General features: G+C 43.1%; 4 protein-coding genes and 1 long non-coding RNA gene across 12 annotated transcripts; 2 read left to right on the top strand and 3 right to left on the bottom strand.

The window, feature by feature from the left end:
• Nucleotides 1–46,023: 46,023 nt before the first annotated feature.
• On the bottom strand, nucleotides 46,024–52,547 carry LOC120758368 (uncharacterized). Its single transcript, XR_005702871.2, has 4 exons — nucleotides 52,418–52,547; nucleotides 51,502–51,609; nucleotides 46,366–46,463; nucleotides 46,024–46,158 (listed from the first exon to the last, which is right to left on the bottom strand). It is a non-coding gene; the product is annotated as an uncharacterized LOC120758368 (long non-coding RNA).
• A 4,602-nt stretch (nucleotides 52,548–57,149) lies between these two features.
• MDFIC2 (MyoD family inhibitor domain containing 2) lies at nucleotides 57,150–70,190 on the top strand. The gene is made up of 4 exons (XM_040076555.1): nucleotides 57,150–57,207; nucleotides 61,151–61,219; nucleotides 66,146–66,367; nucleotides 69,931–70,190. The coding sequence occupies exons 1-4, from the start codon at nucleotides 57,150–57,152 to the stop codon at nucleotides 70,188–70,190; spliced, it is 609 nt and encodes a 202-aa protein (XP_039932489.1).
• Nucleotides 70,191–117,303: 47,113 nt separating this feature from the next.
• Nucleotides 117,304–144,294, bottom strand: LOC120758375 (D-threitol dehydrogenase-like). Its single transcript, XM_040076554.1, has 9 exons — nucleotides 144,288–144,294; nucleotides 143,665–143,804; nucleotides 136,408–136,644; nucleotides 135,708–135,789; nucleotides 134,277–134,486; nucleotides 129,346–129,554; nucleotides 128,746–128,818; nucleotides 123,544–123,661; nucleotides 117,304–117,499 (listed from the first exon to the last, which is right to left on the bottom strand). Exons 1-9 carry the CDS (start codon nucleotides 144,292–144,294, stop codon nucleotides 117,304–117,306), a joined length of 1,272 nt encoding a protein of 423 aa, XP_039932488.1.
• Nucleotides 144,295–153,033: 8,739 nt separating this feature from the next.
• On the top strand, nucleotides 153,034–159,623 carry LOC120758374 (2-epi-5-epi-valiolone synthase-like). The gene is made up of 5 exons (XM_040076552.2): nucleotides 153,034–153,206; nucleotides 155,492–156,125; nucleotides 157,763–157,996; nucleotides 158,641–158,893; nucleotides 159,526–159,623. Exons 1-5 carry the CDS (start codon nucleotides 153,034–153,036, stop codon nucleotides 159,621–159,623), a joined length of 1,392 nt encoding a protein of 463 aa, XP_039932486.2.
• Nucleotides 159,624–165,579: 5,956 nt separating this feature from the next.
• MITF (melanocyte inducing transcription factor) lies at nucleotides 165,580–288,014 on the bottom strand. Of its 8 annotated transcripts, XM_040075888.1 has the most exons (12): nucleotides 287,872–288,014; nucleotides 284,293–284,369; nucleotides 266,657–266,774; nucleotides 211,624–211,870; nucleotides 185,383–185,610; nucleotides 184,171–184,254; nucleotides 182,768–182,863; nucleotides 177,146–177,263; nucleotides 174,581–174,637; nucleotides 173,503–173,578; nucleotides 172,291–172,438; nucleotides 165,580–170,236 (listed from the first exon to the last, which is right to left on the bottom strand). In XM_040075888.1, exons 3-12 carry the CDS (start codon nucleotides 266,758–266,760, stop codon nucleotides 169,835–169,837), a joined length of 1,560 nt encoding a protein of 519 aa, XP_039931822.1. In that variant the 5' UTR covers nucleotides 266,761–266,774; nucleotides 284,293–284,369; nucleotides 287,872–288,014; the 3' UTR covers nucleotides 165,580–169,834. The 8 variants fall into 8 exon arrangements, with proteins under 8 accessions (XP_039931822.1, XP_039931827.1, XP_039931821.1 ...); XM_040075893.2 differs by lacking the exons at nucleotides 266,657–266,774; nucleotides 284,293–284,369; nucleotides 287,872–288,014 and adding an exon at nucleotides 259,032–259,149; XM_040075887.2 differs by lacking the exons at nucleotides 266,657–266,774; nucleotides 284,293–284,369; nucleotides 287,872–288,014 and adding an exon at nucleotides 223,731–224,266.
• Between the last annotated feature and the right edge of the window lie 344 nt (nucleotides 288,015–288,358).

The raw sequence follows: 288,358 nt of genomic DNA, 5'->3' as shown, positions 1-288,358 counted from the left end.
TGCTTTGATGGTGATGCTCTGCAACAATAAACAGGCCTGTTATTTCTATATTAGCATATGGGTTCTTTCTTTGATGATACAACACCTGTGGTTACAGTGTATGTTGAACCGGAGAAAATACCTCCTGCAAACATCTCCACAGACTTAAGATTTCAAATTTAGAACAACAAAAGCTCTGCTTGAGTCCCCTGTTGTTAGAAGGAACAGCAATTAATTATCAAAAAAGGAACCAAAACGTTGCCATCAATCCTGCTGACAAGAGGTGCTGGTGGTTGCAGTGGACAGGGACAATTATGCACATATCACAGGGCTACAGACAACTTCTGAATTGCAATTACAACAGGAAACTCACTACAAATATCACAGATGAATACCACTGAAAAACACTATCAGGACTGGCTCGAAACCTATGCTGCACTGGTACTGGGAGGAAAATAAAACCTACACCAACTTTAGAAGAGACACAGAGGTTTAGAGGTTATATTTTGAAACTGAGCACCCAAAAGTTTTTCAAATTTTCATGACTAAAACTATATTCCATTACTTAGCTGCATTCACAAGCAACACAGATGTTTAAAAATTCCACATTTCTGCAGCCTGTGAAAAGAAAACACACCAAGGAAAAAAAAAACCAAAAAACCCTTGTGCTTCAATATTTACTTATTGAAGATATTTCATATCAAATGTTACTAATATTAATACTTAGTAAGAAAAAAGTGCCCAGTTAGAAATTTTTTGAGTGCAAGTAGAAGAAACGCACCCTTGAAGGTTGTTTTGATGGAGGTAGTCATGGCCATGCTGACGAATTCATCAAAAGAGGATGATCAAAGGGTCTTTTTGCGAGATGTGCTGCAACTTGAGCAGCCAACAGTGGGGCAGATGGGCAGGCCAAGACAGCTCCTCATCTGCATCATTCTCAGACTCTCACTGGCACTGCCAATTGCACAGGATTCCCTTCATGTAAGTCCGTTGTGAAAAATGGAGATAGAGGAATAAGGAAAATAAAATTAAAGCAGAGAAATGATAAACTGACTGGGAAAAAACCTGTTCCTTTGAGGTGGAGTCTGAAATAGGAGACTGTGTGCTATTTTCATATCAATATTTTAATATCAAACAGGATACATGTCCTGGGTGTTTGCTATAATGGGTTAAATTGTATTTAGAAAGAGGTAGAGGAGGGAGCAAACTCCAACTGAGACCACCTATTAAAAAAAAAAAAACCCACCTTGGGTGAACAGAAAAATGGCTAAAGAACAATCTGTAAACAGAAGATGGGGAAGAAATAAAGAGGAATAAAACTGGAAGGTGATAATTAAAGAGATGTTAAGAAATCCTATAAATATATATTCAAATATGGGAAATTCAGCAAACAAACTTCAGTAGCTGGCGTTTCTTATTCTCAGTCTAGGTTTCCTTCCATCAGTGGATCTCAAAGTAGTTTACAAATATTAACTGATGAAATTTGTTCTTCTGCCAAGTTCCCATTGACAAAAATCACATCTGTTAATGCAACTAAGTAATGGAATACAGTTTTAGTCATGAAAATTTGAAAAGCTTTTGGATGCTCAGTTTCAAAATATAACCTCTAAAGTTTTCTAAAGTAGCTGGCCTGGGAAAGGAAAGTTTGCAGGCTGCTCTTAACACATTCAATTTCCATCAGCAGGGAGATTTTATCAATCCTCCTGTGTCCCAGTAAAAGAAAGTACTGATCAGTGAGAATAACTATGTGACACAGACCTAATGGCCCTTTAATTCAGTTCTTATTTGTTAGATACGAAATAGCTGAGCTTGGAATTACAGAATGCTTTAAGATCTTTGGTCACATCCTCCTCTGCTCTAAATTGGTGTCCTCACTGATTTCAACAGGGTTCTAATACTTTATTCCAGTTGAAAAAAAGAACAAATATCACGTATGAACACCCCCACTGTGGTCACATAACTTGCAAAATTTAAAAGTCACTCTATTTTAGATAGCCACTGTTAAAACAACAACAAAAAAGACACAATATAGCCTAGACTGGCGTAAGAGTATTCTGTGATTATGCTACCTTGACATCATTTACCACTTCTGCTACAACCTCCTTTTTTTTTTTTTGCCATGTTCCCATTCTTCCAGAAAATAAAATCTATAATATGTAATAATTTAGAATTAATATCTTGATTCCCTAGATCCTTTAATGAATTCAAATGCACCTAGGGAATCCAACCAAAGACATCTGTTCATGAATAGTGAGAACTATTACCAAGTCCTGGTGGAGACGGCAAGATGCCATCTCTTCCTGAAGTACCTCCCAGCTGAGAAATCAACTGTCTCCTGGCTGAATTTCCTTGTGTCAAGGTTTTACCCTGTTATGTCTCTTGGGATTACTTACTAACAAGAACTCCCTCCCAAACTTTTACAACCCCCAGAAATAAGGAAGACGAGCCTGGCATTCTTTTTGTTGTCCAACTACAGGTTCATGCTACCTTTACCATATAAAATAATGAAGGCCTCAATTAATACTAATTACTACTCCAAACTTTCACAAATCCCTTTTTAATCATCTTTGGGTTTAACTGATTTACCCTAAACCCCTCTGACTGCCAAAAAATTAACATTTCATTAGACAAATCATAACCTACTCCCTATTCTCCAAAATCCAACCCATCTGGAAATATTCTACCTCATCAAATGTCAGACTTACACAGTATAATGGAAAACTATTTTTGTTTAAAAACCACACCTACATACACACAGCAAGTGTGATGCATCTATACTTATAGATGCAGATCCAGAAATATCACCACACCCACATCCTACCCACCGCTCACTACGTTCCAGAAGATGTCCACTGCCTTTACCAGTTACCATCTTACTTCTTCCTCACTCTTTGCAAATCTTCTCTCCCCCTTCCAAACATCCATCAGAGATTAATTTACCTCTACTGTCATATATGTAAACCATCAGCAGCTTGTTACATTGAAGAGGTTAAGTGAAACTTTTGACATAACTTGTGTTTAAAATCCATCTTTAGCTGATGGCATGTCATCAGCTAGAAAATGTGTAATCAGGAGAGCAGACCTGAAAGTCTGAAAAGTCAGAGAATTCAAAGTTCTGCTGGAGGCTTTTCTTTCCTCTTTTTTTTTTTTTTTTTTTTTTTTTTTTTTTTTTTTTTTTTTTTTTTTCTTTTCCTTTAATTTAACAAGTTCTAAAATATATTTTCTATTTTTGGCTTCAAGTGTGGCTATGGTCTGAACAGTGACTGTGTAAAAATGGCACCTTCCTACTCAAAAGATCTGCTCCTTCTATGCATTTTGAGGAGGGAAAAAAAAAAAAAAAATCTGCTCCAGAAAAACTATCGACCCAATCTCCAGATGGATAATCAAGGTATGGGAAGCAACATCTGTTCAAGGATAGTTTTCCTTCTTTGTAATTTATTAGGTCTATATAAATAATAGACAGATGCATATGCTTTAACCTTTCTCTAGATTGTAATGTTTTTTTTGTTGGTTTGGGTTTGCCTTTTTGCAAGTTCCTGTTCACAACTGTCAGCAGCATGTCTGATGGTACAGGAAGGATGGGACAATAACAACGTTTTGTTCACACCCATCCAACACTAAATATCAGCCTAAAGGAGCATCTCTTGTGCCTTCCAGCACCCAAAGTGCTCAGACTCACATGGGGATTTTACCCAAATTCTACTTGAAATTTTATCACCTGACCATGCATCTTGGCTGGACCTTTATGTCCCAAACACCAGACTCAAACCAGTCTTATGGACAAAAGCGTTGAGGAACAAATTGCAGTGAGCTTCTCTACCTTCAGGTCGTGGTCCAGGCAGTACAGCACGTGCAGCCACTCTCTGAGCATCAACCCGCCTCTGCATCCCCCACACTGATAAGATCATGCATGAAGGAAGAAGATCATGCAGGAGGGCACAGAACCCAGGCAATCTGCTTTGCCCCCAGAACTCAAACCCACTTATTTTAGCTCAGTCCACAGTGGTTCTCATGAAGACACTGAGGGCTTTGTTTCACAGCCAGTGGTACGAGTCTCTGGGCTCACACTTACAGGACACCAACTCCTCCCATCTCCCCACTCCAGAAGCTCTCCCTGCACGATTTCTAATGAACCAGCAAGGTACATCAACTGCAGAATCCCCAAAGACCAATTCCCATTAAAACTCAGACTACAGCCACCATTTAATTCCTGCACCAGCTCCTCTTTGACCCCACTGGCTCACAGCCAAATCACCTCCAATTCATCCCCTGACCTGTGAAGCACAGATTTGGGATGTTCAACCTCTGTTTGATATTATACCTGTTCTGATCTGTTCAGTGTTTTTTTGGGTTTTTTTTTTCCATGCTTTCTGACTCACTTTTATCCATAGTACTTTCATTCCTCGCTAAATTATCCCAATGCATTTCATTAAAATATCTCATCATCAGAGGTATTATCCTCCACTTTCTACCTCTTTTTCATCGTGTGGATTGATTAAATCAGCATGATGGTAGCTGAGTAGTGTTTAGGACTCAGTGTGACCACATCTGATTTCTTCATAAAGGATTTTCCTTTCTCTGGATGCCAGGGGGGTGCAACTTGATGTTCACTTATTAGTGCCTTTTATATTTAGAAAATCAGGTACCAAAATTGTTCCAGGTTAGTTTGTTTAATCAAAAGCACTAGATAAAATTGATACAATATTGACAGAAAAAGAACTTTAAACTCTGCAACAGTGCCAGTATTAGCTGCTCCAAGATAATTCTTGCAGTCTTGTTCCAACTTGCAGCAAACTTGGGATAATAATACCTTAATATTAATGATACCTTAAATTCCTATAGCAGTTGTTCTCCAGAACTATCCAAGGGCACTTCAGTGACTATATATAGTCATTACTTCACCTACCACCAAACTGTGGCTACCTTAGGATGGAACAAAGCACTCGCTTTAAGCTCCCTGCCTCTTTTAAGATGGGATTGGAAAAGAAACATAAATTCTCCATTGTTTCAGGTAAACAGTTAAGTACACAGGGGGCTGATCTCCAGGAGAACACTCACAGGGCAGCTCACGCCAGTCCTAGGCAGTGTTTCCATACTTGGTTAGATGTCCCAAGTGCCTGGGATATTTGTATTTTCTATGTACATAAAATACCTGTTTGTCTCTCTTAGTGGGGATGTTTCAACCTGCCACAAACCCACGAAGTAAAGGTAGCGCCCAGAAGACTAAATTACACCTCGAAGCCCTTAGAATGAATGTCTTTTCTGTCTTGTCAGTCCACAAAGCCATGGCTTCCCGATATTTGCAATTCCAAATTTTCAGTGTGTTCAGTTATTTTCATGGTAATTTGCACCAAAATTTGAGCCTTTCACCATGCGCTTGTCACTAACTGCCTTGCTGATAAAAGTGGGAAGATTTCATCTTGTTCCTAAGTCCCTGCTTGCAAAAATACCTCTTTTTTTTGCATGCAAACAGCAGAATTTGTTGAGTGAGAAGCCTTATTTCTACATGTGCTCTTCTCTCTCTCCCGCCCGCCACAGTTCCTACATGGCTACTCGGTTTCTTGGCTACAGCAGCCACCAGCAAGTTAACAACATGTCCCCCTACATGCTTGGCGAGGCTCCACGACGTATCTGCTGGCCCATTCTCTTGCTTGAGAAATGCTAAAAAGCATTGCTGGCATTTACATGTCTCATTGCTGCACTGCCATCGGCCCAAACACTCCTCCTTCCCTTTCCCTCCCTTCCCACTGGGTACTCAAGCAGCAGGAGCGCACAAGGAGCATCCTGCCCCAGCCTCACGTGGGAATTCCAGGCTCGGGGTTGAATGGCCAGGCTTGCTGGAAGCCTGCTTCTGGTCACAGGGATTTGCAGAGTAGAAGGGTGGCCTGCAGCGGAGAGAGCCGTGGCAAAAATATGGGATGCACCATGATTTACAGCACTGGCAACTGGTGATCTGCCACGAGAAACTGCTTCAGCCATATGGTCTCGCTCCAGAAATAAACTCATTACACCAGATAAATACTGTTTCTGGGCATAGTGGAAGCATTTATCCTCTCTGAAAAGATGCAACATGCCTCGGGACATGGCAGGAAGCCTAGGATCAGATGACCCAGCTGTTCCCACCAAGTGGTATCACCCTGAGCTGGTTGGTCCTTGTAAAATCCCCAGTTCCTATTGTCTCCCCACAACCAGAAGGTCTTGCTGCCTAAGCCTTAATCCCATACGGATGTGGGCAACCAATGGCTCTGGAGCAAGGCTGTATTTAGCCTTTTATGGTCAGACTGAACCAGAGAACAGCCTACTTAAGGCATCTTTCCCCACAACTGAGGCACATGCAATTAGATGACGGCAACAGCATAACAGCATTACAGCATTGGGAAAATGCTTGATCAGAGCTCTCATACCTGTTGGAGCAAAGTCCCCATGGGTTGTTTACAATTGGTTTGTCAAAGCCCAGCCCTGAGCATGCACATGGCACACTTTGGAGACGCTGCCAGCACCAGTTAAGGCCATGGCTGCAGGTGTAATACGCTATTTTCACACTCTGTGTTCTGTGGGGTGTGTGAGGTGGCACCAGACTCTGACGGCATTCGGTGCCACAAACGTGTCGGGGCACCTGACGCTGGCAGCGAGCTGTGAGTGTCACTGCAGGGCCAGCACTGCCTCCGAACAGAGCGGGACCTGGATGATTAACTCTTAAAGGAAGGCTGCATTGTGCTCCAAGGTAATTTTACTCTGGCATTGATTTGAGGTGCAATTTGAAATTCATGACAATCTATGTAAATGTGCTTGTGACACTGAAGAGACACACAGTGCGGATTATGCGTGACATCTTAAGAGCACACAGATTTTTTCATAAATACTTATACAGTGTCTGCATTTTAGACATCCTGGACGTTCTCTGCTCTTGGGTTACATCCATCACATTTAAAATAACCCCCATGATTATATCAATACAAAAGAATTTAGTTTGGCTTCTAATTCCATCTGCAGATTTAATAATCTTCTCTGTGTAAATGTAGCAGGGAATAAGATATTTAAGGGTCACAGGTACTGATCGTCCATCTTTTAAAGTGGGAAATAGAAGAGGAAATGGGAACAGTGAGGAGAGGAAAGGAAACATTGGAGAAAGAGGAGAAAGCAGCTCTCCCTCCCTCGTTTTATTTTTCCTCTGCATTGATAAGGCTGCTTGACCACAAAGAGGACAGTGATGATATTCTGCTGTTTCTTAACACAGGATGCCTCTCAAATGTCAATAAAACACCCATGAAGAATTAAGACAGACAGTGATGTCCTAAAGCAGACAGTGTGCTGACACTGTATGTAACCCTAAAAGGGTTAAATCCAAAATGAGTTACAGAAAGAGGCTCTTTCATGAGCGAGATAAATATGACTGAAGCATTTTTACTAGAGACAGTTAAAAATAAAACCTTACAGAAGAAAAACCTGTATTCATTTTACCCGACAGACACTATTATTTCTAGATATTTCAGATTCATTTGCAAGTTAGGGAAAATTGCAGCTGGGGGAAAAAAAAAAAAGAAAAAAAAAAAAAAAAGAAAAGAAAAGTTAGCAATCCCATTTACAAGCAGAAATTCTACTGTGTTGAGTCATAAACTGCCCCCTTGCCTCAGCTGTATTCGGCTCCGGAGTTAAATCTGTCCTTGCGCTCTTTCCTCACCTCATTTAGCAGTGGGGATATCTTTTGGATTAATTACAGCAACCCCCTCACTCAATTAAAAAAACCCAGTTGTTTTCTGGTCAGCCATCCCGGGTAATTGTTGTCTTTGACCCGCAGAGGCTCGGGCTGTTTCGGATGCGCGGTTCCCGCCGCCGGCCCCGGGGCGCTGCGCGGGGCGCGGAGCCGCTTCCCGGCTTTGCACCGTTCGGCGATGCCGGCAGAGGGCAGCCAAGCAGGAATAATCCCAGCCGAGCAGGGATACTGGCTCCAGCTATTCCTCAGATCAAGCACGCGGCCTCAAAACCCTTTTTTTTTTTTTTCCCCACACCCTCTCCAGTTTTTCCCTCCCTTCCCGACGCGCGCATCCCCGGCGAGGCAGCTCGCTGCTTCCTCACCCAGCTCTCTCCTCCTGAAGAAGAGGCACTGCACTGCCCAGACAACGGTGAGATTTTTACAAGACAAGTTTACTACAGAAAAACAAAACAAAACAAAACGAACAAACCCGTCCTGCAAAAGTGACCACCAGAGCGGTAACTGATGCTTGCACAAGCTTCCAGCCTTACCGCATGACCCAGTTCTGACGAACAGCACCAATAAAGTCGTGCTTTTTATCTTCGATTTGTGACAGCGAACAAAGGGGAATGTGTTTTTGCAGTGGAAGAACTGGTAGCTAATCCCTCGCAGGAGGGCTAAGACCTAGGGCTCAGTCTTGAAAACATTCATCCGTGGGAAGCTTGAGGCTTGTATGGCTATCCTTCATGGGCTTACACACGGATGTCTTCTACAGATATTTATCAATTCCAACATTATATATAACATATATGTAAGCACTAAATTCCTCAGTCTTTCTTACTAAATGAAAACTTCCGATTCCTTAAGATTTGTGTGTGCATATATATATATATTTATAATTGCTTGGATCCTTTTAAGGAAATGCTTCTTTTTTTTAAAAAAAAAAGGAAAAATCATATTTGAAATAGAATTTCAGCCATCAGAAAAGAATGTGACATACACAACAGCAAAACAACACTAAAACATCATCTGTGTTAGGGAAAAGTATTCAGACTACTCCTAGGAAGTTACAGGGATCAAGGTGAAAGTCTCTAAACTACAGGGAATTTTCAACATAGTTAGAAGTCAATGTGTATTCCAACACATTTCACTTTAATAGGATAATTGTTTATGAAAATTCCTTACCCTTTGCTACAGCCTGAAAATAAATAAAAAAGTTTTTTTTAAAAAAAATCTTGGTTTGAGCAACCAGTTACTTAAGAGTGCAAACATGACCAAGAGCTCACATTAAGTTGGACACTTTACTCTCTCATGACCACAATTTCCTCCTGCTGTGAAATTTTAAGAGCATGGGAGTGACAACAGGGATGCTGCTGGATCTCCAAATCCTGCTCCCCTTCCTCACCCCAGGAGGCAAAGCAGGGCCAGGATTTGTCCTGTGATGAGCTGTCCTGTCTTGGGTACAACCTCAGCAAAAAACTTCCACCTCTTCCCAAGCTTTCTCCTCCCCAGGTTTCTGGCCCTGTGGTTCTGTTACATCATTTTTTCCTTTAATCAACCAAACCCAGTCCTTGCTTCTGCTTGGGCTGTGTTTGAAGGCACTAAAGGTTTTTGGGAACAACAACAGGACGTCACCTCTCACCCTGCTTTAAAGTATCACCTATGGGGATGGGTAAATTGAGGTATTCACAACCTGTCTGGGATCCAGAGCCACAGGGAGGGAACTCCCACACCCCTCCTGCACCTGCAGAAGCAGAGATGAGCCATCACCACCCCTCAAATACCGGCCATGGATGTGGCCCTGGTCTTGCAACACCACAAGCTTATTCCAAATTTTGGCTAATTTTGGAGAGAGTTTGTATTAGTTTTAGGTTATTTTACAGCTTCATCACAGGGTGCATCCCTCTATCAGCTAGCAAAGGACAGTGATTGTTTTCTTCTCTCCTTTTTACAAGCAGCAGGCAAAGCTACTGTCAAAAGAATGTTTTTACAGCAGTGGAAATAATCAGTGCAAGGCTAGTTTTTAAAACCTGCTCCTAAAGTGTTTGGAACATTAAACAATTATTTATGAACACTTGAAACATTAGCTGTTCCACTTGAAACCATTGGCAGGGCTTTAATAACAGCCCAAGCAATGCTCTGGAAGCAACACCAAGGATTCTTGTTAGTCACAAACCCTTTATTTCATTTTTAAAGCTGCTGTTACTGCGCACCAAAATTAAAAGGTTTATCACTATGATTAAAACAAAATCTCACCACCAGCATGAGCATCTATTCCCTTCAGTGCTCCACTGAGACATTCCCTTAATTTCTTGACTGTTTGGCATGCCTTTGCTTTCCTTTGCTTCTTCCTAAAACTAGTTATTCCTGAGGAAATCTTGACTGGGGCACTGCCTACCCCCTCCCCAAGGATTTGGGTGTATTTTCACATCAAGAAGGCCAATTGACACCAGGTTAAATAGATTTTCTAATCAGGATTGCAAGCTCTTTGATAATGCAAGTACCCTAAACTTTTACTAAAACAAAACTCTCTCTGGTAAGAGAGGGAAAGGGGAATTCAATGACAGATTTCTCAATGACAGCAAAGACCACATTTACTCAAGTTTGCAGGTGTGCTTGCCCCTGCAGCTCGTGTTGCCCAGGGAAACAAAAGCCTTCAACCTTCTTAACTTAATTTATTAACATCAAGATGTCCCAACCCAAAGCAGAATCCCGTTACATGGGGTGCAGGGCAAGCACGTGGCCCCAGCCTTAGGATGCCACCTTTGAAAGGAAAGAAAAGGGTTTTCCCATTTTGCAGTGAGGAAATCGAGGTGTAAAGAGACGGAGACCCAGGTAGAGAGGTGGGTGCCTGTCCCCATGAAGGGAAACCCAATCCTTCATCAACCTACTTGTGCTCCTGGGTCTGGTCCTTCCAAGCAAAAAAATAACACACCCCAAAATTAACCCTTTCCGTATACAGCAACCTTAACCTGACCTACACAAAGACCCAAGGAGGAGGGCATTTCACAATCTCCTTTTAAATTTAAACACAGACTGTTTCAGTTCAACAGTTCTTGTCCAGAATGTGAAAAAGCTCTGGCCATGCTCCTGGGAGAGCACAGCAGACATTGGTCCTGGGCAGGCAGGAACCCAACGAGGCTCCTTTGTCCTTCCTCATCTTGTGATTATAGTGCTGCTCACGATTAGATTTATTAAATAATATTTGCACAGAGAAGGATGGATGCAAGCAGGGAGCAGAAAGGTGTATCCCACCTTGACAAAAAGTTGTGGCCGTCCGGTGAAGGAATCAAGCAGTGGTCACTTGACCACGTGTGATAAACCCGAGCCTTACCAGAAAGGCCACATTCTACTGGATCGAAGGGAAAGCAAGCAGCATGGTGTTAAGAAATAACTGAGGCAGAAAAAGCAGCATAAAGAATCTGAAAGACATGAATGCCTGAGGAAATGCAGATTTTGGGGAATCTGTGAGTAAACAGGCATATGACTGACTGAGCCAAAATATATACAGGATTTCACAATATTTAAATCATGGATCTTTGTGTTCTTAAAAATAAATTAAAACTATACCAATGCTTACACTTGGGGATCTGACGGAGGCTGGGTGCTACCAAACCTGCAGCCAAGGGCCTCATCCTGCAGCGTCCACAGGAGCAGGGCTGGGAGCTGTGCACAGCCCTGGGGAGCTCACACCAACACCAGTGGGAGCAGAGGCAAACCAGTGGTGAGTGGCTTTAATCTCCCACACGAAGAGCCCTAACAGCATTTGAGAATCACACAACAGAACGTGCATTATCTACCATGGCCCCTGTGCCCTCTTTTTAAGGTGGCTGTTAACTTGGGGAAGGTACGGTGCCAAAGGAGCGGAAAAACGATTTGATCACATTCAGTGATATTGCTGAGAGCAACAGGGAAAGACATTTGAAAAAGTGGCTTGCAGTCATTTATATACCTCTTTCCACATGTTAACCATTTTTACTTTCAATAACCATGCACCAGCGCTCTTGCTGCATTACCTTATAACTCCTTTCCTTCTTTATGGTCCTTTGTGGACACATTTTCACCTGTTTAAATCTCTACATATCTACTAGGAAAAAAAATGAGAGGCATACATACAGGTACTCTGTCCTAAGTTATAAATATATTAGGGACATACAAATGTCATCAGAGCTCTCAAATGCAGCTACACTGGCTCCCACTGCAGAGACACATCGTTACTTGCTGGAAATGCACCAGGCAAAACCTGGGAACCTTCCTAGGACCGGCGCTTCTCTCTCACACAGGTAATTTCTCACTCAGTGTGTTTTGATCTTATTAAAAGAGCTATTCCTCCTTTTGCAACTCTTTGCTGCTCTGCTAGTTTTCCCCAAAGAGATATAAAGCCTGCTTTGCTCATATTGACACAGCGAGAGTAATTATCTGGTTGCAATTCTGGAGTGGAAATCTTGGACTTACAGGGCTGCCAACAACTTCTGAAAATTTACCAGAAGTTTGGCCACCTAGATCAAGGGCAACATTTTCATAAACCATGAATTTGCAGACAAAAGACAGACAGCTACCCATGTTTCCTCTCTTCCTACTTTAGGTCTACTCCCCCCTCCTCTCTAAACTCCTCTGTCATCTCCTGGAGGTGTTGGACGCAGCTCATCTTGCTCATCCCTGACACAATTATATAAATAACAGAAGTATCTGCAGAACCTCTCGGACTCTTACCACCTGCCATTATTCTCGCTGACTTGGAAGAGATTTTGGATCCTCCCTGAATTATATTTTCAGAAAGACGTTGACCCTTCTCTAAACCCCTGTGATCACCATATGTTCAGGGGGGCTCAGCATCTGGAAATGTTGGCTCTTTGGGAGTGTGGCTGAAGCTGCCACTCCTGGAGATGCTGACTCTTGTGATGACCTCTACCCCAGCTTTAGACATGGAAAAGGAAACTGTTACACCTGGAATAAGTTCAGATTGAAAAGACAGCTTACAACTTGTGTAGGACTCTTCCCAATTGCCTCTGAGATCCCTGGTACACACACCTTACACAAGGTACTTCTGAGTTTCAAGATACTCCTTTTAACATTGCAAACTGCACCACACTCCATTTTCATGGTGTTTCTCTAGTCACACTCTCAATATTGGGGAGAGGCACTGTTTCAGATTTCAGCAGGATTTTGGGAAAATGCCCTGTAAAAAGGGGATAGATTGTTTACCATTTTTGTACCCTTTCTGATGCAATTCCTGCAAGCAGATAAATCTGGGAAATCCTTGCACTTATAAGCACTCCAGTAAGAAGAGCTGAGATCTATGCAGACATTGAAAGCATTGGGTAAACCTTTGGTAAATCATCTACACAGCAGCCAGAACCACCCTCTTTCTACTCAAATTCCATGTCCTTAGCACTGCCTTCAGTAGAAGGTTTTCCTAAAGGGATGGACTGAAAATGCAAACAGGCGGCTTTGCAGCAAATAGCTTTATCAATGACTTCATTTGCAGTCCAGAAATACCAAAGAACTTTGCAATTCAAAATGTTAACGCGCAGTCTCAGACTCAGGGAACTTGCCACTTAGAACTGAAAGTATATGACAAAGAAAAGGAATTAATAAGATGCTCAGGGTGAAGATGTAGAGAATAAATTTAAATTAATCTATATATTAGGACTCTGAGTGCTAGCTATGGTTCATCTCTTTCCCAGTTATTGATCAAGTTGTAACTTACTAGTTCTTTATGAAGGAGACAAGACCATTATACTACTACGTATGTTTGAGAAATCAAAATATCAGCAGCATATGAAGTAGTTGGATTTCCAGTTATGAAACACACGTTTGACTCCTAAGAATGCTGGAGGCTGAATAAAGGTTAAAAACTCAGAAATAATATTGTTCCTGCAACTTTTGCAAAAATCTTTGAGAGATGAATTTAGCAATATGTGGCTTTTAATGGTGTTACATTAAACAGCAGGATTTCCATATGGCGTGAATCTGCTGAATTGTATCGAAGATGGGGATTTTGTTCCAAATTTCTATGGCATTCTGTGATTGTGTCATTAGATACCCGCAAGCCTTTGCTACAATGAAGAGTACAGAATGTGCCAAGTAAAACAATCTTGAGTGTGCCTTCCAAGGGAAAATACTGAGACTAACGTTTAAAATTCCCCAGCCCCATTTTCTTTGAAACGCAGCGAGTTCTTTTTGCCAGAAAAGGGTTAAATGGAAATGTGTCATTTTCATAATAATAATGTGTTTTATATTGAAATTTGTTCTTTGCGTCTTTTCTTTTCAGTGTAAGTGTTGGTGTGTATGAGTGATATGAGGATAAGTTTGTGAGGGCAATTACCCATTATTGTTGAGTAGCTGAGTAGTCCCCTGAGCAAACTCATGCATAATTTGTTTGTTCATAAGATACTGTAGAGCTGAGGCTGCAGTATCTTCTACGCCCCAGCTTATGGGAAAATGGAAGCTTTTTCCCACTACTCTGCATTTCTTACCCTATTGTTTGAACTCTGATCATCCTTCTTGCCCCTCTATTATGGGCACCTTCACTGAATAGGAATCGCATATCAAGCGGGTGAAGGTCGGAAATACATCATATAAAAGGGGAAACAGTAAATTCCTTTTACAAGATTCATTATGATAATCATGTCCAAATACATTATTAGAAGCATTAAAGAAATCCTTTTCTAATTTATTTCTGTGCCCCTTACTATCTGCATATCCCCGTTATCTAGGAGAAACAGTGTGGTCTGCAAAGTTGAGGTTACAAACGTGCAGTGGTCTTGGGATAGACAGGACTGGCTGGAGATACAACTTCAATGTTAAACAATTTTCCACATTTTAAAAAATTCTAATCTTTCCCTACATGGTTTTCTCCTCTTACAGTTCTCTCCTCCTTTATCTGTGAGAGGACTTGCCCTTTTCCTCAGGTAGCAGCATCCCTATTACCTCCTTCCCCTGCACACACTGCAGCAGTGATTTCTTGCTTTACTGATCAGCTCTTGTGCAGCTTCACCCTGGAGAAGCCCCACAATTTAAATGTTGCTGTCTGCAGCCCTTCTTCTCTAAAGAGCTGCACACATTTAACATCAGGCTGTCTGGGCAATGTGTTTTGTTATTAAAATTGCTGTAATAGGAATGTGAGCTTTTCAAAGTGATTCATAAGTGCACTAAGACAACAGTGTGCCTTCATTTGCAAGGGTTTTCCACCCACTTTTTTTGTTTTTAAGCCAAGGCAGTTCTATCCTGTACCACAGGGAGGGAGGCAGGCTGATAAACAAGACATCTTAATAGAAGATGCAGGTATTTCTGTTGAGGCATCAGTTTCTTACAGGATTTAACACTTTCTGTTACCCAAACCCCACTTATTTTTGCACAGGGGTCACAATTTTTTTTTATCAGTAGCTGCTCAGAATTTGAAGGCAGCCACAGAAACAGAAACAGGGATGCAACAAACTATTTGACACTGCTGCCATGCCATATTTTGGAATACTTTGGTTTAGAACATTTCAAGGGTTTCTACCAATGCTGCTAAGAAATTACTTTTAAGAACCACACCTACTATTCTTTGAGTACATTTCACTAATTGTGTAACTGATTTGGGGTGAGATTTTCACAAGAGATTAATTAGCCTTACTAAACCAGAAGAAAATTTTGACACTAGGTTTATCCTCCTTTCGGAGTATTACTAGACCAACACAAAGCACTGGACAATCCCAGTGTTACATTTTCCTGTTTGGACAAAGCATTATCATCTACAGTGAATTATATTTATATTCCACCTCTACTTAACACTTTTTTATCATGACAAAATGTTTTGTTCTGAAAATAATAGTACAAACAGGAGAATGAAGCATCGACATCAACAGATGTCAAAAGTATATTTTCAAATTGTTTTAAATAAGACAACTGATTGGACAAGATCCTCATTTCTTCATTAGATGTTTTATGTGCATTCCCTCCTGTTGGTAAAGTATAGCAGAATCTAGTTGAAGTGAGATCATAGTGTCTCTAATATCATTTGCATCAAGCCCTGATGCTTCAGTTTGGAAGAACTGCTGGACCAACAATGTTTCACCTGTCCCTTTGCAGCTCTCCCCAGGGAATTCCAGCATAAGGCATTTGTCAAAGCAGCTCCCGAACTCACTCACACCTGCTGTGTGTGTTCAGAATCAGCTGAAAATTGAACAACATGATTCCATATAAGAAAGAGAAAAAAACTCCAGGAAGTGCCTGAATTCAGTTATCAGCTTATAACTGCTTGTAACTTATAACTGCTGTAAGATACACTAAGAATCCTCATTCTAGCTCCAGAGAAATTAAATACTCCAAGAAGTTCCAGTGTAGGGCTCTCAGACTTACTTTTGCCTGATGAAATTTCCCAATAAATGCATTGGGGTTCCAGAGTGATTTAAATGACAAAGCCAGTCATTAGTTTTGGTACAAACTTTGGATGAGCCCTCCAAGACTTTATGACACCTTCCTTCACACATGGAACACTGCCACCAGAGCTTTTATCCCCTCTTTTCCTCTGGCTGGTGTTATTAGTACCAGAAATGCTGTTCGGATGGAAAGAGGAAATGGAGGTATAGCTAATTTCTTAAATGGTGGGGCCATTAATCCTTTCAGAGGAATATTTGGAACTCAAGAATGTAGATCCTCTCAAGCTGGTGGCTCTGTTATAGATGAGTCTGAGCACACAGTCTCTGAAGCCAGTTCCATCGCCGCACAGCCCTCAGATGCAAGGACAGATTTTTTGAAAAGAATTTAAAAAAGATAAAATAGATTAAAAAAAAAAAAAAAATCCTGGGAACACATGGCACACCCAATACTGCTGTAAGAACAGTCTTTACCGGACAGGATTTACCACCATAAATAGGGAGGGAAGTGGTTAAGAAAATAGCAGATTGTAGAACTTGATATATTTGAAAAGAGGTTTCAGGGTCTTATTTTTGGGGTCAGGGCAGCCTGTCTGTGGGCCAGAAAGAACTGCCCCTCCTCAAGGTTTGCATCAGCCAACCATGAGCTGCCAATATCAAATGTCAGTGTAGCTGTGGGTAGGAAAATAGTTATAAAACACATTGGTTGTGGATAACCAACTGCTGTGTGCCAAGAACTGAGACATCCATTGAGATCATGGGCAAGGAACAGGAAAGTGGTGGGACAAAAAGGCCTTAAACAGATAATTAACTCCTGAGAAAATGTACTTTTTTTTCCCCACCATCCTCTGGTGACCCTAAAAATTATTCTGCAAAAGAACCTGATCTTTTCTTAAAAAGAGAGTCAGTCAAAGAGCTGTCTTCACTCTGTGTTTCCCATTTCCATGGATCTCTAAGGGTTAGTATTAGTTGGGACAGCAAATTTACTGACAGAATAAGAGACCCTGAAAGTCATAAGACCTTCCCTGTTCACTGTCCTGTCAGCTTTTCTTTTCATTCTCATAGAGTTTTAATTTAAACAAATTAAATACTCAACAGCCTGAAAACATACATGGTGCTAATTATGATAACCCTAAGGCATTTATGGGTGATTTACACAGATCCCTCAGCATGAAAATGGTTAAACAAGGGAGTGACTATCTTTTCAAGGTCCTTAGCTGGTAGCTGGGACTTGCAATACCACAACTTAGCTCTAAACCATTATTAGTTACTTGAATTTTTAGTGTATTTTATTGTAATTTTTATCATCACAAGTCTCAAAACAGTGAAAGGAACATGCTCCAAAAGAGATGCTATGAGGAACTGCTACTGGGGAGAAGAAAAACGTTTAGATCACATCACCCAAAGCCATATCTAAGGACTAGAAATTTCTGTGCAATGGCTCCAGGGACTAAACAGCAACAGGAGCAGCCTGACGTAAAAGATGTAGCATCTGAAAACTTGAAAGTAGCTCTTGGTGTCCAAGACAGTTCTATTCCTCAGCAAGAACTCACAAGAGCTGAGAAGACACTGGGGAATCACTTGGAAAATATGACTTGCAGTTAAGCCCTTGATCAATCAGTGTTGTGAAAGGAGCAGTATCACTCTTCGGAAGTTAATTAGACACTAAGAGTAATACTCTAGAAAGCTTTGAGAGCAGATTGTGTAAAGACAGCTCCCCATATAAATCATTACTATACCTCAAGTCTGAATTTCCATTAATTATTAAAGCTTTCTAGGCAAGCGAAGCAGATATTTCAAGACGCATATTTCAGAAATTTCCACATGTTAAAAATTAAGTACTGTCAAACAAGTTGGGCCAGGCCATGAGAGCCCCTGGAGCTCCCCACCCCAAGGTACTCACGTCACTCATCCCACCTCTGAGGGATGTGTCAGGCTCCACTGGCCACTGCTACCTCCAACCAATGCTTTTTGGGCTCTTTTCCCTGTATTTGGGCATATTTGAGGATATTCAGAAGTTCTCCCTTGTTCTTCAGAGTGCTTTGGGTCAGCAGGGTTTTATATCGTGCACAAACTAAAGGAAAAGGGATGTGAAATAAAGGATAAGCAGAGGGGGACTATGGAGAGCAGCCTGTGTGAAGAAACAAAGCCTGGCTAGATGCTAGGAATGAGACTCTTCCTCTCATTCTTCAAATTTCTCTGTGGTAGTTTCCTTACTTTTGTGATCACACGTGGAAAGAAACAGATCTGGACCAAAGACTTAATTTGAACAAACCCTCCTGGCAAACACAAATGTCAAGAGAATTCAGACTAAGCTGATCCATGGATTTTTTTTTTTTTTTTTTGAGTTTAAGTAGGAGCAAAAGTCAACTAAAGTGTTCTCATTTGGGGTGACAGCATTAAGTCCTCTTTAAATCCAGCTTCCCACTAAAATATTGGAGCAGGGGTCTTGTTGCAATTTTAACTTAGATTTCCAGTATTTCCAGCTAAGACTAAGAGAAATACAGCTTAACATATTCTAAAATACACCTGCATCATGTGTATGTATCTCTTGTGCTTCTGCAATTAAATACAAGAAGAAAATCGAGGGATTTTTAGTAATTACGAATATGTGGGAATACAATCCTCCTATTCTATACGGCGGGTCATTTTTTTTGCATTAAATACAAATTAACTTTATTTGTAAATAAAAGGTAATTCTGTTCTTTTCAAAAACCTTTTTTTTTGGTCTCTTTTTTTTTTTTTTTTTTTTTTTTTCCTTTGAACCAACAAAATAGAAAAAGATTGGCAATGAAAATATTCCAAGGATTTGGAGGGAATAACAGGGTTTGGATTTGCATGCAAAGCTTTCAATGTGATGAAATGTACCCAAATAGAGTGTCGCAATTTTCGATTATTCAAATCAAGATACTGCAATATTTTTGGACACTCAAGGCTTTGAGCTGTTTATTTATTAATTTTCTTTCTTTACTGCCTTTTTCCCCTGAGAATCCTAACAACTGAAATAACAGCAACAGCGCAGAATATTTATCGGTGAATACAGGCACTTAACAGGATTGCAAAATTCCAGGTTCTCAAGAAGGAAAAGCAGTAGGTATTAAAACAAAAGCTGCTGATACTGTACAAATTTTCACTTCTACAGATAAGACACATCTTTTGCTTACAAGAAGAAGACTAAGCATAGCTGAATAAGTGTTAGAGTGCTTGTCATCCAAACTGCAAAGGAGACCTTTGCAAAAATGTCTAAATCCTGTTTTGCCACCCAGGTAATAGTTGAAAATAAAGTCACTGTTGGTTTAGCTAAGGACAAATGACTACCGAGGTGGCAAAGCAGTTGTGAAAATAGAACAGCCATGGCGAGGGGTTTGAAACACTGCAGGCAGTGACATCAACAGTATTTTCAATTACAGTTCTGGCAAGGATAGGTGGTGCTTTACAGGAGATGAAGATAAAGAGCTGCCTGGTCCCCAGAAGTCCGTGGATATCCGGACAGAAAGATGCTGCCTAATGTGAGAGCCGCAGCTAAGAGGAATGTGGATACAGAGGCTGGGCTACCTGTGCTACCCCTGGTGAGAGAACAGAGGGTGAAGTGCTGTTCCCAAAGAGGCAAGAGGGTCTCCATGCCAGCACCTCACAGAAGCACAGATCTCCTCAAAGATTTTATTCACACTTGACAGATTTTTCAGAACGGCCACAGACCTCCTGCTTGTTCCTCACACTTCCAGCAAAGCAGGTGAAGTATTTGAAAAACCCTGAGACCCTGTCCTCAGACTTTCCATGGCAGGAAAAGTTGTCTTGCATGAGTCCTTGTCTGAACCCAAGATACAGCATGAAATAAGAATTAGCAGCTTCAATCACATGATCTCCTCGTATGTTAATGAATGAGGGAGTAGAAATAAGGTTGCCTGAGCAACCTCAGTTCTGGCATTGCTTAATATCAGAGTATTTGGCTAAGCAACAGGAATAATTTCTTTTTACTACCGAGGGGGTTTCTTGGGCAAGTCTAGAGATCACATTGCCTGCTCACACTGCTGGGAGTGAGAATACAAACATGCACATCTCATTTCAATACCTCATCCCAGTTTAGGGTCTGAGGCTGTCCACAGGGCAAAGCAGCACATCCAAGTGCTGCCTGGACTCATACCCAGGCAAGATGTTCCCCAAAATAAATCACAGTTCTCTGCTCTGCCCTAACATGGTTTCTCTCACCAGGAACCAACCGAACCTTCAACAATTTTAAAAAATTGTTTTCAAGTTCAGGATGGAAAGTAAAGCCATCCTCAAAAGAAAAGTGCGGGGAAAAGAGAGCCTGTTTCAAATACAAACATGAATTGGATACTATTTCACCTGTGGCACACCTTCCTCCACCTCATTTCAACCTGCTACATGTTGGAAAGATTTTGATACTTAAAAATACAATGCAATAAATACAATACAGTAGAACAAATAACCAATGTAATGATTGTGTTTCAAGTATCGTAGTACATAGAATCAGACAATTCTCCCCTTTTATCTACGGTCCATAGAATGGCACTTTTTTTCTGAAATTCTGTAGGATTTGAAAAGAAACAGTTCCAGTTTAGAATGACAGTGCTCCAAAGAGTTCTTGTGTTTTCCATTAATTTTCGGTTGTATTGGTATTCTGTTCCAATTAGCCTCCAATTAGCCTGTTAGTGCTTCAAAGCTCTATCTTATCTGCAGATAACATCAAAGATGAGAGCTTCCAGCTTTAAATTTGGTTTGCAGTTATTTAAAAAATACAAAGACATCATTTGTGAATAGCTGATCAAATAGAATAAATACTTCCTTGTTTTGGCTCCAAAAGGGCCAGAAAACTACTTTTCTTTTTGAAGTTCAATTTCATTTAGACATCAGGCCCTATTTTCAGGGTTCTGAACTCCTGGAGCTCACGTTTTCTTTTGTTACAGTTACATGTGTTCAGGAAGGAAACATATTTCCTCTTAAACAAAATTTGAGGCTTCACGATTTTCACCATTCCATAAAATCATAGGATGGTTTGGGTCAGAAATTTTGGGTGGGAATCTTAAAGATTGTCTTGTTCCAACCCCTCTTCCATGGCCAGGGAAAACTCCCCTGAGATCAGGTTGCTCAGAACCCCAGCCAGCCAGCCTTTAACACTTCCAGGCCGACTTTTTATTAATCTGAAACACAGATCTTTGCAAGGAATCTCACAGAAGCATTAACAAGAAAGATTGTAACCCCCTGGATCAACAACCTATTCTCTCCTTTAGGACAATCTCCTAATCTCTCCTGCCAGACCTGTTTCCCTCTAGCTGGATGGAAATATAATCATGCAGAAGGAGTTTGACCTGAGGTTTCTTATACCCAGGGGAAGCCTACCTAAGAGTTCACCAAGCTGCTGATTTGTCACTACTGCTGCCTTCTATCTGACCTGATCAGGATTTAAACAAGCCAAACAAACTTAGCAAAAACACAAAAAACCCCCTCATTTCAGTAGCGGCTGGCTGAGAAATAATAGTGCTGACTTCAAGACAACTACAAATTCCTTTGACACTTTCCCAAAATAATGTAGAGATCTAATTTTGTCTTTTTCTTATAAGAGTAATTTAGACAAAACCCCTCCTTCTCAGCTCTACTCAGCACCTCCGAGAAGCGACCACATTTCAACCGCTGTTGGGAAGCAGCTTATCTAAAAGCATGAGGGGAAAACACTCAAGTCAGTTTTCTCTCTGTTTAAAAAGCACAGTGATTTCACTGACATCTTTTCTGGGATAGTGCTGTTTAGGGAGCTGCTGTCAAGCTTTGCCAGTCAGCAAAGGAGCCCGTAAGTGCTCAGGTTCCTCTTCATTAGAAAATACTTGCCACCAGCTTTTTACATTTGATGGAAGAGGTAACAAATCACTCTTGTGCCTACCTGGCTCACAAATAATGTTAAAGGCAGTGTGATCTGCCTGTCAGTGCTCCCAGTATACACTGGCTGAACACAAGAGGCATTTTTCTCTGTGCCCCAACATGGGTCAGAGTGATGTTCACATAGATGCCTCTGCAGTTTGTCAGAACATGAAGAGTCAGAAATGAAAGATATTCATGGATTCCTGAAAGGGAATAAACTGTGGGGGCACATGTGTATTTTGGGAAGCACAGAGCTTCATTTCTGACCTGCTCCGAGCACCTGTATTGCAGACGCAAGGGACTTCTACAGAAACTGCAAATGTTCACCAGATGATGATGGGACCACAACAGGTCAGGGCTAACAAGCACTTTAGAGGACAGGATGAGAGCTCAAAATGACCTTCACAAGCCAAGAAAACAGTGTGAAGAAGATCAGGGTGAAATTCTAGAAGCACTGCTGCACAATCCTATGCTTAGGTGGGAGAAAACAGTAGCATTAAAAAAGAAAACAACTGGTTACATTACTGTGCTGCAGAACAGAATCTGGGGAACAGCATGGATTATAAATCATCCTCTCACTCATCCTCAAATTTATTTCACATTGGAGCTTCATCTTCTTTTCCTAGTGTGTCTTATTGTCACTTTTTCACACAGACACTGACAATGAAAGATGCGCAGTCTCTCTCTTTTCCTTACTGCTCAGTGGAAATATGGACCATTCTTAATTTCACTTGTTTGGGCTTTCTCCATGGTGCAACCCTTTTCAAGGTTTATTCCATCCTCCAGCCTAAACACGTTCCCAGACTTTCACTGACCTACAGTGGCACTGAGTAGAAAAGTGAAATAAATCCCTGCATCTCCTCTTGCAGGACACAGAATCATTGAAAAATTATCTGGAGTGTCTACAGGGCAGAGCGATGAGGAGTAAAATCCTGTCTTTGTACTGCTCTGGGTCTCTGCAGCATATAGATCATTTGTCAGTGCCAGTTTGAGGTAGTCTCTCTAAACAGCCTGTTTTGCATTTGAAGCACTCACAGGACATGATGGTTCGGCTAAAAAACCATGCATTTTACATGAAATCACCAGGATAATTTGGCTGTATCTCGTGTTCCCACGACTTAATATTCTACCTACAGATGCATGATCAAGAAGAGATTCCTTAACTTTGACAGGGCACATCACATTATACTCTCTTTATTATTGGAAATGATCACCCCAGGGTGCAAAAGGGAGCAAAGACATAGTTTCATCATACCTTTTTTTTTTTTTTTTTTTTTTTTTTTTTTAATAAACCACATTTACTGCAGTGTGGGGTATTCCGAAGCTACAGAGCGCCACTTGCCAGTGGACAAGTGGCTATATTTTACCTGGATTATTTAAGAAAGAAGCAACTCCTTAAATTAATGCTGAGCAGTGTAAAATTCACACTGGAAAATTCAACTTTTAGACACACAGTTCATATCCTCCAGTAAAAAGTAATTTTAGGCAGTGAAATTAAATATCTTAAATGCTGTACTCATAACCAAAACCTCCCCACACTATGGATGCACAACCTCCCTTGTACTCAGGACAGGATCCAGTACTGGACCCCTGACCTTAACATTAAGAAAACTTTAACAGTTTTGATGGACCAACAATGAGATTTTTACTCTGCTTTGATGGTTATTACAACCAATTGAAGTTTCCTATTCTCCAACTCTGCAAAGATTTGACTGCAGTCCCGGTTGAGCAGACCAGAAAAAATATACTCTTGAATCTCAACAAGCACTCGATACAGTACATTTATCTGGGAACTGATTGATACCACATCTATTTTGGCATTATGATTTTTATTTTTAATCCTCCATTTAAATACCCTATTTCACAACCTGGAAGGAAAATGAACATGGGATGGCCCATAGATATTTAGTAGCTATAAAATAAAACCTATAAAATGAAAGTGAAATGAATTATCAAACCATAAACTAAAGTTCGGTGTTTAAAATGGGCCAGGGCTTTAAAAATTCAATTACAGCTTTAACAGAAACAAGTTTACTCAATATTTTAATAACCTTCTCTCTTAATGTTTTTTTCTTCCTTTGCAAAGCCAGGCATTACTGAGGATGTACGGCAAGGTTGCTTCTCCTCTAACTACTTTAAGATTGATTAGGAAACAGAGATATTGATGCATTTATCCAAAATAACTTAATTAAATGAAGCAAAAAATAGTGCACAGGAAAATGCCTTGCTAGAAAACTGGAGCTGGTGAAGATTATGAAAGGTTACATTTAATATTCCTGGACTGAAAATGTTAGGGCCACTAATTGAATATCAGTAATGGAGAATACAAAGGGTAAAAAAGTTATTTAATGTTTTCTTAACTCACTGGTGGGTTATTTCACGTTCAGGAGCTTCTGTAGGTTTACAAGCTACCAGCACTCAGGGGTCCTGCAGGACAGCAGGTGAAGAGAACCTCTCAGGGCACTAATCTGCATCACCTTTGTTGCAGCTCAAATACAAAGGTATAAAACCCGACAAAAAGTCAGGTCTGCGTTTGCTTAGTGTTGTCAAATTGGTCTTGCCATGGTTTGGGGGATGCATTCAGCAAAGGGCTGTCCTTCAAGCACCACTGGCTGCTCACATTCCTGGAGGCTGAGTCCAGGCTCAATCCTGGCTCCTGCTGGCTTCAAAGAGAGTTTAAGTGACAAAACCCCTGGAGGAGGACAAAGCTTCAGGGGCTGTTTTCCCAACCCACAGCAGTTTTCAGGTCTGTGGTTTTAGAAGGGCCTTCTCCTCCTCTGTTTTACTTTCTTTGGGAAAGGCATTAGGATTTTGATGAAAAGGGAGGATGTGCCAGATGAACTAGAGAACTTTCACTCCAGTTTAGTTTGGAAAGCACCCAGATCTTCATTTTAAACAGCGGCTTCTGAAACGCAGAGTAGCGCCAGATCCAAGTTACAATCAGAGAGGTTCAGAGTGCTCTGCGTGGAGCCCAGATGATTTTATTAGGACCCACCAGGAGCTCCACAGATTGACAAATCCAGCTGGAGAACCAGCATCACTGATAAATTTAAAACACTGCAGATGCAACAACATTGGGAAAATTGGTGTTTCTGGGAGAACAAAGAACTGCAATTGTAAAGACATGATTCTCAAAGCTGCATCCAAGGAGAATCCAAAAAGACCTTAAAATACTACCACTAGAGTTTCCCCCCCTGTGGCTGCAATTGTTTCTGAAGTACCTTGCTTAAAATAGGTTTTTAAACCATGCAAGACTAATCATTGCAATTTGGAGAGGTAAGTAGGCACTTAGCATGCAGTTCACAATTAGCTAAAGATGGTAGAAGAATCTCAGTCAGGTTGGCACAGGAGATTTAAAAAAAAAAAAAAAAAAAAGAAACGAAACATTTTTTTTCTAGCAAGAATGACATGTGATGGGAGAATAGAGGAAGATAATTGTCATAACAAAGGGAATATGTTATTATTTATTGGCCACACTTAAGTACTGGAATCTTGGATTATAGTATCTGGTGACAAATGCTGCTTGAAATTTTGTAAATATCACTTAAAAAGTGCGATAAATGAGTAATTCTGCACCTACTCCACAAACAACCCATTCAAAATTCAGCTCTGGGAAGCCGAGTGACTTTTTTTGTCCTATATGAAAAGAGGAAATGCCTGAGCACCCTAAAATTATGTTCTCTTTAGGCTTCACCCTTATCCTACTACCATTGAAGCAATATTGCTGGTAACTACGGCAAGAGAATTTTTAAAACCAGCGAACAAATTGAACTTCGTAGTGCCTCCAAGGCATGGCATAGCCCACCCAGGTGGTGCCCTACCCCCTTGTGCTGCTGTCAAGCCCACCCAGCCTGGTGCTGTCCCCAGCAGGGACCACTCAGCCCGGTGGCCCTGGAGGGAAGGGCTGAGCTGCCCTTCACCTTCCTGAGCTGGGGAGGGTCACAGCACTCAGCTCCCCACGGGCTGAGACCATTTCTTTGCCAAAGTGACAGCTGTAAATAGATATTTAGTGTCTAGTTTCTATATCCTTCAGTGTCTTAACTTATATTTAGCCAAAACCATGACACATCTATCTGATTTGTTGCTATTAATTTCCTGGTTCCCTTTCTATTTTCTTCCTCCTCTCACAGATTCACTGGGTTATGAACTGCAGTAATAACATTTCCAAACCTTTATTTATTTATTTATTTATTTTTTATTTTTTATTTGAAAAGCTTCTGATATGTTTTTTTGGTTTTTTTTTTTTGTTTTTGTTTTAATCACCAATGCTGGGATGCTGATTACCCTCCTCCTTCCCTACCCTCCCCTGCTCTAGAAGTGCATGCAAACAACGTGGTGGGGAGGGAAAAAAAAAAAAAAAAAAATCCCCAAACCCTCAGCAGTAAGTTGGCTGATGCTGGCAGCAAGACAAATCTGGCACCACACAGCAGGCAGGCAGAGAGTGCACTGCTCATCCTTTCGGTTTGCCGTGTGTGGGAATGCTGGACACCAACACCCAGCGAGGGATTCGGCCAAAAGCTCCTCTCCTCGGCGCCTGAACCCTGCTGCTCTCTGCCCCGGGTGGGAGATACAGGTAAAAATAGAGAAATGCTTGAGCTGACTGCTTACAGTGGCAATAGAGAGCAGTTAGGAGAAGCCCAGACTGCCTAATCTGATTCCTAGCAGTAAACCACAGTGCAGGGGCTGTGCACGTAATGCCCTCAGGTACCGGGACTTGCTCTGGGATTCTCCGCGTTACAGAAAATAAATTGGTGCAAGTGGCAGTAAAGATTTTTTTTTTTTTTCTTTTTTTGGAGGGGGTACACTTTGTTCAAGTTGCCTTTATAAATGTTCATTACTATTTATATAATTATAGCTCTCTGGCAGCAGGCTTTGCAGCAACTTTGAGCCACAATATGCAGGCAGCCTGGATGCTTCCTCCCCAGCCTGACCATGCCTATTCTGTGTGTTATATGTTTATCTGTTACCACCCTGCTTTGAGCTTATAATTTATTTCAAAATGTAATTTATAGTTACATTAAAAAAGCATCCCTCTACAAACAGCAGCCATGTAATATTGATAAAGCATTTAGGGACATAAATTCAACGGCTCAGATATTATGTAGTATCAATAATCTGCAGGGAAAAAAAGTGTCTGTGTAAGTATGCACAATTTATTATGGCAGGAACCTAAACAGAGAACATCTTTCTCTGTCAAACTTTCTTTAAGAGAACTTGACATCCTTGAATTCTTTTCCCTCCTACAGATGTCAGAGGACAAGACAGACAAGGCAAAAATCAAAGCAGCTGAAAGTTTTGAACATGACAAGCAAAATATTTCTTGGCTGAAAAAAGGTAAGTTACTTTGAGTTATTAGTTGCTGGTTTGCATTCAGACATTTGTCTTTTTCTTAAAAAAAAAAAAAAAAAAAAAAGGATTGAATATGGCCTGAAATTTCTACCATAAAAATTCCATCACTTGACTTCTGTGTAATATGCACATAAAATTTATTTTGGTACAGAAGGGTCTAAATTATCAAATTTTAAAGTAACCTGAAAGCTCACTTATCTAATGTCTTTGTATTCCTGGGAAAGTTTTGTTGGACCTGAACTATTAGTATGGATGATCATCTTACTTCTGATGAAAAACTTTCAATAACCAAAACTGTTACTGAATTGGATTAATACTATTAATTAATATTAATAATTATTTTCTCAAACATGAGTAAAGATTAAGCCTGAATCTTTGGATTTAGCAGTATTTTATCTTATAATAAAATAATGTCAGTTGTCAGCGTTTTGGATGTAGAGAAACATTGACTCTCAACTGTAGAGGAGCCATAAAAGTCATATGGGGACCTCTCAGGTATAAAAGTCTTAAAAGGAAAGGGCATTCAGTAACTAAGTTGCAATGAGTACCAGTATTTCAAATATCACATTCTATTTGTTAAGATACTTTTTTTTTTTAAAAAAAGAACAAATTGGAAAGATTTCCTTATTGTTTATACACAAAGAAAGAAGGTTCTTAGGATATATTTCTTGCTGAAAAAATTTGATTTGCCAAGTTAGAACACAGCTTATTAGATCTTTATGCAAATTTGTTGGCCATAGCAGAATCCCTTTATTGTTTTTATTACAGACAAGTAGGGTTTGAATTAAATAGAAGTTCTAAGAGTAGGCTTTCATGATGCACAAGATAGAAATTAAATGTCCTTGGCTGGGCGCAAATTATGGTTTTTAATGAGAACGTTTGTATTCTAATCCCCAAAAATTTATTTTGGGAAGACTCAAGAACTGACCTCACATTTTGAAAACACCAACTATTGGGGGTATTGGGCAAAAGGCACAATTATAGCCACTGTTACGTCATCTGTAAGATGTGCATCACTATTTAAAACTCATGCCATTATTTGTATGTCAGATCTTTTAGCTGCAAAGGAGTTTGCAGCAAAGCAGGTCGGAATTAATGTCCCTGCCTTGCATCCCTTCCATGTTTAAGCAGCATTTGCACAGAATGAAAAGCTCCCACTGGAGCAGGGCTCTCTGACCACCAGGGCTCACTGACTGACACGCAGACCTGGCCTGACTGGACACCCAAAGTCCTCTGCTTGCAAGGGGTCTGTTCACTTCAACAAGAACTCAGCGAGCAGAAACTTTGTAGATTGAGCACCCCAGGGAGGGATAAAGCTGAATGAGCAAACAGCAAACATGCAACTGGATTGAGCATTCCATCACTAGAGAGTAGAACACAAGAGATTTACAACTTTACAAAGGGATGTAAAAGTCCAGAGGACTTTAGCACGTCTCTGAACAGGGTAAGGGGGCTGGCAGAGCTCTCGGAGTCCCATAGTGTTATTTAGCACCTGGTCCAGACCTCCTCCAGGAGCCAGGTACATCCCTCACAGCTGCAGGCTACCTGGGCTCATTTCCCTTAGTGATGCTACTTCACAAGGTTTTATTTCTCCAGTTCCAAAGGAGAGACCCCATGCAGAGTTTCAGGATCATTAGCAATGTTTTCATTGTTCTGTGCTTGGAGAAGCTACAATCCCTCAGAGAGAGCCAAGTGTTGACTACTGGCACTTCTTTCCAGAGTGCCACGGAGCAGAATTGGGCCTTGAAGATCTTCTACAGCAGCTGAGTCAATAATTGAATGCATCTCATGAGGGAAGCAAAATTTCCTTGAAATAAGAATATGGAAATTATTTTATCTTAAATTGAAGTTTGTTTTTTAAAGAAAAAAATTGTTGTTGTTTCTTTGCTTTAAGCACTTCTGTGGTATGCACTGGGATTTTAGAATATGGTGAAACAAATTGTCTGGAGCAGAAGCTTAACTTCTATGTTTAAATGTTTTAAAAATACCTCATGTATAGATTTCAGGCATTCCAATAAACAAAGAATTGTGGAGAACAGACTTGTACTGTTTCCATCAGGCACAGTAAGAAGACTATATGTTCTTTTAGCATCCAGTGTTAAAGAAAAGTTATTTTTATTCATGGTTTTGTATTGATTATTTGTTCCTTCTAAAAGAAACAATCATGAACCACATAGTATCAGAAATAAACAACTAGGCTGTGGTTTTAGTGTCTTTCCTAGACTTCAGTTTTTCCTAATACTTTGCAAAGTAAAAGCTCATGGACTAGTTGTACAGTGGGTCAACAGCAAAATAAGATATCTATAAATTTTTGTTTTCTTTCAGGATTAGAAAATTTAATCAGGGCAGGGAGGGTTTGATCTGGCTGCCAGTTATTTATCTTCTACTCTTTTCTTGGAAGACAATAATTTAGTTCTGTCTTGAACCCTCTAAGAGCAGAAATCGAAGCCTCATTCTGAGGGAGAACTTCCTCAAAGCAAAACAGAAACCAAACCAGTCTAGTCAAAAGTATTACAGAAAAACAGTAGCCTGGGCACCTCGGGCTGTATCTTATCAGCAGAAAGAGTATAAACAGTTCAGCTCGTGTCTCTGTCTCTAAATAAGTCATTTTTACTCACTGATGTGCCCTTGCACCCCTGCCACGGGTGCACCAGGAAACTGATGGCAGTTAATGATGACACAGGGACAAAAATGTTGCACAAGTCAGCACAGTCTGGGACAGAAACATGTACGCAATCATGGCCTTGGTCTGTATTTTTTTAAAAAGAGAATGACAAATTTATCCATTCCTTTTCTTTTTGGCTTGTACTACAAGACTTTTTCTGGTGAAGGGTCCCCTACAGCACCTGCAGAATGCAGAACCATAACGAAATAGTACTCAAAATGTAAAGGGGGAAGAAGAGCGTTAAATGTGTTCTCTAGGTCAGCTTTAAAAAGTCCCCAAACATCTCTGTCTCTTGAGGCATTTAGCACTGAAGTCTAGATGTGGATAACATGAAAGTCTCCCAGGGCTGAAAGTGAGAACGAGGATGGGGAGATGTTTACAGTCCTATTCCAAGATGTCTCAGGGTAAGGAATACCTACATCAGCAATGTTTCCTTATAGTATGGAATATTCCTTGGGACTATTTATTTCTAAAGATCACACAACAGACAAGAAACCCTGCATCTAGAGAGTATGCATCAGACCATCACATGCAAATCAACCAGACTCTGTATGAATGAGCATGGAGAAAAGGCAGTTCTGCTCTTCTCACCTGAACACTGATGTGAACCAACCCAAGGAAGGCCTGGGATATAGCAGCAAAACCAGACAGTGACTCCTATTTTGTGTTGGAGTGGGGACAGTTATTGGTGCTTTCTTCCTCCCAAGGGAAGAAGATGGGGGCTGCTGGAGATGGGAGTTGGTTTTGGATGGCGATGTAGAGATCTGAGATATGGAGATCCCCATGTCAGCGCTTAAAAAACACCAGGGCAGCGTGACATGAGTTCATTAGGAAAGTAATACTTCAGAAGTTATTTGCCATGAAAAACTGGAGCAGGAATCCTCAGTGCACGTGCGATCCCCACCTCTGCAGGTTTTGCCCTGACACGCACAAAATAACATAAATGACATAAGTGCCTAGAATATGACATGTATAAATAAAGAACAGCCAACATAACTTGAAGATAATATTTGAGGAATGTCCCTTGCAAGGCCTTGCATCCCCACCTGCTTTATGCACTCATGAGATTCCATGGGGAGAGAGTGACAGGAAAACTGAGACATGTTCAAAAATAAAAATAAAAATAAAAATAAAAATAAAAATAAAAATAAAAATAAAAATAAAAATAAAAATAATAAAGAAGTTATGCAAATTACATGGTAGGAAGAAATTCTTCCCTGTGAGGGCGGGGAGGCCATGGCACAGATTAACCAGAACAGCTGTGGCTATCCAGTCCCTGGAAGTGTCCAAGGCCAGGTTGGATGGGGCTTGGAGCAGCCTAGGATAGTGAAACATGTCACTGCCCACGGCAGAGGACGGAACTGGATGACCTTAGAGGTCCCTTCCAACCCAAACCATTCTACAAATCTGTGATCCGATGAGCAATGATCAGATCATCACACCCCAAACACAAAGAATCTCTGGGCCCCTAACCCAGCATGGCCATGGGAGGGTCCTGTAAAATCTGGAAGATACACAAGACATGCCTTCAGAAAGGCAGTCTCAAGGACGAGCAGCACTCCCAGGAACTGCCTCTGGGATGGTCCCACCTTGCCCAGCACAGCCACGGCCCTGCCTCTTCCACATGGGCCAGCAGCTCCTTCCACCATGGCAGTGATTTAGTGCCAGATTAGCAGCCATCTGGTGGGAAAGGAGGGAGGTCAAAGCAGAGCTAAATTCACACCAGTCTCAGCATGTGGCTTTTGGAGTTCCTTACAAACAAATCTCATGGTATCCCTCGATGATTACAGCCATATGGGTACGTGGGAGCAGGCGGGAGCTTATCTGACGGACATAAAGCTATAAAAGGTGACACTGATTTTGCACAGGGGCCACAGTGGTCTGTTCACTATTTCTGCATCCATTGCAAACGCAAGGGAAAAAAAAAAACCGTTTGAGGGCCTCACACTGCCCTCCCATGGTTTCATCCCAAACTGGCCACGGCAGCCCAGGAACGCAGATCCAAGTCACACAGAAATGAAATTTCATTTCAGGATATTTTCACACAAAGCCCTCCTGTTTTATGCTGCCCAGCTGTGTACACAAATGCCCTCCATATATAACTTCCAGTGAAAAGTTAATGAAATGGCTTCCTTGCTCTCTTGCCAAAAATATAACTGGAAGTCTAATCTCAAGACTTTCTCCAAAATAGCTCCTTTTTGCACTAAAATTCTCATAAATCAGAAACATTTTTTTGTCTAAAATAAGCCTGTTTTCATTGTGTTGCAAATAGTAAAAAGTCTAGCCCCAATTTCTTTAATCCACTCCTCCAGCCAGCAGATTTTCACTGTAGGGTAAAAATTCAGTCCAGTACTGAGGGTCAGTGCAAGGTCAGCACTTAAACCATAAAATAGGGCTTAAGTGGTAAATAGAGCCTCTGTTCAGGACTATATTTCACCCCTTAAAAGGACTACATTTCATATGAAAAGAGAGATTTACTTATATCATAGACCTGGCTGTAGTGACATTATTCAAATAATAACTTATTCCAGTACTAATCCCGTTGGGTGAGACTGGGCCACATTTCTTCGTGGTCCATCGCAGCACAGGAGCAGACTGTCCCTGACTTCACCAAAACTTCCCACAGCCTGGTCCTGGGATAAGAGGAAAACCTTTCTATCTGGCAGCACTCAAATGTACCTTTTTCCAAGAACACTCCGCTGCCATTTACCCAGGGGCTTGAAGAGACTTTTACAAGCATTAATAAAGTGGGAAGGACACAATGCCACGAGACTGGTATTGCAGAAGGAGAATTGTCCTGGAGAAACTCAGGGAATTTCCCAGTTTTTACAACCTTACAGTTTTTATCCCTGGTTTGGGAGGATTGGAGCAAAAGTACAAGGCTTGTACTTTTGTTGAGACTATTCTCAGCAGAGTGTTTTGATCTGACTTGCATCCCTTCATTTAGGGAGTTAAATGACATTTTTAGAATTTCTTCCTAAAATTTCACAAGTCAGTGAATGCAATTTTATATACAAGCTTGGACACTTGTTTCCTGAATTTTGCTGACTTGGGTCCAGAAGCTTTTTTCACTCTCTCCTTTCAGCCTGAATTAAGTTATTGCATTGAAATGCTTTACAGAAGACTGATAGGAAAGAAAGACTTCTCAGTTTCACGTAACAGAAAATGCCAAATGTTTCTCAGATGAATGTTCTAATCCATGCAGACTGTTTCCAGATAAGAACACCACACACACACAAAAAAAAAGAGTGCATTTAAAAACTGATGACAAGGATCCCAGGGGGCTCAAATTCCTGGAAGATGCCTTGTCAGCTTCAGGACTATGACCAAATGAATTAATGAAGACAACCCTTCCTTTGAGTTGTAAAACAGCAGATTTAAAGACTCTTCCAATGGAGAGGGAGTATATGAAATCTGCAATGGTCCCAGATCACCACTCCTAATTACAGTGTTATAAACTGAGGGGTCCTTGACCTTTGAGCTGGAAGATCCCTGAAGATGTAAGACTTTGGATGTACAGTAAAGACAGGAATACTTCTCTGGGTGACAGTGCTAAAGTTTTAAAGCTTTAAATTCACACTCCTCTGTGTGGATATCCTGGGTATCTATTATAAAAAAAATATACATGAACATTTACTTAGGTTTGATTGCCTGAAGTAAATTTGCTCTGCAAAGGAAAAGTTTGTTTCATTCAACTGCCAGTGCTGGGGAAGACCTGAGTGTATTATTTCATTCACTACTGGGAGTTTTCCAGACCAATCCTCTTCTTTGCTGTACTTGGGCAAAATATTCAGAATTTTGCCCATCATTGTGTCAGTAGAATAAAACATGAAATAACACTACAGACACTCTTTAGTTGTCAAGTATCTCAGCAACATAAACATTAAAGCAGAACCCACATGTCCAAGGGGCTCCATAGCACTTCCTACTTAAGATGGCAAAGTGGTGCATGGAAAATCTTAGCCTAAGGGTCAGCGTCAAAGAGATGAATAATTCCATTAAAGCAACAGAGCTGCACTGGCTTGCAAAAAATCTGATTTGTCCCAATATGTTTAAGAATAGATACCACTAATCATCTCATGGCATCACTGCAGCAGGAGGAACAAAGCCGTGGCTCATTTTACCACCTTGGTTCATAGAGGGAAGGGTCAAATGCCAAACCAGTCTGCTAGATCTGAGGCAGTGCAAGCCCATCACAACAAGAACTATGCAGGCCTGATTTACTTTGAGTTAGAAGGCAGAATAATCATGGATTATTCAGAGCCAGTTTTCAGGATGTGTTTTATAGGCCTGGGAAATTACACTGCCTGGTATGTCGAGCCAAACTGACAGTCACAGTCATACAGAGGTGTGGCAAAATCCTTGTTATTGGAGCAGTTAAATGAAATATCCAGATTAAATAAAATTAGGTTATGAAAAAACAAACAAAAAAATAGACCTCCCCTCATCTGACTGGGGATTTCCAATCAGTCTATAAAATACAACTGTCTCCAAGTGCTGAAGACACAGTGCTGTGTGGATGAGCTGAACACTGAGCAGGCTGGTGGTCTATTGCTTTTGAAAGATATTACAGGAAAAAAGACCAGAAGTGAAATTAGTTTAAGCATTTCTTGTTAGCTGAGATTCAACAGAATTATTTTCCATCTATTTTTTAAATAAGTCTTCAGAACTAAGTCCAAAATGGAAACAGACATTAAAAGTGACTGCTCTAAATGACCAGTAATAAAATCCTGGACGCAAAAGCTCTTCTCAGAACAGCTTGGTGATTAGATCTGGGACTTCACATCTGGGCTCAGAGGACATGAACACGTGAGAGTACTCAGTTTCACTCCTTCCAGAAGAAGACTCTCACCCCCATAAGATACTCTGTGTAATATCATGGTTTGAAGCTCATTGCTCCAGAGAGACAGAGGGGAGGACACCTGAGGGAAGGGCAGGAGATGAGCTCCAACTCCTATCAGGGAGAGTATTCAACTACCAATAAAAACCGGAAAATCTTTGAGATTCAACACCCCATCCAACTTTAATTGCTTGTTTCCTCACCTATCCCCTCAGCCCACTGGTCCCAGTCCCCCGACCCTCTGTGGGCACTGTATAGAAAATTGAACCTGGGAGTCTGCTGCCTGCTGGACAGAAGGGCAAATGCAAAAACTGAAGACCCCAGTGTCAGCTGAGCTCCTTAATAACTCCTACTACTCCTGAGATTCATCTCTTTGAAGAGAATTGCACAAGGCCTCTTTACCTCCTAGGTGATATTTCAGTGTTGCAGAGATCTTTGCTATCCTCTTAAACTAAATTAATTTTTATTTTATAAGAGTCAAACAGTCTCTTAGGGTCTCTTGATTATATAGTCTCGTTCTAATTTCAGTCTTTAATCTGAATAAACACATTAGAAAAACACAGACACAATTAACTTAATCATAAATTCAGATGGATTGTTTATTATCTGTCTACTTAATGTGCTTATGATTGCAGCAGTTAAACATGATAATGTTGCCTTCTCTCACATATAAATGAATACACACAGCACAGAAATATGCCCAGGAAGAAAAAGTTCTCCCTGAATACATCAGTGGGCTCCAGACAGAGAGAAGTAGATGCACCATTCACTGCTGTGCCCTACAGAAGAACAACATTGCCATTATATTGTTGAGACATGAGAGAACTGATTACTGACAGATTATGTTCTTCTTGCTGAAATATGTCTACAAACAGCTTCAAACTGAAGATGCTACTGCAGCAGAGATGCAACACTCTTTGCTTATATCACTGCACCTGCAACTTAAAGGAAGTGCAGATCTTGGGAAAATAAGACCACTTGAGTTCTTCAGAGTAAGATACAGGTCAGATCAGTATCTTCCAAGTGAAGAAAACTCAGACATCAGATTTAGAGAACTTTCTGCTTCGTGATCTTTGCAAATATAATTGTCTTACATTAAAGTTAAACCCTCTTAGCACCAAAAATTGTGTTTAGCTACATGCCCATGGCAACTAAAACTTGTTCCAAAATGCTTTCATGTATCCCCAAATGCTTGGATGCCAGAATTTAAATTGAAATATGATTCTTCCTGTTCCTACAGCATATTGAATATGAATAATTATTTCAAGCATGCATCCAAGTTAAGTTGGTGATTATTACTCAGACTTCTCTGTCACTAGACTAGTTTTTTAATAACCACACAGTATACCTTGATGAAGTTTTATTTGCCTTCAGAATATTCAAGTTTTAACTAAATTTAAGATCACTACACTTTTCTCCCCCAAACGAGAACCACTGAAAAGTATCCACTATGAATGTTCATGGGCAAAGGGAAAGAAAAGGGGAAATAAAAGAATAGAAACTCAAAAGTCAATTCAAGTCTCTTCAGTTTCATTTTCTCAACCATTTCTCTAATCTATAAATACTAACAACAACAAAAAAAATTTAAAAAATCCTTATTAAACGAAAAAGAAGTTGTAGGTTAATTTTGAAACTCTGAAGCCCATGTTTATATTCCAGGAGCAGGTAAAACAGTGTAAGAGATGATGAGATTAGGGGAAGAAAGCCAAGAGAATCATAGGAAAAAGCAATTACGGCACCTGGCTCTGGCTTGATGACGTGGTGACCAAATTTATTGTCAACAGATATTTAAAGTGCTTACTATTAAAAAAAAAAAAAATACTATTGCTATTATAAAACAAAGCATATAAAGTCTGTCACAATGTATTTGAACTATATCCAATTCAGTTTCCAGCTAAGCAATCTTTTTTCTTTTCCTAGTTTATTTATGATTTAAGTAAATAAATAGCCCACGAGCTTGAGTGAAGTGAATCTCTTCCTAACACTCTCAGTCACCAACTTTATGATCAGCCCTGCTCCATCAGAACTGGTAACCACTGAGGAAAGAAATTCCAAAGAGCAGTGGAAGCTTCCCCAGCTCTGGCTTGGAGGGATTCACCAATACTTGTAGAAAGACAGTACAGTCCCCATGGCTTGAAATTTTTTCATGAAAAATAAATAAAATATAAAAACTCAGCAGTGGTTTTTACAGTATGACACAGCAGTATTACTTGCATTAGGCCAATTTACCACTTATGATAGCAGTAATAGCACTAAAAGCCAATAAATGCGGTCTGTTCGTTCAGAGATTGGCTTTTATGGCTTATTCTAAATATTATCAAGTGAATCAAAAGCTGTCATTATAGTGTCTAAAAAGCCTTCGTACCTTGTAAGCAAACAGTGTGACTTTGACAAATAATCATTAATATGCCTGTGTGAGACCAGGGCTAAAAGAGAAAGGAAAAGGAAAACCTAATATTTCACTTTACATAAATCATTAAGATCATTACAGTTAAATTTCACAGAGAATAAAACAGATTTGTATGTAAAATGCCATAGTTTTCCCAAGTTGGGTTTTTTTATCTCTACATTTTCATTGAAACAAGAATTTGTCAGAACACTGAGCAGTGGATGATTGGGCTACAATGATGCATCCTCATCAGCTCTGGGAAAACAAATGGTGCAGGTGTCTAGGCAGTGTCTTTTTGTCATCTAACCTAATCTTCCCTTGACTCTCATCCTGCCTGCCAAAAATTTCTTCTCCATATTCTCCTGCTGATGAACCTTACAGGGGTGATCCCTCAAGGTCACACCTCCCATGGCCAGATATTCCTGCTGGCTGGCTCTGTAATGCCCTCATTTCTTATTAGGTCCCCTTGGGCAGGCACTGCCTGGGCTGACTAGAGACAGGGAGGAAGATGGATGAGGGGGAAACACAGCAGGAGCTTCAGGACACCACATGGGACAGGACATCACACGCGGGAAGGGTGGGGACAGCGCCACAGGAGAGAGTAGGTGTTGGAAAAGGTGGACATGGATCCTACAAGAGCTTGACTATGCACTCCAGACTTTTCTCAACTAAAGAAAAACTCTTAATACACAAAGTAATTAAACTAATAACTATTGTTAATAAAACAACAGTAAAATCTTAGCTGTGCACACACCACGTGCCCCTTCTGCCCACAGAACTGATTTTTCAGGTCAGTGGCAGCAAGAGCATCTTTGGGAGTCCCAGTCATGCTGATCACTTTATGAAGAGCCTGCCCTTAGATCTGCAGGGCACAGCACTTCCTCAGCCTCCCCTGGGGCCCCAAGCTACCCTCAGTGACCTCTTAAACACACGAGACCCTGGACAAGAGCCTGGGACAAACCAAGGGCCCTGGGCCAGGCATGGCCACCTGTCAAGTGTCCTTGACTACAAGGCTTGGGCAGCTGGCTCAAACATTCCTGCTCCCACAGGTAGTGCTGTGCCTCTGGGAGGTATTTTTTTGCCCACTCTATTTACAGTTTTGGGGGCCCCCAGGGGTGACCACCTGGCATTGATTGCGTTATGTGATCCACTGTCCAGCTGCACAAAGCACACGGACAAGAAGGAACATGTGGTGCTGCTCTGCCAGGGGAATTATCCCCCCAACACAGCCCTTCAACAGCCACGTGTGTTTTTCAGGAAATTTATGAGAGCAGAAAACCAACAGACCTCCCATTCCAAGCTTCTAATTTCATTGATTGTTTTTTTGGTTGTGGTTTTTTTTTTTTTTTTCCCCATGAAGAACTTTCCAGAAACACTACATTAAGAGTGAGTTAGAAAGATCCCAGGTAAGAACTAGTACTCCAGCTTTTGCCTAAGGAATCCTAAACCATGGTAGGAAACCTGTTAGGATTTACTACCTGCTTGTGTTTATCCAAGAAGTGGTGCATTATACCCTTTCAATCTCCAGCAGGCAGAGCTGCTTCCCTAAAAACCTACCCAATGAATTATGGGTTGGATTGTTTCAACCCAAAAAGTAAAAAGAAAAAAAAAAAGCAGGTAAGATCTGCTTATATACTTAGAATCATAGAATATTTTGGGATGGAAGCGACTTTAACAAGACTGTCTTGTTGCCACCCCCCCACCATGGGCACAACCTTACAGGGAAAAAAAAAGACTTTGGTCCAAATGAACCTCATCTTTCATGCAGAGTCCAGCAACTACCAAGGTCCTTCCCAGACCCAAAACACAAATTAAACATCTGCTTTCCTATGCCCAGGCTTAGGTGATTTAACAGAGGGTCAGCCATGAAGACCCAGAGAACAGAAGCTGCTCACTGAAATTAATAATGTCAGTGTTCCTCTCTCAGTGTTTTGCAGTGCTGATTTCAGTCTCCAGCATTTCCTATAAAACTGGAGAAAAAGATTTTGCCACTCAAAGATTTGAGTGGCTTGGTCTGTTTGGTTTTCAGGCCACGGGTCTGCAACTCATGTGTTCATCACACAGAGTTCTCCTGTATTATTTTTCCCAAGGCTTCAATCCCCCCATACTTTAGCCCCACCTTTATTTCTGTCACACTCAAGTTCTCTATTAATGCTGAAGAAAATCAGAGCACAGGACACTGCAGGTTGCTGTGCAACCAGAAACAGCCCATGCACATGCTGACAAAATTAAAACATCAGATACGATTCTTTAGGCCAAGATCTCAAGAGCAAAGTCACCAGAATTACTCATGTGCCTGAAGTTAGGCTTGTGCTTAGACCTGTTGCTGAATCTGCTTCTGATAGAAGATGAAGAATGTCTTGGTTTTGATTAGAGGCCACATCTTGGCTATAGTGTTGCCCTGTTTCTAATTGTTGGGTTAGTCAAGAAACTCTATCCTTCCACTTGAGACCACCTGGAGAAATGCATTCCCCACCCCACCCCCCTAAATTTCTCCCAGGAGCCCAAAACTTGGCATTAATATAATACATATTTTCCATTTTCCCCCCGCTAATGAGATGCATTGATATTTTTACCTGCTTGTACTGTATTTTGTTAATGGGAAATGTTTCAAACACCGTGGGGTAATGGGATATGAGATTATATATTTATTAATCTCAAGAGCTCTGTGTAGACCATACCAATAAGTTACAAGCAAACTGGCAGCTCAGGGTTTGGGTTGTGGCAAGGAAACTCTTCCAAGCCTTGCCTGTTAGGCTGCATTTGGCTCTGCTTTAAAACTTTATGCTGAGCTAGAGCTGCTTGTGTCGACTGAGATGCAAAGAAGTTGCACTGACCCCTCTGCTGTGGGACAGTGGTGTCACAGCCACGGTGTGACAAGGAGATGCACTTTGAGCAGCTGATCATCATCGGTTGTGGCATAATATAGAAATACCTTGCTATATATGCAGAGGAAACAGGAAGAAAAAGTTAGCCGTGGTGTGTTTCCACTGACAGAGTAAAAAGCTCTTCCCACGCTTGGAGGCTGTGCTAATATGCAGTGATGTCTAAATCTCTCTGTATGTGAGTTTACACCGGGTGCTGCAGGCAAATACATCCTCCAGCCTCTCTCCTGCCCCTGTAGGTCAGCCCAGAGTTCTCAGTTTGGTGGCTTTTACAGAGTTAAAGACCTTTTTTGCACAACTGAAAGACTGTCACTTGAAGATGAAGCCTGATTCACCTCCCAACAGAAAATTAAGGAAAGTTTGATGGATCTGTCTGCTGTATTATTCAAGTTTATGTGCAGCAAGAAAAGGAAATAAAAACTAATGGAAAGAGATATTTCCTCTAGGATCAAGGCTGAATTCTTCCAAGAATGCATTCCCAGACTTTACTCAGAAGAAACAGTTGTGAGGTCAAATGATTCACAAAGTCCAGCTCTGCTCAGGCACCTTGATTTCCCTTGTGAGGTAAAAAACCTGACAATGTTTTACTTTTCGTTCGAGGGTCTCAAATCCTTTTCAGCACTTAACCACTAAAGGAGCCTATTTGCTCCGTGAAGGTGATTAATAGGAGTGGTGGTGAAGCAATTACTTGGAAGTCTGATTGCTTTAGGTATATGTAATACTTAGATATTCTGAATATCCAGCTTTATGGGTAGCTGAGACCCTTGACTGCAGTTTCCAGTGCCCAGCACCCCTTAATAAAGATGAGCTCTGAAGATGAACTCTGCATATGGCCAAGAAATAAACAGAAATAATTTTAGCACCCAAAATTAATAGTTGGAGATGAGGTAAAAATCACAAAGGACTGACATTGACTTTAATGAGAGAAATGAGCCCTTAATAAAAATGCCAGTACTGAATTGTTAGAATCTGGCACTCCCTCATCCTCAGTCTCATTTTCTGGTTTTTGTTTTATCACTCTTGGGGGAAAAAAAATTAAAAGGTGTCAACACCTACTTTTCTGGTCTGTGATAACTTCATTTTTTGCAATACCAGCCTGTTCAAAATACTGCATTTCATTTTATTGGCTCTGAACCTAGAATTGGTTTTAAAGCTAAACTTTTACTCCAGAAAATAAACATTTTTGAGGCAGATGCTCACAGCTTTCTACATAAATTTTAAGAGGACTGGTCACTCTGATCTCCTTCTCCCATCAGTGTCCCCACTGGAATGCAGGTTTTGTTAAAAATTAGATGTGAATCCTGTGAGTACCTCCAAATCCTGGATTCCCTTGGACTGCCAGGGAAGAGACAGCAGTCACCATTAGCCAGGTACAACACTGGAGTTGTCGGCCTGGCTCTTGCCTTAGAATATATGTAAATTTATACTACAGTTATATAAGCAGATGACTTTAAGCTGCTTTCTTCATCTACATTGCCCATTACATACATTATAAAATCCTTGTTTTCACTATGGGGAAAACTGCCTAAACTCCAGCTGGATAAAGACCCTGTTTGCTTTGTCTAAACAGTGCAAGCTCTCCCATATTCAATGACTACTGGAATTATTGTGTGATCTTTTCAGCTTCTAATGCATATTAATTTGTAATATACAAAACCCTTCAATAAATAATTGTGCAGACTGAATAAAAAAGCAATTTAAACTTTTCCCCCCCCTAACCGGAGACACTTTTTACAAATAGTTCTTTTAAGTAGTCTTAATAGTATCTCTTTAATATTGCCATTAAAATTCACCAGAGTTCAAGAGCAGAGCAAATTTACATCTGTTAAAATAATGGAATTGACACTGATATTACATCATTGCTATTTTAAATAATCATTCTTCATAATTCTAACCTACTTGCTTTAAGTTGCAAATAAAGGGCTTGTTCCTACTTTCATCAAAGTCGATGGCAAAACTCCCTTTGGCTTCCAGGGAGCAGCACCTAGATTAAGAGACAGGACTCTCTGCTGATGTGTTGGGGTTTGACTGCGTTCACTAATGCAGCAAGGAATAAGCCCCTCTGAAAGAAAAATTACTGAGGCGGGTTCTGTGAGCTCCAGATGGAGAGCATAATTGTACTGGGCTAGTCCTGTTCCCAAAAAATCACCGAGCTCCATGGACTACTCTGATTTCCAGGGTAGTTACAGTACTTTTGCTTATTTTCACAAGAAAGCAACATTTTATATAGGTGGCTTTTGCCATTTTAGTGCAATTTTGTGGTTTTCCTTCCTTAAAATTTTGGGAGAGATTGTTTGAAAAGAAGCATAATGACAACCCTCACAAATTCACCTTCTCTTGAGAGAACATTAGAACTTTCACTGAAATTACGTAAGTGTTCTATGAACAATCCAAACTGAACCTAAAGGAATTAAAAATACACACCATACACAGCTGGAAGGCCACCTAGAAGGTGAATCAACGTAGTTCTTTCCCTGATGACAGCAGAAAATGAAGCAAGGTTTTTTAAGAAATACAGAGGATAAAGACTATAGCTGACACTATTTAAAACTGGAGAAAAAAAATAGACTTTTCATTATCCATTTAGCACACAAATGAGCACAGTTTTGTACCTGACTTTACCTGAGCTGCTTTTGTGTTCTTCAGAAAAAATAAATCTGTGTCCACATCGCAGCTTATCATCTGTAAAATCACCATAATTCAGCTGTCTGTGTAGACCTCAAGTTTTCAGGGACAGAAACGTTTCACCTGTATCTGCACTGAGCACTAAGTGTGACAGATTTCTGGCCATGGCAGAAATCACCAGTCACTCCAGCAACTTTGTGCTAATGCACCACTGAAATATGCTGAACATTTACAGGACAATAACCACCAGCTGAATCTTAACCATAATTTTGCGCTGCAGTAACGGGGCTGTTACACATTATCTGGGAAACAGAGAACTTTATTAGCACTGTCATAAAAGCTAAGGCAAAAATCAACCCCTTGTCCTAGCACCACTGACACTGCCTATTATAAATAAGATATCCATCAAGAATGCTTAGGTCCTAACTGAAATGGCAATTGCCTTGGGTGTCTTTAAGGGTAATTTGATTTAAAAGAAAACCACATGAGAGAACAAAATGTGACCCTTTACTGTGACGAAAAGCATAAGTAAGCAGCACCACCAAGACCAGGAGGAAACAAATTATTCCAGAAATATCAAGTTTTGAAGGATCTGCAGTGCTGACTTCTTTACTCCACTTGGAATTACTTACCCATTATATAACTTTCCACTTTCACAGCGGGACACCTGCCCTTATGCTTATTTGGGAAAAAGAATGAAACACAGCTTGAATGTTAGGGAAATATTTTCCAAGCAAGGATGATTAGGCAATGCTCTGCCCTAGGAACTGTTTCAGGCACTGCCACTTAATGATGTTGAAGGAGAAATGAGAGGGAAAATACCTAAGGGTTTAGCCTGCAGAGATTTTCATGTCGTGAAGACTGGGTCTAGCTGAACTGAGATCCTTTGCATCTGCACGGCTTGTAATTCTTTTTGGCACCATTCCTCAGCTCTAAAATATTTCATCCTTGCCCCATACCAGTGGCCCTAACACTAGTTGACGTCTAGTGCAACCCAGTCTTCAGGACAGTCCTGAATCACACAGCAAACCAGGGAAGGGCAAATTAATATGTTAAAAAACATGGCTTTCGGAAGAAACTTACTAATTTTGTGGCTCTCCAACCATATTTATAGAAGGAAACCTGACATGGAAGACAAGCTGTTGCCACAATTCTTCACCACTGGAAGGAGGAATACTTAAATATGCCTATCCCTCTCTAATGAAGCCTATATTATACAGACTATTTTCATATTATAAACGTACATTCTAGATTCTTCATTCCAACACTATTCTCTTCCAATGCTAAAACCTGCTTATCTGAGGAATTCACGCAGCTGAAAAAAATTTCATTGCAAGAAATATGTTCTCATGTCATCTATTTTTGGCTTTCCATGCTGTGACAACAGAGGCTGGCCTGGTGTTTCTATATCTGAACATTTCTCAGGTAGCAGAAGAGCTGCCGCAGATTGCCTGGCACCTGCTCGAGGATGAGGTGAACAGAAAGCAAAGAAAAAGTATTTTTATTTCATCAAGAACGTTTCGGCCAAGCCATATTTGTAACAGATAAAAAACTGAGGAAAGTGTAAACCGATGGGGAATGTAATCTTTTAATATTTTGGGAGCATGAAACGGTGAAATCAGAGTTCAGAACTAGAGCAGGTTTAAGATGCAGTGGAAGAAAAGTGGCAGGTGTTGGGGAGAAATATCATTTTCAGGAAAAGTGTTTTCAAGAACTGGTAGTTGCATTTTCGTAGTTCTAATCTCCTTTCAATAAAATAATTTCTGAGAAGGCACTATAGAAAATACGGAACACAAATGCCAATAAAAACCTACTGCAAATATGGAACATCAACAACAAGCCTATGGCTGCTGAGTTAGGAAAAAACCCCCAATGTACTTAGATACATTGTCTTTTGCTAATATATTTTTTGAAGATCTGACTTTTTTTTTTTTTTTTTTTTAAATAGAACTGTTATTAAGAGAAACTAATTATGATTTTATATTTAAGGGCCTGGATTTACTCTTACATGTATCATTCCAACTCAGGAGAAAGGCCATTCAAGCAAATGAGATGAGGTTGGTGTGAACGAGTTTAAACGATCACACAAAGGCCTCAGGATATTTATGGATCGCATGACTCATTCCTGTTCTGGTTGGATGATTGCATCAGTGGAGAATTAGTCTATCATCATCCAGGGCCTGAGCCTCTTTTCTCTTACATCACCATCCATCAGGAAACACTGTGTGAAGTTAGTCAGTGTTTCAGTAGACTAAAACCTACAAGTTGGTAGAACTGAGCCCACAGCCCCAGTTCCACATGGTAGTTGTGTACTGACTCTAAAGAAGCTGCCCCATCTAAATCTGGAGATGGTCTGGCCTTTCTTCTTTAGTCTATTTACCTAAAGTAACTCAAAGTTTAGTAAGACCTGTTCCTCATTAGAAATGTGGAATAACTGTGGTCAAAGAACATTATTTTTCTAGCAACATATTCCAAAATGCAGTTTTTCTACCATCAGTCTCCAGCAACGTGTCTACAAAGTAGACATTAAATAGATAACACAAGCTGAACTACTCAAGACTCCTTTTCACACTAAATGCAGACCTGTGAGACGTCTTCAGCAATCCAAGTCCTGGAGTACTTTGGAGTGATTTCGGGGTAAAAGTAAAACAACTATGCCAGAACCAATAGGATTTTTGCCATTTTAGGAACACACCAGGTTTGGTGCTGCTAGAACAACATGTGATCCATCCATCTTACCTCTAAGAACAAGCAACGCCAGCTATTCAAGAAGCTAGCTCACAAAGTGTTGTGGTGGGCTGCTGTGACTCTCTAGAATAGATGATGAGAGAAAGAAATGGCTGGAACATCTCCAGCAACTGTTGGAGCTCCCAAGAGTTTTTTTTTCCTCACAGTAATGACTTTAAGGCTAATTAGAGGCAGAAAACCAAAACGGCAAATTCCCCAGACACCAGGTGTTTTTACGGGAAAAATCTCTTCCCCAGCCAGACTCCATCCCTGTTCTCGACGGTTTCCACGAGCCTCTCCCCGACCAGACAGGAGGTGTTTTATCTCCCCAGTATGTCTGTGCACTTCTCACTTTGGAGAATTGGAAGGCTCAAAATCACCTTCAGGGTGGAGAAGAACCAAGTGTGGATGTTGCTTGGATCCATCTCAGCAACCTCGGGAACTGGCTGGGAACGAGAGTGAGGGGTTTTATCCTCTAGGCAACCAGAGCATCATGTCTCGCTGTTCTCCTGTCCCTGCCCAGCCAGAATTCCACCACAAACATGAACCCGGATTTAAATAATTACCAGTGCAGTTTTATTTCCCACCATTCTGCCTTTTTCTCAAGATATTTAAGTACCAAGCATTGCGTGTATCATGGTTTCACATTCATGTTGTATTTTGCTAGTACCCAGTAGTGCTTGTCTGCATTAAGTGATGTTTTTTCTCTTTCCCCACAAATAAGAGATGTCTGCACCACAACATAACCTTTGGGCAGCTCTATTCATATCTAAGCCCGTGGATTTTTGGGAGGGAAAGAAAAAAAAAAAAAAAAAAAAAAAGAAAAGATTATGTATTTATTCAGAAATTAAATGAGATTAATAATTTTGAAAGCAATTTACAAATAGCAATCAGCCACTGCAATGAAGGTCAAAAGAAAAAGGACACATTAGCAATTGAATCTCTTCCCTTCCTTTAAAGTTTTAATGCTGCATACCTGTTAATAATGGGAAATATTCTTCTTCAAGAGTAGCATTTTCAAAAATTGGTAAGATCCTTTTGCTAATTCTAATCTTCTTTTAATAAAATAATTTGCTAAAAAGGATTATAAAAAAGCATGAAAATGAAATGTCAATGGAAACGCACTGCCCATACAATAAATAGTTAATGTATTTTCTAAATGAATGATTTAAAATAGCTATTAAAGTAAAGAGAATGAGCTTATGTTTCTAGTAATGACTTCTCTGCTTCAGAATGAAATCTGTAAATCCCTGATTGCAATTTCACATCCCAAAAGAACAAGCAGTCCTGGGACCAATGCTCATTGCCTTTATCATTAATACTAGCACATTACATATGTGATTTTTATATCACTGGTTTGAATATTTAGATTTATACTTGTGTATGCTTTATATTTTAAATCCCACACAACCATTCTGTCACAAAACTAAAGCTCTCCTTCAACAAGGCTTTTTTGTACGTACGTGCATACATGTATACACAGACTTTCAGTATAACTACAATTTTATTCATAAGAGTGCATAATGATTCAGGCTGTGATTGTTAATAAAAATGCATTTCTAACCATCAAATTTGAGTCTATTATTCTAAGTTAATTGCATTTGCCCTAAAGAGACTTGCGACTGGCTGTCAGCCTATTTGTGTCAGTTCCATTTTATTCATCAGTCAATCTTGTCTCCTCTTTTTTCACATCCCATATATTGATCAAATAGATTTGTTAGCATGCCTCTGCAGCTTTAAAAAAGTTTTCGTTATTTGTCAGGTTTATTTGATTACTATATTAGTGGAGTGTTATCTTAATTGTTATTTCAATAGAAAATAAATGCCCTTTGATAGTCCCACAAGATTCCCATTAAATATAATCCATATAACAAGTTAGTGGATGAAGTGAATGTGGTAAGAAAATAAACAAGTTAAGCTTATTTTAAAAGGTGGTATATTAATCTGCAGCTGTATTGTACTTGATCCAAAAGACAGGAATAGAAATAAGTACAGTGTAAACCAATTTTGATAAACATCAGTGCCGTATCATTGCATATTATGCTGTGTATAAAATACCTTAACAAAAAGATGTGACATAAAATAAACTGAGGTCATATCTGGAAGAATGGGGTTTGTGGTTATGTGTGAAATTGAACTGTATTAAATATGGCTTTTGACACTAAAAATTAGGCTAGAGAAGCAGTAGGCAAAGGGAGGTGGAAATGCTGTTATATGGGACAAATTTTTGGTAGGGAGAGAAAAAAGGGAAATCAGCTTTCAGGAAAGTATTTATTGCAGCAAACAGTAAGCATGTATGCAGATAGCTTCTTTCTCCACAAATGTATGATACACTGCTTAGTGAAATAAATAAGAGTTTAGCTAGATTAATATTTTGAAACAGCATCTTGTGCACATAAGTCACACAGTTTTGGTATTGAAGTCACAATCCCAAAATTTTTACCTCAATCTTATCAAAGGGGAAGGTGATGCAATCCGTTTTCCCTTATGAATGTCTCAGAAACCTGTCCCTCGTATCTTCATTATCAGCAAGGTTACATAAACCTGGCTCCTTGCCTAACCTTAAATCTGGGATCTGCCCAGCTGGTACCTGAGCTTACATACTGTCAGAAATACCATCTCATTTTGCAAGATATGAGAAGTCCATATGTTTTAAGATAGCTACTCGAGATTAGAACTGTTGATCTAATAAAATTTTTAGGAAACAAAATCTACTGCTTTACCTGTGTTGAAGCACATTGACTGAACCCATTACTTCCTGAAACTGAGATGAACACCCTTATGAAAAACTCATAAGGTCTCATTTCTCTCATTTCTTTGGCCAGGATTAGTCAATCATCTGACTTCAGAGAAGTTTGGGTTCTGGTCTGGATAATTATCTGTAGCCAGCTGCAGGGAGAAGGGATGAGAGTAGGGACAAAACCAGACTTTCAAAAAAGCAATTTTTCCTGGCTTAATCTCTTCAGTCAAGATGAGATGACTTATAGCAGGATGGCCTTGTCTTTCATTGATTTCTGTAGGAGTTTAGGGAAGACTGAAAAGCTACCCTACCTATCAGGTAGAGATGGAATGATGAACACCACCCTAAGGGGGACCTCTCTCATTAGAGCAGGAGCATTTTGAAGTGCCTATACCTGGCCGAGGATGCTTGAAAAATACAATTCCCAGACTGATTTTCATCTGGAACCCCTTTATCAGTATTTCATACTAAACTACCAAGCTAAATCCTCAGATGCCCTAAAAAAACCCTCAAATTTGCAGTCGTCCTAGAGCTGTTAGCAACACTCCTGTGATTCAGAAGCACACGGTGTGATGATAGTTTCAAGCTAAACTGTTATGACCAGCTAGTATGGAATATAAACAGGAACAGATGAGAAGAATACAGCCTCAACGTTTGAGACACCAAAGAAAGAGTGAAATGATTGCTACATAAAAGACATTTCAAAGACCTCCCAGAAAAGCAGGCATAAAAATCCCCAATAAAAAGGCTCAGCAAGAAAACTGTCACACCCCCTAATCCTCAGCAGACTCTAACAAGATGTTCGCATGAGCCAGAGATTGTCTCCTTCCCCAGAAGACAAAAGGCACGGAAATCAATACTGTCTAGCATAGGATTAGGAGGCAAGAGATAGATAAAAAGGATTCCTTAACCTTACAATTAGAAACCCCAACTCTCCAGCCAAAAAGATAATCAGAAACAGACTGCAAACCTGTGTCACAATAATTGCTGCATCTTTTGCTCTTTGAAAGCTGATATTTTCAGAAGATTTTTTTTATAATTTATTGCCACCCCAAGAAAGGTTTTGATGGCCACTTAGCTACAGACAACTGCTGCGACCAAACCACAATTCAGCACACATGGCAATAGAATTATTTCCCAGTCTTTATGTTTTAACCACCTCCAACCAAGCAAAAATTGTATTACCAATGCTTGTACCAACCTCCCAGTAAATTGTACCACTAAAAGCAAAATGAAATGTAATGCACTGCTTCTAACAAATGATCAGCTCACTGTGCCCTGAACCAAACACTTACACAGATTCTTCATGCCAAACCTGGCATAAGCATGTGCTCTGATTAAAAAGGAAACAACTTAGTTGTTACAGCAAGCGTCTTTAGCTTTATTTGGTATTACTAATGCTTTTAAACAGAAGGCAGGGTACTGGCAAGAGTAAAAAACAGACTTGAAGGGGGAGGAAACCTGCAGGCTGGAAAGAAGCTGCAGTCTCCAAAGTCCGACCCTCCTGCTGTAGATAACGAGTGACCATAAGCTGTGAGAGCTGGAGAAGTTTGCTGCACAGAAATTTCAGACCCTTCCTGAAGCTCAGCAGGGCAACCACAAAACATTGACAATGACACTTACAAAGCCTATATCAGCTTACAGCAAAGACTTTGGCACCAAATCATGTATGCTGAGGCACTGTATGTTCCCACTTTACAGGGGGTTAAATAGCACAAGCTCTTATTGATGGACAGTCAGAATTTAAGCAGTGAGTACATCCAAAGTTACAAGTCTTTCCTGGTCTTCCTGGTGCCATCAGGAGAGGAAAAATCAAAAAAATATCTTTTTTCTCCAAGTGCAAAACACTTGCAAACCTTCACTCCATGCTCCTGTGATCCTACTGTCTACTGAATCTTAAATTTCCTGCCTTAAGCTAACTTTACATAGTCTTGTTCAGTGCAAGTTAGACACTACCTCAGAGCTGCCTCATGTTCTGTGGCAGATGAAATAACCCCTGTAAGTAAACTACTTGAAACCACTTAGAAAGAAGTTGGCAGAGATGCAACTTAAACCATTGTCATTTGTCATGGAAAGACAAACAAATCACCCTTCCCAGAAGAATCATGACTCAAAGTAAACACATGGAAAAAGGCAGGAATTTCTGTTCCCTTTTTAGCAAGCTTAAAGACAGCATAAAGCTTGTCTTACACATTCTTGGAGAATAAAAGGGAGAAACGGTATCTACAGATATCTAAGTAAATTTTCTGGACCTCAGTCCAGATGGGAATAAATAACTCCTTAGTCTATCCCCAAAGGCTGCAGCCAGCAGTGTACCAGACAGAACAACCCAGGCTGTGAATGAAACAGGGTGGGAGCAGAGGACAGTGTGGTCTGCACAGTGGCACAAGGAAATTAATCCCTTCTCAGACACACAGCTCCCCAGGGACCCCATGTCCTGCTTGTGGCAAAGCGTCAGAGACTCACAAGCCTTTGACTACAAGCACACTTGTCCCCAAGCCACAAGAAGCTTCGCTGCTGAAAGGCCAGCTATGCTGGAATTGAGGCTGGGAATAGGACCATGGCACCCTGCCTGTTATCTGGAAGTTATTTCCAGGTAAATTTTTCCTCACTTTATAACAGAGCAAGCTACTGGTTAGCACCACTAGAAGCACAATTTGTATTCAGATCAGGATTTACCAAAGAAACTGCAAAACGTTACTTTAGTGACCTCTGTGTGGCACAAAATCCCACATCCACTGGGAACACAGTGCCACCCAAGTATTCAGTAATTTAGATAAGAATTACATCTTCCCCTCCAAACAGAGGAGAAAGACACAGTGCGTCAAATATCACCAAGACTTCAGCTTTGCCAGTTAGATATTTTGAGATTCTCAGAGGCCATGGTGGTGAACAGCAGTGCAAAAGACTAAAATACCTAAAAAGGTAGGAAGCATTACTAAGCAGAAACCAAGAAATAAAGATAGGTGAGCTAAACTTGAACTTTCAAAAAATCCTAAACCCATGGTTCTGAAAACTAGACTGGGGTTATGTTTCATAACTTATTCCTCTACCTTCGAAAGTCCAGCATCTTTATCTGTACCATCAGTAGTAGCAGGGACATGACAAAGCACACAGTTCATTAATGGTGGTTGCCTCAGTTGTGAACATTTTAATGAAGGTTTTGCACAATTAAGATTTTAATTTTGGTGTAGGAATCAGATACAACACTTGATATGGTTTGCCCTGCAGCCAAACACTTCCATCACCTTCAATGAGCATTAGGATGGCCCCTCATGGATAGAGGCAGACTCATTTCACTGGTCAGGTACATAGAGAAAACTCAGACAACGGGATACCAAAAAAAGACAGCAAAAGACAAACTTTACTCACTCAGAAACCCAGGGTTCAACGCTGCATCAGTGAATCAGGATCCTCAAGCAGTCTCTGCCCTTTTGGGTAAGAAAAGTTGTGTCGACTGCATGAAAATTGTTGTGCTCCCTGGGGAAAACATAGAATTATGGAATCACTTTGGTTGGAAAACACCTCCAGGATCATCTCAGTGAGAGACCACAGGACATTAACTAAAGGGAAGGGGTATCTCCCAACTTGTATTAGGACTTCTTTTTAACATACTTGCGAAGTCAGTTAGGGAATATAGCTTTACTTTTCTCTTTCCTCTAAAAACAATACAGCTTTGAGGTGCTCACAAAACACCATGTGGGATAACATGGGCACATCACCAGTGTAGGAACTTTTCCTGCTTATTGAAACTTTCTTTTGCCATTGTTTTCCCAAACTGGCCAGTTCCTTAGAACTCAAGTAAACCCTTCACCTTCTCAGCTCCTCCTCCCTACAGTACATAGGGCATGGCACACATAATTTCAGGTACTGAGGTAACACCTTCCATGCAAAAAAAATAGCTCAATAAGTCTAATTCCATTGGGGAATGGAAGCAACACCTTTTCCCCTAATATTTTTCATCTGTTTCAGCCTTCAGCCCATCTTTACACTGAGATTATTTTTTGTGCTAATGATGCTAAAGAAACATTTTGAAGTTTACTCAAAACAGCAGAGCAAGCACAAAAGTGCTGTGCAGGGGGCTAGGCCTAGAAGCTTTAGAGCATGAAAACAAGCTCTTAACCTCACCATCATTTTCTTACAAAAACTGAGTAAGAACCCCAAAAGTGTTAGCTTAGGAGCCACAAAAATGCTGCTTATTCCCATTTGAATGACCTCATTCTATTACTTTGGTATCAGGAAACCCTTAAGCTGCTTTCTTTCCAGAGCTACTAATTCTGCACCTTACCTGGAGAACTGCCACGATGCTATGTGCCCTCTTTCCTCTGTTTGCCTACTAAAGGAGAAGCAAAGCCTGTGGCCCTCTCCCCTCCCAGCTGAGGATATTTTCCTTTCTGAGGCATCCCATACCAATTAACACCACCTGAAAGCCTTTAGGATGGGGAGCTATGCCAATTTATCTGCTTTCTACCCAACCACTCCAGAATTGGGTAATGCTTATCTGCTCCAATTACTCCTGAACATGGCCTTTGGAGTGTCCCAGCTGGAGCCAACCCAAGAGACCTTTCAGATTTTGGCAGTGGCCCTCAGCAGTGCTCACCATGACCATTAATTGGGGTGTTGTGATTAAAGGATGAGTACACCAGGCTGGGCAGCACCCACAGGCTGGGCTCTTCCAGTAGCAATGAGCTGGCTGTGTTAAGAAATCACATCATCCAAAAATTTTAGAAAACACCATGGCCCCATTAGGAATGGGCACCCAAGGCCCCATTGTTGCAGTCAAAAAGCCTGCACCCAACAGATTCAGTACCTCATGAGGAACTACAAGAGAGCTGGGAGGGGGCTTTTGGGAAAGGCATGAAGTGACAGATAAGGGGGGATGGCTTAAGTCTGAAGAAGAGTAGGTTTAGACTCAATATTAGGAAGAAATATTTTACTGTGAAGACAGCAAGATGCTGGCACTGGTTACCCAGAGAAATTGTGGATGCCCCATCCCTGGAAGTGTTCAGGATCAGGCTGGATGGAGCTCTGAGAAACCTCATCTGGTGGAAGGTGTCCCTGCCCATGGCTGGGGGCTTGGGATAGTATGATCTTGAAGGTCCCCTCCAACCCACACCACTCTATGATTCCAGTTGCGCAGGAAACACGCATGATGCAAACTTTTCCTGCTGCTTAGAGGACACTGGTGAGGCTTTGGTAGGCAAGGTCAAGATGGTCATCTGCTCTGATAAAGCATGAGGATGTAAATCATCCTGTGCAACTCAAGCCATTCAGATGGTACTTTTGGCATTTCCCCCCCACCCCCTCCTGCTTTTGTTCTGTCAGTCTGAAGAGAACAGCTCGTGTGATGTAATTTAGAATGGAGTTTTTTTAAAGCTTTCACTCAGGAAAAGCTTCAGGAGCTCTGGGGGTATAGCTTAGCTCAGAGAAATAGGAAGAAAGCAAGTTTGCATTGACAGCTTGATCCCAGAGAGAGGTGGCTGCCTGCTTGTCTAACAGGTCCTCTGGGTCTGGATGAGGCAGAGACAGAGGAGCAGTCATATTAAGTGAACGCGCGCTGCCAATGTTAAAGGAACAATTACCATTATTCTGCATAGTTCACTGTTTGCTACTGCTATTTCCTTCAATAAAACCTCTTTTCACTTGCCAATTGGAGATTGTCATGTAACAATATTTCTTATGCACAATACACATACTAAAATGCCCCTGTGTTTTTAATACATTTATAGTTGTTAACAATAGCAGTATAGCGACAGAAAAACCTGTACTTGCTTTGAATACAGAACAGGTTGAAAAAAGAACAAACCAGTGGCCTTGCTCTGAGGGATTAATGGGGGTTAGATTTTGCCTAATCTGTGTTAAAATAGTGATACTTCTTCCATTTCTTTGACACCCACTTCTTCCCCTCAGGGCCTGGGCTGTGAGCTCCTTGCTTGGAAGGGGTTTTACACCTGAGCCTCGTGCAAAACTTCAGCGGTGATTTTGATGTCAGGGAGCATTGAGGAGAGCATTGGGCTCTCACCTGCCCCTGGGTCTCGGCAGCCCTGAGGGAGGTGGACAAGGGGTGCCACTCCTGTGGCCTTGGCAAGCCCAGCCTGCTGAAGGTTGCCCAACAACCCTTCAATCCTCGTGTGTGGGGCACAGAGAGGTGGGAGCTGTGCTGCCGTGGAACTCTGGTGTCCACTGCCCACATCAGACTAACAGAACCCCTTGCGAATGCAGCTCCTGGTGAAGCAGGACAAATAGGCAGCTTTGGGGAGACTGGCATTTCCCCGAGGCTGTGGAGCGCTACAGCTCTCCTCCAAGAGTTCACACAATGGAGACATTGTGCTGCTACTGCACTTGCCAGCATCACAAAGCCAGGTGGAAATGACCGCAGTGAAGGTGCCACGGTGAGAAGAAATTACGTGTTTGCACTTCTGAGCAGGCTGAACCTCATATTTCATGCACCCAAAGGAACAAGCAGCTGTTCGGAAACCTTTGTAGCACAATCGTGAAGGAAACTTTCTTCTGCCATTAGATTCGTGTTTTCTAAGAACACTATTTCCTTCAGAACAAGTTAATATACACAGGAAAAGACATCTTGAGTGTTCCTGACTCTCCTACACTATCCAGGAATAGTGATAGACTGTGAGTTTAAACACATTCTTCCACTGCACAGTGAGAGAAGTGTGTTTAATGCTGGGAGCAGAACACTTACCATGTTTGTCTTTGCCAGAGCCGGCAAGAACTACACCATTTTAAGAGTACTTATTACATACATAAGTAACAGGGGATGTCATCTGTCTGCCCCCAGAATAGATGTTCTGCATCTTCCGTGCAGGGGGGGAAAAAAGGAGCTTGTGAAAAGATGCACAGCGTGATACATCTTCTGCTTCAGATATTGCTGATTGCTTTGTCTGTGGCTTTTTCTGAGGAAGAGAGTTAAGAGAGTGAAGAGAGTGAAAGAGAGAAGGCCACCGTGTTGGTGGCTGATTTGGAGCCTGATCTGAGCTCCCTGGAATTGTTTTCTTTGACATCTGGTGATACAGGATCAAGCCCTTGCAAAGATAAATAAGTTGTTCTCCAGCATGGTCCAAGACAGCCTGTTCTGCAACACCTGGGGAGGTGCTCAGATGGCAATAAGATTTATAATGTTTATTACAGTGTGCAAGTCCAGATCCCAGTTGTGTTCCAGCATGGCATGCAGGCAAGAGAGAAACAAATGGAAGTGTTTGCTGGGAAAGTCTCACAGAAGGCATAAGACTCTCACAGATTGCCACTCACCGTTGGGTTAAAATCAAAGAAAAGCTTTTATATCTTATTAGAAGACATGGAGGGTTGTAGTCGTATATGATCATGTGTCAATTTACCACCAGCAGAACTCTAAGAACTATCTGTGAGAAATGCTGCATCTTCTGTGATTTGCAGCTCTATTTCACAGTGTTTAAAATGTTTGGATTTATTTTAAGAATATATATGTGTTTGATGGTGTTAATATATGTGGGTTTGTTGGTGTTTCCCCCCACCAAATGAAGATGCTGACAGCCTCGGAGCTGCTCTGGCATTAATGCTGTGCAAGGATATCTGTGTGGCCATAACCGTGTGTAATGCCTGCTTTGGGAATAAACTCCTGGCACATAACTTCGGTGTAATTCAGAAAGCAGCACTGTTGTCAAGGACCGTGGGACACGAAAGGAAGACACTTTGCTGTCTTTTCATTGGAAAGTTCACAAATTCTGCCTAGAGATCCCTTTGATATTTTCAGTTTTCAATACATAGTTCTTACCAAAAATAAAACTGAGAATTTTAAGTGCTTTCCAAATTTAATGACACAGAGTTTTACACAGAAAAAAATGCTTTTGTAATTAACTCAGCATTTTCTGGTTTATATTACCTATAAATTTCTCCAGCTAAAGACTGAGCAATTACACAAGGATGTTCATGGGTGAGACCTACCTTTAGTTACTGTGCCAACTGTATTAAATAAAGCCCTGTTTACTCCTAGTTACTCAGGTCAGGTTAGGATTTTATTTCTGAAACTTTATCATATTGGCATACAATATGATCTTATTAACCTCATTGTGGGGTAAGTCATTAACCATTAGAGGAAGGAAGAGTGAATTAATGCAGCGGTGACATCAAGGCAACAACAACAACAACAACAATTGCAAAGTTTGTTTTTTCTGTGCTTTGAAACCAACAAGGACAATTCAGATGAGACAATACATTAAACCTTCCAGTTTCACTCTCTGAAGTGAGGAAAAAAGAGAATTTGAGAGGTTTGGGTTAACCCTGCAAAACAACAAGAAGCTGTCCATGAGCACTGGGATGGGTCTGCCCCAGCACCCACTGAGGCATGTGCAGGCAGAGGGTGGCCTCAGGAGCTCTGTGTGGTGCTGTGCATCCCAAATCCCAGCCTGGGGAAGAGGACAGGGACTGGCATAGCCATATGGTGACTGGGGTGACCTACAGACATAAATAAAAACAAAGATTGCTAAGCCCTCCACTTGGAGGGGGTAGGACAGGTCTGTGTGTTTTCAGTTCAAGTTCAGTTTGTGACTGACTTGTTCTAAGTTTTTAAATCATCCCTTTTAGCAAACATCAACAGAGTGCAGTTTTAAACAAAAACAAAGAAACAAAATAATTTGGAAAGCAAATTCATTCACAACACATCTTAAGGCTGTTTTTTATAATAGGGCCACTCATACCTGCAAGGTCCTCCTCATTCCTGGAGAGTTCAAGGCCAGGTTCCACAGAGATTGGAGCAACCTGATCTAGTGGAAAGTGTCCCTGCCCATGATGGGTGGCTGGAACTAGATGGTCTTTCATTCCTTTCCAACTCAAACCACTCCGTAATTCAATAAGACAAAAAAAAGTCCAGTCTGGGGCTTAAAAGCAACTTCAGGTATAGCCACTCCATCTCAGTGACTCCCATAGAGTCCCTTTCAAGATCTGCTGGAATAACAACAGGGTGCCAGGATGCTCTGATCATGAAATTCAAAAGAAGGAAAGATTAAACAAAAAAATTACCTGACAACATGAAGCATGCGAAATACCACGAGATCCTGCTGCTCCCTGGAGTAAACACAAATTCCTGTAATAGATTAATCTCATGGAAGCCATTTCAAAAAGTCATGATCACCAGGACAGAAATACTGACCTAAAAAAAAGTGATAGTGAAAGAAAACAGTGTCTGAAGGGGAATTTGGGAGAGCAAATCTACAAGCAAGTCCTGAGGGCTCCGATAAGTCTCTCCTGAAGTGTGCACAACTGTATCCCACAACCAGCCGCAGGGGTTTCAGGGATTGCCTTGCCTGTTGACCAGCTGATGTTGTGTTTCTGCTGCAGTTAACACTGGATAGCAAAGCTGTGAGGTTCCTGTGAAAATTCAGTGATTTATCTTGGTGCTTATCAGCCAAGGGCTCCTGAGGAACCCCCAGCAGGCTGTGACAGGGAGCGAGGGACAGGAAGGGCTCTGGGCAGGCCCTGCAAACCAGACAGTGAACACGCTGTGAATTTTGCTGTCATGGTCATTTAGGATATGAATTATGTCCAGCCTTTAACATGGATGATGATATCTGATGCAACAGGGACTTTGGACCTAGCACATAAAAACCTTTTCATAAATTGCCCGGTCCCCCTCCTCGCAAAGTGGTTACAACTCCAAGGTGTAAGAGAACAGCATAAAATTCACACTGATCCCTTCAATTCTTTTTTAAGCATCCTTAAATCCAGCCTTTTTTTTGTTTTTTTTTTTTTTTTTTTTTTTTCCCCTGCTATACATCTTACTTTTTATAGTTAAAAGTAATTTTAAAGCAAAAAAGAACATAAACAATATACACTGACTCTTGACACTCCATTGCTTTTTTAAACTAGAATAATAAAAATTTGCAAATGAACAAAAGAGTGGGAGGAAGATATCTGATTTACAATGTTTTTGAGATAAAGAACACTATAAAAAAAGATCAATGTGAATAATAAAGCATTGTTAACTGAGTCATGACATTTCTATTCTCAGTGAAGATTTGAACAGTAGAGCTCTGCAAATGAGCACCTTGTGCCATTTTCAAAGTGGGAGGAAGACATATAATTATAATTTTTAAAGTGAAGAGAATTAAAAAAAAAAAAAAAACCTGTGAAAAAGTTTATTGAAAAACATATCGACATATCAATATGACATAAATTACTTTAATTTTATTAAGCTGGGAGGGGGGAAAACCTCTTTTTGAAGACTGGCTGCAGAAAACATTCCTTGAAAAGAATTTTCTTTATTAAAAACTCTTTGCTAAGATGAAACAGCACTGAATGTCAGCACTACCGTATATTTATTCTGTAACTCTTCCAACAGCCGAGATCTATAAAAGAAACATATTTTCAAAACAGTTTTAACCTCCATTGTCTTGATCATTCATATTAACATTTTTCATGTCACCTATTGAAATCCCTTAAAGGAACCTTTTATTCAGTCAAAATTAATGAAGCCGTTTTCTTAAACACCCTCCAAAAAGTAAGAACGACGTAATGTTGTACGTTTTATTTGACATACGTTTTCTGCCATTTCACTTATTTGTGTGATGAGAGCAATACTTCATATTTATGCTATCAAATCTGCAGAGAAAAGTGATTTTGAGAGAGAAGAAAACCAACTCTGCTCTTGCTGTGTGTGCAATTTAAATCCACAGTGAAAATACAGCATTGATCAGATTACTCCAATTGAGTCATTTAGTGTTTTGGCATTCCTGAAGTTAGGGCCCAGCTGTGAAATCATAGTTGGGGCCAAACATTGCTGTTAGGTGAGTGCACATGGCTCCCATTTTCTTCAAAGGGAATGACACACATGGCCAATATTTAGCTTTCACCTCTTCCATTCTTTAGTTAGCAAAGCCAGAACCAGTGGAGTATATGCAGGCAATTTAACAGAATTAAGAATACAATCAAGATTTTCCAGGACTTACTGGTGATTTGGGATATATAATTCAATACACATCAAAACGCAGATGCTCAGCATATTCTGAAAATCAGGCCATCTCGAATGTCTTGCTATAAGCAGGTAAAATCATAAATTACTCTGACTATTTTGGCCATTGGATCCTAACAAACTGGGTGTAGTACACTTTTTCAAAATTATAAACTCCAATTTCTGGCTTGGCTGGGATGCCTGGGAGAATTATGACATCCCAGGCCATTTTTGTTCCTGTGTTGGCACAGAATTCTCCCCTGCCATTAACACTACGGGCCTTGAACGCAGTGCAGGTGCCCTTCTGCAGCAGGTGACTTCTAGGGAAAAACCAGGTCCTGGTTCTGCAGGTCCCCTGGGATGCACCGAGATGCTGGGATGGGCCATAAGTCCTTAGAGGATAAGTGTCATGGAGAGAAAAAAGGATGTATCCCAAAAATCTAGCTGCCCCATGCTGCATGCAGATCTTCATTTCAACTCAAGGTCAAGTGGAAAACTTTTCTACCATCCTTGCTGACTCTCCTCTTCACTTTCTCCTGACTCCATCTGTTCCTCACCCGTCTCCTTCGTTCCGCACTCGCCTCCCTCTTCTTCCTGTGTCCATCTGTTCCCTCCTTCCTCGACACAAGTTGGGGAAGGGAAGTAAATTCAGTCATTCACTGAACAGATTTCAAGATGAACCCCCTCCCTCTCCAGTTCTAACTTCATTCATCATGGTAAAAATTATAATGAATAGAAATGTTGAAGGTGAAAATTTATTAGGGATTGTGTTGCTTTCTTATATGAAAAGCAGTTAAAGCGGCATATAAACATTGGCTTCATTCATTTTTTCTTAATATATGGTATAATTAGTGAGAAATATTAGTGGAAGTGCTTGCTATGCAGTCCATCAACACATGCCTGTCAGAGCTTAGGATCCAGGCCAAAATTTTTTGCCAGTCCTGTGATAGATTTACAATAAGCCTATAGAAGGCTTTACAGTTAGCTGGGTCACTAATTCATGAAGTTAAAATGTATGCAATGAGGTCAAAAATTCACTATTGATAAAATGCCCCCTCCCGGGATTGCACCATTAGCTTTGTTACTGCAACAGCAAAATAAAGGAAACCCAAAGCTCCTGTGAATTACCAGCCCATCATCGTAAATCAGTAGTGAAGCACTTGCATGAGTTCATGATGTCAACTGAAGCCTGGGATATATTTATAGCCTTGTGTACTATTTCCTGTTTCCTTACGACAAAAATAAACAGTCTCCAAATCCCCTGCATCCTCCTGCCTGAGCTCGGCAAAATGCAATGGGCACGAATCTCTGAAAGCCCCGTGATGTATCGGTCCAGAGCAGCTCCCTTCTGATGGGCCACGGCGCCCGCGCTCCCTCCGGCCTCTCCCGTGTGGGCAGCAGCAGTTCCCACAGAGTTTTTTTCCATCTGCTGCACTCACTGCTGGGACAGTCCCACACGCCCTCCTACTTTGCCTCCCTGACACTTGGAGAGAGAAGGGAAGAAGATTTAAGCCTCCACACCTTAGGCATGGAGTGAACAGCCCGGCAGGTGCATCCCAGGTGGAGGAGCTCGGCATTGCTCCGCGTGGGGACCTGGGCTTGCCACCACGGGGACCTTGGACTTCTTGTCCACCAAGACTGCCAAGCCATGGAAGTTGGAGTTTGGGGTTAAATTTCCTCTCTCCTCTTTGCTGATGATCTCATCTAAAGTTTCTGGGGTGTTCGGGCATAGATGATACCCACATTTCATCTCAGGCCTCTCAGCTCTCAAATTTCCTGTACCTACTTGAACTGCTGTGTTTGTCGGTGATCCTCTTCACCTCTTCTTGGGTGAAACTTTCTCTCTTGGCAGTTTGTTTTAATTTTTGCTTCCTTTCCTGAAACGAGACAGAGAGGAACACAAACAGCACACCAAGCCATGTAACCTCCCTCTGCTAGGAACTTACTTGCTTCTGTTCGAACTCAGAGAAACAACTCCTGATGTCAATGACTGTCACTAAGTGGCTGAGTGGGATAGCTGTGCCAAAACACATTAATTTGACATTCATCCCTCTTCAATCTTGTTTTCTTCTCTCCAACAAGACCGTCGCACCAGCTCCCTGCCTCTACTGGCCCTTCCTGGGGTGACACCGAGCAGTGAGGACCATCCAGGTAAGCTGCTGGCCCCATGCATGCAGAGATACTCCCTCCCTGGCAGACTACTATATCCCTTAATCTATCAAAAAAAAAAGTGTTTTGTTTCTCTCTGGCTTTTCCTTTTTTGAAGCACTTCCTCTAAACCCTGAGGTCTGAGTTTCATTGTTCTAGGAGTTCTTTCAAACCAAGTGAGTTCAGATCAAGCCTTCATACGTACCAGTTTTCATCCATCAGGTGTGATGTAGCTCTCTGCCTGTGCCCCCTCAGGGCAGGATGGGGCACTCAGCTCTTTCGGTGATGAGCATGTGATACATTTAACAGACAGGTAGAGGCAGCAGGGCACGGGATAAGGACTGGCCGGGAGAGCACCCCAGCGGGTGTTCCCTTGGTGCTTTCCCAGCACTGATACACCAACATGCCTCAGGGGAAAATTAAAGAGTTACAGGTCCTAAACTGCTACAGTTTTCCACACACACAGTTTAGCATTAACCCTTGGGACTCCTTGCTAAAGGGATGTGATGCAAAGGGCCCCTGCCAGGGTGGGTTTGGAACAAATGCCAGCATTGAGTAGAGCCACGGGCTCCCTCATCCTTGGCTTGTAAGATGTGCCTGAGCCCAAGAAGGGTCAGATTCTCCTTCTCCTTCAGTGGAGTCTTCTCCTAAACAGTTGCTCCAAGAGCTGCTTTGGATTACCTACATCACTGCAGCCCCTGTTTAGCAGAACACCTCTTAAACCTCCTGTCCCTTATCAAAAATAAACTTAGAGCCCTTGTATGCCTCTATACTAAATCTAATTTCAGAACATGCAGGGAAATTGCAGACTCCTCTTCTCCAGGACTGCAAGATCCTGGTTTGTTCCTAAAGCCAATAAAGAGAAATAGAGGTCAGGGGACTGCAAATGCCAGTCTTGGTATCACTGCTCCTCCCTATTAACCAGAGGGATCTGGAGCTGGCATCAGTGGAAAGTAAGTGATTTACTTTGTGCTTTCATGAATTTAGATACTGTAGTCAGCCATCTGAATCGCCCAACTCCAAAAAGAAAAAGAAAAAAGAAATTCCATGTGAGTATTGAGACTATCTTTAATACAAACATGGGTGAACAATCCCAGTCTGCTACTGCAACAGCCAAGGCAAGTCCCAGCTTCCCCGTGTGAGGAAGAAAGTTGCTACTTCATACTATTTAAATATGGCACATTGTGGGGGTGTACCTTTAGCAGCCTCTGCCTAACAGTCTAACACTGAATAATCTGAGATTCCTTCATCATGATACACTTATTTTTTCCTTTAAGTTCACTTCAGTGGTTGATTTCTATAAGTTAAAAACACAGAGGTATGTGGGCATTTGAAGCTGAACACAGGCTCTTAAAAGAGAGTCACAAAGTTTGACCATCTTCCCATCTCTAATTGAAATTTAGGATTTTTTTATATTCTCATTTAACAGTTATCAAAATGGTATCAGTGGTATGTAATATATTTTTAAAGCCTATTTGGCTACATACATTTGTTCTAAACTCCCAACCTACTACTGCTCCATCCAGCAACAAACTATAATACGAAAAAAAAGTGCTAACCACCTTTTTTTTCTGCTGGTCTAGCACAATCTTTATTTCTTCAGACACTTTGTGCAAATGTTAAATTGATAAAAGACATAATGTAGATGGACCCACAGCTGAACTGAAGGTAATTGCATGAAAATGTAATGGAGACCTATAATTGTACACTGCTTTAGCCTCTCCCGCAGTGTTTTCTGGAAGCAAGGATCTCACTTGTCATAGCAAGTTGCTTGTTACAGTGATTGCATGAAGACTTGATCTAGCTGTACAAGACAAGTATAACATTACTGAAAGGGAGCTTTTCAAACTAAGAGTCTGACACTAAAATGTACTGTATTTTCCAAGATGTAGTATGCTTTAACAAACAGAAGAGTCCCTGAGTGACAGCTTTTGTTACCCTTTTGTTTGATGGTGCTGTATTGAAAAAATCAGGTTATGTCTATGACTTTCTATTTCTGGTTTTGATTTCTCTTCAACAGCACTTCAAGAATAAAAATTGACTCAAAGTATGAATAGTAGAAGTCGGTGGATACAGTAAATGTTAGTCTGGCATTTACTGATTACTTCTGTCAGACTTTTTTTTAGTCTCACGTCTTGAATACTTAAATGCATTCCGTGGGCCATTGTATTGTTGCAGATTGGGGAACTCAACAGATATATAATGGATTAAAACATATCTAGTTCTGATTTTTTGGGCAGATTTTAAAAGTGGAAAATAATAGTTATTCTTGCCTAAGCCTTTTGATCTGATCCATGTGTATCCAAAGGCTCGGCCTGGGTGTAGCTCTCAGTGTGAACAAACAGGACCCATTTGTAATATTGGCATCTGAATATTAGGTAGGACTTGTGTCTTTTGGACTCACAAAACCATTGTTATCCAATAAATCCAGTGCATAAGCAGGACATCGCTTCCTCCGGAGCTCTGCTGCTTTAATCAGCACAACCTCTCCTGGAGATGGTTTGTTACTGAAAAAAAGTACAGGCCAACATTTGGAATGTCATTGATTCATAAACACTGGAAAATAGTCATGATTGTACATGTAAGAACATCCAAAATAAGTGAGTTTTCACATTCTGGACTGAAGAGGCTGGCCAAGAAGTCAGAGGGAAAAGAAAAAAGGTCTGTATTTGTTTATTCTGAAGGGAAAACCACCACCAAATCATCACAGATGGGCAAACCCCAACATGCATAGCCCTGGATGTTGATTTCCTGTGACTAAGCAGTTCTCAGGGGAGAACTGCTGTGCTTTGCACTGCTGGGTCACACCCAGCAGAACCATTGCCTCTCCTGCCCTTCCCATCTCACCTGTGGCTTTCCTTCACCATAACGCTCACAAAACCTGACAGTTATAAGTTTCTGAGACTCCTCTCTGTGCCACTGCTCTCTTACTGCCTCCACCCCATCGTTTGCTCCCTGCCCCAGGCCTGTAAATTCTCCATTACACGGAAATTCACATTCCCATCACAGTAGACTTTGTTGCCATTACAACTTCAAAATTAAGGAAATACCTCTGCCAACAAACAGTTTTAAAGCAGTGATTTAAAATGAAAATGGTAGCCTAGTTTTTATGCTTATCTTTTCCCAAGATCTTACTCTACTAAACTCTACCCAGCTTTTCTGCTTCTACATACTTCACTAGGTAAAAGTGGTCTAAAGTGACATGAAACCTGACTATGAGCAGAAATTTAAATGAATTGTTCCCCCATTCTGTAAGTAAACAGAGTCATAGAAATTATAGAAAAATTATCTTGGAAGGGTCTCTAGAACCACTTTGTTTGGCCTCTGTCAGACGCTCACAGTAAGAGCAGGTCGCTGGGGTCCGTGCCCAGCTGAGCCCTTCACACAACCACAGCCTTGCTGCGGTCTGTTCTGGTGCTTTACACATCCCATGGCAAGGAACTCATTCCCACTGCAGCTCCAGTTGCCTTTGCTGCAGCTTCCAACGGTGACCTCTCCTCATTTTCTGTCTGTGCCCTGCTGGGAGGGGTTGGGGTCTGGCTTCTCCGTTACCCTGGCTCTAGAGGGGAACAAAGCACTGTTCTCTGCCATCTCCTCCAGGCCAGCCAAAGCAGCTCCCCCAGCCTCTGCTCACACAGAAGGTCCTGCAGACCCCTCACTGCTTCAGGGGCCTTCACTGGACTTGAACTAGATGCCACTTATTTCCTAAATCCTTGCTTCCCCCCTCTCCAAGCCTTATGGTTCCACTGGTTTTTCACTTACCCTGCAATCCACCCATCCCGTCCACATTTCCTCCTCTCGGCTGCAAGGTGGAACAGCTGCAGTGTCATCAAGGTTTCACTCTCTGTCAGCCTTTCCTTGGCTTTTCCTTAACATGTGTCAGAAGTCAAAGGTACCTAAAAACCAAGAGATGTGCAGGGCCTCTCTTCAAGCTCCTTGCAGCCAAGTGCAGACAAACCACTTTAGAGCACTTGCAGTTCCTCTCAGAAAGTAACATTTGCAAAACTGAGGTGTTTGTGAAGATTGATTTTCTGTATATAGCTCAAGAGCAAGCATATCACAAGATTTAAGTGAGATAAAAAGTGAGGCTGTGCTTGATGTGAGGTGCAGGAGTTAATCAGCTGTAGATAAGAACTGATGAGGTCTTATCATCCCCGCCAAGGAAAGAACGACTGTGTTTCTTGGCCACTTGATCACTTCAGAGAGTGAGCGAAACTATAGATCAACCCCTGTTTATCTCTGCCTGAGAAGTTCTTCAAAAATAAATTGAACTCAGCACTCTTCTTAACCTTTCCCCTAGTTGGGGCTTAAAATTAAGCTCTCCCTCTGGTTTTTGAGCTGCCTCTCTGGCACGCTGACAGCATGTGAAGTATCCCATCTCCTAGCTGACTTCCAGGCCAACAACGCAAGTGGGGATGAAGTTATGAAATGAGGAATCTGGATGCTAAACAGAGACCATCTGGCTGTCTTTGCTACAAGATTATGAGCCACGGTGAGCTGGCACATCTGCATCCAGGTGCCACCTACCTGCACATTGTTGGCCGTTAATTTGGGGAAAAAATATTGCAGCTGAAAAAAAACAAGGTTAATTTTTTTCCCTTCTTTTGTGTCACAAATTGAAGTTGGGATATCAAACTCGAAATAGATGTCAACTGAGGCAATAGTTCTGTTTTCTTTCCAAACCTGATCCCACCCACTGGAAGTTAATTATCACTTAGCCTCTAAGTCCTCTGGCTTTAAGAGAAAACCTTAAAAGGCAAGTTCACAAATACCTCTGCTATGAATAAACCTCTGTAAAGAGACAGAAATCATTAGGTAAGTAGGGTTAGGCCTTGGAAGTAAACAACTGTAGGTTTGAAAATTCTGCATATGTTATTCTTTCAGATCTCTGCCTTGGTATCACAGTCTTTTTTTTCCTAATCCCACCAGATAACCAGCTTACAAATGAAAAACACACAGATGAAAAGCCTATGAAAGGTATTGTTATGAGTTCTGTGGCAGAATTCAGCATCACAGACGCTTCATCAAAGGGTACCAAAAATGAGAAGAAATTGTCAGATGCAAGCAGATCATCCATTGCTTCCCTGGAGAAATGCAGAGAATTCACTTACATTGAAGATGATGCCTCAGTACATCAGAGAGACAGTGACGGTATGTTTTGTAAAACAGATCACATTTGAGCTGATTTCTAAATAATGCCCACTGCAAAAGAGCTATGTATAACCAGCTCAAAATTAAATGTTGAACAGGAGGTTCAAGAACATCGCCAAAAGCAATGTTAAGTTGCCCTGCAGACATTTGTGTGATAGATGAGAATTTCTAGAAGATGATCTTAAATTGTCAGTGATACTAAAGTCATAGAAGAGGAGCTTAGAGCCTATTGTGCCACAGAGCATTTGTACTTTAGTAATGAGTGTTTGCACAGAGGCACCAGTGTCAGTATTAGATAAATCTATTCCTGGTTATACCAGTGGATGTTAAAAAAAGGCTCTGTGAAGTATTTTAGAAGTTTCTTTTGAGTGCCTTTCGCAATAATGGATTAGCATGTTACATCCAATGGAGCAGGGATCTGTCACGCATATAATTTAATTCCTAAATTAAGCATTTCTAAATACAGATCAATAAAGTGCCCTGTTCTGCAGGAATCATTAACATCTCTATTGTGTCAGAGATCCTTACAAAAGGGATGTCTCTGCTACATCTATTGGAATACACTTAATTTCAAGGAAAGATCTGATTTATTTTATTTAGGTGACTTGTCCTGTTGTCCAGACACTTCCTATTTTTGAATCTAAGGACTATCTCAACAATTACTGGCACACAGGTGTGTACCATGTGATGCAAATAACAGATTTCACTCTCCTTAAAAAAGCTAAACTTGAAGGAAATTAACAACAACAACAACAAAAAAATCCCAATCTGTGCTTAATTAATAATGTTAAGGGCTGGATGGAAGCCAAGAAAACCAAAGGAAGACAGATTTCTGGTTGTCACTGCATACTCAGCTCACTCCACTCTGACAACTTATTGCTTATTCCACATACACAAGGCCAAGTCTTATTTGCTGGTGCTTGGAGAACATCTGAAGGCAGAGCAATAGATGAGGAAATTGGTGATTATTTCACTCCCTGTGCTCAGACAAGAGCAAATACAACACTTAGAGGTCTCACCAAGGATGACCAGAAAGGCTTCAGCAAGCTTTGGACCAGGGTTGTTCAGAGCATCATCTGTGTGAGCAGATGCCACCAAACAAGAGCAGGAAAACTTAGAGATGAGGCATGCTAGAAAAATTATTATAAATTCTTCTTTTGTGCTAATTAATCTACTAATGTAGAGATCGAGAGCTGAGGTCATTGTTCTCACTGAGATAAACGCATCAATGCCGTTTGGCAAACAGCAGGGAAAACAGAGGGGAAAACAAGAGATTGCATCTTCTTTTATGCAGTTTGTGGCTAATTTATTTTCAAATATATAAATGAATGCATAGGAATGGATGTCTAATTGCTAATATCTATTATTTATATACATTACCCCACTTAAAACGGGACCAAAAAGCCTCACACATGCAGATTTTTTGAAATGTGTTACATCCATTATCACAGTTCATGGTGTGTGCTCTGATGGGAATTTAAAAGCATCTTTACTGCACATCACAGAGTCTGTGCTGAAACATTACTTTATTATTAAAATCTTGTGCTTTTTGTGTGCTCTCTTTCCTGGATGAAGCCCTAAGAATCATATCTATTCTCTCCAGATTACATAAGCACCATTATGGTTAACACATTCAGGGGGAAAAAAACCACAAAAAAAGCTGTTATTAAAAAATGGATCTTTGGAGAGGGAGGAAAAAATTGCCAAATCCTTAATTAAAACATAATTTTGAATTCTGTCTCTCACAGTAATGTATAGGAAAGAAATTTCATAAACATAAGTGATCTGAAAAAATAGTCTTAATTACACCAAGGACTATTGGATAAAATGATTACATTTTCTACAGTGTAAATTTCATACAATTAAATGCAGTGGTGTCACCTTATTAAATATTTCAATTTTATAATTATTTCAGTTCATTTAGCTAGAAAAAAATATAAGCATGAATTTACTAAGTATCACCAAAATCTAGTCATTCTTATTTGACAGAACTGACTTCGAAGTTAGTTGTGCTTGTCTGAGCCTAAATAGATCTTGACATATTTAAATAAGTATTAAAATTGATAACATTGGTGATGATATGCCACTTAGAAAGAAGTTCAGTCATATGCTATTTGCTCTTGCTACCTGCTTTAACTGCCTTTTTAATAAAGAAGCTGGAATTTTTTTTTTAAATTTTGTTTTTCATCAAGAAAGCTTTCTTTAAAAAAAAAAAAAAAAAAAAAAAAAAAAAAAAAAAGAAGAAGCCTAATTCTGGAAACTTCCTGGCAGTGAACTTAATGTTACGTGAGCTAGAAAATGCCACAACAAAACCAATGCAGTTGAATGAGTTCACGGTTAGTCATCCTAGGGCAAGAAATGTGGTTATAACCATATGCTTTCTTGAAAGAACCAATGAAAAGGCATTCATATTGTTGAAGGTATCTTTCCTTTCCAAAAACAAGAAGGGAAAAAAAAAAAAAAAAAAAAAGGTCTGGGTCTGTGCTCCAACTGGATTCACACAGTTGGAATCTCACACCTGCTGCACCCGAGCAGCCTCCCCAGATGCTGGGGGCTGAGGGGTGCAGAGTTAATGAGTTGATATTTTTGGGAAGGCCACAAACAGCACAGAGTTCTAGTCATGGTGACCAAGTTCTCAGGAATATTCACTGGCTCCAGATACACAACCTACATAATCTATGTCCCAAACTTTTGTCTCCTTTGAAAAACTGACATTTGTGGATGAAAAGTTGGGAACCCCGTTTGGTGTGGAGCTGGCAGGACCCTGAGCTGAGACTCAGCCAGCACACTGCCCTCTCTGAGTGCTCTTCTCCACACCTGCTCTCCCTCCCTGTCCCTGGTAGTCTTTAAACATTTTTAGTGCAAACTCTTGTGAAAATTAAAATAAACTCCAGTGCCACCTGTGCCGGTGTTGTGGTTTAATCCCAGACAGCAACTCAGCCTCACACAACCCCTCACTCACTGACCCACTGAAGAATGGGGGTAACAGAAAGGTAAAAGGAAGAAAACTCATGGGATGAGGTAGAGTTTAAGAGGACAGAATAACAATAATAATAATAATAATAATAATAATAATAATAATAATAATAATGATAATAATATACAAAACAAGAGGTATATATTGCAATTGCTCACCACTCACCAACTGATGCCCAGTCAGTCATCTGAGCAGAAACCTCTGCTCGTTTTCTCCCTAATTTATATTGATGCCCTATGGTCTGGCATATCTTTCTAGCCAGCTGGGATCAGCTGTCCTGGTTGTGTCCCCTCCCAGCTTCTTGTGCCTCTCCAGCCTCCTTGCTGTCCGGGCATGAGAAGATAAAATTTGGTTTAAAGGGCTTGTTCTTCTGGATTTCATTGCCACCGAATATTTCCATTCAAGTTTTTTTTTGTACAGCTGTTGTTTTTCCAGAGCAAATAAAATAGAAAAGAAAATTTTCACTTGTCTCTATGGAAGTAGTTACCATCAATGTATTTTTAGACCACCCCTCTCACTTCTGTGCTATCTGGGTAATCCCAGCTCACACTTGTTCTTACATCTCCCTGCTTTTCCTTTCTCTTAGATGAATGTGCAACGCTTATCCTGGCCTGCTTGTTCTGCCAGTTTTGGGACTTTCTAATAATGCTGCCTGATACCTGTGAACATTGGCTGACAGATACCTGTTGTCCATCCAATAGATATTACCAGACCTCCGACGAAGACCACGGCAACAACGACTGCAACTGTGACTGTGACATTGATTGCAGCCTCTTTGAGTCCTGCCACGAGACTGGGGAGTGCCTGGAACTCGCCATGGAGATTTCAGAAGTCTGTTACCGTTAATAGGAATATAATGGACAAAATTCCTCAGAACTACCTGACAGATCACAAAGCAAAGGAGTTTTTTTGTTGTTGTTTTTTTTTTTTTTTTTAATATTAATCATAACCAAAGGTTTTGCTAATGAGGACTATGTGCATCTTGCTGCTCCCTCCCTGGAGGTCTATATATCTGTACCGTTCAGGTGGCATGATATCACAAACTGCTGAAACCAATAAAGGACAAAAAAAGGCTCTTCTCTGCCGTAGATGACAACAGAATTCCTAAGTGCCAAGCATGCTCGCTGCTTTATCCACTGTCAATCCAAGCTTTTATAAACCTTTAACTGCTTTAAGCACTGATTTCCCCATTCATAAACACAGAAGAAATTAGGACATTATTTTAAGACTGATATATATATATATATTAGTTGATCTTCTTAATGGATTCATACCTAAACATGTATTTTAAACATTCATACCTAAACATTGTTGGTTATTATAAATAATTTATGATATAACATCATTTTATAATTAAAAATTTATTTATTCAATCTCTTAAAACACTTATATGCCCAGTATAGGTAGAAAAAAAAAGTTAAATGAATTAGAAACCACGCTACTGGTAATTACAGCCAATGTCACTAAAATTCTCCAGTGAATTTTGTGGAGGAAGCATTTTCACAGAGCAGCACAATTTGACAGTGTATTAATGTGCTGGCCCATGGTTATGTAATAACAGGTTATGCCTATTGTTCATTAGTTATAGGAAAGGGCTCCTTTCCTCAAGTGTAATTAGCCTAAATGGGAACTGATTGCACACTTCCAGAGGAGAATTACCCTGTGGATAGCCAGGAGCTCCTTTGCTTGATTTTCGCTTGTAAGACTTCTGCAAGAAATCAAATATTGCCACCTATTCCAGTGCATCTCCACCTGTGCACAAAAGATTACAAAATGACAGTATCTATCCTGGTTGTGCTTTCAAGCTCCCTCTATCTCTTCTCTGATGGCAGGTCTGATTAATAAAAGGAAAATACACGTGGCACATTACACATATGACAACAAAAGCATGTAAATTCAGCTGCCTGAAGGTGCAGAACACAGGTAATAAGCGCAGAGGAAAATACAGAGTTGTTTGCTCACATTAGGTATTTATAGACTAACACTAAAGTCAGTGTTTGCTTTGTATAAGCACTAAAATTTCTCCCAAAACCCCCACTAATCTCAGTGCAGAAGTGCCTGTAGAAACAAGGAACCTGGGCAAGATACTGGAATATTAAGCATTCCTAAAATAATTGAAGCCACTTGTTTATTGATCAGAATAGTCCTGGTGCACAAATATTTAATGGAAGAAAAAAAAAAAATTCATGTGTATTTCCTTTCCTTGCCCCCCTTCTGGAAAACTCACGTTTTCAAAAAATCAGAAAGCAAGAAATGGAGCCACTAACAACCATTATCCAGGTGTCATACAAAGCCTAGTGACCAGAAGACAACAAACTTCAGCAATGCAGTGAGTGGCCCAGAACACCTCATTTCTCTGCTCCTTCCAGGATATTGGTGTGGAATAGGAGAGACTTGTTTATCTTACATTGTCCCATTGTGAGCTGTAGTCCCCTAAAGGAAATAAATAATTAGTCCTTCATCACCGTCCCTGTTCCAACCTGCTGGTTGGGTCTAGACCCAAACCCCACAGCACCCAAAACCCACTGCCATCCGCTGGTTTGGGTCACCCACCCCAGGGCGGACAATGCTGAGTTTTAGTGCTTCAGTTTGCATTTTCCCACAGAATTTTGATCTTAAATCTTCCAAAGCTGAGCTAAACTCTCACTGCTACACACCAGGCCACAGAGGCTTGGATCATTCTATCTTTTCTATCACAGGTTGTCCTTGACAAAGTGGCATGTGGGTATTTATGAATAAAAACTCTGAGCAGAGGCATTTGGGAGTCAGAAAAGGGGGAAGCTTGTTCCACATACCATTTCCTAGAGAAGCACAATAAAGACGTACATTGGCGGTCCTTGCTCCTGATGCCAGTCTCCAAAAGGGGAGATCTCCTGTGCAATGGCTGGACAGAGCCCAAGAGGGGAAACCAGAGAGTGGCACACCCCAAAATGTTGTCAGTGAGGGAGTCAGAGATGAGGAACTGGCCTTTGAAGCCAGGATGTCCTGTTCCAGTTCTGAGTCCGCAAGAAGAACGCATTGACCACACCAATAAACTCAGGGTAAGCAAAGTCTCATTCAGCTGTAGAGCTGGACTGGGAGATTTGGCATAAATGTGGAATTTTTTTCCAACTCTTTTCTTAGGAATCATTATTCAAAAGATCTTTTTGTGTGTGTTGTAATCCACAGGTTGGCATACTGAGGTCATGTCTGCTACAGAGCACAGGTAAGTTCAGAAACAAAATTACTACAGCCATGGTAAGACAGGATGTCCCAGCCGTATGAATGGAATCATGCTGGGATATATTGAGAGCTGCTGTTGTAGTGAATGGTGGTGTTTTAAATAATGCAGCAGTATCTCCTTGCCTAAAGTGTACAAGGACACTTTGCTCAGTTTCCTGCCCTAGGAATTAGATTTTTTGAGAACTTTTTGAACAACAAAACCTTGAAAAACACATTATTTCATACAACACAGTAGAATCAGCAGCTTATGATAACTTTGTTTTCTGTCATGAAGTTGTTAATTGCAACATTTTATTTTCATGACACATAGGAACGCTTAAACTTATTGACACCAGAGAAAGTCAGTCAGACTTTTCCACTAACTATTCCAGAAACTCTTTGAAAAGCCATCCTATTCCCACACTAAACTGACTTCCTAGGGCAGAAAAATACCCATTTATCAGATCTGAACACGAGTAGACATTCCAGTGAAACCGAAGCATTCGGAACAATTTGAGGCTGTCTCTGTATTTTTTATTTTATTTACTGGGAAGGAAGGTCTGGGTGCTTGAGTGGGAGGCGTTTGGGTGGATGGCTGTTGGGAACATGTTGGACTCAGCTGTGCTCCCGGGGAGATGTCAGTGTGTGAAACCAGCTCCTGAGAACAACAAATAGAAGTTCCCACTTTGCAAACGGGAACAGCACTCCAACACGACGCCTCTCCCCGGCACCAGAAATGAACTGACAGATTGCCTGGGGGAAGAGAGAGACGGAGAGAATAACGGAGAGCTGCATTGCTACCTTCCACAGGAAAGGACCATGGGATGCTCTCTAAGGATCTCCTCTTGGAAATGACCCAGCAGTCTCATCCTTGAGACAAAAACGTCATTTCACCTCCTTTTGCTCTGTTCTTAGAACACAATATGGAGTAGGGTGTAAACTTTAGGGGAACTGATGTTTGCTAAATATTGGAAAAGCCTCTGAGGGCTTCCAGAGGTTTAAAGATCAGTTATATCAAAGAATATTAAGTCCTCTGACTGACCACGAGCCCTTCCATAATGTTGTTCTGGTGCCTTACTCTCCATACACAATGAGCCCCTTAGGTGTGGGGCAGGTAAAAATTATCCCAAGTACATCCCCAGGTATAGGGATGGAATATATTATATTACCTCATTTGACTTTACTCTGCCTCCTAAAGCACTTTGATAATTCGTATTCTCTTGAGCAACCATCAAGTAGAGCAACCGACATTCTTCTAAATGTCCAGACAACGCACAACTCTGCCTTAACTCCAGTGCTGCTTAGGGACTCAGGCTGAGTGCTACAGATGAGCTCTAGAGGACTTTGGTTCTCAGGAGGAAAGCAAAATACAGGAACAATTAAGAGGCTTGCAGTTGTATTTCTCCTATTATTCTTGTACAGTATCAAAAAAAGTGCAATAGTGTCAGACTAAGAATGTATGTTTCTATAAATTTTTTCTTTTAATTACATGAAATGGGTGGGTCTATTGTTTTCATCTGTTTGGGTTCTCTTAAATACAAGGTAAGTTTCCTATTATGCAAGAAAATGAGTTTACCGAGCAGACTGGGATTTCCAGGCACTGTTCCACAATAATTCACTGTAACTGAGCATTAATCATGATTAATAATCTATCATTCCTGTGGTTTAGGAAAATAAAAAGGAGGACTTTATTGAGAAACTGCCCTTTCTCTTAGCGTACTTCATATAATTACACAATGGAACAATTCTAGGGAATTCATTATTCTGCAGGTAATGATCTAGATTTCCTTGACATTGCACATGAATGGGAATCGTTGCCATCTGATGGATGTTCCATGGCCTGTACAAAATGAGTCGGTGGGTGCAAGCCAATTCATAATGGATGTGTGCCCATATCACAAAAAATACCATTATAATTGGTACCCTTAGGAAAAATGCCAAGGTCTGAGTGTAAACAGAGCACTCTCTGTCCCAAGAGCTCGGGCTTCTGTGGTCAGAGTTGAAGCACAAGAGAATGAGCAATGTTGAACTTGTAGAGGGCTTTGCTCTCCTGGGGTAGCACTTGGCATCTTGAGCCCTCTGTAAAATAAGAAGAAAGCTCCCTCTGAAGGGCCACGAGGCCGCTTGTGCCTCTTCCCCCACCATCACTAAAGTTATTGTGGGGGCTGTGCAAGTATAAAATGGAGCAGAGGCAGTCATTGCTGCAGTCCATAATTTGTTCTCTATCTAAGCGTATCCAGAAAAATTACATTGTCACTAAATGAGGAGAGTCTGTTCACTAATCCTCATTTGAAATCTGAGAAATCTTCCTATCAGAAAATGCTGAAAGTCACTGACTTACCACCTCCTAGTGCTTTCCAGTGGGAGACACCCCTTCCCTTTTATCAAAGAGGGACCAGGGACTTCCAACAGAGAAGTTCACAGGCCATTGGAGCGCATTGCTTACAAAATAAAGAGAGAAGAATGAAGATATCTCATGGACATTCTATTGATGGCCTGCATGAACAGGGCAGTTTAAGCAGCAAAGTAATATTGGAAAAGTCCTCTTCCTTATTAAAGAATCCTTCAAATCAATCAGTCATTCATGTGTCCACAGTATATTGAAATGACCACAGTGAAAAGAGAGGAAAAAAAAAAAAACTTACCAAAATGCACAGAAAAATCACCATCAATGTCATTAAAATGCAGACTCAATCTATATTGCCAGCTTTGCCATGCTTCCTACAAAGTAAAAAATAATGCCAGAGAGCAGTGAGGAAAATATTATTAGATCAACTGTATAAAAAGCATGAATGATTCCATTAGCAAGCACAGCTGAGAAAATACAGGATTTAAATCAAATCTAAATATGATAAGATTATACAGCCAAAGTGACATGTCCATTATAGAAAACATACAGAAGAAGCAAAACAAAAGCAGAATTTTGGGTTTATGCTGTAAAACGTTCCATCTCACACAGCATTTAAAAACCTGATGGAAGTGTCCTGTCAGCTCTGCAATTTTATACTGCACTTGTTCTAGGTGAGTCACAAATGTGCAGATAATTTAGAAGAACACCCTTTGTTCATTTCTCTTGCAGTATATTTGCATCATTCTTCCCTTCAGAGAGTCACTGTGCTGTATCACTTGACACAGTCATCACACAAACCTTTCTAATGGAACAGCAAAGCTGCCCACAGAACCACAATTCCACTACAATTCCACTTCCTAAAATCTTTTGGGGTATTTTTGGGGTGTTGCTCCATGTGGAAGGTGAAACAGAATGTACCAAATTTTGGTGTTAAATGGGACAGCCATTAATAAATCCTTAAAATAAAAGGATCAGGTTTTTTAATGTGTTTGTTCTCTTTTGGAACAGGAGAGTTCAGCCTCCACTTCATGAGGCTTTTCATCAAAAATCCAGATGGAGAAAATCTTTCTCCAAAAATAATTTTTTTGGGTACTACTTTGTCAAACAAATTCTCCTGTACATGTATATGGAGAGAGAGAGAGACAGAGACAGACACAGAGAGAGGTAAAGGATGAAGATGCAGGAAGAGATGGGGTATCTTTGAGTAATGTAATTGAGAGCAGTTGCTCCTCAAGTGTGATCTCCAAATGCTCTGAGGAGTTTTCTCTTGCTGGGGTAATCCTTGTGATTTCTACTGCACCAGAGGCAAATGAGCCATGGGATGAGAGCAGGATGAGCTTTTGCCCCAGGTCTCAAAGATTTCTGCTTCCTCATGTGCTGGCCATTCCTGTCCTTGTTTACATCTAGGTGGTCTCTGATATAAGTTTTATTTGTAAGGGATTTCACTACAGTTCAAAATCAGGAGTGTGGAAGGACACACATCAGTATTCATCTTCTCAAAGATATAATCAAATATTAATCCCCTTTAAACCCCTCGATTTTACTATGCATTTCAATTTTTCCTGTAATCTATAACCCGTACATACCATAAAGTCATCACCGAGGGGAGAAGCTGGAAAAATCCAGCTACCTTTCCAAATGGAAATCAGAATATATATTTTTAGCTACATTAAGCCAACTGCATGCAGCTCTGCACACTTATGTAATTCCCACATAAAAATAATCCATAATATTCCAGAGGAACAAATCCAATTCTTAGTCATATAAATTTTCATATAAGTCCATCAAAACCTATTCCAAAAATGTCTCAGTCTTTTTGAGTGCTAGAGTTGGAACAAAAGAGCGAGTCCTTTAAAATGCCTTTGGAGCTTCCAGGGATGTTAAATCTAATTGCCCTTAGCATAGCACCGATCCACAAAGGTTTAAGTCATGGAAAATGTATTTTACCTTTATACAAGGTATACTATGCAAAGTTTATTGTGGCACAGTAAAGTCATGTCTAACTTGCTTCGTGCAAATTTCAGACAGAAAGAAATTAACCTTTGATGCTTTACTTTGACTAACCAGGACAGAAAAATGTGGGTTCTCACTGCAGACACAGAATATTTTATTAAATTATATGATGCAGCATGGTATGATATGATAAAATGTCCATTTGTGCACTTGGGTCTATATGTGCACATAGAAATCCATATTTAAACTCACAGATATTTATAGCAACGTCTTTATGTTCCAAGAAATAAGAAAGGATGGAGAGTAGGCAAAGATTAATTGTGATAGAAACCTTCTTAAGGCAAAGCCAGAACCAACACTATTTATTAATACCCCTAGAAGCTGTATAATCATCCCAGCTGAGGTTGAGGATAAATTGCCCAGTGAAAGGGTTGTTCATGGCAGAGGGATCATTTGCTAAAGCAGACCTTGCAGCACCATGGGTGTTGGGAAATGCTCATTTCCCTGGAGAGTCCCAAAGAGCTTTGCCAGCCCCTAGAAAGAGAAACGACCCCAGGCCCTTGCCTGGCAGCCTGGAAAGTCCTGGAGACTTAGATCAACCCTCTGTTCCATTTAATGAAAATATTAAATAATAACTAGAAGAAGAACTTTCCTTTTTTATTCCAGAAAAAAGTTCTCTTTGACACTCCTCCTGCTTAAGGCCTTCAATTTTCCAAAACCTCTCTGAACAAATATTTTTCCCCAGACTCCAGAATCTCTGGTGGAATAAACCACTCTGGTTTTGCCCATAATGGCTCTGTCACAACCCCTGTTTACAGTAACTAAGTCTGAGCCAGAGAGCTCCCAACTTTACAGACAGAAGAGGGAACAGTACAAGTCTGCACGGTCCACCACAGGAAAGCAGAACAAAGGGACCAAGGACAGATTTTTTTTCCCCTCAGAGAACTTTATTTCTCAGCTAGAAACCTGATCTGCAGCGAGGGGAGCCAAGGGACAAGCCGTGTTTATGACACAGCCAAGGATGCCGTTCCCTCAGTTCAGTCCCTCAACACTCTTAAGCTACATCTGCTCTATAAAGGCCCAAGAAAACTTAGGCAGCCTTAAAAAAAAAAAAAAAAAAATTTGCAATGGCACGTCTTCTTAACCAGCATCATGGAAAAGTCATGCTGCTCTGCATATAGCCTTCAGGATTGTGTCTGTAACACTTGAAATCCTGCCCAAGTCTGGCTCCGCTCGCGCTAACAGGTACTCTGTGTGCTTCTGCATCTTTTCCTACAAGCAAATGTTGCAACTTTCCCATTGCGACAGCTGTAAGAGGCATTCACTTTACTCTGTTTTTCCTTAACACTCCCGATTCCTTTTTTATCTAGTTGGGAATACACTCAAGCGCTAATGGCACTCGTTCAGCCATCCAGGGAAGGCGCAGTGTCGCCTTCCTAGCTATTTGTATTTCTTCATTTTGGCAATCTGAACTTCGCCGAGATCCAAGAGCCTGATATTTAACTTAGATTCCTCCCTCTGAAGGTCAGGAGGCACCAGTAATATTATCTGGCAACACAAAATTGGCACCTACTTGGAGAAAAGAGGTTTTAAATCAATCATTCCTCCCTCTTACTCGTGTAAGTAAGAGGATTCCAGGTGCCAGGTAATTGAGTCACCACTGACAGATGAGACAGGTGACAGACCTGCATTCCCATGCTCTCACTGCTGGTTTGGTAACCTCAAGGGACGTGGCTCCTGCTGCACGATGGGGATCTACAGCTGCTGGCGTTTGCTAATTGCTCAGCACAGGCTCCTTCTGCCACTGCCTGGTGGAAAAGTCACGAGGGGACGAGCAGAAACGTAGCTCTTAAGGTTCCAAAGACATCTTCTCATGGAAAAGGACCTGCTCTGGGGTTTCAGACCGTTAACACTTCCAGCTGTCAGCCCTGTGGGGTGGCTCAAAGCGTAGGGAACAGCATCAGCGCAGCCCTGCGCAGTGGAAAATGGCCCCAACCACCCTGCGAGCCACTTCCAAATCTTGGAATCCATGCGGAGAAAGTGGCTTGAGCTGTATAAGAGGAAATGGCATTAAAAGCCCTATGAAAGCCATTGGTAAGGCAAAGCCAGCAGAGCTGCAGGGGAGCTAAAGGAGCATGGCGACAGCCAAGAAATTCAGAAACTCCTTCAGCAACCAGGAGAGAGACAAACCACCACCCAGGCGGGTCTGACATCAGGGTTTTGAACAGGAGCCTTCAAAGTTGTGGGGTTTTTGTTGGTTTTTGTTTTTTGTTTTTTTTTAATGAAGCTCCTTTTCGTGAGGCAGGGCACTGCAAATACTCCATTTAAGGCTTCCGTGGAGTAGAATCAGAAATATCCAGCCTTGCAAATATCCTCCCCAGCCAAGCGCGGAGCCGAGACATGCAAAATGAGCGCCCGTCAGCTCTGTGCCAGCGCAACAGAAGGCAGAAGTGCTTCAAGGAACTTGTGACAGGTTCTCTGGATGCACCAATTCGAGATGGGCCAATCCCTGCTTGAAATGTGCAAACTCTCACACTCCTTGGCATGACCGCACAGCCAAAATGCACTTTTTTTTTCTTTTTTTTTTTTTTTAAGGATTTAAAGAAAACACGACCAAAGGGACAGGAACGTGGAAGAATTTGGCAACGGGGAGCAGATTCTTCCTAGGGAGGAGACAGGACTTAGTTCGAAAAAGGTTTGAGGGAAACTTTATATATAGAAGTTGAATGAAGTTGCTGAAATTTGTTTTATGGGAGAATGTCTAACTTGCAGGGAGGACTGTATCCTAAACAGTCACACCTAGGAGAGTAGCTCTGTGGAGATTCACTGGGGGAATGAGGCAGCTTAAATGGTATAAATATCAGGGGTTTGGCTTACCTACAGCAGCTGCTGCTGGCAGCCACTGCCACCAGCCATCAGAACCCAGGTTAGCCAGGTTTTGTCATCACTGCTCTTTAACAAGCCCTCTGGAACCTCAGGGGAGATGCACCTGGCATGGCTGCAGCCAGAGAGCGAGCTGGAGTGTGGGGCTGGAGTGGGAGACAGAGAAAGAAGGGATTGAAATGCATTTGAGGCACAAAAAAAAGCACAGAGACTCAAGACAAACTCCAAAGTCGCTGGCAAGGAAGAGAAGAAACATGACCAGCAGTCATGAGGAGGGAGGTGGTACGGTCCAGGCTTGTTCCCGGCTAGTGGGATACAGATTTTTGTTGAAATTTGCCTGAGAACTATAACAGTGCCAAGGACAAAATGGAAAGAAAAGGAAGGATGGGCTGACTTGGGAGGGATGGATTTTTCTACCTGACACAAATAGCAGGTTGAGGAAAAAATTCCAAGAATAGAATAGAAAGTCCTACAAGAGAAAGAAGAGAAAAAAACATCACTATTCTCCTTTTTTGCACTAAAAAAAGGGTTTGCAACCATAGGCAAGTCTGAAATAGTTTATTCCAAACAGACTTCAGTTATACCTTGAGCTGAGCCTACATCCTTCCATTAAAAAAAAAAAAAAAACCAACCAACATTTGAGGTTGTCTGGGATTCAGCCCTTTTCATACTGGCGTTAATTTTATTTTTCAGGCTGAACAAGATCACTCCTCGTTCACAGTTTAGGGCCTCCTTATAAAATTAGCCTGGGAAAGCAAGACAATTGGATTGAAATTTTGGACTTGCCTCGGCTTTGGGACACTGTAAAAAAACTTAGGTTTCCTTGGAAATACTTCCAATTTGACCAAACTAAACCTGCTCTATTTCCACTAAGTGTCACAAGACCGCACCTCCTTCCAGTGGGACCAGAAAATTTCCTTCCTATAAAGCTGGTTTTAAAGACCAGCTGCACTCTTGAGGCTCCAGCACAGCCTGCAGCCTCCAGCACACCCCATGCCAGAAACCAGCCCCTCTAAACACTCACAATGGCTGTAAAATATCTTGTGCAGCACTGAGCAAAAAAAAACCCAAAAAACCAAAAAAACCCTTAAAAATGCTAAGGAGCTTTGCCAAACACTTTTTGCTTCCTCAAATCTATGCCAAATTCTTCGCAGCCTTTTGGGGAGGACCTTAGACCCTCATGGGTCAGCTCAGATCTGTTCTTTGCAGAGAACAGCTGATTTTGAGTTAGCTGTTACCTTCAGCTCCTTCAAACTGGCTGGAGTGAGGGTTCCTGCTAGTGACTGCCTCATCAGCAGGTGATGCAGAGGATGGACAAGCTTCCTGATGGATGGTCCCAGCCATCCCACAGCCAAAGGGTTATCCCGTCCCTGGTCCTGCCCTCGTCCCTCACCTCATGCAGGTATCAGCGCAGGATCTGCCCTGATCAGGAGATCCAGAACAATCACTTCTGGCTTGGGCCTGACTTTTGTCAAAACCTGTCATTCCAGCTCCGTTTCCAGTTCACTGTTTTGAACTTTCCTACCTACAACACCGAAGCCTCAGATTTGTCAAAACACGCAAAGGTGCTGCCAGAGGCTGAGCAACTCATTTTAGTCCCTTTACAAAGCCATTTTAAGGAAAGAAACAACGTGTCAGGGCAATGCCAACAACTGACTGTACCAACGAGGAGAGATTTGACGTACCTTCCTCTGCTGCAGTGACTGTTATTATAAAAGACAGCAGAGCATTAGTGAAAGATTTATGCTTGTGTTTCAACAATGGAAAACATGAGCTTTGCTGTACTCTCATTCACACCCAGACAGGCAGCGAGGGCATGTCATGTAACGCTATTTCCAGGAAAGATGTTACAATTGAAGAAATGCTGATTTGCTGGTGCAGTAAGACAATTCCTGGAAGCAGGACAGGCTCTTACCGTCGCAGAGGGAGAATTTGACTGTACAGCCTCTTCTCCTGAGCTGTTTAGGAGGGGAGGCTCTCCTGCTCCTGGAGGGTAGGGAGAAAAGGTGAGCCAGGAGGGCTGGGAGAGCTGCCGTGGCCCCCTCTGCTCAGCACCAGCCTCCCTGGCACCCTCAGAGCCCTCCATGCCAGCAGGCACGAGTGCCAGCTAATTGAATTTGCTAATGATACACTCTCTCGAAATCCTTCCTTCGCACTGATCCCACCATTTTGCGCTCGCAATTAAATTACAGGCACCAAAAAAAAAAAAAAAAAAAAAGGGAAAAAAGAAAAAGAAAAAATGCCATGTGGTGTCATTTGACATTTAGATGTCAAAGTAACTGATTGACAGGGAAAAAAAATCAACAGCAAAAGGCCTGTTCCTGCCAAAGCTGGGGGGAAGTTGCCAGAGGCGTCGGGAAGAGCAGGATTGGGGCCCTTGGAGGCCAAAAGGATGAGGCAAAGCACGGGGTGAGCAGGCAAACCATGTTCCAGGGTATCCTGGCCCTGAGAAATGCAAGAGGAAGCAACCAGCCACCTCCTGGAGCATCCTTCCCCATCCCCTGCCCTATAGCACAGGGGTTTGGGACCCTCTGGAGGAGCAGAGCCCGACACCTTCACAGGAAGGTGGCTCTGGGCAGAGCCTGGGATGCTGGGGCTCTCCCACCTTGTCAGAGGTTTTGACCTCACAGTGTATTTTTCTCTGTCCCTGTTCAGGATGAAGAAAGATGGGATTGTTTAAAAAAAAAAAAAAAAAAAATTCTGAGCTGACCACTGGGAATAAAAGCAGAGTTAAGCAAATCACTAATTTTGGTGATTTTGAAACCTTTTCTTTTTTTTTTTTTATCTTAAACATTTTTTTTTTTTACTGGTTTTAACCTAAAGAAAAAAGGAAAGACCCTTTCAAAGCAAAATAAAAATTTTAACAGTCAAAACATGGACAGGTTCCATATTTTTAACAACCTTTTCTCAACACAAACCTTTTCGAACTGAAGAAATCCATCAAAATAAGCCCCATCCTGCAAAAAGTCTCAGCAATGTTAAATACAACATTTTTGCAATGTGATTAAAGGTTTAGACACTCATAACTGGTGAAGGTGGGAGACCTGCCTTAGGGACAGTGAGGTGGGAAAAGGATTTCATCCATAACCCAACAGCCTTCATCAGCATCTGGGCATGGTGCAGGGGTGAAAAGGAGCATTTGAGTTGGGAAAGGGAAAAAGAAGGAGGGAAAAAAAAGAGGAATTGCAGGTGCACCTTTCCTCGTTGGCAGCTCTCACATGGATGCCGGGTAAGTAAATGAGATTTTGGGTCACCTCTACAGGCAGCCACAGCTCCACCCACACGGTGCTCTGCTCCTGGAGGGGCGCAAGTTCCTGAAAGAGGAGAAGAAAACACAAAATTAATCAGACAAAAATAGAAGCTCTCCCCTTCTCAGGCTCCCTTACACAGTGTCCATAGCAAACACAGCACATCAGCGATCCTCCCTGCCTGCAGCAGTGATGTCCCACAGCAGAGATCCCTTGGAATGTGACTTTTGGTGGGCTCCAACCCCTCCCCCCAGACCAGCACTGGGCAGGCAGAGGGTGCTGACATTTGGGTGTTTTAATGGAATGGACAAGGTATGTACACGGAGTTAAAAATAAAGCTTTGGGGCTTTTTTTCCTGCTTTAGATGCAGGTGGGGCTATAAAACCCTGTTAGCATGAGTCAGAGAGCCAGACTTGGCAAAGCTTGGCTTGCCACTTTAAAAACAGAGCACTAATTAAATCAAGTAACAACAAGGAAAAAAAAAAAACCCTCTTTTTTTTCCAATAACTAATCCAGCCTGAAATGAATTAAAAATATTTTACCTGGACGCTATTCATGTACAGAATAAAGCAAAAAAACATGCCTGAAAAAAGAAAATTGCTTGGCAAAAACCTAATGCAAATTGATCTAGCATGAAGTGCAGACTCTTTTTAAAGCAGTTTAGATAGATTTAATCATGAATCTGAAAGCCTCCTCCTTCTCCAAGGAGAGGCCAGATGAATAGCCCTCGCCTGGGTGTTCTTTGTCGGGCAGAGAGGACGGGACTGTCAGAGTAATTCCAAATATCCCATTACAATCCGACACTAACAGGCAAAAATGTATCCTTTATCTTCCAGTGGATAGTTTACACTGCTGCGAGTGGGTTCATTAAGGTGAGGTTATGGCAGAAGTTTAGAATTTGGGCTGGTTCTGTATGTCCTGTGTAGAGGTCAGCTTTCACTGGGCGATGCTCTTCTGGCTCAAAATTGTCCCTGAACTGAGACAGGCACAGGGAGATGCTCAGCTGGTCCTTGCAGTACATGGTAGAGGCACTACCAACCTGGAAGGTTTTAATAACCATTACAGTGATCTCTTTCACCAAGTGCTCCAGATTCACACAAACTTCAGGAAAATTAGATCGGTTTTGAACCCGCATCAATGCAGAAAAACATTAACTCTTCCAGTACTTCCCAGTTCCTTGGCACTATCCTTACAGACTTCTTTTTTTTCCTCCAGAGTTGTTGTTGTTTTTTTCCCCTAATAGTATGCTGTTTATTTAAAAAAAAAAAAAAAAAAAAAGAAAAGAAAAAAAAGAAAAGAAACTTTCAGAAATATCAGTATCAGTGAGACACAGAAAATTAGTGCGAAAAACACTCAGTAAAAATACTGGGTTGTGACAGGAAGCAATCTATTTTTAAAACCAGCTAATTCCTCCTGAGCGCACCGCGCTTGCAGAATCAGTTAGCAACAGCCAGGCTTCACACAGGAGTCATGGGCCAAAGCTGTACACTTGTGCAGGACATCTGATCAGCCCGTCGTGGGATGCACTTGCCTGTAAAATTACTCGGGGCAAAACCCTGTGCAAATCCAGCTCAGGTACGCGACAGCCGTGCCATTAACTCCAATAGAAACCTGCTCACCTGAATAAAACAAGCAAGACTTGCAGGGGAATTTCTCCCAGCGCAGTGAGCAGTAATAGGTACAAAGCACACAGCCTGCAGTTATTCACTCTGGAAATTTACTTTTATTGGGAGGTGTTTACAGCTGTACATTTGTGGGTGCTCGGGCCAGCTTGGACTACAGAGTGTGATCCTGAGGGCCACCAAGTCACATTGGCGCCTCTCCCTGGGGTTTGCTGCTGCAGGCTGTGGTCTTGTGCTCTGTGTGGGCTTATACTTGCACCCAAATCTGCCAGCAACCTCAGGGATAAATCTGGCTGCCAGTGGAAGTCCACTCATCTGGGTGGAGGGCACACCACGGACCGCATCACCCACGAAGCCCAAGCATCAATCCCATTAATGGCCATTAAAATTCCCAGCTGGCTGGAAGGAAAACAGACTTTGGCTGGCATGCAAGGGAGGCAAGGGGAGGGAGGAGGCACCACTCCCACGTTTCTGCAGGTCAAACCTGGTCTGGGTATGGGTCACCAAAGCATGGGGACCCACAACCACAGCAGCTCGGTGCTGAGCCCCCTCACAACTTGTGCCCTCGTTGTCCCAAGCACCTCACGTGACCCTGGCTCCCCAATATTTCTGCAAGGAAAAGAAAACCCAAGGACCATACCTGAAATTACATAAGAAAAGGAATGTCACCTGAGACATTCCAAGCCCCATCCTTGACTCTTTTCACTGAAGACTTCTTTGGTTTTTTTTTTTTTCCAAGTGCTCATTTAACTTACATTTAATAAGATAGACATGTCGCATTTTGTTTATAGAAGTTTACTCTTCAAGTCAGTAGGGAAAATAAAAATCTATCAACTGTGGGTTTTAAACAATAAGAACACAGATTTTTTTTTTTCTTTATTAGCACTTCATTTCAGTGCAGACAGAAACATCTCTGACTATCACTTTTGTTTACTGTTAAAGGCACAGTTCCTACCGCCTTTCCACACATAGAATATTCCCATGGCAATCAATGGAAGTTTAGCATAAAGAGCAAAATATACTCCATCATGTTATCTCTCTATATAGTAAATGCCAATTTCTTGCCAACTACAAACTTGAAAATTTCTTGCAGTGCATTGCAACATAAACCTATTCTCAGCGTGTAATTTAGATTTCCAGGATGTGTACATTCCCAGAGGAGAGTCATTTGTGTGTGAGTGTATATGTGTGTGTGAGTGTATATGTGTGTGTGAGTGTATATGTGTGTGTGAGCACTTGTACAGAGGAAATGAAATGTTAATGATTTCTCCATCTCCGTTTCTTTACTTTTTAGCTTTTCCTACGAGTTTTCTTCTGCCCTTCAGAGTGCTAATTGTGCCAGTAAAAGTCCAGGAAATTTGTGTCATAAATAGTTTCTGCTTATTATAGCCAATGAAACACATACTGAGACAAATATATGGGACTGAATCACAAATTATTTCACTAAAGTCAGTGGGGTTACTCTGCATTTTGATTTCGATTTGGCAAAGCATGTGGTCTAAAGTTGGTCTTGGAGACGGGAATAAAATTAAGCACAAGCATACATTCTTGTCTGGGGCTCTTTTTAAAAATTGATTCCATACAGGGAGCAGGATTTAGCTAAATATATTGAATATAGCTTCCTTCTGATTTTCGTCTCTACAGATAATAGCTTGTATTAGGAAAAGTGTGTCGTAAATATCACACTTTTGCCAGAGAGTGGGCAAATAGGAAATGGAGATGATGCTTTTGAATCAGTAGCAGTGCTGATTTTGATGGCCAGGTTACTGCCATCTGGCCATTAGTTTTTCTGGTATGACTGGAAAATAATTTGCTTTTCTGTGTTAACTAATTAATTTTTTATTCAGGAACAACAACAAATTCTTTGGATTCTCAGGAATTCAGAAGTACTACTGTTTCTTTGCCTGTTCCCTGGTTTTCAGGGTGTGTCTCTCTCTGGTGGGTCTATTCAGCTCTTAAAAGCAAGTTGCTTTTTTTCATGTGGCACAGAGCTGTGTGCATGTGTGTTTTTAAACAAGGGCACCTGCATGAAAAATGTCTATCCTCATTAGATCCATTTTCTCAATTAAATTCAAGTTTCTATGTCCAAAAGGCATAAATCTGGGTATCGATTTAGCCATAAAATAATGAAACTCCCAGCAGTCTTCTAAAACCATTTTACTTGGATGAGCGTATAAGCTTTTAAAATATCGAGTTATTCCAGTATTTAATACACATAACTGCTTCCAGAGGTCTGGAGGCAATAAGGCATATCTTCCCCACTCCATTTGAAGTGCTGCAGTGAGAGCCAGCCAGTCCTTCACTACTGGTTTTAAGGCTTTTGACAATTTTACTCAGTGTGAGTTTGATACTTTCTCAACGGGGGCTGTATCCCCCGAAGCCAAAATCAATAACCTATCAAATCAAATCTCTATAAAATACCAATGGGCTCTTGGTGGTTTGCTCCCATAAATACAATTCAGCTTTACCCTACACTTTCAAAACAGGCCGATTCTACTTTTTCTGGCCTCTTCCAAGAAGTTAACTGCATCAGCAACAGGCATTTCCAAAAATCTCTTTCTAGGCAACAAATAATGATCTGTTCCTTGTAAAGTAAAGAATTAAAACCGATTCCACTCACTTGTTTTCAGGGATAGCTCTGTGTCTGGTTTTCCTTTTTATCCAAATGGGGCAGAACTTTGCTCCTCCAGTGCCTCCTTTACCCGTTTCAAAGGACATCCACAGCTGAGCAAGTGTAACCTCTGTGGGGATAGCAGGAGCCTGGCAAAGCATTTATATTCTTTGTAGTCCCATTTCAGGTTAAACTGGATTTCACAGTGCATGGATAAATGTTGCTAAACAAGCTGTAAAGGTACATTGGCCTCTTGCTCAGCCCTATCTATGCTCAGGGCAGTTTGAAAATTTAGAAGGAATAGTAGACTGAAGCAAATCTTTTTAAATGTGGCTTTGTTTCATTTGAATCTTTTCCACTCCTCACACACATGTCGAGGTTGCTGCTTGATAAAGCAAAATCTCACAGATAGGAGCATTTTATGAGCAAAGAAACCTTCTCTTCTACTGCAAAGTGTAACAGTGCGAGGAGTAACTTACCTTGCTAGATGAAAGCAAATTCCTATGCAGTGTTTTTTCCCCATCTGACAGAGTTCAACAAACAAACCTGCCCTGCATAATATAACAAATATTCTTCCAATAACTAGGAGCAGCATTTCAAATTCACTGGGGTTGGAAGGTGCTTGCTCTGTTGATGCAAGTTGTGATTCCTTTGCTTTCCTCACCTTTAGCACCACAAGCTCGGTTCCCTGCCATATTATTCCAGGATTTGCACTGGTACACAACGGGGACAAAGCACCTGTGTTGGAGATTTTCAAGTTATTTGAAAAGCATTGAATTCTCAAGTCTCACTGAAATTGCACGCACCAAAACTGAAGTAACATAGTGATGAATTAACCTACAAATACAAGTGTTTTGATTATTAATGGACATGAAATTCACTTATTCCTAGAAGTTCCTTGTATGCTACCTTGGGTCCTGCTCCGCAGTAAGATTGGCTTCTAAATATAGCCTTGAGGTCAGCATGTAAAAACTGCAAAGTGTGGCCACATTTCAAATGTGGTTGTATATCATAAATCAAAATTAATGCCAACAACTTTCATTCAAATTAGTGTCTTTTGGCTCTGCCTCTCTTCTCTCTGATGAATGCTGTTCACATAAATATAGCAAAGTAGTTGCTATTTTTTTTTTTTTCTCTCTGAATGACATAGTTCCCTTACAGCAAACATCACAGGAACTTATTTATGTGTTGATCTCTTGTGTCCTCCAAAAAACCAGTTCCCTAATGCAGCATTATTCCAAGCGTGTTCTTATATTCTCATCTCTGTTCTGCAGAATTAATAAGCACATTTTCTTCTGTGTTAACAATAAAAAAAGTCAGAGCCGCTGTTCAGGTCGACCGATATTATCTGGAATATTTCCTTCCACTATTAATTCCTTCTCTGCGGCTAGCAAGGACGATGGCCAGATTTGGAGGGCTGAACAGCTGCCGAGCAGGACCACAACCTTTGTTTGACGCCACCTCTTGTTTCGACCCCTGCTTTCTGGTCACTGGAGAGATGATTGACTAAGCGCACAGCTAAGTCCATTTTTAGTGCGGTGGACTGGAGCACGGCATGACAAACTGTGATGTCTGAGTTCTGTGTTACACCATCTGGCCTGCCACTTCCAGAGCCTCACATCAGAGTCCTGATGATGTATGTTTAAGCCTGGCACTATCATTTATCTCGTATCTTGTGTTTAAACAGATGCAAGCTGAATATAACAGGAAAGGAGACCTTGGTGCAGGAGCCGCTGAAGAAAGCGATGCTGTTGAGCTGTCTGCAGACTCCAAGATTAAGTGTAAAATCTGACAGGGAAGATATGTATTAAAAAATATGTGTTGACAGAATGATTTAGCTAATATTTTAAAGGCAAAACATCAACTGAATTTCCATATCACTTATAATGTTAGTGAACAAGGTACTACAAAGCAGGCTATCCCCTTCTGTCACCAGCATCTTATTCGCAACTTTATTTTACAGATCAAGAATGTTTTAATAAAGGGAAGCTCTGAGGCCTGATTTTCAGCTGTTGTACATCAACCCAGCTACACTGATAGCCCCAGAGTAGCCACATTAATGCAGCGACACAATTTACAGCAGCTGAGAATCTGTTCCCTACTTCTGATACAAGTTTTTACACACAGCCATAATCTGCTGCATTACCAGGAGTAGAAGACCTCAGTGATCAAAATGAGCCCTTAAAATGCTGTGGGTGGGAAGGCATGGACTGACCCAGATGTGCTCATCAGTCCAGGAAGAGAAGACAAAAGGAGAGAGGTCTGCCCTGTGCCATGAGGCCACGTGGTGATGCTGGGTGTAGGGTTCCTCCTGTCCCAATTGGACTCAGCCCTTTTTTAACTTCATCCTGCATTAAAACTACAGAAACACAGGAGGTTTTGGGCTGGAAGAGACCATGAGCAGGGACAGCTTTCACTATCCCAGGTTGCTCCAAGCCCCCATCCAACCTGGCAGCCACAGCTTCTCTGGGCACCCTGTACCAGAGCCTCACCACAAAACACTTCTCCTGGATCTACTTTAAATGAATCAGCAAATCCAGTGGAGGAAAGACATTTCACACCAGCCTTGTGTTCAGCCTCTGGAGCCTACACAAAGTTCAACAAGCTGTAGAAATTCAGCTAATGGTATCACTTAAATTAGCAGCCCAGGTCTGCACTCCTAATCTACAGAATGAGGAAGGCACAACCAGGTGGGGGTGCAGCTCATTTTAAGATATGAAACATTAATTGAGGGATGAAAACCTCAATTCTCTGACAGCAAGAAAAAGTGCTGAGCTGCTGTGTTGGACAACCATGTCCCAACATCTGAAAGAGAAAATATCTCAGGGCAATGAAGTTAACTGATGCAGGCAGACTGGAACTCTGGGGGAGAAACTGGAAGCTGGAATGGGAAGAAAAGGTGATGAACTGAATAAAAGAAGTAGGTAATTGAGATGTGAACAGTTTGAGAAGACTGTGCGAAATCTGGATATTCCTCTTATTCCCCCTGACACTGCTGTAAGTGACAACAGCACTTCCATGATGTCCATGGCACGTCCTGGTGCTGAAACTGGACAAGGAGCAGCCCTGGTGCCAGGGGAAGGAGGTAGCAGCCCCTGAGTGACATAACAACCTGCAGCTGCTCCTGAGCAGACAATTTTCAGCCCTTATTAAAACGTTAACACTTTATTTTGTGAATGGAGCAGTACTTTCATTGCATGCACAATTAGCCTTTTCGTATTAGCAACTTCCTAGCAACTCTGTTTCTTAAAATAGGGACTTTACAGTGCAAGCTTTTATCTTATATAATCCCTTAGAAAAAGATAGCTCAGACACCTTTTGGGGGTTTTATACATCAAACCTTCAGCTTGAGACCTGTCTTTATCAAAGGAACTAGCAGCTCTATCTAGGGTTTATGTTCTTTAGAGGAATTCCAAATTGCCTGTTTTTTATAGACTACCTACATAACAACCTCCTACAGTATTTAAATTTTTGTAATTTTCTACTCCTAATGTGATCTTCACATTTAAATGCACACAGATTATTTAACATTTATCTATTTAATATCATAGTTATGCCTTTCTTTAAATGCCTGTTATTCAACAACTTATTAATAGCGAGATGGGGTTTTTTTTGAACAGAAGCCATTTAAATTTAGTTAGTTTATGGTGATTTCTTGTATCTTTTCATCCAGGAGAAAAGCCTTAAAAGCCTAGAAGACTATATTTATAAAACATATTTGTCTATTTAACCTCATATATATCATCATTATGGGAGGACTAAAGAATTTTTCCTGAGTTTTCTCTAAACAGATATTACATGGTGGTGCATTAATAAATGTGTCTCCTCTGAAACAGACTTGCTGGCTATCACCAATCCATACAGAGCATTAAAAAAGTCCGTCACAGAGTGTTTAAGCTGTCCTCAGAGACAAAGGTCACAGCCAGAGACAAGAAAAATCACAGTGAAACAGTGCTTACCTTGGCTGTCACATTATGGGGTGCAAGTGAAACACTCCCTCAGCCATCAGCTGCCAGATGTGACCCCAGCCACGGTGGAACAGAGCACCCCATGGGGCTGGGCAGGCTGGATGTGGCTCAAAGAAACATCACCTTGTCTGGGAAGGATATCTGCCATCTCCTGGGCAGCAAAAGATAAGAGAGGAGAAGTGGTGTGGGGTCATTGAGCACCACACTCACCCCTGCAACCTTCTGACTCACGTGGACTTCATCTGGATGCACAGGTGGGTTGTGGTCTGGAGCACAGCCTTGGATGGGCTGCTTGTGATGAGCAGAAAAGCTCGCAGGGTTTCAAAGATGCCCTTGGCTATGGCTCAGCATGAGTGGAATGTCCTGGTTCTGCAGCACATGGAGAGGAGGGGAGGAGGGCTGGGGGGAAGTGGTATCAGCTGAAGTGGTGTTTGTAAGGACCTGCACAGGACCATCAGTGGTAGCTCCAGCTGACAGTGTCACTGCCTCCACCCACACTGTGGACCCCAGAGCATCTCCCAGGCAGGAGGAAGGTGACCCCCACACTTGTCATGGCTGTCTGAACATTTTTCCTCTGGAACAGGCTGAACAAGGAGGAAATCAAGGGTTTCACAAGGATGGGAACAGCCCAGCTCCCTGCATTCCCACCAGATGATTGCGAGACAGGTTTGGCTGTAGAGGTGGCTGTGAGTGTGGGCAGGGCCTTGGATCAGGAGCATCTCCTCACCCTTTGGGTTATCCTCCTCCCTGCAGGACCTGATCTGCTTGCAGGTCGTGCAGCTCCTGGCTTCTTCCCTGCCGTGGGTACCTAACAGAGAACTTCAAGGAGTCCTTTTTCTCCTTTTTATTTATCCACTGAGCATACTTCGCAAGGGCTAATTTATATTTGAGCAGCGGTGTGTATGAAGGTCCACACAAGGCAGCTCAGCCACCAGAAAAGTTAATATGTGCTTTGCATTTGCTGTCTCTAATTACAGAAGGGAAGCAGTGGAGGTACAGCCGTGGCTCTGCACGAGCCCCTTTGCCTATTCGAGAGCTAATTAAATATGTCTCCTGTATATAAAATATATCATCTCCAGATAACAGCGTACTGTTAAATTCTTCATCTTATTAAAAGCTTGCATTAATGCTTTTCCAACATAAATTTTAACTGTGGACAGGTACTATTTGAGGAGCCTGACAATAGGGCTGACCTAGATTAGGCTGACAGTGCCAAAAGATATATCACCTCTAGCTGTCTGGGGGAGAAGAAGGATGAGGAATACATTCCCCATTATTGCCTAATGCTGATGTGCCAGCATTATCTCCTGAAACTCAGTGCTGCTTCTCCTTCTGCTCCCTTGGTGGGTTAGGAGGCTGTACCACATTGAGGAACGATATTCTCTGCTTGCTGTCTCTTATTTCCCATCCTATAATTCAGCTGGGAAAGTTAATGGGGCATTGGGAAATGATTTTAAAGCCATTGATAAGTCCCTCTATAGTTTACAGAATTATGGGAGAAGTCAATTCCAGGTGGTTGGGTTTGTGCAGTGAGTTCTTGCAGGCATTTGGGTCAGGGCTGTCTGTAGAGGGGCAGAAAGAAGACTTCCTGTACCAACACTCAAGGCTTCACTAAAAAATTCTTCTCTAAGGTTGCTTGGGCTCTAGTCAAGGGGCAGTGATGGCAGGTTTAGAGACCTCAGGGTGTTTTACCACATAGGGAACTTTTTTTTTTTCTTTTAGCATATGTGCACAGGGCTGAGCAGAGATCTTTTCAAGGCATCCTTGTAAAAAAAGGAGACAGCAAGTGGGCTTATAAAAAACCCTTTACTGTCACACAACTTCTAATGCAGAAAACAAGACTGCTGAAGAGCAGCAATATTTCTCACATGCATTACTGAATATTCAAGAGATGTGAAAATAGCTTTAAGAGTCTAAGAAAATAGAAATTCCAAATATTAATAGGAACTCTGCCATTGATTTTAGCACAGAGCTTGCACTGACACTGTGAGATAGCTCTGTGTTAGACACTTGATTGACACAGTGATGGCTCATTCAAAGTGTATGCAAAGTCAGTGCAACTGTATTAGGCTTTTCTCTTGACTTTGGGTTTTTTAACTTTTACCACTGACATCCCAAGGGCCATTGTATTGACAGAATAATACTTCTTTCGCAATGCTGCTGTATGAGGCACTTTCCATTTTGGGAAGGGGGAGGGGAAGAGTTTTCACTGCTGTCCTCCTGTATGGAGAGCTCAAGACACAATGAGGTGCAGCTGCAGAATCTTCAGCCCATGAAATTATTTTTGGAATAATTGGCACATTGCACATGCAAAAATTCAGTGAAACCCAGTGTGAGCTCCCTCTAGGAGTCAGCACCTCTGAATGTGAGAGTTTACACCTGTGTGCTGTGCGGACAGTAAGGACAGGGATCAGTTTGGGATCACCTCTTCAAGAGCTGCCTGGGCTGTTTCCTGGAGCTGGCTCAAACCTCCTCAGCAGGACAGAAGAAAACCAACATTGTCACTTTCCAAAAGAGGACAAAACTGCTTCCCAGGACAGGATTGTCATTTGGCATGTCCCTTCCCTGTGTACCCACCAAATCATCTGCTGAGAGGGACCCATCATTTCCCCAGACAGTGAGCACAGGACCCCTCAGTCACTGATCACACCAGTGCAGGCAAAAGTGACCTGCTCAGAGGGGAAAAAAGTCCCATTGCCTCTGCTTGTGCTGTACAAATGAGTGATACATAAAAGGAAGGAAGAAAAAATGGTGGAAGGAAAGCCTCTCTGGGGGAAAAGTTATTCCTTGAGCACAAGAACAATAAAGTAAAACTTACTGTGTCTGTGGAGTCTGTCTGATAAAACGAAAATTCAGTGCAAAGGAAAGCTGAGGAATGGAAATTCAAGAAGTGGTGGGTCTTGGGATCACTTCCTCAGAAGCAGTAAATGGCTATAAATGCACTGGATTTGATACCAAACAAGAAAATTTCAGGGATCTATCAAAAATGTCCTGTAGAAACAGATGTTTCCACCTACTCAGAGATATGGACAAGAGTCTCAGCTACCCTAAATCGCTCTCATGCTCTTCTAAATATACACCCATCATATGCCCCTTAAAGTGTGAGAATGATGCAAGACTGACTTCACATGTATGAAAATTTTATCCTGGATTTTTACAGGGGAAAACATAATTTATCATTAAACTTTTTCCTAACAGTTCCAGTGGCTGTGGAAATTCACCTCTTCATTTTGGAAGGCAAACACAAAAATCTGCCTAACTTGAGGCAGGAAAATGAAAAGTAACAATGAACCATTATAATCTGCTTGATCAGCTGGAGCACAGAAATAAAAAACGCTACCTCTTAAAAGAGTAGCTGGAATTATCTTGATTTTTACATAGAAATAAGTGACAACAACCTCCAGATAACACCACTTCCCACCCGCACATTTAACTTGGAAGTCAAGGTTGAGTGAAAAAAATATTGCTGCCTTGAAAGATAAATATATTACTTATATTAGCTATATCAGGAATATGTGCTAGAGTATAAATATTTAAATTCAGATTTGGAAACCATATATTTTGAAGAAACCTAGGCCAATAAATATTGGATTACAAATTCATATTCACAATTTTCTTAAAAAAAAAAAAGCCTTATGATTTCTGTTTCAGTAAAATGGGGTGATAATAATTTGTCTGTGTTGCACAAATGCTTTATTTGCACTCTGTTCTCCAAGCTAACATTTCTTATTGCCTCTTAACTACCAGAAAAAGTGGAAAAAATTGCCCTAAAATATTTCCATTCAAATTTCCTTGATTAAATCATATGCTTTTAAAGCTCACTCTGTGATCAGGAGTGCTCCTGCAGCACTCCAACCCTGCTAGTTGAGAGGCATGTGAAGCAATAGAGTTGTTTTAATAGTGCAGTGCTAGTTTGGAATAGATAAAACAGGAAGGTTTCACAGTCAGCAGCTTACAGAGCCCATTGCCAACAGAAAGATTCTCTGGAAAGGAGGATCTCTGCAAATTTTTAAAAATAAAGAGGTGGGAGGAAGAGACCATTGTACATAATTGGAACAGAAAGGACTTGAAATGTCTTAAAATATAAGACAAGCGCCAGCCAGTAAAGAACATAAGCAAGGAGGAGGCATTTCCTTTGGCCCGCTCTTTCATTCTGACCTGCTGTAAAGATTACTGCATTTAGCTCCAGGGCAGCTCTTATGGGTCGTTTTTACCTACAAAATTACGCCTCCATGGCCTGGGGTCTCATCTGATCTGATGGTTCCTGCATTAATTACTGAAGAGCAGGTTCTTCCCCTCTTGCTGGGATAAGGGGCTGATGGTCTCTGATGGTGCAGGCTTTGCATCAGAGGATTTGTGGCACTGTCATGGCAGGTGCTGGGAAATGATACACCTGGAGAAACAGAGAAAAGACTGAAAAATTACTTTTCCGAAAGCAGTAGAAGTTTGAAGTAGGCAAAGGATGTTTTTTATAAAGTTTAGGAAGAATGTAGACTGCAGTCACATGTATTGCATGGAATGAAATGCTTGAGTGGTGCTAACAATGAAACAGTGAAGGAAGAAAATTGTCTGCTTGTATCGTCCTGCAGATCAACAACTGCAATTGTTCATGCTGGGTGAGATCCCAGGGGCTGAAACATCGTGTCATTGAGCTTAGACTCCTGTCCCCTGGTGCTGGACCCCCATTTCAGCTCAGGAGGGAAGACAGCACCTCCAGTCAGGCATCCCAGGAATGCTGAAATCCTCCCCAGCACAGCTGATGGTACAAAGAACAGCACATCACTCTGGATTTCAGAAGGAGATTGCTGGGTTTAGTTGCTCTTTTTGGGTGGCTGCCCAAGAGAATTGATTGCCAGAGAACAAAGGCTTGGGCTGACTGTGAATCAGGAGCTAATAAAATGTCCCAAGGGACAGGTGAAGGCATGCCAATTGTTTTTGAAAGTGTAGGCTTTTAAACATGACATGACTACCAAAAAAAAAAAAAAAAAAACCAAAAAAAAACAAACAAACAAAAAAAAAACCACAAAGAACAACTCAGAAGAAAAGAGAAACTAGTTTTTGTCATAACTAGAACATTAAAACATCTGATTTCAAGGGAAAAAAAGAAAATAAGGGGTTTTTTTTTTTTCTGCAAAATCTGACTGGAAAACCATCTAGTATTTGAGCATCCACAATGCTAACTCAGGTAAGACTTTTTTTTTTTTCCTCTGGGAAAACATCATTATCTTTTATATTCCCTTCCTTTTCTTTCTAGAACTGATTGTTGTGACAATGCAGTGTAACTCTCATCCATTGTTGGACCAATGACTGCACCAAAGAAAATGCTGTGTACACTTAGTGCCTTGATCCAAAGGGAAACTCTCATGACAGAGTTTAAAGAAGCCTTGGGATAAATTCAGTTTCACTAAGTTACATTACCACGCTTTCCACCAAGTTTACCTCAGCACTGATCACCCACCACATGGAGTGTGGCCATCAAGTAAAATGAATTTTAACAATTCATATCTCTCTCTGGGACACAGCAGCCCATGTTTCCCAATCCTCCCCTTCTTGGGAAGTTTTGACACTTCTTCATTAATGATACTTGGCTTAAAGGGCAATTTGCAGTCCACTACTGTAGGGCTAGCATTTTAAATATATAATGTATTTTGTGTAATGAGGACAATAGAGGCCAAGGTAAAAAAATGCAAAACATTTTTATGGGATGCCTTGACAAAATCTTCTCATCACCTTCTCTCAATACCTTATTAATGATCTTCTAGCTTGGGGAGATTTTGTTTTCCTTAGGAAAATTTCATAATGTACTAATAGTACACTGTTAATTGTTGAAGTAGCAAAGTTCAGATGTGTTATTCCAGCTTTTCTCATGGAGTAAATGTGTTTGTGGCACACACCAAAAGGTTCAGGAAGGTGTAAGAGTTACATGTCTGGGATCCTCTGCAGCTCTGCACTGTCTGGGACGGCTTCAGCCTCTCAGCACCAGGGTGGATTCCAGTTTTCAGCGGTGGAATATGGAATAATGAAGTGAAATAATAGCATTAACCAATACCTAATTAACACACCATCTATTTAATTTCTAGCTCCACCATTAGGTTACTATTAAAGTATATTTAGTTGGCCTGTGTAAAACCACATTATGGCAGCTTCTCAGAGTCAGGCTATTCACAGGCCATTTGCAATGTTCATTTCTCTTCCCTTTAATGTCATAGATTTAACTTCATGAAGGTCTAGTGCAGGTTAGTGCAGAAGATGGACGATTACAGCCTAATAGGTTTTTTCTCGGCCCTTCCAGAGGGTGTATTAGAAACCTGCACTGATTCAGGGCAGAAATGTGTCTGTCTCCTCCTGGCCTTCCAAGCTGAGGGGAAGATGTATTTTTAGGCAAGAGGAACTGGGATTTTGGACAGAGTTGTGTGTTTCTCTGCTGGGCACCAAAGTACTTCATATTTTTGCAGGTAAACACGGCCAGTGCCTGAAAGAAGACTCTACATCCAATGAAATGCTCGATCTGCACATTCACAGTTAACCTATTCCATCTGCCCCAAGCCTGACTGTGGTCACAGGTATTATGGTCAGCAGCTGAGACCTTGGGGAGTCACAGTCCCATGTTCTTGCCTGCCAAGACACCCTGAAGTGATGGTCCACATCCTCAGCTGGTAACTTCAGTAAATCATCCAAATACTGCCTAGCTCACAACATAAAGGACAGCTGTGATTTAGTAAGGCTGCAGAGCAAAGCTGTCTGTGTTACCTCAACCTAGAAAAAGATGAGTTTTCAACAGACCTCCTCAGGATATTTTAATTTGTGTAAGTGCATTCAAAGCATGAAAGCAGACGGACAATATGTGAATTATGAACTAATTGGGGGAAGATGGAAATGAGAAGGTAAATTTCATTTACATTATCTCCCTTTTTATGCTTGCTAAGGTCTAAGGTAAAGGCTCGGTCTCTTTCTGGTCCATAAAATATGGATTGCTATTTTCAAACTACATCAACACTGCTAATAGCCATTCCCATTAGTCAGCCGTATAATAGCATTATGATGCTATGAAATATTGACATGATAAAACAGTATAGCCAGAGGTTACTGACAGTGCACACTCTGATATTGACAAATAAATGCTGATTTTTAATGCACTCCTTTTGCCACCTTTCTACCTGGCTGACAGTGTATAAAAAAACATTTTTCCAGATCCTTCACTCACTAGTGTTAATAACGCCAGCTGATGGCAGAGGACCACTGAAATTAATGAGGCTATTCCCACTGAAGTTTTTCAGGGTGGGAAAAGGATTCAGGAGTTTGCTTAAAATGTGGCCAGCACTGCAGATTTTATATCCCAGCCAATGTAGTGAGAAAAAAAATCCTGTTTGTGGAGGCAAAATGGAGGTGGAGGTTCAAAGAACCAACAAAGGAGTTGCAAACATGGTGGACAACTCCCAGCTTCTGGGATATGTAAACACAGAGAAACGATGAAGGGAGGGCAAAGTGACAGACCTGGTTGCCCCAGCACCTCTTCCTTGCATCCACATGTCTTCTCTGGAAGGCAGCTGCCCTGTACTCTGTCTCCTTCAGCCACTCCTTGGATATCTCCTTCAGCTACCTGCAGTCACCTTTGTGGAAAACAAACATATTTAAACACATATCCAGCTACCCCAAAGGAGTTTTCTTTTGGGCATTTTTGAATATCAAAATCAATTATATAATCTGTTCTGTGCCTAATTTTATACCCTAAATCATATCTGGAGTAATATTTATTTTGTTGGGTTAAGGCAAATATCATGTAATATTTGCTAATACAGTAGAGATGAGAGGAAGAAGCCTGGTTTCCAGAAATAATGATTACTAGTCACATACTAGAATATGCTCCAGAAACACTGAGCCTGAAATTACATTTTTGATTTAAAACACATGCTCTGTACCAGAAGCTCTGTACCATTCATTAGTGTTCTCTCCACCTCTTGTTTTTAATTATACCCAGTTTCATTGTGTCAACTCTTCCTTTGTAACCAAAACGTGTCCACATAAAATTTCAGATGTGGTCATCTTTATCTTTCAGTCATTTAAGCATTATCTCCTCATTAACCACTTGCTGTCTCATCAGAATTTGGAATAAAGACTTTTGCTAGGCCATGGTGCTTCACTCATTGATGTTTGCAGGGCAATTGGAATTACCCAGGATCTAAGTTCCAGAGGACATCTTTGCATATATTTCTGCTTCCTTTGTACCCAAGAGGAGCCCAGAACAGTTTTTTGTGTCCCCTGGAGGATGTGTCTGCTGGACTCTCTCCCCTCCTCCCAGGACTCCACCCTCTCATTCCTCCAACCCATCTGGTTTAATGACGACTAATTTCCACAGCACATAAATCACCAGCTCCCCCTTGTTTTCCTGGAAGGATCCTTACTCTGTGGTACATACCTCCTTATCTGTTCCTGTAACCAGCTGTCCTTCCTTTGATGGTTTCTTCCAGAACTGCTACACAAATCCCCAGACTATATAAATCCCATCCTGTGGAAATGTGGTGGTTTTGCCACCGGGGTGTCCAGCCCACTCCTGAGATGACAGGACTCGAGGAAGGGTCTGTAACAAGCACTGGCTTTGATGTTGCCTTCCCACACACTCTGTCGCCCTGTGTCTGAGGCTGTTTGTCCCGCAGGAGGGTACAACAAGGGCAGCCTGAGGAGAGCTTGTCTGGTGGGGCTCATTCCAGGAAGATCCGTGTTTCTGGTCTCCATTATCTGCAGGAGTCAAACAGAGGACATGTCAGAGCAAGCTGCTGGGGAGTGCTGAGCTAGGGAGAACACAGCTGCCTCCGAACAAACACGGCTCCTGTGTGCCTTTTACAGCTTACACTTCACAGGCAAGGTCTGGCTAAGACAGGAAATTTCCCCACCAGATGCTGTCACCACTACCTGCATCACAGACCACACAGGGGAGAGGAGCAGCGCCGGGTGAAGAGCAGAGGGAGGGAAGGATGGGGTCACTGCTCACCTCCTGTGGGACAGTGACATCTCCTCTTCCTTCCCACCAACGTGTGGCACATCCTCTTGCTTAAGATAACAAAGAGTAGGTTTTGGGTACAGAGGCACAAGGATGCTCCGAACTGCTGTACAGTAAAAATAAGGATGAACAAGAGAAATAGGAGCAAGTAAGAGTTTGCAACTGTGGCTATTGTGGTGCCACAGAGCTGATAGAAACCCTGGAGGAAGCTTACATCCCTGCTAACCCCAGCTTCTTTCCCTGGTCTTGTTCAGGAGACAGCTCATGAGAACAGACACTTGGAACCAGACCTTCCTGTAAGATTCACCATTACCAGATTTTAGCACGTTTGAAACCTTGCTCGGACTAGGACAGCATGCCTGGAATAGGGTCTCCTGAGTTAGCACTTTCTCTGCTGATCTGGCTCCTTACCTGAGCAATGCTTAATAGCCATGAAGTAGCCTAGAGCATCGCAAGTTCTGTGCTACATTGTTGAACTGGTGGGTGAAGTGTGAGCAATTAAAAATGCAGTCAGAAATAAGTTTTCCGTCACAATAGATAAGATAAAGTATATGCAGAGCAGTTGCTTGTCCTTACTCTTTACCTTGGTTTAGAAGCTGATGGCAACTCTCCAAAGAAATAAGTTTAAACTGAACACTGAACTCAGTTTAATTAGTTTTAAGGTATTGACACCACAGCAAGAACCACCAGACAAAAAACTTCAGTGCTGGATCAAACATATGGCTTTATCTCTGTCCAATGTGAGGCTTTTGCTGCCTAAACCTGAAAACTTCTTATCACTTAATGGCTTGGCTCAAAAGAAAGCTGATTTGGGATGGTAAGTGGATTGACTGACCAGTTTGTGTTTTAAGACTAATCCACATGTGCTGTACTTCACAGTGCTCCTCGGTGAACTACTCACCTTGTTCTGAAGCTTTCAGTATAAGCTATCTTCTGTGACAAGTGCAGGGAGATGCAGTGAAGAGTTAAAAGTGAATCTCCTGCCTCTTTGAACTGTTTTCTCAGTACTTCATGTACACAGATACACTTTTGATGTGTTAACTAGAAAATCTGACTGAAAAAGAACAAAGCAGCTGTCACTGAAAGGAAGACACTGACGAAGAACCACACAGCCTTTTATTGAAGAACTGTCAAGATTGATCCTGCAGCACTCAGTTTGTCTGTAGTATTTATCAAAGACCTAGATCAGATGAAGGAAATTAAAAAAAAAATAATAAAACTCTATCCACTGGACATTTATAAATGGTATCTGAAAATGCATTACATTTAAAACACCTATGAGAATGGTTTTTTAACAGTTCAGGGACTGGGATATAAGCACACAGGCATTTTTCACTAGTGCTGGAAAATAATAATTTGCCATTGTTGAACAAACCCCCTTATAACTGCTCGCAAAGTTCTAAGCAGAAAACTTAATTAAAAATCGTTCTGTGCTAGGAAATAAATGAGCACATATAAAGTTCAAAATCTTTTAAAAAGAGAAGCAAAGAAAGCAATGCACTCTTCTAAGTACTGATATTCACATCATAGTCCCACTGTGGGAGCTGAAAACAGGACCAAGGCACAAGAGCGCCAGAACCTCCCCAAACATCTGGGCAGGGGGCAGATGTCCACATCAGCAGAGGGATTAAGGTGTTTGCCCAAGGTCACACAAGGAGGCCTTTGGACAGGCAAACCTGCATCCCTGAGGGCTCCAATCCAATATTCCACCACCAGGCCAGCTGCTAATTGAACACCCGTGCTGGCCTAGGGATGAAGCAAGTGATGCATTTCTCACAGCACTGTCAATGAATGGCATTGAAAGGATATTGAAAGCCAAAACCCTCCCTGGATCAATACCACAAGTCCTGATCCTGAGCTGCTGGAGAAGCCAGCACTCCACGGAGGGTAGCACAGCAAAACCTGCGGTTACTGCGTGGTGTCTCTTGGCAAATGCTGACAGTTTAATGTTGTCAGCTCTGGAGTTATCTCCAACACAGAGACAGTAAGAGCTCTACTTAAAAGTAATAAAAAATACCTTATTTTCTTCCAATAAACAGCAGTTGCTACACAAGGTGCTCTGAAGTATTATTCAAATGTGAATTAAGACTCAGATTCTACACACACACACTTCAGGAGAGTAGGACAGATTAGGGTTTCTGTCAGCCATGGACAGAAATTGCGCTAAATGAAAGTTTCACTAAAGAGAGATGGAAAACTGCATTAAAAGAAAGAGTGCTTTCTGACATTGCCCTTTGTGAATATGTAGTACCGGTAACTCCTGGAAATTCAGGTGTGGAATTCTGCCTCCTGAGCTTTCTCTGGCACTGCTTCTCAAGGACTACAAGAGGGGTTGCTGGCCTTTCCTTAGCTAAGGCTCACCTGAGGAAGTCAGAAGACATCTGCACCTCATTGAGTCCAGGTCTCTACACCACCCCCACAGACCTTCACTCATGATGGTTAGCACCTCCTGGGCGCCAAAATTCCCACCTCTCCTCCAGAACAGTAAACCTATGTCCCTGAGCAGGGCAGGGCATACGACCAAGAGAGGCAGATCTATGGTACATCACAGAGCTGCCCGTAGGGGGTCAGGCACTCTCCTTGCACTGCCAAGAGGGATGTTTGCTAATCAGGCAGTCAGGCCTTCATCATTAATTGGTGTGCCTACGGATGAGCGCAGCTCTGGCCTGCCTCTCCCTGAGAAACGGCCCTGGGAGACGCGGCGGTGGGTTAGGCAAAGCAGGGGTTAAGGAGTTGGATTGGGAATAGACGTGTGTCTCAGTTTGACAGTCATACGCTAACTGGGGATGGGTGAACAGATGCTCTCCGAATGCTAATGTCACTCATGGTGTTCTACTTTGGGCAGACTTTCTCCACCAGCACAAGTCACTTGGGAAGCGGCTGAGCTTGGAGGAGCTGGTGGCCATTCTCCTGGGGCGCTGGGGCTCTGCCCAGCCAGAGCTCACCCCTGCGCTCCTGGACAGCCTGAAACACTTCGCTCAGACATTGCTTAAGTGCCTTAAGCCAGCATCGTCCCTTTTTGCCAGCCCTTAGCAAGGAGGGGGGTAATTTCTCTAAATCATCCGCGAATGGGGCCTTAGCCATTCAGATACTCCTGGAGGAATTAAAAAAAAGTGCACTGGACTTGCCATGTACATTGTAAAAGACATTTACAAGTCCTTAGCCAGCATATCTTCATTGATTTAGACACCAGTTCTGTATTCAAGCCGGCTCCTACTCAGACTCCTCTTCTGAAACACCTTTTGAAGCTGAAGTGTCTGTGCTATCAAAGCCAGAGCACGGTCAAGACCTCGAATAACAGGCTGCTTAGATCCAGGTTGTACCACGGGGACCTGTGACATTGGACAGTGATCATTAACGAGGCTGGTTTAAACTGCACCGGGAGAAAATAGATATTTATATAAACTTCGGGCAGAAGACCCCGAAATTTTAAAAGCACAGTGGAGCTGTCCATAATAAACAAAATAGCAGAGGTCTTCCCCTAGCTCTACCCATGTAGGAAGCAGGCAGAGGCTTGCTCACATATGATGCTGTCAGAGAAGTAACACTGATTTACACCACTGAGAATCTGTCCCAGAGATTTGACTTTTTCTGAAAAACACTTCCCGCTGTGGCAGACATAACGCCGTATCAAAGGCATGTGCTGTAATACACAATAAAGATATAGCTTTCATAATTTTCAATTACACTTCCTCTGCAATGATGTTAGTGAATCTCACCCAAAAGTAAATTATTCAGTGCAGATGATATAGAAATCGTTTGATGAGTGTCACTTTTCCATTTAAAGTTTTACCATGATCTTCTTGGATAAAGGGTCTCTTTTTTTTTTTTTTTTTTCACATGACATATTTTATATTTTGTTTCTCTCCCTCACCTTCATTCAGCAGGCTTTTTCAACTTTTTAATATACTTTTCTTACAAAACATTGAGTAGCCATTCAAATAGGTCTATTCAGGAGAAGTGCTCTTTCATTCTGCCAGAAATACTAATATATATATATGTTTTATTTAGTTTTAAGAATACTATTTTTTTTCATTTTGAGAACTTTGAAAGCCGGAGCCAAATATGAAAAGGCAACCCTCTTTCAAGGCAGGCTTGGAGGGAGAAGGCTTGTGGAAATCCTTTTCTTTCATGTAAATAAATAGTTCATTTACAAGAGCTTTTTAAATGGAAAAAACATATCCACTACACTAATACATTTAAACTCAATCATATAGTAAAATATAGCAAACTGAAAAGCTGAATTCCAGAATGTTTTTATCTTTCCTTTCATGAAGCTCCAGATACACTGATACCTAATTCCAAAAAAATTCAATGTCCCTTCAACTTCACAGGGTTTTTTTTTTTCCTACTTGCTGTGCTTCAGAGATGTACAACAATTAATCATTTCATTTTTTCAATAATTTCATTTTTCAACATGGTCTTTCTCTTCTACCAAGCTATTCAGAATCCTGCCTATGTGACATGGACAGTAAAGAATGTCCAGGTAAACTTTTTATATAATGCAAACTCCCACTTTTATGTCTGGATGACCGATACATTCCTTATTACCTCCACTATACTGGTCAAGGAACAGCAGGTACCAGTCCTGCAAGAGTTCTCGCAATTATTCCTGGCTGGAAATGGGTGGGTAACCCTTAATTCCAGCCATAATTATTTTTTCAAGCATGGAAGCAAGGGAAGGAGCTGGAGGAAGAAAAGGAGGCTTGTACATGATTACAGCCTGTAACCAACAAAGAAGGAAGCCTTTGTATCATTATATTAAGTGAGCAGAAAAGGCCCCATCCCTATCTACTGGTGGAATGGTGGAATTCCACCGATGAACACGTAGGTCGAAAGAGACCAATAAGAGCCTTGAGCAGGAAAAGCAGCAGCTTGTGTCCAGCACTAAAAAGGGTAACAACAAAGGAGATGAAAGGTGATGGAAGTCTGGACAAGAGAGATTTAGCTTGTCTTGATGTACAGAAAAGGCTGCATCAGCCATAAGGGGAAGAGAGATGACTTTCTTCACTGTTTTCCTCCTTCTGCCTTGATCACTGCGCCTGCCTGCATTTCCCTGACTCTAAAAAGGGCCTGGATCTCTCTGCAACTCATGACAGGTGACACATACCCATGAAAACCTCCAGGCTGCAGCATCTGTCACTGAACACATCCAAAGCTTAGCAAAGTGTACCTGTTCATCCTGGCATTTATCCTGCACTTGCCTTATTTTCGCACTGCTCAGGCAGTGCAGTGCGAGTCTGGTTCCAGCTTCTTGTAAATAGCCCACAAGCAAAGGTCAAAGGCAGACTTCAATCTTCTTCCTTATGTTAATGGTGTTTTTCTTGATGCTCTAGAAAATCTTCCTGAAGATTAAGAATTCTCACTAGTGCACAGATACATCCAAAATTTTGTCCTCTACAGCACTAATCTGGCAACAGAGACATGCAACACCTTTTGAAAAAAAAAAAAAAAAAAAATCAGGGAGATTTTCAGGAGGAAAATCTAGCATTAACTTCTGTAAGTCCAGCTGAAGCTTTTCATATGCAAATGATGCACACTTTGCCATAAGAAATCACAAAATTTGATTAATTGTTCCACTGTACTGATGAGAACCTGTGCTGTGAGCTAACACATCGGTATAACTCCAAAGTAATTTATAGGAGAGTGATAGAATCATCAAACCTGAGCAAAAATCTTTATGGGAAGAGCTGAAAATGAGTTGGATTGCTTACCTTAAAGCAAATGACATACAAGAGAAGCAGGTAATAGAGACCAGCCAGGACTTTTTGTCTCCCTGAGTCAAAATATAAAAGGAACATTAAAAATTGGAAACTAAAAACTGATGGTTACTTGTATGTTCTCAGATTCTTCAAGTGCAACAGAAAGCCCTTGAAGCCTACAACACTGAGAAGAGACTGGACATCTGGACAAACTTCACTATCCAGGGAAGTTTCATCTCTGCTCAGCAGCTCTCTGGTAAACACAACTCATCATCATTTTAGCCATTCTTAGATTTTAAATGGCAGATCAGTGTGAAAATTGTAAATGGCAGACCGGTCTCCCTATTGCTAGGCTTTACAATGCAAATGTGAGAGTCCCCAGACTTCTGGGGCTCATGGGCCACCAGAAAACCACCGATGTCCCTAGGGATTGCCACCCTAGCAGTGGAGAACTGATAGACTTGCCCGTCGTGCTGTCCAACACGGATCCATACATCAGCTACAGCTCACATCCCCTTGCCACGCAACCAGATTGACAGCCCATGCTGGGAAACCTGGTGCAAACTTTGACTACTCTTGGCGTGCTCCTTGTGCAGACTTTGATTCAAATGTGCACAGTACTCCAAGAAACGAGGCCACAGCCCAAAAGACAACGGGACACCCCTTTCGGCAAGCCGGCTTATCTCCCCAAGCCAGTGATCTATCAGGAAGATGATTCCTCTCTACCACAGCCCCTCATCTCTGAAAGAGGATTTGTAATTCCCATTCTTGATTTCCTTTCAACCTGTTTCTCTAAGACAATCTTCCCCTCAGGCAACGTGAGTCTCCAGCCTTTGTTTGGCTGAAGATGTAAATATTTGGGCACTCACTGATTTGATATATATACATATTTGTTGGAACATTTACCACCTGCTATTCAAAGTTAAATCCATAGATTACTGAAAACAAGTTCTTTATCACTTTTTGTCTAATGTAAAATTAAAGACAGCTGAAAGCCTACAAGCTTTCTCTTGCTTGTGAATCACTTGTAGCATAATTACCCCTCCAAGGCTTGAATAGCAGTGAAGAGCCAGATCTCTGCAAAGACCCATCATCCCAGCAAGAGCTCCAGGAATTTCTCTGCTCCTGAGGACATAAAATCAGAGGTCACAGACTAATGAAAACTCCTTGGCTGTACCCTGTGTGAGCTCTCATCTGCCAGTGCTAAAAGCTCCCTCATCTCCTGAGGCAGGGAGACCCAGGATCTCCATAAGCATCATGTGCCTCCTTCTGAGACCAGTGCTGATGCCACTGTAATGTTGCTTTGCACGGGGTTTTCTCAAAGCAGAAGGGGATTTAAAGAGGTCTTTAAATTAGATCTTTTCACAGATAAACCCTGCCTACATGTGAGGTCAGGTCTACCAAACGTGCATTGCTTTCCAAGGGTTGTTTTTCTTCCATGATACACTGAAGCAGTTCTAGGAACAAATCCACCCCTTACTACGGGAAGGTTTCTCCTCTCCAGTGTTTTTGGAAACTTCCTCTAACTCAAAATTAGCTGAAGCATCTGGAAACATTGCAGCAAGGTTCTGCCGATGCCCAAAATCAAACTAACAAAATAACACCAACCAAAAATTCAAGGAGGTGTGTTTTCCAGGAAAAGTGTCCTGTGTTACCGTGCTTATTGTTTACAGTAGGTTTTCAGATGGTGATCTGGGGTGGTGTGAGCAGAGAAGAGCAAACTACATGGGATCAGCACGTGTGTGGACTGTAGGATAAACTGGTACAAACTGCAGCAATTCCATGACCTCCAGCATCAAACCTGGCTTGATGGTCAGTGCTACACACAGGCCTCTTTAGGCTTATTTCACTCTGGAAGGTATCAAACCACGCTTGAATAAAAAAATTACATCCCTAAAAGACACCAGGCTCACTTCGGGCATCTCAGGATTTCCCAGTCCCTCGTGACTCCTCCCAGCAAACAGACAGCAGTTCTGTTTCAGTACCCACATTCATCCAGACTCCAAGCACAAAACCAACCTGGTCACCTGTTAACTGCTGTTTTGCAGTTAATTGTATGTGTGCCAGTATTTTGGAGTACCCAGCTCTGTGTATGGCACTGACACAACACACGCCTAACAGGACACACAACAGCACAACCAACATCCTTCAACCTTCCAGGCTTAGAAATCTGAGAAGCAGAAGAGCTGATGGCTGGTCATTAAACTGACTGTTATAGGAGAGGAAGGGTATGTCTCTGCTCCCTAATGAAAAGGATAGACAGATATTGAAGTGGAGTAAGTTGGACTTTAATTACTGGTTTTGATGTCTGATCTATAACTCCCTAAAACTTTTGTACAGGAGTAATAGGGAAGCATCAGAAAATTCCACAGGGATAGAGATGAGGTCCAGTTTGCAAAAATACCCTCTTCATAAAGAAGCTCAATGCCCTCTTTTACTTGGCAAACCATCATGAATTTATGATGCATTGCATTTGGAAGGCAACACGGCGCACAGCTGAGGCAAGTAACTGAAACGCCGGGAGAGTAAAAGCAAAATGTTCTGAGAGTGAGGGTGCATATGGGGATGTATTTGAAAAAAAAATTATATCTATATAAATATACACACACATTTGCTAGAGAAAATGTATATGTATTTATAAAAAAATCTAAACTTCTCACCAGTCAAAAGTTAGAAATGATGCAAAACGCATCTGCTTTGATAAGTCTGTTATAAATCTCTTAGCTTGAAGCTTTTAACTGACCCTTTCCAGTTCATGAATATTTTAAGGGAACCCAGTTTAATTTAAAACAGCCCTGGATCAATATATGCATTTTTTCTGGCACTGTCCAAATTCCAGATCTTTGCATTATCAAAAATTTTATCATACATCTCAAGTTTGACTCCAAATATAAGGCTCATTCAAGGCTGGATCTCAAATTAGGGGTAAACCTAATTGGACCAAAACCTAAAAATGTCTGTATGGAACCTGGACAAGGAAGACAATTTGACAAACTATATTTAGAGCAATCCCGTGGCATAAAGTCTCCCCTATTGCCTGATGCTGACGTTCAGAGAAGAACAAAAATGTCCTGGGGAATGGGTGGTCCCCATGATCACTTTGGGATGGCGTTCAGCATTTCTGCATGCAGAAGAAGGCTACGCTCCCCAGCTTCAGACACTTGCATGCTTGTTCCCCAGAGCACTAATGGGCAGAAGAGACACCTGTCCCATCAAGAACTGGCACCTCCAACCTCACTGGGAGCACCTCCCATGTGAAAATAATTTCAACAGCCCAAGACTGCAACTGCCCTGAACACCCCCTGGAAGAAGTCCTCCTGCCTGACATCAAGAACTGCAAGAAAAAGGCTGAGAACTGCAAGGTTGACAAATAATTCTTTGAAGATCTTTAGGCTCTTGGAGCACTGGCATGACTTTGCAAAGCTTGCAAAAAGCAGCTATTTATAAGAAGCCCAAACGTATTGTCCACTTTAAACATTAATGACATTAACAACTCTTCACTGTCCCACAGATGAGTGTTCTCCGCCTCTCATCTTCACATAAGTAAGGAACGTTTCTTAATAACTCCAGTGAAAATTAAATCCTGCCTTCCTCTGAAAGTCAATGAGTTTTGCTCTGAGTCATGATTTATTGTGTACTTATGTTTTTCCTTCCTAGCACTGTTCATTTTTTTTTTTTAAAGTTCTCTTGAAAGACACTAGCATATATCCTACTGCAATAAATATGTTTTTCATTTTAGAACCTCTCTTTCCATACATCTCCATCCACTGCAAAATTCATTTGGTGCCACTAATACAACACAGATCCTGTATTAATCCAAGCAGGATACTTCTGCCACCATTAGGTTTTGTAACACTGATGGCTGCCTGGCAATCATCCTCTCACCTGGTGACAGCTCCTGCACTGGGACACCCTTCTGGGCACAGCACCCTTCAGGGTCTTCCCAAAAGCATGGACACAGATTTACAGGTGTCTCTGAGAAGGGTTGCGGTGTTCCTTTTTCTTCTCAGGCATCACTTTGATGCCTGAAAAACATCCATTTCCCTAGGAAGGGGCACCTGAATCAGCTTCCAGATGCCTTGGTAAAAGGAAAAGCAATTGGTCATTTTAAATGCAATGAATAACAGATATTAAGTCAAGACTGCATCACAACACCGACATCTCCACCTAATCACACATGCTACCGGTGATAAAAAAGGCAGAAACATGAACTGATTTTGTGTTTGCAGTGTATCTGTGGGGGTTTATTCTGTGCACAGATTGTGCAACCAACCTCTAAGGAAATACCTACATAAACATCCAGCCTGTGACTTCATTAAGCTGCTCCCTGACTCCATGGGAAGTCCGGAATAATCTCTATAGAAAGAACACGATCAATATGTTATCGAGAAGATAAGTCAGTGTCAACGCTAATGTTTAAATATTCATCTACTTGTACCAACATCTTGTCTGTTACTGAAACAACAGGAATATTCAAAGATTAACTCTACATAAAAGACTCGGTAATTTTTTTCTCCAATTCCTTGTTTTTCTCTCGTCAGTTCTACGAACAGTTGTTAAGTAGAACAGGTTGGCATTTTTTCATCAAAACGTTACTTATTTGAAAAATGGGTCTTGGAACAAACCAAGACTTTTGCAGGAAATTTTCATTTGGGGAAATTTTTCAGCTTGTTGTCAAGAAAAGTGAAAACTGAAAAGAATTCCTTTTCCAGGATACACAATAGTTCTGAATATATAATCAAAAGAGCTAAAAGAACCAGACGGTATTTGTTTTAATCCAAAGAATTTGAAGGGAGAGAATATAAAAGGACTCATATTAACTGCAAGCACATTTATGAGGAGCTTCGGAAGAGAGAAGATTTACTTCTTCATTCAGGACTACTTAGACTAACTCCAGAAAGTACCAGAGGAGAGAAGGAGGGAGGATGGTTCCCGAGCATCTGCGACCCACTCAAGCCATTTCCAGCACTGAAAAGAGACATTCCAACATTTCTGCAGTGAAAGATCTATTTAAAATTAGATTTTTTTTTTTTTATTTTTTTTTTTTTAATCTATGTAGACGATTCAGGAGCATGTGAAATGCTTGGACAGAAAGATGCTGAAGTTCATTGAAGCTTGTGTTCCGTGTGGTGATGCTTGGAGGATCTAAATATAACCAGCGTTTCTGCCGCCAGAGGCAACAGTCCCCTGCAAAGGAGGAGAAAATGTGGTCTCCCAGATGATCATCACACTGCCCTGAGAATTCTGCTGAAAGGCATTGACGTAGTTTCATGCAAGATGCTGAGTACATCTACCTGGGGTCTGGAAAATGTAACATAGAGTGGTGAACCAAGCCCCACATCTAATTCCTGTTACAGCATAGGCAGCATGTCAGAAGTAAACCAACACTTCCAACACCTTATTCACAGGTAAGCATTAAAGTAGAGCCTCTTAGCATTTCTTAGGTGGGATTTGAACATCAGAATTGGATGAGTGAAATTACAATAAGAGGAGTAACAGAGACAAACCACACTGCCATCAAGAGAAGCTTGTAATGGAACAGTGTAGTCTTTCCATTCTGCTATTTACCAAAAGCCTTGTTTCAATCAGAGCTGTAATTAAAGCCCTTAATCATTCTGAACAGTTTTAAGTGAATGGCTTCTCTCATGCATTAACATATCATTTATGCAGCAACTGTACATGTAAGGTAGTGTCAGAAGTCTCTCTGGACATAGGAAGTAGCCTTTGGAAACATAAATCTATTTCTCAGTATTCCAATACAAATCTGAAAAAGCCAGTTTACACGTTTAAGAAGCTGTTACAAAGGCTGAGAAAAAATAATATGTATCTTGTGAACTAATGAGGCTTCCTAAAGACACAAAGTGTGTCTGTACACAGCCTGCTACCCTGGAGAGAGGGGAGCACACAGAGCATGGCAGAGAGCACTTGCAGCTGCAGTGGAGTTGTGTCTCAAAGGACATCTCCCAGGGGAAGGAATGTTGTCCCCACACCCAGCAAATATTCAAGAACACCTTTGTGTTTTCAAATAGGAAGGAACTGAGGTGGGAGTTACTTGTACTCACCCACCGACGAGAGCCTTCCTGCTTTTGCTACCACTGAAGTAGTCCTGGTGCCAGAAGCGACATGGATTATGATGAAGTGGTTTGGGGAGCCAGTAAATGAAGGCTAAGCCCAGGTCTTGGCATTGAGAGGTTTTCTGGGCAACCTGCACTCTGCTTGGTCCCTCTCCAGAGGGAACTCTCCAGAGTTCTTTTGCCTGGTGGGGCGGCAGCAGCAGCACTGACAGCAGAGCAGGGGAAAGAGGTCAGGTAGGACAAGTGGGGAAAGGAGAGCTCTAGAGAGCAAGGAAAGAGTTGTGAGTGAAGAAAAGACACCAGGCAGGTGAGAATCTAGCAGCAAACACTTGCTGTTATTCAGGGATTCTGAAGAATTCAATCTATTGTGGTGAGAAGGCTTATGTTGTAAGACTGCATCAATGTTCTCCAAGGAAGAGCGTGTACTTTCCTTCCCTGCTTCAAAGAATTGAAACAGTGTCAAAATTAATATATAATCAGATTTATAATTACAGTGTAAAACACTTATGATATTAGGCAAGGCTGGGAAAGTTATCTGGTTTTCAGTCCTCAGCTCCTTGTGTTTCTCCTTCCAACAACTGTTTAACTCCCTTGAAGTTCATAACTTTCTTGTAACTGGGTGCTACTGCTCCATCTTGATCCTCTGAAAAGTTTCTGGAAAGACAGCAAGAGCCTCCTAGATCTTCCTGCTCCCTAAAGCAGTGGGAAGGGCAATCCCTTTCTAACTTGCTAGTCAAAGGTGTGGGAATTTGCCAAAAACCCTTTGTCCAAATAAGTGCACTGCTGATTTCTTTAAGAAAGTGTTCCAAAATAGGTTTTGCTGGACTTCCAGTAAAACACTGATGTGTTTTTGAGGAAGAACCAGTAGACTCAAAGAGGACTTGACAGGGAAGTGCTGGCAGTGGCATGGACTCCGCTAGGTGGGCATATCAGAGCCTGGTCCTCCCAAAAGCAGCAAACTGTGAGGGTTTGTGCCCTCACAGCACCTGGTAGGTCCAGTCTCCTTCACACACAGCAGCGAGCCCTGAGAGCCACACCTCACAGTGCAGTGTCTCCTCTCCTGCTTCACACTGGAAATTTGAATGGTTCGCACCACGTGTGCTTCCAGCACCTGCTGGAGCAGAAGTTTGAAATGCACCTGGATGGAGCACTTTACTGACCTGCTGCCCTTGGCCTTCCACACCCACATCCTCGAGACATCCGTCTCCCAGATGTCATCCATAAACTTTGTGTTGCACTCCAGGGCTGCAGCGGGCGGTACGATCAGCAGGTACTGCAGGTCACTGTCCTTGGGTCACCAGATGTCACTCACAGCACCTCTGCCTTCGGAGGTACAACCTTAAAACATTTCTTTTAGGGTGAGCAATGATGGACGGATGAGCTAAAGGTATAAAATCCCCCCTTTTTCTCTCAGAGACCACAGTAACATTTGGCCCCACTTCCACATCAAGCTCAGGTTTGCATTTCAATGTATACATGGAGGAGACTGTGTTAAAAAAAAAAAAAAAAAAAAAAAAAAAAATCTAATATTATGCTTTTGAATAGAGAATTTACCTAAGTAAATAATTATTTTTAAACCCAAGATTTAAGCAGCTTTAGTATTCCACATTATGCTAATGTTTGACAATTACTAAGTGTGGGTATCAGCCAGCATTTTTTTTTTTTTTTTTAAGTTTAATTTAAAGCAATTTGACATGGAAAGGTTATTACTTTAGTTGCCAATAAAAGCTGTACTTTTAACATAAGTGTACACCAAGCCCTAGGGTATGTGACTATTATCTTTTCTGCAATTATGTGGTGTTCTACATAAATGTTTAAAAAAAAAAAAAAAACTTAGAAATATCAAAAGTACTAACTTAGCTGCGATATAAAAGTTGAATAGCAGAGCCGGGAAGCCCGGCTCCCGCAGACACAACACAGGTTGAGGTTTCCTCCTAGAGGTACCGCCGGGAACGGCGCCTCCGCCTGCGCAGCATCGCATCCCCCGCACCGCATCCCCCCTGCGCCACATCCCCCGGACCGCTTCCCCCTGCTCTGCATCCCGCACACCGCATCCCCTGCACCGCAGGTCTTCCCCTGCTAGGAGGGGGAAAGGCTTTTTTCACGTCCTTCACAGAGTCACAGAATGGCTCTGGCTGGAAGGGACCGAAGTGTGTCTCCTGGTCACCTCTGTGCTCAGGGAGGGTTATCCTAGGATTTATAACAGCTAGGTAGTTCTGGAATAACCCCAGTGAGGAAGACTCCACACCCTCTCAGGGCAATCTGTTCCCGTGGTCCGCCACTGCACAACAATGTTCTTCCTCATGTTCAGGTGGAACTTCCTGGGAATCATTTTGTGCTCTTGCCTCCTGTCCTCTGACTTGGCATCACCACCATCCTCTTGACACCTTCCTTCTGGATACTTCTAGACGCTGATATAAACCTCTTGAACTTTGTTTTTCCCTCTAAAGTGGAAATTGGTGCTTCCACTTGGCTTTAGGGCTGACTCTCCAGAAGAGACCCCGTGGCTGTAGCTAAGAGCCTCCCCCCTACAGCACAAGGCAGAGTGTGGGGAGCCCCATGCCCAAGGGGCAGCCACCTCACAGCTCCCAACCCAAATGCCAGGTTTGGTGCTGCCAGACAGAAGCAGCTCTGCATGGTCACAGCCCTGCCTTTGAGTGGAAATCAGCCATTTCCCTCAGGAACCACAGTGACACTGCCAGGGCTCCCAAATGAATGAAGCCCTGGGTTCAAGGCCAGGTTGGATCGGGTTTTGAGCAACCTGGTCTAGGGCAAGGTGTCCCTGTCCATAGCAGAAGGGTTGGAACTAGAAGATCTTTAAGGTCTCTTCCAACCCAAACCATTTGATGACTCAACAGGCCTGTGGAGGAGAGAGATGAAATTGTTCTATTAGGAAGAGACAGGCCAGCTCATACATACAGGCAGAAAGAGACTTCCTTTCTGACACATGATCTCCTCCAGGATGTTTCTTTGGCCAAAATGAGGAAGCCATGAAAACAGAAGTGCTGTGAGGGTATTTGCCAATTAGCTTGGGGACTTGGCACCAAGTGCTCTGCTTCCTTGGGCTGCTTAGTCCTGAGCCTCTCCTGTGTCATGGAGTGAGAGACAGCCCCTTCCACCAGCCTCTCTGGGCCAACACTGGGCTGGGCCAGGACCCACGTGGGCACACAGAGATGTCCCCAGACAGGAGCCAAGTCCCACATCATAAGCTCATTCCTCTGCTCTGCCCACTCAGCCCTTCAAAGGCAAAGCCTGGGGGCAAACAGAGCCAGCGAGACAAACTCTAGTCCAAACCCTGGAGGCTGCTTAGTTAAAAGATCTTTTTGATTTTTTTTTTTTTTAATCTCTACCTGATATTTTTTTATGTCTGGGTTTTGTTTTTGACTTGAAACCAGTGAAAATCACAGCATGACCTTTGCTGGCTGAAAGTCTTCCCGAAACCAGCCAGCACCAGGGCAGTGAAGTTCAGCTACCTGCAGTGCCCTGCCAGTGCCTTTTGGTGCTGAACTGCAACCATTTCCAGACAAGGAATGGGAGTTCAACCTCAACAGTCCATTCAGTCGTCTGTCTTTGTGCTGAGAAAGTGAAAACACTGCTCATAGCTCCAAGGCCAACTGCAGCTCATATTTCAAATTAACTAAAGTTCATTATTTTACGCTTTAGGTAGAAGCTACAACAAACTGTTCACCAACAGTCCAAGCAATAGTATACAAGCCCCTCTAGGATCCCTTGGAAGGGCTCCTGATGAGTTCACCAATGTTTGCACATAAACCTCTGGGTGAAAAGCCAGCCAGAGGGATGTGAGAACTCTGCCGAGCCCTCCAGAGCATGACACAAAATGATGCAAGTGTGGGAGCTGGGAGAGAAAAGGTTTTGTGAGCCCAGAAAAATAATAAAACATTTAAATACTTAATTGTTTTTCTTGAAGATTTATCCAAAATCAAGCTCTACTTAAGCCTGTGAGTTTGCAGAGCATTGTCAGTAAATTAGATCATGCACACAAGGCAAGGATTTCAAGCCAAAAATCTCCAGCCCTGCATCGCTTAACAGCAACACTCCCCAGAAAAACGGCTCAAGATGAAACATGAGATATGTATTAATTATCAATGGTCTAATAGAAAATTTAATGAAGACAAGTATCTTCTTGCACTTTATCCACGATAACGATGATAGTACGTCAGCGTGGCGCATACCTTACAACGTAGCAGTGAATGTCAAGTCTGAAGCCATTACAGCAATTCCCCACAATAATGGCCAGCCAATGCATGGGCTTGTAGCACTTAATCAAAGTAATGACATCCATCCACAATTATTTATGTTATGGTAACAAAGAGCTGCCAAATGCAAAACAAATGACATGAGGATTTGCGAGTGAATTTCTTCCCGTAAATTCTCCTCAGGTTATGCTTAAGGGCCCTCAGGATGGAAGTCTGTCTTTATCCAGAGGGATATCAGAACTGTGGGGTTATTGTGCCACGTTTTATTGCCTATAAGCAATGAACCCAATGCTATCACCAAAACGAGCTCTTCAGCCAACAGAACTGTATCGATATCACTTGAGCTGACCTTGGTGTACACCCAGGAGTTGTCTTCAGAATTTTACATGAGGAAAAAAAAAATATCTAGAAGACGACCTTTGCTTACTTCTGTCTGTCATGGAAAACAAAGACCCAGTTGTAGCAACACTTAAACACGTGTTTAACTTAAAGTATATGAGCAGTCCCTACTTACCTCAATGGGTTTGGATTAGGGCCATTATAATTACCAACCATGAATCTCTATTAAGTGCAGCACTGTTCTTTCAGGGGCATTTATGTGGGTGTTTGTATAAAAACACTGTCAAAAACTAAAGAACACCAGTAAATATAAAATGGCAACATTTAGGTTCAAGTGTAATGAACTAATTTATTTTTTTAACACTACATCCAACTGTTTTTCACCACTCACAGATGTCACTGGAACAACTTGAATACAAAAAAAAATTGCCTACGAACAATAAACTACACAGACCAGCTAATATTGATTGCTTTAAAAATGCCCCCTGTTAAATAATAGCCAAATCTCACTGCAGTAAATGTACTTTTATATCATTAAATACTAATTTAACAGAAAAATGAATGAGCAGTGAAAAACACAAAAATGCTGGAAAACTGAAAGATTGCCCCCCCTTTTTTTTTTTTGCCTTATTTTTCCTGTGCATTATACCAGCCTCCAAATTAACACCTGAAAGAAGAAAACAATAATTTCATATAAGCTGGCCACGTAGCCGCACAGGCCAAAGCTGGGGCTAAGCTGAACTCTAATACGCACTTTCCAAAGCCCGTTAGAGGGGAGAGTGCAGGACACCTCTCACCACAGGCTCTGGCCACCCTCGATGACCAGGTTATGGCCTGTCATGTAGTCCGAGGCTTCGGAGGCCAGGTAGACGACGGCAGCCTGCAGGTCCGTGGGATGGGCGAGTCTCCCGGCGGGAATGTTGGCCAGCCAGCTCCGCACCAGCGGCTGCAGCTCCCGCGAGCGGATCAGCGGCGTGTCAACGATGCCCCTGCAGCGAGCACACGGACCAAGGGTTTAGTAACAAAAAAAAAAAAAAAAAGCAGCACCTAGAGGTGTTTGAGGTGTTAATTCAGAAGGAAGGCAGTGTAATTGCATAAAGGAGATGAGCATATCCAGTCTGATCTGCCCTTGCTGAAAGTCACGGTGCAAACTTCCATAGCGCTCCTTTCCTTATCATCACCTTTCTCTGCTGATGGGCAGCTCAGAGGTTTCCTTTCAAGTACACATATACTCAAACGATCTTCTGAGCTAACAGCACAACCCCCTTACTTTTAGGTTATCCATAGTCATCAGTTTAAATTTTTTTCTAGACAATTTAAGCACAGCATTGGAAGTGAAAGTGCCTTGAGTTGGGTCTGTGGCAGCTCCTGGGAAGTGTTGTCCTTCCACCAATTTCACATCACTCTGCAAATAACGTCTCACAGCGTGCTTGTGTACAGCCGAGAAACTGAAAACAGACCAACTCCCCATAAGTCAAACAAGGGGAGCAAAAGCCAGCACCCTTCTGGGCACCAGACCCTTTCCACACAAAAAAAGGAGAGGCAGAGATAAGCACAGCACATGCAGTGTGATCCCCCTTAAACCAACACCCGACAAATCACACTGATTTACTACCTTTTATATAGATGGCTGACTCCACTGTTTACTAAAACTCTGCTAAGTTTGTTTTTTTTCAGGTGCCCTAAAAATGATGCTGCAGGAAGCACAATGCAGGGCAAAGATTTGGCTGGCTTTTGTGACTTTAACTGCAACTGATTTGTCATACTCCTCCTTAACAACATATTTGTATTTTGTGAAATGTATAATTTTTTTCAGCCCCTGAACAAATATATTTACATAACTGTGTCTAACGAGAAATTACATTTAACTTCTCAGAAATGACAATAACTAAAACCTGAACTGCCAATTCCACTTCATTAGTGTGGTAGAAATGCATTCCAAATGTTAATAAAAATTCCAACATGCTGATAAATTAGCGCTTCTAAGGAGCATGTGACACCTTGGTTAACATATTCAACCTCAATTATATTTCTCTTCAGCACCCTGTTATCTGGAACCTTTGCTGGCAATCAGAGGTGCTGTTTTTCAGCAGCCAATTTTCTAGATAATGTAGCTTATCAACACTGTGGGTAAACTTGCCAATGAAATCAGGCTGCACTGAACCACACACACGCTAATTGCATCTCTTTTTTATGCATATTTACAGACTGTCACTTCAAAGAAATCAGTGGCCCATTGAGGCAGCCAGTTAGCTGGAAGAATTGCCTCTTGCAAATGAAAATTAGCAAACAAGCTAGTGATAAATATGAAATGAACAAAGTATAAAAATACCCGTTTTGTTCTGAAACTTCGTCGGCATCCCAATTTAGACTTCCAAGGAAATAATTTTTTTGAGACAGACTGGATTCTGGGCATGAGATTTACCTTTTGTTTTAAATGAAGGCTGAAATCCACTATTTACTCTGTTATGAAGTGGAACTAATTCAGATTTTCCCCCAAACATTTCTGTTCGCACTAATCAGGCAGGATTTAAATATCGGCTTTATATTTTATTGTAATTGTCAATAAAGAGCAGAGCAGTTCAGAAACACTGAGCGATGCAGATCACTTAAGTTCTGGCATTGCAACAAAATCAAGCACATTCCAGTATATGACTGAATATGGTTTACTTATTTCCTTCAAGCACAGCCCCCTGGTCTCCCTCCTCGCTTTCCCAAACTCCTCAAGAGCTGGTTTTCTTCAGAGAGAAATGTGCTTTGAGCAGCAGACATGAAATATATTGAACTCGTTTCCCTTACGTGCCTCTCGCTGTGCTTACAAAACCATCAGCTCATCATCATCATTCTGGCTTTACACTATCAGAGACCAGAATAAGATCCATATGATTTTCTTTTTTTCTTTTTTTTTTCTTTTTTTTTTTTTTTCATTTACAGATATATTTTAACCCCAAGGGAATGCAGATTAGGGAATTAAACACACAGTCCTCCATCACAACAGATTTTGCTAAAAAGAGGACGTTTTTCAATCTGTTCAGAAAAATGATCTTTGGTCTGATCACGGCAGTCTGTGAATCACCGCACTGTGCCTCTTGCTGGACCTTTCTTTAGGTTCACTCCACGTAGCAAAAATTTAGATGTGTAACTAAACTTTACCACAAATTTTTGTTATAGAAATGGGAAAAAAATATAGCGCAAAACTTAAAAGTTGCAAACACACATACTGATGGCACTATAAATATTAGGCATGTCATTGATACTACACATCTTCTGGGAAAGCTTTGGTGCCAAGTTGGGCAATTTAACGTTGTCGAACCCTTTTAGGCAGATTTTAGTTGGCTCCTAACCAGTTCCAGCAAAGACAACTGCCAATGCATTAATTCCCTACCTCATCTAGTATGCAGTGCTGAGCCTATCAGTACTTTCTGTTGCATGTCAATGTAATATCAAACTGCTGGTTCCTTAATGATAGATATGAGCATCAATATTTCATTATCGATACACAGGACAATTTGAGATATGAGGGGGAAAAAAAAAAAAAGACCACAAAAAAAAGGGAAAAAAAAAAAAAAACAATTGCCTGAAACATTTCCACTTGGAGAGACACATTAGGAAAAATATCACTTACCAGATACTTAACTGGAATTGTTACGTGCACTCAATCCCCAAATGAGAGCAAAAAAAGATTCCATCTGTGTGTAACTTGATTTCTTTCAGATGAGTTATTAATTTGAATGAGTTAAGTACACTCCACTTAATCAGGAAGTGTTTAATCACAAGATCCACTTAATTGGGACATCTCCCAAGGAATTAAGATTTAAGTCCAAAGATACTTACCAGCAACGACTGCTGCTTAATGGGGATAGTAATGCTGCTTAATTGGGATGACTTCAGGTGATGCTGGGGTGCTCCTTCTCCTGCCAGCTCTGCCTCTCCTTCCCCCTTATGGGATGTTCCCCAAACCTGCAGTGATACTGCCCTGCCTGCTTTCTGGGGCTACAAGCCTGGTGCAGCACTGTGTGTCTGCCTTCAGAGGAGCAGGGCAGGATGCAGGGCACACAAAGGCTCTTTGCCCTTCAGCCCAGACACAAATCCCTGCTGCCCATCAGTGGAGAATGTGGTTCATCCCCCCGGGCTGCTGGCCTGGCTGCAAGTTGACCTTGATATCAACTTCCAGCTGCCCATCCCAAAGGTCATCACGCAATGGTGTTTCCTGTCTTGCTAATCAAGAAGGCAGTAATTAGCCAAAGACATGGACACAGATTGAGTGCAACGGATATAAAAATGATGCGTTCCTATGCAGCACATGCCAAAAAACAGACACCTTCCAGAACTCCCTCTTCCATCACCCAATGCACTTCCATGTCCTGGGACCAACAAGGAGACTAAACCCAGTGGGCAGCTGGGTACCAGCCACCAGGCAATGCTGTGTAAAGATCCCTGTTTACACCCAGGTACTCTCTGCAGTCCAACTCCCAGATCCATTTCAGGAGGGCTCCAGGACCATTTTTTTGGTATCAGCTGTGCAGCAGGTTATGAGGTGATGGCACTGGAGGGTGGCTCAAGGACTGAGCACAGATTCCACAACAGCAACAGCAAAAGTCAGCCAAAGCACCCAGGGAATCTCAGCCACCTTCTCTCCCCCTGGGCATCAGGTTTGCCTGGCCAGCAAGAGAAGCCTGCTTGTTCAATTTTATAAATGCAATAAATCATCCTAAGGACTCTGTCATAACATTTTATGCATTGCTAACTTTTATGCATTGCTCTGCATAAGTTTTATGCACTCATTAAGAAATTAAGTTGATAAAAAGTGACCAGATAGGAAGAGGGGGAAAAGGCCAAAAGGTTTGCATGGTGAAATAATGTTTAAGGCCAGACTGGAGCATTTGGAGCTTCAGACAGAGGCACACTGAGAGTGCCTTGAAGCTTTAATGCAATCACGACTGAGAGAGGCAAAGTACTTAAGGACACAGATATTTTACTTATCCAGAGCTGATCTTGGGTACCATCATGTCCTATATCTACATCTGTTCTCACAGACTCCCTAAAATCCCATCCTGCTATGAGATGACACTGAGGCTCCTGCTGGAGCTGGGTACTCATATCAAGTGAGTTGAAGGTGTCCCAGGTCCTTGGTGAGTCACATGAAGAGATAGTGCCACTGTGTGGTCCACAGTTCTGGGGATGGGTCCAAACGTGCACTGAAATGCAGGTTCACATCTCACACAGACAGAAATACAAATGTGAACAGTTATTCAATCAGAAGCAGATAAGGCTTTTGCTCATGTGATGAGGGATCTGAGCTCCATGAGCTACTACAGGTTCCTTCCTCCTGCCCAGAGGTCCCTGGGCAATGCCACCACGAGGGGCTAAGCCAGAGCCTGGAGTCTCTGTGAGGGAAGTTCTGCTGGTCTCCAAAGCAGCTCAGTCCAGGTTCCCACCTGCATTAGGAAAAACTGCTCTGTTCATAACAGGGACCTCAAAGACAGAAAAAATATTTCTTCTCCCTGCGCCCTTCCTGGCTGTTCCTCCATAAGTGCAACACATTACCCCTTCCTGTCATAGGATTTTGAGCTCAGAGCTAGAGTTTAAGACAGGTAAAGAAGATCAAAATGCAACCTTGTGTTGCCTTGAAAAGTAGAAAGAGAAGCTATTTTTTCTCCATTCTCTGGCAACTGTCTCCAGAAACAACTTCTCTAGAAGTGAGTGCATGCTTCCAAGTTGTACGCAACAATGAGTTTTGCTCTTTTGGTGCCTATTTTTTAAATTTATGTAACCCCCTAAGGAAAGGGTATTTCCTCCTGTAAGAGCCTTCTCATCCATAATTGCAGTGAATGTGGCACAACTATCCCACCTCTGTTGGTGCAGATTACCCATATGTTTTCAGACACAACTCCTGCCAGGTCCTGCTGAGCTTCCCTAATTCCCTTCATCTCCCAGCTCCTGAAAGCCAGCGCAAATTCACTAGTGCTAGTTGTGGGAACACCATTACAATGCTGCTAGCATGGGCATGGGGAAAATCCCATTAGGAAGTAAGATGCTGTTCAAAGAATCTGTGGATCACATGGAGTGACGGCTGGAGTCACCGGTATAATTAGTAATAAATAATCATAAGGAAGACAGCTAGCACAAGCAAGGGGAGAGCAGTCCGGCAGTAAAAACAGAGGCACTTGCCATTAAGCTCTGTGATTTTTTTTTTTTTTCCTCCTCCACTTTGTGGATTAAAATATGTAATTTGTTTTCCCTAATTTGATCTACATTATTATCTTCATTATTACAATTTAACTCCTGGGTTAAAATCCTGCCCTTCTTAGTTACTCTGATTGACTTCAATGGTCTACAGAATTTGACCGCTTCCAATTAACGCTATCCACTTGGGTTTCTGCTCAGCACTATCATGCAATGCTAATTGTTTAATAAAACGACTGCTTGGGCATGTGTGTGAGAAACAGGGAGAGACAAAGTGGATCTGGTAAGAAAATTTTTCTTTGTGAATAAATACCCCAAAACACAGAGCTTGGAGTCTCCAGAAAATAAGGAAAGTGTAGTTTGAAATAAATATATATCTATATATATTTACGAAACTACACCTGGCCTCCTGTGACTGTCAGAGCTGAACAGTAGCTCAATAACAGCAATAAAATGTAGCTTTTAAAGTGCCTATATATTTGCCTCAAGTAAAAAGGGAAAAGAAGTATTGTCTGTTAAGTGTCAAAACCCCTTTCTTTAACCACAGAAGGCTTGGACAGACTGAGGAAATATTTCATCTGGAAGGGAAATGCTAAAAACTACCCTTCACATTATTGGAAAACCTATTATCAAATGCTAAAACCTCTCCTTAAATCCCTGAGTATACACAGCAACAGAGCAGGCTTGGTTCTAAGTATTTAAACCTTTGTTAAGGAAAAGACAACATAAAAAGGGATGCAATCCACCTGCTAATTAGAAACTTTATTTGCTGAGATAGTGTTCATTTGAGCTTTGTGGAACATTTCGTTCCCTTTGTAGTTTCAAAATGAGACTACATTTTACTTACGGGGAAATGCAGTTGACTTTTACTCCTCTGTCAATCCACTCGGTTCCCAATGTCTGTGTTAATTTTACGACCCCGGCTTTGGAGGCGTTGTATGCCAACTGCTTCTGTGGGTGAGGGACTACAAGGGATTCAGAAGGAGAAAATTATTTATCCTTCCCAAATTAAAATAGCTCAGGCACTACACAGACAACTCCCTGCATCAAGATGAGCTATTTGCCCTTTTCCCTGGTACCAAGCAGGGAGCAGCAAGAATTCAGCCACCTACAACACAAACCCCTAAATATGTATTTTGCCATCTAACAATTTTGTCTCAGCCGATAGGCTACTGGAAAACAATGGTGAAAATAAAAATAAAGGCATTTAAAAGATCCCATATTTGGGCAAAGACAAAAGCAATGTATTAGACATATATATGCAATACAGGACTGCTCTGAGGAAAGATAAATAATCACATACACACATGCATATTCATATATAATACACATATGTACGTTAATGTACTTGTACACTGTAACACAAGTAAAATACATTATCATATAATTATAAAATATTATATAATTAGTAATATAATATCTAACATATATTATGCATTCTATATTATGTAATATATTAATACTATTTATAATATTATATGCGATAGACAATATATGATGCGATAGCTGAATGTAACAGTAAATTTTTTTATATGACATTATATGCTAGAATATGATATAAGTGCATAGCAGATTTTATATAACATATTATATACAGCTTCTTGGAACAAATTATTCTCCCTAATTTTTAAATTTTCCATAGTCTGAGGTAAACACATCTTATTATCTAACTAATGTTTTTGTGGATGTGAACACAGGTGCATCCCAAAAATTCAGAACACCCACTACTTTCAAAATCTGAAGCTTTTGAAAACGTTTCAGAGATGTCACATGTCAGTCAGAGACAGAAAATGATCAGCTTGCTAATTACAATGTTCAAGCATGTTAGTGCCGTGTGCTCGGGTGGCTCTGCCCCTCTCCAGCTCAGTGAAAGCTACTTAAGGACAAATCCCTAGTGGGTGTAAAGTGCTTTAAACCCTTGGGAGACAATCCAAGACAGTCCAGGTGTTGGGATTTACACCCACAAAATATCTCTCCTTAGACTTTTCTGGCTGCCATTAGGACTTCATTAAACAAATCCAGTGCAAAGCATCCATCCATAATTAGCTTTGTATCAGCACAGAGCTTCACTGAGCTGCTGACTTTGATGCAGGGAGAGAGGGGAAAATCAGGGCAAATATCAGTAGTCACAAAGACAGGCAATTCCAGCCCGTGGGGTTGGATATGAACCCTGGAACAAAGGGAATCACTGGGTTTGCACAGGTTTCAGCAGCCAAACCCCAACTCCCAGCATTTTAATAAAAGCACATAAGCAGCGCTGCTAGCTGGCATTAAAATGGTCTCAATAAATTAAGTTGATGCACCAGTTCTATATCACTCCCACCCATGGCATCCCAACACGCCCACTACTGATTTTACCGACTTAAACTCTTGGGTTTGAATATGTCAATGTAAAGGGTGGAAAGAAGCTGAGAACTGAGTTACCCAAACTCCGAAAGGGCCAAAAAGCCCTGCTGCAAATTAGTGAGCATGTGAACAAGGACCTTCGCCTTGAACAGAGATGTTTATGAATAGATTTAAAGCACACATATGATGGGAGCAACAATTAGAGGGTTTTTTTCCCCTGCATATGCTGCAGGTTTGCTCAGAATTCAGAGGCCTTTTCCTTGCTAAAAAGAATGTTTCATACCATGGCTTTCCTCTGTCAGCATTTATTCTGTGCTCTTTTTTGTTCAATATGAAATAATTTGCATTTTGACCAGCAGAACTGCTTTGCCCTCAGTGTGTGCCTGTTGCCCCCTGACGCAGCACGCCGTGGGGGCTCTCGAAAAAGATGTGGAAGGTAATTTCTTGATTAATTGCCACGCATCAGCTCCAAGTTACATACAACTTCGGTAGTTAACCTTGTAACCTCCCAAAAGCAGTTCTTTGCTAAACTTTCCAAACATGTCTGTCTGTGATAAATCATTTTGGTGCTCACTTGCTAAGAGGAGAGGAGTTCTGGCACTGGCTTTGCACTTACAGTGCATGTGGGTGAGAACAAGTTGCTGCAAGCCACTGCAAGAATCAGCTTCTGACTTAGGGTGGGTGATGAGAGAGCTATCAAAAGTCCTTCTATGGACATTTGTCTTTATAGGAATATCTAAAGAAAGTAATTAGGAGCATGAAATTTTCCCCTGTTCAGACACCTGGCCCCTCTCAACTGGAAGAACTCAAGGAGAAGCCAACAGATGCTGTGAATCTCTGGGGCTGGGTGGGATTTCTGCAGATGAGCACCCCATGCCACCTCCTCTTCCCTTACCTAAGGTGGTCTTTTATGGAGAGAAGAGCAAATCTGTAACCCTCCAAACTCAAACAAAATGGGGTTTGTGAATAAAGCTATGCCTCCAGCAGCGTCACCAAAATATCCGTATTGCTAAGGGAAGCAAGGACAGTCACTCCTATTCAAGACAGATGATAGGAGAAAGCTGATAAAAATTCTGCCAACATTAGCTGCATTATGTTTTAAACACCTTTGTTCTGACTTTGGCTGGGATAGTTGCTCAGGGTTTTTTTCCCAGTAACTGTTACAGTGCTGCCTTTTGGATTTAGGACAGGAATAATGTTAACACACTGATGGTTTAGTTGTTGCTGAGTGGGTTGTACTCTAAATCAAGGACTTTTCAGGGCCTTGTGCTGCCTTGCTAGTGAGGAAGCTGGAAGCAGAAGAATTTGGGAAGGGACATATCCAGGACAGCTGACTCTAACTGGCCAGGGGGATATTTCAGATCACGTGGCATCATGCTGAAAAACAAAACTGGGCTGAGCTGGCTGGGTAAACTGACAGGGCATTGGTCAGTGGGTGGTGAGAAACTGCACTGTGCACCACTTGTTTGTTAGGTTCCTTTTTTTTCCTTATTATTACTTGCCTCTCCTTTTCTGTCCCAATAAACTGCCTTTGTCTCAACCCTTTTTTCAAGAAGTTTTACCTTTTTTCCTAGATTTTCTCTCCCATCCCCGGGGGGAGGGAGGGGAGGGCTGTGGGAGTGTTTGCTGCTGCTGGGTTCTACCACCACAACCTGACCCTCTGCTGGTGCACCCTTGTTTGGGGCATCAGGCTCCCAGCCACACACTGCTAATGAGAGGCGCACCCAGAGAGAGCAGACCAGAGCAGAGCAGACCTCTTCCCACTGAAGACATTCACTGTAAAAATTACAGCTCTGAGCCACCCTTGTGTGAGCCGCCGCTGCCGGAGCGTACGCCTGGAATAATTCCATTGGAATACCAGAATCAAAATGCACATATGCAAAATGTATGCAGCTTATCTTCGATTAATTAAAGCTGATTCTGAGCAGTGTATCTGGAAAAATCACAAACAAAAACCTCCCTATCCTGCTAAGTGTCTCCTCATTTTCCTCTATCTCTGAGGAAGGACTCAACCTACAACAACAACAAAAAAATATCCCCTAACTATTTCTAGAAACATTTCATACTATGCCAGTTGGCCAACGTACTTAAATAACCAACCAACCAACATATTTATTTAACATTCAGCAGATGGACATGATATGAACATCGTGGTTTTCAGTCGTAGTTTCATAACTACTAGATTTTTTCAATGCCAAGATTCAAACAGGTTCAGAAGGTAAACACATCTCTCCACCTCTTAACTTCTGGCCTAGCATGCATTAACTTTCACTGACATTTAAATGCATCTTGGGATGATCCTTCCAGGCTGCTCTCAGAGCTGCTTTCCAATGTTCCTTCCTGTTACAGGACAGGTATTGCCCTCAAATGTGATCCCCAGCTCTGGAGCTGGCTCAGCAGCCAAGGAGGTGCAGCTTGGAGATGGGACTGGGATGGATGCTGTGCTGGAACGGCAGAGCTGTGCCAAGCCCCGCTGGAAAAGTTGGAAAATGCCTCTCCTTAAGCAGAGCAGACCACTGCTGGGCTGCAACAAGGCTGGGAGCTGTGTGCCAAACCAGCAGATCCCAAGTTTGTGCCAATTCCCAGAGATCCCTAACTTTCTCCAGGATGGACTGCATCTCAGGAAATTCTGCTTTGTGGCAATGATGTGGATGGTGACAGCACAAGAACAGACCAGAGCAGGAAAGACTGAGGTATTTGAAATTTAAAGCCTCACAGTCTTTTCAGAACTACTTTTCCTGGGGAGTTTTTGTAAGTTTACAGAGCTGGGGTAGAGGGATGGTGCCTGTGTTTAAGCATACGTAAAACAGCTGGTAAAAACACTTGAAAAAATATTAACAAAAACATTATAAATGGGTTTTTTAAGAACCATTTAAAGTTACTGTGCAATAAACTGAGTAGAATGACATAGAATGTCAAACTGGGCACAGTAAAAATAAACGTTATTCCGAAGGAAAATAAAAAGACTGCATATTTATGTAACATTCAGCAGATGGACATGATATTAATACAGGGGTTTTCAGTTGTACTTTTATAGCTACTAGATTTTCTTGTCTAACTTGGCAACCCAAGGCACCATTTGATTTTTGGATTTGGACAATACTGCAACAGATGTCCAGACCAATAAAATAAATTCCTAAAGGGCTATGCTTAATTTGTGTAATTGATCAATTTTTGTTACATGGGCTTCAGCTCAGCAGCCTTCCAGATTAGCTCAGCAGTAGGGATTTCATTCCATATGTTACAATGGTTTATTGGTGCTTTTGATGGCACTGCTGATTCAGCAGCGTTGGTGCAGGCACCTGTTGGCAAGGAGAATTTTGTAAAACCCAGGGGTACCAGGGCAAATATCGGCACAAAATCCTTTGGGGTGGCTTGTAAGCGTCTTGTGGGCTCAGCTTCCCACAAGCCAAGGAGTTTTCCTGGAGCAGCACGGAGGGAGCAGCACCTCTCCTGCGGTACCCGTGCACCAGAGTCAGAGAAGGTGACTCCACCTTTTCTATAAAAAGTAATAAGTGCTCTAAAACATTGAGGACAGATAAATGTTGAAAAATGATATCAATAAAAATTTTGTAGTACATTTCCTCTAATACGAAATGTCAGTGATTTACTCCTTCCCAATACAGGTTTAATTGATTCAAATAGCATCGGTAGTAATTAAAATATGGATTCTGAAGCACAACTGTTAGCTCTCATCACTCACCTATTAAACTTGCCATAGATGCTGTGTTAATTATCTTCCCATATCCTTGATTCAGCATAATGCGGCCTGCAGCCTGTGACAGAAATTAAAGGAAAGACCAGTGACCCTTTCTGTGATTGTGCTAATAATGACATGATAATAAATTAGTCTTTTCAGAAGAGTTGATGTGCTAACACTTTTTTTTTTTTTTTTAAGCACCTGATATAAAAACTTGGTATAAAAATGGCTGATGCAGGAAAAAATCCCGCTGCCATTTCACACCTCTCCACTGTTGGCAATATTTTTTTTAAAAAAATCACTAATGTTAGGGAATTCCTCCCTCCAAGACTTCAGGTTTGCAAATAACCACCCTTCAAAAAAATTTTGGCCCTTTTCTTTAATGCCTGGGCTTGGGTAGCCAGCAGGTACTACTTGCTTTTGAATGTATTGACCAAAATCTGTAATTGATATAGAGCAAATCTCTCTTAAACCCCACCAAAACTAGGGCAAATTTTATTGTTATAATTATTAATAAAGGGTTATTATATCTTGAGATAAAGTAAGCACTTATAGTATTAATACTTATTTGCAAAACTAACCAGTGCAGCATTTCACACTTACTTGGCAGCACAAAAATAATCCCCGTAAATTGACATTAAAAGTTTTGTCCCATTCCTCCAGGGAAGTCTCTTCACTTGCAGAGTTCAGATTGATTCCTGCATTGTTGCATGCGATGTGGACTGTGCCCCAGCGAGCCACGATTGCATCCACCATCCTTTGCACATCCTCAGGCTTGCTCACATCTGCTGCCAGGGCAAGGCTTTTAATGCCTGCATTGAGATAAGAGTGAAGGAGTCAGCACAGGAATTCACAGGGGGGGGAAAAAAAAAGTACTTTATGATTATTTATAATTTATATATAGAGAAAATTTATATATGGCTGTATTTTATACATACATACATACATACATACATACATACATATATATATATATTTTTTTCCACCTTAATTTATTACTCCACAAATAGTAGCAAAAACGTGTGTTTGTTGCTGCAACACCATTATAAAGTTGCTGGGTTTTCTCGCTGGAGGCCGACCTGGAGCCCAGGTGTGGGAGCCAAGGCTGCCACTCGGGCAGGACGAAGCTTGGAACACTGCACCATCTTCTGTCCAAACCCTCAACTGCAGCTTCCCCAGCTCCCCGCAGCTCTACATATCCTTTTCTTATGCCAGGTCCTCCCTTAAGATGCTACAGAAATCAAATGAATTTGTCCCAAACTGCTCTCCGGATGAACTACAGCATCCGGAGCCTCAGACAAAACCGAACGAGTTTTAGGTGGGAGTCAAGCGGGAATGCCTGCAGGAGCACAGGTATGGCAGTCAGAGTGCCTTATTTATTGCAAATCACCCTGCCAGAATAATGCAAATGTTTGGAAGTGATTTACCAAATCTGAAACCTGCAGAAATTCTGCTTTTTTTTTTTTTTTTTTTTTTTTTTTTTTTTTTTTTTTTTTTTTTTTTTTTCCTAAAATAATCCAGCCATTGACTTTTGCACCAGCTCTGATCTGTAAATAACTTCATTGAATTTATTATAAAAATCAGCTTTGAATACCCTTATTGTTAAACAAAGTAAGAAAATCCTGCTGAGGCACCTGATGTTACTGGGATTATTCCCATCCTCAAAGCCAAACAAGGCAACACCAGTAAGGGCTGGGGTGAAATGCGTCTTGATTAAGGATGGAGGGAGGCAGCCACTGGGCTTGGACCATGATCATCAGTCTGCGTAAGAATCCAGGTGCGAATTTAATGTTGCATCTGTTAAAGCAAGATATTTTTCTTCTATACAAATAACAGATTTGTTCCACATTGATCACTCTTTTAGATCACTCTGGTGAAACATTTAAGGGAAGGGATAAGCCTGTTTCAGGAGGAGACTCTCCCAAAATGAAGCTGAGATGGAGGCTTGAAGGAAAGCAAGGCAAAGCAGGAATTGCCCAGTGGTGCATGTGAAGAAAACGGAGGGAAGGAGGCTTTTGCATGGAAAAACTCCTCATCTCCAGTGCCTTCAGGAGCCTGTCAGAGTGCACAGCCCGAGGTGATGCTGCTCTGGGCTGCTGGGGTGTGGGAGCTCCTGCCCCCCTCAGTGATGACACCGTTCTCTTGATTTCCATGGCAGAGAAAAAAAATACAGGCAACTAAAAAATGAATGCATGCTCTGCCATGAAACAAGACCTCTTATCTTATCACAGGTTTTATGCTAAATATGCTGAAAGAATAAGAATAGCCAGACGGCCCCTGTTGCTCCTCCTAATTGTTATCAAGACGTAACACGCAGGGAGTTACTGCAATCTTTCAATTTACAGACAAAATGGGTGCAAGCGTGTTACTAATGGTAACAGAAAGACTCCTCACCTGCCCTCCAACTCTCACCCCATTTAGAGCTTCATCTTATAGGTCAGTTTATAAAAATGAGACAAAAGGTGCCACATGTGAGTGTCTAGCGAAGAAGCAGCGAAGCCACGCTCACTTCAAACCAGAGTCTCACACTCGCCCTTAATCAATTCAGCTGATATCCCTGCACTCTGAGAGAGGGGAGGAAACCACTTTCTGTCTCTCCACTCTGTTTCCCCCACCCTAAACCACCTGTTATAAATAATAAATAAAACAAACTATGGAAAAAACAGCTTCAAATCTACAGACACAACCTGAGGTAAAACACCCAGCGCAGGACGGTGCCGGTGCATCTCCACAGACCTCAGCTCAGTTTTGTGGGGCTCATGGAGGAAGGATTGTGATGAGAGGGGCAGGAGAGGAGCCCAGGGGCTGTGTGCTGGAGACAATCACCGTGCTGGATGTGCCTGAGGTGTCCTTCTGCAGGGACACACACACATCCCCCTGCCACGGGCTTCATCTCTGGTCTCTGGGTATAAATGGAAGTAACATGTTGCATATAGACAAGAAGATCAGGAGTGACATTGCACAAGGCATTTGCATAGTTTACAGTGAAAATGTACATTTTAAAAATCCCGTCAGACGAATTCTTCCCTTAGGGTACAGGCAGCGATTCCCCCCGAAGACAGAGGTGTGTGTAGTGGAAGGTAACCCTTAGGATTTTTTGGTTACGTTTCATCATTTTTGGTTCTTCTGTCAGGATCCATTAGTAACTGTTGAAAAAGGTATTCACACAGGATCTAAAAACAAAGAGCCCTTCAGTCAAGGGACCTACACCCGAGCTGTCTAACAAAGCTAAAACTGAGATCACAGGCATTCTGATGTTTAAAACTCATCATGAAATGATGGCACCATCCCAAAAGGCAGGAAAGGGCTCCTTGATAGAAGAAGCAGAGCAGCTCTAAGCAAGCTAAGCAAAATGTTTTGAAAAAGTATCAGTATGGGAATGACTTGGGGCACTGAGATTCCAACTTTGAGTTAGAGATCCACAGTCATAGAGGAGGAAAAAAAAAAAAATCACAGCCCCTTTGTCCTTATTACAGCAGGAAAAATACGTATTAATGTTATGATTGCTTCAATTTACTCATGTGAATATTTTTGAGAGTAAAGCTGGCTGAACCTTTTTGTCAAAATTTATTTCCAACAGAGCATGATACTTCTTTGAAGCCAAAATGTTTCATGGAAACATTGATTTCAACAAAAAGTTTTCAAGGGAAAGCTTCTGAGGTCCAGGCTAGAATCTCTAGTTACCTCTGGAGAGAAAGAGATTGAAAACCTGACCTTTTCATATCCTTTCCGAAAACGGGCATTTGGATATAATTCCCTTTCACAAAAGCTTTACAAAGTTTGGGGGCTGTTCCAACAGAGAAGGACAATAAATTTGAGACCTCAAAACCCATCATGAGATGGAAGAGATGCGCCCTGACCAGCTGCACTGGTCAAATTGATAGATAATATTTGACCTCAAAGGATAAAGATGTGTAAAGAGTGAGAAGTGAGATTTTCTTTGCTTTAGACTGCAACAATATTTGCTATGCCTCATGACCTCTCCGACTGCATTTTGGAACAACCCCCCACCTCCTCCAGGCTGGCAGCCCACTGCTGAAGGAGCAGAGATGTAGGGCAGCCATTGAAGGGTAGAGGATCAAACTCCTACTGAAAATGCCCTGGAGATGAGTTAAGTTCATTTTCCAATAGGCTGTTGGCATCCAAAGTCTCATGGCTCTATCAAGTAGCCCATTTCTATCCGAATAGCTCTGCTTGATATGCAGGATCCGACAGGGAAGGAATGTCCAAAAGGAGAGTTAAGGTGTAGGGCACAGCTACTTTGTGCCAAAACCATATGGCTCCAGCGCATAAGAGAGTGAAGAGCTTCAGGGAAGGAGGGACTGGATGACTCAAGAATTTGTAATAGGAGCTGGACACTTTCCTCTAGGTCATTGTTTGGGATCAGAGCTTTAACCATTGCACTGACACTGCGTGAGAAGTGTCTCCTGCATAGCCGAGCTGGGATTGTGCAGACAGGGAGGTTTTGTTTTGAATGTTCTCTGGGGAGCCTCAGGATGTTATCCAAACCAGAACGACACCTCTCCTAGTCTCTTCTTGAGGTGATATAAATACATCTGCAGGGGCTGGTTTTGCTGGGGAATATGGTTTCTAATGGCCCAATCCCTTGCAGGAATCTGAGTGGAAACAAATACTGGTGACTTTATCCACATGGGAATGTGAAAATTTTCTGCCTAAATGTCCATCTTTAGAGACAATGAAGTACTGAACTTCGAAGTAGGCTCAGGTGCAATCTCACAAAAATAATTATAAAATGAGTAATACTTCCTTTCTTTTATCCTTAAAATTATATTTCCAGTTTTCTTTTTCCCCTTTACAATTGCAGTTTAGCACAGCTCTAGGGGGAAATTCAGTTTTATGTTACATTTTCTGGTTTTACTGCTAAAACAGGAGTGGCTTGTGGGGGATTTTACCTCTTATTTGGGATTTTACTTATTATGTCTATTAGTATCTTGTTCCTATATCTGATCTTGCACTCATGTTTGAAATAGGGTTTGACAAATGACTTGTCTTCAATTTAAAGGGCACAGTGAGAGATTCAGACTGAAAATACATCTCTCCTGTTCTGGTGTTTTGACTCATGGTACAGACATAAGATCTGGAAAGGGGGTAGGTGAGTTTGTAGGCTTTTGTTCACCCATAGTGAAGCCTGAGGTGCTGCATGATTTACTTTGAGCAGCACCACCTCTGTTCAGTGCTGATTGTACAGATGTCACTTGTACGAGGTGACTCTTCTCTGTTCCTGTCAGCTGTGGATCACCACTTTGGACACTTTTAGCGAGGAATTCTGTTTGGATCGCTTTGCCTCTCCAGTAGAGTTTGTATTGATAAATAACTCTCACCGATGGGGTGGTACCAGGGACCGCTGGGACAACTCTGACAGGGCAGGAGAAGCTTTGTGCCCACGGCTGGAAAATCCATTACTCTAACCAATCCCCCACCAGGGCTGGATGGGAGGGAATTGCACCACAGAGTAGCGCCAGGTCTGGAGAAGGAAAACCCCCAACGCAACACCCGTCATGCTCAATGCTTACCTTTGAGGCTGAGCTCACACGCCACCGCTTCTGCCTTGGCAAGGACCAGATCCACCACGGCCACCTGAGCGCCAGCTTCCCCCAGTGCGTGGGCAAAGGCCCTGCCGATTCCCTGCCCCGCTCCCGTGACGTAGGCCACCCTGCCGTCCAGACGCAGCCGCTCCAGCACGCGCCGGCGGCGGCGGCCCCAGAAGACGTTGTCCCTCACCACTCCTGCCTGAAAGGAGAACACAAACACGCTGCACAGCGAGCGGCGGGGCTCACCGACAGCTGTGGAGGACTCTGCCGGTGAAAGCGAGGCGGGAGCATGAGCAGGGATCCGTGTCTTCTTGGCCCGTTAATTAATGCAAAAAGTATCACTAATCCAAACAAAAAAAGCCTCCTTGTTCATACGGATACCAATCTCAAACAGAGCGCTAAGGCGCCAGAAAATGGAGCAGAAGGGCCGTGCTGTGAGGAGATGCTGCAACCATTCCGCTTTCAGGAGAGTAGGGTATGGCATTTCCTAGCCTGGCTTGGGTACAAAATCTGAGAAGTTGACTGATTTAGTCTTCCAGTTATTTCATCCCCAGGGCCCAATCTTGCCCTCAGGCTCACCTCAGAGGCTAAGAACAAGGTTCCAAAGGCAGGATTTGGGTCAAGTAGAGTGCAATCAGAATATCTTCACAAGGCTGGTGCGCAAATAAAGCTATCAGCCAATAACTTAAACCAAGCTGTCATCTGATCAGCTGCCATACATCATTTCCCCCTGGCTGGAACCAAAATGCAAAATACAAGATGTTTAAAATATTGAGTTTGAAATGCCAGGAATTACCAGTGGGTGTAGCTTTGGGAGCGCTCAGAAACTGCAAAACAACCAGGATATTTGGGGCTGGGTATACTGAGGTAGGCCATTATGGTTCCAGATGGGAATTCCATTACAGCTGGATGATGCCAGCACCATAAAACAAAGATAAAAGCACCACATTTTTTCCTTAAGATAAGCAAAATATAAGGCCATGAAAATGTCCAGCTCAGAGAGCACAGGAGGATATCCTGTGCTGCCTTTGAGCAAAAGAATGAACAGTTTCAGAATCATTGTATTGGTTCATTACAGCTGGTCCTCAGCTCCATCTTCCGACACCTTCCCTCTGCATGGGAAGGATGGGAGAGCACCAGGCACTGGCACCTGGTGAGCAGCACACCAATCAGTCCAGAGGCTCATCGCAGGACCAGCTGATCTGAAAGACTTTGCAAGGAATCAGCATTAATCAGCTTTAGTGCAACCCTTAACTAGTGAGGGTAAAAGTTGCCAAGCTCTAAGCTGCTAAATCCATGATCACAGTACCACATGTTTTGGCTCTTGCCACCAAACCCCTGAAAATTATTTTGTCCTTGTCCTTGGTAGAGTCAATTTTTTTTTTCCCAGAAATGCTCACCGAGAGGAAATACCCACCTTGGATTCAATCACCGCATCTGGGGGCACAGGCCTCCTTCGAATGAGGCTCAGTCCACTCTGCACAGGCAAAATCACCTGCAAATACAACACAGTTCTCATCTGCTTTGTACCTGGGTTTCTTCATCCAAGTTCCACTGATATGAAAGATAATCCTCAGGCCACAGTAGTTTTTCCCCTACTCCTGTTCCTTGCTGAAGCTTCCTCCAGCACAAACATGTCAGGCATTTGTATTTGCTCACATTCCTCTTCCAAACTCATTGCTTACACAAATGCCAGGGGAAAAAAAATGCATTCTTGTCTCTCCAGTTCCTAAAATCACAACATATTGTTTGTGCATACTATTACTTTTTATTCTCTTTGCTGACTCCTGTTGTGCTGGTGATGCCCTACAGCCCCCAGAGCCTTTAAAGCAGAGTGGTGATTCTTTAGTTGTGCAGTAGAGCTGAATATTCACTCATAAGTGCTCTCCTTTTATCTTGCCTTTAACACTCTCTAAGATGTAGACAGAGTAGGGACCACGCCTGAACACAGAAACTCATACCTAGAGCTCAAGTGAGGTGAATTATAATAAAATCAGAGTTCATTTTAGGTCCTTTGGATAATGGCACCAACAAAAGAAGCATTTTAAAGAGTACTATGCAAAATCCATAGATACAGCACTGCGGGCACCTTAACCAATGGCATCACACTAACCTGCTCAACACGAGGATCTGAATTAATCACTGAATTTAATTTTCTGACAGCTAGTACATTTTCATCTGATACATTCTCCAGGTAGACTTGTCCTTTCATGAGTGTATTCTCCACACAGATCACTGCATCCATGCTCAGCAAGTGGTTATCCATGACAAAGCTGTAGTACTGAACAGCATTCCTTTGATCAGCATCAATAAAGACTATATCAAAGTACTCGTCCTCAGCATGTAATGCCTGGGGGAAAAAATAAATATATATATATATTGGAGAAAACACTAATTATTTACCTGAAAGTTTCACATGTTGCCATTAATTTGTCCTTTATATAAACCCCAAACCAGACAGAAACTTTTTTTTTTTTTTTTTTTTTTTTTTTAAGGTAACACTGCTACGACTGCTTCTGGAGATCTTGGGAGTTTTCCATGCTTTGCGAACAACTCTTCAGCAATGAATCTCTGAACTTCTCAAGGAAAATCAGGATACAAAAGAGGTTGGCTCATCCCAGCTTCTGGTGTTGAGAGTCACAGCAGAAAGAGCTGCACACCTTGAGTCAGAGTAAATTGATCCATCAGGGGAGGACTGGCATCAAACCCTGCCACTGAGGTGCTGCAGTAAGTTCTCTCTCCTCAAAAGACCAACTATCAACAAATTGGAGAGTGGCAATTATATCAGTCTGGGGAAGAAAAGAGGCATAAGGCAGATCTGGGAATGCAAACTAGTGTGTCCCACTTCAATAGCAGGAAAAGGGTTGAAATCCCAATTAATAATAGAATTATAAAGCACATGAAAGAACAGGTCATGATAGAGATAAAGCAGCACAGCCCCTGTGAGGGAAAATGATGTTTCTTTAATCTAAAAAAAATGCTTTGGATGGCTCAGCAACAGAGAGGATAAAAGAGAACTGCCTGCTATCATCTAATTGGATTTTCAGAAATGTGGCACACCTTCCCTCCAAGCAGGCTGCTGATGATAATGTATAAAAGTGTTGATGGATGACCAGATGGGAGCCTTTACAGCCTTCTCCTGTGGCAGTTAATGCACCCTCTGCCCAAGAGGCTGCTATGGAATATTTCAGATTCCATCTGGGACTATTTAACTGCATCTGTGTGCGTTGCAATGGAACAACAGCTCATCCACCTATCTCGGCGAGCAGAGACGCTTTCAAGTCTTTGCATTTCAAGGGAAAAGTGAAACAGTTCTGTTTTCCAGAACTCGCTGTCTCTACCACGACTTTCAACGGTGCTTCTTGCGTCCAGACTTCCCTTTTGTGTTCAGAGACATTGTGCACAACGAGCGGTGAGCCACCCCTTGGGATACACCAGCAAAAGCAAAAACAATGGCAACAGAATGTGGAAAACTGGTTTGGTTTTGGGAGTAAGGTTAATGGCTCCCAAGGAGAGACTTCAGGAGCCTTTCTGAGGCAGGGAGTGTGTGGATCAGACAAGGAAACAGAGGAAAGCGGACCACTGAAGCTCTGAACTCCTCTGCTGTGCAAACTGGTGTCGTCGTGATCTTGTTAGTGGTGAGGGAATTAAGCTTGGATAGTCACATTTAACTGCAGATGCTTGGTAGCACAGAAACTCTGCCCAAAAGCATTCTTGAGTCCACTTTTAGGACAGATTATACTATAATGAAAGAAGACCTTAAGGCCAAATATATTCTGGTTTATTATAAATGTAGTAGAAACTGAAACATCTGGATTCCTGGGATTCATTTTTTCATTTCATGGCCAGCAAGAAAATCTTGCCCTGGTTCCCTCTCAAGTCACATTGGTGGAAAGCAGCAGGAAGATTTTTGCTACTGTGGAAGAGTATCTTATGTCAGGTTGCACCTCAGTCAGTCTGTCCAATGTAGATACTTCAGGAAGGGTCAGAAGATGAAAGCTGGGTGGAGGAGCCCGTCACAAAGAGAAATTAGAGGTCTCATTCCTCAGGGGGAAGAGCCAAAGCCAAATTCAAGTAATTATCATGACTTATCACTACTTTCTGACTTGTAACCTTCCTGGGTGGAGGAGGTGGGGGGCAGACATTCAGAAACAGATGTGGCCATGGCTGAACATATGTTACTCCTGCTCCGTGGGATGGCTCCCTAATGAAAAAGAATCTCACTTTCAGGCATTGACTTCATTAGGTCCATATGGAGTTGTGCAGCTCTCTGGATATTAGCTGGACTTCTCATTTCAGCCCTCCTTCTGTACCGCCTACTTGCTGACAGCTTATCTCCTTCTTATCTGTCTTCTGATACAGATAAATCACCTTTTAACATCACAGCATCCGTCCCAGGAGGGTGCCTGGGTTGGATGTGCAGCCAGTGCACACCTGGCTTGTCCTTGCGCTGCCTGGGTGTGCCAGGCCATGGTTTCTAAGGCATTTCTCTTCTGCCACTCCCCTGAGCCCTGAATGGCCACCCAGAAATGTCACTTGGGCATCCCGATACCCAGCGCCTGACACAAGCAAGGAATAGCCTGAGCTTGTCCTGGGATCTGCCATCGTTTGAGCTCCTTGTTTCCACAACTTCATAATTGCTGCTGGGTTTTCCACATTTAACTAGGGACAGGTCCAGGGCTATAAGAGGAATCCACAAAATGCCTTACCTCTGGAGCAGCCTCTACACAGCAGGATAACAGCCACAGGGAGAGGAAAGTGCCCTGTTTCCTGGAGGCCCTTGGCTAGCAAAACATGGGTCACCCAGGCAGGTGATCACCATGGCCAGGGCACCACGCTGGAGAGGGTTTCCTCACTGCCAGCACCCACTGCTGGACAGAAACAGTCAGAAATAAAAAAAAAAAAATCTGCTCTAACTGCAGAGCTAAGCACTGGAAAAATGGGTACAGTGATGGAGAGGATAACTCCATGCTGTCCAATACGGATGAAGGGGTTTAAAATGAGGGTGTGACCACCCTGACCCTCCCAGCACTGACTGGGGTCAGGCCCTGCCTGGGACCTCACAGCTCTCTGGAGATGCCATTGTCCTTTGCTTGGAGAAGCAGAGCCCAAATGCCTCCAACTGTGAGGAAAGCCGAGATCCAGAAGGAAATAATCTGCCTGCAAAATATCCTGCTGAAACTAATTTCCTGAGTGTTTACAGTGCAATCCCTGCTCCTTGCTACAGAGTCATCAGAGATGGTAACAGATGGCAATAAGAGTTTTAATTCAGAGAAACTTGGCTAAAATTAATGCTTTTGCTTACAGTGAGTCATTAACTTCCTCTTGGATTAAAAAAAAAAAAAAAAAAAGTGTAACTCTGCATTCCATTGGGGAGATGTACCAAAAGTGACCGTGAGAAAGGGCACAGCAGCACTGCTGCTAGATACAGCAAAAGATCAGGGAGAGGACATCCCGAATAAAAACATGAATGAATCTTCCGCAAAAGCTCAGAGAAAACCTGATTGGAGCCCTGATCAGAGACAACACTCTCATAAGGCACATACAAACTCAATCAGAAAAAAAAAATGACTGCCCTGTTCCTTTGATATGGATCATACAGTCAGCATATTTGTAATAAAGATGTACTCAAAACTTATTACCTTTCCTGTGCCTTGTTCTTGACCTAAATGTAATAGCAATCCATCCTTGGGGTGCACAGAATACATGAAAAAGTAGAGTTTCCTTTTAAAACACCATTAGAATATTTTCCTGTGTGTGGACATACACTCTTGTTACTCCTAAATTCTATTCTATTGAGTACAGTTTATATTCACCAGCAAAGCGAAATCTCTAGGGAAGCCAGAGAGGGAATGCAATTTCTAGTAATAACAGCTCACAACAGTGAATACTATCCACTTATCCCCACAATTTCCAGCTATTTTGGACTCCTTTCTGAATTAACCTTTCATATCAAAAGGAGCAATTCTAGAGCACACTAGAGACTCCGACACAATTTCATGCATAATTTATTCACTCAGTTCAACATTAAACGCAGAGTCCTTGACTTTGTCAAGGTGGATTCTGTTGGCAGACTTCACAAGCAGCAAAACAGGAGAAATGAGATCTGCAGCTCAACCTCTTCACCTATTCTGTCTGCTAACAGGAGTAAGAAAAGAAGAAAGCAAACCCCAACACGCTTCCACAATGCCCTGCAATCAGTAGAATCGGCTGCAAACACCGTGCTATTTTTGTGTTGCATTTTCAATTCTAAAATGGAAGGATCAAAATAATGGATGAGAATAATTTCCTGATAGTTTGCATTCCCTCCAGACTCAATCCTGCACCCATTGTTCAGCAAAAGTCTACCGGGAATTGAAGGAAGCTCTTTGTGCAGGATCAGGCTCCTGCTGGCAGCAGATCCATGGCAATGGATCAACATTATCCAGGCATGGCTCAACAGAGTTCAGATTTAAGGGGAGGTTTGTTGGCAAATATTTTTAAACACTTGGCCCGGGACATGCTGAATGAGTAGCTAATTCCCAACAAAGACACCTGAGACTGAACCTAAAGGAAGGCTTCCCCTTGGTCCCCATCTCAAAATACTGTGTAAAATTCCTGAGGCCCTTGGGCACAGAGGGTTTTGTTGTGGTCTGCGTGAGCTCTGTGCTCTGGTGGGCACCTCACTCAGCTTGGCAGTGTCTGTCCCTCGTGTGTGGGGAAGGTGGAATTTTATCGTGGTGCCCTCAGGTATCAAGTGAACCCTACCACGTATCTGAGCTCTCTGGCTCCTCTCTGATACTCAGCATCCCTTGACAGGTCAAAATCCCAGATGTTTTGGGCTGGCTGTGATCTGGGACAGGAGGGAGGGAAACAGGCCAACCTCACCAGTGCTGCGTGAGAATCAAGAGGCTGCAGAGAGCCTGATCAGGGTGCTGCCATGGACTGGTGTGCTGCCTTTGCTCTCTGCTCACTCCCAGCCCTGATGAGCCATGGATTTAGGTGAAAGAGCCAAAGCCACAGGGGTGACACAGTGGCCCCACTGTCTGAGGTGCACTGGCACAGATTGCTGCATTTGTATGGCAACTGCTGCAAGATCTGGCAGCTTCCTTGTAAAGGGCAGAAGCAGTTGTGGGGGCAGCACCTGGATGATACCTGGGGCTGGGTTGCAGCTCCTGGATAGACTAGTTTTACACCAGAAGGGAAGATCATACTCCTTCTGACAGTTTGGAAATGCTGAATCGTAGCTTCAGGCAGCAGAGAAGGAATTCCCTGACAGGTGGGTCATATAGATCTATAGGTGTATATGATAATCTATAAATCATATGATATTTTCTTGCTTTGAAAGGGCCAGGGCAGTGAGGTAAATCCTGCTTCCAGGAGCTGTATTACTGCAAAAATTTGAGGAGCAGCAGATAAGCAGCAATACTGCCCTGCTGCACTCGGCTTGGAAGTGAGATTCAGCCATCAGCACCAAGCAAGAAAGCTGCATCAGACACCTCCAAAGAGCAATTGGTGGGTGACCATCTCTGCCCTCTTGTTTCTACAAAGGGACAAGAATAACACCTAGGGCTGTAGACACTGTAGGCAACAAGGACAACCCTTGCCAGTGTTTGTTCCAGCTCCTCTAAACCTCACTGTGCTCTTCAACAGATGTTAGCCACCTCTGCTCTAGACCAGCCTCCCCACAGGCAATGGGGGACAGAAATGTTCTCCACTTCCTCTGTGAAGCTGAGCTGCGAGAGCCCTGCTGTGCCATCCCTCACCCATCTCCTGCCTTGTCCTCCTGCCTTTCAGCTGCCCACGAGGCAGCAGAGGAAGCCTGATCAGTCCCCAGCCTGCACTGGTCATCTGGGAGGAAAAAGGCAGCACACTGTCCACAGGCTGAGCCTCTTCCACACACCCAGGCATCCCACAGAGCTGCCACACTCCAGCTGGGCAAACCTCAAGAAGCCCAAAATGCAAAATGCACCAGAGAGGCCACCAAATTCATCGCTTCAGCATTTCCAGCCATTGTGGATCAAACCAGCAGGACAACCCTGACTGTCCTGATACTGATGACAAAACGCCTGCCACACTGAATAGCAAAAGTTCAGAGCCCAGTGCAGAAATCCTGCACAGAAAGGTGTCCCCATGCTGGGATCTCTCCTGCCAAACACGAGCATCTCTGTTCCCAACACCTCTAAGAAGTATTTGAAGTTCTGAGCACCTGCAGAACCGGGGTCACGATGTGCCTTCATGTTGCAATGGGAGGATATAAAATCAATTGCAACATTCTGTTTTAAGGATTTAATTTTCATGTCTTTGCTCCCTTCTTTAATCTCTACACAGCATGTACTCTGCCTGCCTCTAGATATTTTAATTCAGTCACAGTAAGTCAGTTGCACAGAATGGGCACTAGAGAGCAACAGCAATTCAATTAATTTCACACTCACTGCGGGGAGCTGGGATTTTAAATGCTGCACATTGCAGGTGATCTGTAACATTTCGTTTTTTCGTATACTTGCAAAGCTCTTTGTTTCTTTCTTTTCAGATTTGGAGGTCATGAAAACCAGAGGTCAGAAAGCTCCTGGCCATTTCATTTTAGAAATAAATATGGTACCTGCTAATGCAAATAAAGTTACAATCAAGCTCACACTGGTGCATCCTGATTGAAAATAAAATCAGATCAAATTGATTTGTATTTATAATAGAAAGGCTTTTTAATGAACCTGGTGGCAGCAACCGTCCCATGCTGGACCCACAGCAATGTCCTGGAGATCCATAAACTGGAATTAAATGTGAGCTGCCAGCAATCATAAGATTTCTCTTTCTTGGGACAAAGTCACCAGTCAGAATGAAACAAGTACAGCTAAGGCATTATTTGTCTGAGGCTTATCACGTTGCTCTGGAAGTGAGAAAGTGAGGTCTAATTCATCCAAGAGTGTGCTGTGGGGAAATATAGCCAGAGGTTTTGGCAGAATTACAAACTTCTCCAGGAGTTCCCCAACTCTTCTGAACCTTGGGAGCAAGCTGTCCTACTCAAAAGCTGGCTCAGCAGGGTACGGATACGCTCTTCCTGTTTGTTGTATTTGGAATTAGGGATCCGAAACAAAGCCAACCCACGTTGAATTAAACTGCCATTGAAGCCTATCGACCCACATTGAGAGCCCGTGATCCCTCTGATCAAAAAGCTGCGGGATTTTAGTTAAAAGGGAGGAAAACTGTCTGGTGTGACAGAGCTGCCCCATCATACACTGAAAATAAGAAATAACCTCAGCACAAGAGCACGTTCACACGTTTCCAAGCAAACCAGAGCCACCACCCAGCGTGGTGTGGGCAGGAAATAGAACCTGCCTGAAATCCTTCCATGTGCTCTTCACTCCCAAACTCCCCTTCCAGCTGACTTTACCTCCAAGGTGTCTGCCACTGGTCCCACTCGCACGTTTATCTTTTTGCTGTCTGAGGAATGATCAAATGCTTCCTGGCTGTTTGCTCCGAGACACGGCGCTTCTGCACAGGCAAAGATTTTGCCATCGTCTGGCAATTCCTCTGCAACAGCAAGGACACTGTAACCTTTAAGCGTGCCAATTAATAAAATCTTCCTGGCTCTGGTCATATGGACAAACATCCTAAAAATTTGGCCTGTGGAAAGACAAGAATGAAAATTGGAAAATAAAACCATGAGAAAGACTATACTTTGTTCACAATGAAAATTAGATGTGCCTTTTAAGTGATCATTAAAAAAAAAAAAAAAAAAAACCTAATCTTAAAACACTTTCAAATAAGGGTTTAACAACAGAATCTGACAAAATTTCATCTAAAATGCAGCTAAAAGACAACAGAATAAAAGGACTGATTTTAAATGTAGAACCTTTATCATCAATGCTGCTATTGTTCAAGTGCTTGTTAAATAGTGCTTGAAATATTGCATATTTTAACATTCCCCCCATATGAAAATGGCTTTGAGATGGCTCCATATTCTTTCTGGAATCCAGCATTAAAAAAAAAAAAAAGAAAAAATCTCTACATTACCTTGCATTTGCTCTTAGAGTCATTATCCCTAGACAGCACCATCATTTAAGAAATTTATCATCAGTGGTGTCCTTCGAACAATGTATTAGTGTAATAGATTATAAGAGTACTTCACTGGGATGATATATTACTCCAAAGATGAGAACATCTGGGAAGAATGAATCTGGGAATAAATTTAGTGTAATAGGCTTTATGAGAGGATACAAGCCTGGGTACTGCTGCTTGTAAAGGTGCAGTGCTTGGCCACAGCCACCTACACCACAAAAAGCACATAAACCCCTACCAGACATCCCAAACCCAAACCAGGAGCATTTTTCCATCCCTGTCCCTTCCAGGAAGGGTGAGGATCTCTCTGCTGTTCACTGAGGGGCTGGCACTGTGACTCCAAGCACTCGTGTGTGGGCATGTGTGGGTGAATACAAGGGCACGGGAGGCAGGGTACAGGAAAACTCGTGCCAGGGGAAGATCAAAGCCTGCAGGAAGCTCCTATCTTTCTTTATAAATAATTTCCCTCATTTTCTGAGCATTTCCATGGCATTCATCCTCCCCTTACTCAAGAGAAAGTAGAGGATGATAGCTTCAACTTCAATGACAACCTTTACAGCAAACTGGTGCAATTTTACCCTCTTGGCTGAACAACTTGCCATTCAAAGAGCCAGAGGCACCCGTTTCCTGCAGCCTGACTCTGCTTTCAACTCCTTCAGCATCCCCTGGGATGTCTGGGATGTGCTCAGGTGAAGTTTTTCTGAAAAAAAAAAAAAAAAAAAAAAAGACTTTTCAGTATTATGAGTCCAACCAAGATCTGAGCGCCCAGCATAAAACGCAGCAACCAAGAGGGAACACCTGAAAAAGCTCCATCTGTGCATGACCATGAAAAATTATCCCAGAGGCATCACAAGTACCCTAAGTTCCAGTCCTAAGAGAACCTAGTTTAGCAATAAGCACATCTCAGTGCTGGCAGCCACTCCAGCCAGAGGGGCATGGGAAGAAGGGGCCATGGGACTAAAGGAAAGATTTCCCCACCGTTTAACCCCAAACCTTTCCCATTTTCAGCTGGTCCCAGACAGGTCTCTGTCCATCTGCTGATTTGGAGCGAATTACTCCAGTTACTCCGGCCAGGTTTTGTTCAGTTCTACAATTGCTATTTTCGTCCCAGCCAAAAATAAGGTTTCCTTGCAAAATAGGGGAAAAGATATAAAATCTAGATTTTTTTTTTTTTTACAGGACAGGGAAAAAAGAAAATATTTTTCCTCACAAAGTGCTCAGAAAAGCAGGGTGCCTCCAGATGCTATTTCACACAAGTCAGGCCCGTGACAATGGCTCTGGATGAAGTGAGATGTTACCTATTACACAGGGAAGGCAATAGAGGACTGCAAGAAGCCCATAGCCTCCAGACAGGTAAGATTACACTATCTGAAGAAAGCAACCACCAGAAATGGATGGTGATCATTCTTCAGGCCAGAGTTTAGAGCCGTTTCAGTGAGTTTTTTTTCCTCCAGCTCCCCCCCTCCACTCCTCAGTAAAATGAGAAAGAATTCATAACCCGTGTCAGCCACAGTCAGATAATCCAAGACTTAAAGAGTAGAACATTTCATATAACCTCTTTTCTGCCCCTCACAAATGCTTTAACAACTTTAATAAGATAATGTATAGCTATTATCCTACAGTAAGTGTAAGTCAAACAACTATCAGCTATTATTTCAGCAACAGAGCAAACGCTCAGAGTTCCCATAATCCACAGCCTGGAACAGTTTACACATTGTCAATTTTAGACAGAACTGGCTTTTTCCACATATCAAAATGTGCATTGATAAATAGGAACTGTTTAGCAGACCCCACATGGCTGGGTAATACAGCTCAAAAAAAAAAAAAAAAAAGAATAATGAGGGTATCAGTTGGACTTCTGAATTAATGATACCTTAAATTAGTTTAATTAATTAGTTTAGTTACCAGAGTAATTTAGTTAGCAGATTAATTAATGTTTGTTGAGTGCTTGGTGATAAAAGCCACATATAAAGGCTGTGATTAGAGGGTAGATCCAGAGGTGCAGGTTTTCCTCACTCCTTATTTATCCCAGCACCAGCTGGACCCAGGGGTCACTCTTTGAGCCTTCCAGCAAGCACTGTGTGGATGTTGGAGTTCCCCAAGATATGCTCCAACTCAGACATTGCCACAGTCAACAACAAGTTGGGAGAATATCTTCAAAAAACTTAAAGCTTATTGTTCTCACCTCCTTTCCTCCAGGCTGCGGGCTCACACACACATATCCATGCACAATTTGTTAAATGTTTGGGTGCACTTAAGCCTCGTTCCACATTCTGCTGCTGTCCCCCACGTTTCTGGCGTGTTCTGGACAGAAAAATCTAACAACACATTCACCCAATCCCAGACAAAAGCTCAAGGTTACAAAGGAGGATCTGTACCTCTTGGAAGTTGCCATCGCAGCCAGGTAAGGGTCTAGCCCGAGAGCAACATCAAGAGCTTTTTGTAAGTAATTCCTGAGCTGTTCAGGTACACGAGAGTCGTCGAGGGCTATTTCTTTGGCTTTGAGAAGGTTCTCAGCAATGTGCCCAGCCAGAGTTTCTGAAATGGAAATGAAAAGGAAGAATAATGATTTTGTAACTGGTCAATCAGTGTTTAAAGTCGAGTTTAAAGTACATAAACACAGGTGTGCGTTTTTTATTTTATACAGAACAAAGGGGTTTGAAGGGCTATGAAAACAATCATGAAATCCTTTTCAAACAGAAAAAAATCTTCTATTTCTAAATCTATTTCTAATAGATTTTGGCTGCATGCATTCTCCCTTTCTCCCCTCAGAGCCGATCAAGAATAAGAATGCTTTAAACACATGAATTTTGCTTTTAAAGCCCCGAGACAAGCATCAAACACCAAACAACTGCACACAAACCCCACTCCCCCAGCTACGATTTTCCTTGGAGGAAACAGAAAGCTTCCAAAACTGCTCTTGCCAAACTGGGCAGGAGATTCAGAGAGGGGTTGAAGCTTTGTGAAAAGGAGAATCTGTGTGTCAGTGGGATGCACAAGTGTCCCCAGGCTGTGTCTGTGCCAGGGAGGCTGCTGTGCACACGCAACATGAGAGTGCTTCAAAGGCTGTGGAAACACCTCCAAGACCTAGATCACCTTGCTCTGGGGGCCAAAGCAATGGTACTGAACCTGCCCTGGGATCCCAGAAAACCCTCATGGCAGCAATCCACCACGGATCACAGCAAGATATGGCTCCAGAGGGCGAGGCATGGTTCAGAGAAACTGCCCCACTCCTCAAGCGCTGGGTTATGAAAGCAGCCACGAGACGCAGGCTGAGAGGCTGTGAGTGTAACTGGGGTGGAGCAGATTGCCCCTGGCAGGGTTTTATTGCCTGTAGTGGAAAAGCTGCAGAGAACTACGTGGAGTGAGTGGAAAAAGGACATCTCTTTCACTTCTGTGGCTTTCCAGTACCTGAAGGGAGCCTACAAGAAGGCTGGAGAGAGGCGGTTTACAAGGTGTGTAGTGACAGGACAAGGGGCAATGGCTACAGACAGGGGGAGGGCAGGCTAAGTTCAGCTGTCAGGAAGAAATTCTGCCCTGTGAAGGTGATGAGACCCTGCACAGGGTATCCAGAAAAGCTGTGGCTGCCCCATCCCTGGAAATGTCGAAGGACAGGTTGGATGGGGCTTGGAGCAACCTGGGATAGGGGAAGGTGTCCCTGCCCATGGCAGGGGGATGGAATGAGATGGGCTTCAACCTGCTCAGTGATTCTGTGATATGATGCTATGATCTACATCTCATCCCAATCTCTAAACACCAGGGGAAGCTTTTATCTCTTCCACCAGTTTCACAAATAATTTTAATTGTGGGAATAACCAAATAACCCTTTCCCATGCTGGCTTGCTGACCTCAGCCCGGCTACACTTTGAGTGAAGAGGACACACTCTCTTCTTGCACCATTTTCACCATGTGAGGGAGCATCCCAGGGTTTTCACTGCACAGCTGGAGAACGCTGGAGGCTGGGATCCGCTCATCCTCCCTGCCAAGCACTCCGAGGCTTTTTTACAAATACAGGGGTAAAAACATGTTTATAATCCATGTCAGCTTCTAGTAATCATCGTGTTATGCTTCTGTGTAAGCAGCAGACGGGGGATTGCCTGCCACACAAAGGGGAGGAAACAAGACTTAAGCGCGGCTTTGTTTTGTAACCTGTGTTATAACAGCGAACGTGAGAGCCACGAGGTGCTGCGGGGAGAGGGTGCAGGCAGGGCATGCCAGGAGCAGCCCTCCGTCCGGGGTTACACAACCCGCGCACGGAGCGCTGCTTTTGCAGCCCGGTGATGCTGCGGGCCAGCAGCAGAGGTCAGAATTGCCCTCATTTATGCAAGCGCCAGACAAGTCAGAGCAGGGCTCAGGGCTGGCTGCCCAGCCCAAGGCTCTGAGCACTGAGGTGAGTTAACCTTATGTAACTTCTTTTCTTTTAAGGTTATTCCAGGGAAAAAAAAAGTGCTTCATTTCAGCTACACAATCCCAGAAAGACTGCTGGACTATATTAAGCGCTAAATAAGATTTCCTGGTTGTGTTGCCATGGCTCTATGTAAGCACAGACATCTCTTCCCATTTCCCATCTAGTTGTGCGTTATCATCAATGGGAGAAAAGAAACAGCTCGCTCAGAGGAAGAAAATGCTGAAAATAGCCCTACCATGAAAGAGTAGGAGAGGGCTGCTTTAAGTCTCCAGCAGCTTCCTAAAGAAAGACAAGGGGGCAAATCTTAAAATGGGCAATTCCTGCCAGCAGAATGGCTCCCAGCATCTTCCTGGGCAGGTGCAGAGAGCATAGCCGCCCTGTTTTACAACTAAGCTGAATAATACATTGCAGCTTCTACTCTGTCTGAAATCAGGAACTTTTGATTTACTCCCAAGTCAGGATTGTACGTGTGAGACATCAGTGTCCCCTGAGCAGAGAGGCAGTGCAGTGCCGTGGAGGGACCTGCTGCTCCAGAATCACAATTAAACTCTGCAGTTTGTGCTCAGAAGACACTTTTTAGGTAGGGAAAAGAGGAGGGCACTTTACCGTGTGCAGGGGACCACCCTGAAGGAGGCACAGAGACAAGAAGACAGTCAGGATTTGGCAAAAACAAAGCAAAGGCATGAGACCAAAAAGACCAAATCTTTGGTTCCCATTTTAGGGCTATCCTCATTTCACCTCCCAGGCTGTAGATCTGTTTTTCAGCCCCAACAATACCTTCCAAAGGAGCCCCCTTCCCAGCCAGGGCAGAGCAGTGAACCTGAGCCACCTGAGCCCTTTGCTGCCAGATTGTTTGGTGCTCCTGTGCCAAGCACTTTGGCAGGAGCTGCTCGGCACTAAGCACTTGGAAATCCAGTCTGCTGAAATCATCCCAGGCAGTCCCAGCCATCATATTCACCAAGGGAACTGGGGCATTGACAACAGCTTATCCCAGCCCTCAGCTCTTTGCCTTAGTGTGTGAATCCATGTCCTGGCACAGGGCAGGTCACAACATGTGTGGGGACAGGGGTGAGGAGTGTGCCCAAAACCCGAGTGTGTGGCTATCAAACATTGCAGGGGATCCTGAGCAGAGCTCAGCAGCGTTAGTCTCAGCTTCCACAGTGCCAGAGCCTGCAGCAAAGCCAGCAGTGCTGGCCTGGGGGCAGGCAGCATCTTAGGGATGGGGTGGGAGCATGAGGAGAAGGAGCAGGAAGAGGCAGCCAGGGAAAGGAGGCTGCTGCTCATGGCAGGAACCAGGGGTCTAAACTCTGACTGAACTTCAGGGGAAAGCAAGGAAAACACAGCTGATGCATTTTCTACAGGTTCTGCTGCTGGAAAATAAGTTGAAAAGCTGAATCTCCCCAGTGGTCCATTAGGGAGAGAAATTATTTATAAAACATACATCACAATCCACCAGGAATTAGTCACAAACAAAGCTCTCCCAACATTGCAAACACCCACCACCCCACCATTCCTTTCTCCTGGGATTGTCCCACTCCCTCCACTCCAGGTTCCTGCAATCCCATCTCCTGTGCTCAGCCTCTCTCCTCTCCCTGCCAAACCCGCCCTCTGCTCCTCGCTGCCAAGCCACAGAGCCTGCAGGTCCCACCTCCGTGGGGAAGGGGGGACCCAGCACTGGGGTATCACACAGTGTCCCCTCCTGTCACACCACTCTCCTGGAGCTCCCCACCCCGCACAGGGAGTTTACCTGAAGGGTTATGCATGTTCCCTCTTGTCCCCTGGCCTCAGAGGATGCTGTGGCGGGTTTCTGCCTCTGCAGAGCAGGAGGTCGGTGCTCGGGTGCCGGGTGAGGGGACAAAATCTCTCTCCTCCCTCAATCCCCAGGGAGAGGCTGTGTGGAGAGGATGGCCCCAGGCTGGGGCTGCACCCAGAGCACAGGCAGCAGGTGAGATCCAACAGCATCTGACACGAAAAGGCACAACAAAAGAGCCGACTTTGCCTTTGCTTTACATAAGAGTAAGTTCACATCCTGACCTTGGGAAGCTGCTGGCTCTCAAGGAAGTAACTGGTAGTTTCATAACCTTCTAGTTACGTGTCACAGACATGCCCCAGCTAAACCACCAGGTATGGGGCCAAAAGTGTCCCAGGACTCTGAACTCCAGATGATCTACACCAGTGGTCCTTAGCCACAAGGTCCCCACTGCCCCGTTCAGCCAAACATTGGGATAACCCCTGCTCTGGGGACCAGGTGCCTGCAGGGCTGGGGCAGGTTGTGTCACTTGGGTACCAGTTGATCTGAGCCCAAAGAAAGGGTCCCAGGAGCGGGCTGGCTGAGGGAGGATCAGGAGCTGGCAGTGGGGACATCCAAAATATCCAAAAGCCCGAGCTGGCCTGCAGCAGGGCTGGGCAGAAAGGGCTGGTGAGGAATTAAAGCAAAGTCCTTGAAGAGTGTGTGATGAAGCTGAGGTGGGCTGACCATCTCCTTTTCATTCAGATGAAACACAAACTGAAGACAATGAGGGAATATGGACACCCCCATAACCAGAACAGCATCTGTCACCTCTGGGATGTGCCAGCCTGGGCTCATTCACTCCAGGAGTGACTCAGTGTACCTGCAAAGTGTGCAGAGAGGGCCCAGGGCTGGGCAGGGGAGGTGAACGGGCTGGGAGAGCTCACACAGGGCTCTTGGCAGCCCCTCTGCAGGATGGAAGGTACAGAGAGGTGGCAGTCATTGCTGGACTGTGGAAAGTTAACTTATCAACTTCCCAAACGTAACAGAAGATATTTCAGTGCCCCCAGAGTAGGACAGGGAAGCATAAATAGAAAATAAGTAAATGCACACAATGATAGAGTAAAAGAAAAGCAAATAAAAGAAGTCTCAGTGCTGACTGTATTGTTATTAATTAGAACAAATAAAAAAGATGAAAAAACCAGACTTCCTGGCATAGCTAAGATTATTCTATTTTATGATTTAGTAAACAACAAACTGCATTAGAATTGCAGTTCCTGCAGAAAGCAATAAAATTGTATTTAGATTGGATGTTAAAATTTCAGATGAGTATTTGGTAAACAAGCAACAAGCTTTAGTGTGCCATCTAATCCACACACACTAGCTTTAAGGTGACTTTGGGCAAGTTGTTTCACTTCTGGGACTCTATTTCCTTCTACAAAATGGGGTTAACAGCCTGTCCTCATTAAAAAGCACTTTGCCATCTGGAGATGAAGCCAGCAGTGAGGACTGGAGTCATGAGTTAGACTCTTCTTGGAGCACGGCTACACAACTTTGGAGATTTTTCTTGCAACTCTTTCTCAACATGAATTTTGAGATAGATGAAGGTTCCAAAGTGAGTTTGTCTGCAATTAAGCCTTCAAATCAATGACACAGCATTGTCCAATGGGTTCTTTAAGACACATTTTTTTCCTGCCTCTGCTCTTACATCTGATTTTGGTTTTCTTGATCTTTGTTTCTGAACAATGACAGCTTTCAGAAACATGGCTGAGAAGGTGGCAAAGACAGGTTTGTGCCTTCAGGCACTGCTGGTGAAATCAAAGGAAGATCCTCCTGTGCTCAGCACACAGAGCTGTATGCCAAGGGAATACTTTGTGTGGCAACATGAGCCTGGGGCCCTCCAAAAGCCCCAGCTGGAAGATCACATGGAAAAGCAAATTGTGCATCCCCGAGTCACACTGGGAGCAAAACTCAGCTCATGCCCCAAACAGCCCTTCAGGAGATAAATCCTCTCTGATAATTTTTTAAAACTCATCTTAAAAGCTGAAATATATATTATATATATAACTTTTGTTCCTCAGCTCAGGAGAATCCCAGGAGTGTGAGCTCAAAAGAGGTTTAACCACCTGGTATTGATCCCCAATGCTTCTGCTCCTGTCTCATCCCATAAGAGCAGCTTAGAGCTGCATCCAGATCAGAGGCTCTGCTCAGCAAAGGAAGTTCCTGAATGATGTGAAGAATCACAGAAACTGCCTTTCATAACTTTAGATTTGCTGCAGGGCATCATGTTGGAAGCTAATGTATGAACTCCTATGGTACATCTTGAATATTATAAAACCAGCCGATTACACAACCGCATCCTGGTAGTGGCACGTGTCTCCAGACGTTCCTGCCACCCCTAACATGCATCCCAGCTTAGGTAATCTCAGTTTTGTAATTAGTCTCTCACATGGAGTCGAGACCTCCCCTCCCAATGCCGGGTGACCCTGGAGCCTTTAAAAAGCACCTCAAAGGCACCCAGTGATGGGAGATCTCTGGATAAGGAGATTTCACCTTCTGCAAGCATGCTGGTGACAGAAGAGTCGTGTCCTCCAGCAGTCCCAGGAGCCACCATGCCCCAGGAGCCCCGGCAGACGGATTTCCAGCTGGTGCGAGTCAAGAGCACGTGGTGCCGCATCAAGAAGGGAGAAGCCCTCTCCAACGACGAGGATGGGATCACTCTCTCTGAGGCAAAAATGTGAGTATAGGAAGGAGCTTGCTCTGGCCAGCCAAACTGGGCAGTCTCCTTGGTGGGATGGAAAAACCATCTTGTGTGCCGTGGCGGCTTCAACCCTCAATGACAGAATTGCAGAATGACAGAATAGTTCAGGTTGGAGGGGATCTTTGAAGGTCTTCTAATCCAAACCTTGTGATGGACAGGGACACGTTCCACTAGACCATGGTGCTCCAAGCCCCATCCAGCCTGACCTATGTGTACAAACCTGTGAACATGTCCTTGAGAACACTCTCAGTATGGCAGCACAGGCGGTCCTCAACACAGCTCGGAGTTACAGAGGGAGTTTTATCAACAGCCTCCATTTCTGTAGACAGGAATTTTCTTTAAACTTCTGAAAAGCTTACACAGGGACATCTGTGGGCTGTGCTTGGGCTCTGTTTCTCCACTTCTGTGAAGCTGCAATCTGTGTGTGCAAAATCTCACACCGAGGCATGGGAGACAGATGGGTTTGTAGAGGTGGTCGCAGACAAATGAAATGGGTAGGTGAAAAAAATGAACTGTCACTGACAGGAGCAAAACCCTAAACACATCTCTCAAGCTGCAGAAGTCACCTAATGCTGCTTCAGACTGAGCAGAGACAAAAATTCCCCCCAGGGATACATTCAGCTCTTTGCTGATAGTACATCTCTCCAGTTAATTATCTCTTAATTACAGGATACTCCTTTTCACGAGCACATGGAGCCCCATTCATAATGCAGATCTTTCTTAATACAGCTCTCTTTTTCATGTTGGAAATCTTCCAGCCTTTGTCACACTCAGGTCTTAATGGCACAAGTCTAACCCTTTTCTCAGCCAGGTCAGAGGGACCTTCACCACCGCTGGCAGTGACCGTGTGCGAGCATCACCCAGGCAGAGCTGCAGCAGGTAGAGCAGGACTTTGGCAGACCCAAAAACAGCCTGCTGACCTCAGTCAATAGAAGGATGAGCCTAGGGCCCAAGAAAACCCAGAAAAATCCTCAGCTGACATATGCTCCCACAAGGCCATGTTCAGCCTCAAATTCACCGTGATTTTTGTGAAACAGAGGGGCTGCAGTGGGTATTGGTTGCACCACCCAGCACGCAAAGCTGATTCCACCAAATAATATTCCAAACCATCCTGTCTCTTAGAAGGGTCACACACCAGAGTTGGATGCACATGGAGTTAAGTACAGCTATGAGATGGTGCACTGAAATGTACACAACAATGTTTTTTCTGATACCACATTTGAAAAGCCAGGAAGAAACTTTCTAGAAAGTGTAAATCCCCATTGGTTGTCTTTAACAACTATCGAGTTTAAGGCTTAGAGACTTTAAGAGCTTAAAACTTAGAGACTATTTGGTAAAGAATGCAGAGAAGCATCTATTTTGACCTCTAAGTGAATGTTCAGGCATGTGAAAAGAAATTGGGCATGCAGGGAAATCTGATTACCCAATGAATATCACAGAAACTCATTTTTTTACCGAAATGCAGCTCAAGAAACAGTCTTATTCAAAATGCATTTTGCTATTTCCTTCTGCCTGTTTTTTTTGGTTTTTTTCCTCTTTTTTGATTCTCAACTTGTTTTTTCCCCGATTTGCCCATCCTACAGAAGGAAGGGGCTGTAGGGTTGTGTTTTTCCCTAGTTTAGATAGATAATTAATTTTGGCTTTCGTTTACCCTTGAAAACTCCAGTATGGAAATGCTTCCCAACCCCCAAATCATTTACTTTCCCTTTCCAGGAGTACTTACTATTTCTATCACATCTATTTCGAGGTAGAGATCTGCAAGGTCAGCTAAAGCATTGTAGAAACACTGGTCTGAATGGAGATTTGTGGCTGTTTATAGATAGACAGGTATAAATTAACTCCTATCCCTCAGATACACTGTCAGAGGATGCTTCCTCCATAAATATGGAAAATTTTGGCAAACTCTTCTCCACTCCCTTTTTGGAAGCTGAAATGATTGGGCTGGCTCTTTCTTTATGGGTTTTCAACTTTCTAGCGTGAAAAACATGTCCCAGCCCTTCTGGACTGTGTCTTTTTAATGCTGTGTAGGAATTCAGACATTTAACGCTTCACTAGAAACTCAGAGAGCTTCTCCACAAATAAAATTTCTGAGCCCTGCCACCCAGAGGGGTGTTCCACCCTCACAGCCCCATGTTTCTGCAGTTTATGGGTAGGAGACTCTGCATTCCTCACCTCTCAGCTCATCCTCAAACTAGTTCAGACATGCAAAGGTCAAACTAGGAGTACAGTGATTTCAAACCATGTTTTCTGATCCTTGCCAGAGGTGAGTGCATCTCCGAAGGTGGGATTTCCTGGATCATCGAAGCTCCCATCTATTTTTGCTACAAAGTGGTAGAAACATACGACATTCTGGAGCCCTCTAACACCACTCTGCTCTGGGGTCACATCACAGACCCCCAGCAAATAGAGCTGGCCGCCGCCAGCAAGAGGAAGCTGCGGCGCTTCATCGTCATAGATGAAGTCGTCGACAAACTCTACGGCTCCAAAGTCAGAGCATACTTCCAAGAGAACAACGTCCAGCACAAAATCCTCGCCCTGCCGACCACCGAGGAAACGAAATCCATGGACTTGGTGTTGAACATCCTGCACGAGGTGCAGAAGTTCAGCCTGGACCGGCGGACGGAGCCCATCATCGCCATCGGTGGGGGCGTGTGCCTGGACATCGTCGGGCTCGCCGCCTCGCTCTACCGGAGACGCACGCCCTACATCCGTGTCCCCACCACCCTCCTCTCCTACGTGGATGCCAGCGTGGGGGCCAAGAACGGGGTGAACTTTCTGCAGTGTAAGAACAAGCTCGGGGGCTACACCCCACCAGTGGCGAGTTTCCTGGACAGGTCCTTCATCCAGAGCATCCCCCGGCGACACATCTCCAACGGCCTCGGGGAGATTTTAAAGGTATGAACTTTCTCAACTACGTTTTTCAAAGGTGAAGTCATACAATGGGAAGGGAGCCTTTGTAGGTCGCCAAATCCAATCCCTTTGTGACGAGCAGGGATACTTTTCACTAGGTCAGGTTGCTCTAAGCCCCATCCAACATGTTCTTGAATATTTGCAGGAATGGGGCATCTACCAATCCTCTAGGAAACTCATTCCAGGGTTTCACTACCCACATTGTAAAAAATGTCTTCCTCACAACTAGCCTGAATCTATCTTCTTTCAGTTTAAACCACTACCCCTTGTTCTATCACGACAGACCCTACTAAAATATCTGTCCTAATCTTTCTTGCCCCTCTTAAATATTGAAAAATAGATTGTCCAGAAGCATCCATGGCATTGTACAAACAACTTAGAGAAATCAAGGTAGGCCATCAAGGGTGCTTGGGGACTTTTAGCTCTCATTGAGTCTATATATATGTATTTTTACAGCTGCTAAATTTGTTAAGACATCCCTTACACTCAATGTCCAGTGCTAACCCTGCGGAGGAAACTCCAAAACTCACAGCCAGACACAGAAAATCTCACAGGAGACACAGCAAAACCAGGGAAGAAAAGGCTCATCTTTCCATTGAGGCTGATCCATAGCACTCTGTAATGAACTCCTGGCAGAGTGTCTGAGGCTCATTATGATGGGGATTAATAATCTGCAAGATCATTTGCACCAACCCCAGTGGGTATGTCGAGTGTGGTCAATCAATCTCCTGAGAGGCAAATTCTACTTCTAAAATTACCTGGAAAGTGCACAGTAAATGGCTTTATGTCTGGAGAGCTTTGGAAACTTTTGATAAAGCAGAGTTCAAGCTATTAAAGTGTATTAGAGATGAGTTCATCAACAGCAATTTTCAGTGCTTGCAAGTGAGAAATCCCCAGGATATCTGAAGGTTTCTGGCAGGCACCGTGAAACCCTCAGGTCACCATTCCCCACTGCAGTGGGGGGCTAATGCCTGATTCAGGGACTGAAAAAATATGTACTTCTAACAAGGACATGACTTCTAAACCCTCATATTCTCTATACTGCAGTGTTTTCCCTCCTTCCATTGCCCAAAGAGCAACCCCAAAAGTTGGATGAGAGTTGTCCTGGGACAGGCCACCACCCAGTCCCTGTCCTGGGGATAGCCACCATCCGGTCCTGAGTTTCCTTCCAGGCACACAAATAACCAGAGCTCATCACAAACCACCTGCTGGGCTGTGGGAGCACACAGCAAGCCCCCCAACACGGGCAGAGCTGCCCAGCAGCGGGGGAACTTGCACACCAGTGCTCCCATCATCTCTGCCATTCTACCAGAGTCCCACTGGGCGTTTCCACGCTGCCTTTTGCACACACCTTCCCTCAGCACAGCAGATGATGTGTGGCACCGCTGGGTCACATTCCCTAGAGACCTGCTGAACACATCCCAAATATATCTGTGCTAACCAGGAACTGTGTCTACAGAAACTCTTTCTGTCCTTCTGTTCACGTACCACAGGTGCAGGTGTTTCTTTACTAGTGCATAACATGCTATTGTAGTCCAGCCTATTGAAACATTAAAGTTTCCAACAGCACATGCAAGGATCAGACAATTATCCTTAATTGTCTCTTCTGTTCCTTGTCCCAGATGGCCCTCATGAAACACAAAGGGCTGTTTGACCTGCTCAAGAACCATGGAAAATACCTGCTGGACACCAAGTTCCAGTCCTGCAATGGCTTGGCTCACCATGGGGATGCGGCACTGCAGACTACCCGGATTGCCATTGAAACCATGCTGGAAGAGCTGGCTCCCAACCTCTGGGAGGATGACCTGGACAGACTGGTTGATTTTGGCCACCTTATTAGCCCAGAGCTGGAAATGGTGAGTGACACTCTTTATACTGAAATACCCACTTAAAAAAAAATTCAATAGGCTGCATGAAAACCTTGCAAAATTAGTTAAAATAAACTCAGACTTGCACGTGCTACCCCAGATCACCCAACATGCCAGCCTGGTGTCAAAGGGACTCCTTCTCCTGCCCCTTTTCCCCCACATGCCCACCCATTTCCAGTTCAGACCTCACTCAAGTTGTGGCTTCTTCCTGGGCACTTATTGAAGCTCAAAGAAAACCAAATTCCAGTGAAGCCACTGGAAATCAACATCAGGAACTGTAACAGCACAAAGGCCCACAGCCCATGTTGCTGGGGGGAAATTGCCGCTGAGGAATGAGGGGGGACACCTGCACCTCATCCAATATTCAGAGCTCATCCCTCCATCTCATGGTGCTTTTTCAGTGATTTAGAAGGAAGTAGAATTAGACCCCAGATCCCTATGGGAGATTTTAGCTGCGATTAATCATGTGCGAAACAGATCATCCTAGCAACCTGTAAATTACGAGACGCCAACATCCAGCAACCGCAGTGAGCCAAATGTCGATTTCCAGGGACGCTCCTAGAAATAAACCCCTTCTGTTCCCTTCTTGCCACCCCAAACCTTCCCCGCCACCCACCTTGGCTGTGCTGCAGAGGGTCCTGCCGTCGCTGATGCACGGGGAAGCCGTGAACGTCGACATGGCGTTCATGACGTACGTGGCCCACGCGCGCGGGCTCCTCGACGCCGAGCAGAAGGAGCAGATCCTGCAGTGCATGCGGGGCCTGGAGCTGCCGGTCTGGCACAGCGGCTGCAGCTGGCCCCTCATCCAGAGAGCCCTGCGGGAGCGCCTCAAGCACGGCGGGGGACAGCCACGGATGCCGCTGCCCACCGGGCTCGGCGTGGCAGGTACCGCCCGAGGGAGCCCCCCGACCCGAGGGGGCATGGGCGGGCTGTGGTGTCCTGGGAAGTGGGCTCTGAGGTTCGCAGCTCTGCGCTTCTCGTGCTCTTTTTCACATCTCGGTAAGCCCATGGAGAGAGAGGATCCCTCCCGTGTAGCAGCCCCAGAACTCTGTTAAGGACTGAGGTCTAATTAATTGCGTTGTGATTAACCAGTTCGCCTTGCAAAGGGAAATGCAGTGCTCTGGCAGGCAAGCCAGCGAAGGGAAAAGAGAAAAAACAATTCCTCTGCTATGCTTGGAAAGATTGGTTAAATAACCCTTGGCAAAAGGAATTTAATTTTTTACTGTGCCTAGAACCAATATTTGTAAACTAAATAATATGTGTTCAATATCAGGGATGAAATACTCAGAAGATTTAAAATTAAAAGCCAACCAACCCCTAAGACAAAAGCACTGCAGGGGACCAGGCTGTGATGTCTGGTATCTCTTTCCTTTTCACACCATTTCCATGAAGCTCAGTCTCTACACACAAGACAAAAGTCTCTCACAGACTGCAGTGACTCTGCCACAGCCAGTCAGTGTGTGCAGGCAGGAAAAGTTCCTCCGGATGTCTTATTAACTACAACTCTTATTTTCCAGACATATTCAATGACACCAGTGAAGAGACCCTGGAAAGAGCATACGAGCTGTGGGTCAAGGACTGCAAGCCCAAGGTGACAGTCCTGCCCCAGGCCTGAGCTGTGAGGGAGCGGGCAGAACTGAGTTCTGAACAAGATAAATCCAGAAGCACCCGTGAAACTATACTATATACTATGCATACACCCCAGAGCTGCGTGGAGCAAGCAGAGTATTGGCATCTGATGTGATTTACCTTTTTCAATTGCTTTGTTTGAAAGGGAATCTATTATTGCTGAAGAAGTGAAAGCACTGTGTGCCTGTAGTGTAGTTCATAGCAGTCTCCCTTCAGGGAAAATGAGCAGGATTATTCATCCTGTAGTTAATCCAGGCTGGTGTCTGCCATGGCCCTTGCCACTGGTATCCCACCATTGCTTGTGCTTGGACCCCTGACTCGAGCTGTTGTAGCTGACTCATAGACCATGGTATGGCACCATGAAAAATTCCTGGGCTATATAAAATATTTCAAGTAGGTTATCGCCTCCACTGGCCATTCTTTTCTTCTTGGTGTTCTCCTTGTTTTCTCTCACCCAAAAGAGCAAAACAAAGAAGCTCATCTGCCAGCCTTTTCACCCAGGGAATGACACACTCTGATCAGAGGCACCATCATGAGACAGAGGTCTGTAAATATCGCTGCTGTGAAGCACGTGGGGGTTGTCTCTTGGCAGCCCTTTGCCTTGTCCTCTCAGATACTGAGGACATGCTGGCAAGACTCCTCTTGCTGCCCAAATGGATGTGGTGGTTTCTCTTTGTAACCCCTGCCAGCCACCAGTGGGACACGGGGCACAATTTGCAGCGCTGCTGCCTAAGAACAAAACTGGGCTCCTGGGAATATTGCAGAAGCCCCTGGTGTCCCCAGATCTGCCACAGGGCTCCTCGTACCTGTCAGACCCTGGCTCCTTTCCCATCTCAGCCTCTTCTGCTTAGATAAGGCCAGGTGGGGAAAACCAAGAGAAATCAGAGGACTCCAAGCAAGTTCACCATCTTCAAGCAGCCTCAGTGTCACGTCCCAGGATCCTGGCAGACTCAGAGCAGATTATATAATGGATGCTGATGGTGAAAAAAGTAAAAGTAATGCCATCCTTCTCCCTGGAGGTCCAATCAAAGGAAATGCAATCAACAGACAGCCTTTGAATTATTTACAACATTATTTGGTTTTTCCCCTGGTGGTTTTTTTTTTTTTTCCCACACTGGTTTGTGCTGAAGTGCTGGCTTCTGTTTTGCTAAAGTAATAAAAGCTACTAAAAATGAAAGACTTTTGAATTAATGGTTGCATTGCTGCCCACAGTGTGTGCCTGAGTATATTTGCACTTGCTTGAGAGACAGAGACTGGAGAAATGTGGCATAGGGCTGACAAAATAAATCCCTCTTCCTCTTGAGCCTGGAGAAGAGGTGCTTAAAAGCCACACAGAAAGCCCTGCTCAGCCTTCTCCAGAGCAGTGCATCTCTCCACTTTCAGGACAGGGTTTCACACAGAGGGTACCACCTTACCAAGGAACTTTAGAGCACATCCTCAGAGTCACAACTTCTTAGAAATAAATCCATAATTCCCAGAGTTAAATAAGCCCAGGGCTGAGGATATCAGTGAACTTGTCTCCTCTTCCCAGACCATCAAACACAGGATCACTTTGTGGGTTTCTGACAGCAGCCACTGCATGGGGAAAGCATCACTGCTTTCTCTGGGGATCCACCAGCACCAGCAGCTTTGCTGGAACAGACAGGGACAGGGCAATAGGAGAGCAGGTGGGGGCCCAGGGGTGTCTCAAGGGTGGAGTCAGAGCATGGACCAGGCTCTGCTCAGCAATAGAACAAGAGGACACGGGCAGAAATTGATGCACAGAAAGTTCCTCCTGAAGTTGAGGAAGAACTTCTTTGTTGTGCAGTGACTGCTCTGGAACAGACTGTGCAGACAGGGTGTGGAGTCTCCCTCACTGAGGATATTCCAGAACTCTCTGGACACAATCCTGTGCTCTGGGATGACCCTGATGAAGCAGGGAGGTTGGACCAGATGACCCACTGTGGTGTCTTCCAACCTGAAACATCCCGTGACCCCAGTTTTTTGGGAGCATGAGAGAGCCCCAGGGACAGCAGTCTGAGGGGCAAAGGTGCTGAGAGCCATTTAATGTTGCTTACAGCAATCACCTGGGCACACTCACAAATGGTCCTCCTCCTCTCCAGCAGCTGTGTGGGCCATTTCAAACACCAGATAACCTAGAAATGAACGAAGAACAGGATTATCACCTGCCCAAGTCAGCGTCCTGCAGCACAGTGTCCTACTCCCATCTACCTCCGTGGAGGAAGTACAGTACAAACACCAACTTGAGCTGCTTATTTTAAATGTCTGGGGAGAGACTCTCAGAAGGCCAAAGGCACTTGGCACTTCATTTCCAGGGAAAGCCGAGGTGCAGCTTAGCGGGGTTGAGGTGAACTGAACTCAAAAGAGTCACAAAACCACACCTGCACATTAAAAGCTCAGCATCCAGGACCGATGTGTTACTGGTGACAGTGACCTGGCTGTGGGTCACCTGCCAGCCATTCCCCTCTGCTGGCCTTGCCTCTGCCTTCAGAAGCCAGTGGTTGTGTCTGTGACAACACATCCGAGGAGCCGAAGCACAATTCGGACTGAAAAGTGAACACATGATTATTATTATTTTTTACCCTCCCTTCTGCTGTGGGTGACAGAACACAATCAGCCCCTGATGTGCTTGGTTGCTTGGTAGCAGACAGGCACATTTTTAATTATATATTAAAATATGCTAAAGAACATAAAACGGCTGCGTGACTAATATGTGTGTATCAAGAAAGGCACATGACAGCAGCAAAATTGCTTCAGTGTCTGATAAAAAGTGCCTCTGCCAGGCTTGTCATCAAAAGATCAAGGGAAAGGAGTGGAAAGTATTATTAATAAAACACTGACTTTTTAAAATACCTCTCATTGTTTGAGGTGCATTTTTTTTTTTTTTTTTTTTTACTGTCTAGCATGGACTTAATTATTTTCCATTTATTCAGCTTTGATTTAGTTTCTGTTTTTCAAACAGAACTATTATATTAGACCTAAGATCTCTGCCTATTCTCTTATGATGCATTACTCCAAAGAGAAAAGCAGAAAGTCCCAGCTGAGTCCTTGCAGTGCAAGTCCTTCATAGATTTGTTTGAACAAAACTACTTTAGTGGTCAGAGAATAAGGAATTATTTTATTTTTTACAAGTGCCGAAGTAATTTTTTTTTTTTCCAACAACCTGCTCTATAAACTGCTTTTCAGCAGGGGAAAAAAAGAAGAGAAATTATTAATAAAGTCCCAACCCAAACCAGTCTATGATTCTGGGGTTCTGGAATGCATAAAGTGTATCTGAGCAGCAACCACTCATGCCCAGTGAACAGCAGCGTTCAGTGCACTCAGTGTAGAATGAGAATCAGACCAAAGATCTTGAAGACATTAAAAGATTTTGACTAAATGCATTTGAAGTGGCTGAAGAAACTGAACAAAAGAGCAGTGCCCCATTCCTTGTACAGCACCCGCTCCTCTCTCTGTGCCTGCCCGCCTGGAGCCAACACCCCTGGTGGGAATCACACGCTGCTTTCAGAGAGAACAACCTGCACATGGCACCAGTAAATCACACTGCTTTCACAGAAAACAACCTGCAAATCGCATCAGTAAATCACCACTGGCCTTGGAGCAGGGTGGGTTTGCCGGGATGGAGCGCAGGAATCCGCGCCCGGTGGGTCTGTGCTGGGAAGGACACAGCCCCACAAGAGTGCGCTGGTCCCCCCTTTTAATTCAAGCCTAGCTCCTGCGGCGGTCACAGGCACGCAGGAGGAAAGACAGAGGGAGCAGGGAGCTCTGGAGAGGCGCTGCTGAACAGAGCAGGAAAAGCATCTGAGCAGGACCAGAGCAGAGCCGTGTGCCCCATCCACCAAACCCTGCTTTGAGGCAGCATTCTCAATTAGTGCATCAACCCTGTGGTGACATTAACCTATGTGTATACTTATATATATACATAAAAGAACCATCGGTATTTACATGCAATAAATATTTACATGCAATAAATATTGGATAAAAATATTTTTATGCCCCGGCTCTTCCTGCTGACCATAGCAGCCTTCTCCTTTTCCTCGCACAGCTCTTGGACAGCACTAACACAAAGGGGACAGTCTGCCACAGGAACCATCACTTCCCTCTGTGATGCCAGAGCACAACTCCTGTTAAGAACATTACTCCCAAAAACTGAGCTGGAAGAGGAGCATTTTCAAGGAAGGGTGAAGGTCGCAGGAAACACTACGGCACTGCTCACTGCACATGGCATTTCACTTGTGAGCCAGCTCCCTGTCCAGCCTCATTGATTTTAATAACTCAGGAGCCCTTCTTCAAGCCATTCCCCTGTAATTTTAAACAAGTGTATTTCAAAGGAGCTGGAGCAACAGCGTAGGACAACTTTCAGTGCTGGGACCACCCCCAGACGTGAGAGCCCAAGGAGCAGCACTGCTGAACTCACCAAGGCAGAACCATCACCACCTCCCTCCCAGCCTGGGGAGCTGCGGGGCTCCCGGGGCTCCAGGGAAGGAAAGCACGAGGTGACACGATGGCAGTGTCCTGCTGTGCCACCACACCACACCACACCACACAGCTGAGCCCTGCACCATCCTCCAGGCCAGGCACGGGGATTCCCAGCGGAACAGACCACACCAGGCACGCCTGGAATTACTTTTAAAATCCACTTTCTTATCCTGCACTGAATTTTTCAGGCTTGTCCAACACAACTGGAAAGGCTTCTAAGCAGAGCTGCCACCAAGTCTTCACTGACACAGAGCTACTGCCTACAGCCAATATCCCCATGATGGGTGCTCTTCCTGCTCCTCCTGGGTTCTCCAACCCAGCCAAAACCTTGAGGTGCTGCCACCCACAGCAAGAAATTCACTCCAAGCTGACCACAGAAAACCAAAAACAAACAAACAGACCACCAAAAGCAAAGTCAATATCCATCTAGGAACTCAAACTTAAAATAGCAATTATACCTTAGGCTGCTAATAAATAGATTTTCTAATGCAGTACTACTACATTCTAATAGAAATTACATCACAAAACCTGCTGGAAACACTCATGAGCTTTCACTCAAGTACCTTCTACAAAGAGGGAGTGGGGTTGTTCAGCTGTAGTCCTAGTAGAGTCAGGCATTCTTGGGTTGGTTTTTAAATGTAGCTAGTAATTTTTAATCCAACTGAATTAGGTATTTTCTACTCTAATAGGTACCAGAGTTTCAAGGCACTGGTCAAATTCAGTACTCCTGTTTATACTCAGGGCTCAAGGCCCCTGAGACAACACTCAATAACCCCCAATGCTGCTGCAGCAAGAGAGCAGGAATTCAATGGAGTTGAAGAGCAAGACCAGAGGGGATGAGAGCAACAGAGACAGGGAGAAATAACGAAGATGGGAAGACAGAACAAGACCAGAGCAGAAGCCAGGAGCAGCTGTTTGCATGTTGGCTGACAGGTTAGGGGGGAGTGAGCAGAGGGGATGGGGATCCTACCATGCACAGGTCAGCTGGAGAAGGGGATGAGGTCCTCCTGTGCAGGACTGCTGGGGACAGATGAACTCTCAGGAGTGACAGCAAGGTAAGGAAGACAGGTACCACAAGACCTCACAGAGCACCTGATGAGCTGCAAAGGGCAGGGAGGGAGGGAGGCAAATGACAAGAGCCCATGGCAGGGGAGAAAGGCAATCACGTTTTTCCACATCCACCTGTTTTATTCCTTACTCTAAACCATAAGCTCTGGGTCTTTCCATTTTGGCATGTATTTGCAAAGCCCAGCTGGGGTCTGGTGTGCAGCTTCATTCCCCTGTGTGACTGCCACACGAACACAACTGGACAGCTCTGGTGGAACCAAGGATGCCAACCAACACCAGGTCAGGGACATGGACACACCCACGGCCAAGCCACAGACACAGAAGCACTGTAGGGACTTCAAATGCACAAGAAAACAAGATCCACTCACATGGAAAACGAGTGACTTACACAGATGTATGTGAAAAACCAAATGCTTTAATCCATCTATCAAGAACAACAGTTCAAATTATTTCATTGGATACATTAATATTGATCCATAATTTACAGTGCTATGGACCATACACAAATTATTGCTGCAGTCAACAGCAGATGAATATCAACATTACAGTACCAAGCATCATAGCAAGAGGCAGTAATTAATGTCACTTTTTCAAGAAATATAGGTATTTATACTATTATCAACATCAGCTTCCCCCCCAGTGCATTTTATGTCAAACAACATAAATGTAAGTGCATTATTTTGTGCTTTGTGCTTTCCTTATGTACCTTCTTTTTGCTTTTACAGGTTGTAAGAGTTAAATATTGCTTTACAGGCCAAAAGCAGTAAGGAAGAACTTCACGGTACTCTGCACGTCCCCGCCTGCCGCACGGCTTTGGCAAAGTGAGAATTGGTCGGTTCCCCATCCACCCGCTCAGGGAAGCCACCGCTGCCCAGCGTCACACGTGCCGCTGTCACCAGAGCAGGCAACAACTTCTGTCCATCTCACTCCACCTTAGCCCGTGCCAAACCCTGCCTGTGACTGCTGCCTCTGTCCTCTGCCACCAAGCCCTGCGAAACGCCACAGCCACGCCCTCCACCACGCTCGAACGGGCAAAGGCATCTCCCACCAGCACCCACTGGGGGTCTGTGTCTCCCAGAGGTGTCCCCGCTGCAGTGTCACCGTTCCAAGGGCGGGCAGGCTCAGAGCAGGGCTGTAACCTAAGGAAACACGGGGGGAAGAGCCAGCAGGGCACGGCCAAGTTATGTGTTACCCCAGAAAACACAAGCTACAGGAGCACACAGCACAGCCACAGCTGCTGAGACCACGGAGACTTCTGCCAAGGAATCCAGCTCCTGATGGAATGGTTGGCCTTGAATCCTAACTCGCCTCCACACAGCATGTAGCCCAAAATCAGAAGTCATGGCTGTCAGCGAGTACCAGTGGTTTCACATAAGCTTCAACAATATTCGTATACCACAGTCTAGATTTGAATTTCTGAATGCCCGGGGCAGGCACCAAACCAAAAGCCTCATTCAATACATTCAGTGGTTCTCAGTTACTACACTCCAGCACGCACACCCCGATTTGTTGTACCAACACTGCAGAGCTGCCCCATCTTCTGGGGAAGGGCAACACAGCCCTGAGCTACAGCTACAAGCATTTTCCACAGCCCTGATTTTCCTACCTGTCACCCCATCCAAACAGCAGCACCAGAAGCCTGTACCCCATACTTGACTCAGAACTGCCTTGCAGGCACTGGGAGCATTTCCTGCCCCAGGACCATGGTGACCACAGCAGCCTCCTGGCTCCTGCCTGGGCCAGAGCTTTTCTACCCTAGGAAAGACATATTCCCAAAAACCTGTCTGGGGTGAGGGGGAGAGGCATCATCACAACCCAACTCCTGCTCCTCCTTCAAAAACTATAAAAGAAAAGGGGAAAAAAAAAGCCACAATCCTGTGGTTGCATCAACGCTAACGCATTGCTGGCGGCTGAAGCGGGAAGGGGGGGCTGGACACGGCCATGGGAAAAGTGACAGGAACACAGACCCAGAGATCCACAGCCCCACTGAGCCTGAGCCCCCTGTGCTGGCAGCACAAGTGACAAGCAGGGGACACCAGGAGCCCTTGTCCCCCACTCCACAGCAGCGGTGACAAGCAGGGGACACCAGGAGCCCTTGTCCCCCATGCCACAGCAGCGGTGACAAGCAGGGGACACCAGGAGCCCTTGTCCCCCATGCCACAGCAGCGGTGACAAGCAGGGGACACCAGGAGCCCTTGTCCCCCACTCCACAGCAGCGGTGGCAAGCAGGGGACACCAGGAACCCTTGTCCCTCACTCCACAGCAGCGGTGACAGGCAGGGGACACCAGGAGCCCTTGTCCCCCACGCCACAGCAGCGGTGACAGGCAGGGGACACCAGGAGCCCTTGTCCCCCACTCCACAGCAGCGGTGGCAAGCAGGGGACACCAGGAACCCTTGTCCCCCATGCCACAGCAGCGGTGACAGGCAGGGGACACCAGGAGCCCTTGTCCCCCACACCACAGCAGCGGTGGCAAGCAGGGGACACCAGGAGCCCTTGTCCCCCACACCACAGCAGCGGTGGCAAGCAGGGGACACCAGGAACCCTTGTCCCCCACACCACAGCAGCGGTGGCAAGCAGGGGACACCAGGAGCCCTTGTCCCCCACTCCACAGCAGCGGTGACAGGCAGGGGACACCAGGAGCCCTTGTCCCCCATGCCACAGCAGCGGTGACAGGCAGGGGACACCAGGAGCCCTCCCCTGGGGAAATGTCTGGGAGAGGGCTCAGCGAGCTGCGCCGTGGGAACTCCCATCACCATCCCCGGCCAACCCAGTTCACATTTGGTTTCTGAACACTACCTGCCGAGCCCAAGGTTTCCATGGAAAGCTGGCCAAACTGGCACTCAAGTTACTCACCGTTGCACTCATCCTATGTAATTTCCAGTGTAGCACAAAGGAGAAAGGGAAGCTCTGGTTTTCTATCCGTAGGCACCATGCTACACCTCAAGGCCCTACACACCACCACCCTAAAGCTCTGTCTACGCCACACTTCAGTCAGTGCTAGTCGAGGAAGACTACAACTAGAGTTTAAGGCACTTCATTCTGAACGAGCTACGCCTGCCAGTCAGCTGTAGGCTGCCGTGGAGAATTCCATTCCCTCCGTCTAGCTCGGAACATCACCTGTCACCTCCGTGGAACACCTAGGCTGGATATAATACAAGGAAAACTACCGTTATTGCATAGGACTACACTTGAGTAGATAATGCACCGAAACTACTTTTACAACATGGTTGCATGTTAAAAATTAATAACATTGTTATCAAGTAACAGTTATTTGCAGATACAGTAATTTACTCCTTTTTTTTGTTTGTTTTTTTTCTTTTTTTTTTTATCTCTTATGTCAGCCCCAGTGCTGAAATAGAACATGAATTGCTCTAACGGGTATATTAACTACATAGTTATGTTTCCAAGCATATTACTACTTTTTTTCTGTATCACTAAAAATAAATATGTAAGTTCAGTTTCTCTACAGAGTTGTTTTATTACCTAATCTAGATTTTTACTCTACCTTAAATGCGTTTAAAAACATTTTCAAAGTGAGACTGTAATATACAAAATATTCTCAAAATCTCTCTTAAAACACAGAACCCTGCATAAAAGCTTCCTTTCAAGTGTTTACAAAGAACGCAGAAAACTTCCAATGAGTTTTAAAAATGTCAAAAAATCGCTGCAATATTAAGAGGCAAAAATCTTACAAATGAAATACAAATAAATTTAAAACAAAAAAATTGAGGATAACTAAGGAATCCATGCAAATCAAAAGAAACTGTACAATGCAATTAAAAATAAAGCCAATTAGATATGTACAACATAATGTGCCCAGCTGATAATATGCATAATTTTTTTTTTTTTTTTGTCCAAAGAGTGTATCCCAACTTACAGTGCTCCTGCTTGGTTTACCACTGGCAAAGCCATCCATGTGTGTCACAAAACAAAATAAAAATTTAAGAGGAAAAACCTGAACCGTGATCAAAAGGAAAAACCAAATCAGCTCAGAGGAAAATTAAACAACACTCTGAGACACTCACATCTCCCTGCAGTTTTCAGCAACAGCATTTTATATCACAATCAACACAATCAGGATGTCTTAACACTTGGGTTTAGTTTGTTTTCTGAGTGAAGTCGGGTGGGTATTTTTCCTAAACACTTGTCATGTAACACCAACATCTGAGGGACACTGTATCTTTAAGGCAGCACTATTCAATTAATACAATTACAAATTGGACTTTTTTGTTGTTGTTTCTTTACATTCTTAAACTTTACATTTTGTTTCCAAGTAAATAGGTTGCATTTACAATCCTACAATTGCCCCCTCCCCCCCAGTAGAAACAGACTCTTCATCTGTAATTCTATTGCTTTGAGTAGATTTGACCAGTTCAAAGTTCTTGGCGAATCCAGTTCACAGATTCTGTACATATGCTGTACAATATTTTGGAGGCGTTGGTAGTTTTAAAATAGAATATACAAGTTTCTTCACAAAAATTCTAAAAAAAAAAATCCTATATATATAATATATACACACACGCACACACACCGATGAAGCACAAGGGAAGGGGGGGGAAAAAAAAAATCAAAAAACTCTACAAAAGGTAAATGATTTCATCTACTGATCAAGAACCAAAGCAGTTTATGAAAGGTGTGCCAACAGATGCTAACAAGCATGGTCAGTGTCCTCCATGCTCACGCTGCTCCGCCTGCTACTCGTCTTTGATGCCCCAGGAGACACGGAGGAGAGGAGCGGGTCAGTCACTCCCACGGGGGAGAGGGTATCGTCCATCAGGATATCTTCCAGTTTGGATCCCATTTTGGCAGGGACACCGTAAGTGCCAGCTGGTTCAGTCACGTTCCCCAGGTTGTCGCTGAAGGTGATGGTGCCGTCAGTGAGGTCCAGGGTGGTGGTGCAGGACAGGTCTGCGTGGTGCGGCATCATGTCCTGGGTGCAGTTGTCCAGCACAGGCTCCTGCTTGATGACCCTGTTGACCATGTCAGGGGAGCAAAGGCCTGTAGATGGGACAAGGGACAGTCCGTGTGCCCGGGCTTGCATCTCAAGTTCCTGTGAGGGAGAACAAGGGGCAAATTAAAAGAAAACCTGGAAGTAAAATCTGCCGTTTTATGCTCGTCTTGCAGCTTCCAGTTTCCTTCTCCTGTACACATTTCCTCCCCTTCCCACAGTGACAAGTGCTTGTACCTTGCACATTCCAGCCCTGCAGATTTTCACCTGAACAGCAGAGTCTTGAAGAGGTGGGTGAACACCACCCCACGCAGGCCCTTCACACTCCTCCTCAGCACCTACACCAGAGCCAAAACCCAGCACCCTGCAGCACAGACATGTTCCCCTCAGGCTTCTTCTCAAACCAGCGCCAGGATAGGCAGGTTTGGCATCAGGTAGGGTGAGGAAAACATTTAAAAATAGGAAAAAAAAAAATATAGCAGAAGCATTTGTTCAGTAATTTTTAAAAAGTATGTGAAGGCACAGCGTGTCTGTGTGATCCTTTATCGATCCCTGCTGAGACTCTGGAGGGGACGTTTCTCACTCCACAAGTCTGGCAGAGCTGGGAGAGGTCAATCAAAACCGAGCAACAACACTATTCCTGTGCAGAAAAATCACAAGGAAGTCACAGGAAGGTTTCAGGCTTCACACAGAGCCAGGACTCTTCAAATTTCCATGGAAAGCTTAAATCCACTCTTCACATTTAATCATACAGAAATGCCCTCTCACAAATACATCAGTAAAAGAGTTGTTTCGCTTCTACTTCTGCATTATATTAGGCAATCACAGTCCCTGCTGAGATTGTGCTCTTTCTAGATACTTCTGTCACTGAGGCTGATTATTACCCTTTTCTATCATTTCCAGGCTAAAACAAGCTTGTAATGGCAAGATCGGAGGAGAAGAAGCACTTCTTCCATCAGCTAACGTGCCAGAATCAGGAGTTCCTTATTCCATGCTTTATCAGAATGAACGCAAAAAGGGAAAACACACACTTGAGCTTATTTGCTGCCAGATGTATTGCCTGTAATTCAAGGGTCTGGTTTTTATGGTATTTTGATTGAAGGAGCCAGAGCAGATGGGTAATACAAAGCAAGATGAAAGACGTCTAAAAATTATGACCTCACTTAGCTTTGAAAACACCACTGCTTGATGCCACTCTGCAAAAGCCTTGTGTGTTTTTATTATCTAATTCTAGCAGCAGATTGCTCAACCGAGTACAAAACTGTGCTGAGGCTCAACTTGGCCTGTTCTATTTTAAAGCTGTTTACTTCCACACTTGACTCTCAGGTATTTGCAGCTTCATTATCTCCCTGGTGGATTAGCTGGGCTGTTGAGGGGTCTCCTGGCAGGCCACAGCTGCACACAGAGCTCAGCTGTTCGTGCTGCAGGGGAGCAGCAACACGCAGATATCTGGGATATCGCTGTCTACATGTTAGGTGTTCTAGCACCCAATTCTGGTACACTTCTTTAATTACCCTTCTATAGAGAGGGGTGGCTATCCAGAAAAAAAAAAAAAAAAAAAAAGGAAGTTGCTGGCTTCAAGGTTAAGGTTTCCTATCCAGCTTGAGGTGAAAACAAAGGAATTAGTTAGAGAAATGGAGTTTTCACCCTTAAATTTCTATGTAGCTCCGAACACCGGGAACCTGGGTGAATCTAACAACCCACAGAGAAAACATTCATGCCACCTACGGCTTCTCAGTGCTGAGGAGAACTGTTGTACAGTCCTACAGACTCCAGGCAGCAGGGAAGACTCCCAAACAGCTGAACTTAGTTTCATGACTATCAACAACTACATGAGACATGAAGTCCCAGTGCGTTAGACCTGACAAACAGAAAAATGTATTGCCATATAAATCTTTTTGATGGTATGGTTTGGCAATGGTAGAACAAAACCAGACCACTCATAAAGTGCTTTTATTAGAGTGTTAGGTTTCTATTTTGTTTCTTTAAACAAAGGTATCTTTGGCTTTTTCTGGAAAAATCTCTGCAGGCATCTCAGCACTGCCTGCCGTTCATTTAAACGTTAGCTCCTTCTAACGTGCACCCCACAAAGGCACCACTATCAGCAATCACACGCTGCAACACCAAGAGCATTGGCAGCTCATGTCTCAGCAAACCTGTATTCTGAGCAGCAGGTGCCTGTTGGCATGTTCCAGTTTCTTCTGCCTGTTCTCCAGCTCCTTGGTGCGCTGCTGTTCCCTCTGCAGCTTGCGGATGTAATCCACCGACGCCTTCAGAATCGTTCCCTTGTTCCAGCGCATGTCACTTCGGAACAACACAAAAGGACAAGGTGAGGCTCTGTCCTCACCTCTGTACCTGTGACTGCACCTCATCCAGACATAACACCCAGCTATTTATCCCAAGTTTGTGGGTACAGAAGGCATTTGCAGTGCACTAGAGGGGGCTGGAGCACAGCCCTTGGGAAGCACGTTTGCTTCGGAGAGAGAGAGAGAGGCTGCTGCATCACCATCTCCTCACATCATCCTGCTCTCTCTAAATAGGCAAAAAACATCTTACTGCAGACTGTCAGCACAAAGATGCACTGGTCCTGTAGGTTGGTACTGAGAGATATTGTCTCACTGGCCTCAGAGGAGGCTGCAGTTGCTCCATGAGCAAGTGCCTTAAAATACTGGAAAATCTCCCCAAAATCATCCCAGGGCATTGATTCAGATTTAAGTGAACTTTCAGACTCCAGAGCAAGGAAGGTTCCCTGCTACTGAATCAGCATTGGGGAAGTGTAAATACAAGCTAAAAACAGTAAAATCATTGTAGAATTATAGTAAAGAACATCTGGGAAATTGCAACAAACACTCACAAATTATCAGTGAACAAGCACACAGCTACGTTCTTTATTTTCTTTCTTTTTTTGCCCTTGGAGGGAAGGGAAATGTGGGGGCTTCACAGATAAACTGCCCTCCGTTTTCACTCAAACAGGGACCAGTCCTGTCTTGTCAAGCTTTAACATCTAATTAATTTTAAAAAATCATTCAGCAAGACATGCAACCATCTAAGCAACCAGACCAGCTAAAGTTTCCCATCGTCACAACTCTGCCTCTGGTAAGGCAGCCAGTCACTCCCAGAATAAAGTCCAGCTTTGAGACAAAAATCAGAGAATATAAACACAAGCAGCTTCCAAAAGGGGGAAAATGTACCCCTCGAAAAAAATCTTCAAAAAACACAATGGAACCTTTCAAGCATTTCTGCCATCAGAGTGCTAAGAGTAAGCAGGAAACATAGGAATTTTGGGAGGGTTCTTGTAAATTCTTGTTCTCCCCTGGGATTATTTTGCCTCCTCCCTCCCCCAGTCTCCCTGGGCATGTTGTACTTACGGGTCGTTTGATTTGGGTATCAAGGTGCCCAGCTCTTTTATACGATCATTAATATTAAATCTTCTTCTTCGTTCAACTTTAGGAAAAACAGCACAAATGTTACAAGTAATATTCACACTTCATTACAACTTATCAAGTGTTTTATCAAAGATTTCTTTAAGCACCACTGAAATGCATGCCTGAAGCTTAAAATCCAGGGATAATTTATTTTGCTCTCCTACACATGGACACACTAAAACAAGAGTTCTGTCTATATGGTAAATTTTGGGGCTGCTGAAGTCGCAGAGTTTAACTGAGACTAAAAATCAGAATGACCGAGAAGCGAACACTTTTCTAGGGATAAGCATCACAGACAAATTAACAGATGAATATTCAGATGCTCAAGGAAATCTCAAGACAGAAAAAGAGAAAAGAAGCACAGCCTCTTTTTTAAAGCAGTCCTTCAAGTGCAGCACTTTGAGGATCCAAAATTCAAATTTAAATACCAATTTTCCTGCATTACTTTTTCATGCTACGGAAAAGGCTTCTGAGTGGCTCAAGGCATGAAACAGCTCCTTTTTTCTACTACTATAAAGTATAAAAAGGTAAGTTATGGATCCTTTAAATCATAAGATGCTCATTATTTCAAAACGTTTTTTTTCCAACTTGAAAATACAAGTTCCTTTCAAAAATGAAATTCATAAAATTGCCATACTGAGGACCAATACTGTTGTTTAAAGTCACAAATTGACCACACATCTAATACAAAAAAAAATTAAAATTAAAAAAGCGAAATTGAGCAAGGTGGATTTGTTAAAAGCAATTGGGTCACATGTTGAACCCAGCAATTCCATTGATAACAATCACTCATTCACTCGGTTTATTGAAAATAAATAAAAATAAGAGTTGAAATTCAACTGTAGATTTAAGGACACATTTCATAAGAATTTGAGATATTTGATTTAGGGGCATATCACAATGATCTAGTGCTTTATACTGTGTGCAGTACCATATCCAGATTTAAAACATCAATATTTGAACACTCAACGGCCAAAATCATTCCAAGAATTGGTGCAAAATGTGAGGAACCAAAACTTACTCAAGTTGTGATTGTCTTTCTTCTGCCTCTCCTTAGCCAACGCTCTCGCTTCCGACTCTGTAGGAAAAATACATGCTGTGCATGTGAATGAGGTAATTAGAATTAAAATAATTCAATCACAGCATTTCAGCCTGTGAAATATCTGCACAGGAAGCCTGGTGGATATTTGTCACACCAATCATTACCCCCATTCCAAGGAGCGAGAAGGGCTTGTGGATGCCAAAAAACAACACTGGGACTGAGCTTCACCTCTGCACCTGGGGAGCATCTCTTCCCACACTTCCCAGAGTGACTCCCATGATGGGAATGTTTCCCACGGAGGCCTTGACTCAGCAAGGTATTTGAGGACAGCAAAGTGCTGAAATCCTGCATACCTCCTGCTGGGTCTGCACACGTATCCCACGGGAGCTGAACCAGAGGAACTGCATGCTCATGGCATTGCTGCCTGCTCAGGATGTGACACAGGCAGGACTCAGAGGCTCTGCTCACCCAAATTAAGGCTGCATCCTTCTGGGGCACGTGCACACACATCACCACAACACTCAAGGGATAACTTAAGTGACCTGTTAAAAACAGTGTATTTTCCAGCTACACTAACTGTTCCTATTACATGAAGGAAAAAAAAAAAAAGGTGAAAAATTCAAATTCAACACCTTCCTTAGCAATAAAGTTGGAAAACAATGGTTCTTGCTTCAGGAAAAGCAATGGCAGCTGTGCTGCCCAGAACTTGTCTCTTCAACTCAGAACTGCCCTTCACCTTGCTCCACACACCTATCTATTTTTATTATTCTATTATTACTGCTATTGTATTCTAGAATAATATCATTATTAACTTCAGCATGCAATAGTTCAGGCAACAGCACAACTAAATTTCTTCTTTTCAGTTCCCATTTGGTCCTAAGCTTCTCAAGCAATTTTAAGTATTTTATTTTTGCTCTATCCCTTTTCATTTTTTTAAAAGGTGAAGTCATTAATCCTTGCCCCATTACATTCAAATCCCCAAACCAGCAGCTCCACAGTAAGTCAGTGAGGAGCAATGAGTGCATCATCTTTTATCACACATTCCACTGTGAAAACAATCCCTCACTGTAGCCAACAAGTTTCTTTCCTGTATTACTTTATTTTGATCAGAAAAAGACTCACCAAAGTTAATTCTGTATACAGATAAGTGTAGCATATAGACATTCAACTTATTTCAGTTCTGTTTTGATGTCTTTGATGCATTGAGGACTTCCATAAGACCACTTCACTCACAATTCCCCCTCTCTTTCTGCCTGCTTGGCCCAAAGTCTGACAGAACCACCTGCAACAAGCCCACCAGTCTGCACAACCAAGCTGGGCTGAATTTGCAGCCTAGAGCCCCTGGAACTTTCTCTACTTTGGGCAAAAAAACTGCCTGTAATGCAGGACTTTGAGTAGCTCTCATCCCTTCCCACACTCCTCTTACACAGTTCCACATCTCTACAAGCTTTGCTCTTTTCTAGCAGCCACAAATCATTGTGTGCTCTGTACGTCTTTTTTTTTTTTTTGGTGCTGAGTTCAAATTCTGTGCTGTCCTAAAAACGCAAATATCTGCCGCCTCAGAGAGGTGGCATTTCCTCCTGGCCTATTAAAACTGCTCTGCTTAAACTAATTCCTGCCCAGAACCTGCTTTGCAACTGAGTCAGCCTGAGTTTTCACAACAGAAACCCAGAAAGATGACAGACAAGAAAGAAACCAGGCCCCTACCCTACTGCACGGTCAGTGACTCTCTGCTGGGCTTCAGAACAGGTATTTCTGGGCATTAATATGATTTTGCCATCAGTTCTAGAGTGGACCTCCATTTGTTCAGCCTACAGACAACCATACCTTGTATTTATACCCTATGTGTGGTTATACCCTTCCAAGTGAACAGAAATAAAACATGCCTATGAATACGAAACTTGTTATTTGCTTCAAACTATCCTGCTCCTGTACACATGTGCTTGAGAAAAAGAGGTTTTTTAGTGTCCCACTCTCCTGCCCCTGCTTCCCACAGCTTGTTCAGAGCATTGCTGCAGGAACTGGCATAAAAAGGAATACTTCATCTTAATTTAGTGATGCATATTCACAGAAGCATAGAATGGCTTGGGTAGGAAGGGACCTTAAAGATCATCAAAATTCCAATCCCCCAAGTGCCTAATTTTACATTTTAAAGATCTATATGTGCAGACTTCACATTATAACAGGTTATTCCTCCCTTACTGATGTAAAGCCCCAAAGTGTATCACTCCTTGCCATGAATCCCACAGCGACTCTAGATGTGAGGTTGTTAAAGTTTGGTGTTGATAGAGCAAACGGTAAGCCCAGACTAGAAAACAGCTCTGAAAAAGATGCATGGAAGCTTCCTGGAACACAACACAGTGCAGATGTGACTGTAACAATTAAGGACTTTATCCGAACTTGTGACACACCCACACATGAACACAGGCTGAAAGTAACTGCTCACCCCATGTATTCTTTCCCATAACAAAAATTATGTCCAGTATCACCTGAACTTGTAACAATGATACTATTACTCCGAGGTAGTATTTTAGATGTATTTACCTGTGAGCTCCCTTTTTATATTAGGAAGATTAGCTGGACATGAGTTGCTGATGTTTAGTCCTGGAGGAGGCATGCTTTGGTTGCCATAAAGGTCAATCAAATTGCCAGACACGGGCAACTGGAAAAGATAAACGAGGAAAAGGATCATTTGATTTGCCTTTATCAATGCCTTTGTACAGAAGAACAGAGTCAGGATATGCTAAGTAATCTTTGCTCTTTTCCATGTGCAAACAGAGCCCGCAAGAAGGTCAGCAAAATCCAGATATTCATGGGCATGAGGGATAACACATCTACACTGGGAAAATTCCGCTCTCTCTCCTCAAAAACATGCATATTTAAAATATTAAGAGGTAATAAAAAAGGTAAAAAGCTGATGATATTTCTGCACTGTTGCTCCTTATTTTTCACTAAAACTATTATATCTATATCCCTTAAACTTCTCTCGTATCTGAAAGAGCCTACAGAACTCTCCCAGAGAACCCCCCCTTTTTTTCCAGGGATACGTGAGTGGAAGTACTTTGCAAGTTGTCACATGCTGGAGGAAGAACACTGTATTAATTAATCACATTTTTCATGTGATTTGAAAGCTACCTACACAAAAAACATTTTAGTTTACTTTGTTTTTTGCCTTATATAACAAGAACGCGCACCAGTAGGAGGAGGATTATTTTTACAGTAAGTTTTCTCAATTACTTGTCCATTCTGCTACATTTATTTAGGTATTTAAACAAGTAGATTTATACAGAAATAGGACAGTATTTCAACAAGATCTATCAAAGCTATCCCTTTATATTGAAACATATTTAAAGAAGCTTGCAATTATCCTGAGTGGATTATTTTACCCATCTCTTATTTGGTTTTGAAAAGACAGGTATAAAACACTTCGGTATCTTATCTGAGTGGCAACACTTCTTATCATCACTGCTGCAAAGAAAACCAATCCCTCCAAGACACTGATCCTGCAGAGATTAGAGCAGGTATTAACATTACACCCATGTAAATAACGCTGGTGAATACAATGCAGTGAGTCACAGCCAGGACTATTAAACTCCTACTGATGGGCCTTGCCAGACTGGGACCTAAGCAAATTTCTCTGCCATATGGAAGCAGATGAAACAGGAGTTGATATGTAAAGTACCACCACGATAGAAGCCATGCTGATAATTGTTGAGAAGAGATAATGGCCAACAGCAAAACCAAAGTCCCCTGACACAAACTTTAAGAGGCAGAGGAATAAATCGAACTGAATTCATACTATGAGACAGCCTTATTGGAAAAAAAAAAAAAAAAAAAAAGATCTAATAATGCTGCTCAGGTCACAGCTGTGCTGGTTGTGGGTGTCAGGGTGAGCACTCAATCTTCACTGCTCTACAAGGCTGACCCTTGTGTCTTTGGGTCCCCCAAACACATCCCTGACACCGACGCGGTGAGAACGTCACACACCCTTCTGACTTGGATGTGCTCGTCCTATTCATGCTCCTAAGCATGGGGAGAGCACAAAGACCTTGTTTGTAGCCCAAGGACTTGAAGTTCATAACCAGACATGCAAAATCTAATTAGGAGCTTCAAGGAATGCAGAAATATAAAAGATTTTTTTGTGTAGGAAACTTGAAACTGGCATCTCAAAGCCTGGGTAAAGCAGCCAGGTTGTAGTGAAACGTGGAGAACACCGAGCTGCTTTCCTTACTGCAACACGAACCCTGATTGTTACAACAGTTCCTGACTGACTTTTTTTCCCCAAAGGTGTCAAACACTGAGCCAGATTTCCATGTCAATAAACAGGACCAGTGTGAGCAATGATCACAAATGGGACAGAGAAGACAGGCAGCAACTGTTGAACATGCACATGTGCACAGCTGCTAAAGGCTGTCCAGAGGAATGCTTACCAGGGAAATTCACATTAGTGGGAGGAGATGCCAACAGTCTCCACTTAAATCAGTGATCCACAAGCCAAGAGACTGATCAGCCTCCTTCTCTGACCACCTTCCCCAGCATCCAAACTCCACAGGTCAAAGTTTCAGTTGTCATGTTTTCCTACACAGGGTCCATGCTCAGTATGAGTCTCTCAGAGGCCTTTTCTCCAGGATGGCTGCAGGTCACATCTCTGGGACTAACTTACACTAATTCCTTTCAAACAAAAACAAAGTGCATCCAACACTTCAGGCCATTTCACCTAAAATACCTGCAGCTAAAGATGAGTTAAAATCGAGGCACATCCTCCATTCACAAATTTATAACAGTTTCCAGAGGAATAAAATCAGTTGACTAAGGTAAACTCAATAATCATTAGTGCAGGGTTTAGGGAACTGGGAAAGGGCAGAGGACCCCTGTGCTGAGGGTGCTGGTTTGAGATGCACAAGACAGCAATGTGGTGAGCACACAGAAGCAGCCACTAGACTTAAGCAGGGAAAAAAAAAAAACAAAAAACCCAAAGGGGTTTATTATGTGCCCATTGCAGTGACACCTGGGCATTTATTTCAAATGCTTCTTATTTGAAACAACTGGAAAAAAATACACATTGTTGGTAAACATTTCAGCTCTAAGGCAGTCAAGCCTTTCACCACCATCCTCAAGTACAAGATGGGAAAATGTCAAAACTTCCACAGCCAATTCATAGGGAAGATGGAATCTCAAACTTTGAGAAAGATATGGAATTTTCTGGAGCTAAGGAAGCTCCTTCCCTGTCTTTCTCCAAATTCTAACATGTTCCAACCTAAATATGGTTTTCCTTACAGCTTTCTTAGCTATTTCTGGCTAAGAAGAAATTTAAATACAGCACCAGCCAGATCATCCACCTTTACTCTTCCAAAAACTAAATGAAGGAAGAGCAGCTTATGCCAGGTTTAGCATGTTCTCTTCATTGAAACAGCACGGTTAAAAATGCTTTCACTTGAGAGATTTCATATTTCAAGGTCTTGGCATCACACAAATTGCATAAACACATAGAGTAAAACAAATTTCAATCTTCCTATCACTTTGCATCTGCTTCTTTTTTTTTTTCTAATAATGGCTTTTATATAACAGAAATTTGAAATATGGTAATTATGACTGCAGATTCATCATAGCGTACATTCATGGGAGTCTGAGGCTTTCATTTCTCCTCCACTACTCCAACAAAACAAGCACCCACATTCTGTCTAAAATCACTGAGACATCAGCTGTGTGACCAACAAGGCTGTTTCTAAGGCACCAGTACACGCTGGGATGGGTTCTGCACCCCAGCTCCTGCAGCCCACAGTGTATTGTGATGTCCCCTGACCTGCAAGCACACGCTCTGCAGCAGTCCCCGTAACAAAACTCCTCTACTCTGGAGTTTAAATTCCAGAAGAAAGGCACATTTAGAAGTGGAGCCATACCTATTCGCAGAGCTTTCCATGCCAGGCTCTGGCTGGCGCTGATTAGCTGGATGAATTAATTGTCATCTCCACAAGAGCACTTTGCACAGTACTCATTAATTCAATTACCAGGTGACAGCTAGGCAGAAAACCTTCTCTATAAACCAGTGATTATTTTGTGATACTTCCACCACAGATATTATTCCACCAAGTACCAAAGTTGACAAACACTCACACAAGCAGTTGACTGCAATGGGCCATTTTCAATTCAAGGTACTTGGAAACTTCCTTAGCTTGCTCTGCAAAGAAATCTCTGATTTTGCTTATCAATTAAGTACTGTTACCAACTGTAACAAACTGGTCCTTTTGTTCTTTGTTGGTTATGGAACAACAACTGCCTTTGTCACAGACTCAGCATAGCTATTTATAGGTTGTGTCTCTCTAGAGACCATTTCCTCTCTTGATTTCTCTTACCTCAGTCTGTAGGCATTAAATCCTTATTAATAAATGTTTGTGTTTTAAGAGCTAAGTCCCGTCCCAAAAGAAAAGTGGCTTGTTTTTTTTTTCCCTAAACAAATTGTTGAGAAACACGGTTCAATTTCTATCTCTTCAGGATTCGCACTAGGCTGATTCAGAGACTGAAATATGCTTTTTTTCCTCCAGTTATTTATACTTATCAGCAAAGAAGTCTTAATTTCACTGTTTCATATCCTTTTTTTTCAGACTCAGCATATAGGATGGGAAGATTCTGAAATTCCACAGTAAATTTGGATCAGGCAGTCTTTACAAGGCTTCTTGCCATGCAGCAGGCACAGCAAAGCACAGGAGGGTGGAGACTACCCTAAACATTGACTGCAGGGGCTCCTGGCACCAAAAGGGTGCAGAGTATCCTTCTACCCCTGGAAGCAAAGAGCCAGTCTGGGGCCCCTGGGAAACACGAAAAGAAGAACAGCATTAAGACATCCAAGCCCCTTCTGAATTAATGGGTCCCAATGCAACGGAACTTCAGAGAAAGGACTCCAAACGAACCTCATCCCTCAATGAGAAAAAAAAAAGAAAAAAAAAAAATTGAAAAACAGATTAACTTTTTGAAAGCTATCTTTTGACAGCTTCTTGAGGTTTTTCTCTCAAATTCCAGGACAGCTGCACTTTGCAAGTCATCTTAGATTAAAGGAAAATTTATTCTCTGTAGCAGGACCGTGCAGCTATTTCCCAGTGTACTCAAAGGGCACTATTTAGAAAGGGAAGCTGGTGGGCCGCTTCCTGCGTCATCCACCACGTCTCTGAGAGGGCTGTGGGAATCTGTGGGAGCACAGGACCAGGTTAACATGACATCAGACAACTGCTGTCAGCAAATGTAAACCTATGCCACAAAATCAATGCTCTGTGGTAAGCTGTACATTTTGGCACTAGATGAAACAGAAACAGACGCCAGCACTGGCAGACATCTACTCAGCCAGGATCTAACAGCACTTAAGCCTAAGGCAAAAAATTCACTGGAGCTACCCTCCACAGAAGATCAAAATCAGATTATGCCAGAAGTATGATTAAATTAATTCTCAAAGCAATGTGAACCAAACCGAAAGAGCCACTTGGAGGACACCTGCGCCTTCCCTCGGCGCTTTCTGCACCTCTGTGTTCTTGGCTTTTATCACAGGCTCCCCACGTCCCCTGCCTTGTTCAGCTTTCAACCTTCTTTACTCCTTCCCTTTTGTTTGTTTGGAAGATTGCTTTTTTAATTTTTTTTTTTCTCCTGCTAAATTCTGTAACATCTTTGCTGTCGTCGAGCTGGAGACTTCTCCCCGCTTGAAATCAGGCAGAGATAAAGCTGTGACGTTAGAGATAACAGGAAGTGTCTCTGGAGAGGGATGCCAACACATGGAATACAATTTCTTACTTGAATATGACAACATTCAGGAACCTGGGATGCCAGAGGTTCCTTCTGTTCTGAAGCCAAGTATAAAGTCCATGAAAATCTTCAATGTCAGTGGGAATGAGCTACTCCTGGTAACACGATTTATTCCTCTGTTGCAATCCTCTCACCACTAACTCGGAAACAAGAAAAGCAAAATTGTCCTTTGTATTCTCTCAACCTGACTCCAGCTTGTATTTTTAAATTCACGTTTTTCAATGCAACTGTCTCACCTTCAGCCCTTCAAAGGAAAAATAATTACTCTCTGTGGAACAATGCAATATTAACAACTTAATTGCAAGAAAAGTCTGCTGCACTTTTGCTTCCTCTCAAGGAAAACCAGTTAGACTTAATAGGGAAGGAAAGGACCCGTACCGTGTTTGCCATTTGCAGGGCTGGGTCCACCAAGCCGAGGATTTCTTCATTATAACTGGACTCCAGACTAATGATGTCATCGATAACATCATCCATCTGCAGCAAACAAAGAGAAAGGGGACAGTTATCAGAATCACCGGGACACGGGAGCCTGACAAAGCACTCCTGGCACACAGCAGAGGTGCCCGTGCAGCTGTGCAATCCCTCAGCTGTGACTCCTGCCGTCCAGGCAGGATACTCAGCTCACGGCAGAGCTGAGGCTTCACGATCCAACGCCCTCATGCCACCAGCAGCCGCCTGCCCACGGACACACTGCTCCTCCAGCAACAGTGGAGGAGGAAGCTGCCTGTGGAGTAAGTGACTCTAGGACATGACTCCCTCTCCACACTGCAGCACTGCTGCCTCTCCTCCATAAAATGTGACCAAAACCTGGGCACAGGCAGAACACCGAGCCCTGGACACCTGCAGGGAAGGAGAGGGAGCAGAGATTTTCTGCTGGCCCTCAACAGCTGAATCCATTGGATTCGTGTCTCTCACAGACCGACCCAGGAAGCACCACCCAGGGGCAGCTCAGAGCTGATTTTAGGTGGTACAAAACACCTTCTTTCAGGGGCTGGGCTGGAAGGTGCCTCCAATAAGCTCCTGCACAGGTATGAGGAACAGCCCTTCACAGCAGGTGCTCCAAACTGTCCTGCAGGATTGACTGCTTCAGGGCAGGACTGACTATTTCCTTCTTGCTCATTATGAAAAAAAAACTTAAATGAGAGTGATCTACAAAATCAATGCATAACAGTGATGGTAAAAGTAGCAGTACATGGGATTTTTTTATCAGCTCCAGAAAGTGTGATCACAACAAATTACACTGACTGGAAGTGAGGGCAAGAAAGGAACTAACACTTACAGCCCATACCCGAAGTCTTGTTACTGATTCCGGTAAGAAATAAAAACCCCTTAGTTTTAAGAGAAAGAATGAAAATATAAAAGGGTGATTACTGAGGATGAATTACCACAGATTGATTAAAGCCTTTCCAAATATATTTTTAAAACGCAAGTGTGATCTGCACAGAAATGTGAACTTAGAGATTTATCAGGGCAAAACCACATCCATGCAGTCCTGGAAAATCCAGTTAGAAAAGATTTCCTGATGCAAGACCTTAAAGCATGGTTGATGTGCTCTTCTGCTATGGCATTACAGTGCTAGAAGATCATGAGCCTTTTCCAGGTGTCTTCATGCACTTCTGACACCGATGGCAATAAACAACATTGTTGTATTGTACCTTAAATACATCTGATATTCAACCTCTTACAGACACTGTGGGGCAAGCTTATTTTTCAACGTATCATGAAAGAAACATGCTCATTGGAAAGGGGACCTGTGCTCCACCTCCTGTGTCATCCAGTACCTGCATGCATGATGCTCGTGAGTGTGTATTCAGAGCCGGGCACTCACTCTCAACCCTGCTTTGCTCTTCAAATTTATAAAATCCCTGCAGAAATAAAAAGGAAAAAAAAAAAAAAAAAAAAGAAAAGAAAATAAGGAAAAAAAAAAAAAAAAAAAAGAAGAAGAAAAAGCAAAGCATGGATCTGAGTTCATGGCACAGTCTCAGTCCCAAAAAGAGCACGAATGAAATAGTGTCATGCACACACGTTCCCGATGACACAGCAAAGTGAAGCCGTAAATATCCTCAAGAAAAAAATGTTTGGGTACAGCTCGGACAACAGGATGGAAATATCTGATTTCAATTTCTTTTCAAACTATGGAGCACAAGTATTTCCCTTGCATGTGCAAAATATATGCTGTAATAACTGTTTCTACAAGCTGTGTAACATTTTGCTCACGGAATGCATCTGTACTAAAAATCTGGCTCAAAAGCTTGAAGGGGGAATGAGGGGACAAGAGGAACTCTACAACTGCCTCATACTTTTCATGTTATAAAAATTCTGACATGATTTTTATACTTGTTAATATCTTCCCAATCATTTTCCTTTGAAGCCGGAGCACGCATGTAACATCTAACTCAGTTTTTGCCATTAAAGATTAAGACAAGATTGCAAAGGACTTCTAGACATAGCCTACAGAAGTCTTATATTTGCACTGGAACAGCAATCAGTAACACTTTAGGGCATATTAGCTGGGATAATCTGGCCTTCCAACTACACAGGAGATTTGCTCAAATTTTTACCATAAAAATACCTAAAATATCTCAAAATAGCTTTGTGTTTTTTTCAGTTATTTTTGCTATGTTCTTTGCACTTTCTAGACGAACAAGCCATAAATAACATTATTCCAGAAAGCTACAGCTTACAAAGCTGCTTTGTATTCTCCAAAGGTCAATTATTCACTATGTGCATCAAGCAACAGGGTGGGAAACAAGAGAAGTAGTTTCAATAACTATAAACTAGCTAAAATAGTTCAAACAAGAGCAAGCTGGAGGGACATGGGTTTTTTGCCAAAAATACCTATTAATCAGGCAGACACAGACGTAGCAGTTAGATTTTCACAATGAAAAGATAAACAGAACATCTTAAACAGTGAGCAAATATGGATTAAAACAACTTAATTAAAGCAGATCGCAGCTCTGTTTTACTGACAACACGAGCAGGAGAGTTCTTACCTCTTTCTCACAGTTGGAGTTGAGGGTGAGCATAGCCATGGGGCTGTTGGGCGCGCTGCTCCCCGTTCCAGGTGGCATGACATGATCCCCAGGCTGGTTTGGACATGGCAAGCTCAGGGCTTGGTTGGCATGTTTATTTGCTAGAGTGGTAGAGAGGTACTGCTTTACCTGCTGCCGCTGGGCCTGCTGGATGTGGTACTTGGTTGGATTCTCAAGGTGAGTCTGCACCTGTACGACACAATTTAAGAAGGAGAAAAGGATTTTATCGTTTTGCAACATCACTGCAGGTCCTGTGGATCTGAGCTATGTATTTGTGACATAAGGATCAGGAATCTGACAAAACACAAACCTCCAAGGAAGGGTTGTGTTTTGTACACAGCTCCAAGGAAGTCCACAGTGCTTCACTAACTCACATTTGGTGGCAAGAAATCAGTTTACGGATTTGTTCTTTCGACAACTGACTTACTATCAGTACACCAAGAATGACCAGCTATTTTTCCATAACATGAGCTTTCTCACTTAAGACCAATGCTCGGGTTTGCAGTTGATACAGACAGAAGAGTCAGTTCTGAGTTCACACCTTCAGCTATGTGACATTTAGCTTTCACTAAAATATGGAGAAATGACTTGTACCACAGGACTCATTTGACTCGTTAGCAGCTAACAATTAAAATCAAAAAGTATGGATTGCTATCCTTAATCCAGTGTCAAATAATAGAGATAAAAGTTCTGATATTGGTGGTTTAGGTTTTGAATGCTTGGGGTTTTTTTAAATTAATATACCTTGGTTAAAATAAAGGAAGAAACAAAGACACCTTTTTCTGTCTACAGATTATTTATATCTCAGATATACAGCCTAAATCATATACAAATAAGACAGCCTGTTTATAAACACATCATGCAAATAAGATGCAAGAAAAGAAGTGTTTCATTTCAGATCAATCACTGTCGTCAGCAACAGCTATTTTTGTGTTTAAGATAAGCTTCTCAGTACTTAGGAATTTTTTACATACAAAATATGAAAATCCTCATACCGAACAACTGTTGCGCACTCTAAACAAGAAAGAGAAGAAAAGCCATTTTTCCCCCCCATTAAAATTTTCCACCATATCCTGGAAACTCTTTGTCACCTTTTGTTGATCATCAACGTTATCACCAGAAGTCAGAAATCAACCCAAAATATGGCAATACGCTGAGAAGTTATTTTGCTTTAAAACAGTTCCATTAAAGTGACTCTTGCTGTTACAAGCAACCATGCATGGCCCCCATTTATTGGTGTGACACAAATTAAATAAAGCACCCAAGACACCAGAGGAAAAAGGTTTCCTGTACACTGTACATCTTCTTAGCAGCAGGTTTTAAAGTAAGTCTCCAATAACAACTCACCTGATAATGGTTATACTCAAGCATTTCCAGCATGCTACCTAGAGGCTGCAAGAGAAGCGACTGCAATATCCTTTGTCTATGCTACTCCAGTTTGAGGGATCCACATATGGAGGCACAACAAACCCCAGAAGAGCAGAAGAAACTTGATGGCCACTGCTCGGACTTTTAGTAACCTAGGCTAATTAGCCATGCAAGTGGACAAACAAACAGTTCACACAATGCCTCTTCTTGGAAGTTACGCAAGTTTAAGTTAAGCTCTAAGTATTGGTATTTTTTTTTGCCGTGGCTTTGATGTCATGCTTTTTCATAAACATAAAAGGACCTTTTAAGTGATGGGCTATCAAAGTCAGATTGACAGTTCGCTCAAGGCTAATTCGCTATTCAGCTTTCGTTCCAGTCGTACTAACACACAATGGTAGTTTTCTTTAGCAGTAAGGTTAAAAGTTTTTAAGTACAGAGTAAGAAATAACTGAATAAATGCCTACGAGCCTAACACATATTCCCTGGCAGAGGGTGCCCTGGATAAAGCCACAGGGCTCTGCAGTCCAGTCCTCAGCTTCCCAGCACAACTCAGGACCTGCAGCAGAACGTGAAACACTTGAAAAAGCTCTCCTCTATCCTCAGTTTCCCTAGTGCTTCAAAGCCATTAATTCTGTCTCAGTCTAGAGTTGCAAGAAGTTTTCCAGTTCAGGAATGGCTGACAAAGGGCTAATGCATGTTCCAAGTGCACTCATCTGCATTTGGGCACAGTCCCTACCCTACACCTTGCAGAGCTTACTTTTTCTTTCTATCCAACTCCTTGAAGAAGTCTGTACTCAAACACAGGCATAAAAACTATCAACTGGCATTATTTTCTGAAGTCTCAGCTCACAGGGAAGTACATTAAGATAGCATTTCTAGAAAGTTTAATCTGCTTTGTTGCACTGTATCAACAGACAACACTGTGCTGTGATAAGTACAGCACTTATTTTGTCAGTCCCAAACTGCATTATCAATTTTCCTATCATGAGTGCTAAGAGCTACACTATCCAGGTAAGTCTATTTTTCATTCAATTTTCATCTTCCACATAGATAAAGTTGACAGTAAACAAGTTATTTTTGTAACACTCATCTTTGAATATGTCATTTTAAAACCAAGCCCTACCTGCCTGACAGAATTTGCACATTTCTTTTCTTCCACAGGCATCAGGTACCCCTGCTGTTTTCCATACCAGGATGGAACAAAGTCCCTCCTCTCTGCACCCATCACCTGCCCACCTTCCACACTCCAGGAGAGAGACCAGCCGAGTTCCAAGATCCACATCTCAACCCTGTGTCATGAAATACTACATTATTTATAATATATATCAATACATTTAACTGAATCCACTACATGTCAAGTCTTGAAACGCACACTGCCTAATTGACAAGATTTTTGTTGGCAAAACGCAAACTTATTTCACAACAACATACTCTCCCTGTGATTTTGTTGTGCTATTCTGCATTAAAATATTTTATTTTGCCACTCAATTATTAATTTTTTTTTAATGGCCTGTGCTGCACTCAGCATGCCAGGGAAGGCAAGTTCTGAGTTCATGTGTCACAAGTCCAGTAGTGAAACAAAGAACACAGAACTGCCTTTTCTGTCATTAAACTGCTCCAAAGTGACACAAAGAAGATATTCAAGGACTAAACATTTCTTTTAATCCCCAGCTGCTCAAACACACTTTCACGTTCAAATACAAGAACATAAAATTATCCTCTGAATGGAGGAGATGTGATGTAACAATTCCCATAAGGACAAGAGCTCCCACAGGAGCTTTACACATGCTTCTCCTTGGACAGCTGTACCAGCCTGAACTGCTCCTGCTCTGGCTGAGTGTGAGACCTGACTGATCACACAGAAGAAACTTGAGTTTGATTCTCTGTTTTGTCACTGGCTGCTCCCAGGAGCATCCTCAGGAGAGTTCCATCATGGAAATCTGGTGGGGACTATCCTAATGAACTTCATGCTGTTTGTTGAGAATCTGTCTGGCCTAGAGCATCCTGCTCTACACTCTGCATCAAAGGAAACCTAAATGTGCCTTCTTGGGCAAACGTCCCAAGATGCCCCAGAGTCACCCTGTAGATAAGCCAAAAAGCACTCATCCTTTTTGACAAAATATCTCATGAGGAAAGAGCTGGGAAAAAAAAAAACCCAAACAACCCTACAATGAAATTCCACTGCCCTGAACTTGAAACCGTGAATAAAAGCTTTGACTTAAGATCTAATTTTGGTTCTCAGCCCCTTCTAGCATTTTGGGTGAAGAATAGTTCTTGTTGTTCGTCCAAATTCATGAGACGCAAAGTGCAAGATGACAAATTATTGATTTGGATACACTTCCTAAGAAATGTGACTGAATGAGGACATGAAAGGAAAAATAAACCCACTTGAAACCAAATCCTCTGGATCTCCAACCCTCTATCTCCAGCAATCTCAACCAAAGTTTTGTTCCACTGTTATTCAATTGAGTAGAACATTGGTTTTTGGGCATTTTGGCATTGACAATCACAAAGTAATTAAAGAATTATTATTATCATCTGCAGAACTTCAGAAATGAGCTAAGACAAGATGGCAAGAAAGCTAAACTTATCACAGCATAGTAACACAAGAATTTGGCTACAAGAGTAAATCACTGCTTTAGCAGTAGAGCCCCAAACCTGGTTCATCTCCAGAAGAGCCTTCAATGCCAGTTCAGCAGCATCTCCACTGCCTCCATGGGCTGGCCCCAGCATCAGGCACTCCTGCACTGAGTCTCTCTGTCAGTCACTCAAACTCTTGCCATGCTGACTCTGAGGAGGATCTCTTTTCTTCAGAAGAAGCACAGAGAATGGCAGCAGAAAGAAATCAACTTGACTGCACCCATGTGTAGCGCAGGTTAGGCTCTAAAAGGCTGAGCTGGGCTAGAAAAGTGGATGGAGCCATCCTGATCACTCAGCACTCATCCCTCACACTTTGGAATACCCTGGAGAACAACATTATCTGAAGCAGGGAAAAGGCTTTCTCACACCTTCACTCATCTTGAAATCTGACTGCTAATTCCAGTGCATACATCCAGTTCAAGTATCTGAGTAGCTGCCTATTTTCTTCCACACCACAGAAAGAACAGTAATAACCCACATAACAGAGCAGATTTCCCAGCCCTTGGATCTGGTATCAATCAAGTAAACATTTAATCAACGGCTCTCACTAGCTTTAAGCACACACAGCCTATCAGTGGGAATTTTAGGTGTACTTCAGACGACAGTCTTCAAAATCCGGATTATATTACACATCAGTGACAGAACCTCTGAGTAGACCCACACGCTTCCTTCAGTTTCCAAACATAAAAATATTTCCCATTAAGTGAACAGGGGCTCAGGAATTTAAACACAAAGCATAGCTGTGTGCTTAAGCACAAAGCACATGGCTCAAGTAGTTCCTCTTCATGAAGCCAACACAAACAACTGAAACAATACAGCTGATACTTGCTCCTTCTGTCGAGTCTTGCTGGGAATCACTCAGACTTCATTTACTAACAACTTGCTAATGATGGCAAGAACTTGGAACAGTGCTGCACGGACCAAATTCCTTCTGGAGAGGCAACCCAGGAGAGCTCACTCTTGGGCAGGCACAGGCCAGGGCAGACTAATGGCCTGGCAAATGTGTTTTGCACAGTGTAATCCAGAAACTAAACGGCTAACAATAAAAACTAACAGAGGACTTACACCAGAATAAAAATATTTAATGAACTGTGGCACTACTACCACTCATCCTCTAGGAAAGCTTCAAGGTCATAGCATAGAATCACAGAAATATTTAGGTTGGAAAAGACCTCTGAGACCTTCAAGTTCAACCATAGCTGGGAGTCAACTAATTGCTGTAGGCCCAAGCTTTGAGTCACTGGTACATCTGGATGAAGGTAACCAGGCTCAGTTAGTTGGTCTGGGTTACTTATACACTCCTGAATTTGTCCTTGCACAGGTTTGATTTCTCTGCAATGGGTAACTTCTGGAAACAAGTACAAACCCAGCAGGTCTCGTGCTGAGAGAATTTCTTGAAGGTAGAACATTAAGTATTGGCTTTCTCACCTCAGTTACTACTTCAAATCACATCGTCTTACTTGCCCACATCTCTAAATACTGCTGCTTTCAAAGCAAAGCTGAAGATGCCCCAAAATCCTCTGGTGGTGCAACACAAGTGACCAGAAGCCACTTCAATGCCAGCAGCTCCAGGCTGCCCCACTGTGCTGGCCCCCACGAGCTGGGAAAGAGCATATTTCTGTTCCCAAAACCACACAGATGATTCTTCTCACCAAAACCATCCCTGAAGCTTCCTGTGACAGTAAAGCTGAAGCACTCAATGCTTTATTTAAGCAGGGACATACCAGAAATGTTCAGAGGACAGTGAACCAAGGGGGAGGAAGACTCTTCTCTCTCCCCACCCCACTCCCCTCTTTTTTTTTTTTTTTTTCTCTTTTTAATTAAAAAGACTATTTGTTTCCAGCAAATTGCCTTAGGACTTACAGTTTACAATTACAAGTAAAATACTTTTGGGCCAGTTTTCTCAGTTCAATAGAACTTTTTGTTGCCTAGACAGCTAAATGTCATGGGATTTTTTAAGAAAGGTTAAAATTCTGTGTCATTTAACAATTAATGGCACCCAAAGAAAAACGATACAAAACCACATCCACTGAAGTGCTCTGCAAGGGCTCCAGACTTCAGCTGTGTCCACTGCAAAACCATGCCCGTTAACCATGCTAGTCCTGGGCTTCAAAGCTGCTTCAATCTATCACTTCCAATTAAAAAAAAACCAAAAAAACCCCACAACAGCAAGAACATGTTATTTTCTAGGACTTTGAATAAAAATAGGGAGCTGTATAAATAAGTGTCTGTTCTTTGTCGCTAGGGAAAAAAAATTGAAGAGAATGACATCTGAGAAAAGATAATCAATTAGTGACACTTACAGTAAGAGCGATTGATTCCCCTAAAGTTTTCCAGTACAGGTTCAAGACTCTGTTAATCTTATTGACCACAGGTTGGTCACCAAGTCTGAAAATCCTAAAGGCCATAAACCCCCTTGAGTTAACTTCATTAAATATTGATCATGGGTTTCACTGCAATGCCAGGAAGTGCTCGCCTACCACAAAACTTGGAGCAACCCAAATAACCAGGCAGACAATGGTTTAACTCATCCTCAAAGACATCTTCTCACATGCTGCATTCAAACATTAAACAACATCACATTTTTCCCCCTACAGACGTCAGTGGCCTGAAGTAGCTTCTCAGGAAAAGTTCAGCCCTCTTGCTTTGAGACCTTGCCAGTCCTCCACGATGGAACAGCCACCTCATTTACAATGTCATCAAAACTAAGTCGACAGGGTTGTGATTCCACATAGGGCCCACTGTGGATTTAGTAATAGACAAACCTTTCCAGTAACTTCTCCAGCTTCCACTCTCCCCTTAATGCCAAATTTTCTGGAGTACATTTGCCCCCCTTTCTTTTAGCCCATTACCCAGGAAAAATGGCCAGAACAACAACGACCAGAAAGCCCAAGAGCAAAAAAAGTTGAAAAGTAACTTGTACTGACCTGAGAATGATAACCATGTTACCATTCTGATTCCATCATTTTACCTTAGGACACAGCAAACACAAGGAAACTACATCAGCTAGCACAAAAAAACCTTTGGTTACCTAATTCACCCCCAAATCCCTCTGAACTTGAAAATCAAAGCAGATAGGAGAAAGTTATTTAAGATCTGGCATCATAATTGCAGTCTAAGTGGATCCAGTGCTCATCTACAAGCACAAAGTTATGAAAAAGAAAAGGCACATTGTACAGAACCATCATCATTTACACAACCAGGGATTGTTTAGTCCATCACCAAAAATTCCTCTGTGTAATGTGACTTTTCATCCAAGGGAAAGCCATGAAGCAAACAAGAACAAAGTTTTCGTAGATTAGTATTTAAAAACTGTGTTTTAGCTATAGAAGCACATGACAATGGTATCTGAGGAAATTAATGAGAGTTTAGCCAAATGTACTCATGGAGCTAGGAATGATGAAATTTGCATGTTAGTGGCCTGCTGGCTGCCATTCTGCAAGCGTGGCTTTCAGTCAGAATTAGGTCCTTTGAAGTCCAGCAACTTTTCTGTTAAGAAACCAACATTTCAGCTGTTTACTTGCCAACACACATACCATAAATTTTTATTTTATACAGTTACTGAGAAGATTAAAAAAACCAAAAAACAAAACCAAAAACGAAAAACCCACAAACAAACAAACCAAGCAACACTTTAGGACAGACAAGCAGCTGACTCCACAAAAGGTCAGGCACAAATATTTTGCAATGATTTTACCTACCCCAGGTGCTTCAGAGTGTAAATATTTTGACTTCAGAGGCAACAACAGCAGCCACACAACTACATCTGATACACAAATTTGAATTATAGTACTACCACGGTGAAAAGCTTAGGTCAAGCACCACATATTTAGGTCCACTTCTGCCACCCTTCTCTCTCAGAAGGAAGCTGAGCAGCTCTTGCATCAGCACTAGAGGGTTTGAGATTATTCACAGCGGGACACCAATGACTCCTCCTCAGAGGAACTGTCAAAGATAGACATAAAATTGCTTCCAAAATCTCTTGCAAGACTTGGCATAGAGATGTAAATTCAAGAGGGAGCACAGTCATAGGACTACAGCTATTTCAGCTGCCTGAAAGCCCAAAACCAGTTCAGGCAGATGGTCTGAAGCCACCTATTCTGCCAGCTTCCCCTTGCAAAGCCTTCCACAGCCCGAGCACAATTCCCCCACCCTTGCTTCAGCCCAAGCAGCACCGACGCAAGATTTACCAGACCACTCTTAACACAGGTCACTACTGGCTCAAAGAGTCATATTAGAGGGGTAAAAGCATTTGTCCAACCTTATCTTCCTTCGGGGCTTGCCAAGGCCAGCGTTAGCCAGGCCAGCTCGGAGCGGCAGTCACGTACTGGCAGCCTGGGCAGGACTGCCAGTGACATTTCCCAGGGGTCACTGACCCTGGCACTCTTCCAGCCCACAGTAACCCCTGCTAGACCTGAGAGACAGAGCTTGGGAACACCCAGGTCTCCAGTGCACTGTAAGACAGCTGCAAAAATGGGTGTTTTAATGACTTCACTGCATTTCCCACAGCAGGGAAGAGGTGCAGAATGCCCATCCTGTGCCCAGAAGGCCCTTGACAGGTCAGACTGCTGCTTAAATCACATCAACCTTCACACGTGCACAGGATTTGGAGATTCTGGGTATATTTCTGGAAACTAAACACACGAGAGCATGAATTCTGCCAAACAAAAGGAGGAACATGAGTTTTCTCTCTGCTCATGAGAAGCCCTGAGTATGCAGTTTCCATCCTTCTCCACACCTGGTTTTGCTCAAGCTACTCATCCATCACTCATTTGTCAAATGTGAAGAACACAAATGGGACTGGGTAAAAACAATAGCATCTTTCATACAAAATGAATAATGCAGAAAACTGAAATCAGTTTTATAAAAGTTGTCAGCTAAAAGGTAACTGGAGCTAAGCTTAAAAGTGTAGGAGAGACAGCAAATACTGACTTTTAAATAAAGTTCCTTATTATCAACTTCCTGGCGACATAGTTACCCATGTGCAGAATGGCCCGGGTTGTTTGCTTGTCCAGACTTTAAGAAATAAAATTTAAGTAGCTTCAAGATTTTAATGCAGTAAATCTACTTTGCCCCTGCATGAACTTCTCATAATGTGCCAAGCCATACTGATTTCCACAGGTGAAAATTAACTTAAAATTGGCTATTTTGCCCAAATCGTAAATAAAAAGCGTAAGAGAACACAAAGCTTTTGCTTTCATAAATCTTAAAACCTCATACCCTCAAACCTGGTCTCATTTGTTGCTATAGGGTTTGTGAAGGGTTGCTCAAATATACAGCACACGGACACACACCTGTGCCAAGATAACTTCCACTGTTGAGAAGTGCAATTGTTGGCATTTTGGGGCTAAGCAAGAAGGGAGTTTGATTTACAAGTCTTTCATATCCACAGCATTAGCCTGTGAGCATGAATTGGTGTTCAGAATATTGCCTGTGGGCTACTGAAGTATTTATTTACAAAAGTTCAACATTCAGCACTGAAATACAAGAGATGTAAAGATGGCACCAGATCAAAATCTATCAAACACCCAAAAGCCGCACACAGAAACAGCTGTATCCTTCTCTGTTTTAAATAAAAGCCATTTGTAAACTCAAATGCAACTCCTGCATTGTTACAGAAGAAAATCTTCTCTCTTTGGGGGCACACTGTACATCAGCAGGACGTCATAGAATAGTTTGGGTTGAAGGGACCTTTAAAGGTCATCAAGCCCAACCTCTACATCTTGTTGCTTACTTGTCCAAAGACATCCACACTTCTGACCTACTTGTCTGGAAAAGATCAAGTGAAAGACTGCTCTCTTCATTGTCCACATAATTCCACAGGACATGTTGGGTTGCTCTCAAGGTCATTTACACGGCACATACCAAGAGCATGCCACCAACCACGACCCCGGTGTGAAAATACAAACACAGCCAGTGCTCGCTGGAACAGATTTCAACATCAACTGCAAAGACTTCCCACCAAAACTTTCAAAGAAGCATCCCAAAATATGGGTGAAAATAATTCCAAAAGGACCATTTCTTTTAACAAAGCACTTGGCAACACACTGGCTACAAGAACAAAGGACACTAGTCCTGGAACACACCTGTTTGGAGGAGATATGCTTAACTGCAAACACACAGAGCCACCAGAAGAAGCAAGAGAATGAAGATGGTGTTAATTCAAACCAGTTTTACACTGCTAACATGCCCTGAGCTTCTACATGTTACAGCTAATAGAGAATTAGAAGGACTTGGCTGGGCTCTATACCACTTTGCCCACAGCTGATGATGTCTCATGTCAGCCCCAGTATGGAAGGCTTGAATAAGCAGAAGAATAAAGCACTCCAGATACATCCATTTTATTCACACCACTAGTATGATCATTAGACACAGCCTAAAATAATAATAAATCGCTGACTTCACTTACATGAAGGAAATGCAAGCTGGCTTACCACTGAACTTGATTTTTATCCTTCTGCTCAACGAGCTGTGCTGTTATTTATGACTGTATTAAAACCTACTGAGTTATAATAAAATAGTTCCAGTCCCTCAGAGTGCTTGATCATCATGTTTGCTAAGGTAAGATAATCCAAGTCACCTTCATGCAAACCCAACTGGCTCTGATCTGAAGCATTCTGCTAAATACCAGAACGAGGATTTTTTTGAGGACTTTGGCAAGCCACAAAGGTGGGTCACTCCTTGTGTGGAGCAGCGTGACACTGCTCTGGAGGAGAATTAACCTAGGGGGCCAAACTGATGCCACACAGTGTTCAAACTGAAAGCCAACACTGTCAGGGTTACTTTTGAATGATGGTGGCTCTTCCTTGCGAGTGGAGTGCTGAAGTCCAACACTTCCATTAAGCAACATCACATCTTTTTTTTCCTGACATGTTACTCACAAAGTGGATGCCAGAGCAGACATCACAGCAGCCACAGGAGATTAAAACTAACAAGAGTAAAAAATCAGGTATGCTTTATTTAATTCTTAAATTTAAACCCAGAAACTATAATGGAACTTAGTGTTTTAGTTATTTCTTAGCTAAAGGTATGTCACCATAATAATTCTGTAACAGAAAGACATTATTTAGGACAAATAGCCTTTAGGCTGCAAGAAAAAACAAGAGTCACGTGGGCTCATTTATTAAACAAGGATGCCAGCAATTCAGCCCTTTAAGAGCTCAAGCTTTACATACATGGAGTCATGGCATCACAATCTATTTTATACCTACAAAAACAAGATACATCCCCTTGGCTGATTTTGTAACCTTCCCCACACCTGCCCCTCCACGTCTTACCAAGATGAGCTGTTGAAAATCCTCCTCCTCATGTTATTGCACATATGGCAGGCAAATAATTATTTACCCTGTGAAATGAGAAGCTGCTGTCCATATAAATGACCCACACTGAGGCCAAAGGATGGGGAGCTGGCAGGACCATCAACTGCGTGAGCGAGATCTTTGACAAAACCCCAGACAGCTGTCAGGAGCCCTGTTTATATTGCAGATGTAATAAAGAACTGCACTCAGGTTCATTTCTTCAACAGTTGTTGCACAAGCACGCTCTTTATCACAAAAATTTTAGGTCTGAAAAATAGGTTATATAAAGAGATAGTCTGAAATTCTGCCATGGTGTTTGTCCAGCATATGCACAAACCCATCAGAGCAGTATGTGCAGCATGCTAGCAAATACAAAACCTCAGCTTGCAAGGGACTACAAGCTCTTGATTCTCTCCTGTGTGAAGTCCTGTCATGGTAAGGGTTAGGGCTCTTTCTGCAAGACTGGAAACACATTTTACATGACACCAGAAAAATTCCATCTTTCCAAACATCTTACAGAAAACTCTTTTTAATGATTTCATCTGAACATCAAAAAAACACAAGCCATGGACTCACTAGGGGAGCCACATTCACAAAACACAAAGAAGAGTGTGTGTTATCATTCCAGTTCTCCAAAGGTTAGCTGCAAATATGAAGCACCAAGAAATTCAGAAGTAATAGTTTGTCAGAAGATCAAAATGTCTTTTGAGAAAGAAATTCAGAGCCTCCAGGCTTGGTCTCAGAAGAATCCTATTTTAAACCGCACTTGACCTGTGCTAACATAACCCTTGAAGTGCTATTGCAAAAACAGCTTGATGCTCACGAGGGGAAACAGGCAAAGTATCTTTCACTAAAGTTGTATTTATGCAAAAAAATCGTGCATCTCCTTTTAACACTGAAAAATACAAACATCATGTTTTACAACATACCTCGCATCACTGATTGACACCACACACAAGGTTATAGCTGCTCAAGAAACAGTATGGGAACATCACACAGTTCAAGGCAACCAGATGCTAGAGTTAGAGATGTAATTAGAGACTAGATGGGAATTAACCAGATCTTAACTCAGACTTCCCCACTTCCCTTGCCCTTTTTTAAACCTATTTAAAAACTATAAACCCATTTTAGTGTACTTTACACGATGGAACAAATTTTTTTTAGAAATTCAATTGCTTAAAAAATACAAATAAGCTCACACTGTAGAGTTGATTTTAAATGAAGTTTGAACCGATGAAAAGTTAAAGTTTAAAATATTTTAACATCTTCTGGAGCCAAGGAGATGCCAGTACACCCACCACAGCCAACAACATGGTCTGAGATGTGGGACTCACAGGTGAATGGTTCAGAAGACTATGATGCATTTCAAGCCACTGGTGTCAGACCAGCTCTAGTCTGCTCTCACAGACTGAACTCCCAGGAGTGGCTGGATAGCATGAGGTCTCCTCATTTAATTTCCTCTGACAAGAATCTAATTAATACTTATCAACAGCATTGGGCAAAAATAAGCAATAATATGCAATATGTAGGGGGCAACTGGGAATTGCCTTCAAAACCGTGTTTGCTGCTCCACACTAAAGGCCGAGTCAGCCCCAGAAGGTGCCAGGGCTGATGTCCAACTGCTTGTTCCTGCCCTGCCACAGCAGCTCCCTGTGACACAGGTACAGATGCTTTCAGGATTACACCAAACCAGGCAATCAAAATCACTAAACTGATTTTTAAAGTCACCTTTCTATGACAGGGGGGTTGGACTAGATGATGTTTAAGGTTCCTTCCAACCCAAATCATTCTAGGATTCCATGACTGAGTAACAGCCAAAGGTGCTTCTGATCTACCCCATCAAGTTGCCTATTGATAACGTACAGCTGGCAGCAATTGCTATCTGGGTGTGTCTTCTGGAATTGCAGCTGCCAGAGAAGAAAATGCAAAGCTGAGCTGTGCTCCTCTAAGAGTTATTTGTCATTGTTCTCTGGGTCCAGTAGCGGTCTGCACATTCCTCTCTGGGCATCCAAGGAAGAGCACCAGACTCTGTGCTCAGGTCACGCAGAGCCATCAAGACCCAACTCAGTCCTTGCAGCCTTTAACCAAAGCCTTTAATCCATTTCCTTAGGGAAGGTGCAAGTTCAGAGAGAAGGGTTTCTAAGGATAATCCTGGAGAAGCTCACGCTGGAAGCTTTCTCCTCACGTCTTAGATCAAACAGCGCAGGAAAAGGCAGAAGGCAATTCGGAACAGTGACCCACGGAGGAAGTGGAACTTTGCACAGACCACTGATTGCACAAGCAGCACCCCAGAGCAGAAGGAATCACTTTTCTGCCCTCAAAAGCCAGTGTATGAAAAGGATAAACTCTTTTGAAAAGCCGAAGTAGCATGATTAAATAGTATTTTCCCTTTTACACAGCAAACCATACAGGGCTGAACCCTTAAGGAATATATGAACTTTCATGTGAAAGGAGTCCATTAAGTGCCCTGCAATGAATGGTGCCTGTGGTCCAGAATTCATTTCCTTTTAGAAAGCAAAGAGCACGGAAGGCTTACGATTGCTACACACAAGTGCTGACTCATTCAAGGTCATTTTATTCCCTCCCTAAACAAACTGTTCCTTTGAGACACAGGTATCCCAGCAAAGTATGGTTTTGGCAGCAGTCAGGAAGCAGAATTGTGTAACAGAGAAACTAATACTAATAAAAAATTCTTTCAGACAGCTCAATGGACAAGTTTTCAATCAGTAACCTATGATAATATAGATGATTGCCATGGTTTTTTAAAGCAGAAGTCTCACTTCTCAGAATCTTCTGTTTAGCAAGACAAAACTTAACTTTAAAGCACTATTATAATTAATTTTAAAGCAGTTTCTGAAATGTTAGCATTGTTCAACAGAACAGCCCTACTTCACATGAGGCTGTAGCAGAACTAACAGCAGCTCTTCCCCTTCAGTAAGAACAAGCTGTCTCCCCAAAAGTAGGTTTATCCACTTAGGTGCTATCAGGACAAAGATGCTAGTTAAGTGCAACGGCACTCTGGATCACTGATATTGGTAAACTGGAATAAGTTTTTCCTGACAATATTAGTCCCAGGGCTACCCAAATCCAGGAAAAAAAAAAAAACAAACAAACCCCAAAAAACCTACACACCTATAGAAAAAACACAAGCAGAGAAGTCACAGACTGAGGAAGTCAGAAGTAGTTCTTAAAGCTTAGTGTGTTGCCAGCAAGTCCTCGGCACTTGGATCTTTATGAAGACCTGAGAGAGACAGACAGGCTGTTTGCTACACCCCAGCTTTCAAATGTCTTCAAGGAAGGGACTGTTTTCCAAGAAGAGAATTTCCATTAGTTGCTTGTTGATATTTTCCTCTGACAGAACAGAAAGATTTAATTCACGGCCAACCATTACATCCTCAAGCTAAATTTTGATGGTTTCAACCAGAAACTTCTGGGTGACTTTTAGGAAGGCAGCCTGGAAGACGAGCTTTGATTCACCTTGTTAACATACAAGCTTCCTCTCGGATTAATGGACAGGTTTTGATTGCAGGTAAGGATAACCTCAGGTGCCTGGCTGTTGCTGGTGCCCCGAGCTCCCGGCGCTGCCGGACATTCCGGATCCGCGGCGCTGGCATGGCCAGCGATGGTCCCTGGTGAGCAGATCTGCCCCCCTCTGCACTCAGGAGAGGATGGACACACAGAGAGATACAAGGAGCACATTGTTCCAAGACAGAAAAACTGGCTCTTTGAACCTTTGGTTTCTTTGGACACACAAGACACGCTCCTGCTGATGTTGGTGTGTCCATTGGGAGACAGGACACGGATTCCAGCCGGGTCAGTAACAAAAACATCATCAGGAGCCAGGGATCCACAGAAGTGGGGTGCCCAAAACCAGCTGATGGCTCCCATGCTCTGCAAGCCACGTTTATTTAGAAATACACTAATATTTGTTACTGTTTCCACAATGGCATCATATACTGCTCCAAATTACTTTTCTTTCACTGGCTGACGTTTTCTACAAAATCCAGGATTTGTAGCACAAAGCAGGAGGGAGTTAGAATTTAATGCAGAACAGTTCTGTCTTACCTAGCATTGAGGATTGGGAATGTTCAGTGGAAAACTTCGTCTTTTAACCTTTTTTAATGATCTAGTCTTACCTGCTGACAAAGTTTATTACTTCTGCTGGACACCAGCAGCAGTTTTATTTAAAAGAGGCAGGCTGCCTTAGTTTCTGAATGCAGTAGCTATCACATACAGCATTTTACCTGATTAATGGCTTAAAGGCACCTCTGGGAAAATAAAATACAATAACACAACCAAACAACACAATTAGAATAATGTATCAAAACAGGCTTAACACCTGAGCATTAGCCTACATTGGCGAAGGGAACAGTCTAGAATGATGAATTCCCTGGCAGCTGAGAGCTTTCCTGAGGAATACAGTCTTGGAAACCGTAATGCCATCTGCTGAGAAATTATGGAAGTGCAGCACCATGAATTACTGTTTAATTACTGCAACACTGATGAGGAAGTGTCTGCTGCTGGGGATCAACTCGAAAGCAATCTCTTTGCTCTGTAAAACTTACACAAGAATTTTCAAACAACTGACTGAAACTTCAGCCACTGATATTGAGTAAGTCTAGGACACAAAGTCACAGAGGTCCATAATAAATATTGTTCCAGTATGTTATGAGAGTGCAATGTGTAAAACCCAAACTAATAATCTGGCATGGACATTCTAACTTCACAAAAACTGGTATTAGAGTTTTGTTTGTTGAGGGTTATTTTGGTGTTTCTTTAAAAGATACTCTATTTTCTGTTCCACATCATTACAAGTTGGGAAAAAAATAAACCTAGTTTAAAACAAATTTAAACGATCAGAGTTTCTTAACAGGTCTCAAAATAATGAACAAGTAGGTAACTGGCATCCAGTGGCAAAACTTCCAGTGACAACCTGCAGGGTTGAGCTGTTACCCCAACACCCCAGAGGCCTCACTGCAACTCTTTGCAGGAGCAAGTTATTTTCACCACTGGTGACAAAAGAATCACTGGCAGAGTTATATTTCCACAGAGGCCATCACATTTAATTTCTTTTTTTAATTTACTAAGCTGCAAGCATATAAAAGCAGACATGTAGTTTTGCTGGGTCACAAAAGCACCGATGGAACACAAGATCCCCCAGAATAAGCACTACCCCCAGGGGATGGAAAAGAGATGGATGGAAGATAAGCAGAAGGGTTTTCTCTCTTACTTGCACTGAAACACTACATCCAGTTCTGCTCCAAATGATACTGAGGGGTTTGATGCTCACAAAGTCTTACAGAGGATTCCATCAGCAGGCCAGCACTGCCTGCTTTTCCTCTAGCCCACAACAGTTTCAGAAGTGTTGCAACCTAACACTGACATTAATTATTAAAGGAGGATTTACAGTAAATTCATTCTTTAATTCAGGCAGACTGACCCAACCAGATGCACTGGCCAGCAAGTGTTGCTGTAACAAACCCGAAGTGGACACTGAGATTCTCTGAGACAGTGCAAAGGCAGCAGTGTTGATCCTCTCATTTAATTTCCAAGTAATGCTATTCCCATCCATAAAGAAAAAGAGAGACTGGTGCATAGTCTCCTAAGCAAATACTAGCTAGATGAATTCTGTCCTCAGCTTGGAGAAGATTTCCACTACAAGCACTAGAGATGGGTTAGTAAAATGGATCATTTTGCTCAAAGAACAAGGCACATGGATAGCACTCAGTTCTGGGAGATAAAGGGTTAAAACAGTTGCCCACTTCCTCAACTGGACAACTATTGTATTTTACTACTTTACAACTTTACTACTATTGTAATGTCCTTATTCAGCTGAATTCCATCAGGCCATGCTTTCTTAACACAATCTGACACGTACCTCTTCAAGATCTCGGATTTTTTCCCCTCTTCTCAGCCTCTCAGCAGTAGACACCAGAAATAAATACACCCCAAAAGCCAAATGGTAATCCAAACAAAGTAATATTTAATTACCAAGCTGGGGAGACTGATGACCAGACAGAGCAATTTTTTTTTATAAAAAACAAAACACACTTGCCAGGTCCTCTGCAGACAACACAATACTGGGTTTTGTTTCAAGTTCATAACTTGGCTCTTAAAGTAGTTGATAATGAACCAGCAGGCATTATTTTAAATCAACCAGTTTTATTAAATGAGCCAGAAAGGAAAGAGGCAGGGCTAATTACCAACATTCCTTGATGAATTACCTAGCGGTGTGTGGTAAATCTCCAGGCGTCTTTGTCTTTATCCCCAAATTTATCCCTTACTTATTTCTCAAGAGGTTAAAGGACATGGGGCTAATTAAGGAACCAATCCAATGACAGACAGAATCATTCAAGGTAAGGCTGGTTTTCACTCTTTCAAGCTTTTGCATCTCTGCCTGGTACTTCTTAATCTAATTTTTGAAAAAAAAAGAAAAAAAAAAATTACTGCTGGGGAGGGGGAGGAAAAGTGCTAATCTTGTCACGGTCAGGCAGGTTGAAATTGCCATGCAGTGCTGGGCAAAATGCTACATATTTGTAATTTAGCCAATAAGAAATTCCTTAAGCCTCTCTTGAATGGCAGGAATGCCTCCAGCTTGTCACTTTGAATTCATTTACTACACAGGTTCAGCATCTTGGAGAATAAAGCTGCCAAACCAGCTGAAGAACTGAAATATTTGCGAGTGTACCTAATACCCAAAGATTACTTTAAGCAGATCTGAGTTTTCACATTTAAAATTTAACGCCTATCAAAGGTGTCAGCGGAGGCCCCCCTGGATCTCTCCCCAGCCCCCACATTTTCCAGCACTGTGTGTGGCTCTGGGCATTATTTTCTGCTAAATTAAGCCACGGCTTCAGCAAACACAACTGCAGTGACCAGCACTCACCCTCTTCTTACAACCTTGGCTCCAGGAGTAAGGTGGTTATTAAATTCGTGTTGCCTGACAAAAGACTTGGTACAAGCTGCTAAGACCTATTAGCTGGGGGCTGTGGAGCCTCATCAATGCTCTTAATACCTACAACTATGGGCACCTACAAATCTTAATCTGCACAAGATTAACTCATCTTCTGCAGGTCCAAAACAGCCACTGACACGTGGTGAACCACCATTTTCCCAAGGTCTGGTAACTCAGCCAGCAGATAATATGTCTAGACCATAAAAAAAAAAAAAAAAAAAGAGTGCTTTGAAGCTGTAACAGACAGAACTTAGCAAGCTCTTCTTAATTTTCTGGATGCTACCCTGCCAGCAGGAAGACAGCAAATCCTCAAGACCACCAACTAGGACATAAACCAGCAAGAATTTCCAAGGAGCAATCAGAGCTTGGACCTTCAGATATCTGCACCATTTTGTCTGCTATCCTGATTTCCTCTGTGCCAAATATGCTAGTTTGAACTTCCAGGTAACTACTGTGAACATGCAAGGGCAAGAGCTACGCGACAAGGAGCAGTTTCTCACCTATTTTCCCCACTCGGCCCACATCATTTTCCCAAGAAATCCTCTCACACCCAGCAGCACAATCCAGCAGCAGCACAGCTTGTCTCACAACTTTGGGAACTGTATTTTTCTGTCACAGCGGCCACAGCCGAAGAACAAAGACGGAAAGATCAGACATCTTCATCAGCATCAACCATTTCTCTCAAGAGCCAAGCAACACACGTGTTTGCATGCATAGGAAAAGGGCATTTGGGACGAAGGGTGAGAGCAGCGTTTTGCGCTAGCAGTCAACCATCAGATACTTGTACACAGAAGTATGTTGCCCCTTCAAATTCCATGCATTTTTAATGTCTAATACCCTGGGTGTTAAGCAAGAGTTTACATTTTACCTCTATTACTGATGCAGACCTCAAGCACCAGTGCTTGTTTTAAATAGCTTTCAACCCACTGAGCAAGCGAAAGATTTAAGGCTGGAGAGATACTTTTACTTACATGAAGGCTGAAGAGACAAGGCAGACTTTAGTGGTTCTGTAGTTAAATACAAGTTCCTCTTTATGAAGAATTTGCTGATGGCTTATGATGTGTCACCAAGTGTAAGTAACCTTAGTTTAAATGTTTTATCTGCAGCTCAAGTTTGGCAAATCACTTGTCTAAGTTCTTGATTGCAAATACACACCACGCTTACCTAACACACCAGCACACACTACTATCCTACCATTGTCAGGTGAGATTAAATTAACTTTCAATCAGATAAGCATGTCCACAAACACATTGCTGGGGCAGGCACTACCACACATTTATCTTGCCTTCCCATTGTTCCTGTTCTTCAGAACTGTGAGATAAGTCCTCTACAGACTGAAGTCTTATGGTAATTATTACACCAAGAGCACTACTGCCAGCTGTCCAGCCTTCCCTGCCAAGCAGGGCTTCCACAGGTCACACTCTGGAATAAGCACACTGGAAAAATAATAGGAGGAGGTATTTTTTTGATAGGTGTCCAACAGTCATGAACATCAAACAGAAGAAATGCTTGGCGCTTCAAAAATGAAGAAATACGGGGTTTCTGATTTGAAGAGCTTACTGTGGTGACACATTTAAAGTCTGAATGAGTAATGACATGAGGGTGAAGAAGGGAGGCAAGGCTGGCTGCCTGCACTCCTGTCCACTCAGAAAAAGTGGGAAAGGGGAAAGATGAGCACAAACTCAGCAATGGGATGGCACTGAGCAAAAGACAAACGCACCCACTCTGGTATCAGCAGTGATCAGCCCACAGTACCACGGGGTGGGCAAAGATGTTGGAATAATAAAGCAAGAGAGGGAATCCAGTGCACAGTATCTGGCTTTAGGCTTTGAAAAGGTTTCACCTTGCTTAGGACAGGAAAGAAATGCCATTATGAAATTCTGGCACTAAAAGAGCAATTAACATCTACCATGAAGGCACAAACCCAGGCAGTGTAGCAGGGCGAATCCAAAGTGAAGGCTTTAGTGGCAGACAAATTTTTAAATATTTAGCATATTATAAACATTGTTGTATGGAAAGAGACTATTAAAACACCTTAATGAAAAACATTAAAAATGGGTTTGTGGGCTATGCTTCCATATATATAAAATATACATGTATATATTTGGGGGTGAACTGCCCTATTAGCAAGGGCTGGCAGTACACACAGAAGTAGAGATTTTTGTCCAGAAAGCACAGACCTCAACATGTAGATCCTCAAAGCAAGACCACTTTTTCTAGATCCCCAGGAGCAAGGGAACTCTTTCCTTACTCTCCAAAAGCAAGCTAAAAGGGGATGAAATGGACCTGCTACATCATCTGCTGGTAAGGAGACCTGCTTTTACCTTATCACCCTCAAAGCACTTACGCAGCACTCCAAAGGTATCTGTACCACTGCAGCCCTCAAAGCTGTTCTTGGCAATAGTATCAAGCACCTCCCATTTCTCCCAAAGAAAAGATACATTCTTCAAACCCCAATGGCAGACAAAGAAGGAGGAAGAGGTATGAGAAGTCCAGCAGATTTCTGTCTTGCTATGTTTGGTGTGACAACACTCAGGAAGAAGGAGATGTGCAGCAACTTCAACCCTGGGAGCATTTGCATCCAGCAGCAGGGACAGGGACCCACGGCACAGGCACAGTTTAGGTTCCATCAACCCGTGACCTGGTGCATCACAGCAGGAACATGACAGCAAGTGTCACATCCACGCACCGACTGAGAAACGCCAACAAGTGACACGGAGGGACAGAGGGAAGAAATGTTCACCCTTCATTTTCCACCTTCCATCTGCTTAGTGAGATATGCAGAGGGCTGGGTGGCAGCTGCCCACCAGTAGTGTTTTCAATCCTGCAAGAACTGGTAATATTTTCAGTGGAACTGATTTGCAATTCTGTGGGTTGGTGCTGGCCCTGAGCCTCCTTTGCTGCCTCCTAGGGATGCTCCTGTGCTGCTTTTCCCATGGAGGACACACGCCAGCCACAGTTCCTGCAGTGCCCCATTGTCTTTTGGGCAGGCAGGTTCAAAGGATTTAGGGGATTGCGCCATACTTGCTCTATACAGTAATGCAGAAATCAGGCAAAGCAATACAAGTCGCACAGCACAGCTACAATTCAGTTTTTGATGTCTCTACACAAGCAGACAGATGAGTCCCTACTCATCTGGATTTCTGCAGTTCACCTTCAGGACCACTGTCAATTCTGTACATGAAAAAAGTGGACTTACCAAAAAGAAATAGAAGAGAGGAATCCTCAAAGGAAAAGACTTAATCAGCATGTTGGTTCGACTTCTATCAGCAGAACTTCTCAAAGACCAAACCCAAAAACAAGCAGAGGATCCTGTACTCATTCATGTGGGAAAAAGGTCTGGTGGCTGGTCATTTCAGCATGTTAAATCATTCCTTGTTTTTTTACTCCTGGATCTTTTAGATGTTTTAGACAAAGGAAACCCCTTTTCCTATTTTGTCTCTTAACAGCATGTAGACAGTGGTGAGCTCCAAACCCACACTGCTACAGGGCAGCTTGGTGATGATCCCAGAGGGACATCATGTAAAACTCTGGTCATACTAGTCAGTGTTTCTGTCTGCTGAACAATAAAATCCTAAAATCAGCTACCTGGATTGACACAGAAGACTGGAAACTATCCTGTAGATAAGGCCAGGGTATCAAAAGCCATCACAAAGGTAGGGAGTTGTTCTGCCAGGAACTCCAGGGACCATTCACTTTACAAGAACCCTGATAGTTGCTTGGTAGGAAAGGAGCAGGGAGGGGGCAAGAGGGAAGGCATGAACAATGTGAAAAGCAGAACCCAGCAACTCAATCACATCAGCAGGAGATGCTCCCTAAATAACTGCTAACACACAGCTGCTCAGACTACAGAAGAAAAAAAAAAGTGATTTCCAGCAGGAAGACAGGAAGGGATGAAGTCCAAGAACTCTGGGGAAGCTGATGAACAGACCAGCCTCACTAGAAACCAAGAGGATTTTCTCTAAAAGCCAAGGACTTCATCTTAAACAAATTCATCCCCACCAGGTATGGGATTAATAGCAGCACTGTTCTGCAAATGGATGAGTGAGGAGCACCAGCTCTAACCTATCACCAGCCCTCAGTGATTGCAAGCAGGGACCTGAGCATAACCTCCTCAAGCACTGGGCAATAGAAATGCAATAACCACTTCCCAGAGACCAGCACTGAAGTTCTGAAACTGAGATCTGATACGGTTCTTCTGCTCCAGCAGGTAAGGACTCCCACCAGACAAGAGAATAACTTCGACCAACAAAAAGAACAGCTCCTTAATATTAATTGGGTGTACAAAACTAAAATACACCTGGGTGAAAGAAGTATGAGGTCATTTTAAGATGAGCTCTTTGCAAAGATGCTAATCCTTTTAAATAAAAATAAGTAAATAAAAAAAATAAAAACATAAGCTTACTTTGTACCTCAGGAATGGGTCCTGATTTTTTAGGGCTTTAAACTACTTTCCAAGGCAGAGAAAGAAGGTGAGTTACAACAGAAGCAAAAGATTCCTGGTGACACCTCTCTGTAGTGTTGGAGATGGATGAGAAGGTGCTTAAAGACAAACCAACCCATGAAGCCAATCCCATTTCTACAGAAGGATAACCACAAGCTGTAACAAATCTTCCTTCTGCCATTAAGAGTTGCAGAGATACTGTTCCAAAAGCATGAAACCTACTCCCAGTCCATCTCTCAATCAGGCAGCACAAAGCAGTGAAAAATTTGAATTCCAGCAGGTCATCTCCTACCTTGCCAAGCTACATTACTTGGCAGAGGAGTGATGCAATGAGAAGTCATTACTCAAGAAAATGAAATCCCATTTATTCACATGGCCTTGAGCATACTACGTTACGCAATTTGGAGATGCCTATGCAATGTGACATAGATTAGTACATATTTCTCTTTCTGTATTGTTTCTAAATGGACATCTTGAAAACAAATATAAAATCCAAGCTCATTAGCACCTCTGGCTTCTTTTTAAACCAGTCATTCCGAATTATCATCCTCAGATATGGAAGTATTATTCTCCTTCTCACACTGTGAGATATGGGTGAAAGGGCAAGTCACACAACATAATTAAAACCACAAAACACTGACAAATTCAACAGGCTTAGAGTGGGATTTTTTGATGCAAAGTACCAAAACAAACAAACAAACATAACAACAATACCAGCTGCTAGATTTGATCTTGTTTGTAAAGTAACATTGAAAAAGATCACTTTTAAACAAAGCTGCCTTGCAGGTTAACATTACTCAAAGTGTAAAAATTCCCGTTTTGTCTATCTCATTCTTTAAGGTCACCAAATCCAGACCACATGGACAGTAAAGTTAGCAACTTAGTTCCCTATTTCTCTATTACAACTTCAGTACAACTCATATGGAAAATTTGTCTACAGCTAAAAAACAACTGAAGTGTAAAAAGCAGCTGCAGGGAAATGATGTCACTGCAGCCAGAGCTGGCTGTCAGCACACTGGCACCAGGAAGATCCTGAGTTATTGTTAATCTCAGCTTTTGAGCCAAATATTCTATTTGCAAAAGAAATAACAAAACAAAACAAAACACACCCCCACTCAAAAAAAAAAAAAAAAAAAAAAAAAAAAAAGGCAATCTCCCCCAAAACCACAAAGAAAGTAACATGGCTCTTTTGCCAAATCTTACTCTTACTGAAACCTCAGTGGTAATTTTCAGGAAGATCATGACTTCAAACCTGGCATTTTGTACTAAATTTTTTTTGTACAGAACTGGTCCACTGTCATGAGTAAGGACAAAAGGACAAAAGGGTGAATCTTTCACTGCTTTTCTCCACCAAAAACACAAGCAGAAAAACTATGCAAAGCAGTTTTGCTGTTTTTCTCAGCTTTGCCATTTTTCTCTTCTCTCACAGGCAGAGACCAAGAGGACTTGGTTTTGCTAATTTTGACTGTTACTTATGGAAATGTAGGTGATGAGAAGACAGACATCATTTTGGTCCAGCAGGTTGCTTGTATTTCCACAACTGTCAGCTTCAAAACGGAATTCCATTGCTAAAAGGTACCTGTTGCCAGTAACTCTTTTTATTTTACAAGCTGCTTAAGGACACATTATCTTAATTTTTTATTCTGTAGGGTCATGAACTCTTATTTGGGCTAAAGACAAGTGGAGGACAAGTGTCCTACCTCTTTCCAGGAGATCCTTCTCCATCAGAGGGAAATGGGGGACAAATACCACTTTTGGAATCCTAAGGGATGAGGGTTCAGGTTCAAGTCCTTTGGGTGAAGTTTCCTAGCAATGCTCCAGTTTTGCACACAGATTCCTGTCCCAGGAAGCTCAATTGCAAAAACTGAGCATCACCTTTTGGCTGCAGAGATTTCTGAACTTTGTCCCTCAGAAATCAAGGTCTGCCTTCCCTCCTCTCCCATAGAAAGAGGCATTTGCAAAATGAACAATAACAACTGCTAATGCTTCTTCAAGATGTTACATTCCTTTCTTATCAGTAAAATATCATCAAAAAGTAAACACTGTCCTACAAGTTTTCACAGTATTTAAAAAATACCCTAAAACTCATGTTGTAACAGATTAGGATGAAAGGATGTAAAAAATGTAATATATGCTTATTTAGCTAGGTGCATTACAAAAAAACCTCTATGTCATAGCACCTACACATCTGCTGGATCTGAATTATAACTACAGCCATAACCTTGAAACAAGTTGAAGAAATTGTTACACACAAACATTGTGAGTAATACACAAACGTTAGACAAAACAATTCTTCCCAGACAATTTCAGACTCCTTACTATAGACATAGGCTCATGTGCTCAAAGAATATTATATTACATTTTTAATGGAAATGTGTGAGTATGGAGAGAGAGAATTCAAAATTCAGCTGCTGCCTTTTTGCTCCCAGATCTCATACTGGACTATGACTCTACTATCCCAAATCAGTGTTAGTTTTAGCGCTGACAACACACCACCATAATGCAGATTCCATAAATAAAATTACCCTATATTTTCCCCATAAACCTGTCACACAGACCACCTCAAAATCCTGAGCTGGCAAGTCTGTTTTAAAACTGAATTTAAAAAACTGCGTGTCACTGGTATACAACAGCAACAAGCAAAACATGAGCGGTTCGTCACCAAGCTCCAGTAACTTATGTGGTAAGAATATGTTCACTGACTAAACAACAAACTGCAACAAAAAGATCCAGCAATAACGCAGAGCAAACTCTACAAAACTGGTGGAAATCATATTTTCATGAAATATGTCAGCAAACTTCTCCAAAACATTTGACACTGTTTTACTCACACATTTCACGGTGCTTCAGCCTACTTGAATTTAAGCAGTGCGTGAAATTATCTCTTTTCTTATAGCTGTTCACGTTTTTCCCTGAGTAATTAGCAAGCTACATCCCCTTTGACAGAGGGACACTAACAAGCTCCTACAGTTTCCAGTGGGACAAGGAATCCAAAGCTACTAATAGCAAACAAGTCATTTAAACAAAAAAAGGATTACAAAGACTCGTTGCAAGTAGCTGGAAACTCACTCATATTTCAGATTAAGGCTTTCTGAGGAGCTCTTTTGTAAAGAGTTTTGACTCCGTCTTACAAAACTATTTCACTGTTTTCCTCCAAAAACCAAAACATTGATTTGTTATCTACTAATAATTTCTTCGTATTGAAAGCAATTAAGTACTAGAAAGATAGAGAAGAATTTTCCAAAGGGAAGATGACGGAAAATTTAGTTTTGTTACAAAACCTCCCTCCGGAGATCTCAAAGTTGAAAGAAAACAAAAGTTACGCAAACTTTTTAAAAAAGTTTTTCCATTCTTCGCTACCAGGCCAACAAAACAAGCCACAAAACTAAGCCAGAACTCGGCTTATTAGCAAAACTTGGTTGCCAAAAAATGCCTAGAACCACGTCCCCGTTAAATAAAGCGCGTTTTGAGGAGCTCCTGAGCGGAAAGGTGCGTACCTTGAGGACCTCCATGGGCACCTGGGTGGCGGGGGGCAGGCTGGTGGGGACGCTGACGTTGATGGCAGGTGTCTGGCTCACGGGCACTCGCTGCTGCATGAACTGGGCTGCCTGCTGCTTCTGCTGCTGCTCCCGACGCTCCTGCTCCTGCATCTGCTCACGCATGAGCTGCTGTCGGAGCAGGATTCGTGAGGTCATGCTGGAGGAGCTTAAGGGAGGCTTGGAAGCGCCAGGATGCTCGGAATTGCTGTGGGAAGACCAGAGAAAGACAGCTCAGCTTCCACGAAGCGGGATGGCGGCTCGGGTGGCCGGAGCTGGTGGAATTACAAGGGAACGTGGGGCGCGATGGGCGAGGATCCGCGGCACCGCCAGAGGCGAATTCGGAGCCGACCTACTTCAGGTACTTAGCGGCCACGTTAGGCTGCCTTAACTTGGCTGCAGCCAAACCGTTCCCCAACACCAACATCCAGCTGTAAAGAGCCATTTGCTCTTTCAAATTTTACAGCAACCACCCACGAGAAAAACAAATGCTTTTATAGACAGTAGTAGGCACATATATTCCTTTTTTTTTTTTTTAAGGAAAAAAAAAAAAATAAAGAGCTGAAGCAAGTCTAATGATTGGTATGGATAATACTCCAGTTCAATGATCTAGCTCAAAGTAAAGGAAATCTAACTCTCCCATGAAAACATGACAAAACATAATTCACTTATTTCCTGCATAATACTACCTTAGGGTTGGACTTGCTGGCACTGACTTTTCAGCGTTAGAATACCGACCTCTACAAAAAATTAACTCCCAGCCCAGGCCGACCAGCATCTTCCAAGCACCTTCAGATACAAAACCAGGAAAAATAAAACAGTAACACCTTTATTCCAGTCATACTTTACAAAGAGCAACAGTCTGGCCCACTCCAGCACACAGCACAGCTTGACCACCTAAGAGATATTTCTAAGCCATTGGCAAGCAGAGCACGGGACAGACCACAGGACTTTGCCATGGACTGCAGGGACACTTTCTGGAGCAACTCATCATTTTCTTAGCCCACAGACCCAAAACCCATGGGCCATGCCTTGGCAAGCCATCAGCATCCCTCCTGGCTCTAGGAAGAAGCTGGTCTTGAAACCCCCACCTCTGGCTCCAGTGCTGATACCTGCGGGATGCTGGCAGGACACACAAGTCTGGGAGCCAGCATCCCTTCCAGGTCTTGCTCGGAAGCCACGGGCACCGGGGGCTGCTTGTGCTCAGACAGCCAGAGCCAGCACTGCTGGAAGTTTTCTGGCTTTGTTTAGGACTGATGTTGACACAGTTCAGGGCAGAAACAAAAAACAAAAAAAAAAAACCCAAAAAACAAAAACAAACAAACAAAAAAAGACAGAACCCACGCTTAATGCCCCAAGAGATCAAACTCTGCTCTTCCAGAGCACACATTTTGGGGGCAGGGAGGCAGGGGACCATCTTGCTATTTAAGACCTGTCATGTTGAAACATTCACAGAGACACTGATCCTTTTGATAAAACAAGAGAAAACCTTTGTGGTGAAACTAATGCAGCTGCGGAATAATCGTACTAATTAGCTGCTCAAGACAAGTCATTGACTGTGATACTTGTAAAAAACACTCCCTTTTCAATTAAGGGTGAAGCATTCTCACATCTAAATCCAGCAGCTTGTTTTCTGGCTGCACATCAGAACCACTTTCACATTTCCAAACCGAAGAGATGCTTTATTTCCATGACCAGGATAGTCACAGATCAGTGGTCTCCCAACTGTTTTGATTACACATTCCTACCAGGAATGTCTGAACATGCACCCCCAAAATGTTTACTTATTTATTTGTGAACTATATACACGTAATACTGAAGTACTCATTTTCTTTCTGCCCACTAATAACATTGCATCCCACCGCGAAGACCACTTTAACACATGAGAAAAAAAAAAAAAAGGCACCCAAATGCTGCTTTCAGGGAAGGATTCATCCTCGTCATGTTGGAAAAAGGCCAGTTTTGTACCACACTTGTCAGCATTCTCATTTGTGTGCTACTGGCAATTTTTACAGATACCTAATGTTGCAAAATTGGTAACCCAGCAGTTCCTCCCACCTTCTTTCATTTTGAACTCTTTCTCCGCCTACCAAAGCCAAGTGCGCTGGAAACCATCTCAGAAGAACCTTCCTATATACAAAAATGTTGGGGAAAGGAGGGAGCAGGGAGGAGAAATTATTTCCACAGCATTTCAAACAGCTCCTGCCTGGAACCTCATCTTGCTCACGCAATTATTTTGCCTACTTGCACCAAGTGTCTTTCCAGCTTCCTGCAGGTGATTCAGGGCTCTACTGTTGATCAAAAATTGTAAACAGAAGCTTCAAGTATTCTGTCTTTTAATGAGACAACAGTCCCAGAAATGCTGTTGTGTCAAATTCCTGCAAACAGGGCAACGATGTTCCCAGGCTTTATTTCTTCTGCAATTCTGCTGAGTGTTTTACATGACAGAGGCAGATGAGTCCTGAACGAAGAGAGCGTGGACAGCCAGCGCTTCCAGACTGCAGCTACTGCCACAGGATCATGGAATTGTTTAGGCTGGAAGAGATCTCCAGGATCATCAGGTCCAGCCATTAACCCAGCACTGCGAAGCCCACCACTAAACTGCATCCCCAAGTGCCACATCTACGTCTTTTAAATACCTCCAGCAATGGTGACTCAGCCATCTCCCTGACAGGCTGTTCTGGTGCTTGACAACTCTTTCAGGGAAGAAATTCTTTGTAGCATTCAATCTAAACTTCCTCTGGCACAACTTGAGGCCATCTCCTCTTTTCCTACTCATTATTAATGGGCAAAGGGAGATGGGAACCTAACCATCACAGCATCAGTGCAGGGGAGTTCAAATAATGCTTATTCTGGGATAAAAGCTGCTGCACAAAACCTGCCTGCCTAACCAGATGCTTCTGTCACAAGCACTGGGAAGGAACATGGCCAGATTTCCTGTTATTTATTCCCAGGTGTCTGTAAAGGTCCTCCTGTGTGCATGACTGTCTCTCCACACCAGCATTCCCCCCACCTGCCATGAGTGGCACCGATCAAACATGGAAAACACTTTGAAACTTTGGAATCTCACCCTCTAGGTCTGTCCTGTGCATCACACAGGTCATTCTCCCATCCAGCTTCCCTTCTACACGGTATCTGCTCATCTCCTCGAGCACAGAATAGAAGGAACAGAAGATGGTTTGGGTTTCATGAACATGTACCTCCACAGAGCAACCAGAAGGGTTGTCAGAACCCCGCTTTTCCAACCAAAGAAGTGATTAAAACCTTGTTATTGCAAAAGCTTCATCCAGAGAGTTTTGAAAATGGTTATTTTTAAAGGTTCTTGACCTTTATGTGCTGGCGCACAGGCAGATCTTCCATGACCAAGCTTGGTGCCATGTACCACAGAACAATCCAGAGTGGACACGTGGATCCAGAACTCCCCTACACGAACTGATTCACCCCCAGATTACGTGGAGCCAGGAGCAGAGCCCACACACAGCTAATACACAATGCAATTCAGATACTTCCTGCAAACAGTTTATGGAAACCATCTAATTGCAATAAATGAAACCGACTCATCCTTTTAATTGACACATGATTAAACCAGTTATCCATTAGCACTCTAATAAGCACAGCATAATTCAGACTGGGAGTTATTAGTTATGTGTCATGTGCCAATCCAATTAATCATGAAGCGATAAAGCTTTATTAAATAAGTTTAAATTACATATCCTTTGCACAGATGCCTGGGAAATGTTAGCTACTGCATACATGAGTTAATATGTAGGTGGCCATTGCATAATAAAAGGCAACTGATCACATTAAAATCAAGTTTGATTTTGTTGCCACCAAGCCACGGAGACCATAACCTTCCCAGATGTTTACTGATTATTTTTTTTGTCTCCTTAGGCAAAAAGACAAACTTGTCTTTCGTTGGACAGTTTTTGTTTTCAGATTCTACAAATTGATCAAACAAATGCACTGGATCATATGCATTAGTTATGAGTTATCTGATGTACAAGAATTATTTTGCACTACCTATGCATTGATTAAGAAACTTCTCTGGAGACTTTGAACTGGGAAAAAAAAAAAAATAACTCAATTTTGCTTTTAAACTACTTTAGAAACTGTAATTATTTTTGAATAATTTTTAAGGAGAAAAAAAAAAAAGTCTCCAATGTAATGTTTCTTATACAAATTAGACAGAGAGCCCTCAAAGCCACTTGTACCAGTCAGGATGGACTACCCTGCTCCTAATTAAGAAATAGCAAGTAAGAGGGAGGCTGCTGCTCTCCTCCCTCCATTCATGCCAACTGTTTGTTAATGGGTTAGCCCACAGAGAAATCAGCCAAGAAAAGCAGATTTAGCACCTCAAGAAATCCACTGAGCTGCACCAGATCTCAGAGGTAAGAAATAACACCAGATTTAAATGCTTTTGTTTGTGTCTTACCCTTATCCCATTCATAATTATTCATAGAGAAAATAAAGGCATCCACATTTGAGTTGCAATGTTGGCAACTGCTCATCTCCTTGCTTTAAATATTACGATTGTTCTATGCTATAATGGTGGATACTTAAATACTTGAACTCCAGAAGATATTTTCAGGAGACCACCACTCCGCTCTCAACAGCACTCCTAGAAAATCACTAGATTTTCTTCAAAATTAAAGTTGATTTGTACAAATTCTGTTTTCAATCTCTCGACCAAGCAATAAAACCTCAAGAAACTTTTTGTTCCCTGCGCTGTATATGTGACTGAAGCAACAATGCCCATAGTAGCTTCTGACCTGCCAGCTGTTTGCCTCAGAAAGGAGTGACAGAACAGCAAAGAATAGCAAATGGAAAAAATAAATGCAAGGAGGAGCCAGACTGCACACACGATCACCCCCCAAAAAAAGCCTAATACAAAATGCAAAAAGTCCACAAACAACAACAAAAAAACCCCATACACAATCCCTTTTCCCCTTCAGCCAAGGTAAGGGATTCCAACTACTACAGCATTTTCCCTGGAGCACTTTGTACTTCATTCCTAACATTTAATAATTGATTGTGGGTTACAGCGACGCTCCGCTCACCGCGCCAACTGCCTGGCGCTGCATGAAGTATCAATGCAAAAAAAAAAAAAAAAACCAAGCCCAAGATTTGGCACCCTCCTACGTCCTGACTTGCCAAGGACAAAGCAGTTACAAAAACGGTGTGGAGACCTTTATCAGCCTTTATAATAAAGCCAGGACTACGTTTCAGGCTCGTACATGAAAGGTTTCCGCACTTGAAGGTTACATGTTTAAAGAGACAGGCTGCCTGCCCCTGCCTCATCATCAGGGTAAATGTTTTCTGCTCCTCCTAAATGCTTTTGTGTCCTGAGCTGCACTGCTTGCCCTGCACCGTGAGCTGCACCCACAGAACAGCCTGCAGCCCAAAATGCACCCACACACCTGCCTGGATGCACTGAGTGCACCTGGTTGGGCAGGGAAAGCAAAGCCCTGCAACCTCCATCCACCACGCTCACCGACTACACCAAGGAGCTAAGGGTCGAATTTCAAATCAAATTAATTTGGTGGAACAACCCGCTTTGGAAAAAAATAAGAACAACAAAAAAAACCCCACATGCACACACAAAACCCCTCCAACACCACACAACCCCACACATAAAAATACTCAATCCGCAGCTAAGAATTTTTTCAAGTTGTTGTACACCATGTAGTAGTTTTCCATTTTTCTTCCTGTCTTTAAAACACGCCTTCACAAGTGGCTGAACATAGTGCTTTCTGAACTTAATGAAAACCTCTCTCATGACCCAGGAGCACTCAGTAAATAATTATTAAGCTCTGGAGGTGGCTTTTGCATGAGTGTTGACTTAATAAATGCGGTAAGTTGATCTGCTTGAATGCCCACCTACTCGGGGACTCAGCTTGCAGTATAGCCTGGAAAGCTTGATCTTGACCAGATTAAGGAACAAGGTAAAATTAAGAAGTTCAATCCAGAAGCTGTAAAGGTCGCATTTTATAATCCTTTACTACCACCGATAACAAAAGGGAGATGAAAAATTGCAAACCGAAAGTATCCTCAAAGACTTCCATATCACAACAGTTATAATACACCAAGTTTTTTTACACCGAAACTGAACCTCTGTTAGCCCAAATCTGTGGTTTTGCCATGAAGTTTCAGAACAAGAGACATACATATGTATATATATATATATATATATTTAAACACAGAGTCCTCCCCTCCTGAGAGTCACCACCAGTATCTGAGCAGGGCAGCCCAGCTGCTGTGGCTCTGCAGAGGACAGTGGCCAGTCCCAAGCACAGAATCATCAATTCCCAGAGCACAACCTCCACCACACCAAATCCACCCCGCAACCATCTGCTCACGGTGCCCCGGGAAAACATCACTCACAGGCAGAGGCTGTCAAAGGAGCAGGGCATGAACAGCTGAACAGCTTCCATCCTTCCCCCCCGCCCCAAATTTTGTGTCCGAGAGCTTCTGCTGAGCACCCCCGGGTGAAAGTCAAGCGGCGTCCGGGCCGGCTGTGTCTCCAGGGGAGGCTCCAGATAAGGACCTGGCAACTCCAATCCCCACGGAGCAGCAACGCGGAGAGAGGCTCCGGCACCGCAGACCTGTGCAATCCAGCACCTACCGAGGAGAAAACAACGGCCTCCAGGCACCACGGCCAAGGGGCAGCAGGAAAGGACTTCCAAAAGAGCCCAGGAGTTTGGAGTCAGCATCCTGCTACACCCCGTCTCACCTGCATGGGAGCGCCGCGCAGCCTCCAGGTGGGCACGGAGCCGCTGGATCCCGGAGCCGCAGGATTTGGGGTAAATTCCCGGCACCGCCGTGGGCTGAGCGGATCCCAGGGGCTGCACCACCCTCACCGCCCCGCAGGGAATGGGAGAAACCCAAGACACGGGCTGGCATTGAAAGCACTTCTCCCATTCATTAATTAAAAGGGGTGTGATCGGGCCATTAACACCATCGGTGGATAAGGGCTGTCTGTAACAGCACCGTTTTCTCACGATCTTTATCGACAAAAAAAGATGAAGGGAAAGGGTGGGTGCAAGACAAATTTGTTTTCTGGGATGTAACTTCTTCGCATTCAAGGCTCACCTAAGCGAACCTCCACCCAGGAACCACTGGACATGCATCTCTCAAGAGCTGCAACTACATCTGTAAAGGTAGAGGAGATGTGACAGTGCACACACCATTTCCCCGGCTCCACCTCTGCTCAAACAGGCTGAAACCCTCAGAAAGGCAGCACGCAGGTACACAAATACCTCCAGCTCCCAAAACTGTCCCCTGAAGGGCTAAAGGAATTTAAAATGTAGTTGGACTGCGTTACCCAATATTGGTTTGATGCTCTTCCTCAAACTTTTGAAGTTTCCATCACAAACTTCGAGAAAATACTACCAAAAAATAAAAGATGAAAAAAAGGCATGAAGCTGATATGCCTTTCCCTTAGAAGTCTGACCTTGTTAAAGGCTTTTTGAACCATTTTTCAGACACCACATCGATGGGCACTTCCCTCTCCAAAGTGCTCTACACAAATTTGCAAAACAAAAAGCCAGATTGCTAAAACAACCAAGAGGTGATAAAAGAAAAAGCGAGGAGATAACGCTCCACTAACAATCTCTGTAGTTTTTGATTTTGTAATGCAGAATTTACCTTTTTTTATCTGGGTAAACAGAGACGATAACACTGTCGCTGAGAGGGAAGATGACATGACCGCCACACTTTTTGGTACTTTACAAATACAGAGTGCCCAGGTCTGGCTTCACAGCACCTTTCCATCATATCTTGGTTTAGAAATTATCACTCCCACAGCTGGATAGCAAGTTTATTCACAGAGGCAGTTTTCAGCAGAAGACAAGGCTCAACTGTGTTGTGTCCACAGCTTGCATCCATAATTCACATGCCCGAACTCATTCCCAGCTAAAAAGCCATGGTGCCCCTCAAGACTTACCAGGACCAGCAATTCCCAGCCTAAACCCTTCCATCCATCCAAGGTTTTCTGCTTATTGACTCCACTGTCACAGCACTACTCAATAATTTCCAAAGAGGATGAGGCAGCTGGAAGCCTCATCGCCTGCAGATGACATACTCACTCTGGCATGCTGAGCAAACAGGATCTTGAAGAGCAAAAGGGAAAGTGTTTATGGAAGATTTGCTTTAAATGATTAAGAATCCTGAACAGTCATGATGAAAACCACACAGTGAATTCCGTGCTCGGTATGTTGGCATTATCAGCACATAGGACTTGCTCACAACACTAAATAAAACGTGCAAGGGAACAACCAACCCCTAACACATCACTGCAATAATTTTAACATTAAACCTGTCTTGGACAGATATTAGGCAAACTCTCACTTCAGTCTCTAGCCACAGCACTAGCTGCTCATTACTAGACCTGATCAGATCAGCAAATGTCTTTAGCAACTCTTCTTTCTAAACAAAGCAACTCTCCAGGCTGCAGAAACCAATCCCTCAGTGTCCCCATGCTTGGAACAAACTTCAATTTCAGAGTCCCCTAAGCACTGCTCATAGATAAATAGATAAAAAGGTAGAAGAAATATTTGTGGACAAGTTATTGGGGCAAAGAGGATTGTGTGACAATGCAAGCTGAACTTCTTGGGGTGTGGGTAAAAAAGCCCTTATTCAGCAACAAGTTACTTTACCAACCATTTGGATATTTACCCTGCAATTAGGATTTGCAATTGCAGGACAGATGTGCCAGACTTACTGCCTTGGGTTTTCACAGCTCAGACAGGAAGGTGGGATAAGCTCCAGCTGTCCATGTAAGGAAGCATTAGTGAGGTTTACAAACTTGCTAATTGAGGCGAAGTAAAATGGAGGAATTGCCCAACTGCAAACAACTAAAGACAGCTGGCCCTCAATTCCCTCAATGTCCCCACAACATCCCTGACATGGGAGGACCCCAAGCCAAGGCTCCTGGAGGAAGCAGTCCTCAGTCCATCAGGTATCATTGCTATGCTATCAGCAGCATCCCCAGCACAGGCACACCCAGCCAACAGCCCTTCTGTCACCAGGTACCTCCCCCAAATCCCAAATTCAGGGATTCCCCAAGCTGGGAACAATTTCTGTGTGCCTCCAACCTCAGAGTGTGCACTGTGGGGCAGAATGGTTGGGGCAGGACAGTGTAAATGTTATTTGGAGGGACCCTTTTCACCTGCCATCCAACAGCTGCAAATTCTGTTTTAAATTTGTCGCTTTTGCAGGATCTGCAGTCTTTCACAGAATTATTTAGCATTGATTTAAAGCATTCAGCACTGGGGAATTGCATCTCCAAGGACTATTATGGTAATTCCTCCTCTTCCCTCATCAAAATAATTCTGTATCTTGTTTCAAACCAGAAACTGCTCATGAACATCAGAAAGGGAATAAGGAAAATAATTACTGAAACATGGGGTCACATGTATATAAAAGAAATACCAAATTAAAAAAAAACATGGTAAAGGATGAAGTCTCATTCAAAATAAAATAATGCAAGCAACATTTAGACTTCTTGATTTCACAAAGTCAAGAATATATACAAAAAGATCCACCCACCTCTATTTTTAGGTCTTTTAACACCTCAAATACGGCCCTGCTAATACCCAGCCTTAATTTAATTTTGCTCTCCCTATCTTATGTTGCATCTAAAATGCACAAGCACATCTCGAAGAGGAGACATCGGGAAAAATCTTCAGAAATTACTTTATGCAACCAAATACAATCTCAAAAATTAACACAGCTGCTGAGTTTCTAGAAAATGGGATTTTCTCAAGTAAAACTGTTCAGCACAGCCCATGTTCTGCAGTTTAGTGACAATTGAGCCATGCTGTCCGTGTCACTTGCTGCAGGAACACCACTTCTTTTCAAAATACATTACAGCCCTTGGTTTACTTTTGATAAAAAAAGCAGCCAACTCAAAACTATTTACAAGCCTTTCTGTTAGACCCTCCTAATCTGTTCTGCACTGCCAGAAGCACAGCACTTGAATGGCTATTTCTGTTCAAAGCTATATTTGTTGTGGAACTACTGCAAACTCCTGAATCATGTAAACAGAGGCAAGAGCCAAAAAATGTTTCACTGGACTTGAAGTTCACATCTTGCCTTAGTTACTAGGACAAAAAAATAAAGGCAGGGCTTAGCTTATAACCAATAAATCCTGCAAAGACTACAGTTAATCATGCATTCCTGCAACAGGGTTTTGTTTAATCTGGTTTACTTAGCGTTTGTGACCTTGGCAAAGCACCTGCTGGAGCACCCACCATTATTGCCGAGCAGCATTTCACACCTTCTGTTATTTTAGGCTTCAGCACAGTGCTACATTAGTCAGTCAAGTTCATAAACATGCAGCAAAGTCACCTGGAAATGATGTGCAGCTCCAGACTTGCTGGAGCCCAGCAGCCAACTGTACTGCTGTCCCTAAAAAGCAGTACTGTAGCAGCTCTCAGTCAGGACCTGCAGCTGCACCTTTGGGCAAAACAAATGCTTGGCAGACGTGCTGCTGGAGCAAAGTGACCCTGCCATTTCTTCAGCTGCTTGGCTCAGAAAAGTCAGTGCTACAAAGCATGCCCTCACCTCAGCCTATCAGTGTGGAAGAAAACCTCACCTCCTCTGTGCTCACCACCTTCCAGTCCTCATGATCCTCCTGCAGCAGGAATGACCCCCAATATTCCCAACGTGCTGGAAACAAAAGGCAGCCCAATATTCCCAGCAAGCTGGAAACCATGAAAACCCCCAAAACAGCAGCAACAAAACCCCACAGAGATGTTTGATCCCAATTTCCCACAGATAACATTGATCTACCACGTCAGGCAGGGGCCAGTTCTGCCCAGTGGTCTTTGGCACTGAACTGTAGCAGAGGTACTGCAGGCAGGAGGACAAGCAGCACGTGTCTGGGTAAGAATGGGACTTCACAGGTGGATTAAGGAAAACTAAAAAAGTTTCCTTCATAATCCACGTAAGAAATGTGGATTAAACTGTAGTAGCTTTTTTTTGTGTGTGTGTGTGTGTCATACAAACATTATTGAATTCAGAAATTTAGTGGCTGCTTGATACTTAGTTGCCAATATATGTCTAATATACTGGAAAAAATTTCCCCTCCTTTTAGAGAGGCTGATGCAAAGCCACATTCAGGATCTGCAACTGGCTTTACAAGTAGTCAGGGGAAAAAAAAAAATCCTTTTTTTTACAAACTCCAGAACAAACAGGACGATTCTCTATTCTTTCTTGTTTTTAAAAACAGATAATGCAAGTATAAATGGATAACAGCTTTAATCATCCATCTTACTATAATTTATTTTTGTACAAACCTTGAACTTCATCTTAAAATTCTACCTTAAAAGTGTTATACTTCTGCGTCACTTCCCTTCACACAACCTGGCTACAGAATTCCTAATCTAAATAGAAGGATATCTATTTAATTTTGCCTTGAATTGACACTACAGACTACTTAAAGCTGCAGTAAAGCCAGTACATCCCGCACACACTTCCAGAGTACCAAAACTGAACATCAGCTATCAATGTCAGAGTTATTCAATTAACACTTGTACAGCCAAAGCACTTAGCAATTCTATACACAAGCTACCAAAAACAAACCCAAGACAAAAACAGCCAAAAAAGCAGCCCTCATGCCTGGGCTAGGGAAAGGCAGCTTCTGTAGGATTTCTCATTTGGCCAGCGCCCAGACATCTCCCTTTCCACACTAGATGGAGCTTTGTCCCCTCTTCCCCAGCCGTCTGCCAGTGCCCTGAGCTGGGATAAAAAGGGTAAAGAGGCAAAGGGTGAAACAGCAGCGCCATCCCAAATAAACAGCCTACAGCAATGGCTTCAGGAACAGCAAGATACCGGTGAGGACCAGGGCTCTTACTGCGCCCTCCTGGCTCTCTGATTTTAACACAGATGTTTTGCCATTCCCGAAGAATGGAAGATTTCAACAATTCCAAGTCCCAATCCATGCTGAGTTCCTCCCAGCCTTTACCATGGCTGCAAGGCACTGCCTGAGCTCACACCACAGTCAAATTATACTTTTTTTCCTCTCCTTATAGAGGAACAGCATTTAAGCTTATTACCAGATTACACACCTGAATTGCTCACTGGTTTGCCTGTATCCTTCTTCATATTCCCGGTTATTTTCTTGCAAAATAAGTTCTTCAATCTCTTCTCTATTAACCTGAAACATCTGTCCCAAATGCCTGTGCTCAGGCTCCAGCCTTGGATTCGCTGACACTTCGGAAAAGCAACTCATGGATAAAATTCCCCTTGATTGGTATCTGTTGGATTTGGACTGTGCTGTTTCAGATCACAGGTCAAGAGAAACAGCTCATCCTTCTGGTGAGCTGCCACAACTCCATTAGGATCTTTCAAAGCACAACAGGATATGGTACATCATCAGTATTTCTCTGATGAATTTAAACTCAATGGGACTGAGAGGAGCCCAGGGGAATGAGCCACTCCCGATGTCACAAGTGGCCAGCACTGCAAAGCACAAAAAGCAGCAGCCCCAGGCTGTATCAAACAGGCAATGCCAGAGAGGATGGAGAAAGCAGCTGTCTTCCAAGTGCAAAACCTGTGTGCCTTGTGGGCAAGGGCTCCTGCTTGGGAAACATGCTCAACAACAAGGAGCTAAAATTGAGGGGACAAGGGAAACAAGCCCACGTTATAGTGGGAAGCTAAAGAAAAGTTTGGAGGTTGACAGGAGTGAGTGTTGCTGTCTATAAATACAGCAGAGAAACAAACACCCAGGAGAGAACAACCCTGGCACGTCACCAAGCGATATAAACCAGCCATGAACAAGATTAAATTGGTATCAACAGTCTCATTCTGAGAAGTTCAGAACTGAAACCATTTCCAGCTGGAGGACTGGGGAAGGAACAACGTGCTCCTTTGCAAATAGAGACTGGTTGCCTAATCAAAGTAGGTCACTGTGGAATAAAGCAGCCAGCAACAAACTGCAGGACACAGAATCACAGAATCAGTGAGGTTGGAGAAGACCTTTAGGATCATCAAGACCAACCTTTGACCAACCACCACTTTATGAACCAGAGCAGAGCACTGAGTGCCATTTCCTGAACCCAGAAGATGCCCTGCAGCCAAAGGCTTCAAAAGGACAGATGCAGAGCAAAGCAAACTCTTTGGCAGAGCAGATGGATCTGAAGCAGTGCTGGAATACTGCGCACAACAGGAGATCTTGCCTTCACATATACCATGATGAATTAAAGCAGTAAATAATACCTCAAAAATGCAACCCCCTCCTTTCTGAATTAAAGATTAGAGGTTCCCCCAAAACAAACTCAAGAAATATCTACTACAAAAAAGACACATCCCTAGAGTAGACAGCAGGCATGCAGAGCAGGAGGTTTCATCCAGAGCAGATTTAAGAGGGATACCTCTTGAAGACAGGGCAGCAGCTGGAGGGTCCAACAGCCACACATCTCGTGGCCAAGATACCATCACCCATAATGACTTCCAACACAAGGCTTGAGAGCAGAGCCTCTTGGGGACGCACAGCCTGCGCAGCACAGACAGGAGTGGAAAGCATATCTCTAAATCCCAGAATGCTCCATCCTCCGTAGCCAACAGCCATGTCCTCTCATCCTACTCAGCACTGACAAGCAACACAAGACAGAACTGAAGCTGAACATGCCAGGCTCTTAAAACACCTGCCCACAGAGCAGAGAAGAACCCTTCAGTTTGTTACAGCAGCACAAAAATCCAAACCTTTGACAGCCTGTAACTGTTCGACATCTTGAATGTGCCACCCAAAATTTCCACTGAAGTTCAAGAGTGGAGCATAATGAAAACACCTTCACTGACCATGTTACTTACAGCCTGGGAACAAAGAACTCCAGCCTCCAGTGTGCTTTTAATACAGGCTAATTTATTCTGAAAAAAGTAATAATTAAATACACAAAACCAAAGCATGGAACCTGAAAAACACCTTCCTGTCTGGCAGAGCAAGTGCTTTCTAAGGACGCTTACACTAGCTCCTGCTGCTAAATCGTTTATTAAAAGTAACTGGGGAAAAGCAAAGATGATCTCAAAAATACTCTGCAATGCTAAGCTGAAAAAGTTACACTGAAAAAGCCCCAAAGCAGATCAAATGCATTAATACATTCTTGTGATTAAATTAGGTCCATATCCAAGTTGTTTGAAACTGAAGTCTTTAAAATTTGAGTGATTATGTATTTTTTAAAAAATCTTCCAAGTGTTTAGTACTACTAAAAAGGCAGCACATTAAATCTTGTACAAACTGGGATTGAGAAATTCTCTTAAACAAGAGGAAAAAAGCCCTAGGCAAGAAAAAAACATAATAATCAATTTTCTCCACCCATCCCACCACATGCCTCTGCAGAAGCAGCATCAGGTAAATTGGGGATTGCAGAGTCAGCCAGAATAAAGCAGTTCCCAGGCCAAAGGGCTTTCAAACAGGTCCAGGACCTTGGTACTGTGGTGGCCCAGGACAGAAAACGCAGATGAAGCATTAGCAAGTGCCAGGAGGGAGGTGCTGACACAAAAACCAGCCTGGCATTGACTTCTTCAGGTAAACTGTACCACTCCTTAGTTAAGGAAAACCTCAATATACTGCCATTAAAAATAGAAAGGCAATAAAAGGCTACTGTGATTCCAGTGAATGTAAAAGGTGATTGTTTGAGAGGGTGAAAAGCCCTTTCCATGTCCACATGCAAGTAACAGCTGGAGATGGCAGGGATGGGCTGAATCGCCTTAGCCTGGTGAAAAAAAAATAGACTCAAAGCACAAAAACTCCCGGATCTATCATTTGCTCATTGCATTATTCCGCAGCAGCATCACTTCATCAATCTCTCAAATACTACCCTCCATGAAGCAAAATATAAGGGGGTTCCTCTAAGGTTTTCCATTAAAAAAAAAAAAAAAGTGGGTAGAAAACTGATAGGTTTTCTACAGCAAAGTCCCTTTTTATAATTTTTCATTTAAAAAAAACAAATATGCAAATCAAAGGTGGATCCTAACCTGCAGGCATTTTTATATCAGTTAACATTTCACATGCAAAAAAGAAAAGTAAACAGCAAAGTTCAAGCCAGAACGAAGTTCTTTCCTCATTTCAGTTAAAGACACAAATATAACTATTTGTCTTAAAATACTTTGAGCAACCTGGTCTAGTGGAAGGTGGCCCTGCCCATGGCCCGGGGGCTGGAACTGGATGATCTTTAAGGTCCCTTCCAACCCAAACCAATCTATTAATCTATGATTCCTAGTGGTGTTGGGAAGCTACAGATGCATGGGAAGAAGACAAGGAAATGAAAAACAAAACAAAGTGCCTCCAGAAAACAGATTTAAAACTGTATTTCCGCATGGCAACAAAGAAACACGCTGCTTGGAAACACCCTTCCATTTCTGTTTAACATAATGGTGGTGGGAATTCCTGCCAAAGTCAACTTCAAAAATTTGTTTGCCATGGAGGAAAACCAAGCAAACTGGAGTTCTGTGTGCAGAATCCTGTTTCAAGAGGGTGAAGGTTTCTTTGTTCCCTTTAGTGCCAGGTCACTTCAAACTTTTGTGCCTACATACTTTATTATGCTTGCAAAACCTACAAAACAATAAAAAGGAAGAAAACTAGAAGATGAAAAATTTTAATAACCCACTCCTAAAAACCAAAAAAGCCTTCCAACATGCCATGTGTAAGAGTTTGACATCTTTCTTATTCTATCAGCCTGCTTCCAAAAGCTTGGCATCTTTGAAAGCAAAATATTATTCCACACAGTGCAGAGAGGAGGTCTGTCTTTTTTAAAAACGTTTGCATAAAATCCAGAAAAAAAAAAAGTATTTACAACATTAGTGCAAATTACATAAACTGTCCTCTTAAATGGCAGTTTCTGACCATTAACAACCGTAAATACAGATAAGACCTCTTATTCAATTATCATGCCAAATATCATGTTTCTGTAAGCAGCACGATAAAGCAGCTCAATCACTCCTCCCTAGCTTATCTGTTATCTCAGTATCATTTCTGACACTAGAAAAATAATCGTAACTTTCTAGGCTGTGGCTCAGCTGCCCCAACAGCAGCGGTTTTCCTTCTGCATCTCTCCAGTTAGGTCTTCTGCAATCCCATGATTTTAAGTTGGTATCTTCAGCACGCAGACATGTGGGCAAACAGCAATTCCTGAAATTTGTTACTTATTCAAGATATTTCTCGTGTTATTTGTCATAGCGACCTCAGGACGTAAACTCAAATTGCAAATCAGGCTTTTAATTGCAGCAGGACTGGGGAGAAAAAGAGGCTGACTGGGATTATTAGACGGCATTTAACACCAGCATTAAATTCAGGCACGCATTCAGCACATCACAACCAAACTTAGGTGGAACATGGTCCCAAACCCAAGGAAATCAATAGGAGTATTTCATTCTGATTTCCCATAGAATCTTTGGGCACATTTTGAGCCAAAAGCCTGCCTGCCCTTGCCGCACCTGAGGAAACTCACAGGCAGCATGCATCCCACCACGTACAGAGTCAGCTCTGCAGTGCACAGCATCTGCCACGGAGCAAACCCTGACCCAGCTGGCTGCACATGAAAGCACATGCAAAAGGTTGTGTGTACACTTGTTCAGCTGGTTTGAAAAAGAAATGAGTGAGAAAATATTGGGAGTTTTTTTGTGATTCCAAGTCAGGTAATTTCTCCATTTCATTCCTACCTGGGCCAGGAGGAGAGAGGGAAAACTAAAACAAAATTATCATATACCACTGCTTCTTCTCCATCTGCAGCAGGCAGCTGCAGGAGCTGATGTGCAGGCAAACCCCAGGCTGGCACCAGGAGGGACAACTGCTCCGTGGAGCTCTGCTGCAGCTCAGAGAAGAAAAAGGACCAAGGACTTACCCAGGGGATTCATCCTTTCACGTTTCAATCCAAGGCAAGGCAAGAGCTCCCTGGAATCTGAGCTCCTGGTGGCCACAGAACCAAGACTAAACAGAAAGGTCTCAGTAAGCACTGGCTTCCAGAAACTGCACTTCCACTCCTACCATCCACCTCCTAACCCCGCCGCTGCATTTGTGGCTGCCTTTGTTAGAACACTTCTGCAAATGAAAACAGATGAGTAACTATTGCTGCTTTAGCAAACTCCCAAGCCCATGGTCACTAATAATAGCTTTGTTCCTTTTATTACTAAACAAAACCAAAAAAAAAAAAAAGAAGTTTAAAATGCTTGTATAAAATGCACATTGCTGAATGTTTTCTTTCATTGATCCAGTTTCCCCATACGAGCTTAGGGCCAGGACTCTCGAACAATTTCTGTGATCAACACAATGTGGAGAGATCTCAGGCTGTTCAAAGGGGCTTCCCTCACAAAAAAAAAAAAAAAAAAATTAAAAATCAAGTTTTGTGCTCCTTCACTTGAGACATTGAGAGTTGAATCAAAAAAGAAATCTGAACAGAGACATTCTTGCACAAACTGGAAGGCAGAGGCAGGTCTGAGCTCCCTGGCAGGAGAGCTGATGGATTCAGGGAAGCAGAGGTGCTCTGGCTGTTCCCAGCTCCCACTGGCACAGCACCAGCCTCGACTGTGCCAGGAGCAAACAGGTGGGACACAGGGAAAGGACAGCATGTGGGGAAGAGAAAGGAGAGAAGGGCAACAAGAGAGGAAGAAAACAGAGAGGAGATGAAGCCATTGCTGTGAAGTGACAGTCGGAGAATGACAGCAGGAAAGCCTTCTCTCATATGAGAAAAAAGAAAAAACCACAAAAATCTACTTTTGGTACAGAATTCTGCCTCTCCTCTCTGCAATCAAATCAATCACAAGAACTTCTGAAAGCAATAAAAATAACAGGGTCCCAAATCACCCCAAATCTGCCAGGCTGTATTTGTTGAAGCCTCCCACCACACACCCCCTTTGGCCTGGGGTCTGCTGTAGCCTCCTGCTCCTCCCATGCTAATGCCCATGGTCAAGCAGAGGCCATGTCTCCCCCCTTCCTTTTTTTGGGGTGCAGGTTTTACACCAGTCATGGATTGAACTGCAGCACAACCAAGCCCAAGGCCTCTGTTATCCTACAAATGGTGCTGGAAAATGACTCGGAGCCACTGGGCTTTGGCTGCCCGTGCTGGAAGGTGAGTAGACACCAAGAAAAAAAAAAAAATTATGCTGAATATTCAAAAGTCAGGCCACAGCATTTTCACATCCTAAAGCTTCTAGGGGTTTTTAGCTTATTAATTTCTGTTATTGGGCTGACTGCTGCTGAATAATCACAAGCACTGCATGGCGAATGTTTTTTTTTCACAGGAAGTAACCAAGCCAAAAGCAGCGAAAGCATCCTCTTGTTCTTGTGTGAGCCCTTTTTTATCATTTTTTTCCCTTAGTTTATTTGAACAATAGCTCCATGAAACAGCCTACAATAATGACTGTTACAAAATAGGAAGCTGAATTATTAGGCAAGCTCTGTCTGCGTAACTCAATCAGCCTAGGGAGGATATGACAGGCACGACCAAGACAAAGGACTGGACTCTGTGACCCCAGCCATCCTTCAGGATTCTGTTTCTGAGTTATTAAGAGCTGAATTTTGCTTTTGCTCCTTGATTAGAGGCACCATTCCTGTAACTGCAGCAGCAAAGCACTGGCATTTCCCAAGAAAGTGGATCACTAAGTGTGCACACAGAAAACAAACACTTTGGAGGGGCTGGGACGAGAACTCTACCTGAAAATAAGGTTCAAAATGGAAATTCCAAGTTTAGTATTTAACCTTTTGAGCACAGAGAGGATACACACAGCGGGAGAAGTACATCATAATGTAGTCTTAAAGCAGACACCCTACAACGGTTTTTGCAAACTAACAAAAAATAACTGATAAAAGTGATCTTCCAGCAGTTGAAAGGTTCATCAGCACAGAAGTTCTACAATCCTGCCAAAAGCATCAGCAGGACCAGCTCTGGAGGGGTATATTTTGGGCCAGATGACCAGGAACCAAGGGCAACCACCCACCACCCTGTCATTACAACAACCCTACTGAAACTATGAAAATCAGGTCTAAGTGCTCGGCTGAGCAACACTTTGGAGCCAACAGCAACACCAGTGACTGAGCAAGAGCAATACAGGAACCTGCGAGTGAATCATTAACGAGCTATGATTTCTCCATTACTCACTGTGGATATAGAGTTACTGCGGGTAAGATTTGTTTCTAAAAAAAGGGAACAGCCACCAAGATGAGCACTAACGCATTCATCAAAGCCCAGCACAACGTGGGAAGGAAAGAGGAAGGCACAGCTATCGGGCAGGCTTTGTCCAAATGAGCTGCTCATTGAGGAGGGCTGCACGGAGCAGAGCAGAGGTGCTGGGAGCAGCATCTCACACCATCCCCTTCCACAGGGCTCACACTCAGGGGCTCGGGTCAATTGGGTGTTGATTTTGCATCACACCAAGAAATTATTAACTCATTCTACAAAAGCCATACAACGGCCAGGCTGCTGATAGAGATCAATAACCAACTACTGAAACGTCAACAGTTTGACCTCTAGGCAAGTGTTTCCATACCCCTTCACCCATGTTCTCCAGTAAATGCTCCCAGTACATTTTCCCCAAGCATTTGCAGTCCGTGCTACTGAGAATAAGCAACAGGAGAGCTGAGCCGACATTCTCAGCCAATCTTTAGGCAAGATTAGCAAGCAATTAAAGCTGTTGTATGAGGAATTTTAAGTGCTCTAACAACTTCATGCCAAACAAGAGCTAGTCAAGCACTGGAATTTATTTTTTGCAGTTCTGTTCTACACAGAAACAGAGACAAACTTAAAGAAAAGATTTTTTGAAGCAAGGATTCAACCAATTACCAAAACATCTATTATAGTTTAAATACTAATATATCTGAAAGAAAATCTGCATCAAAAAAGGGATGCGCAAAGTATTATGATTGCTTCCTACCAGAACATTTCAATTTCAATCAAACTGGGGCGTTTCTATCACTTTTTGTCCAAAAAACATAATTAATGGTAATGCTAATTGCACCCTAGCTACGTTGGGTGCAGCACATCCTGGGAACACATTTGAAGGCCAGAACTGAATCTTGTGAGCTTTGCCATCCCTTACCTACAACCACATCCACCAGGATAGGTAGCAGAGAGTACAGCTTTTGTCCCAAGAGTTGACCATTTAGCCCCATCGCCTAAAAAGTCTTCATTAAGTTGCCAGGAGAACAAGATGGAATAACAGAGAAAGCCACACATTTCATCAGGATAACAGTTACAAGATGTTCTAGAGGAAAAGCTTGGCTTTAAGTACAACAGAAAATAAGGCAGATTTGGGGAACTGTCAACCCCAGCAACAATTGCACAGCTTGCATGGGTCTGATAATAAGCGTTGAAAATAATGATTTTCATAAACACACTCACTGGAGCAGAAAAAAATGTTACAATGAACAAAGCAAGTAAGGAAAGTTAAATAAGGTAAGTGAAGCCCGAGGTACAGTTTGAGACTGATCTGTAGTTCACATAAAGAATGCTCTAGTAGAAGATTAGGGGTGAGAAATAAGAAGTCATTAGCTCTTCTTCAAGGTTCATGATTCAAATCTGACAAAACACACACTTCAGTGTTTCCAAGCTTAAAGAAAATTCCAGCAGGGTCACAGAAGTCGCTATTTTTAGCTGGCTTAATCTCTGTGCACTCAAATACGGCTTTTGTACATGCACATATTTTGTTAGCACTTAAATAAAGAAAAAAACCCCTCTGCTACCAAAAACTTAATCATCCACAAGTTTTGAAAATGCAAATGAGCTTTCCTGTTAATATTAGCTGCTTTTGAGTGAACAGGACTGAGAAACAGCCTATAGCTTTTCCAGCCAAAACTGCTACCGGAAAAAAAAAAACAAAAAAAACCAAAAAACAGGTCTTGGAAAATATTCAGTGACAAAACCAAGAAAGAAGAATGTGGGAAGTTACCAGCAATTAATTTCTTCAATAGGAAACAAACTCTTCCCACCCACAATGTACCTATCAGTACAGCTGAGAATGTTCTGAAACCTGGAACATCCAGGCTGTGAAGTGCATTGGGAAGAGCCCGGCGCTGGCAGCCGGAAGGAAAGGCAGCAGCCCCACAGCCCTGGCATTGCTGAGCCCTCTGACAAAAAGGAAAAAAATACATTAGAAACCCGTGGGCCTGTCTTGGCTCCTTGGCTGGCTGCTCACTGCCAAGATGGTTTAGAGCTGGGGCTGTAGGAAGGGCAAAGCAAAGGGGTCAGACAAAGGAGGTTGGTCCAGAAGACCTTTGAGGGGCCCTTCCAACCCAAATTATTTCTGGTCCAGAAATGGTGACATTCAATCCTTGTCTCTTAATTTACTTATCATATACTTAAAAATATTTTGTTCACCCATGTTCGAAAGGTTTCAGCCACAGGATCAAGAATGACATGGCCCAGGCACTGCATCACCCACTGAAAGATTAATAAGAACATTCACAGTTGCAACAAGACTCTTGATACCCTTCAGTAACTCCTCTGTGAATGTATTGCTACACAGGCTCTACACAAGTCATTTACTCTCTGGGCCCTTGTTGTTAAATTCTTTATTAATCCTGGTAAATTTGTCTGTTGACCTACTGTAATTTTAAGAGATTCAGAGATTGAATGTTTATACCAGCCAAACTCTTTTAATAGAATTAACTAGAGATATCATGTAAGCCTTTCATAATGTTGACAACTACTAAAATTCAGTTAGCTGAGCCAACAAGAAACCACTGAAACCTTACACATGTTCTCTTCATCAAGCACAGAACTTCATGTGGAGGCAGCAAATTTCCTGACTGCCTTCTTGAACACTAATGGAGCAAATCTGACTGCCCTGAGTGGCTGAATTCCCCTTCCTCCCCAGAAACAAGAGTCAGACTTCAGCATTTTTCCTGCTCAAACCCAATGCATGCACACACACAGGCTGTTCAGCATACTGCTATTACACAACAGTGCCAGTGTCCCAGAACACTTTTTTAACATCTTTAAGCAAGTTTAGGAAAAGATTATGGCTTTCTTTACTGAACATCAGTTTCAGTGACAAATCCATAAATACTGAGTTAATAGTTATTCAGACCTGAAAACAGAAGTACTTGACCAGTGCACACGCATTGGAAAAAATTAATCAGTATCAGTCAGAATCTCTCCCTGTTAGTTTTCTGTAAGTGACAGAAATCTTCTAGCAGTCGTAATTCATAACCAGCCATCACTTCTCTCAAGGTACGCCCCAGGGAAACTTGATGTACATCCAAACTTCTGCAAGCTTGCTCCTTTCTGTTGGATGCATCTTTCATTCTCCCTGAGAGTGCAAATCATGTTCTGGAAAGGCTACAGCATGCCAGGGATTCTTAAAATAGAAAGGCCATAGCTGGTGATACTGCAAATATAAATACAGCTATTGGTATAGCAATGGGAGTAATAACAGTGACATGGACCCAAAGCAGCCCAGTGGCCAAACTCTGCTGGCAAGCAGCCCATGGCTTCCATAAACACAAGCAAGAGAAAGGGAACTGCTATTTAACTGTCTGAATGGGCATAATGCACACCAAATGAGTTGTGGCAAATTCACAGCACAATCTAACCCTCGGACTTCAATGATTCTAGATTTAGGTGGTTCAGTGAAGGAGAGGAGGCAGGAGAGCTACAAAAATGCTTTTTTAGTAAGGTAGCAGAGCGAGCTGATTGCAGGTCTGTGTAATTTTGACCTTGCTGTACCGAAAAATAAGCATTTGCAGTTGGCAGCTGGGGCATCGTGTCCAAGTGCCACTTTGGTATGAGCAGGGAAAAGCAGAACCCCGGCTTTCTGTAATTGCAGCCTTAAGAGAGGGATACAAACACCAAAACAAGAACATCAAAGAAAAAAACTGACTGAGAAAGGCTTATCCACCCAACTAGCAAAGCCTGTGAACCTTAAAAATATTAGATGTCAAAGTTATCAAAGCGCACCACCAGTCAGAACTGCGGCCAAGTCTAATATAATAATGTCATGTTTATTTTTGTCCCTGACTCCAGACTAGGTGCTCCAGCTATATTTGTGCTTCTTGTAGCACTTTTAAGGAAACACACACACTGACTGAGCAGAGCAGTAGAGGGTGTATTAATGATCTATTCCAGACAGCAGCCTTGCTGCATCACCAAGTTAATAAGCAATTTCAGTCAACAGAAATACCAGAGCATATCTTGAGAAACACTTTCTCCAAACACTTTAATATGACTGTTTCTATTGGACTAAGGACAAACAATATTGCATAGGTTTTAGAATAACTTAGGAAGCCCTGTCTGATAAACTAACATTAAAATATTTCAAAAACTTCATCTAATAGGTGACTAAGCCTTCAGACATGTGAAGATCTGGCCAGTGGTTGGAGCCACTGGAGCAGAGTCCATCTGGCAGTGTCACTCAAGCCACCAGACACTGCAGCACAGACAGAGCAAGTCTTCCCAAAACTTCTGAAGAAAGCACTCAAGATCTCTCCAGTTTCTGCACAGCACAGAGCACTGGTGGGGAGACCTCAGTGCTTGCCCCAGTACACTGTCACTGACTAGAGCACAAGTATTAATTTCTATGTAGAAAACAGACAAGCCAGCAAATCCTACAGAAGCCCCCAATTCTCACATCACCTCCCTAAATCAGGCTTTGAGCTTCAAGACAGAAAGCTGCCTGCCTGCCTGTCTCTATCCCCTTTTCCTCCTCCCAGCTTGCTCTTCCTTACCCCTCACCCCACACTCAGGATGACAGGCTGCAGATAGCACGAGCTGGACTCCAGCACCCACACAGAAGTCATTGTTTAAAGATCCTGGGCCAGAACTCCAAGACTCAAAGGAGACAGCCCAGACCACCCTTGGTCAATCTTAACAGTACTCGGTACTGCTCCTTTGCCTCGCCTAAATATAAAGAAAACCAGGACAGATGACTGCAGGATGCATCCACAAAGTACTTGTTAAGAGCAGCTGATGAACAAACACCTTGGGCCGAGACACCCAAAGTTATATTCTTATAATAACAGAAAGCGATGTGCTCACAGCCACCACGATCACAGGGCATGAGCAGCACAAGAGTTTGCAAGGATACAGCTTCTTTAGAGCAACAGCAACGCTTGGAGGGGGAAGCACAAGCTTTTATCAGACAAATTCTTTATTAGGCTTCCCGGTGCTCACACCACCACCAGGCTCCAAAATTTTGTTTTGGTCTTTCTCACACAAGACAGAAGCAGGGCACTGGACAAAGACATTTCTCTGCTGTGAGCTCTGCATGGTTATATTCCAGCTCTAGCATCTACAATGTCACATGATTAAGGAAAACTACCAAACTATCAGGAAAGATTTTGCTTGATGGCTGACCAAATCTAAAATACCATGAAGCGCACTGCTGTTCCAATAGCATGTCAACATATGGATCATCTTTAGCAACACAGAGCTTTTTCACATGCTACTGGTGGCATAAACCAAGAAAAATGCTGCTACTGTGGAAAAACTGAGATGTTTCTACGGCAAAGTTCTTAAGGATTAATTGCTTCATTTCCACTGCATTTTTCAGGAGCCCAGTTCTTACATGCAAAGCCAACTCTCCTCAAATTCAATTAGTCTTGGGGAGGGAGGTGGTGGGTGGACAGAAAATAATAGTTTATGAACAGAATAGAAAAAGGCAATCAAGCCTCTACTCCCAATTCAGTTTTCCTTTGCTGTAAGATAGGAACATGCAGATTCAAGGCTGAATTCCTCCTCTTCCATGGCAGAAGCACAGCCAGGCTTTAACATCACTGGCATCATGCAGTGCAGCCCTAATGCTAAAATCCTGGTTATCCCACCTCTAGCCACAGAAGCAAACAGTTCTGAACAAACAAGCAAAAATAAATCAGTGAGACGGCAGCTACAAAGCACACATGATGGTTGGTTTGGGTCATGGATGTAAGGATTAATGATGGATAGCAAGCAGAGGATAAAAGAAAAAAAGTGATAGAGAGGTCAGAATCATTTGTCACCCTATCCTGAACACAAAACAAACTCATGTCCTGCCACAAGTGCTTGCTCTCCACCTCAGCCTGGTCTCAAATGTGGACAGTTAGCAAAATCCTTACAACTGCCACGGGTTAACAAAAAGTTCTTAATACAGAGAGCAGCCTCTCCTTGTCTTGCAAGCTGAATTTGTAAATACTACTACTATTCTTTGTTTCTGTATTATTTTCCTATCCTTCGCACCCCAAATTAATTAAGTTCACAAAACAAGAGTTGTGGGGATCATCCTTAGGTTTGTGCTGTACAAAACACTACACAATAAAGAGGTATAGCTGGGATTCCTTTATACTGTGAAAACACAAAGAAGATCTGGCTATTAGGCACGAAGCTACAGAAATTTCATTTTTCAATAGTACAAGGAGAGGGCAGAGAACAAAATGAAAAGAAGAAAAATGTAATACAAAAGGAAGAATGTAGCTCAAGAGGCCTTCTCCTTCAGGAGAAAAGGGTACAGGAAAATGCAAGAAAAAAGAGATGCAGAGAAGAAGCTGTCAGGACAGAGTCAGTGTGTGAGGAACAATCCCAAGGGATGTGGCATAGGTGGAATCTGAAGCATCAGCAGCATGAGATAGGGCAGGTGAGGTAAGAGGCAAAAAAAGACAAGGCCAGGAAAATTGAGAGCACAACTAAGTATCACTGTAGTAAAGATGGAAGAATATTTGTCAGGGTGTATACAGAGATAGACAGATGGGACAGGAGATGAGTATTTATGGGCTCAAGAAGAACTTAAACATCAGATCTTAAAAAAAGGAAGTAATGTAGAAAAAAAAACAAAAAAAAACCCACCCAGCACTGAAGAACTGAGAAAATAAGGACAAGAAACCCCAAAGACTTTTGGTTTTGTACTTTTTAAGGAAAGGACAAGTGTTGTGTAACAAAATCTAAAGAGCAGCTTCACCAAGTGAGCTAGTCAGAGTTCACTCTCCGTGCAAGGAACCATGAGAAGAGCACTTCCCAGCAGACAGCACAGAAACTTCCCTTCCCAGGAACCTGAAGGATGAGAAGCAGCCTGCTGTTGCTGTTGTTATCTGCCAGGTCTCTAACTCAAAGCTGCAGCACTGACTATTGAGCTATCCCTACCTGTCAAACAATATCACTGCCAGCAGCTTAAGGCCACGATTACCAGTAATTGCAACTAATCCAGCTCTGGCTGCATGGAGGGAAAGGTTGTTCATGTTCTGAAATATTTTGCAATAAACAAACTCTTATTTTACAAGCTCACAGGAGAGTTTTACTTGATGGCACTAACATCAGACAAAATATCGACAGCGATGGACAAGGATCCTCTTCCTCACTGCTCCTCATCTCCATCACCTGAGGGTAAGCTGCTCCCTTCTCTCGTTCTATTTCCCCATCTGCAAAGCAGGAACGATGATAAAGGCCTCTTCTATAAGGCATTTTTTGAATTAGAAAACACAGCCACTGTTGTCCAAGCGCGAACAATGGTCCCTGTTCTAAAGGAAATGGAGAGGGGCCAAATGCTTGGATGTATAATCCAAGCAGAGCTGCACCAAGGGAGTGCAGTCTGGCAGGAGGTACATGGCAGGCCCAAAGATGCTCAGCAGCACTGGCATCAAGGGAAGGAAACACCCTCCCCTCCCTGACTGCTCTCCCCTTCCTCCCTGCACCACCCAGAACAACGCTCCACGCACATAACGCTGCGCTGCACAAGCAGCTCAGCTCTGACTGTGTTCAAGCTCCAGACACATATATAAAATAATTACAAAAAATGCTGGGATGCCGGAAAACTTGCTTTCACATTCGCAACATGTTCCTTTTGCCTCTGCAGTTTTCTTCTGATGCCTCTGCCCAGATGTGAACCGAAACTGGTTAAGTAACAGTGCAGTTCACCCTTGATGATGCAGAGTTTCTAATGAGGGACTTCCCAAGAAAATAATACCCAGACTTTGAGTAATAATTATTCATACATGTTATAAATAAACACAGCTCCTAATACTTTTAATTAGATGGTTTCCACCGACAAGTTATGTTCCCTTTAAATATTTACGTTGTGAAAAGAAACCATACAGCTTTTTCCCAGTGATGGAGGAGTTGAAGGGTGGACTTATATCAAAATGGACTTACTGGAGAGCCTATTACAGCTTTTTCTTTCTGACTGGTAAAAAACTGATGAGGTCCAAAAGTATCAATACACTCTATTACAGACATTTGAACAAAATAAACTGTTTAAATGGGTAAAGGTTTGCCCATCTGCATTGAAAGTTACAATAACATTTAAAAGTATTAAACAAAGCAGCTGCTGAATGACTTGTATCTGCAAATCCTGACAACTTCCTGTACTCAGAGGCTTCTATTTTGCCACATTCCCTTGAGCACATAGGATATTTTACCCACTGTTCCACAACCTGAAAACAGGTTATTTATCAAAGTCACAAAAGCTAAAGCTCTGTATTTCCCCCTCCATATTAGCACATCAGGGGGGTTATGCATATTCACTCATACATACACCAAATCTCTATCTGCTGTTTAATTACTTGTTTGCACTGCCACAGAGCACAGGAGCAGTCAAATCAATCAGCTTCTTGTACAAACAGCACCCCACAAATAGCAAACATGACCACTCATGTCCTGAAAAACTTTAATTATAGAAGACAGACAACATAAGAAACATTAGGGGAGACAGAAGAGCGCCAGGAGACAGCAGCAATCCTTACAATAGATGCTAGCCAAAGGGTTTGTTTGTCTTTTTCAATAATGACGAAAAAGCCCAAACCACTTCCTAATGTGGATCTCTCCTTCCATTTGAAGGAAGGAGAAATATCTTTTCCATATGAAATGGTCAATTTGATACAACAAAGCCAACATAAAGTTTTACTTAAAACAGCATTTGTAGCTGGGAGTCTTCCCTCTCCTTCCCCCCCAGGTGCTGCTCTGCTCACCCTTCCCCTTCATTTTCTTTGAAAGAAGTTGCCCCAGAAGTGTCACCCCAGAAAGTATCTCAAGATCATCTTTACTTGCCAATTTATCCCCTGCACTGCAAGCTGAAGATCTTGAGGAAAAGAATGGAAGACAGATGACAAAAAATAAGCTAACAGGTCTCTTTCTATTAAGAACACCTTGTAAAACAATAACCCAAAGAAACTGGAGAGATGGGGCCAAAAAAAAAAAAAAAAAAGACCATGAGGAAAGAAAGGCAGGTAAGCAGATTCAGCCAGACACCTGCTGCAAAAGCTTTGTGAGGTGACTCACCCCGAGCTCTGCTCCCCTCTCCAGCTTAGCTCAACGCTGGATCAGAGGGATGTGCTACACATCAGGAAAAAAAGGGTGGAGTTGACAGAACATTTCCTGGGCAATCACAGGAGCAATAAGCAGCCTGTTTGTCCACCCAGTGCAATTACAGGAACACCAACACCGCTCAAACCCACTCAGCACGCCAGAGAGCCCTGAGAACTGCTCCATCAGCCTCAGCTGCCCGAGCGCAAGAGGCAGACTAGAATCTGGGGCTGGGATAGAGCAAGCTCCAGAGTGCATGGCATCAGCTGGGAACAGTGCAGAGGCTCCTGTGTGCCACCAGGAGCTGTAAAAACATCACACCCACTCTCTGCCACCTCTCAATTTACAGCACACTTCCCTAATAAAATCATTTCAAATGGCTCACAAAGACAACAATCTCCTGGACACAGCAAAAGCTTTGGGAAGGGGAAGCAGATGTGCTGTAAAACAAGACAAATCTGGAATAGCGACTTCCAAGGTGGGAAGGGAGAAGGTGAAGAACATGTAGGAAATTATGGCAGCCAGTTCCCTTTACTAACAGACAAAACCACCTCCACGTTGAAAGAGTAAGTATGAGAAGAAAGAGGGAGCATCCTGTGGACAGAAGATGGAAGGATAAGGAAAGTTCTCTATCTAAAGATATATTTGACATTCTTAATTTCAAGCCAGAAAGAATGGGCAAGAGACAGATTCTAAAGGCTTTGAGTTCCTCTTTGTGCTGCATAAAGGACCTAAGGATCTTGCAGGGATGCAGTCCCACTTATTCCACCATAAGGGCCAAAGGCACATACACAACAAAGAGAGGGACTGAAGCCAGAACGAGAAGATTAAGCAGAAACTCACCTTGACATCAGCTCCCAGCCAGCTGCTGACGCCTGCCCTAGAAACCCTCCTGAAAAAGCTCCCTCCAGGCCGGAATGTCTCACGGTCCCCTGCTGCCCTGTCCTTGTGGAACAAGACTCCCAATACCCCATCACCTCCCCTCACACATCCAGCCAATACCTGCACATCCTGTGCTATTCATCTTTCTCATCTTCTCTTCATCCTCATAGCAGAGCTATTACCTACAACACTCCTAATCACAGTTAATTGGGTGTCTGCTATATGGAAGAGATCCATAATCTTCAAAGAATCTCCCAAACAAACCGGAGCAGAAGAGATTTCCCCCCCTGCTCAAGGCATTTGGCAAGAGCACAGCAGCAGACATTACACCAAGTAGCCTTTTTGTTTCCACTCCCTGAGTCACAACCCTATGCATCAAAGATTGATTTCACACCTATCTGGGATGAATGAGCTTTCCTAAACGTTTATGACATGCTTAAGGGGAAAAAAAAAAAAAAAAAAAAAAAAAAAAAAAAGGCAGCAAGGGGAAGGTATGACTCACCAAGCATTTGCTAATCTATAGCTGATCTGCAGAAGTTATTACATTTGTATCGTGTTTCAGAAATAAACCTGCAGATTTCAACACTTATCTCGGACCTACAGCACAGCACTTTAGGGTTATGGGTTACCACAGCTGCTGGATGGACAAACCACACACAGTAGCCTTCTCCAGGAGACAAATACCAAGGTACACACATCAGCCAGAAATAAAAGGCTTCCTTAAAATTACATACCCATAGATTCAAGGCTTTTTTTTCTTGAACTCTGCTGTAATCCCCGCTCTTTTCTATTAGGTGTAAATGGCAGCACAAACTCAGCAGCTTCAAGTAAATTTTATTTCTTTTTAACCACCAAAATTCTTCTCAGGTTTCCCTAAGGACCACGGGCAATCACAGGAGTTGTCTCTTCCCATCCTCAAAGGTATTTGGCACAAGAAGAGGCAACGCCCGTACCAGAGCTGAACAGATAAACTGCCTCCCTTGGCTGGCTGAATCACTGTCTTAAATTAAGCACAAGAATATGGAAAATCCCAAGCTTTCCTTTGCCTCCCCATATTCCTACTCCCTGTTTCAAGTGGCAAGTCCTACACAACTTCAGGAATCAGTTTTGCCCCTGACAGGTACAGACAAGTAAAGTACATGACAGCAGGCTCCAGATTCCTTGGCCCAGCTGTTTTCCTCTCCCAACAGCAGACCCTAGAGTTACTTCCAGGAGATGAATCCATGCAGAATCCAACCACACAGGTGGTCTTTATGCAAGCAAAGGGACAGTAGCACTTAGAGCCAGACTTGGAGCAGTAGTTCCTTGTGTAGGGAATCCTGCAAATATCCCAGCGCCAATTTTTTGCATCACAAATGTTGAAGCCTGCAAAAGCTGAGCAGAAAGAAATGGCACCTACGGAAAAAGTTTTAAATTGCTGAAAAATCCATTTTTCATCGAAACCACCGGGGTGGGGAAAGGACAGCTCCTAGGCAGGTTGGACCTACGACAGCAGATGGTGCCAATGAACTGAACTCGGAATTAGGAAGCTGAGAATTGACACCACCGAGCACAACAACGTTTCTCTAAAATTATATCCATTGATAAGTTACTGGACATCAAAGAAGACAAAAGACAAGTAACTCTGCAGTGTCCACACCTGACACAGAACCTCCATGTTCCACTGCCACCTGTCAGATGTGATGGGACACAGAAAGTACATCATGGCAAATCAAGTTATCTCCCCTAACCGCCACCATTTTTGATATTTTCCCCCATTTTTTTCCCCCTTTACTTCAGCAGACCCAAAGCCTTTTTGCTAGTTTTGACACTTTCTTTTCCCCAGCCATATTTTTACTGTGTGTGGGCACTTGAATTCTCTTTGATGACAAAAGAATTAAGCACTCAACTACCTTAAAAACCGTGCTTCTTTTCAGTATGTTGTTCCTATTGTATTTCTTTTATGTTCCCCTTCAATGGCTACTAACATACCAAGCCCAGGTCTTTGTTTTTTTTAAATGAAGCAGATCTCCTGACAGCACTGGCAACAGAGGCATTGCTTGAACAGAGGAACCAACAGTTACTCTTAACAGTGCATGGTAATGAATGAGACAATCCCCATTAACCCTGGCTAATAACCACGGTCTCACACCCTACAAAAGTCCTGCTGCTTGGCAAAAGAGGAACAGGCAACCCTCAATTAACTCTTTCTTTCCTGTTTAAATATAGTTTCCTGAGCTTACTGCTGACCAAATCCCGTTAGTCTAACTCATGACAGCATTTTATTTCGGTGGGAAAACTCCAAGAATTCGGCTTTCATTCAAATCAAATCTGAAACTGACTTCGGGCTCTCTTATGGGCTTAATGTCACTAGGGAGGAGTCTGATCTTTTGCAAAGACATTAAATTTTCCTCCCCACCAGGTAAATTCTCACTGGGTAGCAGCTGAAAAAGAGCTGGATGACTGACACACATGAATCCGATAACTGAAAATAAGGAGATTATTCTGTTATTCCCATTCTTGCCAGCAAGTGTTGCTGTTTACCAAGAGAAAGCTAGAACGGAGGGGAAAAAAAAAACAAAAAAACAAAAAAACCCCCACATTAAAAAAAAGTATTGCTAAATTTTCTTATTGTGCTTGTACCCAAATCTTTCCATGCGAAATTCTGATTCATCAGTTGAAACTCAATGTGGCTTGAGAAGAACGTGCTTTCAATAGCTTCTGAAAGCAGAAAGCTTGCAGACTATTTTCTGAAAAAAAACGAACATGCATATGATCTTCTGCAGTGTTGATAAGCACAGAGCAAGTGCCCAGGGAGAAAATTTGTGTGGGGAGATAACTGCAGAAACTATTCTTAGTAACAGAGTTCTGCATCTGTTAAACTAACTCTGTTGGCACTGCGCTGAAAATTTATGTTCACGAACACGTGTTCCAAATGTTGTGAAAAAGATACTATTTTAAATCCTGGTTTATGTAACCTGAAACATCTGAGAGCTCATGGAGGTATTTTCATTGCGTACCAAGGAGGAGCAGAGCCTGGTGGTCCCCAGCACAGTGGGGATTCAAACAAGAGCAGTGGTGCGAGGGCAGCAGAAGCCCTCAAGTTAAAATCACAGCAAAAAGCAGAGCAAAACCCCACCACTCACAGAAACAGGTTATACAATCACAGGCCTAAACGTGGATGAAAACTAAAGCTTTAAAACTGGGGCTTTGCTGTTTAAACCGCTGTCACTCAGCATGGGGAACTGATCTGTAGCAAAACATTTAAACAAATGCTCAGTGTTCAGTATACCATGACATTCCATTTTCTGATCATGCAGTAACATAGGATTCCCAGGCAAGCAATAAAGCCCTTAAGAGGCCTGCAGATGAAAATAATATAGTGCAAGCCTTGTGTGTGACAGTGAATAAGACAGGAACTTCATCTGAAGACAATGAAGCATTAGATCCCCAGTTTTATAAACAATTATATTGATCAATACTTGTTTTAGCCATCTTCACTCTGCAAACTGCTTTTGGTAGGGGAAAAGTTCATTACAGACTTTTTATTCCCTTCTACCACCAGCCACTTTTTTTTACCTCCTCCCATTTTATTTTTGGACACACTGAGAAGCTGGGTAGAAGGTTCCTCTCTCCGCAACACATTGACAGTGCCTCCAAAGGCAGACCAAGTAGAAACAACAGCAAACCACCCATTTTTAGTAACTCCTTCGTGGTTATGCCTCTAAGTGCCAAACAGAACTGGACCACTGGATGCAGCTCTAAATAATTGTCAAATGGAATAAGACCATTCACCTCTAAACCTGTAGGTGACATCTCATCAAATGGCTGAGAATGGTCTCTGTGCTTGACAGCAGCTGATGACCACTGTGACACCTTCCTCAAAGTGTAAGTGAACATATGAGACACTCAAAGTTTGAAAGACTTTGGAGAAAGAAAGAGAGAGGGGAAAAAAAAAAATAAAGCCTGAAAGTTGCAGGGACTCCAGACAAACTGTTTCTCACTCAGTGAAACAGCCAAAAGTAGTATTAGATTGTACCACCCACAGCAGATTTGCTCATAATTCCCTTCCTCCTGGCTTTCAGGGGCCATATTCTGGTACCCATTTTGAAAAGCAGCCTCCCCCTTCAACCACCTTCTATTAAAATACTTTTTTCTTAACGCTGATGGTACAGACAGGCCCTACAGTAGTCGCAGAGAAGGTATTTTTTCCTGCTAAGCCATCCTCATGGCAACAGCCAGAAATACCCTTCAGTAACCCCTACGTGTCAACAAGCTCCATTCCAGCCCAGGCTGTTTGGTATAGCAGTTCTTTCCCAAGTCTCTGGTGGGACTGTAAATTCTGGCAGTGTCAAATACATTTCCTTTTATTACAAAACCATTTTGAATCCATCAGAAAGATTTCTCATTTGTAAACTAGCACTTCTATATTTAGGATGTTACTTGGATTACAGATTTATTTTTTCTTCCTGACACTGCAGAAATGGAGGAAAATAAAAGGCAGGAGCACTAGCAGAGGAAAGCAGGCAACTTTTCAAATACCGGAAAAGGGTTTAAGTTCTTGTAGAAGAGAACCGTTCCTCTGGATTTGAAGGAAAGGCCCAATTCCCAGCTTCCAAATGAAACACTGTCCCTGATTTCACCCCTCTGTAAAATGGAAACTCTTCCTCTGGCCAGGCTCACCTGCAATGTTACTTGTGGTTTGCTTCAGAAAGCAGAAGGTCAAGGAGTTACAGGGATGTGGGCTGAAAACCCCAAGATTTATTGAGTACCCATCAGGAGAGGACCATTCACTTCCATAACTCCCTATTTCTTCTCTGCTGAAAGCACAAACACAACCTAATGACCCCACAGCCAAGCCAAGGGAAGCAGGTCCCCCTCACAAGGCATCTGCTCCCTAGACACAAAAGCATTTTAGAAACACTGGACTAAGTTGTTTTAACATGTACACTGAAGTACATCATGACACGGACTTTTTGAGTCAAATAAAATATGACAAATAGCTGATGAAAGTACAGATTTCAGTTTTTCAACTCAACTAAGACGCAGGAAGAACAAACAAGTCTCCCGTACATGCAAAGATGAACACAGCTTGGTGTGAGAGACTGCTACATAAATTCTAAATCAAAATAACAAACATGACTGACAGGACAATGACTAATACACCATGTAAAGCAAAACTCTTTCTTATGGACTTGGGAGATTTTGGTGTCTTGGACTGGATTCTCCCAACTCAGATGAGTTTGTTTTTGCCAATTCTGCAATAACTGGCTCAATTACCTTCTCAGGGTACAGTATATCCAAGATTTTGTTCCTTGACTGGAACCTGCTCTGCTGCTAAAACTAACACCAAGGCCTACCCAAACAGCTCGGTACAAATAAAGTGGGGGAGGGCTGCATACATTACATCCCAGATCTCTGGACAGACTTGTTTTTGGGGGAGGAGGGCACTGTTCCAATAGTTTCTTAAAATTACGGCAGCAGAACAGAGTGTGAAGCTGGGTGGCAAGGAGCTGCCAACACATCAAGCACTTGCAATGATTCATTAGTCCACACTTTGACGAGTTGTTCCTGGGTTCGAAACAACGAGAGAAAGAAGGAATGAGACATCCAACCGGCCAGAGCTTGGCTGAGCAGTACCAGATCCCAGGTGCTGGGCAAGTGCATGAGAGAGGCAGAGCCACATTCTGTCCTGTTCAGCTCCCTGTCTCCAGTGGGAAAGGACACAAGCCCAGCTACCCTCTGTGCTCTGCTCCCCTCCAGCATCCACAGTCACTAACTGAGGGATAGAGAAACCCCAGTCCAACTGCCATCAGTGTCTGCTTTGTCCATGAAACTGCCCAATCTTTTTGAGCCTTCCAGTACAATCTACAGCCTCCTGAAGAACCAAATCCATGTGTTAACTACCTGCTTAAGCTTATTACTTTCCCTACAAGCCTGGATTATTTAATGTGTTTACTTTTATTTTAATCCAAGTAGGTATCTCGTGGAGCGATGGAAAAGTGGTTTGCATCTTGAAGTCATATACATTAGCTGGTAGAAAAAAGAATCAACCAAGAGAACAGCCATTGGCAAGGGACCCCTTTGATGGCTGACCACATTTGTACTCAATCATCATCTAATATCTCTGCCTGTGTATTTTCTTTGAATGAAAACATTACCATAATTTCCTATTTATTGAACCCTAATCTCTGTCTGTTTTTCCAATTAAAGCTTTTTCCAGACGTCCATCCTCCCTTACCCCAGAGAAAGGGTCTTTGAAAAGTTTTTATCAAATGCAACGTGTAATTTAGCCTGCTCCAGCAATTTCCAGATGGCCTCCAGTATGCTGAAGTTATGCACTCATAATTTTCCAATGGAGAAGAAATAAATGGAAGCAAGACAGAATTTCCAAAGCAAAAACCTTGCAAGTACCTCATGAATTACAATACTTCATTTCTTCTAATAAAATCACACGGCATTGGATCCAATTTAGAGATACCAAACTCCCAATGACCTCACCCCTGTCTCCAACCCAAACAGCTTTTTCATGGAAAGAGGGCCACAGCACATGCAGGTATTCAGACTGCTGGCACACCTTACTGGAATCTCTTGCCTGAAAATCCAGCCATTAACATATGGAAGAACTGGAGCAAGCGCTTCTATTTTCATCATATACCATCTTTTCTGAGTTATAAATTTCTCTGCATTAAAGATACTTGGCAAAAGACAAAAAAGACAGAAAATTGTGAATTAGGATCAAGACTTACAGCACAGAGCTTAGTCTGGCCATCAGTATGATGGTACTGTTTTCTCTATAGAATCCTTGTTCAAGTTTTGTGCTGCACGGTACAAATATTCCCACAAGAGGAGCTCCTGAATAGCATTATCAGGCAGCTCTCATAGGAGGAGAGCCTGGAAAACCAGCAGACAAATGTTGTCTCCATGTTCCTGTCTAATACCAGAAGCATCAATAAAGCAAATATTATTCTGCTTTTGTTACAACAGGTTTTGTCACTTCACCACAGGCATTACTTCCTTGGCATGTCACATCTTACCCGAGACCCTACGCCATCAATCTCTGGGCTGTAATGAACCACCACAAATACCCAAGGGGACAGGGCTGGGATGCAGAGCCACAGGTTCCTGATGCTCGAGAAGGAAAGCTGGAAGCTGGCCACCAACAATGCCACATTTCTCCAGCAACACCTGCTCATTGCTTTATCCCACTTACAAAGGAAGATCCTCAGAGGTACCTCCAAGTGTACCTGCCCTGACCAAGTCCATGAGGAGCTCTCTCCTGGGCAGGACACAGAGCATGGTTCTGCCAACAGCGAGGCAGTGGGTGCGCTAGGACTCCATCCTATCACGCTGACAGCTCTGCCTCATTGTTTCCCTCTGCAGCCATCTGCTTCTTGTGTCTTATTCTCAGATGGCAGAGCTGCTGTGAAGCAGCCCACCACCTCCCCTCATGCTCACACAGCACCTACCAGCAGCACGGGATGCTGTGTCCCGAGCAGAGACCCCAAGTGTTACAGTAGAACAAGTCATAACACACGGAACTAAAGCTGTTTACAGAAGATGGTGTTGTCAGAGCTTCTCAGATATACTGCTGACAAAATAATAACACATTTCATCACTATTTCCCTGATGTCTGTCAACAGCAGAGGAGCCCGCTTCAACCAGTACAGCTGAAAGCACCATGTATCAGAGTTGTAGGTCTATATTCAAAACTGCTGAGGAGAAACAAGGTTTATATTCTGATTAATTGTTCAGGATGAAAATATGGGCTCTGACATAATGTAATAGCTATTTTGGCACAACTTTTGAGGAGCATGAGTAAGCAGCCTCTCCTAATTGATGTGCAGATCCTGGAGTGGGTAGTAACTGCATAATAGCTTCATGTTGTCTTCTGAAAGTTAACACAGATGTGAACCCTGTCAAACTAGTCCACAGTTACCAGCAGCACCTACTCACTGGAAGAATTTAACCCCATTTCATCTTTTATCTACATTTTCTGTCTTCCATGGAGAACAGATTAACACAGGACCACTTGGCCATCACAGCCTCAGTCAACACAAATGGTTCCAGGCCTCCGTGGTGGCAGGAAGACTCCACCAAGCCCATCAAAATCCCTTGGCTGAACAAGTTACCATCCAGCAGCAGAGCAGAGCAGCCATGTGTGTGGTTAGACAACAACCAGCGTGTTCGAAGACAGTTTAGCTCAGTCTGTAGTCAGAGGGGTTAGTGTTAACCTGTGTTACGTGGTATTTGCTATGAACCAGGACTTTGCACACAGATAACTCCTGCTGTAGAGCTGACAGCAGTAAATTATTACACAGAATTAACTCAACTATGCTTGAGCTGTAAGATGATTAGCTCGGTGAGCCAGTATTTTTGGGTCATGGTTCCTATGGAGTAAGCACAAAGCTCAAGAAGAGAGCCCTGGCAGGTTAACAGACCAGCGGCATACGCTTCTCGTTCCTTTCAGAAATTCAGTATGTCAAGAACCAGATACAAAAATCCTCAAACTGGATTCATTGGTAAAGGTGTCACTGGCTGTAAGAGTGGTACTTGTAACGCTTCCTACTGAAGTGCTGGCTTTAAGACAGCTAAATTCAACCGCATACAAAGAAACAACCACAGGCCAGCAACCATGCAACCCATAGTTGACTTCTACCGTGTTTTTATAAGGTCAGCAACATAATTTTAAGTTCCATCCAACCCAGCACAACTGCAAGCTGCCCCAGCAGGAGGAGTCTGCCCACAGTCTGCTTCTCAATCCTCTCCTGGGTTGGGTCTCGTAACTGTGTGGCCATAGCAAAAGTCTGCTCTGGCAGCAGATGGAAAACTTTTTATTTTTGAGCATGTGTGGTCCCTTCCCATTCAATCAGTGAGATAAACCAACTCTCCTTACAGTCATTTAGCAGCCCAGATGCTTCCCAGGATTGGGAACAGCCATACCTTGCAGAGATCAGGTGTAGCACAAAACCACACCCACGTAGAGCAGAGTCCTCTGACAAACGTGAGGTGAACTTTTACCCCACATTACTGCCTTGGAAATCAAGTAGCTAAGTAAGTGATAAGTAGCTATTTTTTACCTTAAATCATTCAAATGATAGCAAAGACAAAGCCTCTGACTTCACATACCCAAGTCAGAGAGGAGATGGTTGGAAAAACATTGAGCCTTCTGCATCTTCGGCTCCAACATTTTCTGAAGTAGACAATGACAAAGAACTGGTAAAGGTGGACGTTCATGTGGGAAGGCACATTACAAGGCAAAAGCATGATAGACAGCACTGCTCTGCAAATGTTCATACCTTGAACTGGATCTGCTACACAGTCTCTGGTTCTCAGACCAAAAAGAGACGTGTAATCAGCATTCTGTGCATGCAATATCCAGCATAAAAGGGGAAAGCTTTGTGTTATCCTTGCAGTTACCCAAAATTCTTGGGCAGTAGAAACTGGTGCAGTTTTCCAGGCTGTTTGAGGGCCTGTCCCTTATATCCAATGGCAAGTCAGGCTGTATGAACTGGTGTGATTCCAGCAGTCAGCCCTGAAAAGTGCAGGACTTACCAGCTGGCACAGACTCCACACATCATACATCCAGTAAACCGACACTTTCTGAGGAAAATGAAACACATCCATACTCAGTGTTGAAAGCAGTTGAACAGTCCCCTTGTCAAAGGAGCTGGGACTTTTCCTTATAACTCTAATGGCTGTGGTAGGATGTAAAATACAGGCACAGCACATGAAGAGCCCTACCAACTACATCACAAAGACCAGGCCAATTTCTGCAGAGCAACTCTGCTGCCTGCAGCTGTAATTCTCCTTCATGTACCACCTTCTGTGCCTCTCTCCAAAAATAAACTCTGCAAAATATGCTGGAGTTAGGGTTCAGACCTTCATTAGAACAGAAAAAGAGATCTTCATCTTTACACACCTCTCCCAGCACCTGTAAATGCCTCAAACCTTTTGGTAGTTGTACAGTCACGGCCATCCCGCGTCCAGATTTCAGAAAAAGCTGTACAATAAAACCTCAGTGCAACAAAAACTCAGTGTGCAACATGACAAATACCATTTCCACTACTAACTCCCACTTTAATTCAGAACATCTCTCAACCTTGCAAGTGCAGAGGCAAGACTGTGCCTTTAACACACTTCACATTAAGAACCCAGCTCCCTGTAAACTGCATATAATCAAATTTCTGCACTACCCTGTTTCGGTTTCTCATTACTGCATATCTTTCATGTTTTAATTCACATGACATTAGATTTGCTGCACTAAATGAGCACCTTCTGAACTCCTGAATAAAATGGAGGTTAATTACTAAACCAGATTTTTAAGTGAGAGTAAAACTGTATTAATGCCTAAAGCAATGCTAAACTTGACAACTTAATTGAAGTTAAGCATTGCAGAGTTAAACTGCCCCAACAGCTTTACTCAAGCTGCAGCTCACATGTTAAGACCTCCCAGGATACCACATTTTCTCAGATGACAGGGGACAGGACTCCTGATCCACAATCTCACACTTGCAGTGAGCCACTCAAGCGGCATTTTGTGATGGCCTTGTAAGCAGATGCCCAGACCTCTCCCCTACCTGCTTCTCACCTGCCTTGTCCACACCACTGAGCCTTGGGATAACACATGGGGAGACAATGAAAAGCAGTGGGTAAGAAGAGCTCTCACTTCATGAATTACAGGTAGAGGCAAAAACTGCTGTCAAGATGTGCCAACATTCAGCATTCACACGGTATTAATTCTGTCACCAAAGCACTGAACAGATAACCATGCCATGAGTACCCTGAGAGTGCAGCTATTGCTGCTCACTGCTAACCATCCGCAGTCACCCTAATCTACACAAGAAAAGCCCAAAAGGATTACATAAATGTATCATCCTCATCTAAAATCACGAAGTAAGAAGAACCACTGAATCTACGGGGTCTCAGGTTCCTTTGGAGCTTCTAGATGGCATTAAGAAATCTTATCTCTTCCCCAAAAAATGCTGCTTTGGGAAATCACCCGTAACTTTCTGCTTATTTCTCAACAGTTATTGGAAATGCAAAAGGAACAAAGTCTGGAACAGTAAACATGGCTTATTTTCTATACTTGTTGTTTTGCTGTTGCCAGTCAACTGCAATTATCCAAACATGTCAGAGCTGGAGAATACACAGAAATTAAGGCAGCCTCAGAAAACAGAGACTGGAGACTTAACATGGTCACCTTGATGGCTGACACCAAGTAAATCAAGTGAGACTGCTATGGCAGGGCATAGCACTGTACTCTTGCTTGTTATTCACAGTGTCATTGAAGACTTGTTTAATTGCTACCCTTCCTTTTACCCTGGAAGACGTCTCCAAAATAAACATTTCCAGTAATTCCAACAAAATTTTCTTTATGCTACAGAACATATTCTTTAAAATCTCCAGTTTGTTGGCCCTTGAAGCTGCCAAAAGCAATCTGCACGAAACTGAAGCATAGTCCTACAGAGTCAAGACCAGATCAGTCCCAGCTAAAGATTAGATGCTCAATTCCATGTAATATGGAATTTAATATAGCTTGGCCAAAGTGCATTGTATGCTATCCTGATGAACAGAAGCAGCTACAGGTTACAGAAAGCCACTTTGTGCACGCCTCACCAAGGAACCGATTCTAGAATTATCCCAGAGCAAGAAATGGCCAAAGTTCATGTTTACTACTTTGGAAGTAATTTTAACTTCAGTGTATGAATTCATAGCAGACAAGTTAGTGCTGGTTCATCAAAGAACAGGAATATTTTAGTCAACAGCCTGGTGGAATTATTATACATGTTAAACAGTCCAGATAACATCGTAAGCGATGAGCATCTGTCAAATGCTCTGCACAAACAACACCAAGGCACAGTTCTGCAGCACTGGACACAAGCTCTGCTCTGAGGCTGAGCTGCTCATTAAATGCAAGGTTATGCAGTAGGGTGCTTTGCATCCATCCACAATGGGCAATGGCAGAGCTAAAAACTAATCTGTGTCAAACAGGGCTGAATCAAAATGAGGAAAAAAACTTGTCAGCGCTTGAGTCACGACTGAAGGATACAGAAGTTTTGCACACCAGGTCTTAAGCTTAACCTATACAAAACCCCATAGTTTAGATAAGAAATGCAGCCTCTTATTTTACTTCAGAAAGTAAAGCAGAGGGAGAGCAGCTTAGGGAGGAGATGTGCAGCCTCCTGCACAGTCCATCTTGTGTGCACTGTGACACAAAAGTCAGGAAATAGCTTATGTATAACTCAAATAATAACCCAAGACACACAACAAAAGGCTCCACACTTTTTTCACTGTGAGGGTCATCAATACTGGAAGAAGTCATCCAGAGAAGTTGTGAAGTCTTTGTCTCTGGAGATACTCAAAACGCAGTGTGACCTTGCTATGAGCAGTGAAGCTGGACAAGATGATCTGCAGAGGTGTCACCTCAGTGACTCTGTCTAGACACTGGGAAAAGCTTCAGACTGCTGGAAATAACTGTATTCCAAACTTCCAGATCCTGTCCATGTGACACCCAGCTTCAGATTTGACAACATTGCGGTTGGCTTTGAGAACAACCCAGTTTTGGATCCAGAACTCTGTGGTCATATCGAGCTCCTTTTCCAGGGAAGCCACACAAGCACTCAGCATCACAGGAGGCAAACACACATGTGGGGACTGAAGGAACTGTTCTGAGACATAAGCATGTGCAGATCTAAATAATCAGCTTAAACATTATCATCAGGACATCAGAAACTAAATGGGCAGTTAAGTCTTTCGGGGAAATAAAAGAAAAAAAATAAAAACCAGCTGATAGCGCTCATCCTCTGCTAAACAGACTATACCAAAATTCAGTTAATTCTGCATCTCATGTTGAAAGGATTATGAATTTATCTTTTTCTAGGGAGATTTTTCACTTTTCTAAGTAGTATTTCAGTAAAAGTGGAACATATTAAAATCACAGTGTCAGGCTCGGAAGTACATCAGATTTAGGATCTTGCCATATGCTGAACACTCCTCTCCCAAACCAACAACACAGATCTGCGCTCAAACCATGAGTTGAAACTGAAGCACAAATAGTCCTGAGCAGCACAGCTCACATGCTTAAGGCTTGGTGCATGCCTCCTGTGTTTGTGACAGGCCTGGGGCTGCAACAAGATGAAACCTACGAGTACAAAACCAATTGAATTATTTAGGATTCTGAAATAAAGACTACACAGAAGCATTGTGTTGAACAAAGGTCTGATTGAGGCAGATCTTTAAACATATGCTTAACTTCAGCTGGCATTTAAGTCTGATCTCTTTCAAAGAAGCCTCACCCCGAACACTGGATGCTTTCTTAGCTCGCAGCTCCCACTATGCCAAGGATTTAAAGTACATTTAGGGGGAGGACAGTCTATGCAGGCATTTGCTCAGGAAGAATGCTTTTGGGAGACACTATACATCATTTTAATATTTTGATTACTTCTACGACCTCAAACAAGCCCAAATTGTTTCTAAAATTCCAGCACATCAGACACCTCCCTGAATTTAAACTCAAATTCTCATCTTCTAACAAGATGCCAGGAAACAGAAAAGAGCCTGTTCCCAAAAACTTTGATAAAATTCAGTTAAATTATCCAGATGGTTTTCATTCCACAGAAAGTACTAAACCAGCAGTCTGCAAAGCATAGCATTTTCTAAATACACAAAATAAAGAGAAAACAATGCACAAGTGCAAAGTGCAAATGCTGAGCCCGTTACAATTTTGTTCCAGCAGAAATGCAGCACAATCAGTACAATCTTGCAGTTCTAGAGGACCCATCTTTCTGCTGCCAGGGGTGCTCTGCAGCTGTAAGCGTCACCAAATAAACTGCAAGCAGTTCAAGCACTTAATTTTTCCTGTGCTACATGCAGAAAGGAGGAACAGCATTCCCACCCACTTAACCTCCAAAACCCAGCATTCCCTACAGCACAAGAAGCCAAAGAGCACCTGCTGAACAACTTATGTACTTTGAATGACTCTGCAAGCAGCCAAATTTAGCAAATTTGCTATTTTCTCCAAAGCACAGCCTGATTCTGCAGCTCTTAAATACAGGGGAAACTATCTTAGATTAAATAGTGATTACAGATTTAGAATTTCAAGAGCTGTGAAAGTCCTTACCACAGAAAATAAACCCACTGAGAAGAGAGGAGGACAGATACTGCAATTTTCTGTTCAGTGCTATTTAATAAATCTCAAAGCAAAGGAATTAAATTACAGATAGGGAAACAAGCATCTATATAATTACATGACAACACCTGAAATCATTCAAATAACACCACAAGCAGAATCGGGAAACTGATCAGCAAGAGATGAGCCACGAAAAAAATCTCTCTGCAGTTAGAGATGGATATTCATCCCTTTTACATGGCATCTCACTAAAATGTTTCATAGCAACGGGGCAGGAGTTATCCCGCAGCAGGGAATGGGACTGGTTATCACACAACCAGCACCATCCTGCTGAGTACACCCCAAAAATGAGAGGAGAAAACAGGCCAGCAAGCAAACTCAGAACTTAAACTGAGTTTCTCAAACAGGAAGAAATCCCTGAAATATTTCTTCTTTAGGTTATTAGCATGTTTTCTTATGCAGTGCTGCTGGTTGCCCTCATCCCCAGCCCTGCTGAGCTGCAGCACGGCGATAGCGCAGCGCAGCGATGCTCTCAGAGTCCTTCCAGCTGCCCTCTGTGCCTTCCAAAAACAGCTCTGCAGGACACCCAGGAAAAGCTCTGAGGATGAAAATGGTGGGATCACCAGCTGATAAAGCCACCATCAGGAGCCCTGGGTCAAAGTTTGCTGCAAGGGCCACCTTTTCACAGCAGCCTCCTTTCACAGAGCCAGTGCTCATCGAGACTCTCAGCACAGCAGAGCAGCATTCAGGAACACAAGATCACTGGACCTGTTCCCCTACAGGTCTATTTATAGTCTCAAGTGGTGCTGCATGATAAAAAGCCAAATGGTCCCCAGTTTCAAAGAGCAAGTCCCTGAAGATCCCACCTGAGAACCAAGAACACACTCCCCAGACTGGGGCAAGGGACCACTGCAGGCACACACATGGAAACCCTGCCTTATGGACATCTTTGCACCTTAGCACGACTCCTGCAAGCACCTTAATTAAAAAGGCTAAGTGAGGGATAATTATGACTCCTCCACAAAGGAGGACTGCTTTGGAAAGACAACAATTACTGCCGGCTCAGAGGGATCTCTCCCGGAAAGCAGGCAGCTGCTGTAAAGGTAGGGTGGTTGATTCCTTGGGAAACAGCAAGAAAGGAACACCCCCTCCCCAGCTCTGAAAATGTCCAGCAGCAGCACCAGGCCTCTTTCAGCCAACCCTGGTTTTGTTGTAGGGGCATCTCCAGCACTTTTGAGATCCTCATGACAGGCAGACCCATTTCACACTTTTCTACATGACTTGACACACTTGAAAAACACAAAGTCCTTGCTGGCCCACAGCATCTTCAAGGCTAACAGCCCCTACAGCACAGTTTTGTACAGTATCAAAAGTTGCATTAGCTGGAAACCAAATTAACACTTGCACAGTAGTTTTGCAATTAGATTGAAACTGTAAATTGTGCAACAAGCTAAATTAAAAAACAAGTTTGTGATAGAGACATAATCTTAATTCAGCTCCCGCCTTACTAACCTTACTTCTTTGTAACTTGTTTCTACACAGATTCAAGCTCCTTTTGCTGTACCACAAATGACTCCACATTCCTAAAAAATTAAGTACTCTTAAGAACTAACGTATGTTTGTCGTCACTCTTAATATCCACCTTTGCCTGAAGCTTCTTCACCAAGAAGCTGAGAGGCCTTTTGGGCATCAGAGTCCATACATCCCTTCAACTTCCTCACCTTCCTTCAACATTTCAGGACTCCTTCCCTTCACCCAACTCTCTCTGCCCCAAATATCAGCACTCTTACTTTGAGCAGGTCCCCGTATGTCATGCTGTGACCTCAACTACAGAGATTTGAACAACTACCTTTTAGATGGAGCTGAAAATCACCTCATTTCTGAGCACATCTTGCTTGCTTCCTGGTAGAGCTGTTCCACTTTGTACAACTATTATCTGGAGCAAAGTCAGAACAACCCCAAGCAAATATCGTCTCCCTTGTGTTAGAGCAAGTCACTCCTGCCCCTACCAGCCTCAAACAGCACTATAGAAGGCAAAATGCAGAAGCTTCTGCAAAAAAAAAAAAAAGACACCTCACAAAGCCGATGGTTTATTGGTTTGGGTACTCCCAAGGACAGCGGGCACTTTGAATCCTGTGTCTTGAGTCACAGTCAGGACTGGAACTCAAAACTTCTATGTGCTGAGTGGACAAAGCTGGAGCAGGGGGATGTCATACTACCTGCTCTTCCTCATTTCTGTTAGGGCACACCTGCCCTGGGCACGTCAGTCGCAGGAGGATTTAGCAACAGCTTCCCTGGGCCTGACACCCAAGGCTTTGAGGGACAGTGCTCAGCACCACCAGCAGCCTCCCGCAGCCTTCTCCAGCATTCCCAAACTCCAGGCCAGTGTTCACCAGCATATATGGAGCCACCTCGAGTTCTTAAAGGAACCAAGACACCCACCTCATGGGGTTTTTATTTAAATTCCACTAGGCAACAGAACACATAAAAATGAGATGACGCAAGGCTAACCCAAAGTTCCCCTAATGAACGTAGCCCCGAGTGTCCAACAGGATGTGACAGGTGGAGGGGCAGGCGAGCCCAGCCGAGGATGAGGTCACGAAATGAGCACTTTGCACAGCACACTACTCATCTTAAATTCCAAACTCATTATGCACGAGGCTAACAAACAAAGGAGCAGCTTAGCAGATTTACAATGTACCTTCTCCAAGGGTGGAATAATTATTTATCTGATAGCAACCTTCGTGATACAACAGCAATAAATAAATAAATGATCCCAGCAACTCTTGTGAACCATGCGTGTGGCTTCACTAGACAGACTGACAGCTGGAATGTGCCTTTAGCTGGCTGAGCTTGGGTAGAGTTGTAAATATTTGCTACAAATAAAATAAAGCTTGCTAGACTGAGCAGAAACCCAAGCACAGTTAATGGCATCCCAGGGGACACAGTGCAACAGACCCACACCCCCCTGAACTCCTTCCAGCTTCCAATGAACATCCCCTAATCTTTTTTTTTTTCCTTTCCTTTTCCCTAAGATCATTCCTTCCTGCACATGTACACATGTCAATACCATCCTGATTTCATTCTCTCAAGGCTGAAAATTTTATCCAGGCTGAAGTTCACAAACATTATAGAAAGGGTTTATATTCCTAATTTGGCGTTACAGCTGTGTATTACCATGCAGCGGCACATCCAGAAAAAGCACTTCCAAAGTCATAATTTATACAAGCTTTCTCCTTTATTTAGATAAAAACGCGAAGAATCCTGAAAGGAAGTAGTACATGTGCACAAAACATGCTCAGTTAGGCTCTCCCACTCAGATCTCTTAGATCCTGTTCCACTTCTATGGCATTTTTCCGACCTCCCAGTCTGAAGCTCCAGAACCACATGTTCCCCTTGCCCATATTCCCAATTTCTCACCATCTGACAGCTTCCAGAGTCTGCTTCCATCTTCTCACCCTGAAACAGTACCTCCAGCCCAAGTTTTCTAGCTGGCTGCTTCTCCTCCAGAAAGGATCACAGTTGTTCCTGTTTTATGTGTTTATATGTTACAACAGGACTGCCGGCAGTAAGATTAGTAACAATCACTGATTGCTCCATTCTCCAACCTACAAAGCATCCTTCACTTGGGACATTCTGGTTGTTCCCACTTCTTGTTACTTTTCTCCCACCTCCAGACCCCAATTCCCCTGCCCTACTTCTTTCCCCCATTCCTCCAACAGTTTGTGTTGTCATGTATTTGCAAAGAAAAGAGACAGCATCTCAGCATTTGGTTACAGGCAAGCTTTAACAATATACTACGTTATCATTGTGCTGCTTTAAACATACAACTGGCAACATTCCAGCACCTAAATATCTCAGATTATCAGCATCTTTCCAGGAACCCAAAATACCAATATTCACCCGGATTTTCTCAGAATTCACCCCAAATAAATTCTTTAATGTAACAGTAGGCCAAACCAGGCACATAATCCAAGACTGCTTTTGTAGGTTTGAACAGACACAGACATCCTGCCAACTCTCCAAAATTTCAGTGCTCTCTTCAGAAGCAGCCTCCCAGGGTGGTCTGAGAAGACCAGACCCCCAGCATGCTCTCCCCAGCCGCACCAGCCCAAACTGCAGGATCAGGGGGATTTATGCCCATTTTGTGCCAGAAGAGCAGCACGAAGGAAAGTGCAACGTACCTGTGAATCTAGATCAGTGTTTTTTGGGGAGCAGTTGAGGAGGATGAATTCAAGTCTTCCCAGAGGTGGCAGCTGCAGCATCGTCTCCAATGCAACTGTTTCCCTGAGCTGTAATATCCCTATGAAATACCAGCTGCAGGACTGGGCTCCAGCCACCTGACACCGCACCTGAGGTGCTCTAGAGTAAGAGAAAAAGGGTCTGAAAAAAAGCCACTTGTTCGTTCTTGATGCTGCTCATTTCTGCAAGGAACACAGAATTCATAAACTCCGCATCTACAAATGTATGTCCACCTGCATTGTAAAGGAATAACCTTCATGGGAACCGATTTAAAAAAAAAAAAAAAAACTTGTTTACGGTTAGAGGCTGCTAATTACAACATTAAAATACTAGCCCGAACCCCACATTACACTTGCATTCTGTTTTACATAGCAGTATACGTAACAATCATCACAGCAAGCTGCTCTGTTGGCTCATGCTGGAAGAAGTAATTATATATCACAGCAACACAATTTTGCCCTTCAACCTGCCAGTCCAGTCCACACAGCAGCTGCAAGCAGCAGGTCAGGGTGGGGGGAGCCTACGGAGTGTTTCTACATAATCACTTACCACTGAGGAAAAAACAGCTAAAAACCACCAGCCCCTGGCTTGCACGCTTGGCAGAAAGCTGCTAACACAAACATTACAGCAGCCCTTGCAGCAGGGATGTTACCAGAAAAAATGAGCTGGATCCAAAGGCAGTATTAGTGTTGAAGTATTAGCTGAGAGCTGAAGTGCAAGCCTTCCCCAGTAATTGTCACCGTTTTTGTGCTTGTACCAGTGGTACCCACACTATCCTGTTTCACTTGGACACTGCTATGACCTCTCTGAAACACTTATTTTCAGGTGAAGCCCGCAGGCAACAAAGACTAAGGCCTATGCAAATCACAAGCTGAATTTCTGGGCAAAGATACTGAGACAGGGCCTTTCAAAAGGCTCCCCAAAACTGTTAGTGCCCACCCACAGCAAGGAGAGCCTTGGGGCACCTAACACCAAAAACTGCACTTAACTTCTGCCTCAGATGGAGAATAGGCTGACCTCTTCCAAGACTTTGGCTCCAGTGAACCTGAATATTTCTATCTTGACACTCAAAGCAGCATTAGGTTTTTTCACAGCTGTTGCTGATAAAGCAGCGGCATAGTTATATTGTGAATATGCAATAACATTCATTTTCCTGCGCTGTTTTCGTTCTCCAATGACGTGTGAAACTACACACAAGCCACTAGTTGTGCTGTTACTGTTTAACTAGAGATTATTACAAATAAATCATCACAGTTCTCATATAATACGATCGTGATGCAACAGTTAACTGTCCAGCAAAACCTGGCACGCCAGGCTGCCTATTCATGTTGTCTTTGTTTCAGCAAGAAGTTACATTAAAAGAATATAATTTTTTAAAACAAAAATATTACAGCCTCTGTGTTTCAAAAACTCTTTGAATCCAAAATAGAACGAGACAGACAATAATGGCCAAAAGCCTGACCAGCTTAATGGAAGTTGGACTCTCATTTTGTTCCCAACACTGAAACAGCAGATTGTTCACGGAAGACAATTAACAGCCAACACACAATTTCAATTTTTTTAGCAGAAAAATAAACAGAAAATTACTCCTTCTGTTTCATTTTCAAAGTCTTAAAGCATGCTGCTTTTAAAAGCAAACGTAGAAACAGGAGGACAGCATCGTTAAGTGTCAGAACAGGTTTCTCCTGTACCCTCATTTTTAAGCAGCTGTACTGACTTCTTCCCAATCAGCTTTTAATCAGAGAACATGGTTAAGAGGCTGAATTTGCCTGTGAAATAGCACATCTGCAAATCTCTTCTGCTCTTGCTTCCCAGTTTTCTTCTAGATCCTGACCAGGCTGTACAGCAGGAATTAGTCATGCTGCCTACCACCGTGCTGGAAAGGACCTCTAATACACTGCCCTAAGTGCCAAATAAAAACATACCCAGCGCACAAGAGACACTGCAATGACTTGTTAATGACAACGGGTAGGTCCACAGCAGCTCCACAAATTCTAGACCAGAAGCTTTGTGAAATTACCTTCACTCTAAGGGAGGAAATGAAGAGTAGCAGGGGCAGCCCAGCTCTCCATCAGCAGGGCTGCACAGGCTTATTTTCAGCCTTTTAAGGGACAGAATATATTGATTCAAATTATCACCTGGAATCTGCAAACCAACAGCAGCCAGCTAGGGAAGCTTCCTGCTCGCCAGAAAAGTGTGGATTTATTTCAAGCAGAATGCATATGTACTTACACACAATTAATGCGGCCAGCAGTCTGATAAATAAAAAGCAAACACATGTGCTTGCTAAAAGATGCACAGTCAGTGCAGCCAGCTCAGCCTCAAAATATCTGTGCCCTCTCTGATCAGCTTGGCAGCCACACAAAACCCTACTGAGGAAAGCAGGCCAGGGAAGCAAAAAGGTGACGCTCAATAGTTCGTATCAAAGCAAATGCTGAACTGAATTTCATGGGCTATTTCTGTTTCCTAGCTAAATAGCAAAGGCCTACTGCAAATAACAGAGTGAGAGTTTTGCAGGAGAGAAAAGGTCACCCAGGATCTCTCACCATGGAAAATGCTGTGCTACAGACAGGGAGCAGCACCCTGTGTAAAGAAATATACGGAAATACCACTTATTGTCTCCACATGTTTATACAATAGACACTCCAACAGCAGCCTTTCCTTTTAAGACTGTTTTCAAAAATAAAAGAGTACAAAAAGATGTGGTGAGGGTTTCCTTCCCAGTGCAGCGAATTTGAGGTGCAGAATAAACATGGAATTATTGACTCACTCACAAAAGTGTTACCGGACAGATTTCAGAGACATACTTCTGGCTTAGCTCTACTCCCACTGACGTTGGTTCAGACTTTTACCACCGATTTCAGGCAGTGCTGGCCTACGTAGCACTTCCAGCTCAGCTATTATTACCTTTTAGTTTAAAATATGTAATGTTCCTCTGTAACAGACGGAAAAATATTTCAGGAACTTTTAAAATCTGTTCCTCCAAGATACATTTTTATTTTTTTTTTTTTTAAATCACACTGAGACACGGTTCCTGGATGCAAGAACATGTGACCTGTTCTAAATAAAGGATATTTTCCACTTCTTGCACAACTGGAACAGATATAAGCGGTAGCTTGAACAAACTGCATTGCAGAACCCAACCAGAATATAAAACACTTGAATAAGATCCATAAATAGCAGTAATATGAAAAGACTACCTCCAATAAGGCACAAACTCAATGTTAAGCCTAATGTAATCAAGTTCAAATTCAATCACGCTGCAAAGTTCATTTACAAAATTAAATTTGATCATCTGCAGGCTAAGGCACTAGGGCACTTTAGAAGCGTCCTCTTTGGCTCCAGAGCAAGCACACATTTCAAAACCATGTGTCTATTTGGTGAAATTAATATCTCCTCAACAATCATTGTGTATTGAAAGGGAAGCTTTAACTAAATCATGAATTCAGTGCTGAGCACCAGATAAGAGGAAAAAAACAAAAAGGAATGCTTTACAGAGGATCCTAACTGGAAAGAGATGAGACACCAGCTGATATAAGTAAAATATTAAAGGTTTGCACAAAGAAAAAGCTCTTTGGACAGCAGGAATGACGAGAATTTTATAAAGACATCACTGCTTTAATAATGACAAACTCTACATCTCAATGTTATTGCTCATAAAACAAAAATAAGCTTCCTAAGAAACTACCACGCAAATTAAATGCATTTCCTAATATTTTCTTCCACTAAAAATACTTCAGTAACTGCATCATTTGGGTGCCTTTTAACCAGTCTGAAAATACAGGCAACTAAAAAGGGCACAAATAGCAGTAATTTATCTGCAGGTTTTATTAAGAGCATGGCAGTAAATTACAACAGCTGACAATAATTTGCCGGTGCTTGCAATATGGCACAGACCATCTAAATGGACACACACTGCAGACAACAAAAAAAATACGGAGAAAATCAATTTAATATAGAAAATCTTGCTGCATTTGCCACACCTGGGTTGGTTCAGAGTGTCCTGTGCAATGGAAGGCTGTACAGCCTTTACCTCCAGATACGAGTTTGACATCCAAAACATTGCCAAACGTTTTCAAGAATCCACATTTGAGATGTAACTCGAGCCTCCAGCACCCTGCTGACTGCGTGCAGACACGTCAGGATCTGTGTTTACTTTTGGTAATAAAACTCCATCGATTTCATTGTACATTGCTTGTACCAGGAAATAAATCCTATTTGCTTGCTCATTACATAAACACATACATATTTAAGTATATGTACTTGTAAATTAAAACCATCATACTTTGTGAATATGGCAAGAGAGGAATAAAACATGAAAATGAGGGGAGAAAAAAATAGATCTCATTGTCCCACTGGGTAGCCTGAAAGCCCATTTTCTTCCCACAGAGAAAAGTGACTCTGGAGAAACCAAAGCAACTGAAACATCATCTCAGTTTTCAAAGACATTCGACCATGGCAAATTCCAGAGCTCCCATGAATGTAGGTATTACTTTGCCCAAGGATCTAAGTTCTCATGAGTCGGGAGGGTTTGGGAAGTATGGGTTTGACTGATCTATCTCAGCCCCATGTATCTTCTCCACCCCCTGTGATTAAAGCTTTTTGCTGGGCTTACATTTTAACTTGGCCTCTAGCATTCAATTGTGGCTTGGCCTAAGTTAGTACAGTATTTACTGCAAAAAGCTTTTATTATTGGACCCCTTGCGGCTTTGGATTGCAGACCTGAATTATGAAACAGGGATGGAGTAACTGCGAGGGCACACTGGAGAGGAGAAATCTTTAACTGGATGTCACATATTGGAAAACAAGCACTCTGGGAGGAAGCAAATAGGAGAGTTTCACTCAGAGAAGGACAGCAGTATCAGCAAGGCTCAGTTAAACTGGTCAACAAACCTGTTTCTTCTTGGTTCAGAGCACTGACATTCTTACCTATTTCTGAGCAGGATGAAATTTTCTCTGTACTCATAATTTCAGCTGCTCTGAGTGAGCCAAGGATGCTTCTCAACTCCTATGGCTAAAAAGACCAGAGAAAGCCCTGAATGTTGCTAGGAAATCAGCAGTTCTCACCAGGGAAAAGAGCAGATTGCTGTTTAGGCTCAGCTCCTCACATCAGCTCTGGTTTGCCTGCTCCCCAGGCACCCTTCCAGAGCCAGGCCGTGGAGATGGTAAGAAAGCAATTCCCATGGCCACAGTCCCACAACTACACCACACTGACCTGCTGCTATTCCACTCACTGCTATGCAATTACTCCTGATTTACATCCACAGGAGAAAGCGGCAGGGCGATGCTGATACCCTCGATAATCATCAGTCAGACTGGTTCCAGGCCTGAGCAAAGCTGAAGGACTACAGAAGTCCTCTGAGAGATACGATCATGAAACAAACAGGTTTGTGAGCAACTTCTGCCTCCTGTTATCGTCAAGTTTTATCAGCCTGGCTCCAGGGACAGGTTTATACGGACCTGGCAGGGCCCCTGACTCCTTTTTGCATCTTCATCTCCCACAATACCAGCAAGACAGCTGAGACTCTCCCTCGAGGTACGAGCTGTACGTGAGCTGGGCAGGCTCCACACTGAGGTTAACGTGTCACTCCACTATCTGCCAGAAAAACCATGGATTGTTTATTCCACCCTCGGGGCTCCCTCTTCTCATACACATGGGGACATGTGGAGGGACATGAGGCAGACTGGGAAAAACTGGTCACTCCTCCAAAAAGCTGTCCTGGAAACATCAGGGTAGATGTTGGTCTGAGGCACCAGCAGGATGTTAAGATGACAGACCCCTTTAAACCCAAAGGGTGGGCAGGGCTGCCTCTGCAGGAATATCAGGTAAGGACAAAATGGGGAAACTCGCTCCAGGGACGTTTGAAGTGACAATATTTAGAAGCCAGTAAAATACTCCAGTGCTTCATTAGAGAGTTTATTCACTTCTCCCTGAGAGAGGTGAACAACGCAAGGCTGCATTTGGGTCCCAAAGCATCAAATCACAGGGATTAAAAGCAGTTGCAGCATCTGTGCAAGGTCATATGCAGACCTGCCACCTAAGCTCCAGTGCAGACCTGCTATCCATGCTCACACCAGGAGAGCACAGACAAACTGCTGACTCCAGAGAGGACAACCACAAAGAGACAACTCCTGCACACCAGTTAGGACACACAGCTGGTACAAACAAGGCTACTGGGCCACAGCACAGTAGTCATGTCTGCTGCACTCCACTGGCAACACGAAACCCAAAGCTCTGTTTGTCACTCAGCTGCTTCCATCACAGCTGGAACCCATCAGTGCTGCTGAACCCCATCTGCTCCGCGCATTAGCCTGGCTCACAGATAATTACCTGGGTAATGGCAGTTTCCCTGCAAAACCATAGGGAGCAAAGGAGTGCTGGCAAGTTCAGTTTGGCTGGATGGCCTGTCAGGCTGTACAGCACCACCACGACCTGCACCATTTCTGAGCAGTACCAGGGGTTCACAGCGAGGCAGGGCTGCCGTGAAGACAGGCCGCAGGAGGTGGCCCCACGTATGTCAGCACTTGTGATACCAACAGAATTTTAAACACCTTTCACTACAAACCTTCAGCGTTTCTGAAACATTCAGAAAATGATCAAAAAGTCGTTTATTTACTTTGAAGTTTGTCTGACAGGCTGTACAACCCAAACTCACTCTAGCACTTTTTGGTTTTTTTAATATTTACATTCTTATTTATTTTTCCTCTACACACAGATGCACGAAGAGCAGTTTTCAAAAGGAAAACGTGAACACAAGAGACAGGCTATCAACGAACCTGATTACAAACACCATACACCCGCAGCAATGACCTTATATTCACCAGAGTGCTGCTAAGGAGAGTGCTGAGATGAAATGGAGGGTTCCTTGAATGAAAAAAACAGAGGCAGAAACGTGCCATAGCTGACAAGGTGGTTGCTCGAGGCGCGGGAGAGCACTGACTTTCTTTTTCCAGCAGCAGGACGAACAACGGGTCACTAACGGCCCACAAGGCAGGGAAATACACACAGACCGTCTTATTTCCCTTTACAGGGCATATCTACGCGATGCAGCCGCTCCAGATAAGCAAACAGAGTCAACTTCAGGGAAAAACCACTCTAGGAAGAAACTGACCTACCTAGCAAAAGTTTCCAGCCCCCGAGCAACTGAAAGTAACAAGCCCGCTCTCAGGCTCAAACAAACAAACAAACAAAAAAATAAAAAAACCCCAACCCCAAACAAACAAACAAAAACCAACAACATAAAACCACACACAGAAAAAACCCAAACCCAACGGGTCAAGAACAACCTTAGACGCTACAAGACCTTGCAGCTACACGCCCGGGGGGGGTTCTCGGCCGCGGCGCTCACCGGGGCAGGCGCGGCCCCGGCCTCGCCCCCGCTGCCGGCGGGGCTGCCCCGGGTGACAGCCGGGCCCGCACGGCCAACAATGCCCTTTACATAACGCGGGCCCGGCCCGCCCTCCGCCAACAACGCCGCTATTATGGCAGGGAGCGCCCGGCGGCCGCCCCGCTACGCAGCGCCGGCCGCGGAGATGCTCCGCGCACGGCGGCGACCCGCGCCCCCACCTGCTCTTGAGGGGCTGGCTCTTCAGCTCGTAGTACGTCTTGGGCTCCTCGTGGAACTCCTCGCCCACCTCGAAGTCCGGCACGATCCCCGACTCCGCCTGCATCGTCGCCGCGGCCGCTGCGAGAGGGAGAGACGGGGAGGTTACGGCTGCGGCGCCGAGCGAGCCCCGCCGCGCCGCCCGCCCCGCTCCGCCGGCTCGGCTCGCACACGGCGCCGCCCGCCCCGCCTTGGGACTTGTAGTCCGCCCCGGGGCCGGCCCGGCCGCCTCCGCCCGCCGCGCACTACAAGTCCCGCCGCGCCGCGCCGCGGGGGCAGGGCCGGGCCGGGCCGGCGCTGTCAGCCGGAGCGCGGGGCCGCCCCGTCCATCCCGCCCCGTGCCCGGCCCATCGCCAGCGCCCGGCCCGGCCCGGCCCTGCGCGCCACCTGCCGCCCCCTCCCTGCGCCGCCCCGCCCCCGCCGTGACGTCACGCGGCTCTGACGGCACAGGTGCCGCGCGTGACGTCACGCTGCCCGCAGCCCCCTCAGCGGCGGCGGTCGGGGATTCGCCCTCCGCAAAGCGCTGCGGGTGTCCCTAAAATCACAGAGTCATGGGGTGGCTACAGTCGGAGGGGACCTTTAAAGCCCATCTGGTTCACCCTTTGCCACGGGCAGGGACGCCTCCCACTAGCCCGGGTTGCTCCGTCCAGCCTGGCCTTGGACACTTCCAGGGATGCGGCAGCCGCAGCTTCTCTGTGCCAGTGCCTCCCCACCCTCGCTGGGATCAACGTCATCCTCGTGTACGATCCAAACCTGCTTTCTCGTAGTTTGAATCCGTTCTCCCTGGTCCTGTCACTACAGACTCTCGTAACGAGTCCCTCTCTGTCTTTCTTGTAGGCTCCCTTCAGGTACTGGAAGGGACCAGCACAAAGGGCTCTTCATCTCCACTTGGGAATAGCCAGCACAGGCAGCAGGTGTCCAGCTGCAAACTGCAAAAATATTCCTGTACAGCTGCAGATCCAGGAATCAGCCTTGCCAGGAGTTCAGTTAGAGGAGAGGGTGTGATGGGTTTGAATGCCCACAGCAGAGATCAAGTGGTGATAGAGCGTGGGACTTTTATTGTAACTTACTCTGACGGGTACAAAAGCAGTAACTGTTTGCATCCCCGGACTTTGCACTTCTCCAATTAAGTTCCCAGCACAAGAATTGACAGCTCGAAGTGGCTTCCTTTGAACTTTATCTGCCTTTATAAAGAGTCCAAAGCTCATAAACCTGGCAAAGAAAGGTTCCGTGAAATGAAACATTTGAAGCCCGCTGGGCTTCAGTTATTTCCAGCAGAAATGTTTTAATGCCACCTCATCCTTCCAGTTTGTCTCCTGGCATGTTTGGGACACTAAGAGCAGAAAATCTCAGAAGATGGAGGTGGGAAGAGCCTCAGCCACACACCATTGTACCCACACAGGAGCCAGTCCCAGGGAGAGCCAAAGAGGGAGGGCTGGGTGGGAGGGTGGCAAGAAGGTTTCAGCACGGGAGAATTTGGATGGTGTCAGGGATCAGAGATGTCCTGTGCCTGCTCAGCCCCTGTGAGCGATGGTGTTGGTCCTTCTGTGGGTTCAAAGACCCTGGAGGTGCAGGATCCCATTCAGAACTTGTTACATCATCCTGTTTGGCCTCTGTTGTTTTCTTCAGTATGGGGGGTTGGTGCTGCAGGTAGATGGATTTCAGGAGTGGGGCTCTGTCCCTGTGCTCTTGAGGGGACTTCTGTCAGCACTGACTGTGACTCAGGACATCTCTGACCTCCCTTTACAACACGGAGGGCAAGAAACCTTCCTCAGCTCTGTCCTGTCCCCTTACCTGCTGTGACATTAGGATGATAGGGACCCCTCACAGTACAGAAATTCCATAGAGAATCTCATTCACAGCATTTTCCCAGAGCTTTGACCTCACTTAAGGAAGTCATAGCACAGCTCAGAGCCCTGGGACATTTGAGGATGCTGTTGATAACTTATAGCTAATAATTCTGGTGCCATCATATCATAGCTAAAATCACGCCACTCGTGGTGTGCCAGTGGAACACCAGTAACTCTAGCACACCAGATAAACCAGAAAAAGTGTCTTTTCCGCACATCCTTTTCCTCCATCACAGCTGCCAAAGCTGCTCAGTGCTGCAGCAGGGACTGCTCACACCTGCGCAGCCAGGACGCCTGCTCATTTCAGGCAATGTGAGATTTGATAAAATAAACCCAAGAATTTTGGCTTGCTTCAGAAATTTAAGTCTCAGATTATTATGCAGCTGCCAAACTCCAAGCAATGACTTAATAGCAAGAGTAATTACTTTAATGAATCAGATACAACAAATTGGATAATGCCCTGAAGAATGTTCTTTTGAGCCCACATTGGCAGATGGCTGGGAAGGCTCAACAGAGGAGTAGGCTTGCTAACAGTGCTTTGGGGGGAAAAAAAGGCAACCAACAAACAATTAAAAACAACTTAGAATAAACCCACTGCTAAGCTACATTTACAGCCTGAGCCTCTGTGGGTTAGGGGGTGTTGCTGAGGAACTGTGTTTTCACAAGTGGGGAAATCACTCCATGATTTGATGAAGGCAGTAAACAGCAGGACTCATCTCTTTGCAATGATTTTGCTGCTATTTTTCCAGGTGTAAAAATGAGATATTCTCTTCTGCTGTTCAAAATGTACAGCTTATGAGCCTTCAGCTCTGTTTTAATTATAGCGCTAGTTCTAAAGAGCAAAGATCTTATGCAAATACATATCCCAGGCTGTGCTGCTTCACTTAAGATACCACAGCTTCAGCAGGAGCTGTGTGTACAGTTCCCAGGGGGAAAGGAACCTGGTTTACTTCTCATCAGACCACGAATCTTTTGTTTCTATCTTGCAACCTCTGTGCAATGCAAACTTTTATCTGGTGTTCAGATCAAGGCAATTTCTCATTGCACTTGGGCTAACTGGGACCTTGACACTGCTGAGTCATACAAAGTGTTCTATTCATAATAGATGTCATCCGTGTTTATAATGTCATTTTAGAGTTCATTTTTCAGGGTGAGAGAACAATACTTCCACTGTGCCTAAGCAGGATACTAATTCATAAGCATACCCCGAAACAAAAACGGTGCTTAAAAATGAATGTTATTATGCCAATATTGCAATTAAATTGCTAAAATGAGAATTGAATTAAATTGACCCCCAAATACACATCAGGTAAAATTTAAAATGAAATTACTATTGCGTTGCTGCAGGGTTCAGATTTCTGTAAAGTTACTCTCTGTTGCTGGAATTCTGCACAGTTCTGTTGATTGCTTTCCAGTTATGAAAGTCAAACTGCTTTAGGGAGGTGAGCGAGAACAATTATCCAGTTTAACAGAGTGAAAAACAAAAGACGGAAGGGTCGTTTGTCAAACATCAAATCAGTGGCAGAACGTGAACTTCAATCTAGCATTCACATCATGGGCATAACCCTACTAAGACTCTTACTAAGAAGTATTTCTGTAGAATTGTCACTCCAAAAAGAGCAATGGCCTAGAAGCAAGTCCCAAACACTCTCTGGGAGGTAAAGCCAGGTTTCATATGGGATAGATTTGTATTCATATTTTGGGCTCACTGGGAATGCTCAGCTTGTTTTTTTTAGTGCTTGAAAGCAAGTCCTTGAAAGCAATGTCCTTTCCAGAGTTGGACATTAACCCAGCAATAAAGGCAGGCTCAGTGTTTATGTGACACTTCTGTGTCATTTTTCACCCAAACTAACACAACCCCCTCAAAAAACATGAGCCCCTGGGCTCCCCAGTGCCATGTAGACACTGGGTCAGCATTGTTCAGTTTTTTTTCAAATGATGGGTCTGATTTTGCTAAAGCCATTAAATATGTTCAGCATATTGGGCAAATTCTCCTTTTTAGAGTGGATTCTCATCACAACTGAGGAAGAAGCACGACGGTTCAAGAGACTGACAGACTTTGGTTGTGCAGCTCCTGAGAAAAGGTTTATCAGGAGGCACAGCTCTTCCTCATTCTGAACCAACATTTCCTGTGATTTCAGCAATGATTTTCAGATACCCTGGGGTACAAAATTTAATGTGCAGCAAGCACATTGAGCACAGCTGCTACATTTTGCCCCCATTACCCTGATTTGTAGTATCCTCACTTACAATTCTCGTAATTTGTATTTTTCTTCTTCTTGCCTACAACTACCATTTAAAATGATTCTCCCATCAGTAATGTTACTCCAACCACAGTCTGGGGATCTCTAGTTGACAGCAGGGAGCAACAACATAGATTGATATCTCTATAAGTAGGCAAAAAATTGACACACAACTCAGCAGAGTTCCCAGTTTGCAAGAATTCCCCCGCACCAACTATTTGTGCATTCATGTGAAGAGGAAAGGAAGCAGTCAATGCTGCTATTCAAAATAAAAAATAAACAGACATGTGATTTAATTTTGAAGAAAGTTCCCAGACTTTTGCATTCATACTCTGCATTGTACACTGTGAAATTCGTGAAGAGAATGCAATTTACCCCTGCAGACTAAAAGACAAGAAGTTGTTATCGTTCTTTATCTCCCTACAAGGCAGAAGACTCGGTAAAAGCTTTCACTATTGAGTATGAAAGAAAGGGGGCATTTAAGTGAGAGCTTCCAGTAGCATGGAGAGATTTTGTGGAGTCTCACAGGAACATCTCTGTCCCGTTTCTTTGCTCCACCAAGCACATATAATGGCAGTTAAAATCTCCCATCTCCAATACCTCATTCCTTGTCCCAGTTCCTTTTTCTCCAGACACACTGGAGACCCCCAGCCTGTCACCCATCTCTTTCCTTCCCCAGCTGCCACCCCATCTCTTTGCCCAGGCAAGACACATTTTCCCTCTTTTGGACTTATCTCCCTCCACCTCCCAGTGATACCCACATACTTGTATTTAATCACAGTTTCTGCCTACCCTGACTGCTTTTTGAGCTTTTTCTCCTATCAGGTACAATTTTCACTCTTTCTGCTTTCAAATCAAGGGTTTCCTTTTCCCCACTCAGGAAAATAAACCAAACAATCTCCTCTCAGCTCCCTACAGACAGGACCTCAGAAGTGTAACAGACGGGAAATCCTGCTTCCATTTAGGGTGGAAAAATGCCTGAGAGGGATGAACCTCATGGAAATTTAACTGCTGCTTTGCTGTGCATATGCCAGGTACAGTTGTGCAAGCAATTATCATTTAACCTGATTGTCACAAGAGCAGCACGTGACATATCTCTGACATATGTGAAAACCAGCAGCCACATACAGTGAGATAATTTTTCCAAGCTTTGTCAGTTTTCATGCAGGACTTTGCTAGACAGCCAGAAAGAACCAGATGTTTTGAGAAGGAATCCAAAAATCATTTTATGAGTGAGAACAACAGGCCAGCTAACCCATGTCACAGCAGGACAGCCCTGCTCTCCACAGCCTGCCCCACGCAAGATGCTATTGCCAGGTCTAATAATTTCCCTGCAAAGTTTGCATTTGCTTCTCTTAGAAAAAAGTTCGGAGTTTTCAGACTGAAAATGGGCCCCTTTGTTACATGAATACACCAGGAGAAATAAGGAGAATTCGTATTTTAAAATATAGCTTCTAAGAATGTGTCATCAGTTTGGAACAAAGTCTGAAACCCTGTCAGTCCCAGGGTGGTTTTATCAGCAGAACTGAAGGAGATTAATTCTACAGCTGGGGCTCCCAAACGAATTATGTTACTCTAATGAATCATTCACTAATTCCTGGTCCTCCCTTTCTTCATCTCTGCAATATTTGGATAGGTAACGGAAGAATTCAAGGAGGAACTGGGCAATCTCTCGTGTTCAATATCCTTGTTTTGATTTTCACATGTTCCCCTTTCCAGATGCTAACTCATGACACTGGTTAGCAACAGCAGTGGTGGCACAAACAGAAGCTGGAAGAGCAATGTCATTCTGACTTGGCTTTAGGGCAAAAAATAAAATAAAATAAAAAAAAAAAAAAAAAAAGAAAAAAAAAAGCCTAGACTAGGATTAAGTCATTCCCTTTGGTTCTTCATCAAAAGAATTGCCTTCATGATTTCCACGCCAGAGACTGAGCCTGGTGCTCAAGGCAGATGTTCCTGGGTCAAACAGAGGGTGTGGGGCGGTCACAGCTGCCTCTGCAGGGAGGAATGGTCAGTCCTCCGTGGTTTGGGGAGGTACTCAGGGACAGGACTTGCAGGATGGAGAGGAGAGTCTGAGCACTCTTGCCTTCAGTCCCTGGCCTGGGGAGCAGGGTCTGACAGGCTCTGAACTGGGCTTCCAGCCAGTAACACCCAGTCACCTCGGAAGCGGTGACTGTGCATTTGCAAGGGGAGAAGGAAGGACTTGACCTTTTCTTTGAGTGGAAGCTGAGGTTCTCCTGAGCTAGAACAGCTCTAAGAACGACTGCCTTGAGAGAGACAAATCCAAGGACAAGAACAGGGTCAGAAGAGCTGGCAGCAGACTGCGGGGGCATCCTGGGGACCAGAGCATTTTTCCTCCTGTGGGAAATCATTTGGATCTTGCTTCTCGAGGGAGGGAGGTTCATCCTGCTGAGCTCTCTGTGGGCAGGGAAGGCAGAGGCTCAGAAGAAGCCAGAGCTGGTAACACTGACTGGCACTCAGACAGGGCCATGGACAGGCTGGGAACAAAGGCTGGAAACTCAGTAAACCTCTGTGGAGTAAAGTTTGTGAGACCAAACCTCAGCTGGCCAACACGGCATTGCAAATCCAGTTAATTAAACTGGTGCAAAGGCCAGAGCAGACACAGATAAACCAGGTTAAACTCTCACTTATGCTGATTTAATGTAATTCAGTACAGCATCAGTGGTAGTTAAACTGATTAGAGAGTTAACTGGTTTAAATACATTTGCCCTAAGTACCGGCGCTGGTTTAACTGGACTGCTTTAAAGTGAATGCAGACCTCTGCCAAAATTCCCCTGTTGTATTTAAACCAGTACAACCTGTAGAGACATGTAAGAAACTGCTTTTAACCAGGAGCAAAGAGCACTGAGAGCAGGGGACTTGGCCCAGCAGCCCTGGCCTCCTCAGCTTTCCTGAGAAAAGGAGCCATCATCACGTCAACAACACTCAGGTCTACATTTGCTTCCAAAAATCCTGTTATAAAAGGTGAGACTAAAATCACAGCCTGTGATACAATCTCAAATTAGAGAGAAGGTGTTTGTTTCCTTTCCCACTGTCTAATAATAATTTTGAATGGAAAAAGCAAAGATTTTTTCAGTGGAAACTTTCTCAGGCTTTCTATTTCTATAGTCTCCCATGAATGATTCCTGTGCTTTATGTGTCTTTTGAGATATTTCATTACAAGCACTATCTGAAGAGAGCAAGACTTTTTTAACACTAGAAATATGAATATTAGTAGTCACAATGAGTTCAAATACCAAAACTTTCATATTTCTGCTTTCCAACAGACCTTTACACACACATCATGAAACAAAAACCCTCCTCAAATGTCTTCAATTACTCACTCACCTGAAATCAGAATACCAAATGTTATTCTAATAAATTCTAAAATATTCTGCACCCAAAGTCAGAGTCCCTTTTTCCCCCTCATCTACTGTATTTCTACGTTTCTATGTCACCACCTAAAGAGTTTGTCTTCAAACAAAACTAAGCAGCGAGAGAATCATAAATCCAAAGCAAAATAAAAAAGTCTTTAGTACATAAATCCTGCTGAGGCTTGTGGGGTTTTTGAAGCAGAGCATTTAAAGGATAAAGGCCAATTTGCTGAGTTTTTTGTGTTACCTTTCACACTCTTGGATGTACAAAAAGGATGCCTTCAGCTAGCAAGAGATTGTGGCAAGTATTTTAAATCCATATTATACAGAGGTAATTGGTAGCATCAAGGGCCAAAACTATATATAGCTGAGATCAAAACTGCCCATATGAAAAAAAAAAAAAAAAAGCTTCCCAAAACTCTTCTTGAGTGATCATTAAATGCTTTGCTCAGAATGTGTGCCTACTTTGGATCCCCACAGGGATGTAATACTATTTTTTCCCCCTTATTGTCTCAGCAGGCTGCCATTTGATCCGAACAGGCTTTGTAAGGCTGTGATGTCATTGCCTCCATCTACCTGGAAAGGATAATTTGCCAGAGGATTCTTTTTTCTCTAACGAGGCTTCATTAAGAAAAGGGCAGTTAAATGCCAGATAGCCCAACCCAACATGCTGAATGTGAATCCATTGGGCCCGTGTCCTGCTGGTCAAGAAATGCCACTCAGCTGTGAGGAAGGGAAAGGATATCCATTCCCTTAGTGCAAATCCAGGGAGGAGTTAAAATGTTTACTTCAAATATGTGTGCACAAGAAGCAAAAAAAATGAGGTAGTTTACCCAGTAAAATGCCTTTGTGGTTTTGCCCCTCTGTTTGCATCCCTCCATCAACTGTTCCCCCACACTTCCCTCAGCCCTGTGTTCATCCAGCTGGCATTCCCATCAGTGCCAGCCTGTGAGGAGACTGGGAAAATGCTCTGGGAGGAGCATCAATGTCCCCAGACACAGAGCCCAGCCGTGTGCAGTGCATGCTTCAACCACCCACTGCTTCTTTTCATTTTGTCAGGCCCTTGGGGAGCACCAATGCCCCTTTCTGTGTCGGGAGAGCTGATATAGAATAGCACAGCCTGGACCAGACTGTACAGAGCTCAGTGACCAAGTACATGAGCAGACACACAGCTTAGCCCTCCACACCCTGCCCGATGATGTAGTGCATGAGAGCAGGGTACTCAAACTGCTTCAGATGGCCTCAGTTATTTGGCAGAGCAGCTTTCGTGGGTATGGCTGAAGTGAGCTGACTCCTCTCCAAGGAGCTCGTCAGTCAGCAAGCCAGAGCTGGAGCTCATGTCTGCTTTCCCAGCAGTTAATGCCATTACTGGGGTAAAATGAAATGAAAAGTACACTCTGTACAGCTGTGGGAAACACCCTCTAGTGATATCTATGGAAAGTCATTGCACAGCAGGCCTTGAGGCGAAGTTATTTGCAGCACAAAGGCCTTGCTCAGCAGCCAGTCAAGCCTCCTGGATGGGTTGAGTCTAGAGTAGCCAAAGTTACCTGAAATCCACCTTCCCATGCCCACCTGGGCTGTCCTTGCTACAGACCTCTTTGCTTGTGGCATCCAAGCAGTGCAGAGCAGCTTTGAGTATTAAGGAACCCAGTAGTGGCATCACATTCCTGTCTGCATCCAGCTAATTAGTCTGATTGTTGTCAGAACCTCCAGAAATCTTTTAAATTTCAATAGAGGCAAAGAGGAGGCTACATGTTGTGGTGCACAGATGCTCTGATATGCACCAGTGGGAGTTCCTGTATTGGTTAGACCTGATCCTTATCAGGGAGAGGTATTTCTGAAGTAGATTATTCTGTCTGGAGCTGATAAAGCCTATCTCACCTAATTTTCCCCAACAGTGGCTGGATTTACTGGAACCAGGGGTGTATTGGGGACTACAAGTACAGCAGGATCAGAGCTCAAGGTGTGTGGAAAGCCTGGAGAAGGTGTTATCCAAGCCAAGGAATTCAAGTCCTGCTTCTTATGAAGAGTTAAATTTTGCTCTATTCATGCCAGGTGATTACAAGGCACCTCAATACCTGTCTGTCCTTTCACGGAAAATCATCTTCCTCCCCATGAAGAGGGGGTTTTAAGGTTTTTAAGCAGCTGCATTTCTCATTCACTCTAAGTGCAAAAAGCACTAAAGACACTGTGATGTCCTTGCTGAGGACAACCTTGATGTATTTTGCTGAGATATAATCAAATAACATGATAGAGACTGATTCTCACAACCCCCTCAAGAGCAATGCACCCAAAGTCAGTTATCACCTCTGGAATAAGGGTTTCTTTGGGAAAGGGATGTTTCTGTTTGAGGCATGAAAGCCCTCAGGTTTCTGCTACCAGAAATTGCCAAACCATGGAGCAAGCAGCACAGAGTCCTCTGTCCCTGCCCTGGTGTGAGCATTAGAGAGGTCAGGGCAGCTGAGTGCTGCTCTGAAAGGCCAAGGAAGGGCCACCCATTGGTGACACTAACTTGTCTCAGGCAGAAAATAAAAATACATTATTTATAATTTCTTATACACATTATTAGCAGATGCAGCACAAGGTGCAGTCACTGGCACTTCCCTGTATCCTAAGTGTTCATCAACTTTTCCTTGATGTTAGCAAGTCTATTAATAAAGTGTTGCAGGCAATCAGAACTGCTCCACCAGCCTGGGAGGGGAGTGCTGGTGACACCGTGTTCCAGCTGAAAGTCATGTAAAATCCTCTGTACCTTTTTCTGAGAGGCACTGTCATCAGCAGCAAATGTAAATGTGCAATCACAGCACCTTGTAATTAATGGCAAGTTGCAGGCCCCGTTAGCACTGCAGCTCCTCTTCCACTGGTGGTGAGTGAACAAGATCCTTGCCCAGCTTGGGCATCATCAGTAAAATTCAGCACATCCAAGTGTAAGGAATAAAAGATGTCACCCTGTGCTGACCTTCCCAGGTCTGCTGTGCCCCTGCTAAAGCCAGCAGTCCCTGAGCTCCCTGGTGATGGAGAGGGCTCTGCCCTGGACCTCAGCAGCAGGGTGATGCCTTTGGTGACTGCAGGCACATCTGAAACCCCACGTCAGCACCCTGGGGAGATGCTGTCTGAGCTCATTGCAGCGTTAATACGGGAAAGATCATGTAGGCCTCATTAAAAAATAGTTTTGTTCTTGAGTCTGTCTTATTTTTCAAAGCACCCAGGAGACAACAGAGCCACCACATTTCCTCTTACACTCGATCTTCTGATGGGGGGCCTGAAGTACTTACTGCCAGATGTTGCCCTGTTCTCATACAAAGAGTGTGACACAGGCATCACAGCCACGCTTGCCTGTGATGTCAGTGCCCACAGCAGCCAGGAGAACATCACAGGGGCAGCTAACAGGGGCATACATGCAAGATCCTATATTTTAGATACAGCGTTTTTGTCCTAAACACCCCTTGCCTAAACCACCAAGCATCGAGCTGCCTCTGCTCAGCATCACACCACCCCCGTGTTTATTCTTTGTCATCTTTCTTGCCCATGCATCATGCTATTGGTGACAGGTGTATCACTTGAAGTGAAAAACTAAGTGTGGAAAAAACAAATATCTATTTCATTTATCCAAATTCTGGCCTGGATTTCTGTAAGATTTTTTAGAAAATTGCATTATTGTTGTGAAGAGATAAGCATGTTAATGCTGCGCTGTTGTGTATATCAACGGTCTCTCCTACACTCAGCACGGAGAAATATTTCACCACAAGTAATGACATTCTGTTCCCATTCCAGCTTTGCCCACATCCTCAGATCTCCATGCAGCTGCAGCACAAGAAATCAGAAACCAGGGACATCCAGAGCAGAGGAGGGCAAGGAGTGCTTGCTGACAGGTCTGGGTGTGCACCCACAGCTTCCCATGCTCCCAACTCGTTTGATTGTCCCTTCCTTTGCTATGTCAATAAAGCCAAGGAAAAATCCACCTGAAAAATGCTTCAGCAGCACAACCAGCTGCTGTCAGGTTTTAGACCCATCAAAAGCTTGCAGGGAACCTTCCAGTACCAAACCAGAACAAACCAGCTAACAAAATACGAGGAGTCTTCAAAGACTGGGAGACAAAAGGACCTCCTGGTCTGATGTCAATGGATTGAAGATGCTAAGCAAGGTCCTAAGGACCTCTGTGTGTTCCTTCAGTCAGAGAAAACCCTGTATCTCTCCTCTGCTAGAAAGGGGACATGAAAAATGAGAAGGAAGCAGGGGGAATTCCAGAGAACTGAGTCGAGGAGCAGAGAGAAAACAGTTTGTTGGATGTCTGGCATGCACCTGACTGACATTTCACTCTTAAAAATGCTCCCAGTAGATAAATTCAGATAAAGGGGCAGAAGTCTTATGATTCAAACACGTGTTGAATAAGAAACCACATAAATGAAAATATCAAGGATTCACTGACTGATGAAGCAATGAGCTCTATTCTGTAAACATATTTTCAAAGGAAAATCATGTGCCTTGTCTAAAAAAAAAAAGTTACTTTCTTTTGGCAAAGCCCTATGAGAGTTCAGTGAGCCACATCCAGTTACTCTCAGTGGCATCTGAAGCTTGCTTTAGGCTGCTTTAATGTCTTAAGGATCTATTTATTCTAGCAATATTGTCACATTCTGCCCGTTGAGTGTCACCTTGTGACCCAGCAGGACACCAGAGACAAGAGGGCTCCCAGGCAGAGTCGTGGGGTGGCTGGACCTTGTGCCACCTGGGAAGCTCTGAGCATGGGCTGCTGTTCCTGCTGGCTCTGAGCTGCAGTCGGAAAGTCAGGCAGGAAAGTCCTTCCAAACGGTTGCTCATCCCCCAAAATTAGGTCACTAAGGGGGAAGAAATGTCCCTGAAGACTGTAACAGTGAGAAGCTTCCTACGTGAATTACGTGGGACTGGCAGCGTCTACGAATGCCACTCAAAGCACCCTCCCACCTCCGGGAGTCTATGGAGAGGGCAGAGGCAATGGGATTTTTCCATTCTCTTAAAAAAGTTTTTCCTTTCACCCGTTCCCAGCTCCTCTGAAACTCTTCGGAGTGGGATTTCTTGAAATACCTGTGGGCTGAGTGCCAGAGGAGCCCAAAATCTGTGGTGTTGGGGTGTGCCTGCAGTTGAGAGTTGCCATACTTGGCTGCCCAACATCTCTGCCCTGGGGGCTGTGGAGGTGCATGGACCATTCTGCACAATGGGTCCAAGATGTCAAGCAGCTCTTTTGTGATGGCTTTTCTACAGAGTCAACCCAGGAAGCCATAAATGCGCTCCTTAAAACCATCCATAAAGCAGCAAAACTAATCATTGCAATGCACTTGACACTTTTCCAGCCCTCAAGCTGGTTGCCATGCTCTGAGCTGCCAGTATGGGCACTTCCAAGCAGCAATTCAGGTACAACGAGGTCTATAAAGCCGATTTTTTGCACACATTGCTTCTCCTAGCTTCCAAGATCAGTCAACAGAACCCAGAAAATGACAGGAAGGAAATCGGTTCAGAACAGAGGAAAAGAACTCTTCCCAATTAAAATCACTGAAACGCTCTTGTTTTTTGGCTCTGTGGAAATGCCAACACAACCATGAGGGCATTTATCTGGAATTTTGCATTGGTGTGCAAGTATTCCTGGACTTGCAAACCAGAGGACTCTGAAGAGCCGTGTACACCCCGCCACACACGTACAGCTGCTTACTCATGTTGAGTATTGGTGTCTGCCATGAGTAGTCCTGTTGTAACCAGTGACTGCTTCCTCACAGAGGTACTGCTCAGCATGAATAGGAGCATCACGGCTTGAGAGAGGGTGAAGGTGTGCAATGAAACCTGGTTGGCATCACTGGCAACCAACTTGCTCTCAGTGTGGGGCTAATTAAGATGTCCCAGTCATCCTCAGGACATTATTTTATTCTTTTTCAAGGACACCGCTCTCCTTGAAGGGTCTTAAAACCCATGGAAGGCATCCTGCAGCCAGGTGCCATCACTCCAGTCTGCATCCACAGACACTTTAAGTCTGTTTTCCCTACAGGTGTAATCCCAAACAGTCCAAAACACACAGGCACTGGAGGACATCAGCTGACTAAAATCAAAAGTGCTGTATCTCAACCATCTGTTAAAAAATGTGGGACCATTGACTCATTAGTTTCATCTAACTCTACCAGCACAATAAAAAAAAAAACACACGCCTTCTGGAGAACAATATCAACATGTGTGGGAGGATATCATCTCTGCAACACAGGGTGGGATGTTGTAGTTAAGAACAACTCTCTGAACTCTATCAGGTCAGAGCTGCAGTAGATTGGCAGCATTGCCACAGCTTTATTGGGGTCTGGGTCAGTCTCTTCCCTGGAAATGGGATTTGGGTCCTCTCTTCGACTGGGGATCTGATGGTACAAAACCAGGTGGGAGTTTGTCTGCTTTTACCACTCTATTTTAGAGCAGTTTTTAAGCAATTCATCTTTAAGCTGAAATTACTCAAAACTAGCAAAAAGAAGATGTAAGCAGCAGCCTCTCCCACCCCCCTGTTGGGCTGTCCCTGTCTCATCTGGCGAGTCCCGATTATCTGGGATTGCAGTAATTCTGGGGGATTACTCACAGGCCAACCACAGCCACTTGCAACAACTTTTCCAGACCAGGAGGAGTGAAAGCTGGCGAATATCTGTTTAGCAGAGTGTGCTTCATTTCAGGGGAGCTGCTCAAGAAAACATGAATAACGAGGGCAATCAGCCCTCAGCCAAGTTCAACCTTTGAAAGCTGAAGTCTCCTGCTCATGAGCTCACCATGCTCTGCTGAGCAAGTGGAAGGGAAACATTTTCTCTCTCCAGCGTGACTTGAAGAAAGGAAGTTGTGTGGGCAGAAGCACCGAGGTGACTCTAAATACAGTGATGTCTCCTTCCCTGGCACTCAGGCTTGAGAGCACTTACTTCCTTCCAGTTGGGGAAATTTCAGCGGCAAGATGTATGGGGGAGAACATTCAATACCTCCTGCTCTGGAGACATTTATTTCTACAGCCAATTACGACTCCAGCCATGAAGGTTTTATTGCTACCTCTCATGCAGATTATTTATTGTAACTTCCTTTTTTGAGTAGGCTGTTTATTTTTAAGCAAGCCTTGTTACATTTTTCACTAGATTACTAATAGCCACGTGCTCTGGCTGCTGAAGCTGAATAAGCTGATGTAACTGTAGGTCAGGATCTTAGCTCCTTCCTTAGCCTGTCCCCAAAATAAATATAGAGGATGAACTTGGGGCTTTCTCTAAGAGGCCTGTGTACCTTCCACTTGGAGGATGAGGTAGAGCCCTGCTTCCAGCACAGCCATCAGGGGTGGGATGAGATAGGTGGGACTGAGATTGAAGTAAAACTTCTACCTATCATCAACAGGGTTAAGGCAGAACTTTGCATTTAAAATTACTTTTGCAGCAGCCCTTTATTTATGATGCAGCTCTTTAATCTAACAGTAATTTAGGAAATTCTCATCCCAGCTTTGGCCACTGCTTTCCAAAGCCCCAGCAGAAGGCTGAGTGCCATCTCTGGCTCAGCCAGTGGCACGATATTGTAGTGGGCATCCAAGCACTCTCCTGGTTTTGGGGTGCTTTGGGGTTCCTTGACCCATGTCACACAGGCAAGGCCTTGCTGGACCATCTCAAAGCTCCTCCCCACCAGTGTCCTTCACCCACCAGATTTTTTATCCTGCTGGGAGTTTCTGGCAGCATTTTTGCGTTTTGCTGGTTTTCTTTTTTGTTGTTGTTGTTGTTTGTGTGGCTAGAAATGAGGAAATAAAATTGCTCTGGGTTTCCTGAACATGCCTTCCTCTCATGAGAGGAGCTTACTGGAAACACGCATTCCTGGAGAGGCCAAACAGCCCTGGGCTGCCCTTGCTGGGTGCAGAGCAAGCCTTGTTGGAAAACAGATGCAACAGCCAGGCTGCTTGGGGTGTCTGCTTACACTCCTCTGTGCTTTGCTCTTGGGCATTGAGCAAGATGGAGCAGGGCCAAGGGCCCCAGAGCATCACCAGCTTCAGTCAGACCATCCTGCCATGCCCAGGGGAGCTCCCTCAAAATGCCTCATCTGCTCATCATCTGCCAAGGACCTGGCAGTGAACACCTCCACTCCTCCCACAGAAAAGATTTCTCAAGGACAGAATATAGACCTACGAGCAATTTTTAGGTTATTCATGTTTCCAGGTCCCTGAAGTAAACAGCCCCTGTTCAACACCATTTCCACAGTATTTCCAGTTGCTGAGATCAGTTCAAGATGTGGTACCCAAATTTTCAGGTGATTGGTGCATCTGTCTGGCACCTCCTATAAGTTTATTGAAAAATAAATTTGTTCTCTGCTGTTCCAAGTAAAGATTTACTGGGATGAGTACACTCTGAATTCCCCTGAAGCCAAAGTTTTGGGATGGGCTTCGAAACCAATATGCTTTGGATCAAGCCTTCAGCACATTGCTCAATTTTCCATTCTTTGCAGGAAAACAGTTTACCAATTACAGGGTGGAAAAGGGCAACAGAGAGGTTTCCAAACAGCTCTCACAGCAGTGTCAGTCCTTGCATTTAATGACCTCACCAAGTGCCACTACCATCCCAAAACTGCTGTGTCCTACAGCTCTCAGATACAGAGGTCACAGCTGAACTTCCTCCTCTTCTGAGATTAAATCAGAGGCTTTGACCAACTTCTATAATTAGGGAAGGCTTACTTCCCCTGACTCCTTTCCATTTGAAACACCTCAAAGGCTCTGTGGAAACCTGACTTTTCTCACTTTAGCCAGGCAGATTTGCATTCGAGTTTGTGTTTCTCTCGGAGCACCAGCTGAGCCCACTGCTGTTCACTGAGGAGCACGGGCGCTCCTGCGCTGAGCAACTTGAGCCTGATGTTTGTGTGATTTGCAGCGCGGTCTGCAGTCGGCATCTAAGCCCTGAAATCCACATTTAATTCCCGATCCTGCCGTTCTGGGCCATCTGCAGCAGATGGTGCTGCTGACTCGCTGGGAGCCAGCAGTGCTTCCATCCTGCCCGGAGATCCAGGCACTCACTGGATACTGGGGAAAGAGCCCAGGGCGCACCTCCCACCTTCTTTGTGCTTGTCACCCTGCCCAGCACCAGCTACACCCCTGCAAGTCTCCAACTAGAAAGCAGGCTGGGCTCAGGTAGGTTTTAGGACAAGTCGATGAAAATACGTGCAACAGTTTATTTGCTAAAGCTCCAGATGCATTTTGGGAACAAAACAAATAAAATTTGCATAGATGTAAGTGCACCTAGGGTCTTACCCAAAATCAAATAATTACTTCTGTCCTAACTCCAGTTCCCAGTCAGAGATTCTGCCCTGTGCTTGTTCCTAAATTCATTAGGGCACATCCTTTCTGTCAAAGCAGGGATTGAGGTCTTTCAGAAATGCTACAAGAGAGGCTGATTTTCTGTCTGACACTCCCTGAGCTGAATCCCTGCCCTTGGGAGGGGATGGGCTGGGTATCCATAATGTCCTGGTTTTGGCTGGGATAGAGTTATATGTTCTCCCAAGCAGTTGGTACAGTGCTGTGTTTTGGATTTAGGATGAGAACAACATTGGTAACACACGGGTGGTTTAGTCGCTGCTGAGCAGGGCTGACACAGAGTTGGGGACTTTTCAGCTTCTCATGCTTTGCCAGTGAGCAGGAACACAAAGAGCAGGCACAGCTGACCCAAACAGGCCAAAGGGATGTTCCAAACCAGGGATTGTTACACTCCATACACAAACTGGGAGCCACTGATCACTGCTCAGAAATGGGCTGGTTATTGGTCAGTGGGTGGTGAGCAATTGTACTTTGAGTGATTGAGTTTTATTCCTCTCTCTCCTCTTCATTACTATTATTATAAATATTAATATTTTTTGCCAACTCCATCACCCTGAGATCAGACCATGTCCTGGGACAGCTGCAGCTTCCATAGAACTGACAATAGCTTATTTTCCCAAGCTCAAATAGAAATACCCAAAATGGCTCTATGATTTTTCACCAAATCAATATCTGAGAGCATAAATTCCTCACCACATAAAGCAACATATCAGCTCTAAATAATAAATGAGGGAGAAGTGTGCAGCTGGTTTAGAAAGACCGAAGAGACCAAGCATTACATCATTTACTGTCTGTTGTTAAATTTGTAAAAAGCCTTACCTTACAACCAATCTGCAAATCCCACTTTCTGTGGTGTAACTCCAAACTCGGAATGGCTGTCTCATGTCCTCGGAGATCTGCAACAAACATGTGAAATATGGTCTTTTAAATTAGCCAGCTCCAGTACTCCAGCAACCAAGTCTCATCCCAGGCTGGTCCCCTCCACCAAAGTGTCTGGCACAAGGTTAATTTGAGCAAGTCTCTGAACATAATTATGTGTGTACATTTATGTAAATTCACCATCACGTATGGCATCATCTGGTAGCATAACACAGCTTAGCTGAAGTACCTCTGCCACCCCACTGCATCTTCCACTTCTAGAAGGAAAGGATGGCTTAAGGGTGGCTTTGGGGAATATTTCTCTCCCCTCCTAACTACCAGGACAGCAGCTTAGGGCCGTTAAATTATTTTGTGCTCAAGTTTCCCAGCAGACTGCTGGGAAGCCCTACAGATCCGGCCAAGCTTCTATCAGCTGGACCAGGCACAGCATTCCTCTATCCACTGCCCACTCCCTGCTCTTTTAGGCCAGCACATCTTGGGCAGAGAGGCAGGATCTTAGAAACAATGTTCCTAAGTTATCTAGATTTCCAGGGAGCAGATACAGTCTGTAACATGTGGTTTGAAGCTCCCGGAGAGTGAATGCACACTGTGGAGCAGTGATTGAATATGCCTGCTGCAGTTTACTGTTTCCAAAGCTGATGATTTCTGCATCACTTTCTGGACGGCTTTAAAGCTGTCAGGTGCAGAGTCAATGATGTTCAGTCTTATGAGCTGCTTTCCCTACCATGGACTCCAAAACAGACCAGTCTACATTTCCAGAACAAAGACAGAATGACAGACAGAGCATGAAAATTCTCATTTGGGGTGAAGATTTGCTGGATTTCTTTCCAGCGCAGCAAACCCATCTGTGTTCTGATCCATGCACTGAATAAGGGTCTCACTGAAGTGCAGTGAGGCTTTTTGCCTGTGCAAAGCACCCTCAGCACAGGAGATTCAGTCAGCACTGACTGATGAACAGGGAGTTGCTCTGACATAGCAGGATTTAGGAAGAATATTTTCCATGCCTGGTATTATTTTGATCTATGTTGCTAAATCACTTTCCCCTCTCACCCTCACTGATCAGAAGATAGCGAAGGGCACAAAAGCAGAAGGCTTGGTACTGCTGCTCATGCTTGTTACTTTCCTTTTGCAGACTCTGAATTTACAGCCTAAACCAGGAGAAAGGTTTTGCTACTTCATCAAAAAATGGTCATAGAATGTGTTTGACTTTGAAAGGACCTTGAAGATCATCTTGTTCTACCCCTCCTGCCATGGGCAGGGACACCTTCCAATCTTCCAGGTTGCTCCAAGCCCCATCCAGCCTGGCCTTTGACCCTTCCAGGCATGGTGCAGCCACAGCTTCTCTGGGCAACCTGTGCCAGAGCCTCAGCACCCTCACAGCAAAGAATTTCTTCTCAATATCCCATCTAACCCTTCCCTCTGCCAGTTTAAAGCCATTCCTCCTTTCCCTATCACTCCCTCCTAGAGCTCTCTTGGTGGCCTGTGCTCTCCTGCATGATTCCTTGTGGCTTAGCAGGTCAGGGATAAGTGATTATCCCCATCTTCCACTGCTCTGCCATTGATCACCACGTGTTAGCACAGCCATTATCTGGAAGCAGGAAGGTCTGAGCCCCCATCATTAACCAGGTTGTTGGATTTGGGGTCTGGGGAGACAAATCCAGGTGCCTCAGCTGTGCCAGCCTGGCAGGGACAGTCAAGCAGGGCAGGGCAGCCTTTCTCCCCAGCACAGATGCTGTTTTCACACATCCACCCTGAAATACGGAGGAGCCACAAGCAGGGAAAGTAAATGTGAGCCCTCCTGTGAGCGTTATTTGAGAGCAGTGACTTCAATATTTAAAGCATCCCTGGCTGCAGGTGCAGCACGCTGGAGTTATCAACATTTCCCATGTTAGACAGCGAGCTGGTGCTGACCCCAAGGCTTAAATTAGTAACAAGATTACTCAGAGAAAAGTAATGTTCTGAAAACCTTTATGGGACAAGGAAATGTGCCAAAAGTAAGCTTGGCCAGTGTACTTAATAGAGAGAAACCCATTTGTTTCTTTTTGAGAACCTAATTAAATTTCCCATGAATTCATTTGTAATAACAGCGATAAGCACCATATATGGAAATCTTCAATGAGCCCTTAGCAAGGTAATTTCCTGAATTTAGCTTATATCTTCATAATGTTCAAAGCCAGCTAGGCTCTGAAGTACAGCTGGTGTGCATTATTCCACTCTGAGTAGGAGGGTGTGGATGGACCAAGTAAAATGAATTACTTTGGTGCTTTGACACAGAGTTTTATTGCCTGTGGAATGATGCTTGATCATATTCAGGGGAGCACCAAGTAGAGAGTTAACATGATTGCCTCTGTTTAACAAAGAAGCTTTTGGGAGGGCAGTGCACATGCCTTACACACTCCAACACTCTCCTCCAGTGCTCCTTGGCCCTCAGTCAGTAACCAGGAGGGGACCAAGCCACCTGGAATCCAACAGGACAACCTGGAAGCTCTCCTGTGCTCTCTGTACCCTTCTAAGTTCCAAGAGAAGGAAGTTCAGAGTGGGAAGAGCCTTCTTATCAAGGGATTCACACACCCAATTTACAACCCTACCTGCTCCTCAGGCTTTTTTCTGTGCTTCACAAGCACAAACATGGTTAAAAAATCATAAGTGTCAAAGAAGAAATGGTCATTGCTGGTTAAGGCTGATGGTGAGAGCAAGTCTCCTTCCCTTATACAGAGGATAGAAGGAGCTTTCACCACCAGCTCCGTGTGTGTGCACTCAGAGCCCAAGTGCTAATTACAGCAGCTGTAATTAAAATCTTGGACAAGATTTCTAAAACCTTAACCTCCCTACCATTGGTTTTGGATGGCAGTTGTATAAATATTGAATAAATATTCCAGTCCTTACAGAGGCAGGGTAAGTCACAGTACAAAGAGACATCGGGGGGATCTTGGGACGTGAACCTGACACCAAGTGGGTGACAGCAGCCGTGGCATACCAGGTATGCAGCTGCTCTTTGGAAGTACCACAGGAATGCTGGGGAAGAGCGAGAGGAGAGTCCAGAGAAGAAAATCCCAGAGTGGACGTATGCTGGAGAGGATGCTGGTGTTCCCCCTCACAGCCCAGGCAGGGCAGGGCACTGCAACTAACACAGAAACAGAGCTCCTGCTCAGTGCCCACAGCAGCCCAGGGATAAAGGAAAACACATTTAAGTCACTGGACTCATGCTCATAGATTTCAGTGAGCTCCAAGTGGAAAGGGTGTCAAGGAATCCTCCCAGGGACTAACCCTATGCTCAACAACGCCAGCTACCAGAGTTCCCACACCTCAGAAGAAAGTGATGTTATATTTTCCATCATTAATATACAATAACAAACCCTCTGCTCGCTGGGAAGCTTCCTAAGCTCCCACAGTGACTGGGCTCAAAAGCTAAAGGCCTGGCAGCACAGCCCCTTCATCCATAATCTCCTTTTTACAGTTAAGCCAACACTCCTCATGTGGTAACACAGCTGCCTCAGGGGTTGGCTTACAGGTCAATACCTTCTCAGAAGGGGGATCCCAGCTGGATCTTCTCTCTTCCTGACTCATCTGCTCCTCCTGAGGAGCAATGCAGCATGCTGAGACTTCCAGGGGTGTTTATGCTACAGGAAACTGCAGCTCAGCAGTGAACCCCTCCCAAGCACTGTCAGACAGCCTAGGGAGAGCTCTGCCCCCCTGCTGCCTGCCTAAATACCCTGCCCTCAGCACCAGCCAGGGAGAGCACACAGCATCTTCTCATTAACCCTCTAATCATTCCATTAGGTTTGGTATGTCCCAGCTTTCCAGAGATGCCGTGGCCTTGATTATCCCACCTGCTCCAGCGGTGTTATTCTGCTCTGAGAAGCCCAGGGAGAGCCCTGTGATGATGGGTGTGGATCTGCTACACCCCAACATCCTCCTCGCTTCACTGGGAGATTTGCTCTTGGTGTGAGTTTTGTTAGAGTTTTAGAGGTTTTATTGCTGCCCTACTCTTTCATGGACATTTACT

The sequence above is a fragment of the Hirundo rustica genome, chromosome 12 (assembly GCF_015227805.2).
Source record: "Hirundo rustica isolate bHirRus1 chromosome 12, bHirRus1.pri.v3, whole genome shotgun sequence".
Lineage (NCBI taxonomy): Eukaryota > Metazoa > Chordata > Aves > Passeriformes > Hirundinidae > Hirundo > Hirundo rustica.
Note: the sequence above shows the minus strand (reverse complement) of the source record. Positions and strands in the feature narration are given on the sequence as shown.

Excerpts from the sequence above, each read along its gene's own strand:
- MDFIC2 (XM_040076555.1), top strand. The coding sequence starts at position 57,150 with ATGAAGCATGCGAAATACCACGAGATCCTGCTGCTCCCTGGAGTAAAC. Across the intron at positions 61,220-66,145 it reads GAGCAGTGAGGACCATCCAG|ATAACCAGCTTACAAATGAA; the intron begins GTAAGCTGCTGG and ends TAATCCCACCAG. Across the intron at positions 66,368-69,930 it reads ACATCAGAGAGACAGTGACG|ATGAATGTGCAACGCTTATC; the intron begins GTATGTTTTGTA and ends CCTTTCTCTTAG.
- LOC120758375 (XM_040076554.1), bottom strand. Across the intron at positions 136,645-143,664 it reads CAGTGGCAGACACCTTGGAG|GCATTACATGCTGAGGACGA; the intron begins GTAAAGTCAGCT and ends TTTTTCCCCCAG. Across the intron at positions 135,790-136,407 it reads CAGATCCTCGTGTTGAGCAG|GTGATTTTGCCTGTGCAGAG; the intron begins GTTAGTGTGATG and ends TTGTATTTGCAG.
- LOC120758374 (XM_040076552.2), top strand. The coding sequence starts at position 153,034 with ATGCTGGTGACAGAAGAGTCGTGTCCTCCAGCAGTCCCAGGAGCCACC. Across the intron at positions 157,997-158,640 it reads TTAGCCCAGAGCTGGAAATG|AGGGTCCTGCCGTCGCTGAT; the intron begins GTGAGTGACACT and ends GCTGTGCTGCAG. Across the intron at positions 158,894-159,525 it reads CACCGGGCTCGGCGTGGCAG|ACATATTCAATGACACCAGT; the intron begins GTACCGCCCGAG and ends CTTATTTTCCAG.
- MITF (XM_040075887.2), bottom strand. The coding sequence starts at position 223,894 with ATGAGTTGCTTTTCCGAAGTGTCAGCGAATCCAAGGCTGGAGCCTGAG. Across the intron at positions 182,864-184,170 it reads CACGAGCATCATGCATGCAG|ATGGATGATGTTATCGATGA; the intron begins GTACTGGATGAC and ends TGTTTGCTGCAG. Across the intron at positions 174,638-177,145 it reads TATAAAAAGGGAGCTCACAG|AGTCGGAAGCGAGAGCGTTG; the intron begins GTAAATACATCT and ends TTTTTCCTACAG.